Raw genomic sequence first — 275407 nt, 5'->3', positions numbered from 1 at the left:
TACTGAGGCCCTCAAGTTGTCAAAAGGAAAAGATATAAACATTTATACTGATAGTACATACGCATTTGCTACTGCCCATGTTCATGGGGCCACTTATCAGGAGCGAGGTTTATTGACTTCAAGGTGACTTCAAGGAGCCAAAAGATAAAAAATGCTCCCCAAATTTTGGATTTGTTGGCTGCCATTTGGATGCCAAAGAAGGTGGCTATTAAATAATCTAGCAGATGCTGCTGCCCAAAAAGCAGCCACAAAACCAGTGGGGATTGAGACAGCCCTGGCATTGCTGCTGATTCCACCTACTCTGTCAGAGCCCTTTTGCACTCAAAAAGACTTGCATTTGGCAGCTCAACTCCGAGCGAAGCTTGATATCCCCAGGGGCTGGTACCAACTGCCTGATAAGGGAGTCATCCTCCTCGAGGCCTTGGAAGAGAACTCATCCAACAAGCTCATCAGTCCACTCACATGGGAAGATCAAAACTAGCTGCTCTTTTTCAAGATCATTTCTTTATCCCTCAGTTATCAAAGCTTACTCAGTCTGTGAGCCTTAGATGCCCTCAGTGCCAGTTGGTGAACCCAAAGCGATCAAAACAAATGGAAACCACTCGTTATCGTGGGACTATGCCTGGGGAACATTGGGAAGTAGACTTTACAGAAATGAGGAAGCCTGGACTTCAAGAGTAAGTATTTGCTAACAATGATTGACACTTTCACTGGATGGGTTGAGGCCTTTCCCACTAAATCTGAGTCAGCTCAGATAGTAGTCAAAAAGCTTTTAAATGAGGTTGTCCCACAATTTGGTCTCCCTTTATCCATGGGGTCCGACAATGGCCCGGCTTTAATAGCCCAGATAACTCAAAATCTAACCCAAGCTTTGCAGATCAATTGGAAACTCTATTGTGCTTACCAGCCTCAAAGTTCAGGACAAGTAGAAAGGATGAACCAGACCTTAAAAACGGTAATAACTAAGATGGCATTGGAGACTGGTGAGAATTGCGTGAGTCTCCTTCCTTTTGTCCTCTTGTGCGCGCGATGTACCATCTATGTTGCAGATGTTTCCCCTTTTGAAGCTCTATATGGGAGACCTCCTCCTCTTATTCCTAAGATTTCTGAGGAAAAATTAGCTGACTTGGCTAATTAAGATCTCATTAAGTTCCTCCAGCCAGTACTAACTTCATCCATCGATTATTCCAGCAACAATATCCTCTGCCTGCAGCCCACTCTGAAGAACACCCTGCAGTGGAACCTGGGCCACTAGTCATCAAGAGACATCACCACGAATCCCTCAAATCACGGTGGGAAGACCCCTACACTATGGTCCTCAGCACTCTGACCACTGTTAAAGTCACTGGAAAACCTGCCTGGATTCATTCCCACTTCAAGTCAGTTCTGGCTTCCAATAGTGGTCAAACTACAGATAAGTGGACTGTTATTCCCTCCAAGGATCCTTTAAAACTTAAAATTGCCAAATGTATCCAATAATCTTGTTCTTATGTGTTCTTCCTTATGGAGACTCCAAAGAAATACCTCATAACCCACTGTTTGGAACTTGGAAAATTACTATTTCACTGGTAAATTATTGGTAGCCAATGCTACCATCCATGGGATAATTAAGATAGATTTATGTGTCTTATTAGGTAACATCCCAATGAAAATTAGACAGAAGAGAATGTTATTGGGTCAGCATTCCATACTGCATGATTGGTTGCTAATGAAACCAACCAGGCCTTGCATGGACTTATGTCATCAAAAGGAATTACAGTCCACTGGCTGGTATCTTTGCCCCCAAAAGCAACAGCCAGCCTCTGATCACACTGATCACACTAGTAGGTGTTCACAGTCCATAGAAACAGAATATTTTTGTAGACATTGGGGTTGTGAATCTATATCTCCTTGGCAGGGAAACAAAGGAGATCGTTACCTTTTCCTTACACGAGAGACCCCAACTTCCTGCACCTTCAACCAGTGTAATCTTATGATTTTCAGACCCCAAATCCCAATGGATCCTGTTTGGAAAGCAGGATTACATTATGATATTAGGTTATGGATCTCCAGATATGACCCGGGAAGCACCTTTACCATTCAGTTCATTCCTAGCCCTGTTCGGACAGCTCCCATCAGGCCCACAGGCCCTCAGGCTCCCCGGCCACCTCAATCTCCTCCTGTTACTCATCTTCCACCCTCCTCCACTAGACTTCCTGCTCCTGAGACCTTTTGCCCTCTGCCATTTCTGCACCACCCCTAGACCCCTTCTTGCCTCTGGACATTGCTTACCAGTTTCTCAATCATAGTGCCCCAAACTTCACTGCTGACTGCTGGCTATGCTCTCCATCTTGACCTCCCTTCTATATGGGCACCCCTGTGACTATTATGGCAAATCAACTTTTAAATTCCTCTGCAGATGACACCACTTGTTGGTGGGGTGCTAGGCCCCTGCTCACACTGGAGTCTGCCTCCTGCTTCTTGTGCACTCCCCCTTATGCTGTGCTCTGTAATCTTACCTCTTCAGCTTTGATTCATAATTTTTCCTGTCCTTCTAATCAGCACCTTGTTCCTCCAATGGAGCCTGGCTTGCCTGTACTTCTGGTATAACTCCTTGTTCCATGCATCACCTGTTCTCCCAGTGCCTTGGGCTTTGCATATTGGTCGATATTTTTCCCCAAGTGTATTGGTACTCCGGAGATAATGGTAGGAGTCATTTGTTCCCTATCTTTGACTTAAAGAGTCCAGTTGGAGCAAAGAAAAATCCTGTACTCCTACCTGTATTACTGAGAGTTGGGTTGGCAGGGTCAATAGGTTTAGGAGTGTCCAGCCTAATGATTGGAGATCAAAATTATAGACACTTAAGTGCACTCATTGACCAAGATCCAGCAGGCCTCAGTGGCTTTGTCTCCAAATTAGATGATTCTTTAAGTTCACTGGCTGAGATGATTTTACAAAACTGGCGGGGTCTAGATCTCCTGTTCCTAAAGGAAAGAGGCCTCTGTCTGGCATTAGGAGAAAATTGTTACTTGTAGGCCAATAATTCTGGGGTTATCTGACAAAGTATGGCCAGCCTTAAAAGGCGGCTACAGGAACGAGAACAAGCCAGACAAGCTGAACAAAATAGGTTTGAACAATGGTTTTCTCTATCTCCCTGGTTGACAGCATTCATCACAGCAGCCTGTGGACCTCTCTTAATCTTACTTATTTGTTTAACAATTGGACCTTGCATTACAAACAAATTGGTAAATTATGTCAAAGATCAGGTTCAAACAATAAAATTCATGGTTTTAAGGACACAAGTTTATGAACAGATACCTCTGCTTGAAAACCCCATGAGCCAATGATTTGGTTCAATGACAAAAATCAGTGGGGAATGTTGTACTAAAAGGCTGAAAAAATAAAATAGTTAATTAAAAGATAGTTCTTAGCAAAAATATTTAGTTAAAAGGATAGTTATTAGCAGTATTGTCATTCTGTACTAAGCTCATTACCCTGATAACCATGCACCAACCACATAGTTATAGATTAACTGACCGCGTCATCATGCTGTTCTGTATGCATAGTCCCCCGAGTAACCTGTTTGCTGTGTCAACCTTTGTTCCCTTTGTGAGAGACAAATGCTCCTGGAATTGGCAGACCAAGGGCTATGAATTGGCTAACCACCCACTGTGAAGTGCCTCTGATCTCAAGCAAAGAGGTACAAAGGCCCACCTTGTTTCTGTTTCTCATCACTATGTACTTAATGATCAATGAGCTAATCATAAATGAGCTATAAAAATCAGTCAAAATTCTAACTCAGTTACACAGCTTTGCAAATTTCATCTGCGCTGTATCACTAGTGCTGGCTAAAAGTGCTTCTTTTAAAAATGACATTGTCCTGCCCCATTTATCATCTTGGGGGCCTTTTTGGGGTACTACGGTTTAAAAAATTAAATGGTTAAATGTTATAATTTTTTTTCTAGGTCATCAAAATTGTATTAAGATAATTGTTTTAAAATTTTATTTAAAGACAAAACAAATCAGAAAACCGGCAGAAATAGTACATACTTTCAAAGAAAAGAAATAAACAGTAATAAATCACTAGTTGATGTATACATATTGCCCCCCACAAATAATTGCTCATTCCAAAAGTAGAACATATAAATGGGAATTCAACCAGGGAGATTGCAAACAGTTCTATTCAGCTATCCAACAAAAACTAAGTAACAAGGCTATCAGTCCTGTACTGTACACTTGGACATGTATGCATATCTTCATTTATGTTGAGATCAAACAAAACATAGCAGACTAAAATCATCATGAACAAAGATTAATAGTATTGCTGGATTTCATATCATGACACTCTGGAATCAGCACTGGATACTGCACTGCCCTCTTTTTTTCCTTCAGAGTATTTGCTCATTTCATCATGTGTCATAAGATCAGTTCTCATAAACTGTTTATAGGTTTTATGCAAGCATGAGTCTTAACATGTATTTCTATCCTTTATTAGAGGGAGAAACAGATCAAAGCAGGACAGAACAAAACATATTCCTATTGACACATAAAACTAAAAAGACCTATAAAACTGCTGTATAAGAAGTTCTACCATTGTCACTGTGCTGTTTCTTGTTATCATCAACAGAATTGGCTTTATCCTCAGATAAAGTACAATTGAATATATCAGTACATAAAAGAATTAACAGAAATACAACTTTGTAGATAGTGTAGAGCTACAAAAACAGGTAGTAATCAAATCAGAATGGGTATCATAGTGAATTATTGTATTTTCAGTATAGTTGTCTATACTCAACTTGACACCAGCAACCTAACAGTTTTGAATAAAATCCATAGATAATAAGCAGCAATCAAAAAAGTCAGATTTAACTAAGATCAGTCATGATACAGCAGTATAAGTCATACAGGGATCCTGATTGAGTTAATAGGAAATTAAAGATGACCACTGTGCTATGTCCTGATATCTTCAGGACAGCTGTCTGTGCCCTCAGATCCAGTGCTTGTATACAAACTAAGATGGAACAAGTTCCAACCAAGTAGAGTGGTGCGAGTCATAAGTGTTTTAATTCCTGATACACTATTAGCAATATCTTCTGCTGTCTTTTTAAAGACTATTTCTCCCCTCTCATTCCCCCAGGATATACTGTGTATTTTTGGGTCTCCCCAACACTTTTGGTTTTATATTGAGGGGGCAACCTGCTATTTACATAAATGTTTCTGAGCTTTCTCACTCCTGGACTTGTATTTCTTCACTTATTAAAGCCTTTCTTTTCAACCTATCCATAAATACTGGTCCAGTTTCCCCTATTACTCTCTGGTTCCCTATCACATCAAGTTCTGTTTTCTCATATTTGATTTTGATCCATATACCCTTCAGGTTAATTATATTTCCTATAAAGAGCATCTCAGTGGACCCTACCTCTTGATCCACTCTGCCCGTGATTCCCTCTTTTTCCCCTTAAGTTAGTGTATCTAGGCCATCTATATTAGAAATTATATCTAACCTTCTCTGCCTCATTTCTGTTGGGCTCTTTTTCTGTCATTAGTTGTCTGTTTGTATTTTTCATTTCACTTTTTGATCCATTCGTTGGGCCTCTCTGCCACTGTTCCTGAATCCTGGTGCTTTTTTCTCTCTTTAGAATGTCCTGCAGTATTCTCTGTAGGGTTGGATTGGTGGTTGTGAATTCCCCCAGTTCCTCTTTATCTTGGAAGCACATTGTTTCTCCATTAATTTCTAGGAATAATTGTTCAAGATACATCAATCTTGGCTAGAGGTTATTTTCTTTCAAGGTTTGGATTATTTTGCCCCATGCTCTTCTCAATTTGATGGTTTGTGTCGAGAAGCCTACTGTAATTCTGATGGGTGTTCCCTTGTATGTGATCTGTTAATTGTCTCTGACAGCTTTTAATATTCTGTTCTTATATTGGATTTCTGGGATCTTGATTATGATATGCCTGGGTGTAGTTCTGTTTTGGTTGTAGGTGGCTGGAGTTCTGTATGCCTCATATATCTGAGTATTGTATCCTTTTCCTATGTTTGGGAAGTTTTCCTTAATTATTTCTGTAAATAACCTTTGGAGTTCCTTTGTTTGTACCCCTGCTTCTTCATTCACATTCTTTATTCTTAAGTTATAGGTCCTCTTGTCATCTTCTAGCCTTTGTATTGTTACTGCTTGTTTCCTTGTTATTTTTAAGAAGTTTTTCCTTTCATGTTCCCACATTTCTCCAGTTCGGATAATCTATCCTTAGTTTCTTTCAAGGAGTTTTGCCATCTTTCAATGGAGTTTTTAATTTCTTGGTAATCTCTTTGAATCTGCATCATGTATTCTATGTTTTCTTCATCAAACAATTCCTCCTCCCCTTTTTTGTTCTTCCATCTGTTTTTTCTTGGGAGGTAATTAGCATTTCTTTAATTATTCTATTTATATCTTGCTTTACTTGATTAAATACTTCACTTTTGAACTCATCTATGAGGTCCTGATTATATTGCTTTATGTCTATTGGTGCTGTGTCTGATATTGCATGTTTTCTGCCCTCATTCTCCTTTGCATTTACCTTTCCTGGATCAGTGTTCTCAGGATTGGGGACTGAGGACCATTTCTTGTTGCCTCCTCTTCTCATATTTTTTATTCTTTCCATGCAGGCATATACAGGAGGCCCAGTTTCTTTCCTTGTTGGTTTCAGTTTATCTGAAGCATGCTATATGTTCCCACTCACTACAGTGTACAGATGAGGCAGCCTGTGCTGGGCCTGCCCCTCCAGGTCAACCTACTGAGGCTTCACTGTGTTAGGGTGCACTGCCAGGCGCAGGGACCTGGTTTGGTCTAACCTATTGGGCCTCAGTCCACAGCATGACCCAGGTCAAGTGCTCTCCACCAATCCCACTTGAGAAGGGAATAGCTGACTGAAGTCACTGCAGTGCCTTGTTCTGGCCAGTCTGCCTGATCCCAGAATGTCATCTGTTGGAGCCTCTTTGTCTATGGAAGGGTTTTTATTCCTGTCAGTCACCACAGGTCGATGCAGGGTTCCCCGCCAGCTCTGCTCTCAATTCGATTTGCCGACTCCCATCCTCAGTGCATTCCTGTCTCCAGAGAGTTGAAACTGTTGGGCTATTCCAGCTGTGCCAATTCAAGCACAGCAGCAGCAGCGAGTTCAAGCAGTAGCACCGAGACTGTAGCTGTTCCAATCGTAGCACTGGGACCGTATTTTTAATTGGTTTCTTTCAGCTTAGTTTGTTCCTGGGTTGGGAGGGTCTATCTCCCTCTGGTTGGGACTCCCCACGCTATATTATTTTTGGAATCTAAGTTGACTATCTTGGAGAGCCTCTGTAGCCTGCTGTTATCTATCCAACATCTTTTTTCTCCCCTGTATTAAGATAATTAAAATTCCTTTGGGGTTGGGATTATTGGACAGGGCTTCAATTGATGAATAAGAAAGTGGCCACCTGGTAACATTTACCAGCTCTTTTTCATTTGTTGGAGGCCCTGATGATCTCCATAGCCTTAAGGGGGACACCTCAACTAAAGCTATATAAATATTACTGTAATATGGTCACATTGGTTATCATTAAAAGAAATATTACAAAAGGTTTTTTATTTCAAAAATGCACATACAAAGGTTTTCGTATGGTTATGACAAATGGTTGTTGTTAACCTCATGGTGTATTCATGTATTCATGCCTCCAGACGTACAGGTCTTTGAAAATGTAAAAACAGATTGTTTATGATTCAACTTTTGTTTCAGATTCAGACCTCTGCCTCTAACAAATTTTTATGAGATGTACATCCTCCTAAAGGTCAACAAGGTACATAAAGGCTTTTATGTATTAGATAGGGATGACTGACCAGAAAGGGGATATCTTCTCATTAAAAAATGCAAATTCAAGTGTATTACAAAATATCATCATGATTCTCATGTTATAACATCAGGTATGGTTTTGATTTCTAATTTTCCATATAAAATATGTAATTGTTAACATCCTGCAGGTATTCGAGTGTTAAAACATCCAAGGTTGTTAAAAATAATGGTTCTCTTTTATGTTGTAAGATGTTTGATATTTAGGCAAGATAATAATGCTTCTAACTACATTGTACTGTCATCAATCTTTTCTTCTGGGTGTTCAATGACTGAGGTTTGGAGACCAACAATTAGAGATACAGATGAGCTAAGAGGACAGTCAATATTTGGTCCTAGCCCTCCAAGGTCAATGAGGACCCAGGACATAAGAGAACCTCTACTGTGTCATCCTATACTCACTGAGTCCCTGGTCTTCTGATTAAGAAGACTGTGTGAAAACTGGGGAAAGTGATCATCGGTGTGTGGTATGCCTAGGAGAGTCACCAGGAGCAAAAATCCTCCAAGCTTTCCCAGAAAGCGACTTGGTCAAGCACTGGCCATGACTCATCCCCATGGCTGACATTGACAGAAGAACTAAGAGGAGCTGTAGCTGGTTCCAAGGTTCTTGAGGAGACTGAACTGACCTTGATAGACAACAAAAATCGATTGTGTTTAATACAGGTCTCACCTTAACTTGGTCTTGAACATTCTGCAGAAAATGTACAACTACTAGAGGATACAGAACAATGCTAAAGTAGTATATCATAAAATAAAACTCAAATCACTAACACCTCTTGGCAATTGCCATGTACACTAGTAGCTGACTGCTGTCACAGGTTAATGGCCTCCACAGGGTTTCAATTGTGGAAAGCAGGGACTTAAAAGAGTTGGACTGCACTTAAAAAGGTCTGAGGAGCTCTCCAACACAGCTCTTCCAGCTTCAGCAGACCACTTGTCCTGTGCAACAAAACAAAAAGAGGGATTTTACAATCTGCTTATAACATGGGGGAGAAAAGGAGGTCTCCTCTTCCCCGCTTTGCTCTCGCTGCTTTTGATGTCTTCTACTGCCATGAACTGCTACTCCCTCAGTGTTACGGTTTGTGCTTAAAATTTCCCCCAAAGCCTCATGTGGTCATGGCAGGAAGAGCTTTAAAAGGTGGCTGAGTCTGGCTTTTGTGATTCATTTTTTGTCTAGTGCTAGGATTGGCAGTATCTGTGCTGTACCCACCCAGGGGCGAGTCACTGGCATACAATATAAGGAAAAGAAAAGGTATGCTTTCCTCCTTTTGCCCTTTTTTTGTTCTTGTCACTTGGGGCACCATGAATAATTGACCTTTAACCATGCCACCCTGCCTTGGAGCCAGCCAAGTATGGACTGAAACCTCCACAAACTGTAAGATAAATAAACCTTTCCTTCTCTCACTTAGGGCATGAAGTATTTTGTCTCAGCAATGAGAGAAAAGTAACCAAGACACTCAGATACTGTTCAATAGGTTTCTGCCTGCCATCAAAATGCTTCTTCTGCCTTGTGCAAACAGTTTCATTTAACCTGGGAACAGGCTTGAAAAATTGTTAAACAATGTTTCCTATGCATAATACACCTTCCCTCAGTCTCCAGGGAGGTTAGTCCCCAAGAATTATGCGTGAATCATCTCTGGCAAACTAGATGTCACTTGCATTTCTGAATTTAGCTCTTTACACTGGGACCATGTCTCAGTAGCCTCTTAGGATTTATCTTTGCTTCCTCCTGCACTGGTGAAGCAGCTAAACATGTCATGGATCATTGTTTGGATGCCTTTAGTGCTTCTTGGTTGCCTGCCAGCATTTAAGACTGATGATGGTCCAACTTATACAAGTGCTGCTTTCCAAACATTTTGCAAAACTTTTTATATTTCTCTTACTCTGGGAATTCCTTATAATTCTCAAACATTGTTAAATGCGCTCACCACACACTCAAAATTCAGTTACACAAAAAAAGAGGAGGCAATCTTTGCCTAAGGAACTTACACCTCAGGATTCACTTCACTTGAAAGACAGTTCAATCAGGTAAAAGAAAAACGGCTAGGAGGTCCTTTGGAAAGATCTTCATACTGGACAATGGAAGGGACCCAGTCCAGTGTTAATTTGGGGTCAAAGTCATGCTGTAGACACAGAGTGCTTAACTGCCTATCTAGGTACCAGGGTATGCTGTCCAGCTGTATCATGGACCCAGATCTGGAGGAGCTGATTCCACCTTTCAAGGAGCTGATGCTCACTCCCATGACAATGATGCCTCAGAGACTGCTCTACAACTGATAGACGAGGATGGGGCTAGACCCCACCTTGAAGGAATTGACCCAGAGTGCCCAGGATATGGTAACCAAAAGTGAGAATCAAGATCTGAGTACATGGGAGAGCGCTTCGAGATAACTGAGTTGAAGGTTACATAAAAGAAAGGAACACAAAAGTTACCAATATTCTTAAGACAAAATAAAATACAAAACTGATTACAAATAAAAGATTTTGTTCCTTCCAAATTCTTCTTAAGATATCTCTGTTAATTGACCTACAACAAAATCTAACTAGTCTGCTTATAGTTTTAAAATTTTAAAATAAACTTCTAAAATTGTAAAATATTATAATTCAATTTAGTCAAAAAATATATTTGAGTACATTCTGATTTTGTAAGAGGTTTACTGTTTGTCCAATTTGTTAAGCTGTACGTTTGTTCATTTGTCCATTCTGTGAACAACTATTTTCCTTTTAATCTCAACAATTTTTCTTGTTTGCATTTTTGGATCATTTGTTCATATTTTTTTTTTGTCTCTTTGAGACAGCATTTCACAATTAAGGCTAATCTTGGGTCTAATCCTGAGGCCTTGAACTCACTTTGGCCTAAAACTTGCAGGATTCCTCTTGCTTCAGCCTCCTGGATGCTGGGATTACAGGCATGCATCACCACACCTAGCCTGTTCATAATTTAATTTGGTTTGTATGTTTTAAAAACATGCTTCCACCTGAGTAGCCAGTTGGTCAAACTGATATCAAATTTGGCTTTCTCATAGGTGACCAAAAATTGTTAAGATAATTAAATAAAAATCCCTTGGGGTGGGGAGAAATTATTGGACAAAACTTCAGTTGACGAATAAGAAAGCAGCTGCCTAGAAACTTTACAGTTCTTGTTTATTGATAGGAGGCCCCAGTGATCACCATAGCCCTATGGGAGACACCCCAATAAATGTTATTAAAATATATTATTGTAATGTGTTAAATTGCTCATTCATCAAAGGACTAAGTTTTCTAGACAGTAAGGTTTTTTATTTAAAGATGTTGTGGTGAGCTGTGCATGGTAGTGCACGCCTGTAATCCCAGCCCTCGGGAGGCTGAGGAAGGAAGATCCTTGTGATTGCGAGACCAGCCTGGGCTACAGAGTGAGCTCAAAGCCAGCCTGAACAGATGCTGTGATACAGCTCCTAAAGTTTTCATTTCTTGTAGTGCACTGAATGTATTTATGCCTGCAGATATGCAAATCTTTCAAAATGTAAAACGGATTATTTATGGTGATAGGCTTTTCTTTCAGATTTAGACCTCTGCCTTTAACACACTTATGAGATGTACATTCCACTGAAGGTCAACAAGCTAGGTAAAAACTTCTTATGTATTAGATAGAGATGATGGTTTAAAAGGATTATGCTAGATGAAAATGAAAACTTAAGTATGTTACAAAACGTCATGATTGCTGCTGAGCTAAATCCCCAGCCCCCAACTGCATGTATATTTAAGTGTATAAGATAGATAACCATATTACTGAGTTTTGTTGGATCACTGAACAGAACTGTTTGCAGTCTCACTGTTTGAAAGTCCCCTCTATATGCTTTAATTTTGTAACTTGAACAACTATTTCCAAGGTGACAATATGTAATTAACTAGTGATTTCCTATTGTTTATTTTTTCTGAAATTCTGTATAACTTGTACCCTTTTTCTGTTTTTTTCTTTTTTTTTTCTCCTTAAATAAAATTTTTTTAAAAAGTCATGATTTCCATGCTGCAAATAGTATGTATGGCTTTTGATTTCTAATTTTCTGGGTAAAATATGTAACTGTAAACATTCTATAGGGATTCAAATACTAGAATATCCATGGTCATTACAAAATAGTGGTTGTATTTTATGTTCTAAGGTGCTGGATATTTAGATAAAACAGTCATATTAAGATCACTGCCTTCATTACAATGTGATGTCCTTAACCTTCTCTTCTGGATGGTCAACAACTGAGGTCTGGGGACCCAAAAACTAGAAAGATAGATGGGCTGAGGACAGTCAATATTTAGTACCAGCCCTCTGATGTCAATGAAGACCCAGGACATAAGAGAACCTCTGTGGTGACATCCCGTAACTCAGTGAGTCCCTGGTCTTCTTACCAAAGAGGTTGTGGGACTAAATCAAAGCCACCCTGAGAACATAAGAGCCCTAGGAGATCTAAGTGAACAGGGTACTCCAGCTCAGAAAACCAGGTGCTCAGGCAGTCATACTAAGTTTCAAAGCACAGAGATTGAAATTGACATCTTCCTCTTGAGGGTATAAATAAATGCACTCGGGTGGCTGAGCAGTTCTTCCCTCCCATCGGGAGAGCTGGCTCTACCTGACCTCAGCTTTCTGTCTCTTACCTTTATTACTTTATTTTTGCACCATCCTTTCTCCGGGGAACATCTAGCGCTGCAGTTGGATGCAACAATTTGGGGCCCCGGCTGGTCATCAGTGCCATTTGGGGGAGGCGAGTGACCCCAGGCGACAGTACGTGCTCCTCTTCCATCCTGTTGCTTGTTTCAGCCTGAATCAAGGCTTGTCTCAGCAGCATGCTGTGTGCCTTTTCTATCCCAGCACCTTTTCTGTTTGTGACACTCCATTAACACAGCTGATTTGCTTTCTGCATGGATCTGGCTTTGCAGTTCTTAGCTTGCTGGGCTGCAGGCCTGGAAATCTGTCATCAGACCCACCATGTAATCACATCCCCTTCCCATCTCACTAAAGTCTAACTCATATTTCCTTAGTCTCATCTTATTTTGCTCCTAAAGTTTTACTCTGGGATTTCTCATTTAAGAAAAACCATACAGTACTCAAACCCATGTGTCTGACTTATTTAACTTTTTAAAGATTTCTTTATTTAAAGAGAAAAAAAACAAAACATAAAAGGATAGAGATAATACATGATTTCAAAAGAAAATTAAACAGTAAGAAATCACTCGTTGATAAATTACATATTGTCCTCTTAGAAATAGTTGTTCAAGTTACAAAAATAAATCATACAAAGTGGACATTCAAACAGAGACTGCAAACAGTTCTGTTCCACTATCCAACAAAAAGTAATATGGTTATCCAAAAATATGGAACGCTTCATGAATCTGTGTGTCATCCTTGCGCAGGGGCCATGCTAATCTTTTCTGTATCATTCCACTTTTAGTATTTGTGTTGCCAAAGCGAGCACCTTTAGGCACTTATTAAGGTGCACATATTTTCCTAGAAGTGACTCAAGTTTATCTTTCTTTATGGCAAAGTAGTACTCCATCGTGTGAAATACCACTTTTTCTTTATTGATCTGTTGATGAACATACGGCCACTTTCAAGATTTCACTGTAATGAGCTGTGTTACTACAAATGTGGGTATGCATGGACTCTAATGAAATGCAGTTCCCCTCATCAACACTTTTGTCCCCAGTCCTGGGGTTTTGGTGCATATTTTAATCAGAGCAGACCTTTTTTCAGGTACCAGTGAGCAGAAGCTCATCAGAAGTCCCCTTGGGAAGCCTAGGATGGTGTGGTGAGTGCTCGCCAGGGAAGTGAGAGGACAGGCGGGCTGTGCAGGATGTCAAGGAGAAACCAGGGTGGCTTCCTCCAGCTGGAGGACAGGTGCATGAGAGAGAAGGACCTGAGTTACACTGGGATCCAGGGATGGTGCACCAAGGGGCAGGATATGGAGCCCAGACTTCATGGAGCCACAGTCAGGTTTTTATTGGGTGCGTGTCACACTCTGATTTGCAATTTGATGAGTAAATGCAGTAGGTTCATGTTGAGAACAGAGCAGTGGAACCTTCTTTGGAAGAAGACGTCTGGGACTTGCTGGATCAGGGAGCAGGGATAAGTGGGTGGTGTCATAGACAGATGGACCAGGCACGATGGCCACTTCAGTAGCCCAGTGAGTCCCTGAGAGGGGGCTCAGGGTGACACAGGTGGAGGGAAGATGCTGCATGGGATTGGAGTTATCCAGATCTATGTAGGTCACAAGAAGAAGTGTGTTGAAGAGTAGCATGGAGGGGGGCAGGTGGCCCACATCTGCAATCCCAGCGCTCTGGGAGACTGAGAAAGGCAAATGACAGGCTCAAGGCCAGTTTGGATGATTTAATGAGATTTTATGTTTCACAATAAAAATAAAAAAGGACTTGCGATGTAGCTCAGTGTTCCCTGCATTCAATCCACAGTACCACAACAATGACAGAAAGTTAAAACCATAACCTTGGCTTCCACACTAACCTGGTGCGATTGTGTGTGTGTGTGCTGAGGGTAGCAGAGGAGCAAAACCAGAGAAGGAAACACATTCTCTAACCGTTTACTGAACTGAGGGCACACCCCCAACTTCTTGCCTGTCAGGAGGAACAGGTGCAGGCTGTCATAGGGTGCATGTGTGCCAGACTATTTTAAATTTATTGACCCCGCAACAGCCCTGGGGGTTACGAACTCTCACCCTTCTTTGACAGATAAGGACAGAGGCACTGAGAGTTGTGGCACAGGCCTGACTTCACACAGTCAGTGAGTTCAGGAGCTGGGTGAGACCTCCTGCTGGCGCTGTTTCTGCTCTCCTGTGGATGTGCTTGGTTTCTTTAATGCCATAGGTTTCATATGCAAAGAGTGACTTGATCAAGAGTGGAGCAGCCAGTTGGCTGTGGGCCAAGGCCAACAGTGCGAAGTTATCAACTCTAGAAGATCAGAGGCAAAACAGCTGCCCAAAGCTACTCTGCCCATCTCTGTAACTACAAAGATGACAGCTGGAGCACCGGGCTAGCTCCCATGGACGAGAGCAACTGCAGACAGTTTGCTGGAGTCTCACACAGAAGTAGGCTCTGGAGGGGGCGAGGTCTAACCTCGCCTCCCACGACTGCCTGTGGGTGGCCCAGACTTCCGTTGGACGGCCTGGACTTCCGGTGAGTAGTAAACACTTCCGGTGCGTGTAAGTACTTCCGGTGGGTGGCCATGCAGGCCCCAGCTTCCTCCAGAAATGCATAGCTGGAGGAGTACCAGGATGAGACTGAGGGACACAGGCAATTGCAAGGGAAGGGGGTCAGCTATGAGATTTAAGGTCTCACATGGCGTATAGGGTGCCTGTCTTGAAGAGAGGAGGTAGTTTGTGAGGATAGGGTGGGGACTTTTCCAGTTTCTGGAGTGAGCAGCTAAGCCTTTTTTTGTGTTTTGTTTTTCCCCTCAGTAATGGTGTCTGAACTCAGGGCTGCTGCACTGAGCTAGATTCCCAGCTCCTTTGTAAGATTTTTTATGAGAGTCTCTGAGTCACAAAGCTGCCAAGCTGAACCAGAATTTGTAATCCTCCTGCCTCACTCTCCTAGAGCACTGAGATTGCAGGCATGCACGGCTGTGCCCAGGTTGGCTAACATTTCACATCTTACCCATATCCTTCTCTTTCATTTTTCAAAACTCAATATATGTGGGGAGGGGGAGTAAAACAAATTAAAATATGTTAAGTATATGTACCACATTTACATAATGAGCATAATCACTGGTAATGGACATATGTTCTAATAAAAATTTAAAAATTAAAAAGACTAAAAAACAACAACAGTCTCCCATGTGTACGTGTGCTGGAAACAAAATTGAGCTCTAAGATCTGAGAAAGGGCAGAGGGAAGGGCTTGATGGAGCCAGAGTTGCAGATACAGAACCATGAAAGGGTAAGCATGTGCCAGGGGCAGCCAGGTTGTTAAGCAAAACATACAGCTGGTGCAAGAACCTGGCAAGTTTGAAGGAGTGAAAAAGTTAGGAGAGCCAGGGGTCAGTCCAAGGAAGTCTATGGGTAAGGATCGAAGGTCTCCATGAAGTCTTGGGTCTAATCCTGAGGGCACTAATGAGCCATGGAGTAGGTGGAACATGCAGAGATACGGTCTGGCATTCACTCTGCATGCAGTGAGTTAGGAAAGGAAGAGGACAGGAGCTACTATCCTGTGCTGTTAATAAGGTGTGAATAGGGCAGAGGAGTGGAAGGAAACGTTTTTAAAAATTTAGAACCAGCCAGGTGAGGGAGTGCATGACTATCTTCCCAGCACTCTGCAAGACTGAGGAAAGAGGATGGCGAGTTTGAGGCTAGTTTGGTCTCCTTAGCAAAATCCTATCTCAGCAACGAAATGAAAAGTATCAGAATCTTTTATTCCAGCGCAGCACAGTATAAGAATGCATTAATCATCAACATACAGCTCAAGGAATTTTCACTTGGTGAATGTACTGTGCGGCCAGCACCCTGATCAACAAAGAACATCACCAACACCTAGAAGTCCCTGCTGGGACCTGTCCAGTCACTGTAAGAGAGAATCCCCATCCTAGTGTTAGCATTATTCGGGGTGAGGTGATTGAACCCAGGACCTTTGCAATGAGGAACATCCCCAGCCCTTTAACAACTTTTCAAAAACATTTTGAGACAGTATCTCACTAAGCCACTAGGTTCCTCAGGTGGGGCTTGAACTTGTGACCCTCCTACCTCAGCCTCCAAGTGCTGGAATTAGAGACGTGTACCACCACACCTGGTGTAATCCCCATCTTGGCTTTTAACAGTTTAGCACCACTGTGCTTGTCATTTGAACATCCATATTGCTCCAGATGGTTTCTTTCTTCCTTTCTTCCTTCCTTTCTTTCTTTTCCCTTCTTTTTGTTGTACTTGGAATCGAACTCATGACCTTGCACTTACTAGGCAAGGCTTGAGCCACTGAGCTAAATCCCTGGCCCAGTATTTCTTGTTTCCCGCCAGGGCTGAATCACCAGGTTTCTTAACTACTGCAGGCTTTCTTCATTTAACTAGCTACCCATTCAACAGCTTTGCGCTTGTGATCAAGGTGCACTGTTCTCAGTTACAGCGTGGCTCACAACGCAGGAAGAGGAGCAGCCCTCGGGACTCCTTGGCCTTCTCCAGTACGGTTCTGTCAGTGTTGCTGGTTACCCTGTGCAGGGCAGCACTGAAGTGTTTTGTTCTGTTACACGTTACCATACTGCACCTAAGATTTCTGCAGAGAAAAGCAGCGCCTTCAGGCTGGAGTCTCCTGTCTTTGCTCTGAATATTGTAAAGTGCGCGCAATGCGCGGCCTCTCACTTAGTGGCCAGCTCCTCTAATGTGGCAACAGGACTGGATTGCTAAATGAGGAGAGTCTGAGTGCTTAGCATGCGCCACATATTGCAAAATGTTCTGTGGCACCCTTGGTCTCTCCCCACAAGAGGATGGTGGGATCCTTTTTGTCCCCAGGTTGTGACAACTAAAACCAACTCTGCACGTTGCCAAGAGCGTCTGTAGGGCCAAAGTCGCCCAGACTGAGAATCACTGCCATCTAATGTTCCCTGTCAGTTCACCGTTTATTTAGCTGCCCGTTTTTGTACATGTGGACTGGTTCTTGTCTCTGGCTACAATTCACAGGATTATTACGAAAATATCCATAAGCGTTTTTGGTGGACACAAATACGTATATCAAAAAAATATGTATATGCTTTGAGTTTATGTGTAGGAGTGGAATCCCTGAATCATAGAGTTTAGGTGTTTACTCAAAAGAAGACCTTTTTTGAGACAGGGTCATTGTGTATTTCAGGTTGGCTTGGAGTTCACTATGTAGCCCAGGCTGGCCTTCAACCCGCAGTGAGCCCCCTTCAACCCCTGTTCTGCTCTTAGTTATAAAATTATTGTTTCCATTTTTCCTCTTCTCTTTCTTTTTGCTTCAGTGCTCCCCCTCGGTTTCTTCCCATTTTGCAGTATCTGTTACACGTTTATGTCCTTATTTACACTTTCATTCTCTCACACCCCAAGGTCGTGCATCCATCTAGCTAGAAATGGCTCCAGCTTCTTCCTCATGGCTGAGTAGTACTCCAAGTGTATAAAAACCTCCCTCGTCACCTTTATCCTGTAGTAACTCGGACTCCAGTATAAAATCCAAGGAAGCAAGAGACTGAAATTTGGGGAGCAAAGGCTTTATTAGACCAGGCCTGGTGACGAGTCTCCGGGAGCCAATTTGGAGACTGCGTGCCAGAGACTGAAGGGAGGACTTTAAAAAGAGGCTGGAGGAAAAGGGGGGGGGGAGAAACAAAGAAACCTGCAGAGCCATCAAACTTGTTGACCCGAATCTGGAAACTGTAAAGCTGTCCACTTAGTTCTGACAACCTCGGGAGCCTTTGGCACCTTTTGAGTTACTCCCATCCTGCAGATAAGAATTATCTGCAATAGCATTTGGAGAAGAAAGTAGAAAGCTAATTATCTCAGGACAGCTGTTAACACTAACAGGTGGGAAGGGGTCGAAAGTTACAAGAAGCTGAAACTTAAGCCTTCATAAGGATTTGGAACTTAACCCTTTTGGTGCATTAGGTTAAGCCACAACATTTTCCTGTAACTTCTTTGAAGCTAAGGCACATTTTATGACAGACCACCACCAGGTCAGGAAGAGGTCACCAGAAACCCAAAATCTTTATGGCCTAGCCTAGACAGATAAGGGGAGAGGGAGGCAATAAGGCACCATACAGAACAGAAAATGGTGGTTATGTTTTTCTTCCTTTCTGGGGAAGGGGATCAAGGTCAGGTAAAGGGTTATGCTAATAAGCAAATCTCCCTGCACACAAGCAAGTTACTTCAAACAAGTGTAAATTAGAGGGCCAGCCTAGTTTTCTTTAGCTCTTTAGTGGAGAATAGAGGCGCCTAACGACCCTTGTTAGCTTGTTTTAGCACAACTTCTGTTATGTACAGGGCAACAATGGTTAACACATCAATTAGGTAAGGTTTTACAACTCTTTACAGAAGAGAGCATAGCTTAACATGTCAATTAGGTCATCAAAAGGGCAAAGGAGAACACATACATAAGCCGTGTTTCAGGTTTTGTTATAATACACATATAACGAAGCTATTTTCTTAGAGTACAACATATCCATTCATTGGTCAATGCGCATTTAGGCAGTTTCCAAGATTTAGCTCTTACAAACTGTGCCACTGTAAACATGGATATGCATCTATCTCTGTGGCATGATGCTTTTAATTTTTTCATGAAGATACCAAGAAGAAGAATTGCCCGGTCAAAAGGAACCTCTTATTTTACTTTTCTGGGGACTCTCCACACTGATTCTCCACAGTGGCTGCACCAGTCTACACTCCTACCAACAGTGGAGGAGGGTTCCTTTTCCCCACAGCCTCTCTAGCGTTTGTGACTGGTTGATTGCTTGATAATAGCCCTTATTTCATGTCTGGTTCCAAATGAATTTGAGGAATGTTTTCCTCTAATCCTCTATGATACGCACTTGGTATTTTGATCAGGATTGCACTTAATCTGTGTAACAATTTCAGGATTATATTGGTTCTTCCTGCTAAGGACAAAGAGTATCTTTCCGTTTTTTTGGCTATCCTTCTGAATCTCCTTTTTCAGAGTAGTGTAGTTTTCAATCTTTTACTTGCTTTATGAGATTGACTCCTGGGTATTTCATTTTTGGGGACGTTGAAAGGTGTTTCATTAATTTTTCTCTCAGTGAGTTTGTTACTCGTATACAAGAAGGCTATTGATTTTTGGCTGTTGACTTTCTATTCAACTACACTACTTATTTACTTACTTAATCTGCTTACTTAATCTAGAAGTCTTTTGGTGGAGTTTGGAGATCTTCTATGTAGAGCATCATGTGATCTGCAAATAATGATAATTTAACTTCTTTTCCTATTTTTATTCCTTTTATTTCTCCCTCTTCTCTGATTGCTCTGGCTAATATTTCTAGAACTATAATGAATAGGAGTGGTGATAATGGACATCCTTGTCTTGTTCCTGATTTTAGAGTAAATGCTTTCAATTTTTGTTCACTTACTACAATGTTGGCTGTTTGGTTTGTCATAGATGGCTTTTATCAGGTTGAGATAAAGACCATTGATTCTAGTTTTCTGTTGTTCTTTTTTTTATCATGATGGGTGTTGAATTTTTTAAATGTTTTTTGAGACAGGGTCACTCCATGTAGCTCAGGCTGCTCTTGGGCTGACTTTGTAGCCCTGGCTGGTCTTGAACTTGCAACGATCCTCCTGCCTCAGCCTCCCGAATGCTGGGACTACAGGAGTGCACCACCACATCCAGCTCCCCTCCTCTTAAAACCACCAATGCCATCGTGACCCAAGCTCCCCCTTCAGATACCCCTAACATACAATTTGGGGGATTATGTTTCTAGCCCATGAACTTTTGGGGGGCACATTCCAACCACAGCAGTGGATGAACCCCAATTCATATCATCTGTCTCCACCTGCATGGATCACTGTCATCCATACACAGCCACTGGTTCTGTGTCCCTGGACACATTTCGCAGGACGGCCTGGGATTGGTGGGGGAGCAGTTAGAGGGGACACAGATTCAGTGAACAAGAGGAGATGGAGGGAGGGACCAAGAAACCACAGGCAAGGAACAACATCCCCCCACCCACTGTCAGCTGGGAGGAGCAAGGCGGCCTGCGGGGAAGGCCCAAGGGGCTGGGGCGTGACTGTGTGGGAACAGCGCTCAGAGAAGGACACAGTGGGGCTGGCCCTGGCCTTGTGGTAGCAGCAGGGAAATGGACAGTGAGCTCCCAAAGGTAATCGCCTTGTGGGAGGAGTCAGGGTCCTGCTGCCAGGTCTGCGTTGCAAGGGGGCCTGCGGGAGCGGGGGTGGGGGATGGGGGTGGGGGTGTGGGGGGTGAGGAACCGCTGGAATGCCCATCTGGAGGGGAGTTGGAACAGGAAAACGGGGCTGCAGTAGAGCCAGGCCCTGCACGCATGGTGCCCTGGGTTTGATTCTCAGCATGGTAAAAAAATTATAATAAATGAAAATTTTTTTTAAAAGAAAAGGTTAGCTAGTCATGGTGGTGCACATCTGTAATCCAAGCATTCAGGAGGTTGGGCCAAAAGGATTGCTGCAAGGTCAGGACCAGCCTGGGGTACACAGTAACACCCTGTCTCACAAAGAAAAGAAAAGAAAAAGATTGACTTGAAATGAAATATTACACAAGAGGAAAAAGGAATGGATGGTGCTGTCTATGTCTCTCCCTTTCTCTCTCTCTCTCTCTCTCTCTCTCTCTCTCTCTCTCTCTCTCTCTCTCTCCTTCCCTTCTGCTTTCCCTCTTCCCACACTATTTTAAGCTCTGGCTTGATGTAAATATATCTCAGAAACATCCTGTTGAGTGCAAAAGAGAGCTGAGTTATGCCAAGCTCACTGCAGAATTCTCAACCCCAGGGAGAGCATGTTGTTATTTTCAGCCACTGAATTTGGGGCGGCAGGAGTTAACGATTACAAATGGTCTGAAAAGCTAAGCATCTAAAAATAAAACTCCCCTGCAAGTCACTAGCAGAAAATAGAAAAGAATAGGAGGAAATGGATTTTACATCCCAGACGGAGGAGCTCCTTCTGCGCTTCAGAACAGTGTCAGGAACAGCAGAGCGACACCACGCCGGCCCCACTCAAAGCGTAAAGAGCTTGCACAGTCGATTTAGGTTAGTATTCCAACCAGGAGATCAACAGGCCGGTGAGAGAGGTCACAGACTGTTGTGGTTTGTGTCTGGCCGTCTCCCGCAAAGTCTCCTGCAGGCATGGAGCTGGGCTTTTCAGGGGCAGCTGAATCCAGAGGCTGTGACTGATTCACGGTCCAGGGCCGAGACTACAGGGGTGAGTCCTATCCCTGCCTCGGCGGGCAGCCTGCACACAGTATAAGGGCCCGAAAGAGGTTTGCTCGCTCTCTCCCTTCTCCTCGGTTGTTGTGTTTGATGTCTTCTACGGCCAGGAATGGTTGGCTTCTGCCATGTGCCTCCCTGCCCTGGAGCCAGCTGATGACAAACTGAAACCTCCACAAACTGTGAGCAAATAAACCTTTCCCTGAAAGGATCTTGCCCTAGAATGAATTACTGTATGGTTATGGTGATGTCTAATGTGGCGGAAGGCCCAAACAGGACCACCTACCACTTCCTGCTTCTTCCTCAGCCCTACCTGCAACTCCCCTTCCTGTTTGTATGAAGAAAGCTCCTCGGGTGTCAGCGATGCCCGCCCTAAGCACCCCCATATGTCCCATACCCCCGTATTCCGGTGGAAGGAGACAGCCCAGCCACCATGGGTCGTGTGCGCCTTTCCACATTCTCATCTCAATAAACCTGTTCTTTTTGTACTTTTGCTTTTCATTCCCTCTTTAACTTTGGGGGTTGAGTACTTTTGTCTCAGTAATGAGAATAGTAACTAAGGCACCAACACCCCAATGAGGGTGGGGGTGTGGTTTAGGGTGAACCCCCTTGGTAGGCCAGCATGAGACTGTAGGTTCCATCCCTAGCACTGCAAAACAAACAAACAAACAACAACAAAACCCCAATAGCCCCAAGGAAACAAGAAACCAGCCGCCCCAGTTCACTGTTAAGTGCTTGTTGGGAATCGCGAATTCACACTGGCTAAATAAGCAGCCCTGCCTCCGGGATCAGTGGAGGTTTGGGGTTCTGGTATTGCCCTTTTGAGACTTCCCTTGAACCCTTTTGGGATTGGATATCCTTTCCCACCCACTAAGGCTTAAGTAAAACTACTAAGATTAAAAAGAACACCCCAGAGAAAGGTGCTCCTCCACATAGAGTCATCCCCACTGTCTGGAGTCACCGGGCACTATCTGTTGGTGAGTCATGGCCGCTGACTCTCCTGCTGACCTAGAGCTGGTCTTCCCCAGCCGTCCCACACAGTTCACGCCTGGTAAATGGTGGCCGGCTCACGGTATCTCGGTCTCTACCCATCCTGAGGCGCTGCCTTCCCAGCCCGCATCGTGTATTACTAACTTTGTCTGTTCACATTCCAGCCTTTTGCCATCCCTCTTACAAGCAGTGGGGCGTGGCAAGGTCCGCACCCCACACCTTTTATTACCGAACCTGGCTTGGGCTCGCTGCTCGGACCATCAGTCACAGCTCTCTGGGGAGCATCTGACCACGCACATCAAGGGCCACGACACGCTTGTCCTACTGCAAATCGGGCCGCTGCTTCAGTGAGTCCTTTCTGAAGGAGCAGGGGAAGTCTGTAAATATCTGCAGACTGCTGGCCTGGCGTGAGTGTGGGGTTGCATCCAGCTGCTGCAGAGCCTAGGCACTGGGGCAGGCAGACGTAAGCCCAGGAACGTGATCGAGGCTACTAAGGGCCACTTTACAATTCTCTGGAACAAAATGAGAACTGGCTTGATGTATAATAGTTTAGGGAAAGAGCATGGTTACAAAGGGATGCAATGTGGCCCAGGGGCAGAGCCTTAGCCTGCCGAGAACAGAACCTGGGTTCCATCCATGGCACTGCCAGGCAGAGAAGAGACAGAGACAGAGAGAGACAGAGAGAGACAGAGACAGAGACTCAGAGACAGAGACAGATAGAGACAGAGACAGACAAAGAGACAGAGACGGAGACAGAAAGAGAGAGACAGAGACAGACAAAGAGACAGAGACGGAGACAGAAAGAGAGAGACAGAGACAGACAGAGACAGAGACGGAGACAGATAGAGACAGAGACAGACAAAGAGACAGAGAGACAGAGACAAACAGGCAGAGACAGAGAGAGACAGACAGAGAGACAAAAAGAGACAGTGACCGAGAGATACAGAGACAGAGAGAGACAAAGAGACAGAAACTAAGAGAGATAGAGAGACAGGGAGAGAGAGAAAGGGAAAGAAACAGAAGAGAGGAGAGGACAAAAGAGAAGAGAAGGAAAACATGCAGGAGTGTTTTGCCTGGAGGTGGGGAGTCTGAGGGACCGCAGCCCACAGCTTGCTCTATCAATAAAGTTTTATTGGAACACAGCCATGTCCACTGTCTCTGGTTGCTTTTCTATTGTGGCAGCAGGCCAGGCCTTGTGACAGAGACTATGATCAGAAGCACCCCAGATACTATCTAACCCATTACTGAAAAAGTGCAAAAGCTGAGGCAGAAATTGGCATGTTCTAGCCCAGGATGGGCCCGTGCCTGTGATCCCAGCACTGGGGAGGCTGAGGCAGGAGGATCTCTTTGAGTTCAAGGCCAGCCTGAACTGCATAGCAAGACCTGTCTTAAAAAACAAAACAAAACAAGAGAAAGAAAGTTGTCATGTCTTGTATGATCGAGCTTGGACTTCACATACTATTATTTATAGAATTCTCTCTGTTGCGCAGGCCAGGAATCTAAGGTGATATAAGACAGACGAGAGTACTAGGTGTGAGGATGGCCGGGGCTGTCCCGTGCTGTTTTTTGATATAGTGTCTTGCTGTGTAGCCCAGGCCAGCCTTGAACTTGTGGCCCTCCTGCCTCAGGCTCCCAGTAGCTGGGATGATGGCCATACCCCTCCATGCCTGGTCTAAGTGACATCGAGTTTTGCCTTGGTCTGCAGTATGCTTGGAGTAAAATACACATATCCTCAGACTCCTTCATAGCTACAAGAGGCCACAAGATGACCACTTAAGATACTGATGGCAAAGCTTCTGAAATCGGGTATTTCCCTGATTAGAAAAGAAAAAGAAACCATTAGAATGGCAAAAAAAAAAAAAAAAAACTATCATTTTTTTGTGCTGGTCATGTTTCCCCTTTCGTGCTGCTCGGGACATGGTCGTGATGCCCAGAAGCTCAGCAACCATATTGAGATGCTAAGGACAAAGGGAGCAGGCTAAGGGGATAAAGATCCCGGTCCCCAGCAGGCCTTCTGTGTCAAAGCTGGGCTCTGAAATCCCAAACTTCGTATTATATGAGGAAAAACACTCCCACTTCCCTTCCAGTGTTCATTCAGTCCGTCGTTAGTAAGATTTTTCTTGTTTGTTTGATTTGGGACACTGCTGCTGAGTGCAATCCTGAAGCGGAACTGCTGTAGTATGAGAGAGGGATTTTGTTTTTTGTCTTCCTTCTTTCCTTTTCCCCTGTCTGTCTCTCTTTTTTTTTTTTTTTTTATATGTATGCTTTTTATTTTTTATGACAGGGTCTTGTAAGTCACTCAATTGTCCAGGCCGGGCTTGAGTCTGTGATCCTCCTGCCCCAGCCTCCCAGAGTGCTGGAATTGCAGGCATGCAGCACCTGAGTGGGTCTTTTTAAATATTTCCTTCCAGATCTGAGTTGAGACTTGAAGCCCATGGAGACAGAGAGAGAGAGAGAGTTCAGGAATGCAGCAAAAATAAGAAAACCAGGACAGCGGCCAGCCTGAAGGGGAGAAACAGCAAGGAAGCCCTGCTGCCAGCCCACTGTGTGCTGGCTGAGGACAGCAGCCCAGCCAGGAAGCTGCCTCGGTCCCCCAGCAGCCAGACCCCACCCAGACTGCGATGGTGACAACTGGAGAGGGGAGGCAACCTGACCTTCCTGCTCATTGACTGACTTTGTGAGCCCCGGGCCAGTAGCCTGAGCAACTATTGGAGGATAAAACGATAGGCGATACAGGAGCCATTGTGGGTTTCCTACTGTCCTGTCACTGTTGCATTTTGTTTCATTTTACTGTCCCGTTTTACTCCCTTTAAAATAAAAATGCATGTGGCCAGGGATGTAGCTCAGCAGCACAAGTGCCTGCTTGGCAAGCCCAACTTCTTGAGCTGGCTCTGAGTACCTAAATTAAATTAAATTAAATTAAAAAGTGCAATGGATTTTTAAAAAAATTTCCTTCTAAATAATTAAATAGGGGCCCACAGTGATTTGACTTGGTGGGGTGTCGTGACTTTCAGTCGGTGTGAGAGAGGTTAGGGTCAGGCAGAAACCAAACTGCCACCGAGGGCTTCTGCCCGCGGGGTTTTTGGGGTGACCCCCTCTCGGTTGCTTGGTGGGGGCAGAGAGTAGGGCGGTTACGAGGAGGGAAACAACCCACGCCACGGAGCCGGAGCCAACAGACCCGTGCAGCACAGAGCCCAGACCAGCCTCAAGCCGGTTGCAAACCCCAGCAGCCTGCCCAGACCTGGCACCCAGCCCCAGCCACCAGGAAGGCGCGGGTGTCAGCACTGCCTGTGACTTTCACCGCGATCTGTTCTCCACAACCTGCCGCGGCAGAACGAGGCTTATTCCACGGACCGCCAGGGCCTGGGCTTGGTCAGGCCCAGCCACGGGGACCTCGCCCAGCGTCCGGGCCGAGGTCTATGAACCGCAGCCGCTTCTGTTTTTATTTTATTTTATTTTTTATTTTGCTTTTTCGAGACAGGATCTCACCATGTAGTCCAGGCTGGACTTGAGCTCGCTGTGGAAACGCAGTCCCTCAGGTCATACCTTAAAAACCGGGTGTGGCACTCGGATCTAATCCCAGCGCCGGGAGGCTGAGGCAGGAGGACTGCCACAAGTTCGAGGCCCGTTTGGGCTGCACAGCAAGACAAAAATAAAAACAAAAAATACCCCAGCTCCCCAGTATTTAGTTATCACAACAGGAGACGCTGTAGACACACAGCTGGATGAGGCATGGAAATAACTGTCCCCAAGTCAGAAATCCAAATCCACAGTCCCCTTGTAGGGCCCCCAGGAAGTGGGGGGTGAGGGAAGCCGTGGGTGCCAGGCTGTGGGTGCCAGGCTGCGGGCTGACTTCCAAGGAAAGGGCAAGCAAACAGTCAGGGTTAGGTGGGCTGCTCTGGGTGATTGTAGCAATCTGGAGGTGGGGGGCTGCCCCTGCTGCCTGGGTCAGGGCACACAGATGCTGGAGGGAGTCGGGGTACCCTAGATGCTCGGCCTTGGTCTGGGCTTTGGACGGGCTGCTTTGTGTTTGAAAGTCGTGTTCCTGGGCAGATCACTTGTGGCTCATTATATATCTTTTTTCTTCCCTCTTTTTCTTTTTTGCTGTTGGTTTTGTTTTGTTTTGTTTGAGACAGGGTTTCACTGTGCTGTTCAGGCTGGCCTTGAACTGGCAGCAATCTCCTGCCTCAGCCTCCCAAGTGCTGGCAGTAGAAGCATCCACCACCACACCTGGCACTTGTTACTGTCTGCAGAAATCATGGCAGGGGCGAGAAAGGTTGGCACCGCGCTGAACAGCAGTTCTCCTGGGTGCTCAGGAGGCTGAGTCAAGAACATAGCAAGTTCAAGGCCAGTCTGAGGAACCCAGAGGGACTCGGCCTCAAAACCGAAGTCAGAGGGCTAAAGTCTCAGCTCAGTCTCGGGGTGCTCACCTGGTGTGTGAGGCCCTGGTTTCTGTTCCATGGTTCTGTACTGAAGAGAGGAAAAACGAGAGAGAGAAAGAAAGAAGAAAATGCAGATAGTCAGCCAGGCGTGGCTGTGCACACCTGTCATCCCAGCACTCTGGGAGGCTGAGGCAGGAGGATTGCATGTTCAAGCCCAGCCTGGGAAGGTCAGCAACATAACAAGACTTGTCTCAAAATAAAACAATAAAATAAAATAAAAAGCAAGAAAAAAATTGTAAGGGGCTAGAGGTATAGCTCAGGCCAGACACCCTGGGTTCAACCCCCAGTACCACAAAAAAGGAAAACAAAAACCCTGTCCCGTCCCCAGCCTGCCCCCTGGCTTCCTCTGAGAGCCGTCCTGTCCTATTCTTGGCACGATGCCTCCTGACACATGACACAGCCACACCTGGCACCTCAGAGCTCGTGCTGAGCAAACCTGTCCTCTTTCTGCAGGACCTGGTTTCCTGTGAGTCTAGCAACACCAGGAGACCCCACACGCTTGACGGACGGGTCAGCCCTTCTAGGCGGCGGGCCCCTCCCTGGTGCCTTCCTCAGCGGGAGCTCTGCTCCCTGACACTGGGCTGTCACCATCTCCACCCTGGCCTCCTCTTCTGTTTGCTCCAGGCTGTTTGTCTTCGCTGGTATCAGATTGCAGACGGTAAGAAGTCACGGGTGTGGGCACACAGGGGTACAGGTGACTCAGCCATGGGAACTGCTGGGGGCCAGGGCAGCCAGGTGGCACCATGCAGCTCTCAGATGTACCTGATCTGCCCCGCAGCCACCCCAGCTGTGGGACCGTGTCCCCCAGATAAGGCTGCATCGGCAGGAAGGTTCACGGCAGGTGCACCTGGGCTGCAGCTTCTTGGCAGTAGGGTATAAATTCCAGAGCAGCCCAACCCAGAGCGCCACAGACCGAGGTGGCTCTGAGAAACGGGCTCCTAGCCAGGCGTGGGGGGCCAGGCCTGTGATCCCAGCAGGGGAGGCTGAGGCAGGAGGATCGCTGGGTTCAAGACCAGCTGGGCCACTTAATGTTTCACACAAAACAAAACTAACCTAGTTCAATAAAAAACTGAACTCCTAGACACTGAAGTAGGTCAAGGTGTGCTCGTAACAGTGGTTTAGGTGTTTCGGGCCGGCTAAGTGCTTTGGGCCTGGTTGTGACTTTCATGTTTTTATTATTCTCATGTTCCTCATGGGAGCTGACGCATGCACATAACACAGTTTAATTCCTTTTTTCATCCCCCTTTCCTTCTCTCCTTTCTCCTCCCTCCATCTCTTGCTCCCCTTCCCTTTTGCAAAACAAAACCAAAAATAACCAAAGCAAAAAAAATCCCGGTTTCTTGTTAAGTGTTTAATTTCTTTGCTCTTTAATTTCTTAATACTTTGGATTCTCATACGCAAGAAACTATGTGGTATTTAAATTTATTTTACCTAGTGTTTTTTTCTTTTTTGATGCAAGATCTCACTATGTAGCCCAGGTTGACCTCAAATTCACGTCAATCCTCCTGCCTCAGCCTCCCAAATGCTGGGATGACCAGTGTGCTTACCATCAGTCTGGCTGCATGTACTCACCTCCTCCAGGAAGCCCTGCCTGATTTACCTGCCGGACTTCGGCCCCTCAGCTTGGCCTCCACCCCTCCTCGCCTTCCTTCTGCCCCAACCCTGGACTCCTGATGCTCTGGACCTGCTATTTGTCCCCGGCAGGGCCCAGCCAGGAACCAGGTCCCAGCCTTTCCCGGGCCACAGCTCTGCTGGCACGAGGTGGGTGCCAAGCAGGTGAACGGCCGGCCGCCTGTGGTCCCTCTGCCTCGACTGGCTCTGCAGCCTTGCCTACCGGTCTGAACAGGCAGAGGGGCAGAGACAGAGCGGAGCTGACGCCCACTGTGCCCTGGCTCCCCGTTGGGCCTGCAGCCTGACCCACCTCCCTGTCACCCAGATCAGAGCCGAACGCTGTCACCTTCCACCGAGAGCGGCCGCCCCCACTCTGGACCTGGTGGATGAAGCCAAAGCCAGCTCCAGGCAGGAACTGCAGGCGGAGCAAGGGGCACAGACGGTCCCAGGCTGCGGTGCTGTGGGGCAGGGCCCGGGCAGGGCTGGAGAGAGTGGGTCTGGAGAGGCTCGGGGCTGGGGGGCCCAGGATGCAGTGTGAGGTAACCGTGTTAGAGTCACTAACTTAAAGATCACAGCATGCGATCTATTAAACATTGCTCTGCTCCTATTGTCTGGTTTTGAAATTGTGCTTTTTTAATTTTTTTTTTTTTTTTTGTCTTTTTGAGACAGGGTCTCACTATGCAATTCAGGCTGGACTTGAGCTCACTTTGTATCCCAGGCTGGTCTCAAACTCGCAATGATCCTCCCACTTCAGCCTCCTGAGTGTTGGGATTATAGGCGTGATCGACCACGCCTGGCTTGAAATTGTGCCTTTTTTTTTTTTTTTTTTTTTTACTGTTTAAAAAAACAGTGCAACCAGGACCAAGCTGGGCTGCACAGGTAGAGGTGCCCGGGGTGTGGGGGTGGGGAGGGTGGGGGAGGACCGCTCCACCCCATCCTCCTCGCCATCCTTCCAAGGCAGAGGAGTGCGTCCTGCACTGAAGGAAATGCATCCACAGGAGACGAACCCAGCCACTCAGATTCTGGATCTAACTGGGCCGTGACCTCTGGACACAGTAACACTTGATTATCTTAATGTAGCCTGCATTGGGAAACATACAGTGTTCCAGTATTAACGTGACAGTTATAATGTATCCATGACCGCCCCCATCAAAGGACATTAGAGGAGCCCGCCTGGTGCTGTTGTGTCAATAATCTGAGCACTCAGGAGGCTGAGGCAGGAGGATCACCATGAGTTCCAGGCTAGCCTGGGTTAGTAGCAAGACCTTGTCTCAATGTTAACCAACCAATCTAACAAACAAACAGAAACAAAAACACACACTGCCAGGAGTTTCAGAATGCCCCTCAAAGAGGCTCACTTTGCAGAGTGCTCACAGACAAGGACTGTGGAGTCCTTAGGCAGGGTTCAAATCCCAGCTGTGCTGCTTAGGAGCTGACCAGCTGGCAAGTCACTCAGTGTCGCTGAGCTTCAAACTTTGCTGCTAAGTGAAATTTGGGTGACAATAGTCCTGACAGGGTGTGTGGGGATGTGGAGGAGGCACACACGTGTGATTCCAGCACTCTGGAAGGCTGAGGCAGGAGAATCACAAGTTGGAGCCCAGCCCGGGAGACTTAGACTTGTCTCAAAATAAGAAGCAAATAGATAAATGTCTGGGAGTGTAGCTCAGTGTGAAGGTCCCAGGTTCAATGCTCCTGCCCCCTGAAAGAAAGAGAAAGCAAACAAGCATGCAGGCAAAGGCCAGCAAGCTGGGTGTGGCAGTGCATGTCTGTAGTCTCTGTACTCTGGAAGCTGAGGCAGGACGATTCCAAATTTGAAACCTCCTGGCTGCAATCTTCTCTTTTAGACGCCATATTTTAAAAAGTAAAAAAAGAAAAAACCATGAAATTTTATTGATATCATGATTTAGCCCACCTTGCCCCGTCGCGTCCGTGTATTATTAGTATTTGTGAAGCATTCGTGGGGCTCCACGCATTCCTTTCCTGGGGTGAAGTCTTGGGCACCAGGCGTGGGTCGCGCACTTCCATCTCCGCGCGCCCCCTCGTGGCTGCAGCCGTGAACTACAGCCTTCTTGGCAATGAGGTCTTGGTATTTAAATGTGCGTGGCTCCCTGCCTGGAACCCTCCACAGCTGCGACCGCCGTCAGACTGGCCCACGCTGTCGTCTTCAGGGACCTTCTCCATCTGTATCCTGCTTAATAAATGCTGACATAACGAATGACATGCTCCAGGAGGAGGCTAGGGAGCAGGGGAGTCTGGGATGGCGCCAGGGCTCCAGATAAGTGGGTGCAGATCACAGGGCTGGGTGCTGGGGTCGCCCTCTCTTCCAGGAAGGAGAAATCCTTGCTCAAAAGAGTGGTTTCAATATCTGCAGGACCCACCCAAGTCACGTCTGGCCTAAAAGCCTTCAGTGAGACAGGTGTGGTGGGGCACATCTGTAATTCCAGCACTCTGGGAGGCTGAGGCAGGAGAATTGCAAATTTGAGCGTAGTCTGGGAAACTTAGTGTACTCAATGACTCAGTGAGACCCTGTCTCAAAGTAGAAGTAAAGGTGGGAGGAGGTTTCAAATACGAAGTGCAGGGGAAAAAAAAGGTGGGAAGAGATTGAGGGTGTAGTTCAGTGCAAAGGCCCTGGAGTCAGTCGCCAGTACCACATACATGCACACCTCAAAACTGATGGCCCCCTGGGACAGGAGCTCTGAAGCACCCTTGGCTACCTCTGGGAACTGGCCACCCCCAGGCTGGTCCATCTCTTGGGGCCAAAAGGGCCCCAGCAGAGACCCGAGTGCATCTGGATGCTTCAGGGTGACTCCGGAACTGTGGGGCAGCAGCCCTCTTGGGTCCTCAGCCACCTGCAGCCATAGGGAGGGGGGTGGTGGTGTCTGCCTGGTCTCCCCCTTGGGGAGCTCCTGACACCCGCACTGGCCATTTCCATGGCAGTCGTGCAGCAGGCATGAGGATGGCTCCCTGCACCCCAGAGGTGGGCCCGAAGTGCAAGGTTTCCATGGCTCTCCCAGCCCTCCCCGGCACCCCATCTGTTTCTTCCTCTTTTGTCCAGCTGGGATCCAACACGCAGCCGCCCCAACCCCGGGCAGCATCTCCTCCCACCCCCAACCTCAGGGCTTCCTTGTGACCCTGACCCTCAGCCTTCCGGGGTGAGCCGCAGGCACAGGTGTCAGCAGGAGACCCTGCCTCTCTGTGGCTCGGGAAGCGGACACCTCTGGGGTCCCCTTTTCTCTCTTGTCACTTGGGGCTTCCTGCCTCTGCCCTCAAGGGTCTCTATGGGGCGTCAGTCAGCTTTGTGTTACAACAAATGCCACAGGCAACTTCTTTGGTTTATTATTATATTTATTTATACTATTTTTGAGTAGAGGTCTCACCAAGGCAGGCAGGCTTTCAACTTGCTTTGTAGCCCAGGCTGGCCTCCAACTTATGGTAATCCTCCTGCCTCAGCCTCCCCAGTGCTGGATTATAGGCATGGCGTGCACCATGCCTGGCCCATCTAAATTTTTTAATTGATTAAAAAAATTTTTTGCAGTGTTTAGGCTCAAACCCCAGACCTCACACATGGTAGGCAAGTGCTCCACCCCCAAGCAACAGTCTGTGTTCATTCTTTTTAAAGAAAGTGTGTGTGTGTGTGTGTGTGTGTGTGTGTGTGTGTGGAGGACCCTCTTGCACTGCCCTGCCCAGGGGCTGAGGTACGCGTTGGGCAGAAGCAGCCCAAGAGCGCAGGAATGTGTCTCAGTTCATTTTCTGCTGCTGTAACTGAACGGCACAGAGCAGGTAATTTATAAAGAATAGAAGTTCACTTAGCTCAGGATTCAGGGGGCAGGGAGGTGCAAGACTGTGGTTACTCAGGATGCTGAGGCAGGAGGATCCTCTCAAGTCTAGTTTGGGTAACACTGCAAGACTTAACCTCAAAAACGAAAGTCATGATAGGTCCCAGCATCATGATCTTGCCTAATCATCCCCAGAGGCCCAATTACCAAACACTTGTTTTGTTTTGTTTCGTTTTGTTTTGTTTGAGGCAAGATCTGGCTGTGGAGCCCACGCTGGCCTTGAACTCTGTACAGCCCAGGCTGGCCTGGAGCTTGCAGTGATCCTCCTGCCTCAGCTTCCTGAGTGCTGGGGAGAGTGTCCGGTTTAGACCCAGTTAACATGTGGACCCAGTTCAGCACATGGACTTCAGGGGGGCTGGAAGGTCTGCAGCTCTGTGGCTGGAGCTCAGGCCCACTCGTGTTCTTTCTTAGCTGGGGAGGCCCGGGGAGTGGCTCTGAGCCTCAGTTTCCCCTCTGGGTTCTCTGTGCAGGCGGGGCTGACCCTGGAGACCTGGGGGACCCTTGAGGGCCGCCTTCCTCCCTGCCCTCCCCGGTGCCTGGCCAGACTGGGTCAGGCGTCTCCACTGCCTTTGCCATCTGCTTCCTGAGCGCAGACAAAGCCACCTCTGTCCCTGGCCACCCTGCCCAAGCACAGCGCACTCCACGTGCCCTGCTCCTGGTGCCCCTGTCTCCCTCCCAGCCGGTTGCACTGTCCCTGGCGTGTCAGGTGTCCACCCACTCCTGGCCTCGGGGCACGCCCCGCCCCTGCCTGTCCCCAGCCCAGAAACCAAAGCAGGCTCAGTGGGGGTGGGAACACACCAATCACCTTCACTGTGCCAGTGTGACGCTGCCAGGTGACAGTGTGATCACAGGGCCTGGAATGGTGGAGACAGCCTGGCAATATCAGGTGACATTGCAATTGCTTTGAAAACCAGAAGCTGAGCCCGGCATGGTGGCACAATCCTGTAATCCTGGGAAGCTGAGGCAGGAGGATCCTCGTGACAGGCACAGGGGTGGAGGGAAATGTCAGCACCAGACAGGCTGCGATGGCAGAGGGTGACAGGGCAGCAGCTTGGTGGAGGGGACCAGGGACTGAGGGTAAGAGTGATTCATGCCAGGCTCTGCGGCCCACACCGGTAGTGCCAGCAGCCTTAGGGGGCTGAGGCGGGCGATCTCCATCTCAAGTCCAGCTTGGGCAATGTACTGTTTCAAAAATAAAAACCTTAAAATGGACTGAGGACGTAGCTCAGTGCAAAGGCCCTGCATTCATTTTTTTTTTTTAATCGGTACTGGGGATCAAACTCACAACTGCTTGCTTGCAAGAAGGCCCTGCATTCAAAACCAAAACAACAGGAGAGGACAGAAAACAGCAAGGTGCTTCAGTGTCAGGTACAGGTCACAGTGACAGACAGCGTTCAGACAGAGGACTCGGGACAGCAGTGGGGGGCCCTGGGGCCCTCGGAGTGTGCTGAGCACGTGTCCTGCTCCTTAGTGACAGGGAGCTGAGGTCAGCGGGGCCCGGGGCAGAGACACCGCCCACTGCCTGCGGCGGCACCTGTTCCTGGCCGGGGCGCCCCCTCCCCTGCGCTCTGCTGTTGGCTGAGGACCAGCGAGCGGGGGGGGGGGGGGGGGGGGCGACAAGGGGGTCCCCAGTCCTCTGTCCAGGAATCCGCCGCGCCTTGGTCACTGCTGAGCCCCTGTGCTCTTGGGGTCCCCCCCCAGCCACTGTCCCCACTTCTCACAAGCCCCAGGGGACTCCGCTTTCTTGGCCCAGGCTGGGCTCCACATTTTTCTTTTTCGTTTGGTTTTTTCAGACAGGGTCTCGCTGTGTGACTCGGGCTGGCACTGAACTCACTGTGTGTCCAGGCGGGCGATCTTTCAGCCTCCTGCTGCCCCCTGCTGGGAGGACAGGCGAGCACCGCCACACCTGGGGTTTGAATTGCAGGCGCTCTACCGCTGAACTACATCTTTGGCACTTTAAAAAATTATTATTATTATTATTATTTTAGACAGTTCTAGTAAGTTGCTAGGGCTGATTATCCTCCTGCCTCAGCCTTCTGAGTGGCTGGAGTTATAGGCATGCATCACTGTGTCTGGCTACAGTGGGGATTTTAGGAATGGTGGTGGCTCCTACTGTGATCCCAGTGTTCTGGGAGGCTGAGGCAGGAAGGTCTCAAGTTCCAGTCCAGCCTGAGCAATTTAGTGATTTAACAAAAAAAAACAAAAAAAACAAAAAACAAAAAACAAAAAAAGAGAGCTGGGGATGTAACTCAGTGCAACAGTCCTGGACTCAAGCCCCGGCACTGCAAAAGTCCCTCACAGGATTTTCTGGTGATTAAACAAGATCATGGATATGAAACTCTTAGCAACAAACTGCACAAGCTGTAAACATTCGACAAGTACTGGCTCCAACTCCCGTACTTTTTATCAAGTTCCAGAAGTTACGAGGGAGGCATGTTCAGCGCAGTGTGCTTTAAGAACTTATTAAAACCAACCAGCAATTCAGGGCTTGAGAGGGGCTTTTCGAGCTGGGTTCTGCCAGCTGCTCAGGAGTTCGCCTGATGAAGTCCAACCCACAGTTTGAGCCCGGCCCCTGGGTGGTGTCGACTGTTTACACAGGTGGGGAAGCAAAGTTTTTGTTGAGTGAGTAAATTCCTGACAAGGCGCTGCCTCGCAGGAGCCTGGCCCCGGGGACTTCAAGAGAGTTCAGTGTCCATTTATTTCCCAAATTCTCTGAGGCTTCACGTTGAGACTCAGATGGAAGCCATGCGGACCTTTATTCTCCTCACGCCACGCATCTCGCTGGGCCTAGTGCTGTACCTGATTTGGGGAAGTGCCCCGGGATCCAGACATAGTTCGCGGCCTCACCCCGGAATTGTCCACTCCGAACCAGGGGAGGCGCTCGGGAGAAGGCGGGGGATGGGGGGATGGGGTGTTGGAGGGGCTCCCAGGTGAGCTCAGGCACCGCCCCGCCCGGCTCTTCCTCCCACCTCCGACCAAAAAGTTCTCCAAACCGCGCCCCCCGCGCCCCCTCAGCCCCCCAGCCCTCCCTTTCCCCTCCCCCTCCAAGCCCTGGATGGGGGGCCCCCCTGCTCCGAGGTGCGAAGGCGCCCGCCTCCCCCACTCCTCCGCGCCCACTCCGGGCCGGGAGCGCAGGCGGTGGGGTCGGCCTCGAGCCCCGCCTTCCAGCCCCGGGCCCCCCAGGGCCGCCTCGCAGTGTGCACCCCGCGCGACCGCGGACGCTGCGAGCCCCCGCGTGCGCGCCCCGCAGGTAGGGAAAGTGCGGGCCCGGGAGGGGGAGGGGAGAGGAGGGGGGAAGGGGAGGGAAGGAGAGGAGGGGAGGGGAGGGGAGGGGATTCCTTTGTTTGCAGTCCCAGCCTCGGCCGGCCGGTGCCCTCCCTCCCCGCGTCCCTTTGCGCGCGGACCCTGGCGCGGGCGCGGGCGCCGGGCCCTGATCCCCGAGGCGCAGGCGGGGCCGGCCGCGTGGTGGCCCCGGGCTCCTGCATCCGGGCCCTGCGGGTGGCCGCGCAGCCCTCTGACCCCGGGACGCCCCCTCCTCGTGCGCGCAGCCCCGGGCTTTGCGGAATGAATGAGCCGCGTGGGCGCGGGGAGCCCGGGGGTGCGGGTCCGGCCCCGGCCAGCCTGGGGACCCCGGCCCTGTCCCCACCCCTGCGGGCCGCGGTGGGAGGAGGGGGCGTGCGGGCCTGGAGCAGCCACCGGGGCGCAGTCCACTTAGCAGCCACCGGGACGCCCCCTCCCCAGCTCTGAAAGTTTGGGACCATCCGGTCCGACCTTTGCTCCATGCCGGCGCCCGGAGAGGGGGTGTCGGCGCCCACACAGCCCAGCTCGGCGTCCTGTCCTCCCAGAAGTGCGCAGGGGACCAGAAGGGGCCCCGCAGGCCGTGTGGGCTGGCCGCCCTCCGTGCCACCGAGTTCTCCGCCTCCTTCCGGGGCTCGGGGGAGCAGTCCAGGCCCCCGCCCCTTCCACTCCTCCTGCCCAGGACCGAGCGGTTGCCTCCTGGTGGCCAGAGGGCGTCGCCCCCATCCTGCTGCCCAGCCTTCAGTTTGCCCATCTTCGAAGTGGGTCCAGGAGCGGCCCTTCCCTGCCGGCGGCAGGAGCGACCTCTCAGGGCCCCGCCAGCCTGTCCCTGTGCTCCGGGACCGATGGCCCAGCTGCCCTCCTTCCCCACCATGGCTTTTGGGGTCCCCATGTCCTCTCCTGGGGCTCCCACCTGAAGCTTCTCCAGGGCCCTTCGTGTCCCTGAAGGCTGAGCAGAGGCTCATGGCCCAGCTGTGCCCACTCTGGCGACTCCTCCCTGGCTGTCTGTCCCCTCCCCTTCCCCCCACGCCCTCCTCACCTCTGTCCTTGGGGTGCACCCTCTGCCCGGGACCCTGCTTTGGCTGCCAGGCCCTGCGCCTCTCCCGGGAAGCCTGCTCTGACTGCTGCCTGCTCTCCAGCCAGGCTGGAGCTGTCTGCTGGCTCACTCGGCCTGTCTGCTCTCTGCTCCAGGTTCTGAGGGGCTTGTGGCACCGGGGTTCACCAAGGCTGACTCTCTTTCTTCTCTGTAGTCTCCAGGGGGACGTTCCGGTTAGCAAGGAGACAGAGGTGCTGGAGGGCTCAACATGGCCTGGGGACCCCCGGCTCCGCTGCTGCTGGCGTGGGTGGCCCTATCCTGTGTGGCAGGTGGCATCGGTCACTGGGACAGGGCCGTGGGACCTGCAGGTGCTGGCCGCGTGCGGAGGCGAGGCAGCCCCAGTGTCCTGCAGGGGTGCGTAGTGCCCTAGGGTGTCCTGGGGTTGGTGGACAGTCCTGGGAACACCGGCCGGACAGGTGCTCACCCGTCACATCACTCTGTCCCCAAAGGCCCAACGTGTGTGGCTCTCGTTTCCATGCCTACTGCTGCCCTGGCTGGAGGACGCTGCCCGGTGGGAGCCAGTGTGTCGTGCGTGAGTGCTGGTGCCATCAGGAAGTCGGGGTGCAGGCAGTGGGTTCTGCCCCAGCTGCCAGCAAACCCAGCCCCTTTTGCTAGTGGACCTGACCCTGCCTCCAGCCTTGGGCCCCTGGACCTCCCACTGTGCCCTAAACCTCCAGGGGCTCCATGCCCGCCTCTCTCCGCTGGTCTCCCTGTCTCTCTGCGTTTTTCCATCTCTGACGCCAGCTCCCTGGCTTTTGGTCTCTTCTTTTCTGGCACCAAGAATCAAACTCACAGTCTCGCGCTTGCCAGGCAGGTGCTGTGCGGCTGAGCTGTATCCCCAGCCCCCAGTCTCTCTATCTTTGGAATCAGAGTCCATTCCTAGGAGAGGCCCTGGCCCTGCATCAGGGACCCCACCCTCCAGCCTAGCTCCAAAGCGCCTCTCTCCACGGCTCCAGCAGAATCCCAGAGCCGGGGTCACATCACCCACTCAGTGCAGACTCGCCTGTTCATGCTCAGAGTTGCAGATGGGAATGACTGGCAGGGTCCCCCTCAGTTCCCCGCCAGCCTGGGCACCCTGAGCAGGACTGCCACGGGACTCGGGGCCTGCACAGGCACCCCTGCAGGGAGGGTTTCTGCTAGCAGCCCAACCTGTGCACCTGTGAGCCGGCCGCAGGGCAGGGGGACCGGGCCTCAAGCTTACAGATGCCCGTGGGCACCTGGGCCACCCCTAGGGAGGGCCCCAGCTGGCTGAGCAGCACCGTCTGCAGTGTCGAAGTGTAGGGTGAACTGTGTGAGCAGGGGCAGCTGCCGAGAGGTGGGGGGACCTGCCTGTGCCAGAGCGGCTACGTGGGGGTGGGGGGTGTAGAGCATCTGCAGTCAGCTCCCGGGCACCTCAGACGGGAGGGCACACGGGACTGGTCCATGCCCTGTCACTCGGGCTGGCCGCTGGGTGAAAAGACTGCTCGGTGCTTGCAGCTTCTGCGGGAGCCCCTGTCACCCACCCCGTCCCTCCACAGCCGTCTGTGACCATGGCTGCCACGACGGGGGACGCTGCATTGGGCCCAACCACTGCGCCCGCGTGTGTGGCTTCCTGGGGTCGCAGTGCGAGAGAGGTACTGACCCCGACGGTGACCACAGCCCCGACCACGGGGAGAAGGGGACCGGGAGGGGAGGGAAGGGGACCAGAGGGTCCCGCTGCCGCTGTCCCGCCTCTGGGGCGGCCTGAAGACAGCTCTTTCCTTTGCTCCAAAACACCTGTTACTCGCTGGCTCTGAGCAGGGCCCGGCTTTGGAGCCTGCTAGGGAAAAGCCTGGCATCCAAGAGGCAGCAGGAAGCCATCTGGAAACACAACAGACCCCAGGGCTGGGGCGGCAGTGGGGCGGGGCAGGAAGGCTGCAGAGGCTGGGGGCTCGGGGGACAGCAGTGCAGAGGGCTTCCCGGAGGAGGAGCCCCCTCTGCTGAATCTCAGGGGGTGGCCCACGCGATGGACAGACGGACGGGCGCCCTTTCCTGGAAGCCCGGCTCTTCACAGCAGCCCGTGGGTTGAGTGAGTGGGGTCGCCTGAGTGCGAGGTGACAGAGGGAAGCCCCAGGAGGCTGAGGAGAGCAAACCTGAGAGGGTGGAGGGCAGGGCTGTGCGAGGCTCTGGGGTCTCTGCACCCCCTCCCCGATTTGGCTGGGGTGGGCGTGGCTGTGGGCTCTCTGGTTCCGCGCCAGCTCACTTATGGGAAACATTTGCTGGGTGGAGACGGGGAGTCGTAGGGGAAGCCACTGGGGCCACCTCGGGCTGGGTTCTGGGGTTCCAGGGTGTATTGTGGAGCCCAGAACTCTTGGGCAGAAGGGAGGTCACCAAAATCTGGGAGACTCAGGAGAGCTAGGTGTGTGCTTGTGAGTGAGACTCAGGTAAGCAGATCCCTGTGAGAGGGAGGCCGGTCCAGACATATGCTGAGCTTTGTGGGTGCAGAGACCATAGCCACACTTGGGGGGTTAGTTTTGGAATGCGTTAAAAGAAAAGAGTGTTGAGGAGTGAATAAGAGTTCATTAGGTAGGGAAGGGGAGGAAGACGTTCTATCCAGCAAGGGGACAGCATGAACAGAGGAGGCTCACGGTTAGGGAAAAGCCTGGCGTGTAGATGCAGAGGGGCTGGCTCTGTGGCTAGCTGTCTTTGTGCCTTGCAGACTACCGGACAGGGCCCTGCTTTAGCCAAGGGGGACCCGAGGGGTGCCAGCACCGGCTGACCGGCCTCGTGTGCACCAGAGCGCTCTGCTGTGCCACCGTGGGCCAGGCCTGGGGCCTCCCGTGCGAGCTCTGCCCTCCGCAGCCACACCCCTGCCGCCGAGGCTTCCTTCTTAACATCCACACGGGGGCCTGTCAAGGTCAGTCTTGGGGTGCTGAGGGGACGCGGAGGCCCTGGGGAGCCCTCAGCAGCCTTGGTTCCTCCCGCCGATGGGCCTCTCACTCCCGTGCTGAACTTTTCTCTGCAGATGTGGATGAGTGCCGGGCCATCCCGGGGCTGTGCCAGGGGGGCACCTGCGTGAACTCTGTGGGCTCCTTCGAGTGCCGCTGCCCACCCGGACACCGGCTCAGTGCGAGTGGCGTGATGTGTGAAGGTGTGGGAGACCCGGACCTCTTCTGCAGGGCAGCGGAGGGTTCCAGCCGGGCAGGGCCGGCCGGGGGTCTGACTGCCTCTGCCTTTGCAGATCTGGACGAGTGTCTCAGTGTCCCGAGCCTGTGCTCCGGGGGCCACTGCACTAACACAGTCGGGAGCTACACGTGCACCTGTCCCCGAGGCTTTGCCAGCAGCCTGGATGGCACGCGCTGCCTGGGTGAGGTGGGCGAGCCGGCTGGCGGCGGACAGGGTGGGGTCACAGAGACAGACGCCTTGTGCAGCCGGCTCCGAAACAGGGGTCCTCCGCTCTCTAGCCCCCCGCTCTCTCTGCCCCTCTCCTTTCTGGACCCATTTCCTCCCTGATGGCTGGCTGGCTCCCTACCCATCGGCCTCTGTGCTGGTGTGGACCCTATTCTGGGACCCCAGTCAGCTTCTCTGTGCCTGTTAGCACTCTGCTCTCCTACGTTGGCCGCTTGGCTCCACAATCACCCCGTCTCCATGACCCCCGCCCCTTAGACTCTTCCTGTCTGGATCACTGACCCATCCCCACCCTCTGGCCCTTTGGCCTAGACCTCTCTGCCCACTTTTGACTATGTCTGTGTCCCACTTCTGACCCTCTAGCCTCCATCTCTATCTATGCCCCTCTGACCCTCTAGCCTCCATCTCTATGCCCCTCTCAGACCCTCTAGCCTCCATCTCTGTGCCCCTTCCCCACACTCTAGCATCCATCCTTATGCTCTTCTATTCTTCATCCTTTCTGTCTTCCACCACTGTTTCTCTATCCATTTTTCCAACCCTAAAGACTCAAGAGCACCTCATCTTTTATCTCCCCTCCACCCCATTTCTAAGATGGGTAAACTGAGGCTTAGAAAGGAGAGTGAACTCAATAAGTGCAGAACAGAGAAATGCCCACACCCAGCTCCCCAGACCCCTCTTCCTGCCCTGGTGGCTCCCACCCAGCAGGGAGACTCCCAACAGCAGGTCCCCAGGCTGTAGGAGTTGCCTAGAGCTGCCAGGGCTAGCAGGAAACGTGCATGCTGGAGGTGGGGGCTGGGTCCTGGTTTAGAGAGAGGGGAGGGGGCCTGGCAGTTTCCCAGCATCACCCGGGGCCCCTCCGGCTGGGCTGTACCGGGCAGGGCTGGGGATATTGTGTTTGGACCTGGGCCAGCGCTCTGTGGCCACTTCCAGACTTTGTGGGTCTCCACCTTCTGGGCGCCAGCTTGGCTGGCGAGGGGTTGGTTGCCTCTAGGTGCATCCCCCTCCCAGACTACTGCAGGCCCCAAGCCAAATCTGGTTACCTCCAGACATGGGCCTTGGTTAGGGTCCTGGAGCTCTGGCTGCTTCCCGGGGCATCCCAGGCTCTGTGTGTGACCCTGGGTGGTTAACCTAAGCGCTCTCTCTGTGCCTCAGTTTTCTTAGCCGTAAAAGGGGGATAATAGCAATGGTGATCGAAGGCTCTGAGACCCCAGGGAAGCTGAGGCAAGGACTTGGAGGAGGGCGGGGTGGGGGCCTTGTTCTCAGAAATGTGCGTACCCTGTCTTCTCTGCTGGAGAGGCAGCTAGCCGCTTGTTAGCTCCCCTGGGTTGGACACCCGCAGCTAGGCAACCTTGAACGGTCTGTGGACCGCTCCTCATCTGGGCAGGCCGGGCCCCTCTCAGGTACCATGATGCCTAGAGGGAAGGAGGGGAGAGACTTGGCCCCCCACACACCCAGAGGGCCTAGGTGCACGGGGTAGGGGCTGTGGGAGGGAGGTGGAAACATCTGAGCGGTTTCCTCCCAACTCAGGCAGGGCAGGCGCGGTACCAGCAGCACCCCTGGCTGGCGGGAGGGGTTTCTCCGCTGTGGGCCTCTGGCCAAGACTGGTGGGGTTTGAAACTAAAAATAAGCACTGTGCATGTCACAGTCTGAGAAATCTGACCACCAAGTAACACTGTGGGACCCGAGGGCTTGGCGGGAAGTAGATGAGTGTCCCTGGTTCTCCTGTAGGAGCCTCTGCCTCAGTCTCCACGGGCTGTGGCTGTCCCCACATTGTTTTTATGAGACCGTTCACTGCACGGTCTCTTAGGTGCCTCTCTCATATCCAAGGCCAGCGCTGCAAGACGTAGGCGAGAATCCTGGCATTCCTATCCAATTTCCCGCTGGGCCTCCCCCACCCTCCGAGGAGTCACCCTCAGTGGGGCTGCATACCTGCTTCGACAGGGAGCTCACTGTCAGTGCCAGCTCCTGAGGTTGGAACGCTGGTCTGGAAAAAGCCCAAATGCACCTCCCTGTGTTGATTTGGAAAGCTGGGGAGTAAGAGGCCAGTCAGCAGAGGTCAGCCAGGTGCCAGGCTTTCCATCTGATCTGGATGGCACGCCTCTGAGGTAGGGTGGGGGCTTGGAGTGTCTTCATTTTCATAATAGGGAAACTGAGGCGCAGGTAGGTAAGGAGATCCTTTCTACAGGCAGTGCAGGTACAGCTGTGTTTCTCTTTCCCTGGTACTGGGATTTGAACCCACGGCCTTCACACTGAGTTCCATGCTAACTCACCCAGTTGTCCGGACTGGGAATTCACTTGTGATACTCCTGCCTCCGCCTCCTGAGAGTGCTGGGGGTGACCAGTGTGCACCCTCAGGCCTGGCTGCTGGGTTGGAACCCAGCCCCTGCCCGGCACTGACAGCCCTACCCTGGGCCCTCTTGCAGATCTCCGCAGGGGCACCTGCTTCTTGGTGCTCTTTGGGGGTCGCTGTGCTGTGGACCTCCTCGGCCATTACACCCGCAGGCAGTGTTGCTGCGATGGGGGCCAGTGCTGGGCGGCTGGCTCAGCCCCAGAGCTGTGTCCCCCCAGGGGCTCGGGTGAGTGCCAGCTGGGGCGCATGGTGGGGTGTCCTGGACGGGACCGAGGGCCTGGCCTCCAACCCTTTGTCTCTGCAGATGGATTCCAGCGGCTGTGTGTCCAGGGGGTTCTGCCTCCGACTGCCCACCTGGGTCCTCTCCCTGCTTTCCCAGGCTTCCAGTCCAGCGGCAGGGGTCCTGCCCTGGGGCCTGCACCACACGGCCCCTACGGATCCAGTGGGCGTGGGGTCCCCCGCCCAGGCCCTGTTAACTCCCACGTGGGTGAGGCTCGGGACTTGGAAGGGGGACCTCTGGACCGAGGGAGAGGTCAGTGCTCCGGAGCTGGACTGCTGGGCTGGACGGTAGTGTCAGCACATGGGGGGTCCTGGGAGAGTGGTTTCCACATTCTTGGTCTGCCCCATGGGAATGAGAAGGGTGCTCAGAAAGAGTCACCGCAGAAACCGTGTTAAAATCTTAAGGACCCCCTGAACCTGAGCGGGCCGGGGAGGAGAGTTCCCGGGCCCTCAGGGACAGGCAGTGGCCTAGGTCTCTTGAGTCCAGCTGTGGAAGGTCGGGACTGACAGGAGTCACGGGTTACCCGACTTTGCCCTTCTGGGTGAGGGGTTTTGGTGATGCAGAGTGTTCAGGAAGTCAGGTGAAAACTTTGGTGCAGACCAGCTGGGAGGCAGCCAGGGCCTGCTGGGCGCATGACGGTACAAGGTGACCTTTACCTCTTGGCTTTCTGACACCTCCACGTCCTCATCCTTGTGTCCGTCTGGTTTCTCGGTTCTCTGTCCTGTGCCTTCTTGTCGACTTGCCCTCGACCTGGCTCCTGCCTCAGGAGGGACAAAAGTCTAGTCAGCTCTGTGTAATCAGTTCTGTGACTGAGAAGTCCACATGCTAGGATCTGACCTAGTGCCCAATATTCTGGGAAAAAGAATTTGCACACATTGGCTGTGCACAGACCCCTTCTCCTCGGTGTTCCCTAAATGAAACATTAACACCGCTCTGTGCAGAGTGGGTACATTGTGTCAAGTGTTATAAATCACCCCGGGAGTTAAAGTCTAAGGGGGGCCGGGTGCTCCTCTGGGTTACATAGGCATTTCTTCAAAATTAAAAAATTACAAAGAGACTGGGGTGTGGCTCAGTGGGAGAGGCCCTGAGTTCCATCGTCAGGACTGAGGGGAGAGGGCTGGGGGCATGTGTGGAGGTGCCTCTCATAAAAGGACTCTGGCGCCTGGCTCGGAGTTGGGAATCTGGCTCCTTAGGGAATCTGGGCCTTGAGTCCCAACCTGAGTCTGGGTCTCTGAGCTGGGGTGGCGTCCTGGACCTGGCTCTGGAGGCTCCTACTCCACAGTGAGGCCCCAGGCCTGGCATGAGGTCTCGGTCTCTGATGTGAGTCTAGATGTCAGCGGCAGAGCTGGGGCACAGGAGCGGGACAGGCCTCTGATGACGCCTCGGGGCCCAGCGGCCCTGTCTGCAGGTACAGCCACCCTGAACCAGACGGGCAACGTCTGTCACCACTTCACCGACCTGTGCCCCAACGGCCGCTGCCTGCCCACCCCCTCCAGCTACCGCTGCGAGTGCAAGCCCGGTTACTCCCTGGACGGGCGGGGCGTGTGCATCGGTGAGCTGCCGTGGCCGGGGTGCGGGGTGGACACGCGTGGCGGGCAGGCTCGAGGTCCTCTACCCGCAGTTGTGGGTGAGTGCACCAGCAGCTCCCCTCAACGCCCCTGGTACTGCCAGGGCCACCAGGGCTGCCCGGCCACGCTGGCAAGGCTGGCCACACGCTGTGCACCCCCACTGACTGCCCGTCTGCTGCCCCCAGACGTGGACGAGTGTGTCGGTGGCGGCAGTGGCCTCTGCCGCCTGGGCCGCTGCGTCAACACGGAGGGCAGCTTCCGGTGTGTGTGCAGCGTGGGCTTCGAGCTGAGCCCCGACGGCAAGAGCTGCGTGGGTGAGTGGAGACCTCGGCCCTGCGCCCTCACTGTGCCCTCCCTGTGGGGTCTCCCTGCTCCCCTCTCAGCCCCCAGCATTGCAGCTCGGGTACCAGGGTCCCCTGTCCTCCTCCACGGGGATTTATGGGCGGTCAACTGTGTGCTCCTGGGACCAGGGAGGCCGAGACAGCGGGGCTGCGGGCTGGGCGGGTCAGGACCTTGGAGAGCGCCCGGCCTCTGCTCCCGGTGTGCGTGGGCTGGTACCCCAGCGCGGGGGAGGCTCTGCACTGTAGTTTTTTGGTTGTTGTTGGTTTGGTACTGGAAGTCGAGCTCAGGACCTTGTGCTTGCCAGGCAGCTCCTTTGTGGCTGAGCTCCTTCCCTGGCCTGCCTGGTTAGTCTCTTCTGTCTGAGAGGGTCAGCCTTAAATTCTCCGGGTGGAAGGATTTTATCACTTCTGGTCATTCATTTGAAAAAAAACTTAGTATTTTTATTAATGCATGATTCATACATAATAAAATCAACCAGTTTTTAAAGTCAGGCATGGGGGTGCCCGCCTGGGATCCCAGCACTTGGAAGGCTGAGGCAGGAGGATCGCTGTGAGTTTGAGGCCAGCCTGCACGACCTACCGAGTTCAAAGCCAGGCTGGTACACACAATGAGATCTTGCCCCAAATCAGCAACAACCAAATCACAGTCTTTAATATTGGGATAGGGTTTACGAACGCCACTGTGATTTAAGTTTAAAGGGTCTCTTACCTCAGAGATAGAGCCCATGTCCATCAATCCTTTGTGATCTCCCCTCCTCTTCCCTGGCCGAGACATGGGGGTGTCCTCTTCCTGTCCCAGTGGGTTTGCCTATTCTGGACATTTCCTATACATGGACTGACACACTAGGTGGTCTTTTATGTCTGGCCTCTTCAGTGTTTTGTTCTTGTTCATGGCTGATTAATAGTCCATCGTTTTGTTCTTGTTCATGGCTGATTAATAGTCCATCGTATAGGTGGGACATGCTGTGTTCACCCTTTTCATCCATGGATGGCCCTCGGGATTGTGTCTGCTCTGTGCTATTAGTGATAGTAACATTGTGAATGTTCATGTGCGATTTTTATTTTTGAGACAGGGTCTCACTAAGCAGCTGGCCTTGAGCTCTGGGGAATCCTCCTGCTTCAGCCTGCTGAGTGTTGGGAATATAGGTGTGCCCCACTATACCCGGTCCCTTCATTTACTGTATTTTAAGGGTTTTTTTTGTTTTGTTTTGCTTTATTTTATTGCAGCAAAGGATACATAAGGTAAAATGCATCGTTTTCACCCTTTGTAACTGAACCATTTGATGGAATCTAGTAGATTTCCAGTGTGGTGAAACCACCACCCCATCTGCTTAATTTCTTTTCTTTTTTTTTTTTTTTGGTCCCAGTACTGGGGATGAAATCCAGGGCTCTATTCTATCACCAAGCTACGTAGGCAAACTTTCTCTAATTGTTGTTTTTGAGATAAGGTCTTGCAAAATTGCTTGTGCTGGCCTTGAACTTGTGATCTTCCTGCCTCAGCCTCCCAACAGCAGCTGGAATTACAAACCTGCACCCCAGTGACTGGGTTCGTTTATTCGATGTTTGCTGCATTTTTAAAACCCTGGCAAAATACACATGGCAGGGGCTGGGTGCATGCTCAGCGGTGTAAGAGCCTGCCTGGCAAGCTTGAGGTCTTGAGTTCGATCCCCGGCACCAAACAAACAAACAAACAAACCCACATGGCATCATTTCTGCATTTTAGCCACTTAAACAGCTGAGTGGCTTTCAGGGTATTTCTGATCTTGTGCAATCGTTTTCATGTTTGCAATAAGTATCTGTGGAGCACTCACCGAATGTCAGGACTCAAGGTGCCGCCTGACCAGGTGGGCACTCGTCACGCCCCCGGGCAGCTCCCTGAGCGGCTTCCTGTATTGGGGCTCTCACATCTGCAGATTGAACCACACTTGGATCCAGGACATTCAGAAAATAGACTGCGCCCCTCACTGAGGCGCGGAAGGTTTTTATCTTGTTTTAACTTCCTGAAGAATGCTGCGTGGTAACCATTGAGTAGCATTCACATTGCTTTAGGTCTTCTAAGTCGCTTCCAGGTGGTTTAAAGTCTGGTTGCCCAGCGTGATGATGGTGTACACTCGTCACCGCAGGACTTGGGAGGCTGAGGCAGGAGGATCACTGTGAGTTCAAGGCCAGCCTGGAGTACACAGTGAGACTGTCTCCAAAAACCAGTAAATAAGAAGAAAGGAGTGGGGAGGAGAGCGGGAGGGAGGTGAGGGGGAGGAAGAGGAGGAAGAGAAGGTGAAAAAGAGCCCCATAAAAGATGGGGAGAGAAAAGCGATGGGAAGAGAATGGAGGAGGAGAGGAGGAAGAGGGGAAGAGAAAGAAAAGCCAGCAGAGGGTGTGACCGCGCCTCGCCTGCGGATTCTCCTGGCCCCAGTTTCCTGCTCTGGAACCCGACAGCTGAATCCCAGGTGCTCTGCAGCGGTGGGCTGGGCATCATCGCGGTGTTCTGGGTACTCGGGACCCAGCCGCTCACACTGCGGCCCGGGGAGGACTGCTGCGGCCCGGGGGAGGACGGCCTGGCAGAGGTGGGCAGTGTCGCTGTGGCTGCCGTGACTGTGAATCCCAGTCCCACTGGCTTCAGCCTCAGAGGTTTATTCCGACTCAGTCCTGGAAGGAGGAGGAGAGGCTGAGACCGAGTGGCGGAGGGACGGGCCCCTGCTGTGTCTTGCTAGAGACTGCAGGCTGGGCTTGAACTTGGGGAGCTCCTGGCTCAGCCTCCCAGAGTGCTGGGATTCCAGAGGGTGACACCGCATAGGCCAGGGTGCTTGCTTCCCTCTGAATGTTTCTTGTCCCCTCCTGTCCCATGGTTTGGTGTCGATCAGTGGCAGCGGTGTGGGCTTGTAGAAGTCTCTGCCATGTTCACACAGGACCTATGTGTGTGTGTGCACTCCTGTGTGTGCATCCACGTGTGCACGCCCGTGTGAATTTTCCACTTAGAGGGACGCTGGTCCTTTTGAATGAGACTCCACCCTAATCCCTCGCTGACACTTGATTATCTGTCCCCCGGTCATGTCGCCTTGTGGTCCCCGGGCCAGGACACCCACACAGGAACAGAGAGGGGTGTGATGCACCCAGGCTAGACAGAGACTTGGGGAGAAGCCTGGGCTCCCTCCTAGATTTCCTTCCCTCCGGGGCCCCATTTCCCATTGAACCCCTCTGTGATCCCCCACAGGGATCGCCTGAGGCCCAGAGGCCTCAGCCCAGGGGTCTTTGCTGTGAAGTGGGTACTGAGAAGGGAGATTCCCTGTGCGGGCGTCTCTGCTTGCTTATTTGATAACCACGCTGGAGGGACCACAGGTGGGAAAAGCCCTTCTCCACTGTGGGTGGAGTGTAACTGTGGAGGGTCCTCAAACAGCCAATGCTACAAATTCCTCTTGATCCAGCTCTTCCCCTTCTAGGTATCTTCCTGTAAGAGTTCAAATCCTCGTACCATGGGAATCCATACATACCCATGTTGGTAGCAGCACCATAATAGCTAAATTATTGAAGTGGCCTGTATACCCATCAACAGATGGATGGAAAAAGAAAATATGGGATTTATATACAATGGAATACTACACTGTCATAAAGAAGGTTTAGCTTGAGTCATGTGTAGGGAAGGGCTGCACATTAAGACCGTAGTGTTGGGCCAGCGATGTAGCCCAGTGGCATAAGTGCCTGCCTGGCAAGCACAGGGTCCTAAGTTCAATTCCTGGTACCAAAACAAAAACCATAGTGTTAAGTGAAATAAATCAGGCATGTAAGCTTAACTGTCGCATGGTTTCTGTTATGTGAGAAACCCAAATTATAGATAAAGAGCAAAATAAGAGGTCGATGACAGGAAGCAGAGAGAGCGAGCTCTTTCTCAGGTGGAAAGATGATCACGAGATTGAACTGTGGTCAAGGGGCGGAAAAGAAATTAACCTGCTATATACCAACTCTGCACGGGGCATAAAAACATTACATACAAATAAAAGAAGATGTGGCCCCACTCTGGCTCTTCCTGGTACAGTTTTTATGCCCGAGCAGAAGTGCAAAGGCTTGGGATAGAGCTAGGTTTTCCACCCACCCCCGGCCAGAGGCTGCCTCTCCAGTGCAGGAGCCGGGCTCCCAAAACTCCCTGGCTGAGTCACCTCAGGTGAGTTCCCTCCCTGTGCTCTGACTCTTTGTAAACTCAGGGTAGTGTTGGACTGCTTCACAGGGCAGGGAGGGTCCAGTGAGTTCCCCTCCTGGCCCTGCAGTTGGGGGCCAGCACGCACTGCTGTGGTGACAAGCAGGGTGTGGCTGGGCACCGTCTTTGACCGCTGGGGCTGCTGTGCGGAAGGGACAGACTCCAGGACAGCGCTCGGTGCAGAATAGAGAGCACCTGTGACGTCAGCCATGGCGGTCGCTTTCACGGTCATCCCTGGTGGCCGGGGCCCCCACATGACCTAGGAGCCCTGGGTGCAGTGAGAGAGGGCTTTCTCCATCCTGCAGTGAATCCCACATGAGCTACTCAGGGGTGCAGAGGGCTGGCTGTGACTTAACCTTATGGGGCTGCTGTGCAAAATCCATAGATTCCTAACTCAGGACTGCTCCCTGCCCCCGCCCTGGGAGCCTTTGACGGTCTGGAGAAATGGGCAACGGGGTTGCTGTATCTCATGGACAGGGTGTTACAGGGTGACTTCCGATACCCTGGACCGCGCGGCACGGTCCCCTGTGGCCAAGAGCGGTGTGGCTCCAGTGCCAGCCTGCTGAGGCTGAGAAAGCCAAGTTTAGGGAGAAGTGAGGTGGGGTCTGGGCTGCACCCCCTGCCCTGGGCTGTGGGGCTGGCTTGCGGAGACCCCCAGGAAGCCAGGGCAGCTGCATCTCTTCCGGCTGCACACATCAACGACTGTGCCCTTGGCCCAGAGGCCTGTGCAGCAGCTACGGCTGCACCCACAGCCTGGGTTACCAGGCCGGCGCCACGGTCAAGGACCACACTCGAGAGAGGGCCACTGTGCGGCGGGACCTCACCCTCTCTCCTGCTGCCCACAGACGTGGACGAGTGTGCCCTCAACGCCTCCCTGTGTGACCACGGGCAGTGCCGCAACAGCCCGGGTAGCTACACCTGCTCCTGCCCACAGGGCTTCACCTTCCGGCAGGACACAGAGACCTGTGAAGGTACGGCTTCTGGGCACGCTTCACACAGTGCATGTGCACGTACAGGTTGCACACACACATGCTTAGATATCCACGCAGTGGGTGGCCTGTGCACAAATGGGCACATGCAGGCTGAAAGCCTGTGTGTACCTTTATTCACACATACACGGGACATGTAGTGTGTACTCATGCAGATATACACACACTCAGTGTGTACACTGCATGTAGTCCGCACATGCTCAGACACACTGCATGCAGCACACACATGTACACTGTTTTGCACCCTGCATATCATACGCACCCTGCATATAGTGTGCACACTCATACTGTGCACATGCACACACACTCAGATATGCACACTGCATATAGTGTGCACACAGATGTACACTCAGATACATGCTGTGTGCGGTACAAACAGACATGCGTGCTGCATTACTGAGCACACGACATATGTCACCTGTGCTGTGCACACACACACACGCACACATGCAGTAACTGGATGGCCCAACTCCCTGTGCCCTGCTCCCTGTTCCGGCCCCCACCACTCCCGGCCTCTGTGTTTTTCTCCTGCCCATTACCCCAGTCCTGTCCATGCCACGATTCCCTTGAGGGTCCTTGTTACCCACTGTGCATCATGGGACCCTCACGTTGGCCTTCATGCATGGGTGCTCTGATCCTGGGGTTTGCAGGGAAAAACACATGCCCAGCCTCCGTGCCCCGCCCAGCAGAGAGCTCCTAAGCTCCCTGTGACCCAAGCGGGGAGGACGGTAGGGACAGATGCCTTCTGTCCTGCGAGCTGGTTGGTCTTTAACCGCAGCTCCCGACACAGAGCCCCTCAGCCCTTGCGTTTCCCGGGTCACAGGACCGTCTTGGTTCTGATGAGGTGACTCTTGGTGGCTCCTGGGTAGGAACCGGTTAGCAAAAAGGCCGAGCTGTGATGAGAAGCTGCTCTGGGCTTTGAAATGGTGGCGTTAAGAAGCGATCATAAAACCCAAGCCGCGGAGTCTCCCAGACGCTGCGCTCTCTGTCCTCATCCGTTCTCGTCCGTCTCGGGTCTTTCACCTGACTGCTCCTCTCTCCCCGTGTCAACACCCTTTGGAATAATAACACAAGCATCTTAGTTAGACTTTTCTCATTGCTGAGACAAAATACCCGAGACCGACAGTCAAAAGAGGAAAGGTTTTTTAGCTCCCAGTGTGTAGAGGTTTCGGTCCGTGCTCAGGCAGGGCGACCCATGCAGAGGCTCATCCCAGAGAAGCAACAATTCACAGCAAAGCGGGGCAGGCTGAAGACAGCAAGCTGCAGCCCTTGAGATGACCTTCAGGAGCTCCCCTGAGTTCCGTGAGGCACTACAGGAGATGATGAAGGGGTCCCCCGTCTATAGGGAGTCTCTTAGGAGCCCCAGGGGCCTGACTCGCAATGACAAATAAGGACCCACACTGGGCCAGGTGTGTCTAATGCACGGGGGCTCCTCACTGGCAACACTTTGCAGTCTAAACCCGGTATGGCATCACACTCCTGCAGTGCCACACTCCGGAGGCTGAGGCAGGAGGATCGTCTGAGCTACACGAGTTCAAGGCCAGTCTGGATGACATATTGAGACTGTCAAAAAAGAAACATTCATTTCCCAGGCTTCCAGGGATCCCATGGCCCTGCCATGGTCCCCATCTGTCCTCTCCAAGGACAGCTGGGGCTCCTTGAACCCTCAGAGGAACAGCCGGCAGGGCCTCAGCACCCCCTCCTGACCCCCCCAGATGTGAACGAGTGCGAATCCTTCCCGGGCGAGTGTTGGAGCGGGCGCTGCATCAACACCGAGGGCTCCTTCCTCTGCGAGTGCTCCCTGGGATGGTCGCTGGACGCCTTGGGCCGCGGGTGTGTGGGTGAGTCTGCAGGCCGCCCCCCCCCCCAGACCTGTAGTTCACCCCGAGAATTCACTGCTTTCTGTCTGTCACTGCCCCTGCCACGATCTCATGAGACCCTACTTCTGACGCTGGCTTAGGAGAGGCCCCCTTACTTTCTATTTTGTGTTGCTCTTGTGGTCCTGGGGGATTGAACCCAGGGCTTCCACCCTGAGCTACTTCCCAGGGTCCCTGTATGTTTTTTAATTTGGAAACAAGGTCCTGTGAAGTCATTCAACGACTGAGAAGGGGCTGGGCGTGGAGCCCAGTACTGGGATGACAGGCGTGTGAACCCTGCCTAGTCGCTCGCTCGCTGTCTGTCTCTGTCTCTCTGTCTGTCTGTCTCTGTGTCTCTGTGTCTGTGTCTCTGTCTCTCTTTCTCTGGGTCTCTGTCTTTGTTTCTGTGTCTGTCTCTGTCTCTCTCTGTCTCTGTCTCTCTGTCTGTGTCTCTCTCTGTCTCTGTCTCTGTGTCTCTGTCTGTCTCTGTCTCTGTCTCTGTCTCTGTGTCTCTGTCTCTGTCTGTCTCTGTGTCTCTGTCTGTCTCTGTGTCTCTGTCTCTGTCTGTCTCTGTCTCTGTGTCTCTGTCTCTGTCTGTCTCTGTGTCTCTGTCTCTGTCTGTCTCTGTCTCTGTGTCTCTGTCTCTGTCTCTGTGTCTGTCTCTGTCTGTCTCTGTCTCTCTGTCTCTGTCTGTCTCTCTGTCTCTATCTCTGTCTCTGTCTCTGTCTCTGTCTGTCTCTCTGTCTGTCTCTGTCTGCTCTGTCTATCTCTGTCTCTGTCTCTGTCTCTGTCTCTCTCTCTCTCTTTTGCTGCTGCTGGAGACATGAGGCGCAGACCTCACTGAGCTCCACCCCAGCCCCTTAGCCCCGTCTCAGTTTTATGTAGAGGATTCAGTAGTTGAGGCACTCAAAACAGTACCCACTACTTAGTGAGCCCCGGGCAGTCTAGTCCCTGTCGGGTGCTGCTTTGGGGTGCCACGGCGCCTCGCCATGCAGAGGTCACCCCTTGGCCCTCTTCCCACCCTCCTGATGTGGGGGGCTGGGGCCCATGACGGTCCCTCCGCGCAGACGTGAGGCTGGAGCCCTGCTTCTTGCACCCGGGCGAGGGTGACTGCGGGGTCCCCCTGCCCGGCAAGTACCGGAAGGACGTCTGCTGCTGCTCCGTGGGAGCCGCGTGGGGAGCCGAGTGCGAGTCCTGCCCGGAGCCTGACAGCCCGGAGTTCCCCAGCCTGTGTCCCCGAGGGCGCGGCTTCTCCGGGCACGACCTCCTGTCAGGCCGACCCATGTACCAAGGTGCGACCCACCGGGCCGGGTCGGGGAGCTCGGGCAGCTTCCCGGGGCGACCCTGCGCGTGTCCCGCAGATGTGGACGAGTGCGGGGCGTTCCCAGGGCTCTGCGCCCGCGGCTCCTGCCGCAACACGGCCGGCGGCTTCGCCCTGGACGCCCGCGAGAGGAGCTGCAGGGGTGAGCGCCGGAGGGCCGCCCTGTCTTCGGGTCCCTCTCCGGCTCTGCCCCTGCCGGGCTGCGGGCTCGGTCACACGCACACCCCTGTCCCCGCAGACATTGATGAGTGTCGCATCTCCCCCGACCTCTGCGGCCAGGGCACCTGCGTCAACACCCCGGGCAGCTTCCAGTGCAGGTGTTTCCGCGGCTACGCGAGCGGGCCCCTGCTGATGAGGAGCTGCGTGGGTGAGCAGGAGCCGGGGCTACGCGGGCTCCCCGAGCAGGCGGGAGGTCGCTGTGCAGATGTGGGCGTGGGCAGAGCTGCGGGCCTGCGGGGTACAGGGCCTCTGAGCATCGCCATGAGTAGAAGGGGTGGGGGAGGGAATGCCTGTCGTCCCAGCATGTTGGGAGGCTGAAACAGGAGGATCTTTGCAAGTTTGAGGCCCACTTGGGCAACTTAGCCAGACTTTGTCTCAAAATTTAAAAGTGAAAAGGCCTGGGGGTGGAACTCAGTTGTAGAGCAGCCCTGGGTTTGAGTCTTAGTATGACATCCTACCCCAAAGAGCAATGCGTTTTTTCTGGAGCTCCTGGAGAAACAGAGGCTAATGAAATAAATCCACAGAGAGGACCACACACTGACTAATGGGAAGATGCAGCTGGAGGATGCATCTGGGGAGCTTGGGAGGTCCCTGAAAGGAGTGAGGGGGACCTGGGTGAAGAGAGGCTGGAAGGCAACATGTGCAAAGGCCCTGGGGTAGCCCTGAGGGGAAGGAGAAGTGTGTGGCTGGTGTGCAAGAAGGGCACTGATGGGTGATGAGGCTGCAGGAAAGCACAGAGCCTGTTTCCCCACATGTCCCCAAGAGAAGGGATGGCTTCTCAGGGCATCCTTCAGTGACCCCAGGGGTGTCAGCTCCCAGCCCCAATTCTGCAAATTCATTCAAGCCTTGAGCCCCCGGGCCATCCTGGGCTGAGGTTGGGGAAGGGATGGGAGTGGGGAGCGTCCAGGCACCAATTGCCCAGTGAGCTAGGATCTTCAGCCTCTGACTCTTTCCACACACCCAGATGTGGACGAGTGTGCAAGGGACCCACTACTGTGCAGGGGAGGCACCTGCACCAACACGGATGGGAGCTACGAGTGCCAGTGTCCCCCCGGACACACGCTGACAGCCGAGGGCACTGCCTGTGAGGGTGAGTGTGCAGCCAGTGTGCAAGTGTGAGCATGTTAGTGTCTGAGTGCTGTGGGAGTGAGATGATGGGAGGGTGTGTGTTTTGAGGACGAGCCTCTGTATTTGTGTGTGAGTGTTAGCACATGCAAGATGGTGGGTGTATGTGTGTCCCTATGAGTGTGAAATGGGAAAGCAAGTGTGCAAGCTGGTGAACATATGCCAGTGTGCACCTGCATGTGAGTGGTTGCATGCTTCGGTGGTGGTAGTGTGCATTTGTGTCCTCGAGTGTGCATGAGAGTGTTTGGTTGTGAACACGCACATGTGTGACCATAGCAATACAAAGACCAATGGGTTTGTGAGGGCGTGTGTCCACCCGTGAGTGAGTGCTTGTAAGTGGATGTGGGATATGTGACATGATAAGAGGTGTGAGTGTGCACCTGCGTGTGAATGTGTCTGTGGAAAGCAGGTGAGTCTGCATGTGAGGGCTTTGTGTCTGAGTCTGGTGTGCAAGAGTCTGTGAATGTGTATTTAGGCACTAACGTGTGTTCATACTAGGGAGATGTGTTTGCACATGAGTGTAAAGTGTATTTCCGTAAGTGTGTACACAAGTTTGAGTCTACATCTAGGTGTGGGTGCACATTTACACGAGGATGAATGTGTCTGGGGTCTGTGTCACCGTGCTTGCTGGTGTGCATGTGTAAGCGTGGGTGTGAGGCATGCCCGCAGGTGAGCAGAGGCTGTCACAAGGTGTGCACGTGTGCCCACGTGTGTCTCATGGCGTCAAAGACCGCAGTGGGGTGCGGGCCCCTTAGCCGCCGCCTGTCCCCAGACGTGGACGAGTGCGCCCTGAGCAGCAGCCTGTGTCCCCACGGCCGCTGCATCAACGTCGTGGGCGCCTTCCAGTGCTCCTGTGACGCCGGCTTCCGGGCCAGCCCTGACCGCCAGCGCTGCGTGGGTGAGGCTGCGCACACCCGGCCCACCCGTGCCTCCCCTCTCCTGCCCTTCCGGCCCGCCCGCTCCTGCGCGGAGGCCCCTCTCCTGGTACCCAGCCTGCGCACTCGCTTCTACAGATGCTGACGAGTGCGGAGTCCGGAACGGCGGCTGCGCGGTGCACTGCGTTAACACCGAGGGCAGCTTCCGGTGTGGCTGCGGCCAGGGCTACGCGCTGCTGCCCGACGGGAGGGCGTGCGCAGGTGGGGCCCGCGCCCTCCCTCCCTGGGGTGCATCGGTCACACCCGACCCGGTCCGGAGCTCAGACAGCGCCCTCCCCGTCCTGTGGGAAGGACCGCGGGCACCCCCGCATCCTTATGTGCCTGCAGCGCACTCCGTCCCTGCTCCGCAGATGTGGACGAGTGCAAAGAGAACCCGGACATCTGTGGCCAGGGGCAGTGCGCCAACGTGCCGGGAGCCCACCGCTGCCTGTGCAACGATGGCTTCACGGCCACACCGGACATGAAGACGTGTGTTGGTGAGACACCAGGACTGCAGGGGCGGAGGCAGCGTCAGAAGCTCACACCTTCCCCGGGGGCACCAGCGTGGCCGCTCCTGGTCCCATCCCTGCTCAGGAGTGGCAGTGTTTGGTGGTCTGGCCTACTCTTCAAAGCCCCAGGGACCCTTCTCACAGGAGCACAGCCACCCCTGTGCAGGGCCTGGTGACACGTGCCTGTAACTCCAGCACTCGGGAGGCTGAGGCAGGAGGATTATTGCGAGTTTGAGACCAGCCTGGGCTACAAAGTGAGCTCAAGGCCAGCCTGACTGCACAGAGAGACCCTGTCTCAAAAAAGACCAAAAAAAGAAAAGAGTTACCCAGCCTTGGTCTGAGTGCACTCAGTGTGTGCCCAGCACTTAGCAGAGTTGTGCTCTGTTCTGAGAGATCACTGCAAACAAAAGCGAGTGTACTGTGTAGGGACTGTCTTTGTTGTTTTTTGGTTTGGCTTTGTTTTTGGTGAGGGTGAACAAGATGAGAAAGCTTCAGAACTGTGTTCTCTGAGCCCTGCTGGGGTTTTTTTGTTTTTTTTTTTTTTTTTGTTGTTGTTGTTTTGTTTTATTTCTCACCCCCCCCCCTTTTTGTTATTTTGTTGTTCTTGCAGTATGGGGAACGGAACACAGTACCTTCACAATGAGATACATCCCCAGCCCTGCTTAAATTTTAACTCAGAGTCTTGCTAAATCCTTACATTGTCCAGGTGGGGCTCAAGTTTGCAATCCTCTTGCCTCAGCCTCCCAGAATACTGAGATTACAGGTGTGCACCACCACTCCTGGCGTCCAAGCCCTGTTTGAGGACCCTCCTAGGCCATTTGGACAGAGCAACCCCTGTCCTTGCCCACCCAGGGTGGTCCTGAGGGCCGGGGAGGAGCTGTGTACTGGATACCCTACCAGAACAGAGTTGAAGAGCCCATGGGAAGGTGTAGGAAGTAGCAACAGTGTAGCTCCTTAACAGTGTAGCTTCTAAACCAATGTAACCTATCACCTTGCAGCTGCTGTAACAACTTAACTCCTGGCAAAGCCACAGCCTGTGCAGGAGAGCTTAAGAGTTCTAGCTCTCAGGAATCTCAAGAGCACCCTAGAAAGGGCTTGGAAACCAGCAGGCCGCTCCATCTGCCCCATTCCCTGGTTACAAATCCACCTTGACATAGAGATGGAGAAGTCCTGCAGGAAGAAAATAGCTTTGTGGAGCTCATTCCCTGAGGAGATTCAACCCTGCAGCCCCCCTTTGGAACGGCTGGCTGCTGTGTGCCTCGGCATGCAGGCTGTGAAGTGCTCAGAGAACACAGCCGCCCTGCAGGAGACCTGGACAGAGCTGTCTGCCCCAGAGATGGAACCCTGAGGAGGGGATCCAAGGACAGGTTGCTCAGGAGTCCTGGGGGCTCCCGTACCCCAGCACCTGTCCTCAGGCTTCATTTTCTCTCCTTTCTTAGATGTGAATGAGTGTGATCTCAACCCCCACATCTGTCTCCATGGCAACTGTGAGAACACAGCCGGATCCTTTGTCTGCCACTGCCAGCTGGGCTACATCACCAGGAAGGGGGCCACGGGCTGCTCGGGTGAGCAAGGGACACAGGCAGTTGGTGATGGGGGCAGGAGGGACCCGAGAAGCAGTTTGGAGGTCACCGCAGTGGTCCCCTGGGGATTGTCCCTGTGCCCCAGGGCAGAGCAGGGTCAGAATTTATTCTTGGGGATTCCACTAATAAGACCTCCTGGGAAGAAAGTGCCTCAGGGCTCCCCTTAAAACACTCAGCAGAGGAGGCTTTACTGTTCCTGCTGCTGTTCCCGAAGCAGACATGCCTGACGCAGTTCTGGAGAGGAATTTCGAGACAGCATCTCACTATGTAGTTCAGACTGCCTTGGAACAAATTCTGTAACCTGGGCAGGCTTTAAACTCACAGCGATCCTCCTGCCTCGGCCTCGAGAGGGCTGAGATTATCGGTGTGTAGCCTGAGTCTCCTGCCACCTCTCCAGGTCATTGCGAAGGCCGCAGGGAATCAGGTCCTTGATCTGGGGTCTTCTCTTAGACTCTGGATGAAGGTGGCTGGAGGAGGCTTCTCGGGGTATCTGCTCTTTGCTGCCACCGTGCCGTCTCCCTCCTGGGAACCCCCCATGACTGCTCTTCTCCTCTCAGATGTGGATGAATGTGAGCTTGGGGGACATAACTGTGACGGCCACGCCTCCTGCCTCAATGTCCCCGGCTCCTACCGCTGTGCCTGTCAGCAGGGGTTCACTGGAGACGGCTTCTCCTGCGAAGGTAAGGTGGGGGAGCCCGGGGGGCCAGGCCAGAGCCCCACTCTGCCCACCTGGGGGTCTCAGGCAGAGCCCCCTCTCTTGGAGGTTCTATTTGTTTTTTGGTACTGGGAATTGAACCCAGCACCTCCCTGCCGAGCTCCCTCTCCAGCCTTTCTATTATTCTCTGGGACAAGGTCTCACTGGGTTGCCCAGGCTTGGTTCAGACTTGAGATTCTCCTGCCTCAGCCTCCCAGAGTGCTGAAATTACAGGTGTGCACCACCACACCCAGCTCCTTGGACTCTTAAGTGCCTAGGGACACTTGATGACCCCATGGCTTCCCTCCACGCCTGACCCGAGTGACCGAGTCCCCTCTGCCGCACTGGCTGGAGCCTCACGGCCGCAGCCACCTTTCTGTGCTTCAGTCTTTGTCTTGGTCACCTGGCCCCTGCCTATGCCGGTGCTCCTTGGGCTCGTTGCCTGAGACCCTGAGTGACTGCGAGGGTTCCGGTCATTGGGACCTCCTCCCACGCCTCAGACAGGGACGAATGCGCCGAGGACATGGACCTCTGCGAGAACGGGCAGTGCCTCAATGTCCCCGGCGGATACCGCTGTGAATGCGAGATGGGCTTCGGCCCCACGGAAGACCACGGAGGATGCCAGGGTGAGGCTGGGGCCGAGGCGCTGCCAGGACCAAGAGGGTGGGTTCCTGGAATGCGCTGCAGGCGGGCGTGCTGAACTGGGTTCCTGCAGATGTGGATGAGTGCGCCCTGGGAAACTTCTGCGCCTTTGGGAGCTGTGAGAACCTACCCGGCTTCTTCCGTTGCGCATGCGCGGATGGCTATGCGCTGGACCGCGGTGGTGGCAACTGCACAGGTGAGAGCCGCATGTTCCCTGTTTAAAAAAAAATAATGAGCAGAAGCAGAGCACTTGCCGAGCCGAGCAAGGTCCTACGTTCAGTCTCCAGCCCTGCAAAATAATGGCAGAACTGGCTGCAGTGACACACACGTGTAATCTCAGCTTTTCGGGAGGCTGAGGCAGGAGGATCACAAATTGGAGGCTGGCCTGAGTCATTTTAGAGAGACCCTGTCACCACAAAGATAGTAAATATGTTTGGCCTGGCATGGCATAGCGGGCCGTGTGCCAATAAAACTTTATCAGCACACGCAGCGGGCTGGAGTCGGCCTGCGGTTTGGAGTTTAGTCTCCCCGTCACCCCCCATCCCCCGGCTCCTTTGGAAGCAGCCTGTGAATGGGACAGGAAGGAGACAGACAGGCTGGGGCAGATCCCGGGGCCCCCGTCCCCTCCTCTTTCTCCCCATGCAAGGTCACAGTCTTCTGCATCTCTGTTTTATGTATTTAATTTATTTCGTGGGGTGGGGCTGGAAGCCAGAGTCGATGCACTGAGCTGTACCCTCAGCCCTTTTTCAATGTTTTATTTTGAGACAGAATCTTGCAGAGTCTCGGGGTTACTCAGGCTGGGCTTGATTCACAATCCTCCTGCCTCCGCCTCGCAGAGTGTCAGGGCCCCCACCATGCCTGGCCAGGGTGCATCCTGTCCTGCCATCCCATTGGTGGACCCCGAGAAGGGCTGTGGTGCCCCGGGTGGAGTGGGAGGGATCTGGATGGGGGGCTCCCTGCCGATGCCTGCACTTGCACCCCCAGATGTGAACGAGTGTGCAGACCCCGTGAACTGTATCAACGGCCTCTGCGTCAACACCCCCGGGAGCTACCTGTGCCGCTGTCCCCGGGACTTCGAGCTGAACCCCAGCGGGGTGGGCTGCGTGGGTGAGTCCGAGCGTGGCCCAGGCTGGGGCGTGATGGCCCCGGGCACCTGTGGAGACGCAGTCTTCTGTCTGGGTGGACTCCAACACAGGACCACACACCCGCACAGCTAGCAGCATCACCCGCACGCCTTCCCTGCTGGCCCTGAGTCATTTTCCTTGTTCACCCATTCTGGGACACTTGTGCACACCCCCCCACACACACACACGGGTGTACACACACATGCACACCCACATGGGTACGCACACAGACACAGTTTTGGCTCCAACATCTGCTGACCGCTGGTTCCCACGCGTGCAGACCCCCGGGCTGGGAGCTGTTTCCTGGACACTCACGACCGCGGGGACGGCGGCCTCTCCTGTGGTGCCGAGGTCGGAGCTGGCGTCACCCGAGCCTCCTGCTGCTGCTCCTTGGGCCGGGCTTGGGGCAGCCCCTGCGAGCTGTGCCCCACGGCCAACTCCAGTGAGACCCCCTGTTCCCCAAGTCAGCACTGGGCCCCGAGGAGCTGTGTTGCCAGAAGGCTCAAGGGGACAGGGAGACAGAGCCAGGAGGGAGAGGCGACCCCATCACAAGGCGACCTCGTGGCAGTGCCCAGGCCAGGCCTCTCTCCAGTGTCATTGTGCTCTGTGCATTTGTACCTTTTTCTCAGTCACTCCACAAACACTTAGTGCTGCCCTTGTGATGTGGGCTGGGGACCCAGAGAAGGGTCCCTTAAGACAGCTGTTATTGAGCTGTCTGAAGGGTCTGTTTGAAGCTTAGTGATGGCCCAGGAGGAAGCCATGGAGAGGAAGGGGGTAAGGGAAGGTTTTCCGTAAGAGTAGACCTAAGAGAGGTTTTGAAGGATGAGTAGGAGTTTTCCTAGAAAGTAAGGGGGAGGATGTGTTATGCAATAGGAACAGCATGTACAAAGCCGCTACCTCATGATCCATCTGCTGACGCGGTGGGTGTGAGTACACATTTGCACACTCCCTTGCCCACACACACATATAAATACCAAGTCCGCAGACAGCCCTGAGACTGGTCAAGGGCTCTTGGCCCAAGAGATGATAGAGATGAGCAGCCCCTCCCCAGTCCTGAGCCCTTTCCAAGGGGCCCCTCACCCTGGACTCTGCTCACGCTCACCCCAGCCCCTCACAGGAGCCCTTCCCCTTGCAGCCGAGTACAGAACTTTGTGCCCAGGCGGTGAGGGCTTCCGGCCCAACCTCCTCACTGTCATCCTGGAAGGTGAGTCCCACGTGAGCACCCCGCTTCCTCCTCGCTCTCTCCTTCTCCTCGCCTGCCCAGACTGCCAGGGTGGGTGACACTTGTCAACCCAGCTGGGGCCCTGGCAGCAAGCCTTGAGTGCTTTGGATTTGCGCTGAATTTTTATGTATTCTTTCAACCATGTCTTCTTCCATTCGCTGGTTTGTTGGTCTGCCCTCCTGTGCACTCATCTGTTCGTCCACCTGTGTCCATCTGTCCAACCATCCTTCCTCTGTTCACCTCTCCATCACTGACTCCCCATCCGTCCATCCATCCTGCCACCTGTCCATTCTCCATCCGCCCCTTCTCTACGTATCAGTCCTCTGACTCTCCATTTGCCCGCCCACACATTCATCTATCCAGCCTTTGCCCTTCCGTGTGCCCGTATATCCCCCTCTCTGTCCATTGCCATTCACCTACCCATCCACTGATCACCAATCCACCCATCCTTTCTCCATTCACTCATCTACTCATCTATGCATCCACCCTCTATTCACCTGTCCATCTGTCCACTCACCCACCATCTGTCAATCCATTCTCTATCCACCCAGTATCCTTACACCCACCTCTGTACCCTTCCGTCCATTCCTGTAGTTCATCCATCCGTCCATTCCACATCACCTGTACCCTGCCCACCCACCCACCCATCCATCCATGCACTCACCCATCCACCCCCTCACCCATCCATCCATCCATTCACTCATCCATGCACCCACTCACCCACCCACCCATCTACCCACTCACCCACCCATTCATTTCCACTCATCTATCCGTCCATCCACCCATCCATCCATGCACTCACCCATCCACCCCCTCACCCATCCACCCCCTCACCCATCCACCCATCCATCCATCTATTCACTCATCCATGCACCCACTCACCCACTCATCCATCCACCCACTCACCCACCCATTCATTCACCCACCCACCCATCCATCCATCTACCCATCCACTCACCTGTCCGTCCATCCACCCGTCCATCCACCCATCCACCTATCCACCCATCCACTCACCCACCCACACATTCTTTCTCTCATCTGTTAACCCACTCACTCACTTACCTGCCCACTGCTTTTCAAAGCCATCCACCCATCCTTGCATCAGTCCTACCCGCGGGGGTGATGGAGTTGGAGAAGACATTTTACTGCAGGGAATGGGATGATGAACCCCTAGATGAAAAGAAAGGACTTGGCTTAGGCCAGCATTAACTTGAGGAAGCCCCCAAATGTCTTTGGGATATCATGTGGGGGTCCTCACAGGAGCAAAGCGATCCCAGGGCAGCTTGTATCTCCTGTACTAACTCAGCCCCACATTAGCTTCCTTTCCTCACTTCCTGGCAGATATTGATGAGTGCCAGGAGCTGCCAGGGCTGTGCCAGGGAGGCAACTGTGTCAACACCTTTGGCAGCTTCCAGTGTGAGTGCCTGCCTGGATACCACCTCCATCAGGAAACCCGCCGCTGTGAGGGTGAGTGGAGACTCTCCTTGGCTTGCCAGGTTCTGCCTGTCCCTCCTTGCCTTCCTGCTTGGCCAGGCTTCATGACGGTCAGAGAGGGAAGGCTACATCTAAATGCCCAGCTTTACCCTTGGTTCTGCCTGATCCAGCCACCCAAACATCCATCCATTCTATCCTCCATCATCCATCCATCATCTGTCATCCACCATCCATCCATCATGCACCCATCCGCCATCCATCCATCATCCATCATCCATCCACCATCCACCCACCATCCATCGTCCACCATCCACCGTCCACCATCCATCCATCATCTGTCATCCACCATTCATCCATCATTCATCATCCATCATCCACCATCCATCATCAGTCATCCATCCATCATCCACCATCCATCATCCACCATCCACCATCATCCATCATCCATTCATCATCCACCATCCACCATCCATCCATCATCCACCATCCACCATCATCCATCATCCATTCATCATCCATCATCCACCATCCATCCATCATCCGTCATCCATCCACCATCCATCCATCATCCATCCATCATCTGTCATCCATTCATCATCCATCCATCATCCATCATCTACCATCATCCATCCATCATCCATCATCCATCCATCATTCACTCATCCATCCTTTGCCCATCTGTTTATCATCTGTCCATCCATCCATCACCCACTCATTCATCATCACCTATCCATTCATCCTCCCTCACTTGGAAGGGACCTGCTTTACAACAGCAACCATACCTTTCCTCTCTTAGGCCAAAGCTGGTCGAGGCCCAGAACTAAGAGTGGTAAGGAAAGGAGGTGAGAAGGAAGGGTGCCGACTTTCCCTCGTTTCCCTCCCTGCACACTCTGCCTGTCTCTCTCTTGTCCTCGTGAGAGCCTCACAGTAAAGGCTGATGGCTAGGACTATGGCCACCCATGTGCTGAGTTCCTTGTTATTTAGTCACCGCAGCAGCCCCGAGGAAGGTGTTCCTATGATGATCCTGTTCTCAGATGCAGAAGCTAAGGTTCATGGTTAAATGACTCATCCAGAAGCAGCAACTGGTGAGCAATGGAGACGGGCTCTGTGCCTGCCATTGTGATTGCTGAGCCTGGCTCTTTTCATGCAAGATGCTGGTTCATCCATCCAGCCAGCCAGCCAATCATCCATACATACATACAGTCATCCATCTGCCCATTCATTCATCATTTATTTATTATTCAACCACCCATCCATTCATTCAGATATTCATCCATCCATTGACCTGTTCACTTATTCATCCTTCCACCCATTCAGTCATCCATGCATCCATCCATCTGTCCATCCGATGTACTCATTTACCCACCCATCCAGTCATCTGTTATCTACCCATGTCTCCATCCATCCATTCATCTATTCATTTATTTGTCTATACATCCATCCAGCCATTTATCAGTTCATCTACCCATCCAGTCATTAATGTATTCAATCATCAATCCAATCACCCATTCATCCCTTTCATCCCTCTTTCCTTCCTTCCTTCCTTCTTTCCTTCTTTCCTTTTTCTTCCTTGCAACCAGTATTAACTGAGCATCTATGTGCAGCCAGATATGAAAATGAGCACAAGGGTGGTTGTGTTCCACACCACCATCACCACCATAACATCACCGTCACCGTCACCGTCACCGTCACCATCACCATCCCCATCCCCATCACATCACCATCACATCACCATCACCGTCACCGCGCATCCACAGGTTTGAACCACTCCTCTTGTGCAGTGAGTTCCCTGTCAGGGAGAAGGTGCTGCTGGCTGCCTCCTTCTTCCCTGGAGTTTCTCTCTTCACACTCTGCATGGGCTTCGGCTCACACTTTAGATTCTTCCTGGGTGCAGGGGACCCTCCCTCCTGTCGTCCTCACATGCTGTATTCCGGTGTGTGGATGGTGACTCTCACAGAGGCTGTTTGCTTAGCTGATTACTGCTCTGCCATCTTGGTCTTTTCTGTTTGTTTCTGTGACAGGGTCTCACTGTGTAGTTCGGACTCACTATGAGTCCCAGGCTGGCCTTGAACTTGCAGCAGTCCTCCTGCCTGAACCTCCCAAGTCCTGGGATTGCAGGCACACGGCTAGTGTGTTTCTTTTGATTGGTGAATGAGCCCATTAACATTGATGGTTATGACTGATGTGTATTGACTTACCTTGTCATGTTATTCTCCTGTTGTTGGCTCCCCTTTTTCCCCCTCTGTTTAATTGCTTTCTTTGTCTGGTGGACTCGTTCTGTTGGGGTTCATGGAGTTGTAATCCTTGTTATCTCTTTCTATAATGTCCTTCAGAACAGTGTCGAGTGCTGCTTTGGTGGTCATGAATTTTCTCGGGTGTTCTTTGCCATGGAATGATCTTATTTCTCGATCAGTTTTGAAAGATATGTTTGTGGGGTACATATATACGGATTGGAGGTATTTTTTCTTTTAGGACTTAAAATACCTTGACTTAAGGGTTTGTGTTGAAAAGTCTGCCATGATTCCAATGGGCTTTCCTTTACTGATGATTTTTTCTTTAGCATCGTTCAATATTCTATTCTTGAGTTGAACTTCTGGAATCTTTCTGTTATATGCCTTGCTATAGATTTTTTGGATCATGTCCAATTGGAGTTCTATATAGCTTTGTATGTCAAATTTTTTCCCTGCCAAGGAAATTTTCTGCCATGACATCTGTGAACAGGTTTTTTTTTTTTTTTTTTTTTTAATGTCGTTGGCTGTATCTCCTGCTTTTTTCATCGACTCCGATCAATCTTATGTTATTCTTCTTTGCATCACCTAGCAGCTGCTCAAAGAATTTCTCTGGTCCCTTGCTATCTTTAAGAAGTCTTTCTTTTCATGACCATTGACCATAATCGCATCTCTTGTGTCTGACATTCTGCCTTCACCTTAATTCATTCTGCTGCATATACTTTTGGTGGGATTTTAGATTTCCTGGATATCTATTTGAATGTGTCCTCTTGAATTCCATTTCTTTCCAATAGTGGCCATTCATGATTCCCACCATTTCCCTGAGCCTTTCTTTTCTTTTTTAATCTGTACCTGCTCTAGAGTTATGCCAACCAAGTCTTTCACTGTGGTCACCATCTCTAGTTATCTGAGAAGTTATTTCTGGTTTGATTTTTTTTTCTAAACCTCATCCGTTTGCCATGTTGCTTCCACTGACCGCACTTCAGAGAGTCCAAGTGAGAGGCTTTCAGATGACCCCGCCTCTCTGCCTGCTGGGTTTGCTTTTGGTGGGCTGGAAGTCGGGGTTGCAAGTTTTTTAAGTGTCTTTTTTCTTTTCTTCTTTCTGTCCCTGGCTTGATGCTTGTAAACCGCCTGTGGTGAGTCCCTTTAAGGGAGAAATAGAGGCAGTGACAGAACAGAGCACCAGCAGCAACAGAAAAACCTCGAAAGCACGTTCACGCTCATAAAAACAAGAACAAACTTGGAAGAAATGTAACAAAAAAGAAAAAACCTAATAGAGTGGGAGTAAACCAAGAATAAAAGAAAAGAAAAAATTGTGCCCTTCAAAGCGTGTCTCTGCTGACCCTGAAGGCCGTGTGGGTGGCTGGAGGCAGCCTGGGCTGCATAGCAAGAGCCCGTCTCAAAGTAATCAAATGAAATGAAACAAAATGCTAGGTTTTCTATTTGTTTTAGGGGACACGTTCAATGAAAATATTTCCAACGCAAAAAAATGGTCTCCGGTGCGGGGTAGAGAATAAGACTAAGCTCTGGGCCTGTCTAACATTTCTCTTCCTTTCCAAGGGACAGTTTGGCCAGCTCTAGAACTCTCTTGTTCAACCAAACGTTTTCTTCCAGCTGCTTAAACTGTTCCATTGCTGTCTGGCTTCCATGATTTCTGAAGAGAAATTGGCTGCTAACCGTCTTGAGGCTCCAAGTACGCAACTGAGCTGTGTCACGCACAAGAAAAGACTTTAAAAGTTTACAGGAACAGAAATGGGAGGGAAATTACGATGTTTTCATGAGTCCCAAGGCTGGCATTGAGTGGTGAGGCACAGCGTGAGGCATTTGAAATCCCACACTCCCCTCTTGCAGTATGGTGTAATTATTTATCTGAGCCTTCCAACAGGATGCCAGGGCTCTGGAAATGTTCTGTTGTTTTCTTTTTAAAATCTTTTCCTGCATTTGTAGATAACTTCCAGTAACCTCTCCTCCGCTGTTTTTGATGAAATGATTCCTTGCATACCGTGCCACTGCCTGTGTGTGTACAGCTAAGGATGCTCTTTCTGTATTCTTTAATGATTCGGGGGGAAAATCTCTGGCGTCTGTGGCTGTTTTTGTGCTTCAAGGAAGATTGAAAAATTATGAGAATCTGGTTTGGCTGGGAAAAACCCAAACAACCTGGTCCTTTACAGCAAAACTTTGGTGCCTCTGAGCCAGAGGAGTTGGTTAGACTGTCAATCAGTCCTCCCCTCATAAAGCAGTCACCTGCCCATTCACATGGTTATTTTCTGTGGTTTATATTACCCGCAGTTCTCTGGAATCTGAAAATACTGGGTCCACACTTTTCCTACTTTAGTTTTTTGAGATGGGGTTTGCTCTGGAGTCCAGGGTGCCCTGGGACATTCTGTGTAGCTTAAGCTTATTTCAGATTTAAGATCTTCCTGCCTCATCCTCCCTAGTGCTAGGCTTACACTCATGCACCCCCACACGCAACTCAATCTCATAACACTGCGTGTAAAAATTACAGAAATACCAATAAACACGTTTTACATAACACTTATTACAGTATGATTGTTCTGTTTTATTATTAGGCATTACTGTTAAACCCTTACCATGCCACTTTTGGAAATTAAGCTTTCCCATAGCTGTGTGTGCATCAGGAAAACACCTAGTATATGTGTGCTTGGTAGTCAAGCACCCACTAGGGGAATGTAGTCCCTAAAGGCAGGCAAGAACAACTACTTACTTTTCAACACAAGAAAAGATCTCCAGTGTGGGGAGGGAATAACGGTATTCTCTGGGTCTGTCTTACATTCTTCTTCCTTTCTGAGGGATAAGAAAATCAACTTCTAAGACCAAGTTTGGTTTTTTCCCAGTACTGCTGATTGAACAGTGCCTTTGCACTGAGCTAAATCTGCATGGTTTTTGTTGTTTTGTTTTGTTTTTTTTTTTATTGGTGTTGGGACTCGAATTCAGGACCTTGAGCTTTCCAGGCAAGCGTTATGCCACTGAGTTACATTCCCAGAACTTCTGTTTTTTGAGGCCCTGAGTTGCTAGGTTGCCCAGCCTGGGCTTAAATTTGAAGTCCTGTCTCAGCCTCCCAGAGTGCTGTGATACAGGGAAAAGACACTTCCAGCCTACTAGATGTCCAGTACAAGTTCATGTTTTCTAAAATCTAAGAACGAGTTTTAGGAACAATGGAGGTTAAGAGTAGGAATATTTATTGAGAGAAAGAAAGCTTCTGAGACAGAGACAGAAGGAGTCCTGAGTGGGTTGCCAAAGGCTCTGTCTTTATTCTAGAGACTTCTATAGAGTAAAGCCACAAAGTGAGGCAGGTGGAAGGTGGGCATGAGGCGGGACAGAACTACAGCCAACCAATAAATTAATTGCTCAGGTAAAATTGATTAAATTGAAGATAAATGGGGAAGAGAGCCAGGTAGCAGGCAGGCGTGCACAACAGTGACTCTTCCTATAGGGGGTTGGGATGGTGACTCCTGCCCTCCTCAGGGTGATAGAGACCTATTTAGAATATCAATCCATGAAGTTTATCCTTAAGATATGAGTGCATTTGTTTGATCTTTTGTATGGAGGTCTGACCCACAGTGGAAGTGTCTGTCTCCTGCTCTGTTGCAAGGTATCTGGTCTTCTCCACTGGCTCCTTCAGGGCCCAGCCCTGTCTGGCTGCCTGTAACATTTCTGTGTAACTCAGCTGCCTGTAACACTGGAATTACAGGAGTAGCCACCATGCGTGGCCTCGGTGAGGTTGTGAAGGATGAGTAGGAGGAGTTTTCTCAGTCTGGTCCACTTTTAACAGAAGCCGTGCCACAGTAAACTTCTGTCACTCACTGCTCTGCCCTGTCTCTCAGGTCACTGAAGTCTCTTTGAGGTTACAGGCTGATTTGGAACGCAAGCTGCCACTATAGCGCAGTGGATCCCGGGCCCAGCTAATAAATCACTCAGGCGGCTCCTAGTCATCATCAGCTGCCCGACAACTCCACCCACTCTCTCCTCAGATATCGATGAATGCTCCGGACACTCGGGCATCTGTGGCCCTGGCACATGCTACAACACCCTGGGAAACTACACCTGCGTGTGCCCGGCAGAGTACCTGCAGGTCAACGGTGGCAACAACTGCATGGGTGAGAAGTGTGCAAACGGGGGGCCCCAGGAATGGCCGGAGCGGCACACAAGTGTGGGAGAGAGTGCCTAGGAGCCTCTAACATCGAGGAGGGTGACAGAGGTGTGTTTGAGAAAGAAAGGAGAAGGGCGGGCGGGCATATCTGAAGTGCTGACCTGTCACTGAACAGGGCTGCAGGGCTCAGGAACCCAAGCCTGCCCTTGGAGCAGTTGCCCAGGTTGTGCACTGCCCAATAAAGGCTGAACTATGAACGGCACTTCCAAGTATGTTGAGGAAGAGACGGCCAGGCCCTCGTGTCCAGATGGTCCATGATGAGATTCCATCTGCTTGGCCCTGACCTCCGCTGAGCTGCAGTACCCTTTCCCACACTCACAACCCCCCCCACCCCCCCACCCCCTCCCCCTCCCACGGCAGACATGAGAAAGAGCAGCTGCTTCCGGCGCTATAATGGCACCTGTGGGAACGAGCTGGCCTTCACCGTGACCCGGAAGTTGTGCTGCTGCGCCTACAACGTTGGCCAGGCCTGGAATAGGCCCTGCGAGGCCTGCCCCCGCCCCGCCAGCTGTGAGCGCCCTCCCCTACCCTGCCCGCCCCCTGGGGCTCCTGCTTTCTCCCCAAGGGCCAGGGCTGGCGGGTTGGTTTAGGGCCCTGTGGGCAGGAAAAGCTCTTGGAGTCAGGCAGAGGCAGTTAGTGGAGCTCCCGAGGGCTCAGGGCAACCAGGGAGAAAATCACAGCAGGACAAAGAGGCAGGGGTCTCCTGGGTTGGAAGGGGTGGAGTTGGGTGGTCCCGGAGAAGACCTAGCCCCTGAAAACACAGCAGCTGGGGTGAGGTGAGATGCTCCAGGCAGGGGAACGGGCAATAAATCTGTTAGCAACACCCTGGGAGGGGCCAACCTGTAATCCCAGCACTCTGCGAGGCTGAGGCAGGAAGATCATCAAATTCGAGCTCAGCCTGGGCAACTTAGTGACTTAGCGAAATACTGTCTCAAAATAAAAATACAAGAAGGGGTAGGGGTGGGGCTCAGTGCAAGCTCCCAGGTTCGAGCCTCAGGACTGGGGAGAGAAAACAAGACCAGAGTGCTCCTGCTGGGCTGCAGATTCCACCAGAGGACTGTGCTACCAGCGAGCTCCGTGGTGGCTTCCGCCACCTGCCCTGATCTTGCGCCCCGGCCCCGAGGTCCTGGGGTCCGGTCTGCAGCTCTGTCCTCCTCTGCCCAGCCGACTACCAGCTCCTGTGTGGGAATCAAGTTCCGGGCTTCGCCGTCGACGTCCACACAGGGGCGCCCACGGGTGAGTGACCGCTGCGCCCTTGCTGTGGGGCCCCCCCTCCCTGCATCCCCAGCCGAGCTCTTATTAAGCAGTGAATGTTTTTACTAAATTGCCGTTGGAATGATGGATAAAGATTCAGAGGGTGAAATTCACCCTGTCATTCATTTCTCAGCACGCTGGGAAGCACATTCACACGTGGCCGAGTGGCCGTCCCCACCCGCTCCCCGGCACTGTGGCCTCACCCCACGCTGAATCTCTGTCTCCCGGAGACACAAGGCCCTCGGTCCTCCCCAGCCCTGGAACCCACCACACAACCTGTCGCCATGTATCTGCTGGCCCCGGGCCTGCTGGGATGAAAGCAGACAGTACTTGGCCCCTTTTTTTAGGGAATAATGCCAAGCAAAGAGTCTGTCCGTGTTCAGTTATTATTGTTATTATTAGTTTTTCCTGGTATCAGGGATTGAACCCAGGGCTTTCACACTAAGCTCCTTCCCCATCCCCACCTTACTTTTATTTTGAAACAGTCTCTCATTAAATCAGTAAGTTGCCGGCTGGGCTCTAACTTAGGGACCTCCTGCCTCAGCCTCCCAGAATGCTGGAATGATGGTGCCAGCTGCCACTTCCAACATAAAAAATTATTTCTGGCTGTGCTCGTTGAATCTGAAGAAGCAGAACTCGCCAGGTGAGGTGGCACACGCCTGTGATCCCAGCACTCAGGTGGCTGAGGCAGGAAGATCACTGTGAGTTCAAGGCCAGCTGGGTTCTTGGCTGGGACATCACACCCTGTTGGTGCTGTGCCTCCAGGGTTTATCCGTGCTGTGGCACGTGCCAGTGCTCCAGTCTTTTATGGGCTGAGTAATACCCCACAGCGCAAGTATTTCACATTTGGCTATCTGTTCGCCTACTGATATTTCCAGTTTTTTGCTAAATATTGTCCTCTGTGAGCTTTCCTACTCACACTGAGCTGTTTTGCCCTCCTGTAACCCAAGAAACAGGACTGCTGAGTCATGGGAGGGGTGTGTGCACACACACGTGTGTGTATGTTCTCTTTTTTTGTAGCACTGGGGATTGCACCAGGGCCTTTACACTGAGGCCCAGCGCCAACCCCCTTTTGTATCTTGAGGCAAGTATGTTGCTAGGGGATCCTAGAGTGGATTCAAACATGCAGTCCTCCTGCTTCAGCCTCCCAGAGTGCTGGGACGACAGGCCTGCTCCATCACACCCGGCTACAGTGTCCAGTTCCAGCTGCAGACAGCTTCCTTCCTGTCCTCTCCTTTTCTCCTGCACCCCTCTGTTCCCTTGGTGTGGCTTCTGGGCCATGTGCTGGCCACATCTTCTGCCACCTGACTCCAGGACCAGTGGGTCCCATAGCTGGGGGCGGGGCTGCCCTTGACAGCCCATGTCCTCCCCAGACATTGATGAGTGCGGGGAGATCCCAGGCCTGTGTACCCGTGGCGTCTGCATCAACCAGATTGGAAGCTTCCACTGTGATTGCCCCTTGGGCTTTGAGTACGACAGTGCCCTGCTGGCCTGCAAAGGTACTGGCCCCACTCTGTCCCCAGCCCCAGGATCTGGGTGGGACACTGGCTCCCCACTTTGCAGTCTGGTCCTGTAAATGCTGAGAGCCTCAGTTTCCCTAGTGGGCTGTATTTGCTGACTTTGTGTTGTTGAGCATAATACCCAACACCCACAGCTTAGAGGAGGGGGAGTCGATAGGGCTTATGGTTTCGGAGGGTTCCGTGCGTGGTCAGGAGCGTCATGGTGGGAGGGCCTGGCAGGGCAAAGCTGCTTAGGAAGCAGAGAGGCGGCAGTGCCAGAGAGGAAGGGACCAGGAACCGGATGTGGTGCCCAGTGTCACCCTCTATGAGCCTCTCAGGAGCACCTTCTGCAATCTGTCCAGTGTTTCTCAATCTAGTGACCCCACCAGTTAGGGCTAGCATCGCCCAGGGTGACCACCTTCCCAAGGGCCTCCATCTGCCCAGCCCCTGCCTGCCTGCACTTGCTTTCCGGGGTGCAGGGTTTGATTCTGTGCAGCTGTGCACTCTCTCATCCCTACCTGAGGGAGCCAGGCTCTGTCACCTGCTGGACTCAGGTAGGGCATGGCTCTACCCCTCTCTCTTCTTTCTTTCAATTTTTTTTTGAGACAGAGTCTCACTCTGTGATTCAGGCTGGCCTTGGACTCATTATGTAGCCCAGGCTGGCCTCAAACTTGTAGCAAACCTCCTGCCTTAGCCTCCTGACTGCTAGAATGACAGGTGTGCACTACCATCTCCTTTTCTTTTCTTTTTTTATTTTTGTCTTTTTTTTTTTTTTTTTTTTTTTTTTTTTTTTTTTTTTTTGAGACAGGGTTTCCCTATGCAGTTCAAGCTGGCCTTGAGCTCACTTTGTAGCCCAGGCTGATCCTGAACTTGCAATGATCCTCCTGCCTCAGCCTCCTGAATGCTGGGATGACAGGGGTGCAACACCACACTTGACTTTCTTTTCTTTTTAGTACCTTTTAATCTTCTTTATTAGTACTTTAGTCTCTTTATTAGTACTGGTGCATGTTTGCAGTACACAGTGATTACACCCACACAGGGTCCATGTGCTTAACACATTTTGATTCTTTGATTCTTTTTACATTGAGCTGAGCATAGTGGCAAATGCTTATCCCAGAGGCTGAAGCAGGAGGATTTCTGTCAGTTCCAGGCCAGACTGGACTATGTAGGAAGACCCTGTTTTTAAAATAAAGCAATATCCAAGTGTGGTGGCGCATATCTGTAGTCCCAGCATTTGGGATGCTGAGGCAGGAGTCTTAAAGTGAGTTCAAGGCCAGCCTGAATTACATTATCTCAAAAAAAAAAAAAAAAAAAAAACCATAAAATTAATTCTTTATTGTTCACAGCAGCTTTTTTTTAAGCCAGTACATGTTTGCAGTGCATAATGGTTATGTTCACTGTGTGGAGCTGGTGCATGTACATAACACATCTTAATTCTTTTCTTCATCCTCTTCCCCTCCTCCCATCTGCTTTCCTTCCCATTTGCAAAACATGAGTCCTTGTCTGTACTAGTGGAGGGACAGAAAGTAAACTGAGAACACACCACATACTTGGGGGGCCACTAAGAACATGGCATATCTGGAGCTGAGCTCCCAGTCCTGAGATTAGCTGTTTCGTGACAGGAATGAAATAAAGCCAGGCATGGTGGTGCACACCTGTAATGCCAGCACTCAGGAGGCTGAGGCAGGAGGATCGCTGAGAGTTCAAAGCTAGCCTGGGATTCTTAGCAAGTTCAGGGCCAGCCTGGACTGCACTGCATAGCGTGACCTCATCATGCCAGAGCTCAGGGAAGGAGGATGAGGTCGGCTTTTGTTGGAGGGGTACCTGAGGACACCATGCTACCTGTACCCCCAGGTCAGAACGAGTGTCAGGAGATCCCCCATGTCTGTATCCATGGCGACTGCGTGGACACAGAGGGCAGCTACATCTGTCTGTGTCACCGCGGCTTCCGAGCCTCGACAGATGGGACCCTCTGCGTGGGTGAGAGCCGTTCCTACTGCCCTCCAGGGCCAGGCCCTGCCTGGGGTCTGCCCCACCTCTGGGGCGGGCACCGTCCTTCCATCCATCCTAGCTCACCACAGACCTGGGTCTGAATCCTGGCATGTGTGTCTTGGACAAATGGCTTTTTTTTTTGCCTGTCTGTGAGGGTAGTGGGTGGTATCAGGGTACTTCCCAGCTGCCCCCACTGGCATCACTAGCCAGCCATCTGGCCCACCAGCTGAAGGGCTGGTGAGTGCGGGGGTCTTGGCTTCGCTCTGACAGACCTTGATGAGTGCAAGCAGCAGCCGTGTGGAAACGGGACCTGCAGGAACACCGTGGGCTCCTACACCTGCCTCTGCTCCCCTGGCTTCACAGCGACACGCAGCGGGAACTGTGTGGGTGAGCCAGCTGGGGACATGGGTGCCGTCCTCCCTGGAAAGATGAGGACGTGTGGCCTGAGGGCTCCCTCTGTGGGAGGAAAAAAAGTTACCTTAGAGATTGGAATTTCCTCTGGGAATGACTCCAACTTCCCAGTGTCAGAGTTCAGGCTAAGGCTGATGGCAGGCAGTGCAGACAGACCACATGACCTAATACTATGAATTGGCCTCTCTGTGCCCTCTGAGCTGCATCTCGCACATTTGAATACGTTGTTTTTTATTTGCATTAATTTAAAATGATTCCTGACTTCTCTTAGGACTTATTTCCTGGTGAGCTCCTAAGAGAAGGAGGTGAAGAGTGAAAGCAGGACCCTGGTAGCATGGCATTGCCCAGCTGGAGTCACTGGCTGAAACCATGCTGTGCAGGCTCAGGCGGTGTGGGTTGGAATCCCACGCTTGTCACCTACCAGCTGTGTGATCGTGGACAGGCCATCCACCACCCTGTGCTTCCGTTTCATTATTTGCAGAAGGAGGATTAGTAGTAGGACTTCTGGGAGCAATATCAGACTACACAGACTTCTCAACAGAAATATTATCAGTGCTGGCTATGGTGGTGCATAGCTATAATTTCGGCACTCAAGAGGTTGAGGCAGGAAGATTGCTATGATCTTAAGGCCAGCCTGGGCTACATAATGAGTCCAAGGCCAGCCTCAACTACATAGCAAGACCCTGTCTCAACAAACAAACAAAAAACAACTTAAAAACAGAATATTACCAAAAAGCTAGGTGCAGCGGCACAAACCTATAATCCCTTAGGAGGCTGGGGCAGGAGGATTGCCACGTATCTGAGGCTACTCTTGGTTGCATAGTGAGACCTTGTCTCAAACACACACATGCCAGAAGTATTACCAGAAAAAGACATTATTTAGAGAAGTCAGGTCTCTGAGAAAATATAATAAATGCACAAGTGACCAACAATAGGGCTTCAAAACATATAAAAATTTACAGATCTGGGGCCGGGGATTTAGCTCAGTAGCATAAGCGCCTGCCTGGCAAGCCTGAGGTTATCAGTTCAATCCCTGGTACCAAAAAACAAAACAAACAAAAAATTTTTATAGAACTAGGAAAAGAAATAGAGAAATCCATAAGTATAGCTGGCAGCTTCCACATGCCTCCCTCAGTTCTCTAAGAGTAAGCAGGTAGGAGATGAGTCAGGTTATAGAAGACTTGGATGAAACTGTCAGCCATCTCAACCTCTAGAACATTCTAGAATCAAAATTCTTGTCAGATACATTCACCAAGCAGCATCATACACTGGACCATGAAGATAGCCTTAAGGAATTTTAAGGACTGAAGTCACACAGAATAAATCCTTAGGCTGTATGGGAATGAACCAAGAAATCATTTCTTTTTTTAAAATTTAATTTGATTTCTAAATATTTGGAAATATAGTGACATACTCCTAATTCATAGGTGAAATAAGAAATTTAGAGGGAAATCACAAAAAATGTTTTAGAATTAGCTGAAAATGAAATCAAAATGTGTGGGGCACAGCTAAGAGAGTTGTGATGCTTTCGACTAAAAGATCCCTCATGTGTTTGGGAGGGGACTGGCTCGTGGGGTTAAAGACTCATTAGTGGATTCATCCACTGACAAGTTCAGTAGCTGGATGTGCTGTGTGGAGACAGGGCATGGTTGGAGGTTGGTCCCATAAGCCATGAGTTGAGCACCTTTCTTCCGCCAGACCCTTCCACCATCTTGTCTCTGCTTGGAGACAGCCAAGCATGGACTGAAACCGTGAGCCAAAACCAACCTCTCCTCCTTTAAGTTGTTCGTGTCAAATACATTTTTTTAGGTGTCAAATACTGTATCCAGGGACAGGAAAGTGACCAAGATGAGGACACTTAGAGGCAAATACAAAGCATTATGTGGTTGTATTAGAAAACACCAATACTTAGTAACCAGGATGGCAGGAAGGTTAACACTCAGAAACATGTATAGAAGCGCCCAGCAAATAAAAGTGCCATCAGCTCAGCTTAATTGTGGATGGAAATGCAGGAGAGGGTCGGTTCCCTCAGGCTCTGCGGTGACCCTACCTGCCCTTCTGTCCTCTGCTGACATCGATGAGTGTCGCACCATGGCTGGGCAGGTGTGTCCAATGGGACAGTGTCTCAATACAGCTGGCTCCTTCCACTGTCTCTGCCAGGGTGGTTTTGAGCTTGCACCCGATGGGAAGAACTGTGTGGGTGAGTGTCGCTAAGGGGGCTGGCAGCCATCCCAGCAGCCTCTGCTCACACTGACCAGAAGTTTGTGCTTCCCAGTAAGCGCGACTCTCAATTAATATCGATGCATTTATTTTAAGGTATAAAAAGAAAGACAATAGCACCTTCTGTTTCCACGGAGTGTGTGGTTTAGGGTGAGGCTATCTTGAAAATATAAGTTTCCTGCTAGGTGTGGTGGTGCATACCTATTATCCCAGCACTGTGGGAGGCTGAGGCAGGAGGACTGCAAGTTGAAGCCCAGACTCGGGTGAGCTGTTTGCCTCCCCTCTGGCACTGGGACCCCTTCCTCCTCTTCACAGACACAAACGAGTGTCTCACGCTCACGGGAACCTGCCTGCCAGGCACCTGCCAGAATCTCCAGGGATCCTTCCGCTGCATCTGCCCCCCTGGCTTCCAGGTGCAGAGCAACCACTGCGTGGGTGAGTGATGGCCTCACGCCCACATACACACGGCCACCCAGTGCTGTGGGCACTGAGCCCTCAGATTCCCCACTTTAGATGCCCTTTCCATCTGGCCCTGCTCCCACCTGCTGCCTCTTCGTCCTGCCGGTAGTCCCTTTGTATCACTCCCAGCTCATGTCCCTGCCCCTCCAGACATCAACGAATGCTTGGAGGAGCCCAACCTCTGCCTTTTTGGCACCTGTACCAACAGTCCCGGGAGCTTCCAGTGCCTCTGCCCGCTTGGCTTTATCCTCTCTGACCATAGGCACCGATGCTTTGGTGAGCTGGGCACGGGCTTCGCGCAGGGCTTTGGGAAGGGGACGGTGGCAGGTAGGGTGAGGAAGGGTCCGAGCACCCAGGAAAGCAAGGCCACACTGCAGGAGCCCAGCCCGACACCTGCGCCTCAGCACAGTGAGTTGCGCTAGTTCCAGGACCTCCCAGGCTGATAGGATTCTGAGTAGAGCCAAGGTCTGGGAGTTTGGGATCTGACGCCCAGGGACTTCCAGCTCTCTGGAATCACGGGCTTTGCCTCTCCGGGAATGAATAGGTCTGAACTTTACGCGTAAAGATTTTCATCTGCCCGGGCAAAGTGCTTGGGTTGATCCTCATTGGCCCAAGAGGAGTCACGTGTTCAGCCCTGAGCCAATCGCCGAGGCCAGGGAGGTGGGGGTGTTCTGATTGGCTCCTGGTGGACCCGGTAGCGCGCCTCCACCAGGCCTGGGACGGAGAAGGGCACCGGTGCTGGCGCTCGCTCCCTCCCGCTGGCCTTGATCCCACCCCCCCACCCACGCCCACAGACACGCGGCAGAGCGTCTGCTTCACCCGCTTTGAGGCCGGGAAGTGCTCCGCGCCAAAAGCTCTCAACACCACCAAGACCCGGTGCTGCTGCAGCAGGAGCCCCGGGGAGGGCTGGGGCGAGCCCTGCGAGCTGTGTCCGCAGGAGGGCGGCGGTGAGTGGCTGCCCGCCCGTGACCCTCGCCGTCCCGGGGCCGCCGTCTGACTCGCGCCCCTCTGCCTGTGCAGCTGCTTTCCAGGAGCTCTGCCCCTTTGGCTATGGGGCGGTCCCAGGCCCCGGGGACGCTAGAGAAGGTGAGCCCCGATCCCGGAGCCACCGCACCTCCCCGGGTCCCCGGGTCCCCGCGCCCACGGTGACCCCGCCGCCTGCCACCCGGCTGCTGCAGATGTGGACGAGTGCGCCGAGAACCCCGGCGTCTGCGGTCATGGCCTCTGTGTCAACACCGATGGCTCCTTCCGCTGCCAGTGTCCCTCGGGCTACAGCCTGGACCCCGCGGGGCTCGGCTGTGTGGGTGAGTGGGCCCGGGTCCGCCGCGGCCTCCCTCACTGATTCACACTCATGATCATTCACTCGCGCCAGGCACTCAGTCCCTCATTTATTCTCCACCTGTCCCGTGTTCATTCATATCCTTGGTCGCGTAACCACTTGATGATCCACGCACCCATTCAGTTACTCCAGTTATTCACTTCCCATGAGTTTGCTGTTTATCCATTCAGCCATTGGCTCGTTCCCTTGTTCATTCATCCACTCATTCGCACGATCATTCGCTCACTCATTCGTTCGTTCATTTCTCCCTCATTTGTCCCCGAGCCCTCATCCATCAGCTGGTCACTCACCCCTTCTCATTCACTCTCATTCACTATTCACCCTGCCTTCATTCGGTCTCTCAGCCTTCATTTCCTACTGATTCCCTTGCTCTTTCTGGCTCGATCGTCCACTTACTGGTTTGCTCTTTACCCGCTCATTCTGGCACTTTCACTAAGTCCATTACCCCCATTCAGTCGTTCGGGGCCTGTGCGCGCGTTCATTCCTTCACACGAGGTGAAGCAGAGGGGGCAGTCCCGAGGATGGGGTCTCTCTGCGGGCCTGAACACCCGTGTTCCCCCTAGACACAGATGAGTGCTCCGCAGGGAAGCCTTGCGGGGAAGGCACGTGCACCAACGTCATCGGGGGCTTCCAGTGCACCTGCGCCGTCGGCTTCGAGCCTGGCCCGGCTGCCACCTGCAAGGGTAGGATGCTGGCTGCCCAGGACGCGGGGGCTGTGTCACAGGGACACCTGGGGACCAGTCTGGTGTGCAAGCGGGGACCACAGGGGCGGACCGCCCCCCAGCAGATACCTCGTGGCTTCCACAGACATCGACGAGTGCTCGCTGAACCCATTACTCTGTGCCTTCCGCTGCCGCAACACGGAGGGCTCCTACCTGTGCACCTGCCCGGCTGGCTATGCCCTGCGGGAGGATGGGGCCACGTGCAGAGGTGGGTGTGGCACGGGGTGGGGTGGGGCCGGGCCCTCCACTTTCTGTCTATGAAACAGGAGTAAGAGCGGGAGCCCCCAGGGTGCTAGGGAGCAATCTGGGAGCCCAGGGAGCTGCACCAAGTGAGCTTGCAGAAGGTGCTACGTGGGAGGAGTCATTGTCTTGGACCAAAGAATAGGAGCGTATGATGCCCCGCATGGTGGTGCACACCTGTCCTCCCAGAACTCGGGCTGAGGCAGGAAGATCTCTGCTAGTTCAAGGTCAACTTGGACAAGCTAGTGAGTTAAGGCCCGTGAGATCCTACCCCTCCCAAATCAAAGAAACCACTGACACTTTGGTCCAGAGTCTAACAGGACAGCAGAGGCTGGCCCTGTCCTGAGTGGGGCAGGACAGAGAGGACAGTGGTCGTGCGTCCCAGGAGACATGGGGTTATCTCTCTGACATTTTTATTGTTACAGTAGGGGAGGAGGCACTGGCATCCTACAGTGTGCATAGAGTCCCCTCCCACTGCTGCTACTAAGGACTTCTTTGGCCCAAGTGAACAATCTTAAGGGCAAGAGACCCTGAGGCTGGGACTTGGCCCCTGCAGGGCTTTTTCTGAGTCCCAGCACCAGGTGCCGTGGTGATGGTAGGCAAGGGAGGTGGGTGTGGGGTGCAGTCTGAGCTGCCTGGGGCTGGCCATGGCCTGGGGGTCCCTTCCAGATAGGCTCCGCCAGAACTACAGAGATCCCACCACAGTCCCACTAGGGCTGCAGAAAATGGGATCCAGGGTCCATCCCGTGGATTACCTGGGCCTTACTGACCCCTGACCCTGTCATCCAAAGATGTGGACGAGTGTGCAGACACCTCACAGGACTGCCAGGCCCGCGGCATGCTGTGCAAGAACCTCATTGGCACCTTTGAGTGCATCTGCCCTGTGGGCATGCGGCCCCAGCCCGGCTCTGGGGAGGGCTGCACAGGTATAGGGTGCAGGGACCCCTGGGCAAGGAGGGCACTCAAGGCCATGGGACGGCTGGCCGGGGGCTCTGGCCACCCTGCTGGCCTGCTTCTTCCTTCCCACCTTAGATGAGGACGAATGCCATACCCAGCCCAGCATCTGCACCCACGGCCACTGTGTCAACACCGTGGGCAGCTTCAGGTGTGACTGTCACAAAGGCTTCCAGCCCAGTCCGACCCTCACTGAGTGCCTCGGTGAGTGTGGCCAGAAAGGCAAGAGGCAGACACCTGTCCCTTGCAGTCCCCTTGCAGTCTGGGAGGCGGGGACGGAGATCTGTAGGCAGCAGCTGAGCCAATGCAAACACACTTGTCCACTGCACACATGTGTGCGGCATACACACACACACACACACACACACGCAAGCGTGTGCTCCACTCTTGCTTTAGTCCTTTCAATCAAACATCCCAGAAAACCTGCTGTCTCCCCCTCCCCAACCGGACAGATTCCAACACAGCCCGAAGCAGCACCCAGGAATTGACCCTCTCCCAATTTCCCTTTCTCTGGAAGCTAAACGCAGCAGGTGACCTGAGCGCCACTTCTGTCTGATTCCTTTTTCTTTTTTTTTTTTTTTTTTTTTTTGGCTTTTTCCTTTTTATCGGTACCAGGGACTGAACTCACGACTGCCTGCCTGCAAGACAGGCGCTTATGCCGCTGAGCTAAGTCCCCAGCCCCTTCCTTTTTCCAATCCTGTCCCCACACTTCTTCCTGAGCAAGCTCCATCCTACACCTCTCTCCCAGGTGTGCCTGTCTGGAGGCCTCCTGGACATCGCTGTCCACAGTATTGCCTGTCCCCATCCTCAGCTCACCAGCAAGGCCCCTTGCAAGCTTCCCAGAATGACCCCTTTTTCCCAGGCCAGCGTCCAGTCTGTCTCTGGATGTCATCTTTCTATTGTTCCATCCCAGGCACTGCCACTTCTTGCTGCCACCTCGATGTCTCTGGTTTCCCTGCCACCTCTTGGGCATCCATTCTCTCTGTGAACCAAAGGATGCTTCACTTTGCCCCCAAGGGGCCATCCTGCCTCTGCAATCCAGCCTGAGGTGATCCTTTTGAGGGCTGAGTGAGTCTTGCTTCTGCCCCAGCGTAGTGAGGGTGTTCCACAGCATCCAGTGATAATGACTTCAGAGTTCTCCCTGTGCATATCCACAAGGGTATCCTAGGCCTCTAGCTTCTCGCACCCACCGTCTGCTCTGATTCTCTACAGATGTCCGGCAAGGGCTCTGCTTCTCCGAGGTGCTGCAGGCTGTGTGCCTGGCCCACTGGAGCAGCGGCGAGGCGGTGTCCAGGGCCATGTGCTGCTGCGGGGGTGGCCGAGGCTGGGGCCCCAGCTGCGAGCTCTGCCCTCTGCCTAGCACCTCTGCCTACAAGAAGCTGTGTCCTCATGGCTCAGGTTACTCTGCTGAGGGACGAGGTGGGTGCCCTAGAGGTGATCATGCTCCATTTCTGTGTCCTATGCTTTAGCAGGTACTAGAATGTGTAAGCTACTGGGCATGTGTGTGTGTGTGTGTGTGTGTGTGTGTGTGCACCTTTGTGACAGCAAGCATGTGAACAGTGTGTGTTTTGGATGTGCATGAACTTGAGTGAGTGACCAAGTGAGCAGATGTGTGAGCCAGCGTTGTGCACGTTCGTTGCACATGCAAGCTCATTAATGAGATGAGCACGTGAGCTGGTGTTTGCTGTGTGCAAGCTTGTTAATGGGCGTGTGTCTGTGTTGCATGTACACTTGCGTGTGCTCGGTGAAGGTACACCACCAGCATGTCCTCCTGGCTCAGGGACCACCCATTTGGAGAGCGGAGTCCACGGGGGCGGAGGAGTGGGGGGGACTGGGCCTGCCCTGAAGGACACTCTGCCCTGTCCCACTTGTCCCCAGATGTGGATGAGTGCCGTGTGCTCGCACACCTGTGCACTCACGGTGAGTGTATCAACAGCATCGGCTCCTTCCACTGCCACTGCCAGGCCGGGTACAGGCCAGACACCACCGCCACTGCCTGCCTGGGTGAGCTTCTCCTCTCCCCTCACCCAGTTGGGCCCTGCCAACATTTCCCCGGTGGGTGCTGCCAACGTAGCACCACTCACTTGACATTTTCAAAGTGTGCCCACTGCATGAGGAAAGTGGAAGCAGAGCTTCCCGGGCTTCCCCCGTCCAGACTGTGTTCTTGCTCTGATCACCTCCGTTCCGTCTCCAGCGGGTTCGCATCTAAGTCACACAGCAGCAAACCCCCACCCTGTTGGAGGAGTGGGTCTTCCATTCGGCTTTGTAAATAAGGTTTTATCAGCACCCAGCAGTGTCTATTTGTCTATTTACTCTCAGTGGCTACCTTGTTCACACAAAGGTTGTTGATCCTTGCTTGGATACCAAAACCCAGGACTACTTTTTTTAAATTTTTTTTTTTGTACCGGGGATCGAACTCATGACTTTGCTTGCAAGGCAGGCACTTACTCCACTGAGCCTAAATCTTCAGCCCAATCAAGACTACTTAAGTCCCTTCTATTTGTATATGATTTACATACATGATTTTTTTTTTTTTTTTTTGAGATTGGATCTCACTGTGTAGCCCAGGCTGGCCTTGAACTCACAGCAATCCTCCTGCCTCAGCCTCACAAGTGCTGGGATTACAGGCATGTGCCACCTGTTATTTATTATTTACTTATCTCTTCTGTGGTGCTAGGCATGGAAGCCAGGGCTTTGCACACGCTAGTAAAGCGCTCTACCGCTGAGCCATACCCCAGCCCCTCTGTGGTCTTTAAATTAGTTCTAAAGCAGACATGGTGGCTCATGCTAGTTACTGCAACACCTTGGGAGGCTGAGGCAGGAGGATTGCAAGTTTGAGCCCAGTGTGGGCAACTTGGTGACCTAGTGAGAGCCTGTCTCAAAATAAAAAATTTTAAAAGGCCTGGGGTCACAGTCCCTAGGTTCAGTCCCCAGTGTTGCCAAATAAATGCATCATGACTTTTTAAACATCTGATACAGCCTAAGTGCCTCATACACAGACATTGTATTGTTTAGGGCTGACATTAAGCCAGAAGCCTGCATGTTCTACTCAGACCTTCTTGTTAAAGAGTGTTTTCAGGGCTGGGGATTCAGTTCTGCAGCACAAGCGCCTGCCTGGCAAGTGTGAGGTTATGGGTTCAATCCCCAGTACCACCAAAAAAAAAGTATTTTCAATCTTGTTGGTTGAATATGTGGGTACACAGGACAGACTCAATGTTCATCACTTTGCTTTTGACAGAAAAAGTGCCAGTTCCTGTGTACTCCACAGATTTGGGATATCCAGAGTCTGGGAAGGGAACCCCAGCCCCTGAGCAACCCACTCAGTACCTGACCTCCTCACATTCGCTATCTCCCACCTCCAGATGTGGATGAGTGCAGCCAGGACCCCAAGCCATGTTCCTTCCACTGCAAAAACACCGAGGGCAGCTTCCTGTGCACCTGCCCCCGGGGCTACCTTCTGGAGGAAGACGGCCAGGCCTGCAGAGGTGATGCTCTCTCCAAAGGCACCCCTCCTCTCCCCTCCCCTTCCCCCCCTCTTGGGAGGTCCAGGCCCTGCCCTGCCCTGTGGCCACGCCCACGACCCACCCCCGCCCCATGGCCCCGCCCACATCCCACCCCAGGGGTGCCCTGGCCACGCACCCTGAGCACCCAGTGGGGCTTCTGTGCCGCAGACCTGGACGAGTGCTCTACTCGGCAGCACAACTGCCAGTTCCTGTGCGTCAACACCGTGGGCGCCTTCACCTGCCGCTGTCCCCCTGGTTTCACTCAGCGCCAGCAGGCCTGCTTCGGTGAGTGCCCCAGCCCGTTCTAAGGTAGGTGCTTCCCAGCCTTCATGCCCTTGGGCGCCAAAGAAGTGTGAAGCAGCCACCCTTGTGTACCAGAGGTCAGGGACTTGGGGGTGACTGGAACAGAGCACTTGATTCCTTGGTGGCATCTTAAACCTTCCTCTTTCGTCCTTCTGGGGCGCTGGGAGCCCAACCCTCAGAAGTCTTCCAGCCTGGGCCCTGGCTTCTCCCTTTGGCCCTCCCCAGCCTGCTCCCGGGGTTTGCACTGTCCAAAGGTAGTTTGGAAGTCAAAGCCACAAGGGCATCTGCCACTATCTTGTGATGCCCAGGGAACCAGATCTCCTCCCAGAGGCTGAGCCCAGCTAAGGAGCGCCACACAGGAGCACGCTCTTATTCATTCATCGACAGTCTGCTGAGCACCTGCTTTATACCAGTCAGTGCCTGCAGCCAGAGGATGCAAACTGTAGCCCACCAGCCGCGCCTGGCCCCTCGCTTGCTTTTGTTAATAAAGTTTTATTGGTATGCAGCCACGCCCACTTTGACTACCATGTGGCTGCGTTGGCGTTATAATGAGTCCAGTTTTCAAAAGAGGAAAAAAGTTAACTGTCTGGCAAGTTAAGAAACAGATCCCGGGGTCCCGGAGAATAGAGGCCACCACTAGCATCATGGAATTTTCAGCAGAGAATCAGAGTGGAGACAGATTTAATAACCTTAATAGGATAGAAGGTGTTGAGAACATAAAAGTATAAACAAAGTAAAAACAAAATTAGGAGGTGAGGAAGAAAGGAAGGATGCAGTATTCAAAGAGCAATCAGCTAGCCAGTATGGAGGTACTTGGGAAGCTGAGGCAGGAGGATCACCAGGAGTTTGAGGCCAGCCTGAACTACACACCTTTTCTCAAAAAAAAAGTTTTTTTCGTTTGTTTGTTTGTTTGTTTTCAATGCCAGGAATTGAATCTAGGGCCTTGTGTATGCCAAGAATACACTCTGCCACTAAGCTTTACCTTAAGCTGTTTATAGCTTTTATATTATTATTTATTGTACTAGGGACTGAACCAGGGCTCTGACACTAAGCTATCTCCCCAGCCCTTTTTACTTCTTATTTTGAGATAGGGTCTTGCTAGGCTGGGCTTGAACTTTTGATCTTCCTGTCTCAGCCTCCCAGAATGCTGGTGTTACAGATGTGCACCACCACACCTGATTTACTTTATTTCTTGTTTGTGTGTGTGGTGCTGGGGGACTCAGGGTCTCTCACATGGAAAGCACACATCCTCCCAGTGAGCCCCAGCCCACAAAGGGGTTTTGATCATCTTTTATTCCCTTACAAGGTACTATGCTAAGTCCTGTGTGCAGTTAATTTAATTCTCACCCCAAAAATGCCAAAAGGATGTATCAGCCACCTCCATATTGTAATGTAGGAAACTGAGACCAAAAGGGAAGATCAGTGTCTCAGGTTGCACAGCTTCAGGATAGAGATGAGCCAAGTGTGGTGGCACACACTCATAATCCCAGCCTTTTGGGAGGCTGAGGCAAATGGATTGCAAGTTTAAGCCCAGGCTGGGCAGTTTAGCAATGCAGGAAGACCTTTGTGTTACAATTTAAAAAGATGGGGGGATATGAGATTTAAGCAAAGCCTTCGGTCTGTACCATTACAAATACTGGCAGAGAAAGGAACTGTTACAGCTCTGATTTCACAGAAGAGGGGAAAACAGGCACAGAGAGGGAAAGTGACTTCCTGAAGCCACACAGCATGTCACGTGGCACCTCACAGCATTCCCTCACCACCAGGAAACCTTACCTGTCCTCTGTCCTCTGCAGACAACAACGAGTGCTTGGCCCAGCCCAGCCCATGTGGTACCCGTGGACGCTGCCTCAATGCCCCAGGCAGCTTCCACTGTGAGTGCTACCAAGGCTTCACTCTGGACAGCTCAGGCCATGGCTGCAAAGGTAGAGCAGGGTACAGGGCTGGGGGGTGCGGTCCTGAGAGCCACCAGCTGAGCCCCCTCTCCCTGGCTCTCTGTGTCTCAGATGTGGATGAGTGTGATGAACCCCACCGCTGCCGCCATGGCTGTCAGAATGAGGTGGGGGGCTACCGCTGCAGCTGTCCCCAGGGATTCACCCAGCACTCCCAGTGGGCACAGTGTGTAGGTGAGTGGCCAGGGTGGGGAGGAAAACCTGGGAACAGCAAGCAACAAGGTTCCATTTCACTGCCAGATGTTGTAACCAGCAGAACTGTTCAAAACTCATGAGCCAGCCTGGGGAAATCTACCACTGGGCAACCAGGGGGCAGCTAAGCAAACATGACATGCTGCTCCAGTCCCTTTCTTGGAAGGTAGTTGTCAGGAATTGAGAAAGAATCCGAGATCATGCCTGTGATTATGGGGAAAGAGTGCAGGGATTGATTAGTGATGCCTGCCATAAGAACAAAAGAAAGAATACTGTGGTCGATTGGTAATGTCTACTGTGGGTGACTGGAGAGAATGTGATGATTGATTAGTGATGTCTGCATGGAAAGAGTACAGTGACTGATTAGCAATTAGCAGGGGAATGAATACTGGGGTTAACTAGTGATGTCTACTATGGATGCAGCAATGGGCTGCAAAGGTATGTGCATATATCAGATCTTTATCATACCTGTTGTAACAGCACTGCCTTTTCTGTCTTCCTCCTTTCATTTGTGGCTATTCTTCAACTAAATTTTGTTTTTTGTCTTCCCATGCCACTGTACCCTCAAGTCTTCATCTCCAGTGCTCTCAGGGATGGCACAGATCCTTAGCCTTTGCTGGTGATTCTTCCATTTCTTCTTCTTGCTTACATCTCTTCCTTCCCCAGTTCTCCTCCAAGGATTTGCCTTGTACCAGGCCCTTCAGGGTGCAGAAATGAGCCCCAAGTAGGCCCCATCCTAGCAGCAGAGATACCTCATTAGACCACTCATTGGGCTCTCCATTGAAGACATTTTGCCTCCCAGGGGACATTTTGAAGCCCGGCATGGTTGTACATGCCTGTAATCCTAAATTTCTCGGAAGGCTGAGCCAGGAGGCTTGCAAATTCAAGGCCAGCCTGGGCAATTTAATGAGACCCTGTCTCAAAATATAAAAAAATAAGTAAAAAAAAGGACCGGAGGTATAGTTCAGTGGTGAGCACTTTAAAACCATGCTTAAGACCCTGGGTTCCATCCCTGGCAATGGAAAAAGAAATCCCTTGGAAGCATTTTTAGCAGAGCTCACTACTGGAGATTGTGGGGTGCAGGGAAGCCAGGGGTACTGCTTACCTCCCCACAGTACAAGATCAACCCCACCCATAGAGAGTGGCCCAGCTCCCATGTCACAGGGCTGAGGGCAGCACGATTTGTGCCCGAGAAGCCCACGATTTAGGATTTAGATGTTTTTGAGAAACACCGCCAAGGAGAATCCAGGCTTTGACAAGTAAGGAGTGTCATAAGCAAGGCGTGGAGGCAGACCTGTGTAGTCAGGCTTCCCGGTGAGTTCCTTTGTGCTGTGACCTTGGACTTGGGATCCAAAGGATGAGCCTTCCCGTGGAGGGCTCTGGGGGTGTGAAGTCTTCTGCCACCATTTCTCTCCTCCTCAAGCGCAGATGAGAACGAGTGTGCTGTGTCACCCGCGGCTTGTGGCAGTGCCTCCTGCCACAACACCCTCGGTGGCTTCCACTGCGTCTGCCCCTCCGGCTTTGACTTTGATGAGACCCTCGGGGGCTGCCAGGATGTGGACGAGTGCGCTGGGCAGGGTAGCCCTTGCAGCTACAGCTGTGCCAACATGGAGGGTGGCTTTCTATGCGGCTGCCCCCAAGGCTACTTCCGGGCTGGGCAAGGGTGAGCGGTGTGAGTGGGTGGGAAGGGGTGGAACGGGCACAGGTACCGTGGCCCGCATGTACACTTGTGCCTGAGTGTGGGGCTGAGGCAGGAGGGTCGCAAGTTCAAACCCAGCTTTGGGAACTTGTGAGACCCTGTCTCAAAAAAATAATTTTTAAAAAGGTGGAGCTGCAGATGTAGCTCAGTGCAAGGACCATGGAGTTAATCCCTGGAAATAGACACACACACATGCACACATAAAACACACAGCTGCATACAACATGCACATGATCTCAGCCATCCTCTTTTATACTTTTCTTCCCAGTGGTAGAGGTGGAACCCAGGCAAGCCCTCTACCACTGAGCTGCAACCTCGGCCCTCGTGGATAATTTGAATCCCATCTAGATTATTTGTAAAGCCTAATGCAATGCACATGTTCTGTAAGTAGCTGTTATCATGCATTGTTTAGGAAGTAATAACAAGAAAAAGTCTGCATGTGTTCAGTACTGGCAAAGAGTTAGCCTGAGCATAAGTGCCCAGTAGCAACTTGTGACTTTTCTCCCCATAAGGTGATTGAGCCCAGGGTTTTCACACTGAGCTATGTTTCCTCTCCTTGTTTGTTTATTTGTTTTGTTTGTTTAAAATTTTGAGACTGGGTCTTGATAAATCACTAAATTTCCCAGGGTGTGCTGAAACTTGCAATCCTCCTGCCTCAGCCTCCCAGAGTGCTAAAATTAGAGAAATGCGTCACCACCTTGGTAGGACAATGTACTTTTTGAAGATGCCAGGGAACTTGCATACCCTAGGCAAGCGCTCCACTGCTGAGCTGCCCCCCAACTCGTAACATTTTCAGTGCTGGGTGGTTGAATAGAAGAATGTGGAGCCTGTGCACACGGAGGCCCAAGTGTAGATTCATACGTGGCACATGTGTACTTGCATGTTACCCTCCCCATGTGCACAAAGGCCCCTACCTGTACACACCCTGGGGATACTTGGGTACATTCATTTCTCCCAGGAATTGCATATTGTGTCATTCCCATGTTCACACCCATGTGCAGGTGAGCCACACACCTGCACCTGCACACACACAACTTCTGCAGGTGTACATGCGTGCCCACAGTGCCACACCATCACATACACAGCCACGTTTACATGACAACTCCTGCCTCCAGGGCAACTGACTCACAACAGAGGGGTGGAAGCGGTTGACTGGGGAGGGCTTCCAGCTGCTGCTGAAAGCCTGCCTACCCCACTGTCCTGGCCCAGGCACTGTGTCTCTGCCCTGGGCTTCAGCCCTGGACCCCAGGAAGCTCCAGAGGAGGAGCCACTCTCTCCAGAAGCCTGCTATGAATGCAAGATCAATGGCCTCACCCCTCGGGACCGGCCACCACGCAGTGTCCATGAGGGCCACCAGGTATCCCAGGGGCTGCATGGAGCAGGGGCAGTCAGGGGACTCCTTAAAGGTGGGAAGGGGTCTGTGACCCTAAAGAACACTAGACGCAGCCAGGTGTGGTGAAACATACCTGCAATCCTAACTACTCCGGTGGCTGAGGCAAGAAGATCTCAGGTTCAAAACCAGCCTGGGCAATTGGGCAAGACTCTATCTTAGAATGAAATCTAATAGAAAAAGGCCTGGAGATATACTTAGTACTGGCGGGCAGTATCTCAGCTTGTCCCTCCTGTCACGGCACATCGGCCTCCCTGTCCTTCCGTATCCCTGAGATTTCCCTTGGGGACTCTTTGGAAAACATCTCCTAGGTACTTTATATCTCCAGATGATAATACAAGCATCTCACACAGACCCTGCCAGGCAATAGTAAACAAGAAAAAGTCCCTGCTCGTGGGTAGATATTCTGAAGGGGAAGAAAAAACAATAAGTAAAACATCTGGGGGGGGGGCTTGGTTTGGTTTTGGTGCTGAGGATTGAACCCAGGGCTATAGCACCAGCTTATTTTGTTTTATTTTTTTGAGTAGATTTTGCACCCTGCATGTGGTGGTGCATGCCTGTAATCCCAGTACTCAGGAGGCTGGGGCAAGAGGATCGCTGTGAGTTTGAGACCAGCCTGGGCTACAAAGTGAGCCAAGGACAGCCTAAACTTCATTGTGAGACTGTGTAAATCGGCACACACACACACACACAGAGTGAATGGGTCTCCCTAAATTGCTCAGGCTAGGCTTGAAATTGTGATTGTCCTACCTCAGCCTCCCAGAGTGCTAGAATTATAGGCATGCACCACCACACCTAGCCATGTACCATGGTTTATAGCACATGATAAATATGATCTATCGTAAATATTATAAAAGAATAGGGCTGGGGATTTAGCTCAGTGGCATAAGCACCTGCCCGCAAGCATGTGGTGGTGAGTTCGATCCCCAGTACTGATAAAAAAAAAAATATAAGAGAATAAATAAAGCCAAAGTGAAATAGCCATAATGGATTGGAGGGGCTTTCAATATTTAGTCAAATGCCAAGTGTATTACTTCACCCTCTTTTCCCCAGTTGTTTTTCCCCCTCTTGCTAGGGAAAAAAATGGTATTATGTCATAGACCCATAGTTCCTGTTATTTGCTATGAGCATCAAAAGGGTAGAACCCTCTGTGGAGGTGATTATCATGCCTGAGGGGAGAGTGTTGTATTGTGTATTTGCCTGCAATATACACTCGCCACCAGCAGGTATCAGTAAATACAAATGTGCTGCTCACATTGCTGGCAGGACCTGCCATCCCCAGAACCAGCGGCTGGAAGCCAGGAAGAGCTTTCACTTTAATGCAGCTGCAGGACACTTGGTGGGCATGCAAATAAATTCATGAGTATTCAAATGAGTCCATGGACATGCAGATGAGGCCAGGGGGTATGCAAATGAGGTGAAGCCCACCCAGTGCAGACAGGCAAAGGAGAAAACACAGCTAACCTTCTGTGTGGTTGGCTCAGTCTACCCGCCCAGAGCAGCCTGCCGCTGAGATTCACTAGCTCACTGAGAACGCTGTCTGACTGCCAGGACCAGGAACACACTTCAGAGAAGTGCAGATAAAGGGAGGTTTGTCACCTACACACAGGGGCCCTCTAAGAGCACCAGATGCAGGAAGTCCAGCGGAAGCCAGGACAGCTCATCTGTCACCTGGCCCTGCTCCCTTCTCTGTATCCCAGCTGGGTATCCTCTTTGTCTCTCTGCAGCTCTGGCATCCTTTGGGGGCTGGTTTTTGCAAAAAGTTCCTTGAGCATAACACCAGCCACCAGGGCCACCTCGGAGTTACCTCAGGACTGTGATGACCAGTGGCATCGGAATGACCCCCTGGCTGGCTGCCTAAGACAACCCCTTGGTTCATTTAGCTTAGGCCGGTGGGAGTCTTACTGATGCCCATTAGCTGAGATCAGCAGTCTGAAAACTGTTTAAAAATTTCTAGGCAGGGCATGGTGGCACAAACCTATAGTCCCAGCATTTAGGAGGCTGAGGCAGGAGGATAGCTGCAAGTTCCAGGCCAGCCTAGGTTGTATAGAGAGACTCAAAAAATCAAAAATCCTGCCTAAGGCAGGAATGGTGGTGCATATCTGTAATCTCAATACTCTGGCAGGCTGAGGCAGGAGGATCAAAATTTCAATCACACCCTGGGGAATTTAGTGACTTAGTGAGACCTTGTCTCAAAATAAAAACTAAAGAAAAGGACTGGGCATGCAGTTCAGTGCAAAAGCCCTGGTTTGTTTTTGGGTTTGGGGGTGGTTTTGTTTTGGTGGGGGCAGTGACTGATACCAAGCATTCTTTGCTTTTTCCCCTGAAATCAGCTGTACCTCTCCATCCTCAGCCTACACCAGCGTGGCCTTGTGGTTGGAGAGCTATGCAGAAGCCAAGGGCGGAGTGCATGAAAGACTTTCCTCCTGCCTGTAAACCGAGCACTCCAGAGGCTGAGGCAGGAGAATCGCCCAAAGTTTGAGACCTGCCCGAGGTTTAGCTCAGTGGCCCAAGTGCCTGCTTGGCAAACATAAGGTCGTGAGTTCAATCCTTGGTACCAAGAAAAAAAATGTTTTAAAAAAAGTTTGAGGCCGGGGCTGGGGATTTAGCTCAGCAGCATAAGCGCCTGCCTTGCAAACAGGCAATCAAGAGTTCCATCCCTGGTACCGATAAAAAAGAAGACAAAAAAAGTTTGAGGCCTGTGGACTACACAGTGAATTCAGGGCCAATTTGAACTAAATAAGAACTTATCTCAAAAAACAAAAACCTTTTCACTCTGCATTAGGATGGTCCTGGGCGCCCTAAGAACGCATCTCCATTCATCCAGCCTCCCATCCCCCTCCCGGTCTTTCTCTCCAGTTGAGCATGGCCACCCTTGACGCCGAAGTCCCCCTGACCTTGGGCCTGAAACTCTCCTGCCTGACCCAAGCCGAGCACATCTTGGAGCTGCGCCCTGCTCTACAGGGGCAGGGAGTCAGATATGTCGTCGCCCGTGGCAACGGGCAAAGTTTCTTCCGCATGGTGCACCGCAGCGGGCTCAGCTCCCTGCAACTGGGGCCGCGGAGGCCGGGGCCCGGAAAGTACCAGCTGGAGGTGGTGAGCGTGGCAGGGTCCCAGGGCAGTCCACACGGACCTCAGGGCCGGGCCTTGTGGCTGAAGGTGCAATTGCAGCTCCTCTAGTAGGGAGGAGCCTCGAAGGGGCCCTAGCCTCCCTATGGGGGGTTCTGGAACTAGGGGGACTGCTCCCCAGCAGCGATGCGTGACCAGGTCAAACGCCGAAACTCAGGAAGAGCGGCACACCACACTCTGACCTCAGATGACGAGCCCAGCCTGTGCCCACGCCCTCTGCGGCAGCCCAGGGAACTCAGCCACTGTCTTTCCTGGAGACACCCAGCTGCTGCCGGGTACCCCTCCCCACCAGGCCGTGAGGGTCCCCAGGGGCACAGCCTCTGGTCAATCTCAGGCTTAAACTTCTGTACTGCACTGTGGCTCCCCGTGCCCTGCCAGGGACTGGCAGGACACTAGGACGGGTGGCTGGGGTGGGTGGTGGGCGAGGGGCTCCTCCCTCAGGGCAGAAAAGGGAACTCCAGTGTCCTTCTCTCCCAAAGGCAGTGATTCCACTGCTCCCTGTTCGTCCCCCTGGGTCCTGGACCTGGGTCCCAAGGGTGCTTTTATATCTGAAGTGGAGACAATGATAAAATTATTTTGGGTTAAATCAGTCTGTCTTTTGGCAAGTGTTCGAATAAGATACTGCCCTCAGGACTTCCTGCATGGGGGGGGCAGCATCCCAAGGGACCCGTTAGTTCCACCAATGTCACCCCCATACATTTGGCACTCCCCCAGAGCCCGGCAATGAATGGCAGCGGCCGGGACAGCTCATGGCCCCCACTCTATGCACCAGACACCTCTTCGAATACCTTGTAATTGCGGACCTCTTCTAACATCTCATGAAACAGATGTGTCTTTATATTCCCATTTTACAGAGAGGGAAACTAAGACTCCAAGAGGTTAAGTAACTCCGCCAAGGAAGGTCAGGTCAAATGGAAAGCCAGACAGCTGTGCCAGCATGCTGAGTTTTTTGTTTTTTGTTTTTTGAGGCCTCAAACTACCTTGGCATCCCTAAGAGACAGGGGGATGTTTGATTTTCCCCCAGGACATTCTGTGATGTACTGGGACTGAGGCTGACTCCTCTAGTACCTGATCGAGGCCTCCATTCCTATCCCAGCACTTGGGAGGCTGAGGCAGGAGGATTGCTGCAAGTTTGAGACCACCCAAGGCTACAAAGTGAGCTCAAAGCCACCTGAACTGTTTAGTGAGACCCTGCCTTAAGTAGTAAAAAAAAAGGGGGGGGCACCATCCCTGCCTGGACACTGACTTACCTGTGGCCTCTGCGCAGCCAGGACAGCTTGTGGAGAGAGCAGTTTTCCAACTCTTAGCCAAGTGGACCCTCAGAGCCCCAGAAGCTGGGCAGGGCAATGCAATGATGATCCGTTGTATAGATAAACAGCTCCACAGAGACTTGCCCTGGGAAGCTGTGCATTCTGAGGGCTGGGAACACAGATCTGGGGGTGAGGGTGGATCCCATGGGTGCCCCATAGTAAAACACGACAGGTGTGGAAACAAGAACCACCTCAAAAGTTTAAACATTGTGGGCCAGGGCTGGGGGTTTAGCTCAGCGACATAAGTGCCTGCTTGGCAACACAAAGTCATGAGTTTGATCCCCGGTACCAAAATAAAAATAAAAAAAAAGTAGCTCTCTTTATTGCTATGTGTCGTGATGCACTCTGGTAATTCCAGCACTTAGGAGGCTGAGGTGGGAGGATCATTGCAAATTTGAGACCAGCGTGGGCTACAAAGTGAGCACAAGGCCAGCCTGAACTGTATAGCGAGACCCTGTCTCAAAAAGACCAAAAAAACAAACAAATTGTGGGCCACGGATTTAGCACCATGGTGTAGCACTTGCCTGGCTAGCATGAGGTCCTGAATTCGATTGCTGGTAGCCCCAAATACAAACAAACCAAAGACCTGGGTGGGTGGCAGGAAGTCACAGGTTAGCAGTGTGCCAGGGGGTGGGAGTGTGGTCTTCAAGAATCTCTGCCCAACATCTGAGATGAGCATGCACTTCTCAGATGAAGAAATACCAACAGCAAATATAAACATATGAAAAAGTGCTCAGCATCACTGGTCATTTGAGAGAAGCAAACTAAGATTCCATCTCATGTCAGAGAGAATAGCTGTGCTCAAGAAATCAATGACTGCAGGGGCTGTGGGGTACAGAAACCCTTCTCCACTGTTGGTGCAGCCAATGTGGAAATCAGTGTGGAGGTTCCTCAGAAAGCTAGGACTGGAGGTCCCATTTGACCCAGCTAATCCCCTTCTGGGTGTCTTCCCAAAAGATTTGAAAACATCATACCACAGTGATATACATGCATCCATGTTTATAGCAGCACAATTTGTAATAGCCAGATCTTGGAAACAACCTAACTGTCCATCGACTGGGAATGGATAAAAAGATGTGGTGCTTTCATACCACAGAATTACTCAGCCATAAATAAGGATAAACTGGAGACTTTTATAGGTAAATGGGTACAACTCAAGATCATAATCATAAGCAAAATAAACCAGATGCACATGTATAAACATCATATTGTCTCCCTATTGTGAGAAGCTGAAAGAGTAAATAAAATCCAAAGTATACAATAGATATTGTAAAATGGGAAGAAACTTCAAAAGGAAAGACACTGGGATGGGGAAAAGGAAAGGAATGGAAAAAGAAAAAGAAAATACACATATATATGATAGTTAAAAATTGTTATACTACTAATTCCTCTTAGTTCATTGAAAAAGTTTTGTGCCAATATTGTTAAATGCTGATACCTTGTACTCTGAGTAATTTAAAGATCACAATATGCAATGTATTAACTGTTGTTACTCTCATTATTTTGCTTTGAAATTTTATTTTTTTCTCTTTAAAATAAAAATTTAAAAAAAATTTTAAAAAAAGGTCCCTGCCCCCAGATTGATGCAGGTCCCGGGTGACCTTCAGTAAGTAGGGTTGGCTTCCTCTTTCCAGCCGTCCCAGGGCGGGAAGGGTTAGGGGCAGGCGCAGGGCAGCGCGGGTGCAGCGGGTCGTGGAGGAAGAGGCAGCCCCCCCTGGTGCCATCGCAGGGTCCCGGAAGTGCCAGGGCTCGGGGTCCCTCCTGCAGGAGAGGAATTGGAGGTGCTGGGGGCCGCTCTGTCCCTGTCCACCACGGAGCTCCCGAATCCCCTGCGATCGGAGCCGGCGGAGCCTCTCGCGTCCTAACATTTGGTCTCTGACCTCAGTGCCTGGCGCGGGGCCCCTAATTCCTCGGAATTTCCGGGCGGAGAGCAGCGCCTTTTGTTCCTAGGAGGCTGCTGCTGAGTGCAAGCGCTGATTGGAGGCCCCAAGGTTTCCTTTCAGCCCTGGAACGGGGTAGGCACTGGGGGTGGAATTAATAATCCACCCTGCGTCGTGATAAGGCCTCCCTAACAAAGTTTCCAGGCTGGTGAACCCATCTGTGTGCCAAGAGGGCGGTGCACCCCGACTCCACGGGCGGGAGCTGGGCACCCTTGCAGACCTTGCCCCGCGCATCTGTTTTATCAGGCTGTCTGTTCCCCTGATCTTGCTTTAAGCAAGGGGCTGATCAAAACGTGCAGTGTGTGTCTAAACTTTAAACTATTTATTACAGTGAAAGACAGACTGCTGCGGTCTCCCCTCACCATACTCAAAACCTTCCCCTCTTCCTATCCCACCGTTCTTGGCTTTCTGAAGCAGCTGCAGACGTCCTATGTCGTGAGTATCTTTGTGACGTTGATCAAAAATACTGTGAACGCTTGCTGCCAGGTAATATCCAACAGAAAGGCCAGCTCATAAAAACCTCACAAGTGTCATCAGCCACCTTTTTTACTGGTCTGACACTGTGTGACCTCTGGCTCAAAATGACCATGAAAGGGAAATCTGAGTCAGTTCTGGACACGAAGGCAGCTCAACTTAAGACACTCACAAAGGGACAGGGAGTATTTTGAGGGGGATCAGTGGCAATGTGTCTTTTGCTTAGGGGCAGGGAAGATGACCTCAAGAAAGAGCCCCTTGGTTCCTCCTCCCAGCCCCCTACCGCTGCAGCTTCCCATGCAGGGCAAAATCCTTTCAGTGATAGTATTTTTTTTTAATCTGGCCAGGCATGGTGGTACAATGGCTGGAAGCAGCTGGGAGACTAAAGGAACACCAAAAATTTGAGGCCAGCCTGCGCTACACTTGTAGTGAGTGCCAGTGACCTTGTTTTTGTTTTGTTTGCTTTTGGATTTTTAAAAAAAAATTTTTTTTGCTGGGCCTCACACTTGTTAGACAAGTGTTCTATCGCTGAGCTAAATCCTCAGTCCCTATATAGTGAGTTCAACACAACAGCTTGAACTACATAGAGAGACCCAGTCTCTCAATAAATAAATGAATAAATAGATAAAAGCTGGATCTTAAGGTGTGTATCTGTAACCCAGCACTCAGAGGCTGAGGCAGGAAGATCACAAGTTCAAATTGAACCTGGGTAATTTAATGACATTGTTCCTTCTTTCTTTTCTTTTTTTGTTTCTGTTTTGCTTTGTTTTTCGCCTTTTTTGACACAGGGTTTCACTGTATAGCTCAGGCTGGCCTTGAACTCACTTTGTAGTCCAGGCTGGCCTCGAACTTGAGGCAATCCTCCTGCCTCAGCCACCCAAGTGCAGGGATTACAGGTGAACACCACTGCACCCAGTTAATGACTTAGTTTTGAGAGAGAGAGAGAAAGAAAAGAAAGCAAGCAAGCAAGCAAGCAAAACAAAAATCTGGAGATGTAGTTCAGTACAAAGGCCCTGGATTGAATCCACAGTACTGAAAAAAAAAAGTGAACGTTCACTGTAATTTTTTTACCGTATCAGGTATCGCTTTCATCTAGCTCCACCTGACAGCCTTTGTAATATCTTTTATAATAAACCAGTGGGTATAAGGAAGTGTTTCCTCGAATCCTGGAACTGCTCTAGCTGGCAATAGAAACCCAGGAGGTGACCACAAGCATCCTGATTGTGACTAGTCAGTCGGAGGTGTGGGTGGCAACTTACCAAACGGGTGTTACGTGCCAGATGCCTTTTGATTGCTGATTCATTTGCTGGTCACTACAGCCCTGTGGAATAAACACTGCTACTGTCATCTCCACTTTACAGATGGGGAAACTGAGGCTCGGGTGGGTTGCATCTGAGTGGGGAGAGAGCAGTTGTATGCAGACTGGCCCTTCACCTATGGGAACTGGGGCTACCTCCCATGATTTTGTTTGATTTTGTTTTGGGTGCCAGACAGAACCCCTGGCCTTGCACATGCCCGGGCCGCTTTCCACGCTGGGCCACTCCCCAGCCGGTGAGGACTGAACCTTGTAGGACTGCTGCACAGTGGCTCGGAGTGGAGGGAGTTACTCTGGGTTGGGTGAGGTACGAAGGAATGAAAATACTCTCTGCATTCACTGGACCCCAGCAGCTCTTGGCTCACCTGCCTGGTATTGTGCTTGGGAGCTCAGCCAAACCTCATGGGCCGCTAGTAGGCACCACCCACATGAGCAGGCCAGGCCAGCTCGCAGCCAGCCCTCTGGTCTTCAGATGACCGCCTGATCCCAGTCCAGATCCAGAATCGCGCTCAAACCTAAGCACAGGTGACCAAGGACTGAAGGTCCTAGAGTCCTTACCCAGCATTCTTCTTGCCGTTGCCCAGGTGATGCCTCAGCCTGATGGAATGCATCTTGGACAGTGAAGAATTCTCCTTATTCCTTCGGGCCTGTAGGCCTATGGGAGGATGGAGACAGAAAGAATCAGAAATTCCGCCACCATCTCTGAGCCCCGGGGTCCAGCCAGGCCTGGAGCGGTGGGCTGTTTGCATGGATGAATTTCCACTTTGTTTGAACCTTCCCTCTGCAGCCCTTAAGAGCGGCCTGATTCTAAGAGCAGTTGCTCAGGACCCAGCCGGTTGGTTGCTCATTGGCTCTGTCCCCTGCTAGCCAGCAACAGGAGCATGCAGAGCCCCTGGTTTCTCTGGGTTTTCTCTGCAGAGACAGTAAATGGAGAGGACCCCCACGAGGGGAGGGCTGGGTCCCACCCACCTTGGACAGTGACGTTGCTGGCCTGCTGCTGGGACTTCATCTGAGTCCTCAGGACCCGCATGGCCTTCCTCACCACCTTGTCCCTCGGGTTCCCGCACACCACTCTGCCTGGCTGAGGGAAGTGGAATCTACGGAAGCCCAGAGGGTGTGGGCAAGTTAGGGTGCAGAGGTGGGGGATGAGGCCATCTGTGCCCCTCACCGCCACCCCCTGGGGCCTTACTCACATCACGGCTGGCAGATTGCAACTTCCGCTCACCTCCTGCCACCGGAAATACCTGGCGTGGAGGAACACGGATAACCTCAGCGGGGGGTGGTAGGCCAGGCAGCAGTCCTCCGAGACACCTGTGGACACACGCCACCCACGCACTCAGAGCTGTGTGTGTGTGTGTGCTTGGCACACACTACAACACATCTACACCCTGCAGAGGCCAATGACACCTGACCTGAGCCAGGCATGGTGCTACACGCCTGTCATCCCAGCACTCAGGAGACTGAGGCAGGAATATTGCCCTAAGTTCAAGGCCAGCCTGGGCTACATAGTGAGACTCTGGGAGGAAGAAAGGAAGGAAGGAAGGAGGGAGGGAAGGAAGGAAGAGGAAAATTGGCCTGGTTCACTTCTTTTTTTGGTCTGTTTGAGATAGGGTCTTTTTTTTTTTTTTTTGTCTTTTTCCTTTTTATCGGTACGGGGATCGAACTTACCACCACCTGCTTGCAAGGCAGGTGCTTATGCCGCTGAGCTAAATCTCCAGCCCCTGAGATAGGGTCTTGCGGTGCAGTTCAGGTTGGGCTCACTTTATAGCCCAGGCTGGTCTTGAATTTGCAGTGATCCGCCTGCCTCAGCCTCCCTCAATCTCCCAAGTGCTGGGATTACAGGAGTGTACCACCACACCCAGCTTCCTGGTTAACTCTTACCCTTTGATATGGAGACAGCTGCAGGAGCCAGAGGGGGTCCACAGGCCCAGGGTGTGGACCACCAGAGGAACAGCCTCAGATGCTTCCTATGCCCTCTGAGCCAGAGGGCAAGGGAGGGCAGGTCAGCACCCTGACCCCAGGACCATCAGTCCCAAGTCTGATGACCTTTTTTCCTAGAAAGGAGCACCCAAGGTCCAGGCTCTGGTTCTAGGCTGCCCTGTTCCTACAGTGGTGTAGCTCAAATACCTCTCCCTGCTATCACCACCACAGTGACCATGCACGTGACCTGGCCAAATCTGGGAATTCTATGTGAGGTTTATCTAAGTGTCTAGCAATGGCATTTTTTGGAGACAGGGTCTCACTATTCAGCCCGGACTGGCCTTGAACTCACAGCAATCCTCCTGCCTCAGCCTCCTGAGCATTGGGATGTGCACCCACACCTAGCTTGCACAGAAGCATTTAAAGAGCTCCTGTGACTGCTGGACATGTAGACAACACAGAGAGGAACTGGGGTGCACATGGGGAACTCCCGGTGAGCTGGGGAGACAGGGAGGCTGATCTGAGCAAAGGGGGGACACACCTACTGGGGTTGCCTAAGGAGGAGGTGGCGATGGCAAAAAATCAGAAGAAGAGGAGCAGGTGGCAGGAACGGGCAGGGGAGGCGCTGAAGGGCAGGCCTGGTGCCAGCCTCAGTGGGCTCCTCCGCCATCCTGTACTGGTGCTCAGTTCTGCTTCCGCTGCTAGGGGCCAGGCTGTGGAGCAGGGGAGGCCCATCCCCGTGCATCCTGGACCTTGGCCCTGAGGATAGGTGGCACAAAGGGTGCTCCGGAGATCCTCCAGGGTAGCTCCCGCGTGCGCGGAGGGCCACATCCCCCCTGATCAAAGGGCAGGGGCTGGGCCTAGCTCTGATAGTAGGACAATGGAGCCCAGTCTCTTGCTGGGCAAAGGCTAAGCACTGCTGGGAGCTTGGATCCAGGAAAGGGGCAGATGGGAAAGGCAGGGCAGGACAGTGGGACCCCCACCCGGCTAAGGCCCCTGCTAGGCTGTCTGTGGGACCCAGTGGCATCGCCAGTGCCCACAGGGATGCAGCACCCACATCCAGGCTCCTGAGAGACACCCTTTAATTTATGCGCCTGGATCCAGCTGAGCCTGAAGCCGTTGGCTGGTTATTTGAGCCAATAGCTTTCCACTCTGCAGGCTGCATGCCTAGACCTGGCCTTCAATAACCAAAACCCTGTTCTGGAGTGGGAGTAGGGAGGAAGACAGAAAAGCTGTCTCACTACTATGGTAATAGTTCTTTTTTTTTTTTTTCCTTTTGCAGTTCAGTGGATCCCCACGTCTCCTCTGTGAAGTGAGAGTTTCAGATCTCTGACACCCACAAAGCCAAGCTGCAACTGTCAGCCAGGCTCCACAGGGACTTGGGGGCAGGACCTTAGGTGGACCCTACTTCCAAAGATCTCCGGAGCAGCGTGGCTCTCCAATCCTATCCCTGGCTCTGCCCAGCTGGGACACTGTGATGTGTGCAGGATTGTAAATGGCTTAGTCTCTAGGCCCAAGAGACTGCTCTGCTCCCCAAGTCTCTAGGCCACAAAGAAGCCACCATGGAGGGGGGGGTGTCCAGGGAAAGTAGCTCTGTTCTGTCTCCTTCCATGGAAGATGAACAATCACTAGGAATTCCTGCCATGCCACGGACTGCTGAAAGAGGGGAAGGACAAATGCCGAGAGGGGACAGACAGAGCAGGTTCCAGAGGAGGGAGGTAGACTGAGGACAGTACCTTGGGTGTGCATGGCCGGGACCCAGCCTCCCACGAAGAAAGCCACCAGGCAGGCGAGGAGCCACGGGTTCATGGCACAGGCTGGACCTCAAGGGATCACAGAGCCTCCTAAGGAGTGACAGGGACTGGGGAAGACAGTGCAGGCCCTGGGGACACCTGCATCTCAAGCCAGCTCCCCGGCCCTCCGCAGGAGAGGTGGGTGACACCACCTAGGATCCCAAGGACAGAGGGGACCTGCTGCTGGGCCCAGTCGCGGTCCCAGGAGGACTCACCGATGACCACAGGTTTGCAGGAGCTGCGGTGCACAGCCTGTGAGGTATGCAGCTTGTGGGGTGCAGGGGTGAGCTGCACCCTTTATACGCAAGGCCCTACACCCTGCAATGCCTCACCCTTCTCCCGCCCCCTTCCCTCCACACCTGAGACTCTGGACTTCCCCCTGCTGCACAGATAGAGTGAGCCCTGACCCCCAGCTTCTCAAAGGCTGGCTCCCCACGCACCTTCTGGGCCCTTCCCAAGCCTCTTGACCAGTCCCGGTCTCCCCCCTCCTCCCTTCTCTGGCCCCTTCACCCTTACACACTCAGGCAAGCTAGGCTTCCTGCCAACAAGCCCCAGGCCACCAAAGCCCAAGAGGACAACTTTCCCGCACAGCCCCCTCCTAAGCCACCTGTCGCTCTGGGTCCCTAACCCTCATAGTGCTCCTTCTGCACTATAGACTCCTGTGTCACCGCATAGAAATGCCGTTTCCGTAAAAACGAAGCCCGTGCCTGGTGGCCATGGGTGGGGAGGGCACAGGGCGGGAGGTCTGTGATGTGCTAACCCGGGTCATGGAGGAGGGCGCCCCCCCGTTGTTGATGTCACTAGTGGCACCCGTTTATTGGGCCCAGGGCGCGGCGCCCGGATTTTGTCCCGTGGTTTACTGAGAGTGAACCCAGTAAAGCTGCTATTAACAACCGCAGCCATAAAGAGGAAAGATTGGGTTTGAGAGCAAAGCCAAAAACCCCGGTTAATCATGTCTGGGAAGCGAAGCAAAATTTATCCACCAGGCATTTGTTTCTTCTTTCTCTGGCTCACGGCGACCTACTGGGAACCGGGGGGAGTGGGCTGGGGAGGAAAGAGGGGTGCAGGAAGCACAGGGGCCCGGCAAAGAGCTCTCAACTGGTGTTTTGTTTTGTTTTGTTTTGTTTTGTTTGAAACAGGGTCTCAAAGACCCTAAGCACTGTTGCCCAGGTTGGCCTCGAATTCAGGACCCTCCTGCCTCAGCCTCCCAAGTGCTGGATTGCAGGCAGGTGCCGCTGAATACTTTTAACTTTTTTTTTTTTTTTTGCTATTTTTTTCTTTTTTGCAGTGCTGGATAGGGAACTCAGGGTTTGGCGCATGCTCCACTGCTGAGCCACATCACCAGGCCCGCCGTTCTCTTTGTATCGCCCCAGTGCTCACGAATGTGCCTGTCACATTCTGAACCCCTTAGCGAAGATCAGTGCGAGGAGCGGGCGGGATTTATGATGAGGGCGGGGCTAGTGGGTGGAGCCTGACGAATGGCAGCGCAGCTGGCGGTGTGGGCGGGGCTTCTAGAAGTGGCCCGGCTTCATGAATGGGGGTTAGCTCGGGGCGGGGCTTAGCTGGGGGCGGGGCTTGTGGGCGTCGGGTCTGTGCTGTGAGCTTCTCAAGTTCCTAGGCCTGTTACCCTGGGTGGGCGAGGCTGGGCAGACTCCGATTCGCGTGGTTGCGGGCTTGCGGACGCGGCGTGGCGGGCCACGGCCAACCTACCCGCTACGACTCGCTGCCCCCCACCTGCGCAGTTGACCGTGGTGGGTGGGAACTCACCTGTCTGCCCTGCCCTGCAGGGTGGTTGCACCAGCAGCTTTTTTGGGAAGAGAGGTCTCCTAAGGAGTCCCACAGGGGAGGGCGTGGGACTACGATGTGCGCTGGGGACCCAGGTGTCCCAGCGGAAGACAGGGTGCTCAAGGAGACCGGGACCTGAGCCATCTGTAAAATAGTGGATACACCTTGAGACCATATGTTAAATGAAATAAATCAGATGCACAAGCTTAAATATCACGTTACTCTCATATGAGAAGCCCAAAGTATGAAAACTGCCGGGCATGGTGGTGCATGCCTGGAATCTCAGCCTGGTCGCTGCCAGTTCAAGGACAGTTTGGGCTACATAGGAAGTTCAAGGTCCATCTGTGCCACATGATGAGATCCGTAGAAAGAAAGAAAAGATAATAGGAAACCAGATGACAGATCCTTTCTTTGAGAGTGAAAGGAGACCAGGGGATGTGGGGGAAGTGGAGGAGGTGGGGATTTAAAGAGAATTAAGATGTGGTATGTGCACGGACCAACTCCCACAAGGAATGTAACTCTCATGTACCACTGTGTGTACTAATAAAAAAATTTTTTTTTCAAAGCATGGAGTCCTGGGGACCATGGCTGGTAAGTGTGGGAGCCAGGACTTCATGGTCAGGTCTGAACTGGAGGAGCCAATGCCAGTGAGGCTGGCTTGGGGGATAAAATCACCCGCCCTTCTGGCATCCAGTTACCAGTTCGGGTGATGTGGTGGTTCTGGGGATCCATAGCTGCTGTTCAAACTTGGGGGCTGAGGCCACTCCAGAGCCTACGGGTTTGGAAGGTAGGCAGGGGTCTTCTGTTCATACACTGAGCCAGCTGTCTCGGGCAGGAGGGGGCAGGGGCTGGGCAGGACCCTGGGTCCTGGAAGGCACCTCTAGTCAGTGCCCACAGATGGAAGATCCAGCCTGACAGGGAGGACGCAGAGGACCAGAGAGGACAGGTCATTTAATCTTTTTCTATTCCTTTAGTTTTGTTTGTTTGTTTTGTCTTTTTTCCTTTTTTTTTTTTTTTTTTTTTTGGTCTTTCTCATTTTTATCGGTACCAGGGATCGAACTTACGACCGCCTGCTTGCAAGGCAGGCGCTTATGCCGCTGAGCTAAATCCCCAGCCCCCTATTTCTTTAGTTTTGAGGAATTTTTTTTGGATATGTTATGTAGCTCATCGATTGTTTACGAGTGTGTAAACAATCTACAGATGTGTTATTTTTGTGAAAGTTCTGGGAATGCTGATTGGGAAAGGTAGTTAATCAAATTTCACTCTTCTTACATTTGCTGAGACTTGTTTTATGCCTAACACATGACTCTCCCTTGAGAACAGTCATCATGCCCCAGGGAAGCACACGTGTTCTGTAGCTGGAACGGTCTCAGTGTGTGAACTACAGAGTGGTTCAGGCCTGATATTTCCATATTGGTTTTCCATCTGCATGATCTGTCCACTGTAGAAAGAGGGGTGTCGAAGTGCCCTGCTATTATTGTGCTGGAGCCTCTCTCTCTCCCTCTCTTCTTTTAGTTATATTAACATTTGCTGAGATTCCTCAAAGAACAACTAGAAATTCCATTTGACCCAGCTAGTCCTCTTCTAGGTATCTTCCTGATTCAAGTCATCATATTACAGTGACCCATACATACCCATGTTTATAGCTGCACAATTCACAACAGAAGAAAAATCTTGGAAGTGGCCTATATGCCCATCAACAGATGAATGGATAGAGGACATGTGATATTTACATGCGACAGAGTACTACTAAGCTGTAAAGAAGGATAAATTCGGAAGTAGGAAGTTAGATCTTCCAAGGTAGATTTTGGAAGCTGATCAAGAGTTGGAGGGAAGGGGTGGGGAGGAGTGTGGAGGGGAAGGAATTAAAAAAGGAATGAAGATGAATTATGTCCAAGGACAACTCCCCACAGGAATATAAATAATATATACTGCAAGCATAGACTAATAAAAACATTGGTTAAGTATTTGCTGTGTGTATTTAAGTGTTCTGATGTTGAGTGTAACTCTATTTCCCATCGCTAAATCTTCTTGGAGAACTTACCCCTTCATCATTAGATACTCATCTCCTTGGCCTCTCTTTACAGTGTTTGCCCTGAAGTCTATTCTATCTGAGGTAGGTGTAGCTACCTCTGCTCTCTTTTCCTTCCTGTTCGCAAGGGATATTCTTCCTCATCCCTTCGATTTTGCTAATTGTATGCCTTTAAACCAGCTGCTTCTTGCTTTGGTCCAGATACACAGTGGTTATCTGGCAACCAGAGGAGGAGGGAGGAAAAAGATTTGAACAGGATGCTTTGCGAATCCCTGGCCTGCATTCCGGGAAGGCCAGCTTTGAGAGACTTCCTGCCCCAGGCTGACCAGCAACCTCTCTGCTCCAGGGGACAGTGGCAGCAGTGGCCATAGGCAGGGGCCATGGCCATGGGGAGGGACTCAGGCTACGGGTACTGGTGCTGTTTGGCCTCCACCTTTACGTTTCCCCTACCCCTGCTCAAGTGTTTGGGAGGAACAGCTGGGAAACGATGCTTCCTGATACTGGCTCTTTAATCTGGGGCCAGGAGAGGGGTGAAGGGGAGGGAGAGGCAAGGGACCAAGCAGAGGGGTCCTATGGGGCCCTGAGTCACTCTTTGAAGCTACTGCTGAGCTCTGCTTTCCTTTCCACACAGGTTTTCTAAGTCAGTCTGCCTGTCTGTCTGTCTCTCTCTGTGCAATACTTGGAATTGAACCCAAGGCCTTTTTGCTGAGCTACGTCTCCAGCATTTTTTTGTCTTTTTGAGACAGGGTCTCACTGTGTAGTTTAGGCTGACCTCAGGCTCACTTTGTAGTCCAGGCTGGTCTTGAACCTCCTGCCTCAGCCTCCCAAGTGCTGAGATGACAGGTGTGCACCACTGTATCTGCCTCCTGAGCATCCTTTATGCATCAGCCAAGTGCAGGACCATGAAGTGACAGCAATAAGCATGTAGACACATCAGGGCCATTGGAGATGATGTTGCTCAATTCTCACTGAACTCCAGTTTGGGGCTGTTCCGTACTGCGTTCATTCAACAAACACTGTATAAGTGCCTGTTGTATGCCGGGTGTGGAGCTGGGTGCCAATCCTAACCCCACTTACTCAGCTTCAAAGTCTCCTTTCCAAGGAAGCCACAAAAATAGAGACTGTTTCCCCCCATGTTCCACACTCCTTGGGCCTCTTGACGAATGTTGAAGCTTTCTTGTGGGACCTTTGCAGACCCCGGCAAAGAGATCTCAAGCACTCCTTGCTTAGGGCCAACATGCAAGACAAGCAGCAAATGACAAAGTAGGATGCTTTACGTTTTAAAAACCTGAAATCTTTTTCTTTGGGGTGCTGGGGATTGGACCCAGGCCCTCCTGCATGCTAAGCAAGTGCTTGACCAGTGTGCTACTCCCAAGCCCCTACCCACCTGTCTCAATCACCCGGGAACCAGACAGCACCCCTGTGCCCCAGACACTGTGCACCCCGCCACACCCAGCCCTTCACTTGGAAACCACCAGGAAGGCTCCCGCCCAGGCACCCCTGCACCTTCTGCCCTCTGATGGGCCCAGGTGCTTCCCGTGAGGCCCTGCTGGGACAGTACAACCCCTCCTCTGGGACACTGAGAGTACAAAGGTCCTTCCTTTCTCCTCCTGAGTGTGTGTGTGTGTGTGTGTGTGTGTGTGTGTGTCACACTAAAGACTGAACCCAGGGCTGCCCTATGATTGAGCCACATTCTCAGCCCCCCTCCCTTTTTTGACAATGTATCTTGCTAAACTACTCAGACTGGCCTCAAAGTTGTAATCTTCTAGCCTCAGCTTCCCAAGAAGCTAGGATTACAGGCAAAGTGTTTTTTCATTGTCAATCATCTCGTCTACTGGGCACCCCACATCTACATAATCATAAAACCCACATCTACTATCTATCTATCTATCTATCTATCTGTCATCTATTCATTTATCAATACTTTGTAGTACTAAGGATTCAACTTAGGGCCTTCAACAGAGCTACATCTAGGCCCTCTTTTCATTTTTTATTTTTATTTTTATTTTGTACCAGAGTCTCACTAGGTCACCGAGGTTTACAATCTGGGTTTGAATTTAAAATCCTCCTGCCTCAGCCTCCTGTAGTCTTGGGACCACAGATATGCACCACCACAGCTGGCCAACACCTTCATTTAAAAATAGGTGCTGAGTGACATGCAGAGAGCTGGGGACAGAGAGTAGATAACAGCCACACCTCGGGTGGAGCACATGGCTGGTGGGGGATTTTGCTCAGGCAGGCTGAAGGGCGGGGAGGGTGTCCACCAGGTCTCCGGAAGGAACAGCAGCTGGCTGAGCCCTAGAGTTTGAGGCGTTGGTGGGAGGCCAGCAGAGCCGGGCGCTAGAGGGAATCTGGCAGGTGCAGGACAGCTGGGGTGGGAGGTGGGGTAGGGGTGACAGCGGAAGGCCAGGTGGGAGGGGACAGATTATTCAGGGCCCCAGTACCAAACCAAGAAAGGTGACTTTCGTGGAGAGAGCACTACAGAGCTGCTGGTGGCTTTGTTTAGCAGGGGAGGGAAGTTGTGGCCGGGGCTGTGTCCGAGCTCTGCCAGGGTCATGGGGAAGATGCAAAGAGCAGGGCAGGGAGACACAGCCCAAGCAACAGAAGGTGGCAGGACTTGTAGCGTGGAGGTCACAAGCCCCGGGGGCCTCAGATGTGGAGCCCGGGTAGTAGGGTGCACACCAGCCATGCCTTCAGTGCCCACAGAAGGCCTCTGCCCAGCCATCTGTTATATCTGCCATCCCAGCCCCTGGCTTCCGGTCATTCTAAGCACGTGAGTCAAATCTGCCCAGCCATTGCTGGGTGCAGTGCTGGAGAAGGAGCTGGGGAGGGGTGAGTCACACCCCTGCTGTTCCTCTTCGACCACTTCCTGCGCACAGCAGGGCCCTCTGCCTAGCCAGGAGTCAGCTTGGCATGGATTTTATCTCATTCATTGATTCATTCGTTCATTCATTTTTGAGGTACTAGAATTCAAACTTCGGGGAACTCCAACTCTAAACTATATCCCCTAGCACCTTTTAACAATTTTTAGGTACATTATGGTTAAGTCATCTAGGCTGGCCTCAAACATCTTCTTGCCTCAACCTCAAAAGTAGCTGAGATTACAGGCATGCACCAATCATACCTAGTGAGATGCAATTTGTTTTCAAATAATTTTGGCCTATGGTTGTTTGAATCCCTGGAACACAGACCCACAGGTATGGAGGGTTGTTTCTGTTTGCAAGTGATCTGATCTTAGTTAGAGAAAACTCTAAATAATCTAAGCACACATGCAAGATTCAAAATTAATAAATGGAGTCAGCATATTTGTAGGATACAAGAGCAATATGCAGCCGAGCGTGGTGGTTCATGATTTGGGAGACCAAGGCAGGGGGATCACTGGCAGTTCCAGGCCAGTCTGAACAGCATAGTAAAACCCTGTCTCAAAACAACAACAACAACAAAGCAATAAACAAAAATCAATTATATTTTTATATGATATCAATAACCCAAAATGAAAATTTAAAAACAGTTCATTTTACAATAGGATCAGAAAGACTAAGATGCTTAGAAATAAATTTAACTAAGAAGGGACAAGACTAATGCAACAGAAAACTAAAACTGTGGAAAATTGAAGAAAACCTAAATCAGTGGATTGACATCCCATGTTCATGGATTGGGAATCCCAAACTTGTACTCCCTGTTATGGATTATATTTAGATACCACCCCACAAAGCCTCATGTGCTCAAGGGTAGGGGCTTAGGGAGGGGCCGGGACTCTCACCAGTGAATGAGTCCACTGTGCCTTAACAGCTCACTGTGGTGCTGGGAGATGGGGCCTGGTGGGAGGAGCTCCTGGGTCCAGGCTGGAAGGGTCATCTCCCTTCTCCTCCCCTGATCCCTCTCTGCTCCCTGCCGACACATCATGGACTGTTTCTCCTCTGCAATGCCCCTCTGCCATGCTGCCTGCTTTGAAGTCAGCCAACTATGGCTTGAAACCTCTATAAACCGTGAGCCAATAAACCTCTCCTCCTTTTTTTTTTTTAATCCCAGGGATCGAACTCGTGACCACACACTTGCCAGACAGGTGCTTGCACCACTGAGCTAAATCCCTGGCCTTTTTTTTTTTTTTTTTTTGTCTTTTTGAGACAGGGTCTCACTACAGAGTTCAGGCTGGTCTTGAGCTCATTTTGTTGCCCAGACTGGTCTCAAACTCACAACAATCCACCTATCTCAGCCTCCTGAGTGCTGAGATTACAGGTATGTGCTACCATGCTCTGCTTCCTCCTTTAATTTGTAGGTGTCAGGTAGTTTGTCCCAGGAACAAGAAAGTAACTAAAGATATAACTGCATGTATATTTAAGTGTATAAGATAGATGATGATATTACTGAGTTTTGTTGGATCACTGAACAGAACTGTTTGCAGTCTCACTGTTGGAATGTCCGCTTTATAAGCTTTAATTTTGTAACTTGAACAATTATTTCTAAGATGACAATATGTAATCCATTAACTAGTGATTTCCTACTGTTTATTTTTTTTCTGTAAATCTGTATAACTTGTACCCTTTCTCTGCTTTTTTTTTCTTTTTTTTTTTCTTTTTCTCAAATAAAATTTAAAAAAATTAACTAAGACTTTCTCTAGTGATCTGCAGGGTCAATGCAATCTCTATCAGAATGCCAGTGATAGGCATTCTCTCTCTTTGTCTCTCTCTCTCTCTCTTTTTCTCTGTGTGTCTCTGACTCTCTGTATCTCTCTGTCTCTCTCAGAAATGCAAAAACAGATCCTGAAATTCATATGGGGTTGAATTGTCTCCAACAGCAAGTCAAACTAGACAGACTGAGACCCCCAGTGCTGAGGGCTGGTCCAGCCTCTTCTTCCTGACCTGCCAGCGAGAACCCTGTGGAACCCCTGCTCTCCCTGGCTGTCACACTTGGATGTGTGGTCTCCCCTGAGGGCCCCTCACCAGCACCACACCTCATTGGCCTCTGCAACCTGACCTTGCTTGGCCAGATCTTTCTCTGGAGGGTCAGCAAGGTCGAATGGAGAGGGTGCAGAGCCCCTCATTTCCCCCTTCCCCTGACCTGGAAAACAAATTAGAGTGGAGCTGTGGGGTTCAATCAGGGATGGGAACTTTGGAGCACCTTCACCCCACCACCACCCACCCTGGGCTTTTGAGTAGCTGTGGATCTTTTAAAAGAGTTTGAGGGCTGGAGACAGAGCTCAGTGGCATGGCACCTGCCTGGTAAGTGTGAGATTGTGAGTTCAATTGCCAGTAAATGTATATATATATATGTATGTTTTGTTTTTTTTTTTCTTCTCAGGAAGATTTTGAAAGCCACAGGATCAGGCCAAAAAGGGAGTCCCTAGAGTATAGTGTACAACAAAATTTCTGTTTTTACTGAGTGTGGTAGTGTACTGCACGTCTGTAATACCAGCACTTGGGAGGCTGAGGCAGGAAGATCACCACTAGTTCAAGGCCAACCTGGATTACATACTGAGTTCAAATTTAGCCTGAAAAATCTATTTCTTCTTGAATCACTTTAGATGGTTTGCTTTTTTATGAATTAGTTCATTTCATAGAAGTTATCTCATTTTTCAGTTTATTTTTTTTGGTACCAGGGATCCAAGTCATGACCTTGCACTTGCCAGACAGGTGCTTATGCTGCTGAGCTAAATCCCTGGCTCCTTTGTCAGTTTATAGCTGATCATAATATTCTCTTATAACTCTGTCCCTTTTAGTTCTGCAAGGCCTGTAGTTAAGTCACTATGATCATTTCTGATTTTAATTATTTGGGATTTTTTCTTTTTCTTTTAAAGATAGTAAAACCCAACCAAAAAACAAAAACAAAAACAAAAAACAAACAAACAAACAAAAAAAACACAGAACAGAGCCAATCAAAACAAAGCAGGAAAACTGGTACAGAACTTCAAAGCAGGCTACTAGGAAAACAACAATGGCTACCATAGTGTATCTTGTTATTTTCACATTAGCTGTCCATTCCATCAGGTGTAGCAAAATCAAACAAAAACAAAACAGAAGAAACCAATCAACACAGAATACTGAATAAAGCAAAATAATTAATCAGAATAAAGCAAAAACAGTGCAAAACAATATTGGATTTCAAAGACAAGACAGGAGGAAATCCCCCACACTTGCTACTGCATACTGTCATCCTCCCAAGAGCTGCTCAGACCGCTGGCCCCAGGTCAGCATAATCAACCAAGCAATACAGGTGTTTAGTGGCTTTATGCACCTCAGTTGCTGTCGCCTCAGCCTGCCCTCCCAGTGAGTTGCTTACCGGGTGGGGTTTGATGCTCTGACTTTTCCTGAAAGCCGCACAGCTTGTACCACTTGTCAGAAAGGCTGGCTGGTTGGCTTCTTGTTGGATTCTCCCAGTCTTTTGTCTTTCTTAGTCAAGATAGAATTTTGTCAATTTTGTTGATCTTTAAAAGAACCAATTTTCATATTAATCAATTCTTTTCTTGTGTTTTTTATCCCTATTTCTACTTGTCTCCATGCTAATCTTTATTATACCCTTTCTTATTGCTTTAATTTAGTTTACTCTTATTCTTCTAGCTTCCAAGGGTATAAAGTTATCAATTAAAATCTTTGTTTTTTATCTTTTTTTTTGGTAGTCCTAGGGATTGAATTCAGACCTGTTACACAGCGCTACATCTTGCCCCCTTTTAATTTTTATTTTACAGTGCCTCAGGTAAGTTGTTCAGTTGCCGAGGCTGGACTTGAAATTGAGATCCTCTTGCCTCAGCCTCCTAGAGTGCTGGAGTTACAGTGTAAACCTTCACTCCTTTTTTTTTTTTTTTACTTTTTTATCGGTACCAGGGATCAAACTCATGACCGCCTGCTTGCAAGGCAGGTGCTTATGCCGCTGAGCTAAATCCCCAGCCCCATACACCTTCACTCTTATCTTTTAAAAATGTATATAGTTTCTCTCCAAGTGCTGCTTCACCTGTATCCCAGAAGTTTTGCTGTGTTGTATTTACATTTTCATTTACAGTGACTTCTAATTTTCCTTGAGGTTTCTTCTCTCATCTGTTTGGCTTGAGAGGACACAGTCTCTGGGTCCCTTGCCACTTCCTGTCTTGAGACGTGACCAAGTTCGCAACAGCATGGCATTTGCACCATCCAGGGCCTGACTGGAACCTAAACCAGCAGGCGTGACCTGATGTTGGACTTGAACCTTTGAAACTGTGAAGCTAAACAAACCATTTCTCTTTATAAGTCAGTAGTCTCGGGCATTCTGTGGTATAGTGCAAAGCTGTTATAGGTTCTTTGTAGGTAACATATTTTTGCTCTTTTTGGTCTTTTGAGTCAGTGTTTATGTTATGATTTGTGTCTGGATGTCCCCCCAGAGCCTCATGCACTCATGGGGGCAGGCTTCTAGAGTTTGTGACTGATTCATGGTCCAATGCTGGGATTATGGTGGTGAGTGTTACACCCACCCTAGGGTGGGTGTAGCCTATATACAGTATAAGGGACAGTCTTCTCTCACACTCCTCCCTTTTTGCTCCTGTGTTTGCTGTCCTCCAGCTACCATGAACTGTTACCCTCTATTATCAGCCACCTTGCTCTCTACTATCAGCAGACTATGGCATGAAACCTCCACAAACTGTGGGTAAATTAAACCATTCCAAACCTGGCTGTCAGATATTTTGTCTCAGTAATGAGAGAAAACTAACAAGACAGAATTACATACCAGAGAAGTGGGGTCATTGCTGAGACAATACCTGACCATGTGGTTCAAGAGCCTTTGGGAATGGTTTGGAGAAGCTGCCTGAAAGAGTACAGCTGGAATGCCTTAGGCTATTTTGTATGGGAGATTCTGGCCAGAGCTCAGAAGTCAGAAGGCTAATAGAAATCTTGCTGATAAAGACCAGGCTTGGGAGGTTTTTGCTTGGAAAAAGGATTGCATTGGTTGTTGGGAGTCCAGATTTTTTTTTTTTTTGTACCAGGGATCAAACTCATGACTGGGAGTCCAGATTATGTGTGTTATAACTTAGTAAAATGTTTGCCTGTGTTTTGCTCATGTCAAGACTTTGCCTGAGACTAGGATTAAGGGCAGTGGACAAATTAACCTGGAGGAAGAAATTTTAAGGCAGTCTAATTTTGGGGCAATGGCATGGATATTGTTGGGGACTTTAAGCCAGATCTATGTTGTGAATCAAGAGCAAAGAACTCAGCAGGATGATTTAAATATTGTGAGTATGGCCAAGAAAAAAGCTCTAGAAAAGCTGTGCACTGCAAAGATAAAGCTGAGAAGATCTTGATTGCTGAGAAGGAACAGGAAAATACAAAAGATGGCCTCAGAGCAGTGCAAGAAGCAACAAGTCCCACCTTTTGCACCCTCAAAACTGCAAAAGTGAAAGACTTTGCTTTCAGGACAAAGCTGCAGAGCACCAGGTTCCAGAATAGCAGCATCATAGAGAATTTGTTCTTCAGAATTGGATTCAGAATGCCCAGTGATCCAGGTACTCAACCCTTACAGCCAAGAGAGAAGAGAGCCTGGCTACTGCTCCAGCAGACCTTGGAATCATCCATGCGACGCTGGTTTTAGGTGCATGCAGAATGCAAGAGTTTTTTCTTTTCTTTCCCAAATCCATTTTATTTCAAAGAGAAAAAAAGAAAACCAAGGAAAGTAAAATTTCAAACACATCAATCAGGGGGTAACAATGGTGTATACTCTACTTAGAATACAAAAGTTCTGAGGTTAAAAAGGCTTCCATCCAGGTTTCAGAAGGCCTGGGAGGTCAGGGGAAAGGGCAGTGTGTGAAGACGTGAGTGTGACGCCAAAGGTCCAAAGGAGAACCCAGAAGTTTGGAAAAGCCAGGAAGGTGGGTCATCTAAGAAAAGCTGCAAGGATTGAGCAGAACAGACCTAAGGAGAAGCCATGGGAGCTACAACCACCAGAAGTGCCACTGGGGCAGAGTCACACAAGCCTTTGGAGCTCACAACTTACCACAGATTGCTTCAGATATTCCACGTGAACTGCAGGAATTAATGTTTGCCCTGATGGATTTTGCACTTTATTTGTATTCCTGTTTTTATCTTTTGGATGGTAATGTTTATTTTGTACCATTGAATGCTGGAAGTGTTTAACTTTTCATTTGTACAAGGGCTCACAGCTATCAGCTTGCCTTAGATCTTGGGGGAGACTTTCAGCAATGCTGAAAATGTTAGGACTTTGGCAACTCTTGGAGATTGACTAAATGTCTTTTGTATAAAAGATATGCATAGTCTTTGAGGGTACCCAGGGCAAAATGATATGGTTGTGTCTTGATGTTCCCCCCCACCAAGGCTCATGTAATCATGCCATGATTTCCAGAGTTTGTGATTGAATCATAGCCCAGTGCTGGGATTATGGATGTGAGTGCTACCCCCAAGTGGGTGTGGCCTTCATACAATATAAGGGACAAGTCTTCTCTCTGAGCTCTTCCCTTTTTGCTCTTGCTGCTTTTAATGTTTTCTGCCACCATGAACTGTTGTCCTCTGCCATTCTGCCTTGGAGCCAGCCAAGTATGGACTGAAACCTCCATAAACTGCAAGCTAAATAAACGTTTCCCTCTTTTAAATGGGTGTCAGTTATTTTGTTTTAGCAATGAGAAAAATGTAACTGACACAAAGACCTCCAGCATGAACCTTGTGGCCACCATAACTCTGTGAGCAGCAAACTTCTTTTCCTACCTTTACTAAATGGAAAACCTCACAAACTCTAGAAGCCTGCTCCCATGACATGAGGCTTTAGGGGGACCTCCAGACACAAACCATAACATTTTGCCCCTGATCCTCCAAAGACTCTTGAACTTCCTTTATGCAAAAGAAAGAAAAAGAAAGGCAAAAGGCCAAATGGCAGGCTCTTTAGATACCTGCCCTAGATATCATTTGGTTCTTTAAATATCTGCATAAGGTTGTGTTTAGCCAAAACACAACACAATACCAGTTCTCATCTGGGGCTCCCAAAGGAACCTGTCAAGGTCCAAAAGATTGTGCTGTCACCACCTAGCGGGTGGCTGGTTGCCCAGGAATGAAGCTAAATGTCTCACCATGCACAGTGACCTGTCCTCATCACAAAGAACCATCCAGCCCAGGGGTCAGCAGTGTGGTTGAGGCCTTGTGAATGATGTTGCTGTTGGGCTCTTTCTTTTCTCTGTTTGTGTTTGAGATGGGGTTTTGATATGCAGTTGAGGCTGGCCTTGGACTCACTGTCTAGCCAGGCTGGCTTTGAACTCGCAGTGCCTAGGAGTGCTGGCATGACAGGCATGCACCACAAAGCCTGGCTGCTGACCGCTCCCCCCTCCCCCGCCCTTTGCTACCACCCTACTTGCATTTCCTCCATGGACAGTGGAGGGTTCTACCTGCTGACCCTGGCCTTCCAATCCCCACACCCCTAGCTCCCCAGCTGCCATTCTTGAGGCAAGTTAGGTCTGCTTCCTTTTGGCTCCACCCGCTGGGAGCACTGGTGTAGGCTGTGGGCTCCCTACCCCTGGAATGTGAAAGTATCCCAAAATAGCAGCACTTTCTCCTCCCACCAGGCTGTCCAGCTCTGGTCTCTGGGTCCCAGGACTTTGGCTGCACCGGGTGAGGTGACTGTGTTGGAGGTGACGTCCCCGGGGAACCTCTGAGCTATGCTGGGCTCAACCACAGGCCTCACTTGCCCTGGAATTTAATAAGCCCTGGCTGCCCATTTGTTTGAGTTTGTTTCTTATTTTTGAGACAGTCTCACTATGTAGTTCAGGTTAGCCTTGAACTCGTGGTCACACTCCTCCCTTGGCCTCCCAAGAGCTGAGTGCTGGGATTACTGGCATGTGCTACCATGCTTGGCTTCTCTTTTTGTTATATCCCGGCCTCTACCCTACTGGATGTCGCCATACACACTTAGGGTGGGCCCCTCTCAATTGGCTGTCCCATCTGCCAATCAGCTCTGGAACGCCCTCATAGGCACGCCCAAAAGTGTGCTTCACATATTTCCCGGGCATTTTTCAATCCAGTCAAGATGAACTGTCACATGGTGTCCAGTGCCTTGACCTGTGGAAGACCCAGAAATGATTCCATGTGAGGAGAGCTACCTGAGCTCCCCTGAGTGGGCCGTTGTGAAGCCATGTGCTCATCCAGGGTGCACACGAGTGACACAGAGGGGCACCAGGTGCCTAATGGGAGGACAAGGATAATGATGCAGCCCCTCTTCCCCACCCCACTGCCTGCCCCTGGTATTCCCTGTCTTATGTGTCCCAGAAACCACTGCTGTGTCGCACCCCGAGGACGCCCCTGCTTCCCTGGACCCAGGCCTCCAAGCTCAGGCACCTGACTGGAGGAGAGCTGACATGTACCATGGTGAGCCCATAGCCTCCCACAGGCCTGGGCCCTGTCCTCCCCTTCCCTTCCAGAGCAGCCCACTGCAATCAGCTCCTCCAGCTTTTTCTCACTTTAGCTGGCGCCCTGTCCAGCTAAACCCCGCTTCCTTCTTCCACTTTCACTGTCACCTATGAAGGTTTGAGGTCCACTTAGGTCAAGGGAGACATCCAGGTTCCATGCACAACTTCTGGGGTCAGCTGACCCCACACCCCTGCCCCCTCTGAGCCCTCTCCCAAGGGTGTGTGTGTGCGTGTGCGTTGTGTTGTGACCTACGGCTGCCCACATGATCTTATAAAATGGGGTGAACAGGGCCCTGTCAGGGGCCTACCATGGGGGTTAGTGGGTGTTCGGCTGAGGTCTGGGCCACTAGTATTCCGCATGGTTGCAGGTCTAGCTGCTATCTCTAGCAGATCTAGGGTTCGCCAAGTGAGCTGGCCTGCTAGGCTTTTAGCTGGTCTCCAACTTGAGGGTGTTTTTTTGGTTTTTATTTTTTTCTTCTATGGCACTGGAAATTGAACCCCGGGCCTGCTAGGAGAGTGTTCTGGCACTGAACCCCACCCCCAGCCTTGCAGATAAAAGTGACAATCACCCTCCTGCCCTTTCACGCTGGCTCAGGGTCATCAGTGGGAGAACTCACATGGGGTTAGACCACAAAACCCATGACTGTCTGGGGAGTAAATGTCCACCATGCGGTCTCAAAATTCAGCAAGGGGGCCCTGCCCAGATTGCAGTGAGCCCTGGCCTGAGCCAGTCCTGCCCGGCAGCCACTCCACCCCGCTCCAGCTTGCCGACTCCTCCACTGAATCCTGCCTCTGCTCTTTGCTCCTTTGGCATTTATCCACGTGCATGAGCTTGGAGTGGCCTGGTAACATCTGGCCTTGCTGAACAGATTCACTTTCCCTTCTGAGCGCAGCCCTGGAGGTCTGCGCGTGCGTAGCACTCCCGGAAACGCTGCAGCTGTCTGTGAGGACAAGGCCTGGAGCTCTGGCCACTCCCTCCCCAGCGCTCCAGCACGCGGGCTCTCAAGCTTGCAGGCTGCTCACTGCAGACTTTCGGGGCTCCCCGGCTGCTTCCCAGGGGTTACCCAGGCTAGGGGAATTTTCTTTTTTGTACTGGGGATCGAACTCATGACAGTGCACTTGCAAGGGAGGCACTTATGCCACTAAGCTAAATCCCCAACCCTCTTTTCTTATTTTGTGGTTCTGCAGACTAAGCAAGCACTGCACTACAGAGCTCTGTGCCTAGGATGGAGGAACTGAAATGATAAGCCGACCGCCTGCCAGTGACTAATAAGCCAGAAGCCGTCTTCTTCACAGGGAAACGATCACAAGGTCAAGCTCAGCCAGGGCGACATAGCAAGACTCATGTCTCATAGCGAGACATAAAAATAAGAAAAAGGACTGGAGCTGGAGCTTGGTGCAAAGGCCCTGGGTTCAGTCCCCAGTACTGGGTGCTAAAAGATTGGAAAAAAAGTCTGGCCTGTCCTGGAAGTGCAACAGGGCATCGTGTCTGGCGTCCTCCACCTATCTGGTATACACCCCACACAAGGGACTGGCACCTGAACATTCCCAGCAGTGTATTCCTGACAGCCAAAAAGTAAAAACAGTCTGCATCCAATGATGGATAAATGGATACACACAGTATAACAGTATAGGAGGATTTGGCATCTGGGCAACTTGGTGAGATCTTGACCCCCACCCGCCCAAAAGGGTGCCCAGGGACAAAGGCCCTGGGTTCAATCTCCACGACAAAGTGATGAAGTGCTGGCACATGACAGTGATGAAGGACACAAATCACAATATTATGCTCAGTGACAGAGCCCTTTTCAAGAAGCCAAGTGCTGTAAGATTTCACTTATGTGAAGAGTACAAGGCACCTGTTTTCTGTCTTAGGTGCTTTGCATAGGTTGGGACAAAATACCCAGCACCTGAGATTTGAAGGAGGCCAGGTTTACACAGGAGCCAGGTTTTCCGAGGATTCAGTCGACCCCAAGGCAGAGAGGGCCACGCAGGGAAGCGCTGCTCAGCCCATGCCGGCCAGGAAACAGAGTGGGTGGGGGGAACCTGCGGTAGAAGCCCCCAGCTTCTCTCTGAAAAGCCCAAATGGGCATTGTGAACACCCAAGGGAGACACAACAGGAGGGTGCGCTCAGGGCGTGAGAAGGGAGGGGTGGATAGGAGAGCGGGGAACTTTAGGAAAGAAACCACTCAGTCCTCCGGGGATAGGGAGAGGGAGGGTACAAGTTACTGATTTATTCACTCGGTAAGCGGGGGCAGAGTGGTCACTGTCAGCAAGGCTGTGGGACAGCAGGGCACACCAGGCCACGCCCTGAGCCCAGAGGATAAAGGGCTCAGAAAGATGCAAGGGCCTGGACTCTGATTCTAGAAAATGAAAGTTTGCTGGCCAGCTCAGGTCAGTGACCCATGTTTATCTTAAGAGTCAAAGTCTGAACTAAAAGAGACAGACAAACAGACAGACAGACAGACAGACAGACAGACAGACAGAAGGGAGGGGGGAGGACAGAGGAGGGGGAGACAGAGATTGCGGCTGCTCCTGGGGTGCTGACCACAGTTCTGTGTATCAGGCAGGCACCTGCATGTTAGTGCCCCGCCCGGCGCTGCTCCTGTGGGTCACCCTGTGAGCCATACTGCCTGCTTTTCTTCTGTCTTCTTTCTGTCCCAGTGTGGTACGGGGGTTAAACCAGGGCCTTTACACTGAGCTACATTCCCAGCCTTTTCTTTTTTCCCCTCGATGAGAAGACATCTTGCTAAACTGCCCAGGCTGAGCTCAAACTTGCAATTCCTCCTGGAATGGGAGGCAGGCAGGCAGGCAGGCAGCACTGCACCTAGCTTTTGCAGAGACGCAGCCTGAGGCTTGGAGGTGGGAGGCCACGTGGCTATGTTTGCCCCAGGGCCAGTCGCTAGGGTCAGACTGGGACACAGGTCACAGCCTATCTGCCCTCTGGCTGTGACCTCACTGTGGACTGAATGCCAAACCTTTGCTAACTTGAAAATCAATTCAGCTGCCCAGAGAAAAAAATGCAATGCTTTGCAACCTCCTGTGATAGGCACCTACTTAGCCTTTCAGCTGGAGTCAGGCTGAGCCCTCTCATTTTTGTAGTATGGGGATGGGGGTGGAACCCAGGGTTTTCACACACAGCTACATCCCCCATCCTTTTCATTTGCGGCAGGATCTCACTAAGTCACTGAACTGCCCAGGCTTGGCTCGAACTTGTGATCCTCCTGCCTCAGCCTTCTGAATGCAGAAAAGCATCACCACACCTGCAGGACTTGCTAGGCTCCTATCTTCTCTCAAAGGTGGCTTGGCCTTGATGGAGCCTGCCTGGCTTCTGTTTCTGAACACCATCTGGCTGTCTAGGGACCGAGAGGTGAAGGGCCGGGCCATGGTCACCCCATCCAGCCTCTCCCCAGGTCTCCATACCTCACTGACCTGCTCACCGAGCCCCCAGGTCCAGCCTCCTATCCCTGTGGAGCCCACCTCCTCTGTTGTACCCCCCAGCATTCCTGACCTTCCCTCCCTGCCTCACCCAAGAAGCCACCTACCTTTTCTCCTCCTTGTACTCCACTTCCTGCTTGCTGTCTGTTCTCTCTTCCAGTAAAGAAAAAAACATAAAACTTTTATTTATTGAGACAGGATCTCGTTGCGTAGTTCAGGCTGGCTTGAACTATGTAGCCCAGCCTGGCCACCAACTCACAGTGACCTTCTGGCCTCAGCCTCCTGAATGTGGGGATTACAGGCATGCTCCACTACACCCAACTTCTAAATCTCATTTTAAAATTCTCTCAAAGAAAAGATAAATTCTGCTGGGTGTGGTAGTACCTTTCTGTAATCCCAGCACTCTGGAAGGCTGAAGCAGGAGGATGCAAATTTAAAACTGGCCTGGGCAATTTAGTAATTTAACCTCTCTTAGATGCTGGTTGCCTATCACATAGTCCTGATGGCTGCTGTAATCAATACTACAATGAAGTGGTTTAAAAGTCACATATTGGGGCTGGGGATTTAGCTCAGCACATAAGTGCCTGCCTGGCAAGTGCTAGGTTGTGAGGTTGATCCCCAGTACCAAAAAAAGAATAAAATAAAAGTCACATATCAACTGGGCATGGTGGTTTATGCCTGTAATCCCAGCACTCAGGAGGCTGATTCAGGAAGATTACTGCAAATTTGAGATCAGCCTGGGCTACAGAGAGAGCTCAAAACCAGCCTGAACTGTATGAGACCCTGTCTCCAAAAGACCAAAAAAAAAAAAAAAAAAAAAAAAACCACCCAAAAAACCCAGTCACTTATCTATCTCATGGCTCTGGATTTTGGACGTCTGAAATAAGTTTTTTTTGTTTTGTTTTGTTTTTTAATTTTATTTAAGGAGAAAAACAAAACAGAAAAAGAGTAGAAGTTATACAGAATTTCAGAAAAAATCAACAGTAGGAAATCACTAGTTAATAGATTACATATTGTCATCTTAGAAATAGTTGTTCAAGTTACAAAATTAAAGCATATAGAGTGGACATTTATACAGTGAGACTGCAAACAGTTCTGTTCAATGATCCAATAAAACTCGGTAATATGGTTACCTATCTTATACACTTAAATATACATGCAGTTATGTCCTTTAGATGAAATAAATTTTAAACCAAGAGGTTGGCAAGCCAAGTCCGTCCCAGAGGCTTGAGGGAGGACATCCTCTGCCCTTCCAGCTTCTAGAGGTACTGGCTCCCTCTGCTCACAGCCAGCAGCACTGCATCTTCAGGTCTGTGCCACACCCTCCTGCCGCCCTCCTATAAAGTCCAGTGTAGGCCAGGCGTGGTGGTGCACGCCTGTAATCCCAGGACTCAGGAGGCCAAGACAGGAGCATGGCTTCAAGTTCAAGACCAGCCAGGGCTGCACAGTGAAAGCAAGGCCAGCCTAGGCTACACAGTGAGACTATCTCAAAAAAACTCAACTGATCAGTCAGTCATCAATCCATCCTCTTGGGAGGACAACCCAGGGTCATCTCCTACTTCAACACCCTCTATCTGATCCCCCCTCCAGGTGCACTTACTGGGTGAAGCCGAACGCTCAGGTTCCGGGGGTGGGGGCACACCACTTCTTTGCACAGCTGTTTTGTCCACCCCAGCAGGGATTTGCAGTCTTCCTGGAAGTAATCTGACAGCAAGCACTTGAAGCTTTGTAGGCAGTGCCCTTCTTCAATGACCATTAAAAAACTCAAGCCAGATGTGGTGGCGCACATCTGTAATCCCAGTATGTGGGAAGCTGAGGTAGGAAGATCACAAATTCAAGGTCAGCTGGGGTTACATCGTGAGTTCGAGGCCAGCCTGAAAACGCAGGTCTCCTCTTGGAAACAACACCAAGCATCCTGGGATCCTGAGGACCGAAGGACGAGGCTAAGGTGGATACAGTTTGCAGTGCACAAAGCCCCACCAGCCTCTACCTGTGTGGCTCTGGAGCAGCCCTGGGCTGGCTGTGTACTGGAAAAGCTTAAGGACATTGATATCCGTACTTGGTGTAATTTTTGTATGTCACATAATGCTACTGTCCTGTTTTTGTTTTTTTCCCCCCAGCTGTGTAAAATCTAAAGCTTTTCTAGCTCCTTGGCTGTATGAACATAGGCAAGGGTCAAACAGGCCCAGTCCTTAGGGGCACCTAGCTGTGGGGTCGCTTGCCAACTACCTCACATGATTCTAGGGACCTCACAGCTGAGGACAGACACAGCAGACACCGCCCTCCCTTGGTGACCCCACTGGTTCTCTAGGCCCAATCTGCCCCCCCCCCCACAGACCCTCCTTCACTGTGCCAGGTGAGACCAACCTGTGCCAGTCCGGTCATGCTGGGTGGGTCCCGGTGCCCACGGGCCTCTGTCTCCTTCAGAGTCAACACGTCCTTGAGAGCAGGGACCCACAAAGTCATCTGTCTCTGGGCCTATGACTCCTTGACAGCCTGGGCTGAGAGGGGACTGGGACTTGGTGTGCTGGCAAGAACCACCTGGATGACTTTGGCCAGAGAGGACTCTGGTTCCTACCCGAGGGCCCAAACTACACTCCTGCCCAGAGACAAAACTGGGAACAAGCTCCCTTCCTCAGGGAAGATCTGTGAAACTGTGCAGGTCTGGGTTCAGTTCACTGCTGTCTTCCAGGCCTGAACGCTACTGAAAGTCATTCCCTCGGCCTCCGGACTGGTTCTCAGCACCAATGAGGCCTCATGTGACCCGATCCTGTCAGGTCCATGGGTGTCCTCTGTGGCCCAGCTGGCCTTTCCTCGATCCCAGAGTCTGTTGGCTCCTGCCTGACTCAGGATCTTTGCCCTTACTTTAGAGTTTTTGTGGAGCCAGGATGGAATCTCAGGGCCTTGGTAAAGTCGTACAGTTTGGATCAAAATCCCACAAGGGCTTTGTGTAGAGGTGAGGCTTGTGGAAGGTGACTGGCCTGCAGGGGCACTAATGCCTTCCACTGAATTCCCAGCCACAGGGGCTGGCAGGGGTGGGACCCGGCTGGGGAAAGCAGGTTCCTGGGGGTGTAGTCTGAAAATGTGTTCTTCTGGCCCCCTCTGCTTCTGTCTTTTCCAGCCCTCTTCTGTCGTTGGAGTTGTTTTGCTCTACTGTGTACTTCTCACAACAGCCTGAAACTTCTGCCACTGGGGTCCCAAGCCAACCTTCTGCCTACGTCGGGCACTGTGTGCCTACCCTCCAAAAGGTGACTGATCCCTAGGGTCCCACTGAGTTGCCCAGGCTGACTGTGAACTTGACTTTGAACCTAGGCAGCTGGGATCCCAAAGATGTGCCGCTGTACCTGGCATCACTGCTCATTCTGCCTGAAATAGTCTCTTCCCTGGTGTTTCAGCAGCAACACTGCAACACGGCAAGCCCTCCAGGGCCACCCCAAAGGCACTCAAGATTTCCCATCACCTGCTCTCCAGGTGCAGAGCCTGTACTTGGCAGTCATCTGCCTACCTTGTTATTGTAGTAGTGCAGATAAGACATGGGCCAAGATGCCTGTCTGGCAGGAGCAAGGCCACGTTCCATCCTAAGCACCACAAACATTAGAGACAGAGACAGGGAGATGTAATAAGCACTTTTTTTTTTTTTTTTTGGTCAGGTTCTGTTCCAGAGTTTCTAAAAGTAGGTTATCTCACTTAATTGTCACAGTGCCCTCAGGGAGTATTATAATCACCCCTACTTCACGAAGCAGAGGCTGAAGCTCAGAGACAGTTACCTTGCCCAGGGCGCCCTCTTAGACCTGTCCCCACGGAGCTGATGCTGAGCTCCGAGGCCACGGCTGTATCCCCCTGGCGGTGAGCACCCACATTTCATGCACTGCGGGTGGTCAAAGGGTACTGATGGCCAGGAAGGCGGTACAGCCTGAAACCCCAGGCTGAGGCAGGAGGATTGCAAATCTGAGTTTAGTCTGGGCAATTCTGTAAGACTCCCATCTTAAAACAAAACAAAACGGGGGCTGGGGATTTAGCTCAGCGGCATAAGTGCCTGCCTTGCAAGCAGGCAGTCCTGAGTTCGATCCCTGGTATCGGTAAAAAAGAAAAAGACAAAAACAAAAGAAACAAAAAACAGAAAAGGGCTGGAGATGCAGCTAGATGCAAAGTCCTGGGTTCAATTCCCAGTACCCAAATAAATAAATAATGCACAAATAAAAGTATTCATGATCTCAAAGAAGTAACACCTTTAGCAACTAATACTCTAGGAGCCTAGATGGATTTGTTTGTTTTGTTATGCTTTTGACAGGGTCTCACTACATAGTTTGGGTTGACCTGGAACTGGTAGAGATCCTCCTGCCTCAGCCTCCTGAGTGCTGGGGAGCATGGCCCACCATGCTCAGCTGGCCTATTAATTACAACAAATGTATCATGTTAATAAAAGATGTTACTGGCTGGGGATTTAGCTCAGAGTGTAAGTGCCTCCAGGGCAAGCGTGAGATCATGAGTTCGATCCCTGGTACAAAAATCAACAACAAATTTTTTATTTTAAAAAAGATGTTATTGGTATAGGAAACCAGGTGTGGAGAATAATGGTAACTAACGATCTCTGCAATATTCCTATAAATCTAAAACCACTCTAAAAAATAAAACCTATTATCAAGAACATAGATAGATGAGTGAGCCAGGTATGGTGGCTGTAATCCCAGGCACCTGCACCTAGGAGGCTGACAGGGGAGGGTAACAAATTCAAACTAGCCTGGGTAGCGAGACCCTGTGTCAAAATTTAAAAATAAAGAAAAGGGTAGAAGATGCAGTTCAATACTCTACCATCAAAACCAAGAAGAGTAGAACTTTGAAGAACTTTGCCATTTTGTCTTAATTTCTTTTCTTTGAGGGGAAGGTCTTACTATGTTGCCCAAGCTGATCTTTTGGAGATTTACTCTGTAACCTAAACTGGCCTTAAACTCGCAGTGATCCTCCTGCCTCCGCCTCCCAAGTAATTAGCATTACAGATACACACCACTGGGCCTCAACCAGAATTCTATTCCGGTCTTTTTTTTTCCTAGTACTGGGGATTGAATGTTGAGCCTTTGCACTGAGCCACCCCCCAAGTTCTTTTTAATTGTTTTGTTTTGTTTGGTTTTGAGACAAGGTCTCACTAAGCTGCTAAATTGCCCAGGCTGGGCTCAAACTTGCAATCCTCCTGCCTCAGCCTCCCAGAATGCTGGGCCACATGTGTGCGCCACCATGCCCGGTTAAGGACTTGGTGTAATTCACTGTAGCTCCATTTTTCTTTATATATATATATATATATATATATATATATATATATATATATATATTTTTTTTTTTTTTTTTTTTTTTTGCCTTTTTCCTTTTTATCAGTACTGGGGATCAAACTCACAACTGCCTGCTTGCAAGGCAGGCGCTTATGCCGCTGAGCTAAATCTCCAGCCCCTAGCTCCATTTTTCAAGAAGTTATTTCTACAGTTTTATTCATGCTTAATTCACAGTACCAGCTACTATCTAATACAGGAACCCCCTGCCAGCCCTGTTTGATGATTTAAATTAATTAAAAAGCTGGGTGTGGTGGTGCATGCCTGTTGGGAGGCTGAGGCAGGAGGACTGCTGTGAGTTCAAGGCTAGCCTGAAGTACCATAGTAAGACCTTGTCTTAAAAAGGATAAAAAATTTTTTTTAATTAATTAAAAAATGGTTGTTTTTTTTTTTTGAGACAGAGTCTTGCATGTTGTTCAGGCTGGTCATGAACTCACTATGAAGCCCATGCCAGCCTCAAACTCTTGAACACCTTCCTGCCTCAACCTACTGAGGCTTGGGATCACATACATCACCACACCCAGCAAAATTAATGAAAAATTAACAGGACTGAAACATCAGTTCTTCAGCTACATGTCAAGTGTCTGAAAGCAACAGAGCTCACGGCTACTGAATTGGATGGTACTGACACAGAACATGCCCATTACCTCAAAAACTTATCTTGGATGGTACTAAATGCTGAAAAATGCAATTTCTTTTGTTCAGTGTTCTCAACTCCTTGGGATTCTTTTGCAAACGCCATCTTCTCAACCCTCCTAACCATTTCCTCTCAAACTATGTGGTGGATTGACAACTGGTTTGCAACTTGTGGCACCCAGCTGAAATGGCACTCAGCGTGGTGCTGGGTATGGAAGGCCTACCTGAGGGTTGTTGCCAATGTAAAAAGAACTAGAGAGGAAGAGGCAGTGTTGTTAGTTTTCTGCAGCACTGTTGATTCTTCTGTTGCCGTGGGTTCTCCTGGGGAGCTTGTCAAGCTTCTTTCCTGATATGAACTTGGCTGTTATCATCAGAGGAGCTCAGGACCTGGTCATCTCTGAGAATGACTGTGGTTCACTTTTGGGGAGCTCTGGTTCTGGCTTTGAGTATCACTTCCTGGCTCCAGAGGGGAAGATGTGTGCTGTTCAATCTCCTGGAGAAGCTGGCCACGCTGGCTTCCTGATACCAGCTCTGCTGTTCTCTTCATCAAAGGAGCTCGGGAACTCACTGCCGCTGAAGATGGCTCTGGTACCTTTCAGGGAAGCTCTGATCATTTCTTTAAGCATCACTTCCTGGCTCCAGTGCAGATCCCTCCTGCTGGTACAGATCCTTCATCCCCCTGGTACAGACTTTATAGCTTCCATTGCTGACATTTGGGCCATCCCAGCGCAGATCCATGGAACAGACTTGCATGAGACATTGTTATGGGCTCTAGGTCTTTGGCTGGACTCACATAAGATGTTGCCATGGTATCTGGGCCCTCAGCTGGATTCTCTGAGTTGTTTAGGGAGCGGACTGATTTTCTGTACTTTTCTTGTGTTTGACTTTTTGGGTGACTATTATAAATAATTCTATAAATTATGTGTCCTTTATTAAATTGTTTCCCTGCAAACCCTGTCTACAACAAATTGCCACATCTCCCCAGTTTACTTCCTTACCAATCACCAGTAGCTTGAGGTAGATCTACTTGGCTTCTCTTCTGTTTCCCCACCTAGCCCTGCACTGCTAATGTAGGAGCCACCGGCAATGTATGACCGCTGAGTCTTCGAAACTGTTCCATTTGAGATCTAAAATACACACTAGATTTTAAAACCATGGGATAAAAAAACAGAAGGTAAAACATCTCTTAACTTTTTATACTGATTACATCGCATGTTGAAATGATAGGTTGGACACACTGAGCTAAACAAAACATTAGGTGTGGTGATGCACACCTGTAATCCCAGCACTAGGAAGGCTGAGGAAGGAGAACCACTAGAGTTTGAGGCCAGGTTGGGCTACACAGTGAGTTCAAGGCCAGTCTGAAATACACAGATCCTGTCTCCAAATGAAAGCAAAGCATATTATTAAAATTAATATCATCTGCTTTTTTTTTTTTTTTTTTGGTACCAGGGATCAAACTCAAGACCTCACTTGCCAGGCAGGTGCTTAAACCACTGAGCTAAATCCCTTGCCCTTCATCAGCTTCTTTGTCCCTTTTTAAACACAGCTAATAATTTGTGTGTGTGTATATGTATGCACGTGTTGCTGTGGGTCAGACTTAACCCGGGCCTGTTGTATTAGGCAAACTTCTCTACCACTGTGCCACACCCTTAGTTTATAATTTAATAAATTTAAATTAGATATGTACCTGACGAATTTGTGGCTCCATTAAATTTCTACTGGACTGCACGGATTAAAACTGTAAATTATGCAAGGTGTGGCAGCACTTGCCTGTAATCCCAAAACAGAGAAGGCTGAGGTGGAACTGCTGCTAGTTCAAGCCCACCCTCAGCTACGGGCACAATACTGAGTTCAAGACCAGCCTGAACTATATACAGTGAGACTCCATCTCAAACTCTCTCTCTCTCTCTCTGTCACACACACACACACAATGTTACTAAAACATTGCCAAATTACACTTGCAGTTTGCATACACTTTTCCTGGACAGTGCTCACATATAATGTCAGCCCAAAATGTATTTTTTGTCTGCTCTCTGTCCAATAGATGACTAGCACATAACAGTTCAATAAAATTTTAATAAATGAACGAATGAGAGGCTGGGCTTCTGGGAGCCCACATGCTGTAATGGCTAGCACAGATGGAGTTCTGATCACGTCCGATGCCCGCCTCCTCATTGAACCACTCAAGAAAACTGAGGTCTGGCGAGGTAATATGAACCCATGGCCAACCGCACTTAGCGCGGCAACGTCGGAGCGGGATTTGAACGCCGGTCCCGTTCCTACATCCCTGTCGCCCGACCGCTCCTACCTTGCTGGGTGGCAGCGGCGGTGAGATGAACAAATGCTGGGGACACAACATACGATAGACAAGGAGCGCCTCTCCTGGACCGCTGCCTCCAGTCGGCCTCCGTGAGCCTGGGCCCAACTAGCTACCTCCGCAGCCATCGCTGGCCACCCGCGTCTCGGCTGGCCGCCGAGCCTTTCGCAGGCGGCGCCGACAGGAAGTCCCACCTCCACCGCGCGCCCCAGGTGCAGCGACAGGCACGCTGACCAATGAACAGCACGCCATGGCGGGCACTGACCAATGAGCGCGCGCGCCGGGGGGGCGTGTCCGGGCCGCGGGCCGGAGCGGGTCGTGCGCGCTGAGGAGGAGCCGCCGCCGCCGCCGCCGCCGCCGTCGCCGCCGTCGCCGTCGCCGCTGCCGCCGCCGCCACTACCGAGGCCGAGCGGAGCCGTTAGCGCCGCGCCGCAGTCGCCCCCCCACCCCGGAGCAGCCCGGGCCCACCCGCCCGCTTCCAGGTGAGGCGAGGAGTCCGCGGTGGCGCCCGACGGGGTAGGCCGCGGCAGGCCTGAGCTCGCCTGACCCGGCCGCGGGCCTACACCGGCCGAGGCCCAGGCCGCGCCGGGCCGGGAGGGGACGCGCGCGGGCCGCGGCGGGCAGGAGGGGGCTAGGCAGCGTGGGGGCCGCACAGCGTGGGGCAGGCGCTAGGCCCCCGGCCGGATTCTTCGGGCGCCGCGAGAGTCAGCAAGGGGACTCGGCGTGGGCACGCGCATGGGGGCCGGGCTCCGTGGCCCCGCGCGGGCAACCCCAGAAGCCTGGGATCCAGGGGCGGAAGAGTGAGCCGGGGTAGGAGAGTGGGGCGGGCGCCCCGTCGCTCAGAGGTCACGGCCCACGGGCTCGCTCCCCCGGGAAACCGCACGAATTCTTTTGTGGTGGTTGTCAGGGCACCGCGGCCGATCTGAGGTCCCTGTAGAAGTGTGCAAAATTTTCAGTACATAGGAGAGTTCTAGAAAAGAAAAAAAATTTAATTTTTTTTGGTCGCCATCTCTAACAAAGCTGTTAGTGGGGCGTGGGGCGTTGAGATTTTTAAAATGTGTGTGTATGTTGCAAACATAAACTGCACGCAATGGAACAATGGGGGACGGATGGTCTTCCTTTTCCGGTGTCTTGTGCGAGGCTTATTAAAATAGGACTCTAATAGGTACTGCCTGCCGAGCAGGTGGAGAACTTTTGCAACGGGGCTACCCCTGGAACAATGTAGCCCAGGCCTCCCCATCCCAGCGTTTATCAAAAGTGTTTATGTGGGATATCTCTGCCAGTGCTCCAGAAATGGGGGAGATGGGAAGGGTGTACCGGCTGGAGAAGTGTTTCTCAGTCTGATACTAGTGACAGTTGGGGGGGGGGCACATAATTCTTTGTGTGTGGGGGTGCTCTGTTCATTGTAGGAAGTTGGGCAGCTCTAAATTCCAGTAGCATCTTGTCCCGATCCCCATTAGGAGGATCAAAAATACCTTCAGACATTGCCAGACATCCCCAGGGATCAGAGTTCCTCCTTCTTTCCACCTCTTCTCCCTGTTTGTCCTTATCTCTTACTCTGTGCACAATCACCACTACCAAACTAAATAATTTTCCGCTAAAAATGTTTTTAGCCTCATGTCTGAAACCCTCCCTAATGTTCCCAGGATCTTGATCAAGCTCACCTTTGTTGTGCATTAGTTGATTTATCTTTAAAATGGGAAAGTGGAAAGTATTATGCAGATTTAAGGGTCTGGGAAGCCCCTAGCATTATCCATGGGCTGTACCTGGTAGACACTGAACACATGGTGTTATAAAGGAACACCAGGGTTTACTGACAGTCTGCCATGTGCTTGATTGACACTCGCAGACACTGGTTTCTAGCCCTTGAGGTAGGTGCTGTTGTAATTTCCATCTTAAAGATGGAGAAACTGAGGCTTAGATGGGTCACCTGGTGTCATATTCTGGAGTAGCTAAGGCAGGATTTGAACTCAGGCCCTCTGATTCAAAGCCTTTACTTTGAGTCACTGAGGACCCCTGAGAGATGGTGTTTCAGTGAGTCCCATCCAATTGCCCTTGAATGTCTGTGTGCAGAACTGTTGGAGTGGAGTGTGGGGGCATACTCCTGTAAACCCAGCACTCAGAAGGCTGAGACAAGAGGAACACCATGAGTTCAAGGCCAGTCTGAACTGTATATGTTTAGACCTAGCTCAAAAAAACCAAAACAACAAAAACAAAAGCCTATGCTGGTGTCTGTTTTAAAATTCTACAGTTTCAGGATTCACGAAGAGGCAGAAATAAGTGAACATCTCCACTCTCCAGATGTGGCTGGAAATGTTTCTGTCAGAGCACAGGCTTGAAGGGACAGAACTTCAGCTGGGATCTGTTTGTGGATTCTAAGGTCCTGCTGCCTTCCTGATGTGTGATCTGTAGCTCTCTCACTGTTTCCCTTCTGCCTGGCCTTTGCACACTTGAGCAAGAGATAGTTTTTGTAATGCAGATCTAGTGGCTTCCCTCTTAATTAGAAGTCTTTTGTCAGAAAGAAAGCAAATTGTGTTGACCTATGTAAATGGCATGAAAGATAAAGTCAGGAGCCCTCAAGTTGGGACACCAGTTCTTTGCTACTCTAACCCTTCCTTTCTGACCTCATCTGCACAGAGAGAGCCCCTCTTCCACCTGGAGATCTCCTGCCGAGAGGCCCCCCGCTCTGAGCTCAGTCACCACTTGGTGCCTCCTCCAGCTGCCACTCTTCCTCCACCCCCACTGGAATCAACTGTTCCCTGGTTTGTGTTCCCATCCCATTCAATTTATTGAATCAAATTAAATGCTCAACGGTGCAGGAGGTGCAGTGTTAGCCTGGTGTCCCTAGGTGGCAGCAGTGAAGTGGAGAGGCTGTGGGTCAGGGAAAGCCCATCGGAAACCAGCCTGTAAGGAGGAGCACCAGCGCAGCTTCCCTTCCTTGCACTCTCTGTGTGTCTGCTCCGCGACTGGGCTCTGCTCTAGGCTCTTGGAAGGCGATAGTGTGTGTACATCATTTCAGCATCTCTGCTGAGGGCTGACATTGTTACACACTGGTTGATGTGGAAGCAGAAAAGAAGAAACTGTTACCCAATCCTGGGTGGGCTGAGGAGATCCTGAAGTACTTCCTGGAGGAGGTGAGGCGGGAGGGGTAGGAGGAGGTAGGCAGGTGATACTAGGAGTGAGGAGTTTTTAAGATGCAGGTGCCACAAAGGCAAAGATGTAGAGGTAGGGACGCCACATTGGACTTTGCTCTTTAAGCTACTACTCAGAGTGAGCAGCGGCAGAGGGCTTGGCTGCAGGGTGGGCTCAGGTTTGTGCAGGAAGTGGCTGAAGCCCAGAAGACCAGTCAGGAGACAGACAGATTCCTGCAGGTCAGAAGCTGCCATTGTGACCCAGACTGTGGTGGCAGGACAGGGAAGGGAGGCCTGAGACACAATGTAAGAGATGCGCTAGAAAGGACAGCAGTGGCTGAGGGCCTGTGCTTGAGTGGCCGGAAGGTGAATGGTTACTCGGAGAGGCAAGGTTCTATATGTGGATGGGGACCAGAAAGCTTCTGGCTGGAGCAGCATGCAGGGTGTGGGAAGGTGACAGGAGTGCCCACATGTGTGCTCCTGAGGCCCGCTCATGTGTTCAGTAAGATGTCTATCCCACTTCGTCCAGAGCCTCAGCGTTGCCGGATGTAGGGGCACACACCTGTGACCCTCACACTCAGGAAGCTGAGGCAGGAGGATCCCTTCTAGTTCAAGACGAGTTTGAAGTGCATGGCAAGACCTTAATCTCAAAAACAACAAAACCAAACCTCAGGATAGTGTATTTTTTGGGGGGAAGTGGGGTTTTTTGTGTTTCTTTTACTTTTTTCACTTTTGAGGCAAGGTCTCTTTGTGTAGTCCAGGCTAACCTTGAAGTCACTGTAGCCCAGGCTGACTGTGACTTGTGATCTTCCTGCCTCAGCCTCCCGAGCATTGCAATTACACGCCTGTGCCACCACACATGGCACTTGAGTGTAGTCTGTAAACAGAACACAACTCTTTTGTCATAGGGCAGAGGTAGAATTGCTCCTCTAAGAACTTAGAACCTGCATTGGAGAGAAGTGACCTCAGAATGTGAGTTTGAGTAACAAAGAGTGAAAGGTCCAGCTTCAGAAACTTGGTGAAAGACATGAATGTGGTGCTGAGGTTTCGTTTTTGTCTGAGCAGGTCATTGTGGTCAGAGAAGTGAGGGGCTGTCGGGAACAAGGCCCAAGCACGTCAGAGAGGCCGTGCAGGCCTGAGTGGACCGGTTTGGCCAGGTTGAAGGGCAGGAAGAGGATCTTGGCGGTCAGTCTAGAAAAGTAAGCCAGAGTCAGTGACAGTTCCCAAAACAGTCAGGGTGACCCTGCCAGATTGCCTTGCCTTGCCCTGGGGCTGGTACTCCATCGGTACCAGGGGAAGGAAGGTTTAGCAGGGAGGTTGGAAACACCTGGACCCAGCTACTCACCAGAGACCTTTATGCCAGAGGAAGGAGTCACAGGAGAGGGAACCATGCAGAGCCACTCAGTGGCAGGGCTGTTATCACCATGCACAGAAGCTAGGAGGCAGAGGAGGAGGATGGAAAGGTTAGCTTCAGAGATACCCTTAGGAATTGGTCTAGGCAGGAAAGGACAGAGATACGGCCCACATGTCATGCTGGCAGGACTTGGTGCTGCATCGTGCCAGGAGTGGAGCTGAGAGCTGGATGACAGGTATGGGGGAGGTGCTGCCATATGAAGTAAAAACGGGGCGGGGGAGCGGTGTTGGTGGGGCCAAGGATAGGAAGAGACAGGATGAGGCGTTTGCTTCTGGAGATACAGAGAATGAGTCACATGCTCACCTGTTTTTGCTAATGAAGTAGCAGTAAACATTTGCCAGGTGCCAGGCACTGCAGGGAAACTGAGGCTCAGGTGGTGCGAGTCCATGGATTTTCTGCTGCCCTGTGTTGCTTTGCTTTTCTTTGTGAGCTTTGGTCAGCTAGAAAGAGCTTGGTTGGACCAGTGGGGCTCTAGAGGCCATCAGGCCCCTTGGGCCTCTGAAAACCCCTTGGCTGCTCCCCGTGCTGGCTGTGCCTGGCTAGTTTGCACCTGGGCTTCTCAGCTGGCTGGCGGGGAACTGCTGCGACTGAACTGTCACTGTCTCACCCAGGTGGCCTTCCCTGGTCATGGGCAGGAGCCAGCATGGTGCAGTGACACCATGTCCACCTGAGCTCTCTCCTCAGATGGCAGCTGTAATTAGGTTAGCCCATGCTTTCATATTTTTCTGACACCAGAGCGTTTTCTGGGTGTCCTGACACTTTTACCTTGAAGCTCAGAGTTTTACATCTCTGGTAGAAGGTAGAAAAGACCTTAGAAATAATTGAGTCCAGGCCCCGTCAGATGATGTGTTAGGTGTCAAGGTTGAACTGAAAGATATATTTGACTGTTCTAGTTCTATTCTGGCTCAAGAAAGCCTGACCCATCACTTTGCTGTGAGACCGATTCTCATGTGTGCTTCACGGAAGCCAGTTCTGCATGCTCCACCAATGTTCGCTTTCACCATGTGGAAAGACACACATCTCCCGCCCATGTGTGTGGGTTGTGGGATTAGTGTCCAATGTAGTAGGAATCGTTGGGATGAAGCTAAAGTTTCCCTCTTTGCTCCCTGCAGTTGGGTGGGTCTGGTATGTAGTGGTGAGCCTAGGAAAGGAGGCTGCTGATTGTTGGTAGAAGGCTGGCACAATTTCCCCTGCCCCAACGAAGGAAATACTGCAAACACACAATCCCAGGGGCATCTGGCCATCCGTGACTCTCCCTCACCGTGTGACACACACTCAGCCTGCCTGGGGACCGTTAGATGACTGCAGTGCAGCTGTTAACCTCTGACAGTGGTGGAGAGTGGATGGTGACAAGTCAGTATGATGAGGGCAGCAGTAAGGGTTCCCACTGATGGCGTGGAGGTGCTGATAACTTGAGCAGCCTGGTGTCCTGGGGAAGGTGAGCAGGTGGGCACGCCTGCAGGAGAGCAGCCAGAACAGGTCCAATGTGGCATGTTGGGAAGAGGCCAGGGTGGGGACCCCGTCACAGTGGCCTTGGTCTGGGCCAGGAACTGCCCTGTAATGACAACTCAAGGCCACATCCTGCCACTTAATAGCAGTGTGACCACAAAGTACTAAGTGGTGGTGACACTGCAGGGGCTGAGCAGGTGAGCTTGGAGGATGCAAGGGGCAGCAGTGACTTGGGAGTCATCAGTGTCTAGTGGTGATAAGGCCTGATTGTGGTCACAACCAATGGGCATGGCTGCTGGTCAGGCCCAAGCTGGGCAGGGCACATTTGGAAGGGTACAGGCGGGGCAAGTGGAGTGTCCCCAAGCTCCATGACACCCTGGGGTTGCTGTTCCCCTTGCTACCCGTTCATCAAAGACTTGGCCTGAAGGCCACTGCCTAGCTTTGACTCCATGTCAGGAAGAAGTGAAACAGATGTTGCCTTTTAAAAATCTTAATTTTTAGACTTGCATATGGGAAAATTTGTTCTGGCAGAAGGTTTGTTAGTTGGTTGGTGTCTTTACTTAGCAGTCCTGGGGATGAACTCAGGGCCTCTCCCTCCTCTTTTTTTTTTTTTTTTTTTTTTTTTTTTTTTTTTTGTTGTTGTTGTTGTTGTTCTGGTTCTTGCAGAGTTGCTCAAGGCTGGGCTCAAACTTGGAATTCTCTTGCCTCTGTTTGAATAGCTGGGATTACACACGCCCGGCCTCTGAGTAAGGCTCATTGAGCTTTGACAAATGCACAGACTTGTGTGACTACTGCCAGCATCCCGATACTGGGAAGCTCTGTCATCTGAAAACAAAATTACCCCCTCCTGCTACCCTTCCATAGTCACCTCCTCCTGTCACTCCTATGCTGGGTAGCTAAAGAGCTGTTTGTGCGTCCACGCTCTTATAGTGGGCCTGTGCCCAAGAGACCCCCCTGGGGTATGAAAATACAGTAAGTCTAAGATGCACCAAAAAAATAAAAATAAAGTGCATTGAACGCACCTTGTCTACTGAGTGCTGCAGCCCATCCATGCTGCATTCTAGAGTAGTCAGCCCCCTGATGTATGAACATGCAGGTGGTGAGCTTCACAGGTGTGCTGTGCAAGTCTCACTTTGTCAGATGTGGGAACGAATGTGACTTTTGAACACTTCCCGTAGTGGAGCTCAGATGTGAGTCGGGGACTCCTTGTATCAGTGTTTAAACCCTCATGAGCACGTGCCTAGCTGGGAGCTGCTAGTGCCGGTGTCATAAGAGAAAATTGCTATTACTAGCCCAGAAATGTATTACTAGCCCAGAAAAACGTCCAGATCCAACACTGAAAGTTTCTATAGGATGAGTATCACTTCTGTACCATTCAAGGGTCATTAAGTTAGGGGCCACTTGTAGTTCTATCCTTTCCAAAATGCCATAGAAACAAAGTCACACATGAGGAAGCCTCTTGGGTCTGTTTCTTTCACTTAGCAAAATATGTTTGAGATTTAGATGAGAGTCATGGAGGGGCAGCACCTTTTCACTGACCAGTCTTCCTAGTGCAGGTAACTGTAGTTTCCCCATGGGGACTCTGAGCTGACAGTGGCAGAGCCTCCCTCAATACGCAGGACTCTCACCTTTGCAGGGCTTAACGGACATTGTGTTGTATGGATTTTGGTGACCATGCACAAAGCCACCACAAGCATTTGTGTGTAGGCTTTTTTATACGAATGTAGGTTTTTATTTCTCTTGATCAGTAGTAGGAGTTGGATGCTTGGGGCATAGGCTAACTGTGTATCTAACTAAGAAGCTATTTTTCCAAAGTGGCTGTGACATGTTTACATTCCCACCAGCAGGGAATGCAAGAAAGGTCTTGTTTGTGCCCTTTCTCCCCAGCACTTGACATGGTGGTTGTTTTAGCCATTTTAATAGGTGCATAGGGGCTGGGGATTTAGCTCAGTGTCATAAGCGCCTACCTTGCAAGCGCGCAGTCGTGAGTTCGATCCCTGGTACTGATAAAAAAAAAAATAGGTGCATAATGATTTCTATGTGTCACTCTTATTTGCATTTTCTAAGGACTAATGATGCTGAGTGGTTTTTTTTCCTTGTACCAGGAATCAAACTCAGGGCCTCATGCTTGCCAGTAGGTGCTGTGCCACTGAGTTACATCTGCAGCTTGAGCATCTTTTTTTAATGGTTTTATTTTATTGGTTTTGTTTTACTTTATTTTTTAGAGACAGGGGTCTACATATGTAGTTCAGGGTGGTCTTAAACTTTCAGTGACCATCCTGCCTCAGCCTCCCCAGTTCTGGGATTACAGGGGTGCACACCACCCAGGCTATGTGAGCAGCTTTTCTTGTGCTTATTTGCCATCCATACACAGCATCCAGATCATTTGCTATTTTTGAAATTGGGTTGTTTTCTTATTGTTTTGAGAGCTTTTTAAAAGATGCCCTTTTTTGCAAATACTTTCTCTTGTCTGTAGATATCCATTCTCTGAGTATCTTTCACTGAGTAGTTTTAAACGTTGTTGGTAGCCAGTTTAGCAGGTTTTTTTTTTTTAAAGGGAAGATGCTTGGTGTTATAACTAAGAAATCTTTGCCTAGCCCAGTGTCACAGATTTTTCTCCTAGAAATACTGTATTTTTACATTGTAGAGCAACAGTCAGCAAGTGTTTTCTTCTCAGGAGCCCAGTGGTAACAACTTCAGCTCTTCCGGCCTTGTGGTGGTTACTCTTCAGCTCTCTTTGTAGCAGGAAAAGCAATCATCACCATAGCACATCAGCAAACAGAAGCGACTGTGTTCCAGTGAGACTTTGTCAGAGCAGGCAGTAGCTACATCTGTTGTCCTGCAGGCTATGGCCTACCGACCATTTCAGAAGGGCTGCTTTTACCAGGCCTAGAGTTGGGTAATTATTGTCCAGTTCATCATCCATTAAGGCAGGCTGAGGGAAAAAGCAGAAAATCGGGTGCCTAACTCTTAGGGAAAGGGTGGAGAGCCGGAGAAAAAGACTGAGGCCAGTAAAAGAGAAACGGTGGAATCATTCTTAAGCACACTTCAGAATGCATTTCAGTCTTTCTGAGTTAATGTGTGAGCTTTGAGATGGGCTTCAGAAAATGTTTTTATTTGGTTGTATTTGAGTGAACCATCTATTTTTAAACCTCATGACTGCAGTTTATTAGCTGCAGTTTTTCTTTATTTAACTTTAATGCTTTCTTCTGAAAGTCGGTATTTATTTAGCCATCCCCTGTTGGATCACCTCCAGCTTTGTACTTTTACATACACAGGACAGAATTCCGCCCGTATATTAACTTGCACACAGGATTATTTCTAGAGAGCAGATGCTCAGCTGTTCCCAGGCAAAGGGTGGTGTTCACATTACAGGTTTTGGTAAGCACCACACTGTAGTCCTTCTCCACAAGGTCACATCGTCTTGTGCTCTTGTGGACAGTCTTGCATGAGCCCTTTTCCTGCAGCTTATCCTTATTGACACTGGATTTTAATTCCATTTCTTATTTTATCCCATCTGACTGGCAGGAGATCGCATCTCATTTGATATTCCGTTTTCTTCATTGTTCTTGAAGTTGAGCTTTCTTTGTGTGTTTATTATCCATTTGAGTTGTTGGTGTCTGTAAGCCACAGTTCATATACTTTCTCTACTTCTCTATTGGTGATATGTTAATTTTTATTTTCTTTTTACTAAATTATAGGTGTCTGTATTGTGTTTTCTCAATCTCAGCAGTATTGACGTTTAGGCAGGATAGTTCTTGGTTGTCGGTTCCCTCTATGCTTTGCAGAATATTTTATTAACAGCATTCTGGCTTCTACCTGGTACCTGTCAGTAGTACAATACTGCCCCTAGTGGAACTGACCAGAACCATCTCTAGACATTATCCAGTGTCCCCTGGAGGGCACAGTTGCCTGGCTTCAGAAGCACTGATCTAATAATAATGCACAGTAAAGATTTTCTTTACTGTGTCTCTTGCTGCTTATTATTATTTATGATATCTTTTGCAGTATATTATGTTTAATGTTATGAAGTCTAACTTTCTAGTCTTTTTCAATGCTAATCTATTTTTTAAAAAGCAGCACAGATACCCTCAAACAGGTAATAGAAATGCTGGGAAATCTTGCTGATTTGCATGTTTGTCTGAGAGTAGGATAGGAAAAGCTGAACATTTTCCACTGAGAAAAGAGAAACTCAGCCTCTTTCCTCTGTCCACATTGATTTAAGGGTTGGCGAGAAGGTTCACATGTTTTAGGTAGCTGCTGGCAAAGATGTTTTTAAATAAGGCCCGGAGTCCATGTCTGGGCCACTGGCTCATACAGTACAGAGCTGTGCTCCGGGAGAGGGGCAGGCTGCCTTTGTGACCTCCAAGCAGGGGAGTACTGTGGCTGATGCCTGTGTGTTTTGTGGCAGTGATGGTGACTGCTTCAGTTGGGCACTGCCCAGCAGAACTCCCGAGCAACTCAGAGTGGGCTGTGCTTCCAGAAGAGTGCTCTTGGCTCTCCCAGCTGCCTCAGTCCAGGCACTCTTTCTTTCAGAGCCATCGCGGACTCTTAATTCGATACTGAAAGCCAAGACTGGTAGGCTGCCGCAAAGTTCTGAAGCCTGTGAGCAGTGACGCCCGTCCTCTGACTAGGAGAGTGGTCCTGACCTCTCTGCAGTTTCATCTATCTGGGGACAAAGGCACAAGGACCATTGCCTGCCAGTTAGGGTGTGTGTGGTCCTGGGCCTGGTCTCCAGCTGTAGTCCCAGGTGCCCTCGGGATGTGGACAGCTTGAAATCTTCGGATCCCAGAGATTCAGTCTAATGCTTTCTCTCAGAGTTGGAGTTGCAATACCGGAGCTGTGTGTCGGCTCCTGCAAAGCCCTCTTTGTGGACACAGTTGAATTTTGAGCTGCTCTGTTTTGGGTTAATATTTTCTAGAGCATTTTTTTCTTTTAATTTTTAGGTTTTGTTTTCCATAAAAGGAATTAAACCCAAGGCCTTCATACTAAGCAACATTCTAAGACCTTTTAAATTTCTTCCTTTTCTTCCTTTCCTTTTCTTTTTAAATTTTGAGACAGTGTTTTGCAAGTTACTGAATTACTTAGGCTGAGCTCAGAGCTGCATTTTTCCTGCTTCAGCCTCTCAGAGTTCTGGAATTATGGGCATGCACTATCAATCTCAGTTTAGAGCAGTTTTAGGTTGACAGAAAAATTACATAGAAACTAGTGAGTTCTTATGTACCCCTCCCCCATTTTCACTATTAGTCACATCTTGCTTCATCATTACTATTATTTTTATTTATTTGTGAGGGAGAATCGAACAGAGATCTTATGACTGGCAGGCAGGCACTGTACCACTGAGCTGTATCTCAGCTCCATCTTTCTATAATTGATGACAGTATCGATACATCATTATTAACCAACACATGTATAGTAGGGTTCACACCTCACGTTCAAGCTGTAGGATTGGACAGATGTCTCATGGCCGCCTCTCCCGTGAGACTGTCACGCAGGGCACCCATGGGTGTTCTGCTGTGGCCGTGGCTTTGCTGTTTTCCAACAGGTCCCGTGCTGTGGGAGGATCCTTATGGCTCCTGGCCTTGCTTGGTGCTTCTTCCCACTCAGTACTGTGCTATAAGTTCCTCAAGTCAGGCTGGGGAGTGGCACCATGTGGGAGCTCTAACACGACCTGAGAGGGTTGCTTGCTGTCCTGGTTTCTTTCTACATAGGCCACAAAACACAAATAAAAAGTTCTTCATCTTTCTGTGGCTTTTAGGGCCCATTTCTTTTAATCCCTGAGGGATGCTCCACTTCAAGGATGTGCCATGTAACGCCCGCTCACTGTTGGAGGGTGCTTTGGAGGACCTCAGAGCCTGGTGATTGGGCGTAAGGCTGCTGCGAGGGTCCATGGGCAGGTTTCGGTGGAGCTGTCCGTGTCTCGATTGTGGTGAGAAGAAAGTGTAAGCGTCGTTGTTTCTGTAACGTTCTATGCCGTGGCGTGAACAACATCTGGATTTACTTGATCTTGCTCTTTCCTTGCAGATTAAAAAAAAGAAAAATACAATGTCTAATGGTTATGAAGACCACATGGCCGAAGACTGCAGGGATGACATCGGGAGAACGAATCTGATCGTCAACTACCTCCCTCAGAACATGACGCAGGACGAGCTGCGCAGCCTCTTTAGCAGCATCGGCGAAGTTGAGTCAGCAAAGCTCATCCGGGACAAGGTCGCAGGTGAGGAGCCCAAGAGATGTCCGTCATGGTCCTCAGCGTAGAGTGTGGGTATTTCTTTCTCACACTCTGGTTTTCCTCTGCCCTACCACGAGTTAGGAGAGGTTCCCAAAGAAGGGAAATTCTTTTCTTTTCTTTTTTTTTTTTTTTTTTTTTTTTTTAATTAAGGAGAAAAAAAAGCAGAGAAAGGGTACAAGTTATACAGATTTACAGAAAAAAATAAACAATAGGAAATCACTAGTTAATGGATTACATATTGTCATCTTAGAAATAATTGTTCAAGTTACAAAATTAAAGCTTGTAAAGTGGACATTCCAGAAGGGATATTCTTGATAAAGCAAGACTAAAGTGTGAAAGTGGGCTGTGATGGCACTTGCCTGTGATCCCAGCAGTGACAAGGCCAAAGCAGCAAGACTTTTGCGAGTTTAAGGCTAGCCTGGGCTCCATAGTGAGACCCTACCTCAAAAAAAGGAATGTGGAGAGAGGAAAAGGAGAGGTGAAGAGAGATGGGGCTGCTGTTAAGGCTGGAAGGAGCCAGATAGCAACAGCCTGGGCTAGGCCTGGCATGCCTGTCGTGATCTACACAGAGTCCCACTCGTGGTCCAGCCCATGGCAGTGCCCTGTGAACAGCCCCGTGTTGCTGTGGCCAGTCTGACTGGCAGCAGCTCGAACTTCTGCACCTGCAGAGCTTAGACTCTGGGGTGTGGGAGCAGGGCACACAGAAGCTCTGCTCTTCTTCTCCCCATGGTGTGACTGCTGGGCTCTGGGTCCCCTGCATGGGGCAGGGTGGCAGCGCCTGGGTCTGGCCGTGCTGCCTTGCATTGGGCTGGCCCTGGTCCAGGCCCAGTTCACATGAAGGCCTCCATTCTGAGGCGGGCCTTCGGGCCTCTGGAGCACAGGGAAGGCCAGGTTCCTCAGAGCCCTGCTGCTTTCCTGTCTTCCTGTTTCATCCCGAGAAGTTCCCTTTCCCTGCTCCTCAGCTGGCCAAGGAACAGACAGTCTTCTCAGAGCACTCTGGCTGCCACCTGGCTCTTAGGGGACCTCAGTCTCCATCTTGAAACTGATTTAAAGTTTTTAAGACACACATATTTTGTTAAGGAAAATGTCAAGTAAGCATGAACAAAGAGTGATCCATGGAACCTGGTGTGTTCTGTCAGCCTTCACCCTTTCCCAGTAACCTGAGAATGCCTGACCCCTAGACAACCCCTGGCATCCCTGTCTGACAGCTGTCTGAAGAATTCATATGGGGGCACTGAACCCAACACCTTCTCCCCCTCTGACTCGGAAGGTCTGTGATTTAATAAACACCTCCTGAAGAAGGACTTTAGATGATAGCCAAACTGGAACAGCGGTAGAATGTTCCAGTGTTAGCTGGGTGTAGAGGTGCACGCCTGTAATCCTAGCACTTGGAAGGCTGAGGCTGGAGGATCGTTGCGAGTTTGAGACCAGTCTGGGCTACAAAGTCAGCTGAAGGTCAGCTTGACCTGCATAGTGAGACCCTGTCTCATAAAGACAGAAAAAAAGAATGTTCCAGTGTTAGACTATTCCACCCTGACCAAGAGAGGCCTGGGGTGGGGGGAGTTAAAATCCTGGCACCTCTAGCAAGCCCTGCATTCATTACCTAAATTCCTTTTTTTTTTTTTTTTTTTGTATTTTTCTTTTTTATCGGTACCAGGGATCGAACTCATGACCACACACTTGCAAGGCAGGTGCTTACGCTGCTGAGCTAAATCCCCAGCCCCCTACCTAAATTCCTAAGGGAGGGAGGGGTGCAGTCTGCGGAGCTTTTGGCACTGACCTTTTTGCTCCCCTGGGGTGGTTTCCAGAGGCAGGTAAGCACCTGGGTTAGGTGAGGTCCAACTTGGGAGACCTAGTTGTGAGTGCTTGGGAAGGGAGCAGTGGGCTGGGAATCCCATTTAGTTCCAAGATTAGGTCTGCCTGCCCTTCGGGGCGGCAGTCCACATGCAGAAGGCACTAGGCTAAGGGTACAACTCAGCATCTTGCTGGGAGTCCTTCAGTTACAGTGGTTACGCACTCCTGTGATCCCAGCACTTGGGATGCTGAGGCAGGAGGATCGCCAATGGAAGGTCAGCGTGGCTATGTGGTGAGTTGGAAGGCAGCCTGAACTGCACAACAAGATCCTCTCTCAAACAGCCAAAACCCAGCCCCAAGGGGCTAGGGATTTAGCTCAGCAGCATAAGCGCCTGTCTTGCTAGCAAGCAGTCGTGAGTCCGATCCCTGGTACTGATAAAAAGGAAAAAGACAAAAAAAAAAAAAAAGAAAAAGAAAAGAAACCGCCAAAACCAAACAAAGCAATGAATGAGGCTTCTGGATGACTCTTTGGAACCCCAACTTTTCTCCTGCTGACACCATCATGTGACAGCTTTGCTGACTGATCCGGAGGCTGTGGGCTTAGATTTCACTGTCTGCCTGCCCTTCTGTGACACCACTCTGAAAACCTGGGCCATCTTCTTCCAGGCTGGAGCTCGCATTGCCCACCCCCGCAGGTCTCTTACACTCAGCCAGACCCAAGGGTGCCCCTTCCAGTCCCAGCCTCCTCAGCTCACCCAACAGTATTTCCACCCACCACATCACCAGTGCAGTGTCTCCGTCTTCCTGCCACTGACCGTGCCCTGTACCCTAGCCGATGACTGACTCTTACTTCACAGTGTAACCAACAGCCACCTCAGCTCTGCGCTGAATTCCTGCTTCTTCCTAGTCTGCCAACACACTCAAGCTGTCCCTGTACCCACTTGCCCGTCTCCCTGGAGCATTGCCCTGTCAGCATTCAGGGGTCATTTCCCAGCTCCCCAGCTGTCTCTGGCCCAGGGCTCCCCTGCATCAGCATGGCTGCCCCTGTGCACCAGGTGATGCTGCCTGGAGCCAGGCCATGCACTGAGCGGGGTGAGCATCCTCTTTTTGAACACTAGGCTTATCAATCTAGGCTGTGTCTCTTTTTGCATCTCTCCTTTTTCTAGCCTGGAGCTGAGTCCTCAGGGTTATTCTGTAGCCCTCTTCTTTCGCAGCAGATCTAGAGTGAGCAGATTCACTCTCGGCTCTGTATACCCTCAGTCCTCTGTCGCCCTTGACTAGAAAGCTTTTGGGACCCTGGGATCCTCAGTACTATGGATTCTTGTATTTTAAACTGACCTTGTCTGCAAGTCAGCCGGTCATGTCCCATGTCCCTGGCTTAGTGGGTGGCACCACTTCTGTACAATGACATGGTCGGAAAAACCAGATCACTCATGGTGAACCTGTGGCATGCATGTCGCAGCACACTGTTTGTATCATTGGAAGGTTCATTGCTGTCCTAGGTGTTCTGGCACTGGCCCTCCTGGGTTTTCCTGCAGTCTGTCCGTTTGCTGCCTCTCCCTAGGGACCAGCCCAGCCCAGGTCACTGCCGCCTTTGCATGCAGTGTTGCTGAGCCTCTGGCCCTTCTCGGCCCCATCAGCATCAGCTCCTTGCTTGTGGGTTCCCATAACAACCAGAAGCCTTTTACCAGGAGTTTCCCACATTACTGAGGCTGAAACTTGGTCGTCTACTAGATCAACTTTGTACTCAGAGGTGTTGTTAAGCTCCATAGCCATAGTATGTACTGGATGAATGCACAGGTGGCACTGGGGAATATGCGGATCAGTGTGCATGTTCACTCAGCAGGTACTTCCCAGGGGCCAGCCTCAGATGACACCAGGAGCAGGGGTGGCTGTGCAGTGCGCTGGCCCAGAGACTGAGAATTAGCCAAGTGTCGGTCCCCTGCCAGGACCATAGCACAGCTATTCCCTCCACAAATGCCAGCTGCAGGGTGCCACCACAGTGTCCAGGGTGCTACTTGGTGCCTTCCTGCACAACCCTGCCTGCTCTTTTCTCGGAGTCTGGTCTCTGCAGTGGCCCTCATGATTCCAGGGGCAGCAGCCACCCCACACCCATGCCTGCCTCATATCCAGCAGGTTCCTGGCTTTAGCCCATCTGGTCAGTGTCCATCTCACTGCCACACCCCTGGGTCAGGATGAAGCCCTGACCCCTGCCTGCAGCTCCTGGACCTGGGCCCCATCCCGCCCTCCTCTCAGCTTGGCTGTGCTGTTTGCTGTTTCTCAGGCACTCTTGCTCCTGCCCTCGGGACCACCCCACAGCTTTCGCCTGTAGGAATGCCCACCAGCCACACTTTGTTGGCCTGGCCACTGTTTCTCCTTGACGTGAGTCATCTTTGTTCCTTTCACAAAAAACTTAGGCGTGAAACAAACAGGAAGAGATGCCTAAGGTACCCGTCATCCCTCCACAGTTAGCTTTTGGGTGTATGTCCTCTTACGCCTTTTCTGTCTCGCTGTTACAGAAATGGACAGGCACCCTGTGCGCTGTGCAGTGAACTAACTTCTGTATCTGGACTTTTTTTTTGATCACTGAACATTGCATGGTAGCCAGTTTTCCACATTTCTGTATTTATAAGCCCCACTGAGATAAATACTCAGGCAATCTCTGCTTATTGACCGTTTCCATAGGCAGTCTTCCGGAAGTGAAGCAGCAGATGAGAGAGTGTCCTTCTAAGAACTCTTGGTTTCTTTTGCCAGCCTGCCCTCCCTCCTACCCAGCCCTGCTGTCCCATCCCCTGGGTCTGACAAGATTTCTCCTCTTTGTCAGCTGGAGATGTGACGAATGACATTTGATCGTGGTGCTGATTCGAATTTCTGGTGAACTCCACCATTGTTTTCATCCAGGCTGTTTGTAGTTCTTTCATAAAATAACTCTTTTTGTCCTTTGTCCATTTTCTTCCTTTTGCCTGGTGAATTCACTCCCCCTACCATCCTAAGCCTTGATCTGTGTCTCTTATGGAGGTCTTTCCTGCAGGCCCCATAGACCTTCAAAGAAAGGGGTCACAGGGCTGGGGATTTAGCTCAGTAGCGTAAGCGCCTGCCTGGCAAGTACAAGGTCCTGAGTTCAATCCCCGGTACTGCAAAAAAAGAAAGGAAGAAAGGAAGGGAGGGAGGGAGCGAGGAAGGAAAGGAAGGAAAGGAAGGAAGGAAGGGGTGATAAGCCAGGCGTGGTGGTGCACCCTGTCATCCCAGCACTCGTAAGGCTGAGGCAGAAGGATAGTTGTGAGTTCAAGGCCAGCTTGGGCTACATAGCCAGATCCTGTCTGAACAAGAGAAAAAAAGGAAGGGGTCACAGTACCAGCAGTATCATTCACACCAGAGCCTCCCAGTAGTGACGGTGCTGAGAGATTAAAGTGTTAGATCTGGCAGGGTGGGATAAAGTGCTGTGACATCGTCTCTGCTCTCAGCCCTTGTCCAAGGAATGAGAGGGGGCTGTGTGAGAAGCCGCCAGCACAGACCATGTCTTGCTGGGGGGTGCACCCCAGGGTTCTCTGACCACACTGGCACCTGGGGATTGGGAATAGTTTGGGGAGTTTCACCTGCGGGTACTGCATCAGCCATTCCAGGGAGTTACTTATATCATCTGCCCTTTTTTTTGTCTTTTTGAGACAGGATTTCACTATGCAGTTTGGGCTGGTGAACTTACTTTGTAGCCCAGGCTGGTCTCCTGGCCTCGAACTCACTGCAGTCCTCCTGCTTCAGTCTCCCAAGTGCTGGGATTACAGGCATGCGCCACCACCCCCAGCACTTACCTGCTTTTTAACTGCCTAGATCTGGTGTCGGCAAGTCAGGGAACCAGGGCACAGAACCCTGCTCTGTGACTGGAATTGTGTTCCTACAGTCTGGAGGGAATAGGAGCTTGGGAAGCACTGGCCTCCAGAATATCCACAGACCTCAGACTCAGGGTTTGTGCAGTCTTCCTTTCTTGCTATGTGCCGCTTTCCCCTTTCCTGCATCCTGTTTCCCATCTTGAGGACCTTCGTTACCCCCAGCTCCAAATCTTAACAGTCCCCAAGCCCACAGCAGCCTCTGCTGGAACTGTGCCAGTCTGCAGGGCACCAGCCCTTTGCTGCTCACCAGCCCCCAGGCCTCCATCCCTCTCCCTGGCCTGGGGCTGATCTCTGTCTCCCTACAGGGGCACGGCGTGGGCTCCTTATCGCTAGCAAGCATGAGAAGGGGCATCGGCCTTGGGGAGGAGCGGGGCAGTGTGGATTTGCACACTGTGGCATCCCTAGACCCAAATTGAAGACTGCTCTGTAGAACTGAGTCCTTGCCTGTGCTCCAGATGTGGGGCAGCAAGTGTGCAGGGTGTGCTTTTGCCACCTCTGCTTAGGCCTGGCCCCAGGTCCCCGCTTAGGGCTCATCCACCAGACTAGCCCTGCCTTCCTGCTGCTGTCTGCCTGACACTCCCTCTACAGTCCCTTGGTACTTTGTCTTCTGTGCTCCTCCTGCCTGTGCACCCTCCTTCATCCAACTTGCAGGCGGCCCCCAGGATTTTTGTGAGTGTCTGCCCCACATTGGCCACCTTCCATGCAGGGCCCACTTGCAGCTCTTGCTCTGGCGAGTTTTGCTTGACTTTGTTGGCTGCCCCTCTCTGAGCCTCGCAGGGTCACCACTGCCAAGGGCTCCCCGGGTGGCCTGCACTGTCAGCATCCTCCCTCCCCAGCACAGCACAGCACAAGTGCATACCCTGCTGCAGGACCTTGGTGTTGGGGTCTTTGCCTGTTCCTTTCTAGTTTTCTATCAGAACTCCCCCAGGTGTCACAGCTTTCATTGTGACAGCTGCTGTCCTCTGTCCTGAGTGTTATCAGCCCCCCCCAACCAGGAAGAGGACCTGACCCCCGTAGCTGCTGATCAGTTACATGTTAGCTGCATGGCATAGATGAGTGTGTATTCGTGTTTCACCAGAAAGCACAGGCCGAGGAGGCACAAGAATGGACCTGTTTACGTGTGTTGAGGAGCCAGGATCCCATGAGACAGGTGGTTCCCAGTGTCGCCAGGGTTCCAGGAAACATGTCTTACAAGACTTGTGGGGCTGCCCCCAAGTCAGCAGAGGCCACCATGGGGTCCAACTGGGGCCCCAGTGAAACTGGGAGATGAGACAGCAGGCTGGGCAGGAACAGGTGGAGCCGTGACGGAAGACTAGGATGGGGTCGGGCAGGAGTCCTCAATGGGGCTTGATTTCTGCAATAGCGCTTAGGCCTCCTGAAACCCTAGCTAGTTGAGGCTTCGGGTAGAATAGTAAGACTGGGTCTTGGCAGATAGAACAGGCTCCAAGGCCTGGGCATGGGGGAGATGGGCAGAGAAGTGATGGGAAGAGGTTGGGAGTCCTTACAATAGCATTCGGTGCTCCCAGGGTTCACGTGTGTCATCTGGGCCATTTGGGAACAGCCTGGTGCCACCAGTGGTTTACAGAACTGGACAGTGCTGGCCTCACAGTCCTGCTACTGCTGCTGCTTCTCATTCTTTTCAGAGCTTTGGAGCTCAGTCTCTTGAATGTATGGAGGTATTTGATTTTGTTTTGTTTTTTAAAGGAATGTAGGTTTAGAAGGTCAGGTTTCCTAAACGTCCTAAACGTCCTGTGCAGAATTGCAAATATTGCACTTACACTGCTGCAACCTGAAGGGAGTACAGCCCCCCTAAAGTATTGTCTGCATTTTGTGGCTTTTTCCAGAAAATGGTCGAGAGAGCTTGGCAGTAGAGAGCCTCGCAACCCCACTACCCAGCTGGATGATGGCATGCACCCTGCACTTTCGCTGCACTGTGAGGTCTTCCTCCCCAAACCACTCACTACATACACCATAGGGGCTGCTGGAAAAGATTTTGGCTGGTTCTCCAGCCCATCATGGTCAGGGACAATAAGGATGCTCTGAGCTGCCTTCACAAGCAAGGGCTCCAAGGACAGGTGATTGCAGGATGTGAGTGCTGTCCTGGGAGAGAGGTAAAGATGCAAGTCAAGTGCAGAGTTAGTTAATGGTAAAGTGCGTGTGATGGTTTGTTGCTGTCCCAAATGCATGGTGCTGGCTGGGGATTTAGCTCAGTGGTGTAAGCGTCTGCCTGGCAAGTGCAGTGTTGTGAGTTCAATCCCTGGAACAAAAGAAAAAAAAAATGCACAGTGCTAATCTGTACCATTAGGTGGCCCCAGCCTTTGTGCCAGAGCAGAGGAGAGAGAGATGCTGAGGGACATTGCAATGACATGAGCTGTATGATATGCTGTCCCTGGGCCTCCTGCTGTTCCTGGGCAACGTTGTGACCGGATATCTTCCAAGTCTCCCTCCTACCTGTCACTCCAGGCAACTGCTCTTCCTGGGTCCCCCCGTACCTCATCTGCCCTCCTGGTGTCCACTTGGTAATGCCTCCTGTCTGTCCTGAGTGGGCCAGGGACACCCTGCCTGTTGGTCACCTTGTGTTGTTTTGGTTTTTGTTTTTGACTGAGGAGTTCAGCTTTCTGACGGGCCTGAACTGGAGCTGATGATCATGATGGGCAGTCTGTGCCAGACAAGGTCCTGGCACCTTGGCTGGGCTGTGGAGCTGGGTCAGGGACTGCTCGCCGGGACTGGGGAGTCTTGGCTCTGGCTTCTCCTTGGGCCTCTCCTGCTCCTCAGCAGAGTCCAGTTGTCCTCACACTTGTTGGAGAAAGTAGACTAGCTGGCACTAGATGGTACCAGAGCCCAGCAAGTTTTCCTGCTGTTGGGACAGCCACCTGTGCTTGGGCTTTGCTTACTGTCATGTTCTCTGTGGCCCACCTCATTGTCAATACTAAGGGCCTGAGGGCCCCAAGACACATAACACATTCTTACCTTTTGCTTACATTTTTTAAGTTACAAAAATGACTTTTGTAATGATTGCCAACATATACAAATTTGCCCTATCTCTAGGCCATGTGCACAGAGGACATTGCTGCTAACATATCGCCTACTCTCTTCTCCCCCCTGGCCCTTGACTCTGCTCAGCTGGAGTCCTGCTGGTTCTCTTGTCCTCTTGCCAGCTACTGGTTTACCTGTGTCCTTGTGTTCTCCCACACAGGACACAGCTTGGGCTATGGTTTTGTCAACTATGTGACTGCCAAGGACGCGGAGAGAGCAATCAACACACTGAACGGCCTGCGGCTCCAGTCAAAGACCATTAAGGTAAACAGACTTGATTGCCACTCATCCATTTCCATCTGGGGCAGCATCCTGCTGAGGCCTGGCTTTTGAGGCATCAGGGATCCTGGTCACCTTCGCCCTTGGTGGTGACCATGCTGGGCTTTGCATGGGTAACTCCTGGGCCTCCTCAGTCTTAACAGCAAAGGGTCCCACAAAGATAACGCACATGGGGTCAGGCCTCATCTCTTGGCCCAGGGCATCCTGGGGTGTATCGCCTCACAAGCAGCCCGCTCCACAGCCCCCACCTGTCTCTGGCCTCCTTCAGTGTGTTCCCATGGTGAGCAATTCCCGACCTTCATGTGCATGTGGCCAGCTCTGCCCTTTGGAGGCTCCTGGCTTGCAACAGCAGCAGCATCCTGCAGCTCTGCCTGTGCCCTTCTGCTTTCTCCAGCCACACATCAGACATTCTTCATTCCACACCCATCAAGCACCTTGTGTCCACGCAGCGGGCAGCGCAGATCCAGGGTTACAGGGCATAAGGCTGCGGGGCTGTAGGTGGTGAACACTGCAGGGGCAGAGGCAGACTGGAGGGAAGTGGCACAGTGATTGGTGACAAAGGTACCAGCCTTGTTGCTGCTCTTGCAGAGGGTCCTTTTGTCATGGCTGTGGTGGCCCTCAGGACAGCCTCAGCTCAGGCAGCCTCCCTCTGTCCTTCTGAGCCTGGTGTCATTGGCCACTGCCTCTGCTTGGTGGCAGTGCTGCCAGTCTAGGCCGCCCCATCCTGACCCTGGTGTCTGCCTGAGGGTTCCAAACAGCAGCAGCTCCCACTGCCTAGGACGAGCCCTTGTGCCCTTGTCCGCTGTCATCCAAGATGCTGCTAGGTCTTTCTCGAGCCTGCTCCCCACCCTGGCTGCCTGCCACTGCTTGGCAGCCACTGTGTCCATCCCTCGGCACATACCTTCGCAGGGTGCCACAGCCTGACTCTCCACCTCTTGTTTCCTAGATGTGCACTTGCTAGAATCCTCTCTGTCTTGTCTCTCCCTCCTTCCCTCCTAGGACTGGGGATTGAATCCAGGGTCTTTACACATGGCTGTACCCCTGGCCCTTTTCTTTCTTCTTTTTCCTCTCTTATTTGGAGCCAGGTTGGCTGGGTTGGATTTGAACCTTTGAACCTTCTGCCTCAGTGCCCCAGAATTGCTAGGATCATGGACATAGCCCATCATCCCATGTCTGAGCCACTCCTTGTGCTCTGGAACCAGGTGTGCTGGGAGTTCTGTCAGTGTCAGTCACTCTGGGGTATCCTGTTACCTTTACTTAGCCCCTGGCAGTGTGCTCAACCTGGGAAGGTAGCCTCCTGTGCCTGCCCTTAAACTGCTCCCTATGGGTATGCCGTGGATCCCCAGGACAGGAGTGTGACTCCTGCGTCCCTTTGTCCACCCAGGCTTCATTATGGAGGCTGGCAAGGGCAGCCTTGTGTTCTGCAGGAGCCCCAAGTTGTCTGTCCTCAGCCTAGGGGTCTTCACCTCTTAGGAATCATCTTCTGCATGTGGGCAATGGTCTCCTGCTTTTCCCCGTTTCTGAGGCAGCCAGGCAGAGGTGAGAGCAGATCACCTTTGTTAATAGACAGTTCTGCTCATTCAGGTGCCAACACGGCCCGTGTGAATGCGGTGCCATTACCTCTTTTTCCTGGACACTGGCAGGAAATGGCCCTTTCTGGGGCTGAAGCCAGGTGCTCTCAAGACTCCAGGGGCACAGGCCTAAGCTGGCACTGCCTCTTCCCATCACCATGGCCAAGCGCAGGTGGCAACCTTGCCTTTGCACAGCAATCTGGCTCTGAGTGGCTTCCCACCACTCTCCTAGTGCTGCAGAAACACATCAGTCCCCCGGGACCACAGGGGCCTTCAGTCCACATTTTCCTTCCTGTCACTGATGCTGCAAAGCTCTGGCTTCTTCAGCAGTTCCCCCATTACCCTGTGGGGTGCTTTGTCTTCCCTCCATGCACCCTCCTGAGAACACACCTTACCTTACCTGAGCCCCCAGCCAGTCCCGAGCTGGGTGCTTGGACATCCAGAGACTTCGGTTGCCTGCCTTGCCCTTGAAAGGCTCCCACACAGGGGTGGCTGAGCCACACAGTTTGTGATAAGGCAGCCACCCCACAGATTCACTCTGTGTCTGTCTACAGCAGCCAATCTGCTCCAGTTCTGGTCTGCCAGCCACCCACACATTCAAGGGCATGGTCCCCAAAAGGCTGCCCTGAGGTTGATGCCAGGTGCACCCTGGCTTCCCTGGGTCTCCTGCGCTTCTGAGAAGCCCACTCATGTTCGAGTATTCGCATGCAGAGCTGACAGCTCCAATGACAGTTTGATTACAAAGGATGCAGATGGGGACACATAAGTGAAGAGGTGCACAGCACGAAGTCCAGCAGGGTCCCAGACACACAGAGCTCTGTGTCCCAGCCATGGGGCAGGCCGATCCCCACCAGGGCAGTGCCGCTGAGCTCCGTGTTGAGCTCTCTTGGGGGTCTTTCTTTTTTTTTTTTTTTCTTTTTTTTCTTTTTCATTTTTATCAGTACCAGGGATCGAACTCACGACCACCTGCTTGCGAGGCAGGTGCTTATGCTGCTGAGCTAAACCCCCAGCCCCTCTTGGGGGTCTTTCTAGAGGTGTGACTGGCTTGAAGCCCTAGCCCTCTGACTATGACTCGGTCTTCGTGGAGGCCAGCCCCATCCTGAGTATTTCTTAACACAGATCCAGGTGCCACCCATGGTTCCTGAATGGCAGGGAAATCCCGAAGGCTTCAGAACCGCTCACCAGGAACCCCTGCACACAGGCCAAACCTTTTTGTGCTACTCTTGTTCTTCTGGTTTTTGGTTTGGTTTGGTTTGGTTTGGTTTGATTGTGGGGGAGGGGGCTCTTGTTAGGCTACTCCAGGCTGGCAGGCAGATTCTTACTGTATGGGTATGGCTGGCGCCAGACCCCCTGCCAGGTGCCCACCTTCTGTTGCCACTGCAGGCTTTCCAGGGCACTGCTGTCCGATCCAGATCACCCTAAGGGTCCTGCATGAGTTCCAGCAGTGCCAGGCAGGGTTCCTCAAGAAAACTAGGGTTGATCTGGAGGAAGAGGAGTTAACCAAGGACCCACAGAGACTTGGGTGCCACTCGAAGAGGGGCACAAAGCAAGGGAACTGCAGTGCAGGAGACCTGGGGGCCCAGCGTGGGCCGGAAGCTGCAGGTGTCCTCCCCATGAGCAGGGCCTGCCTAGGGCTTGGGGCCCGTCCTGCAAAGCCAGCCCAGTTGGCCTGCTCCCCCTCATGAGTTTGCCTTTTCCCCTGAAATGGCAGGAGACTGCTGCCCTGAGTGAGGTAGAGGATCTCAGGCCTGTGTGACTCATGGAGCTCACCCTTGGGCAGGCTTCTGGTAGCCGGGCCCTGTTGGGCCACGTCTGTGTCCTCGACACAGGCCTGAAAAGTCCCTGTTCAGAGCCAGAGATACCAGTTTCCTGAGAGCAAGAGCAAGCTGGCCCTTCCCAGGGTCACGGTGGGAGGTGGGATGGACTGTGCCATGGCCTCAGGCACTACTGCCAAGGTCACAGCTTCCCTGGGGAGCCAGCACGGTGTGACAGGGTAGTGCGGCCTTCTGAGCCCCAGTGCTGGCTGCTACCCATAGGCAGCTGTGCATACCCGCACTCCTGGTGCTGAGGACAGTGGAGTCACCCCGTGTCCAGTCCAATGAGTCAGTTAAGGAAACACCATGGTGCCCCAGCTGGTAGCTGGGCAGGGGCCCTGAGCAGGGGCAGGCGGCAGTAGTGGAGACTGCAAGACAGGGAAGTGTGTGGGCCTTTGAAACAGCCATGTGCTGCTCCAGACCAGGCAGCTCAAACCACAGAAAGTAGCACCCTCTCATAGTTGTCGCAGGGAGTTGCCCACAGGTTCCCAGTCAGGCTGCCTGCAGGGCTGGTCTCTTCCAGAAGCACTGGGGAAGGATCTATCCCTCTAGCAGTTGCTGGCATTCCTGTCATTTCTGGGCTTGTAGAACATGGATGCACACAGAGGACACACATAATTTCATTGTTATGTAGCATTCTCCCAGTGAGTGCCCTTGTCCACATTTCTCCTGGCAGTGGTTTGGGGTCTACCCTCCTCCTCCACATGGCACCATCTTCACTAAGTACCCTGCAAGGCCCATGCAGGCCCCATTTCCGAGCCCCCTGGGGGTGAATTGAGTTGGGGGATGGGGACACCCAGTATCCCTAGGCTTCCCAGGAATGAGACTGGAAGTGACTTGATTGAGGCTGGAGAACAGATGTCAGCCGGAGCTTAGGAGAGCAGGTGGTGGGCCAGGGTGCCAGAGAATAGCACCCCAACCTCACCCTGAGGGTTGGTGCACTCCTGCTGGGGCCGTCCTGTGATCCTGTTTGACCCCAAGCTTGGTGGTAGCTGTAGAAAAGGTCCTCAAAAATCCTGTTCTGTGTCAGTTTCCTCAGGGGCAGGGCCTCCTGCATCTGTACCCTAAGGGTAGTCATTGAGGCCTTAGCCCTGCCTGCCCACTGGCCTGGCCTGGGAATGGCCCTGCGTCCTTGTCGAAAGCCAGGCTTGATCCTGGGGCAGCACAGGCTGGCTGGGCCCCAGGGTGGGGTGGTCCTGGGGCGGGGCCTTACCTAGATGTCCTCCCAAAATGGGCTCCCCATCCAAGGCTTCAGTGAAGCCCCTGGATAGGAATGTGAGTGGGGTGGTCCGTGGGCCTGGCCGACCACCCTGGCCCTCTGGCCTCCCTGGGGACCACACTGGGGACACCGTGGGCCAGTTGAGACAGTCCTGCCCGGTTCCTGGACCGGCTGCCTTGAGGCACTTCCAGCAGACAGGAAAGAGTCAAGGAGAGACCTGTGTGCGTGGCTCTGCTTCCTCAGTGACCTCCAGCCTCTCACAGGGCCTGACCTCCTCACAGCCTTTTTGCCAGCCAGCACTGCAGAAAGGCAGGCTCCCTGCATAGGCCTGAGCCCCACCCTTCCAACACTCACTCCCCAACCCCTCTGCCTGGTGACCCAGGATGGTCCTGCGAGGCCCAGAGAGGTGCCCGTGAGCTGCTGCTCCTCCTGGCTGAGTCCCCCACAGCCATGAACCTCAACCTGTGAGTGTGCTGCACGCCTTTTCTTGCCATCACTTCTGCCTCCACCTCTGCTCTCCAGTTAGACTCTTAATAGTGAACACTTGAGGCCAGGGCAGGAGGATCACCTGGGAGTTCAAGGCCAACCTGGGATACATACTGAGCCCCTATCTCAAAAGCAAACAATACTCAATGCTTGTATGATGGACACAGGGTTCCCTTGAAACTCACAGGGTATTGGGTGAGCTTTGTGGAGCTCACTTCTGTGCAGGGGCATTGCATTCTCTCAGAGGGACTCCAAGCTGTGCCTGCCATACCACCAGCTCTGGCAGGCACAGACCAGGGCCTATCCCCAGCTCTGGGCCAGTGCTGGCCGTCAGAGGATCAGTCAGTCCACAGTGAGAGAAGAGTGAATGGACCTGGGCCCAGCCCTGCCTCCTGCCTTTGTCAGACTTATCTTGGGTCCAGTCTCCCCACCTGGGAGTAGGAACAGTTCTCTGCCCTGTGGCAGAGACCAGGCAGGCAGCAGGACATGCTGTCTGCCATTGCCTGTCCCGCAGAAGCTGCTGGCACGTCCCTTGCAGGTGGCAGGGCTCAGCAGTGAGAGATGGTCCTGTGCTCAGTTGTTAGGGTAGCACCAGCAGTCCTCAACCCTAGACTGTTGGGCGCTCCCTTGGTAATTTGGCCACGAACCTGTCCTAATCCTAGGAAGTGGTTTTGTTTTCAAGGTGTCGTATGCACGCCCAAGCTCAGAGGTCATCAAAGACGCCAACTTGTACATCAGCGGGCTCCCAAGGACCATGACCCAGAAGGATGTGGAGGACATGTTCTCTCGGTTCGGGCGAATCATCAATTCCCGGGTCCTTGTGGATCAGACCACAGGTACAGCAGGAGGCCTGGGACAGGCCTAGGCTTCCCTCCAGGCCAGGAGACAGCTTACTGTTGGGTTTTTAGTGGCTTTAGTTACTCTCAGGACAGGCAGAATCAAGGTGAGAAGATCCTGACTTTCACTGATGAGGCTGAGGGCATTCAAAGGAGTCCCGGGATTAGGCTACTAATTTATGGTGAAAATTCCCAGAAATCCTGGCACCTCCTTGGTGGCAGCCAGTGTTGGGCTACCCTGTGGACAGGGTTGGGGCTGCTGCCCAGCCGCCTCCTCCCATTCTCATTGCAGGTAGGTGGTGTGTGTGTGTGTGTGCATGTGTGTCTGTTACAGTCCTGATTCCCACATCAGTGCTCTGAGATGACATGGTGGGTGTTGCAGTGGAGACCCTTCCTGGGGCCCCGTGACTGTGCACCCTTGAAGCTCAGCTCTCAGAGGCCTGGGCCATCTCCCCTCCTGCCCTCTCCATGCAGGGCCTGGAGTGTGACTGAGTCGGGCTTACATGCATTTTGTGTCCTCGCCTGACTTCCTAGGACCTATCCTGTCAGGTTCCAAGTGCATCCTTGTCTGAGGCACAGGGGTCAGGGCACCCCTGCTTTAGAGGCCTCTGCGCTTGCCAGAAGAGTGGGGATTCTCTGATAAACTGTAATGGAAGCCCTCCCTTCTCAGGCTTGGCAAGGCACGCCATGCATCTGCAGTAGATCTTCATGCTACTGAACACCCTGGGCCATGATGTTCAGAGCACAGGAAGGCCCAGCTGAGCCACCTCCTTGTTGTCAGACAGCAGCTGCCTTGGGAAACAGCATGGGCACCTGTGTGTGAGCTTGCCCCGTCCATGGTGTGGGAGAGTAGAGCCTCCAGCCAGGTCAGGCAGGGCTTGGGCTGTGCACAGGGAGCTTTGTGCTGTGGGGCAGGGGACCCTGACAGCTGCCATCTCTCCCTTTTGACTGACTGCTCCACCTGGAACAACCAGGGGCCACCAAAGTGAGCTGAGGCTTATTGGGCTTCTGGAGCACAGCCCCTGGGCACAGGGCACTGGCAGGGCACAGGGCTTTGGGTGTGGCCTGCAGCCAGGTGCAGATGCCCTGTGCTAGCACAACATGGGATCCCTCATACAAGTCCTTCAGTCTGCCCTTGCTCTGGGGTAGATGGAAGCCCCGAGTCTATGGCCCCTGAGCCCCCTTACTGAGCCTCAAGGGCCAGTTCAGGGGGCATAGCCAGCTGGCCAGCATAGGAATACCTTCATACCATGTCCATATGTGGGCATCTGAGTATGGTGACCCCTTGGCACGTGTTCAGCTCCTGACCCTCTTTTTCTAGACTCCACATGGACTGCCTCGCCCTACCTTTATGCCAGCTGCAACCAATACTCCGGCGGAGGGGGAGAGGGGAGTCAGTTGTGCCCAAGTGGAGCCCCCTCCTTGAAGGATACACTCTACCCCTGGGCTTCCCTGGAGCTCCTCTTAGCTTTTAGGGCACGTGCATCCTCACCGTGCCAAGACTGGTCACTTCTGCAGAAAGCTCCCCTTCTCTGTTTGCTGGGATTTTGCCACAGCAGTGGCCCAGCTCCTAGGAGCACTTGGGAGTGCGTCCTCCATCAGCCAGGCACCTCAGGTGCTATGACGGACCCTTGTGCTCTCCCTCAGCCTTCGCTGCCAGTCCCACAACTCTGCCCAGCAAAGAGGGTATCCCAGCAGGCCCTCTCACAGCCTGCCTCACTCCTTCATCCCCACCCTGGGCTGCAGGGGGAGCACTCCCAGGCTGTTGCTGCTGGGCCGTGTGAGAAGAGAAGGGCCAGCAGGTGGGTTCCATGGAGTTTGTCCTTCCAGGGTAAAGAAGCTCAGGAATCTACTCCTGAGCTGAGGGTGATGGGCTGCTGGGCAACGTCTGTGTTTTTGCTTCTTTACCATAATTGTGAACTTTATCAGTTCACCATGGGGACTGTGCCACTTTTTGGGCTCTCCTGCTCCTAAAAACAGTGCTGAGCCATCCTCCCATGGTATGCCCTCACCAGGCTGATGACTCTGTGTGGCCTTAAGTGAAATAACATTCTCCTCTTCTCTCTGGGTGTTGTTTCACTTGCACAGTTTCTGCTGGGAAGCTGCCACGAGGGCACTGATGCGCACCTTGCTGCTTGCCTGGACCTAGCTGTGTGTAGGTTTCCAGGCCTGACAAAGCTGGTGTAAGAATACATACAAACAGCCCCTGCCAAATCGTGCTTCAGGGCGGAGTCCTGCCCTGAAGGTTGACAGTGTGCTCAGGCTGCACACTGGACCTGGTCCCCAGGCTCATGGCCTCTGGCTTGACCTTGCTAACACATGGGCACCTCTGGTCAGGTGACAGCTTAGTCCGTGTTTCACCTGCCACGGTCCCAGCAGTGCAGCTTTGGGGACCTCTGTGCTGGGGACAGGGTGTAGGATCCATGGTTCGTTGCTGTCACTGTAGAGAGAGCCCTTGGCCTGATGTCTGTGTTCACATAGGGCCACAGTGTCACAGGTATGGACAGTTGGAAAGCAGTGGGGAAGTGGCCTCGGCGACAGTTGATGGCACCCTTGGCAGGTCACCCAAGGTCCTGCGTGGTCCTGCTCTGCTCTTTTAGTCACCTTGTGTTGCAAGATAGGAGACTCCAACTTAGTCTTAGTAGTGGTAAGAATGAGGGTGCTGAGGCTGAGACAGGGCAGCCTCTCTCCGGGTCTCAGGTAGAACCGTGACCCAGAGGCATCACTCAGGCCCCCTGCCCGATACCTCTCTTTTTTTTTTGTACCGGGGGTCAAACTTACAACCTAGCACTTGCTAGGCAGGTGCTTATGCTGCTGAGCTAAGTCCCCAGCCGGGTGTCTGTCTTCTTGACCTTCAGCCCAATATCCTCATTCATAGCAGATGGTGCCAGTTCATTGGCCCTTGTCCCTCCAGCTCTCTCACCCCATTCGTCAAGGGCACTGAACCCTTCCCCATGATCCCTGCTCCCAGCTCGCTCGGTTGCCTTGGGGTCTCTGGAGTACCCTTTACTTAGTCTAGTGGCAGGAACAGGTGCCCTGCAAGGACTCCCAACCTGCATGCTGAGCCTGTGGCAGTCCCACTCTGACTCCTGCCTGGGCAGCTTTTGGCCTCAAGGCTGGCGACCCCCTGTGTCTAAGGGCAGTGAGTGTCCAGGGAAATCATGAGGGTGGGAAGAGCTGGAGGGAGGGCTGGCTGAGGACTTCACACACTCCTGGGCAGGGCTGTGTGGGCAGAGCTCCGAGTGGCATTTGTGTCCCAGTGCAGGTTGGGGAGCTGCAGTGGAGTGCCAGGCATACGCAGCCCACCCCATGGCTCCTCGATCTCTGTGGTTCCTCGGGCAGCAGTAGGAACAGAGCCCAGAGAGGGGCTTGAGGTCTGACTGGGGACCCAGCCCCCCAGCAGATCTGGGTCCTGCTTGTGGCCTGGGCGCTGAGCAGGAGTGGTGGATGGGACCTCTCCTGATCCTGACTGCTGTTAGAAGATAGGCCTGGGCACTTTGGAATGTTTGCCACCAAAATCACTTTCAGCACTGAGATCGGAGCACTTGTTTCCAGAGTGCAGCCTTAGTCTTTATCAGTCACTGTCTGTATGCTTTCGTTGGTTCATTTACTTTTCATTTTCCCTTAGGCTTAACTTTTGTTTACTTCAATGAGCAGCCATCCACTTTGAGCCACAACAGACTGACCCAACTTTGTTTTTCAGCTTCACGAGTCCTCGGCATGTTTCCCGCTAACACCGTTTTTGTTGGTTTGTCGAAAAGGTTTGTCCAGAGGGGTTGCGTTTATCCGGTTTGACAAACGGTCGGAAGCAGAAGAGGCAATTACCAGTTTCAATGGTCATAAACCCCCAGGTTCCTCTGAGCCCATCACAGTGAAGTTTGCGGCCAACCCCAACCAGAACAAAAACGTGGCGCTCCTGTCACAGCTATACCACTCTCCTGCACGGCGCTTCGGGGGCCCCGTGCACCACCAGGCGCAGAGGTTCAGGTAAGTCCACCCCAAGCCGCCCATTGTCCTCAGGTGTCACTGGCGGAGAGCACCAGGGTGCTCTGCTGGCCCCAACAGACAGTGTCAGTGCGGAGGCTGTGCCAGGCCCCTTCAGAATGGCGTGACGTTTCCACACGGCCCGGTACACTCTACCTCAGGCTCTGCAGCACGAGTGCTGTGTGCGTTGTCACTGCACTATGGCATCTAGGGGACGGGCATGGAGTCTGTGCGTTCTGTATAAGTGCAGAGTTTCCACAGCCCTTTTAGTTTGCTAAGGGTTGACCTCGTGACTGCAGGGAAGGTGACTTTAACTGGCACTGCAGATGGCAGCAGGCCCCGGGCTCCTGGGAGGGTGGGCGCCGTAAGTGTGAAGGACCTCTCTGTCCTGTGGGAGAGAAGGTGATGCCCAGGGGTGCTCAGGGGAGAGCCAATCTTCAGCCAGAGCTGGGGTGTTTTCCCTTTCCGTTTTGTGGTACTGAGGATCCCTGCAAGCTCAAGGTCAGTCTGTACTCCACAGTGAGACTGTCTCAAAAACCACAAAGCCAAAAAGCACTGGATTGGGTGTCTGAGTCCCTCCGCATGGAGCCCACACACAGCCTCTAACATAGAGCATGTGCTACAGAAGCAGTTGCTCTGCTGCATCGCCTAAGGAGTGGTGACAAGGAAAAAACCGGTGCATGTTCAGTTTTCTTTAATGTCCTCCACCCGAGGTGGACCCTGCAAGTAGCGCAGGCCTCATGCAGTAGCTGGGGGTGGAGGCGGGTGGTGGAGGGCTGGACTCCCCAGAGGCAATGTTCTTCCATTTCTCTGAAAGTTACCTCAGGTCAGCGTCCCTCAGATCCCAGCTACACATGCAGCCCAATGGCCTCAGTGTCACCCACAGGCCACTGAGTTGTTTCACCAGCTCATATCCTGGTGGGGGCTACTTAAACTGATTTTTGAGGTTTTTGGTTTTTTGTTTTTCTTTTTTTTTTTTTTTTTATCGGTACTGGGGATCGAATTCAGGACTGCATACTTGCAAGGCAAGCACGCATGCTGCTGAGCTAAATTCCCAGCCCCTGTTTCGTTTTTTGAGACAGGGTCTTGCTATATAGTTCAGGCTGCCCTAAACTCACAATGTTTTTTATTTTGTTTTTTGGTGTTTTTGAAACAAGGTTTCCCTGTAGTTTAGGCTGGCCTTGAACTTACTTTGTAGCCTGGGCTGGCCTTGAACTTGGAGCAATCCTCCTGCCTCAGCCTCCTGGATGCTGGGATCACAGGTGTGCACCATCATGCCCAGCTCCTAAGATACTCTTTATTATAGTCTCTTCTCTTCTCTTTTTTTGTACCAAGATTAGAACTCACAGCCTTGTGCTTGCCAGGCAAGCACTGTGCCACTGAGTTGTATCCCTGTCCCTCTTTAGGTATTCTTAAGTGGCCCTAAATCTGTTGCTTTTTAAATTGTGGGTGTCTAGAAGGCAGCACAGCTCCACTAGGCCTTGTCTCTGCCATGGTCCTTAACTGCAGCATCCACACGTGGCCAGGATCATCTCTGATGCGTGTGAAAGTGTGGCATAGACAGGACTCTGCGTGTTGGCCTAGCTAGGCTCCTGCAGCTGCCAGTGTCCCTCCTCATCCTGTCCCCGTGCCTGGAGCTCGCACCTGTAGCTTTTGGGCCTGGGTCCTTACAGGCTGACTCAGCTGGCCTGGAGCTGTGGAGGATTCTCCTCTGCCTTGCAGCGCCCTGACCGTGCAGAGGTTGCGGTGAGGGAAAGGTGCCACGTTTGGGTAGAGAGCACCCACTGCCCCCTCCACGTGTGTATGCACAGGATAGAAGGTGTTTCTGTACTCTGGTAAGGGGGCTCGAAGAAGCCACTGTCTCCTAAATTGTGAGGTGGTTCTGAGCTGCTAACCAGGTGGCACATGCAGGAGGAAGAGTGGCGGGTACCACAGGAGTCCTGCCTCCAGTGGGAGTCCTATTCTCGCTGTCCCATCAAACACCCTTCCTAAGTCCGCTGTGCCCTCACTGGGGCCCAGCTCTTCTGTCCCAGGAGATGAGCTGCAGGACGGGAAGGGGCCAGTGTGCGCGGGTCTTGCCTCTTCCCCACCCAGTGTCACTGCCCACCCGCGTGACCTTGACCTGAACACTGTGCTCTCTGTTTGCTAGGTTCTCCCCCATGGGTGTAGATCACATGAGTGGGCTTTCTGGTGTCAATGTCCCAGGAAACGCGTCTTCAGGCTGGTGCATCTTCATCTACAACCTTGGGCAAGACGCCGATGAGGGGATCCTCTGGCAGATGTTTGGCCCCTTTGGCGCCGTCACCAATGTGAAAGTGATTCGAGATTTCAACACCAACAAGTGCAAAGGGTTTGGTTTTGTGACCATGACAAACTATGAAGAAGCTGCAATGGCCATAGCAAGTCTGAATGGCTACCGCCTGGGGGACAAAATCTTACAGGTTTCCTTCAAAACCAACAAGTCCCACAAATAACTCGCTCATGCTTTTTTTGTACGGAATAGATAATTAAGAGTGAAGAAGTTGAAACTTTTTTGTTAGTGTACAACTCATTTTGCGCCAATTTTCACAAGTGTTTGTCTTAGTCTAAATGAGAAGTGAAAAGGTTTTTATACTCTGGGATGCAACCGACATGTTCAAATGTTTGAAATCCCACAATGTTAGACCAATTTTAAGTTTCTTAAGTTATTTCCTTTAAAATATATATTAAACAGAAACCTAAGTAGACTGCGTTGACTAACCAGTCCCTCTGGATGGTGGTGAAACTGAAGCATGCTGTACTTCTAAGACTGTCTAACACTCGTTCATTCAGTGTCTCCACAAACTGGATAACTCAAGTGATCTTTCAGTTTTCGTTTTTTAACCTAAAGATGTTAGACAGATGCAGAGTGTGCGTTTTCTCAATTGCTTCAACATCTTAAGCGATGTGTGCTTTGGTTGATAGGAAGTTGCTTTTCTGAGCGGGTCCCACTGCCACCTCCTGTTCACTCGGTCCCAGGCTCTGCCAAGTGGTCCTGGGAGTGGCAGTGGCCCCGTCCGGCATGGGCCACCACCAGGGAGGGGGCCGCACACTGGCCTGGGCCGGGCACCCATGGGAACGGACCAAAGAGTTTCAGGGAAACTCCAGTGTATTCCAGTCAGCCCCGAGCGCTGGGCACTCCTGAAGGTGTGTCGCCGCTCCGCCACCCCCAGTTTCTGTCCACACTTTGCATGCATGGTGCCCCACACATCGGATCCTGTTGTTCACAATGATTTCTCCAGTTTCCAAGAGCATTTAACATAGCTTGAATGCATAAGATAGCTCTATTTTTTAATAACACATAAACATTTGAGCATTGTATTTCTCGCATCCCTCCTTGTGAGCGCTAGACCTTCTTCTTAGTTGGATTTTGTTTTGGAAATTTGCTTTCGTATGGACACTCAGCAGAAAAGTACTTACTTCTTGCCAGTTATCTATTAACAAAAATCTTTGATTTGTAGTTTTTAAAGATTAACCCTCAAAAGTTTTCTTCATAACTGCCTTGACATTTTGGGTTGTTCTGTTCTGTTAATTTTCTTTTGCTTTTTTGTGTTTTTTGTTTGTTTTTACTTTTGCAATTAAGACCATTAAATTTGATTTTGTTTTGCTCGAGTTTTGTTTTGTTTTTTGTTTTACCTTTTCTTTCTTTTTGGCTAGGGAAGTCACAGGCAGCCCAGCATTCAGGGAGGGGTCATAAAATCTAAAGAGACAAGCACTTGCTTTGAAGGAAAAGCATTTGGAGACCACAGCCTAGGAATGGGGAACCACAGAAAGGTGGTTCTTATGCAGGAATCCAGTAGGAAGGGGGCAGGCAAGATGGGATGTGGGTCTGAGAGGTAGCCAGAAGAGCATAGCTCAGTTCTGGCAGCTTTGAACCTTGACATGAGATGTCAAATGTGTAACAGATTGTGTTTTAGTTCCTAATGTCATAGGATGACAGCATTATTTATCTAACTATCTATTTATTTATTTATTTAGCTATTTATTGAAGTGTAAAACTGAGTAACAGCCACAACCATCTCCAGAGCAGGTCCACGTCTCTAGAAGCCTTTGGGCAGCGTGAGGCTGTCACTTGCCCCTTTTCCTTTACCCCTCACAGGGGCCGTTTACATTGTCCTCATGTATCACAGAGGCTGCTGTGTGCCCTGAGATGATCTCCTCAGAGTGGACCACAGGCCGTGGGGGACCACTTCCTCTTTTCCCAGAAACCCCAGCTCTCCTGGCCGCATTCAGTACACAGGGACTCCTGCTCTGTCTCCCCAGAGTGCACCTTCTCCCCGGGAACAGAGTGCTTTCCTGGGAAATGGGCCTTTCGAGTTCCTTGAGCTGGCATCTTGTGCAGAAATGTGAATGCCGGTCCGAGCCCTCTGCCCGCTCCCCTAACTCCTCACATTCAGCCAGTGTCCTGCCCTTGCAGAGGTTCCTGTCTCAGGCGTGGCCTGTGGAGGGTTCCGAGGGCTCACAGCTGGCACCTCGGCTGCTGCCCTGCCCAGCCCCCACCGCCAAGGCCCAGTCTGATCCTGGGTGGTCAGTGGACCCCCAAAGCTTCTCAGCTGAGCGAAGGCCTCATGTCAGGCGGGCTCTGCTGTGAGCAGTCTCTTGCCAAGGGCCCAGGGTGTTCCTTGGGGAAGCGAGCTAAGCCAGGGTGCAAAGGTTTCACTTTGGAAACAGCACTCCTGACAAGCCATTTGCCATCGAGGCAATAGGTGCTGGCCTGGGGCAGTGACTTTCTTATATCTTCTCTGGACCCCTTTACAAAGAGCAGAGCCCCCTTTTTAAAAGTGACACCCTGAAGGCTGGGGGTGGCTTGGCATCAGAGTAGTTGCCAGCGTACTCGAAGCCCTGGGCTTCATCCCTGGCACTGCAGAGAAGAGAAAAAAAAATGTCACGACCCAAAAGAAATCATTCAGAACTACAGAGGCCCGTTGTGTTTCTATCAAGCACAATGGGCCCTTCTCCTTGTTTGGGGGATTTTGATGAGAGAGAATGAAGAGCAGGTGATTAATGTTAGAGTACCCAGCATCTGGCTCAGTGAATCCCAGGAGGCCACAGGGGAACTCACCTCTTTGGATACTGACCACAGCCTCAACAGCTCTGAGCCGGTGCAACAGACTCCCGCTGAACTGTCCGCTTCTCCTCGGGTGGCCCCTGCGCTAGCTGTACCTCCGGTCCCCGTACCGGGTCTGCTGTCTGCTCCATGGCCACCCCCTCCCCAGTGAGAGCTTGGCTTCCTCCCGAGGCAGGTGAGTCCCACCGAGCACAGCCGTCTTAACCTTGAGAGTCTGCCTTTAGCGTTAGTTCAGGGACTGAACCGGGCTGCTCTGGGGACTACGGAACTGCCCCCAGACAGCCATCTGTTAGTCTCTAAACTGTTGAGATGCCCCAGTCCAGCACTGGCCTTGAAGGTGGAAGTGGACATCTCGCCACTGTTCATTTCCCATCAGATGGCCTGGCTTCATCCCCATGTGCTTTGGGCTGCCAGCTGCCTGCTTCGAATGCCCAGGTGGAATACACTGGCGAGGCCTCCCTCCCCTGGAGCATTCGGGTCCCTTGTCCCTTCCTGTCCTCCCAGGACCCGCCTCACCCCCTGGGACCTGAGGCAGCTTCTTAGGAGAGACCCCACCTTCCTCCCTGAGACAGCTCTGAGGTTGCAGTGCTTTCCGTCCAGTGGCATCAGTGATTGGCACGTTCTCACCCGAGCCGTGGAACTCAAGTCTCGCCCACACGGGCATTTGCCCCCTGACCTCTAACAATTGTATTACATCCCTACAGCCTTTCAGTGATGTGGTTTTTTTGTTGTGTTGTTGGTCATTAAAAACAAACAAAAAAAAAAACCTCGTAAGTCACTGAATGCAAGGGCCTAAGTTAGGCTGGCAGGGCTTGGTGAGGACTGTGTCCCCCCCAGAGCGAAGGCTTGCCCACCGATGCTTGGGGTAACTTCTCCCCCGTGATGGTCCATGGACAGGGGCTTGCTTGGGGGAAGGGTGGGCGCGGCCAGCTGATTCCCACTTTGTACAGTAGATGGTTAGACGTTTTTGTATATTAGAGCGTTTTAAGTTACTGATTTGTTTTATATGAAATAATTTATTTTCAGGTACCATTTTTCATTTTAACTTTGTTTTTACATCGATTTGTTTTCAATAAAGTCTGACACTGCTGTCCAAAAGTCAACAATAAAATGAATCCCCTTGTGTTCTTTCGAGGATGCTTATGTTAACTAGCTTTTTCTTTTTCTTTTTTTTTTAATTATTTTCAGAAAAAGAAAGGGAAAAAAAGACCCTGAGTTTTCCATCTCTCCATTGCCTTTTTTTTTTCCTTTAAACTCTTGTGAATAAATGTTCTGTAGTGTTGTAGGAGGAAAAAGCAAACCTAGATTTTGATAATCCAGAAGATTTCAGATTAATAAAGAAGCTTTGAAAGAAGACCATTTTTCAAAATTTTAGTGAAGTGTGAATATTTTTTGTCAATGGCTTTCTCAAAGAGAATGAAACTTTTGCACCATTTTCAGAGTTTTTATAGAGATGCCAAATTGATATATTTACATGTAATGGAAACATGAAAAAGTTTTATTAAACAATTGTTCATAGCTGTGTAGACATTTTAATTCAGATTCCAAAGCTCTCAAGGCGTATTTTTGAAGCATGGAGTGATACGGTGTGGGGCGTTACTCACGATGGCAAAGACTCGATTGTCGAACACTCAGTTCCTTCCGCAGGTGTCAGGTTTGTGTCCAACCCTGTATGTTACCGATGACTGGAATTCTGTGATATTTTTGGTAATAAATGAAGTGGGATCATTGAGATGTGATGGTGTAGGGGTGATCGTGTGTGACTCATGAGCAGCCCACAGCCTTGATGCTGTAGGCAGGGGTGGAGCCCAAAGATGCTGGGTGCGCCCCGCACCCCACGCCCTGCTTCCTGTGGTTGCCTGCACCTACCCAGGTGGTCTCCCACCCTGCATGAGTTTGCAAGCAGAGACACAGAGGCCCTTGGTTGTGTCTTCAGGGTCCCCGTCCTTGGTTATGCCACACCAGCTGTCCCCACAGCCTGGCCTCTTGTCCCCCGTCCCTATGCCTGGTTGGAGCCTGCTGTGGCATGCTCCAGTGACTTCCACGACTGAATTCTTCTGGGGGGTGGGGGGAGTCTGAGTCCCCAGCTCAGCTGGAGGCAGGACTGCCAAGGGCTAGGTGTGCATGTGTCTCAGGGTCAGGGCCTCCACCCAGGACGCCACCTGCTGTCCACACACACACCCCACCAGCCTCCCAGCCACTTCCTCTCTGAGGATGCTCCGGCACTGTCGTGGCACTGCTGGGGAATGCCCTGCAGTCTGTTCAGGGGTCACCCCCAGGACTGCACTCTGCCCAGCGGAGTCTTCTCAAGCAGAATGCTATTGGTGCAGGCCCTGAAGAGCAGGTGCAGGAGAGAAGGGCTCCCAGGGTCTGGAGAGGAGTTGCAGCCCAAGGAGTCCCTGCGCAGAAGATGGCACAGGTCCCTTCGCAGAAGGGCACACAGAGTGAAGAGGGGCTGGGGTGGGTGCAGAGTGGGTGCTGCCAGAGTCGTCTGGGGGGATGTAGGATGCTATTTTCTCTGTTGAGTAGAATCTGCAGCATGAGCCAGATGTCAGCCCCGCAGCAGTGTAGCAGGCCTGGGAATAGGCTTTGAGAAGCCTGGAGCTACCTTTGAGGATGCTGGAACCCCAGGAGCTGAGAAGCCCAGGAGGGCAGGCTCAGGTGTGCAGGCAGATGGTCAGCTGAGCCTGCGTTTTCTGATGACCTTACTTGACCTCCTGTTCCATAAGAGTAAAGTCGCCACATCCGAAGCAAGCTCGGTGGATTATCTCCAGATACCAGGACGACAACATGGGCACTGGGTGGGCACTAAGGTACCCAGACACACGGCAACCCTCCCAGAGAAGCGCCTTGGGCCAGGCACAGTCCAATCTCATGCCGGACTGGGCATGGCAGCCTGTGCCTGTGGTAACTTAGCAAGACCTTGTTTCAAATTTTTTCTTTTTAAATTAAAGGTTTGGGGTATAGCTTAGTGCAAAGAGCATCTGGTTCAGTCCCCAGTACTACGGGGGGAAAAAAGACTTTCCCACATGACAAGTGACTGTTGGAGAAAAGGTCTTCACTATGTAGTCCTTCCTGGCCTTGAGTTCCGTGTGTATAGCCCAGACAGGCTTCAAACTCATGGCAATCCTGCTGCCTCAGCCTCCTGAGTACTGGGACTACAGCTGTGCGCCACCATGCCCTGCTCTGAAACAGTGACTTACTAAAAATAAGGTTTAGCCAATTGCACTGGCATATGAATCCCAGCTACTTGGGAGGCTGAAACAGGAGGATTGCAAGCTCAAAGTCAGCCTGGGTAACTTAGCAAGGCTGTGTCTTGAAATAACTGTTTAAAAAGCTGGAGGTGTAGCTTCATGGCACAGTGCCCCTGGTTCAATCCCTAGTGCCATGGGGAAAATAGACTTCAACAAAAATTGCAGGGCAGACACACTGGAATGATGTGCACCCAGGTCTATGTCTTCATTTTCCTAAAAACTGGTGCAAAATCAGACATGACAATCAGTGGAACAGAATTAAGGATGTAGAAAAAAACCCCAAACACATTCAACTACCTGACCTTTGCTAAAAACACACACTGGAGGAAAGACTGACATTTTTAAGAAATGGGGTGGGGGGTAGGGATTTTAGCTCAGTGGTGCAGCCCTGTCTGGCAAGCCTGAGGTCCTGAGTTCTGTTCCCAGTACTCTTTGCCCAGTGCCCTCCCCAGCCTGAAGAAAAGTAATGATGGTGGGAACCTGGCTATTCATGTGCCAAAGATTGAGCTTAAAGCCATAGATTTCACCTGTACCACTTAACATCAAAATGTGTCAAAGAACTAAAAATCAAAACACAAACACCTGACCTGCTGAAAGATGGAACAGATAAAACTCCAAGTCATAGGCATGGGCAAGGGCTTTGTGAACAGAACCCTGCTTGCATAGGAAATAGTACCAAAAAACAACAGATGGGATCATGTCAAAAAGCTTTCCCACAGTAAAAGGAAAAAATCAACAGTGAAGAGACAACCTACAAAAAAATGGGAAACTTTACCATCCACTCCACAGACAGAACTCATTCCTAGAATATTTAACTCAAAAAAATTAGATCACCAGAATAAAAGATCCAGTCAAAAAATGGGCAAGTGAAATGAACAGACACTTTCAGAAGTACCAATGGCCAATAAATACGTGAAGAAATGCCCACCGTCACTGGCCATTAGAAGAATGCTAATTAAAACAACACTGAGATTCCAGTTTACCTCAGGGAGAGTGGCTATCATCAGGAAATCAAATAAGTGCTGGTGAGGCTGAGGGGAAAAAGAAACCCTTCAGCATTGTTTGTGGGAGTCAACACTGGTACAACCACTACTAAGTCAGTGTGGAGATTCCTAAAAGAACTAAAACTAGAAATTCCACTTGATTCAACTGTTTCCCTTCTAGGTATCTTTATGCTGGCTCTGGCAGCTGAGGCAGGAGGATCGTTGCAAGTTCATGGTCAGCCTGGGCTGCAAAGTGAGTTCAGGGCCAGTCTGAAGTACATAATGAAAACTGATCTAAAAAAAAAAAGATATCCTATTACAGTGATCCATGAATAGCCATGTTTGTAGCGGCACTACATATAACAGCTAAATCCTGAAAGTGGCCAGTGTGTCCATCAGCAGATGGATGGATAAAGAAAACAACCTTTATACACAGTGGAGTAGCACTGTGCCCTAAGAAGTCATCTGTAGGAAAATGGATCCACCTTGAGACCATCATGGTAAGTAAAACAGATGCACGAGCTTAAATATGTGGTTCCTCTTATATGGGAAACCCAAAGTATAAATAAATAAAAAGATAATGGGAAATAGATCTCTCCTAGATGGAAAGGGGATCAGGAGATGGAGGAGGGAAAGGGGTGATAACGGAATAAAGCTGTATTACGTGCACGCACCAGCTCCTCACAAGGGCTGTGATTATACACTGCGGACGTGGACTAATAAAAACTAACACAGGCCCTGGGCTTATCCCCTGTATGTGTGTTCACTGTCCCCATATTCTCAAAGCCACAGCCATGCTGGAAAACTCAGTACCCAGCCGTCGAGTAAACATGAAAAACCCCAGGCCTGCAGTGCTTGTCGTATCCACAGTGGGGCTATTCCCACCACAGACAGTTTCACCAACCAGGCATCGCCAGAGGCTGCACTGTGAGGAGACGAAGCAGCCTGCGCGGTGCAGTAGTCCTGGCACCCAGAGACCACACGGCCACACAGTCAAGCACGGTGTCAGGGTGGAGCATGTGCTGTGATTGCATCGCTAGCAATCTCATCACCGTGAACATCAGAGCAGGTCCTGTGGCCCGGGCTGGCCCCAGCCTCCCCGCTGCTGGGGAATTTTGGGGTTGTAGTAGGGTGTTCATGCCAAGTTTACCCCAGCTCTCGAGTGGCCACACCGATTAGGTTGGAATATACCCTATAAACTGGTGTGGTGGTGCATGCCCTTGTAATCCCTAGGCTGAGGCAGGAGGACTGGCATGAGTCCTAGGCCTGCTATATAACTGGGTTACATAGTGAATTCAAGCCCAGCCTGAACTACATAGCAAGACCTTGTCTCAAAAAAACAAAACAAAACAAAACAAAAAAACAAAAAATAAATAGAGATTGAGGTAAAATGACCTTTTCTTGGAGAAAAAAAATCTTATAGGACCAGTGGCTATCACATATACAATATGTCAATGCCTGAAGTGACATTATGTGACACTGACTGTAAATAACCTCATGCACACAGGTAAAGCAGGGCATGGTAGTGTACACCTATAATCCCAGCTTGGACGAAGCAGGATGATCATGAACTGGAACAGGGCCTGGGCCATTTACTGAGACAACAAAAAAAAGTACAGCTATAGTGAAACAGTTAAGGCGTGAGGAACTGGGGCTATTACCTTTGTTCTAATAGAAGACATTGGATAGGAATTCTACACAATTGTTAAGATTGGCTGTGTTTAACTGCCTTCAAAGTTCTTAAAACTGCTAGTTAGCTCTTTGGGAGGCTGCATGAGCTGGTTGCAGCCTGACGGGTGGAAAAAATTCTCAACCCTTTGCAGTCTGGCTTCCCATTTTCCCAAGAACTTCTGCATCACAGAGAGGGCCCTGTCCTGCCCTTCCTTACCTGAAGTCTGCAGTGATCTGTCACTGGTCTGGCCTCCTGGAGAGTCTGCCCCTCCTCCACACTGCTCTGCTCCAGCTGTGCCCACTGCATACACTGTGGCAGCCCGACCCCTTCCTGCCCTGTGGTTTCTGTGACAGCTAAAGTATACAGGCACGATAAATCTGTACACCCAGCTACTTAACTAGCCTACTAGTCTTTACCCCCAATACTAAGGATTGAACCTAGTGCCTTTGCACTGCATGAAATACCCAAACACTGTTATTTTTAAAAATTTTGGGTGGTACTGAGGGTCACTGTATAATTTAGGCTAGTCTTAGAATGTAAATGTAGCCCAGGCTGACCTTGAACTCCTAGTGATCCTCCTGCCCTAGTCTCCTGAGTGCTAGGATTATAGGTGTATGCCACCCCACCTGGCAATTTCTTTCTCTTTCTCTTTTTCCTTCCTTTCTTTCTTCCTCTCTTTCGATAAAATTAATTAAATCATCTAGGCTGGAGTTGAGCTTGTGGTCTTCCTGTTTTAGCCTCCCAGAGTGCTGGGGTAACAGGTGATCCCAGCTGCCAGTCTACCTTTAAAGATGTCTCAGAGCCAGAGTGGCAGCCTTCTCTTTCTCCACTGTGGAAGTAGAGTGCCTGAGGGCAGTGCTTACCAATCCTGAAGTCTCAAAATGCTTGTTCCTCCAGGCCATGCTGCCTCTTTCTCTCTCTTTTTTTTTTCTTTCCTCTTTTCATTTGAAATAAAAGTAACTTATTGGGAGCTAGGATTTAGCTCAGCAGCACAAGCACCTGCCTGGCAAATATAAGGTCGTGAGTTTGATCCCCAGTACAAAAAAAAAGTAAACTTACTGAGCTGGGTGCAGGGGCCCATTGGGAAGCTGAGGCAGGATGATTAACTCTAACTCGAGGTTAGCTTGGGGTACTGAGTTCAAGTCCATCTTGAACTACATAAAAAAGATCCAGTCTCAAAAAAAGCAAAACTAAATAAAACTATACTAAAAAGTATAGACGAGGACTGGGGACATGGCTCAGTACAGGGCTTGCCCAGTCAAGGAGCACCCCTGGATTCAATCCTGGGAAGGTGACCTACAGGTGCTCCTCCCAGAGAGGTTAGCAAAGCCCACCAAATGCACCCAGCCTAGAGAAATTCCACCACATATAGCTGTCGGCTTGGGAAAAGCACGCCCTGCTTGATGCACAGAAAGTGCGTGTTTCCATACATAGACGCTGTTTACGTTCTTCGTTCTCCAAATCCAAATGCATGGTGGCTACTGGTCCCCAAGGCTGACTCTGTCCCAGGGAGGCAACCTCAGGGTGGAGTCCCCTTCAGTCTCCAACAGCCTGCGGCAAGAGTCCCATAGGTGCGCATCAGAGGTTAAGAACACAGGAGAATGGCCGAACACATGGGATGATCACAAGATGAATGTCCACAAGTTATAAAAACATTGTACTATAAACATAACTGTAAAAGGTGCCGCGGAATATGTGTTTTTGAAACCAGAGGGAGTATTTTGAGTGAGATTGGTGGCAATGTGCCTTTTTTGTTTTTTTCTTTTCAGACCAGGTCTCACAATGTACTCCATGCTGGCCTCGAACTCGCAGTGACCCTCCTGCCTCAGTCTCCCCACTGCTGAGGTTACAGGTGTGCATCACTATGTCTGGTGGCAATGTGTCTTTTACTGTAGTAATTTTTTTTTTAATTCAGAGGGAGGGGAAGAAGTAAAAAGAATCCTGACGTGTTATGTCCGTGTTGCACCTTCCCACGAGGAATGTGATCATTTAGGTACTGCAAATACAACCACAGTCACTACTTTCTGATCAACGGTCTTTTCCCTCCTGGACCCGCCCCTTAGCCCTCCTCTGCCCGACAGCCGCAGATCACAGAACCGCCACTGGGAGGCGCCACCCCCCCCAAATGAAAACCAAAAGGCCGGGGCACTTCGGGGGTAGCATGTGACTTTACCCTGACGCACGGGAGGACGGGCCCACAGCCAACCTCGACTCAGCTTCCCCTCCTGTTCAGGGCCGGAACCGACAGCGGAGTTGCCGCAAAACTGTGGGCTCCTCTATACTTTCTCGTGGAACGATTCCCTCGCCTATCAGTCACTGTCAACCAGTCATTATCGGGTAGAGCCAGAGTCGATCACTCGCGTTCAATCCACCGCAAAATCACAACAAAACTGAGCCCGACCGTAAGCTCAGCGGACCCTCCTGCCTGCAGTTCGCTTCCACCAAGCAGCACTACGAGTCCTAAGGCTCTCGCCCTCGGGGTTGAATCCACTTCCTGCCAGGCCCAACCCCTTCGTAGTCTCGCCCAACCATGGGTCGGAGTTTCAGAGCAGTGCCGGCCTCTAAGATGATAACCAATCATAAAGCCCCGCTCTTCCAAAACTCTGTCCTATCAGAAGCTAAGCTCATCTATAATTCCCCGTTTCCACTAGGCCCCGCCTCTAGCACAGAATTGGGAGAAGTCCTGCCCAATCAGAGACCTCTTCCTCTTCTGAACCCCGCCCCGTCGGGCCAGTTTTTCCCAGGCGGATGACGCCATCAGGCCGCGCCGCGAGAAGGTCGCACAGGGTCCTGTAACATGGCGGCGGCGGCATTGCGCGGCGCCTGGTGCCGCTGTCCGCGGGTGAGCCGTAGCGCGAGGCTGGCAAGGGGAGTTTCGGAGGCTATGGGCGCGCAGCCTTCAAGGCCTCGTCGGTGACCTCAGGCCCTTGCCTCTCGTGGCCCTTCGCTTGACCTCCACGGGCGACGTAGGGCTGGGGCTTTAGGTCAGCGTAGCAGGAGCTCCTAGCGAGGCCGGGGGCGGGGTGGGGGGTAGGGGACAGGGTTGCACGGTGCCTGGCGGGGAGCCTGGCATCCCTTGCCTACTAATCGGACTGCACTTGCCCGGGGGAGGCCAGGTGGCTGGGCCGGTCGTGTCCCGTGCAGGAGCAACCGTGACAGTCACAGCTCGCCTTTAAATGCCATGCCTTCCACGGAAGGCGTAGACTGCATCGCCTCCCCTGGCTCTCAGAGTGAAAGGACGGGATGCCGAGAGCTGTGGCTCTCGGTGCCGCGGGGTGGCTGGGGTCAGGATGTGTGTGAGACCCAATCGGAAAGTAGTGCATATTGCTGGTGCTTGACCCCATTTTATCAGTTAGGAAAACTGGGAACTCCACAAAAGTTAAGCAGCGTGCACACAAGCCCAAGAGCTGGTCCAAAGCCCAGTTACGTCTGACTCTAGAGCCAAACTTAAGGGGAAGGAAGGTAGCTCACAGAAAGGTGAATGCTGGTAGACAGATGTCTTTGAATCAGAACGGATACTTTCTTCTTGATGTGTAGTTTACACTCCCAACACTTATCTTCGAGTAGAAAGGTGGCAGTGCTACCTGTGTGAGTTTGAGGTGTTGCTTGTGCTTTCCACAGCTAGGTGGCAGATAATGGGGATAAAGGCCCTGGAAATGAAAGAGTGATTCCCTTCAGCCATATGACTTCAATGCATTGTGTCCGAAACTGGGCTCCAGGGTGTGGAGTTGAACAGGATTGGCCTATGGCTTTAAGTTCTTGATTTGGTGGGAGAAGAAAGAGCTTTTGACATGACACTCACTGAGTCCTAGCCTAGGAAGATTTCACTGAATTGTTCTGTGTGCAGCCCAACCCTTGACAAGAACACTGCAGGTTTGTTCCAAGGTTGTCCCTGGCACCGTAAGTCATCACTTTGCTTCTGAGTGCCCAGATTTGTAGCTTTTGGAGCCTGGCTGAAGGCTTGTGACAGAGGACTGCTCCCCACCAGCATTGAAGGGATGACATTGCACTGGTGTCTGTAGCCTTCTTCCCCAGCAGGTGGGCATTTCCTGCCTCCTACCTCTTGCCCCCTTTTCAGATGCAAGAATAGGCCCCAGAGGTGCAGTGGGGTGTTTCTTTTTCCACCAGGTTTCACTGCCTTCTCAGCCTGAGAAGACTGCAGATCATCTAGCACATAGCAGGAATGCAGTCAGGCTCAGTAAATGAGTTGTAAGCTTGTATGTCTTGCTTTCTTTCCTCACTCTCTTGTTTGAATGGATCCTTTTCTCTTCTCTCCACCTAGAGATGCCTTGGGAGTGGAGTCCAGTTACTTTCCAGCCACAGCCTACCCCATGGTTCACCCTATCAGACAACCTGGCCAGGCCAAGAGCTACTGTTGGTGAGTGACCCAGAGGCCAGCAAGCAAACCGGAGGGGCTGAGAAGTTGGACTCGGTTTGCCGGGGGAGGCTGGGCCAGAATGGTCAGTCACACTGCCCACGGCATCTCAAGTGGGCTTTCCAAGTCCAGAGCCTTCAGAGAGGGAGACATGGGAGGCCCTGAAGCTGCAGGTTGAAGCAAAACACGCCCTCTCATCCAGTGCCCTCACAGGCAGCTCATCACCTCCCCATCATGTCCTGGGGCTGTCACAGGTATGGAACAGACCCTGTGGTTCTTCCCCTTTGTTGTCCAGGCCTGTCACCCACAATTTGTGGCAGGACTGGCGCAAGGGGACAGAATTCTTGATGGACTTAGGACTTGGCCTTTCCTAGAGAAAGGCTAGCCAGGGTGGGCTGTGAGGGGCCTGCAGCCTTCTGTTAGGAGGCCTGGCAACCCCTCCTGAGGAGTGACACCCTGGTGCTGTTGTCCTTGGTGGCCTGACATGGCCAGACAGGCAGTTATCCCAGACACTGGTAAAGAATCATGCCTGGTTGCCTCTGAGTGACTCGTTGCCTCTGAGTGACTCTTAGTTGTTCTCTAAGTGCTATCTTTTTCTTTACAAATTTTCAACACAGGATTGCACTGTTTGCTCAGGCTGATCTGGAACTCACTACATAGACCAGGCTGGCCTTGAACTCGTGATCCTCCTGTCTCTGCCTCCCAAGTGCTGGGATTACGGGTGTGAACCACTGCACCCAGTTTATATGTCTTTTCTTCAGTTCACTGCTCTCAGCCTCACATGTGATGAAATAAGGATTTCCCTTTAGTTTGGTCTGACCCTGAGTTTTTTCTTGGATGTATACATTATTCTGACTACACATAATTGATTATACATATTTATGAGGTACGGTGTGATATTTCTCTGCACTGATACACAATGTGTAGTGATAGATCTGGGTCATTGGCACCTCAGACATGGATCATTTCTTTGTACTGAGATTCAAAATCTCAACTCTTTGTATTTTTGTTTGTTTGATTGGTTTTTCTTAAGACAGGGTCTCACTATGTAGTTCAGCTGGCACTGAACTTGCAGCAATTCTCATGCCTCAGCCTCCCAAGTGCTGGGATGACAGGCATTTTTAGAGCAGCTTTAGGTTTACAGAAAAACCCTACAGAAAGTTGCCATCTCCCTTCTGTCCCGGTCTAGGCCCAGGGACAGCGCTGTGAGAACAGATGAAGCAGAGCTGATGCAGCATTCCTAGCAGACTCCTGGGTAACGCAGGGTGTCTTGAGTCTTGCTGCTGACCGTCTGCAGGTTCTCACAAATGAAGAAGCAGGTGTTCATCTGTGCAGAGTGCTGCAGAATAGTTTCACTGCCTTAATAGTGCCTGTGCCACCGGTTTGTCCGCCTTTCCCAACCCCTGGCAACCACTCACCTTCTCACTGACTCTCATGCTTTGCCATTTCCAGAATGTTCTATAGTGGGAATCATGAACATGTAGCCTTTTTTGATTGATGTCTTCAGTTAATAATATGCATTTAAAGTTCCTCGATGGCTTCAGAGCTCTTTTCTCTTCTTTGCTGTATAATACCCTGTTGCCAGGAAGTAATGTGTCTCTTGATTTCAGGACTTCCTCTTCATGCTCAAACACATTGAAAATGATAAAAAAAACACCACACTTAGCCAGGTGTGGTGGCGTGCACCTGTAATCCCAGCACTCAGGAAGCTGAAGCAGGATTGCCATAAGTTCAAGGCCAGCCTGGCATACATTGCAAGACCATGTCTCACAAATAAACAAAAAAACACAATAGTTAGTGTTTGCATGGAACCCACACACATTTTCCCATAAATTTTAGTATTAGTATTATTTTTGAACTCACAACCTTGCACTTGACAGGCAAGTACTTTTGCTGTTGAGCATATCCCCAGACCCTTTCCCATAAATTTTAAATTACCTTTTAGGGCTAGGGGTATGGCTCAGTGGCACAGTGCCTGCCTGGGAGGCTTGAGGTTGTGAGTTTGACTTCTGGTACCAGTAAATAAATAGTCACCTTTCAGTGTTTAATTTTGCCTTATACAATGTGAATGCTTTGTGAATAGTTGTTACACAGTATTATTTAGGGAGTAACAAGAGAAAAGTCTACAGACTTCTAAATATATATATATATATGTACACACAACCACACACTTACACACACACGTATACGTATGCATAGAAGGGCCAGTTTTTTTGGTACTGGGAATCAAACTCAGGATCTTGTGCCTGTGAGTTAGGTGCTGTGCTGCTGAACTTTATCCCTGGCCCAGGTTTGTTTTTCGAGACAGGGTCTTACTGTGTAGCCCATGCTAGCCTTAAATTTTTGGCGATCCTCCTGCCTCAGCCTCCTGCACAGTACACATTTTTCCCCTTGTGTTTTCAACTTGTGCTTGGTCAAATCCCAGGATGTGGAACCTCTGGATCCTGTGCACTAACTGTAACCAGGTATTGTGGCGCATACCTATGATCTCAGCACTGCAGAAGGCTGAGTCAGAAGAATCACAAGTTTGAGCCCAGCCTGGGCAACTTACTGAGGCCCTGTCTCAAAGACTAAAAGGGCTGGGATGGCGCTCAGGGCAGAGACCCCAGAAAAAAAAAACCCAAAGAACGCGGGTTGTGCAGTGTCAGTGGATGCCTCCTTGGTGCGTCCTCTGTTACGGTAATAAGTGAATCAGCTGTCAGCTGTTGAGCGGGAACTGATGTCCTCAGCAGGCGAGAAGTAGGAACCCCCACCATCCCCCACAGAGCAGCCAGGCAGCTCCCTGTGCATCCTGGAGTCTCCTCCCTGATTTGTTTTCCCTCGCCTCCTTTCTAGTCCAAATCCTACTCTTCTGGAAACAGAAAAGGCTTTCTGTCTGGCTTACTGGACAACATCAAGCAAGAATTAGCCAAAAACAAAGAGATGAAAGAAAGTATTAAAAAATTCCGAGATGAGGCCAAGAAGCTGGAAGAGTCTGATGCGCTGCAGGAAGCCCGCAGGAAATACGTGAGTGCCCCGCCACCCACACAGCTGGTCCCAGCCAGGCAGCTCCTCGATAGGCACAGGTGACCTGGAGACGGGCCGAGGGGTCTCAGCCTGCAGACCCGCTGGGCCAGTGTCAGCCTAAGATGCCGGCCACTTGGAAAGGAACTGGGTCACCGGGCCAGTCTTACTCATGACTGCCACCGTCTCCTCTTGAACCGCCGCCAAGCATCAGCTGCTGGGCTCGGCAGCCATTCTGTGTGCTCCGTGAAAGGGCCCAGCTCCTCCGCCCACCCAGTGGCCACCCTGATGGCTGAGCGCCAGGCAAGGCCTTTTCCTTTGAGTGTCCCCTCTCGGGTCACACAGGTCATTACTAAGCAAGGATGGAGTTGGGGCAGTGCAAGACTGAATTGCAAGCCAAGTGTGGTGGTGCAAACCATGTCACTCCCACCCGTCATCCCTGTACTTGGGAGGCTGAGGCAGAAGGATCGCTGTAAGTTTGAGGCCAGACTGGGCCACTTACAAACAAACTAAGATGAAACTGCAACAGCCAGAGGCGTGGCAGGCGGCAGAGTGAGGTACATGGCCTGCCAGGAGTGCTTGGAGAGGATGTGACTGTGGACTGCCTCCTGCCTCCCAGAGAAAGGGCTGGAGCTGGGATTCAGGTCAGGGAGAGCAGGCGGCACAGGCAGGCCCGAGCTGCAGAGGAGAGGATGCGACCTCTGCCTTCTGAGTGTGTGGCTGGGTCTGCTTCTTCCCTCCAGAAAACCATCGAGTCGGAGACGGTGCGCACCAGTGAGGCGATCCGGAGGAAGCTGGGGCAGCTCACGGGGACGGTGAAGGAGGTAACAGGCGGACGTAGTCAGGAGCGGCTGGGGTCACTGTCCCCCCAGGTGGCAGGGACCTGGCTCCCGGGCTGGGCATGGAGTAAGGCACTGGAGGTATCAAAGCAGGACTCGGGGAGGTCAGGCTTCGGGCGCTCACAGAGGGGCAAGAAGGAGAGGCTGAACTGGGGTCTGGGTATGGCTCTGTGGGGAGCGCTTGCCTGGCAAGGAAATGTCCTGGGTTCTGTCCTTGGCACCGCAAAAGCAAAAAGGATTTTTGTTCTTCTTGGTCAAAAACAGAAGATGCTTCTACCCCGGGCACAGGAGGCTGGCAGGTGTAAGGCTTTCAAAGCAGGGTAGAGCAGCCAGGCTTGGTAGTAGAGGCTTGTAATCTCAGCACTTGGGAAGCTGAAGCAGGAGGATCACCACAGGGTTCAGGCCAGCCTGAGCTACACAGCAAGAGCCTGCCCAAAATAATGGAAGAGAAGGCAGGTCAGGCCTTGGACAGCCCCACCTCACTCTCACTGGCCACGCTGCACCCTCGGCAGCCCTGTTGCTGGACAGTTTTAGATCCTGTCCTGGCCATTCCGGCCTGCGGGTCCAGCACCCTGAAATGAAATGCAGCAGTCTCTGGGGTGTGCCCTCTGCCCCTGAGGTGCTGTGCGAGCGAGTGCAGCCCCTCTGTCTGTCTCAGTAGAGTCTCGACGAAGTCAGTAAGAGCGATTTGGGCAGGAAGATCAAAGAGGGGGTGGAGGAGGCCGCCAAGACAGCCAAGCAGTCGGCCGAGTCCGTGTCCAAAGGCGGGGAGAAGCTGGGTAGGACGGCAGCCTTCAAGGCCCTCTCCCAGGTGAGTAGGCCGGGCTGGGCCCAGAGCCACAGAATGGGCAGGGAGGGCAGCGTGGGCTGATGGGGCCCAGACACCAGGGGACACTGGGGCTCTTGCCGTCCCCGGCAGGGCGTGGAATCTGTGAAGAAGGAGATCGACGAGAGCGTGCTGGGCCGAATGGGGCCCTATCGCAGGCCTGAGAGGCTCCGAAAGAGGACGGAGTTTGTTGGGGAGAAGCTCAGAGAGGAGAAAGTGTTTGAAGCCAACGAGTAGGCTCCTCCAGGCCCTGGGAAGGGCAGGGTGGGGGTGGCCGGGCCAGGCCCGTTACGCCCTGCCTGCCTTCCGTGTCCTGTCCTTGCAGAGAGGCGCTCGGGGTCGTGCTGCACAAGGACTCCCGGTGGTACCAGCAGTGGAAGGACTTCAGGGACAACAATGTTGTCTTCAACCGTGAGTCAGGCCAAGCCCCAAGTCCCAGGCAGGGCGGTCCCCATAGAAGTGGGAAGGGGGTCACTTCCTCAGGGCCACCTGGCTAGTGACTGTGATCCTGCCACAAAGGCGCTGGGCCGTGGCTCCCTCTTGGGACATTAGGGCCCCAGGAGCCCTGATGCTGGCAGAGGCACAAGTGGCTCTCTACCCCGAGTGCAGCTGGGCAGGGACTTGGGGATGACCTTGAGCCTTGCATGCACCCCCCACTGTCGCTAGTCTTGGGGGAACCACTAGAGGCCTGTTTCCTTTGTAGTGGAAGCAACAGCCAGTGGGGGTGGCACCCCATGTTGCATGCCCACCCGGGGCCATGGCCAAGGGTGTCTGTGACCTTGCCAGATGGGTGGGCAGCAGCCCCCTGCACAGACAGGAAGCAGCTCAGGGTCCCGTCTGGGGGGTGCCCTGTCGTGTGTGGCGTCAGGTGTCCCCTGGGAGGGACCTTCCACCAGTGCCACCCCCAACCTCGCAGGCTTCTTTGAGATGAAGATGAAGTACGATGAGAGCGACAATGTACTCATCCGGGCATCTCGGGCCCTGACGGACAAGGTCACCGACGTGCTGGGTGAGCACCACTCCGGTTGGGTGAGCACCACTCCAGGTGCTCCTCCTCTACTGGCAGTGGCACTGGGAGGACACCCAGGCCCTGGACTCACCCGGCCTTGGTCCATAGGGGGCCTGTTCTCCAAGACAGAGATGTCAGAGGTGCTTACTGAGATCCTGCGGGTGGACCCAGCCTTCGACAAAGACCGGTTTCTGAAGCAGTGCGAGAGCGACATCATCCCCAACGTCCTGGAGGTGCCCGCTGCGCCCTGCAGCCCCCTCTCCCAGAGCACCCCAGGGGTGTCTGGCTGCCGGGATGTATCCTGAGCACACAGTGCCACTCCCAGCTCCTATCTGGTTGTGACTGCCCCACAGGCTGTGCCCCAGTCCCTTCCCAGATTTCCCAGCACCAACCACAGCCACCCACAGCATCTGGGGCTCAAGTGGGAACAGGCTTGGGAAGGGCATTCTGGAGGCCTTTTCTTTTTTCCCTCTGGCTGGTGCTACAGGGCCAGGCTCTGCCCTGGGCTACGCCCACCCCTCTTGGGGTCTGTGGCCTTCCGGTGGTGATTACTCAGGCTGGGATCCCCTTCCCCTGTGTGCTCAGGCATCCACTACCGCCTCCCTGTACCCCTCCATGCCTTCCTCCCCGCCTACTTGCAGGCTGCCCCGGTGCTGGAACCTCCCTGGTGGTGGGGTACAGCATGCAACTGGGTGGGGCACTGTCTCTGCAGCGCTGATATCCAGAGCCAGGGACACTGCCCCAGTGGCTTGTGAGTGAGGAAGGGCATCTCCCCCTGTCCCCCAGCCAGGTCTCCTTGTGGCACCGGCTCCCTCCTGCCCGCCTCCCTCCTGCAGACTACTGTTACCCTCACCAGAGTAGCCCTGTCCCAGGTCTCCCATACCTGTGCCCCACACCCCCAAGAAGACAGAGCGTGTGGGGCCCCAAAACCACAACAGGGCTCTGCGGTTTCCATCCCTTGGCTCCGAGCCGGGCCAGGCACACTGCCACCTTCCTTGTTTCTGAGGGCCCAGACCCCCCATGGGGTTCTCTGGGCTCCTGTCGTCCTGTGTTGCTCCTGGAGGACCAGAGCTACACACGCAGGGACCCTGCCCCTGCCTGGGCACCATGGCTCCCCTGTGCCTTTGGCCCACAGCCCCAGCCTGGGGGCTCAGGAAGGAGATGCTCCCCTACATTCTCCCTCCTCCCAGCCGCTCTCCTTCTCCCACTCACTGTTTCTCCGTTCCCTTTTTAGGCCATGATTTCTGGAGAGCTCGACATTCTCAGAGACTGGTGCTATGAAGCCGTGAGTACTGTTTTTGTCTTTCTTTTTCCGCCAAAGAAAAGACAGAAAGGCTGGCCCTGGGGGTGTGACTCACTGGTGCAGCAGGGCCTGGCGGCTTCCATCCCCAGCACCCGATAAGTCTGGGGCGAGGCGCCCTGTTTAGCCTGAGGGCCTCAAGGCAGGGCATCTGCTGTCAGACTGAGCCTGTGGTCACAGACCCCACCCCTGTTGTCCCGGCTACTGCAGAGGCTGGGAGAGGGCACAGGGTGAGTTCTGGGCAGCCTAGGCAACTTAGACCTAAAACAGGAGGGGGCCAGGCTTGTGGCTCTGATAGAGGCCACGGGTTCCATCCCCAGGACTGCAAAAAAGGAAAATCAGGTCTTCTCCTCTGCTGTGTCTAAGGGACCATTTGGTGTCACAGAGCTGCTGGGTTAAGGCGTGCCGGGAGAGGGTTCCAGTGCAGGCACGATGGGGTTTCTGAGGTGACCTGCTCCAGCTGTGATGGCCACAGGGCGCAGGGACCGGGGAAAGGGGAAGGGTCCTCGTATTGCAGGTGAGGTGTGGATCATTCCCAGCGGCTGAGGGTGGGCAACCCCGTAGCCCCCTGCCAGGGTTGCCCCTGTGTGCCCTAGGCATGCAGTTGCCTAGGATGAGCTGCAGACGGAAGGGTGCGGGTGCTGACCCCAGAGCTGGCCCCCTTACCAGATCCTGAAACATCACAGCGGCCTCCTGCCAGCCTGCTGGGAGCAGCACACATGCACATGTCCTGACAGGTCCAGAGCTGCTTCCCGAGTCCGGGCAAGAGTGGGGCCCAGGTTGCCCGAGCCGCCCACCCCAGGAGCCTGGTTGCACTGAGGCCATGCAGGCATCTGCCTCTGGGCCCTGTTCCTGGCAGCCTCCCTGTCCCCGAGGAACTCTGGCCACCTCGGCCCTCCCAGCTCCATTCCAGAGCTGTCTCTTGAGCATTGTGAGTTTTTTTCCTTTCCCCAGCTTCTTTGTGTGAAACAATCCTGAGTCTTTTTTGGTTCTTTCTGTTGTGCGCACTGCTCACAACAACTTGGAAAAAGCAGAGAAGATTCTGTCAGATTTTCTTTTTAAATGCTTCTCTGCACGGTGACTAATCCAGCAGGCATTTATGAGTTGGGTTGTGTTTCTTTTTCTTTTTTTTTTCTTTTTTTGGTGCAACCATGAAGCTAGCTGCTCATCCAGAGAGCTGCTGGTTCCTTGGGAATGCAGCTGAAGTTCTGGACACTTCCACGGAGGTGTTTTGGAAATTTCACCAGTGTCTGTGATTCCTGTACTCTGGGAGGCTGAAGTAGGAATATTGCACATTTGAGCCCACCCTGGGCAATTTAGCAAGACACTGTCTCCAAATGTAAACGAGTTAAAAAGGCTGGGAGTGTAGTTTAGTGTGAAGGGTTTGGCTTTAATCATCAATTCTGAGGGGGGAAATGAGCTAGCTGGGCATGGTCTAAGCTAGCTGCTTATCCTAGCTACCTTGGGGGCTGAGGCAGGAGGATCACTAATTTGAGATCCTGTCTCAAAAATCCTGTCTCGAAGAAAGAAAAGGGCCAGAGGCAGTTCAGTGTGGTGAAGCCCAGGCTTCAGTCCCTGGAGTCATAAAGGAAAACCAACAGGATTGGCTCCTGGTTTTATTCCTGGTTAGATGAGTGATTTCCACAAGAAAGGAGCTGTCTTGGTTAGTGGCTCCCGACCTGAAACCGGCTGAGGCTGTGCCCACTCTGCGCCTGCCCCGGCACGGGGACAGAACAGTAGACAGCATTGATGGGGTGGTCTGTGAGACAGGGCGGGCCGGAGCCTGGAAGAGCTGCTGAATTCCAGGCCAGGGTCCCTGGGGGAGGCCCTCGGGGAACTGGAGATCAGCCAGGGCCACCTCGAAGGGTGTGTTGGAGCGTGTCACAGTGCCTCCTGGCTGGTTAACGCTTCTTGGCACTTGTGCCGCCCTTTGCTGGGTGCCTTGCTCTTTCCATAATGAGAGGCTAATACTTGACTCTGGCCAGCAGCTGGGTGGCACCTGCCTTCTGCTTGGCCCAGTGCTCTGGGCAGCTGGCACCGCACACCCAGACTCCACGGTGAGCAGATGCCTAGTGGGGGTCTGGCCTTGCGGTTACCTGCCAAGCCCTTGGCCTCTCGTTGCAGACTTACAGCCAGCTGGCCCACCCCATCCAGCAGGCCAAGGCCCTGGGCCTCCAGTTCCACTCCCGCATCCTTGACATTGACAACATTGACGTGAGTATCTGAGGGGGTGACACCAGTGGGAAGGAGGGGGGGGCAGTGAGGCGTCCTGGCCTGGGCCTGAGGGTAGTGAAGCGTCCTGCTGGTCAGCTGCACTCAGCAGGGGTAGGCACTCACATGGCCCCGGGCCCCGGAGTCCTAGGAGGTAGGCTGTATAGCAGGTGGAGCGGCTCTGCCCTGTGCCTGGCTGGGCCCTGCTGTGATGTCCTCGCCCACTCTCTCTGCAGCTGGCCATGGGCAAGATGATGGAGCAGGGCCCGGTGCTGATCATTACCTTCCAGGCCCAGCTGGTGATGGTGATCCGAAATACCAAGGGCGAGGTGGTTGAGGGCGACCCGGTGAGTGGGGCAGTGGACGGTGAGCTGGATGCCATCTCAGAGCTGGGCGGTTTGGGGACCCTGTGAGGATGTAGAGATCCAACATCTGCCCTGTCTGGTTTTCCCAAGTCCTGAGTAGTGACCCCAGAGGACTCTGCCTGGTGTTCCCAGCACTTGGGCTGAGGTTGGAGGATCCTAAGTCTGAGCCCTACCTGGGCAGCTTGGGCGCTGGCTCAGAAGCCCCGAGTATGTGATGAGTGCCCTCCCACCCCCCACGTCTCTGCAGGACAAGGTGCTGCGCATGCTGTACGTGTGGGCACTGTGCCGAGACCAGGACGAGCTCAACCCCTACGCGGCCTGGCGCCTGCTGGATGTCTCTGCCTCCAGCACAGAGCAGATCCTCTGAGGCTGTGCCACCACAGGGCAGCTCCAGGGCTAGACCATCACTCGGGCAGACACCCAGGGCAACTCCAGAATTCTGGGGATGAGACTATCCCCAGCCAGTCGGGTGAAGAAGGTGCCACCACACTGCTGAGGGTGCCCGGGGCAGGAGACAGACGCTCACCACAGGGACCCCAGGACACCCCAGCGCTGGCCACACAGTGCCACAGTGTGTCAGGGCCCTGGCCAAGGACTCCGTGAAGGAGGGACAGGACGGAATCCAGCTGCTCTGCCAAGTGGCCTGGTAGTCAGCTGGGCCGTTTTAGGACGTTTTTATGTTCTTCCTGTACCTACACCTGAGATTGGGAAATAATAAACACCAAAGTGCAGAACAGCGTGGCCCATGTGCAGGTGTCTGACGTGGGGACCAGGGGGTAGTGGGCTGGGCCACCCAACCTTGGTCACCTCGGAGCCTAGTGCCACAGCCCCAGGAGAGGGGCGCCTTCCCCTGGCCGAGACCTCACCAGGCAGGCTGGGAGGGGACAGCAGAGAGCCATGAAACTACTGTGGGGGTGCTGCCCCGACTTTGCTGGCATGAGGGCTGGGGCCCGTGAGTGTCATTAGGGAAGCTGAGAAAGGGGTCTGGCTCCCGGGGATGGGGGTGCGGGGCAGAGGTCAGCCCGAGGGCGTACAAGGCGCTCGAGGGATGGGGAATGGCAGCTGCCTAGGTCCGGGTGAGATCCTGGATGCTCGCTGGGCTCGGGGTGTTGCTGCAGGTGTTGATCGAGCTCTGCATCCCTGAGCCAGGGCTGGGTCTCAGACCTTGCCACTAGCTGCGCCGCCTCCGCCCCCCGCGGCGGCCCCGCCCCCCGTCGCCATGGGAACAGCCGCGGCGCCGGGCTATCGCGCGCCTCGCCCGCCTCGGTCTCCGCCGCTTCCAGGGGCGGCTGGGGTGGGCTGAGCCGGGGCCGCCGCCTTGGCCACCGTTGGGGAGAGGTCGGGCGTGAAGCCGTCACGGTTCCGGGAAGAGCGCGGCCGCCAGGTGGCTCGTCCGCGTGCGGTGCAGGCCAAGGTGAGGGGCGCTCCGGGGCCGGGGCGGGGGCGGAGCGATGGGGGAGGGGTCCCGGGCAGTTGGGAACAAAGGGAGCGGGCGGGGGCCACGCGGATCCGACCTGGCTGCGCCGCCGGGACGCGGGCGGTGCAAGCTCGCACCTGTTGGATGCGGGCCGGGCGGTCGGGGCTCCGGGGCCAGCTCAGCGTCCCCGCCCGCGCGCACCGCCGGAGTTGGTCCCCGCGTGGCGGCGGCAGCGAGCGCGCGGGCCGGGCATGGGCGTCGCCCGGCGACAGCGGTGCGGGTTATGGGGTGTTACGGGGGCGCGGGAGGGAGGGCGACGCCTCAGACTCCTGCCTGGACGGCCTCCTCCTCCCCGGCAGGGCGCGCGGCGATGTGAGCCATGAGCACGACGTGGACGCTGTCGCCCGAGCCGCTGCCGCCGTCGACGGGGCCTCCGGTGGGCGCGGGTCTGGACGCGGAGCAGCGCACTGTGTTTGCCTTCGTGCTCTGCCTGCTTGTGGTGCTGGTGCTGCTTATGGTGCGCTGCGTGCGCATCCTGCTGGACCCCTACAGCCGCATGCCCGCTTCCTCCTGGACGGACCACAAGGAGGCGCTCGAGCGCGGCCAGTTCGACTACGCGCTGGTGTGAGGGGCGGGGGTCTGCAAGGCTGGACCCGGCCGGCCCCAGCGCGGACGCGGGGCGTTAGGAGCAGGTCCACCCCAACCCCTTCGACCCTGCCCATCCCCCCTGGCCTGGCTCGAGCCCCGTCTCGTGCCTTTGTCCATCCCACCCCTTTCTTTCTGCACACCGGGCCCCAACTGCATCCCCAGCTTCTGAGTGGCGCTGCTGTTGTCACGTGCCAGGTATGAGTGCAGTGCACCCTTTCTTGGGAGTGGGTAGGTTCTCCCCAAGCCCTGCCCTTTCCCCATCCCCATTTTCTGGCCACACCCAGTGTCACCATGGCTGAGAGTTGAGCCTGTCTTGGCGTCCTGCAGGGCAGGACGCTGCCTTTGGTAATGCCCTGCACATCCTGCCCGAGACCTGGATCTAGAGTACCCACCATGGCTGCTGCCTCCAGGTCAGCGCGCCCTTCCCCGTGCGCAATCGGCCCCTGCCTCTTCTCCAGCGCTTCCCACGTCCCTCCACTACCTTTTCACTTTGCCTTGTCCCTGAGAGATGATGATGATGACAGCAGTGATAATAAAAGCTACTATTGAGCTCTTACTGCATGCTAAGCCATGTCTTGAGTTAGCACCTCGTATTCATTGTCTGCTTGCTTTTGGGATGGGGCGAATGAGCCAGGCCCCTTGAACATCCCCTTTTCCAGGCAGGGGGCCTGAGATCTGGGCAGCTGTAGTGACCTGCCCATAGCCACATGGATCACGTTTAGTTGGAAGCAGTGTGCGTGCGGACCTGGCTCCTGCCTGCTGCCCAGTGTGCACACACCGTGGACCTGCCCTGCCGGTGCTGGTCTATAGCATCTTAGCCTCCCCATTCCTCGCACAAGTCGAGACTCCTTGCCCGAGTTTCCCTTGACTGCAGAGGTGCTTCAGGCTGGGGTGGGGGCTGGAATGCAGACTCTCCCCATGAGCTGCCCCTGCATCCCAGCCGTCCAGCTCATGTCATCCTGTGCGGCTTGGCACCTGTGGGGCTGGTACCGCGTTATGAGCACCACGGTGTGGGCTGGCTTCACTCCACAGCCAGCCCGGGAGATGTGTTGCATGCCCCGGAGGAGCCATGTGCAGTGTGTGGGGAGAAATGAGCGTTTCTATAAAAGGAAAGCTGTGTGAAGGCGCTGGCTGGGGAGCCGCAGTTATCCTCAGAGGATGTCAGGTTTGCTTGGGGGAAGGCACACTGTAGGAGGAAACACGGCTGCCCAAGAACCCCAGTCTCCCAGGCCTGCCCCCTGCTCCACGCCCACACAAATGTGGAGTCTTGGGGACCCACCAGGACTCAACTTCCTCCCCCACCTACCTCTGCTCCCCAGTTCTGCCTTTGGCTTTTCTAGGGATTTGGGGCCTGCTCTCCTTCCAGGTTCTGCCCCCGTCCCCCTCCTAGCTTCTCACATCTGGCCACCTTCAGTCTCTGCTGGCTTCCACCTTCTGTCATATGTGCGGTGGTGCCCCACTCTGAAAACCTGTCTCTGTAACCTGTCCCCACTAGCCGTGTCCAGCCTGACTCATCCCATCCAGGCTTGTCAAAGAGCCACTTCTACCCAGCTACTAGCAGGACAATCATGGCCAAACTGAGCTCATTCCGGGCAGCAGCTTTGCTTCCATAACCCCAAGCTGTGACACCCCAGGACCTGCGCTCCCCCATCTTTAAACCACAAAAAAGCAGAAAAGCAGGTAGACGGGAACTTTATTCCAGGTGACAGCTGGACTCTGGCGGGGGTGAGGCATGGGGTGGCATGGTCAGCTGCAGAGGGCTCAGGGATGCCCAACCTGAAGTCCAGGGAGAAAATTTGGGCTGCCTGAACAGAGGAAGGTGTGTGAGGGGTGCTGGAGTGGGGGCCCAGCTCTGCCCCTCCATAGAGGCAGAGAACAGTCACAGCTGAGCTTGGGGAACTGGCCTGTCTATCTCCTAGTAACATGGTCCTGTGCCCTAGCTGCTCCAGGAGAGCCCTGGACCAATGGGATTCCATTTCCGGAACCTCCATGCATGCAGCATCCAAGTTCCGTACCTATGGCTGAGAACTGGGCCACTCAGCGACCTCCAAGACGATCCTCATGACAGTCCAGTGCAGGAGTCTGGTATATCTGCCACTGGCCACACACTCACCTTGCAGGGGGTGCTGCCCAGCCCAGGAGCTCCAGGGGCACCAGGAACGGATTCAGAGGGCAGATACCAGCTGCTTGCCAGGCTGATCTCAATTCACTGGGTGCACTGTGCCCAGGGGGCCCAGGGGGGACTTGGCTGGGCTCCTCTGATACCCTAGGACCATGCCCCTCATCCCCAGCTTCAGGCCTAGGACTTCTGCCAGAGGGGCTGGGCTCTGGGGCCATCAGGTGGTCATAGGTTTTCATCATGTGCTCAACTAGGGCTGTACAGGGGAGGTGAGGCAGCTCCTCGGGGAGTGACAGGAGCAGGTCAAGGACCACAGCCGACTCTGGTGATGGAAGGAGGGGACAGGAGTGAGCAGACCTGCCACCTGGCACCCTTCACCCCGCCTTCTTGGTCCCTCCCCAGCCCTCTCACCAGCTGCGGAGAGCTCTGGGCCCTGGCCACTCCGGGAGGCAGAGGACAGGTACTTGTAGATCTTCTCGAAGTCCACGATGAAGTGTCCCTCAGGGGAGGGGCCCACCCGGGACTCAACAGGTGCCTCAGGGGCAGAGCTGAGGGTCTCAGGGTGAGGGCCAGAGGCACCCGGGGCAGGGCCACAGGCCTCAGGGGCAGGGTTTGATACATAAGGGGCAGAACCAGAAGCCACTGGGGCGGGGCCAGGGGTCACAGATGCAGTGCCAGAGGCATTAAGTGTAGGGCCAAGGGAGAAGTCACAAACACTAGGAGCAGAGCCAGTGGTCTCCGGGGCAGAGCCAGGGGCCTTAGGGGTGCAGTCCTCCTGCCCTCTGGTGGTGCTCAGGAGCAGCGGCTTTGCCCGAGCTTTTGTAGGCTTGGGGGGCTTGGAGTGTAAGAGGCTGAGGGGTTCAGTGGCCGCAATGGTGAGCACCTGGCAGGCAGATAGGCAGAGCCCTCAGGGAAGGAAAGGTACACCCTCCTTTCCTCTGTTCTCTGCTGCCAGGCTGAGCCCCCTCCTTCACCCCCGCATTAAATCCCTCCCTGACACCCTGTGGAAGGCAGACGGGGACACTGAGTTTCAAGGAGTCTACCGCTTGTTTGGGGTTGGGGGGTCACACAGCTGGCAAAGGCCCATGTACACTGTTTCTTGTTTAGGGTTTGGGGTTTTGCAGTGGTAGGGACCAAACCTAGGGCCTGTGCATGCTAGGCAAGTGCTCTGCTACTGACAGACACCCCCAGCTCCATTTCTACAACCTCCTCTCTGGGGCACCCCCTTTACCTGGGAGAAGCCTGCCGTCAGCGGTTCCTCGAGTGGACCTGTTATCTTCTCAGCTAGATCTGTCCATACCTGGGTGAAACCAGGGCAGCCCGGGACTCGGCCAGCAGCACTGCCCGGAGCCCTAGCCTCCCGGGGTCCCCTGACCAGTTCACCCGGCTCCCTTGCCCTGCCCACTCGCCTCACCTCAATAGGAGCCAGTATCTGTGCCTGTGTGTGCCTTGGACCCCGAGTACCATGTGGGTGTACCTTCTGAGTGGCCTCGCGAGCCACTCGGCTTTTGAGGTGCTGGAGGAAGTCGCCGATCTAGGGAGGAGGGCGGGAAAACCATCTGAGCTCCATGATGTAGAAGACAGGCACCGAGGATGTGACCCACTATGTAAATCGCTCCTAGGCTAAGAGCTAACCGGTTCACTTCCACCCCGCCCACTTCCTAACGTCCACTGCCCCACTGCACTTGCCGCAGGATCTGCAGCCCACAGGCCTTTCACGCCCAGTTCGCCCGGGCCTTAGTCCCTGCCCGCCCCGCCTGATGAGACCCCACCCTCAGGCTTACCCAATCACGGCCCGCATGGCCCCACCTATAGCTTGCATTCCTGACGTTGGTTGGTTCACGGGCCACCGCCCACGGCGTCCTACTGTGGGCCTGCCCCCAGCCACATGGCCACGCCCCCAGCCTCGCTTCTGAGATGGGACCCGCGGCTCACCTCCGTCTCGCTCCGGCTCCACAGCTCCTTGGCCAGCTCGGCGGCGTCTGGCTCCGGCTGGCCCCGCCGCGCCAGCAGAAGTCGAAGTAGCTGGCGCTTCTCGCGAAGGTTCCAGGGCACAAGGCCGGTCACTTCGCCCAGATAGCGCGCCGGGGCCGACCGCCGCCGCTGTGGTGGCTTCATGCTGCTTTACAGTTAGGCGCCGGGGCTCTCTCGCCGCTTCCCTGGTGGGCGGGGCTACGGAAGCTGCAGAGGCCCCCAAGTGCGGCGCGAAGGCGGAAGCAGGGGGGGCGCGGCGGCTTGGCTTGTGCTGGCGGACCCGCCTCCATGAAAATAATGGGAAGACCGGCGGCACAAGTGGAGCAAGATGCGCGAGACCCCGTGTTGTATCTCATTTGTGAACTGGAGCCGACCTTGAATTGCTTGCTCTCCCCGACATGCCTGGCTGCCTCGTGAAAGTCCTACTGTGTGCTTTCCTTTTTTTAAGGCGGCTCTCTAGCTGTGGTCAGGAGCCTGAACTCAGGGGTTGGACTGCCCTGGCGACCTTGGGCAACTGATTTAACCTTGCCAAGCTGAAGGTTCCTCTTCTGTAAAGGGAGTACTAGTCTTCTGCCTATACACTGGGGAGGGAGGAGCTCGGGCAGGAGGGTTTGTTTGGGTTGTTGTTTAGGCAGGGTTTCGCCACGTTGTTGTGTCTGGTTTTGAAGTCACTGTGTAGCCCACGCTGGCCTCAAACTCGTGGCAGTCCTCCTGTCTTAGCCTCTCGAGTACTGGGATTATAGGTGTGCACCACCATGCCCGGCAAGAAGAGATGTAAGGACCTCTAAATTAGGGGAGTAAGCGGACAGGAATGCAGTATCAGATCAGTGGGGACACTGTGGAAAGAGGTAGAAACATGGACAACAACAGAGAAGGCTTGACTTGGGGAAGATGGGAGGAGGCAGGTGGGCTGGTGCAGTAGTACCGGGAGACAGGGTTTATTTTAAATTTAAACGGAGAGTGTTGGTTATCACTTTGAGACAAACCCCTGAGCTATGGGCTAGCAGCCCACCCACAAGGCCTAGCCCTCCAGTCCACACCTTTGCCACCCCCACGTCCGGGTCCCAAGTGCTCTCCCGAGCACCCCCCGCCCCCATGCCAAGTGCACCCCGTGATGCCACCAGAATTTAGCAGGAGCAGTCCAGAGGTTTATTTTGAGCCCAGATGAGATGGTGGAAAGGAAGGCAGAGGTCCTGTTGCTGAAGCATGGCGTCCCAGGCGTCCCAGGCGTGACAGAGAGCCCTGTCCTGGCAGGCCTGGTCCTGAAGCCCTGGCTGGGGGTGCCCCTGCTGGGAAGGGAGGGGATACTACGCAGGACTCCGCCTTCTCAGCGCCCATTGGCTTCTTTCCTCCCCATCTTTGCCCGGATGAGAGTCAGAAATGGGTCTGAACCCCATCTCACCTAGTGCTGCCCAAGGTTTGAAGACCTATCTCTGGGGCCGATTCTGGTCTCTGACTTCGAATCCCATTCAACCAAATGTTATGACTTTTTTTTTTTTCCTTCGTCTTTTTCGTTTTTATCGGTACCAGGGATCGAACTCACGACTGCCTGCTTGCAAGGCAGGGGCTTATGCCGCTGAGCTAAATCCCCAGCCCCGACTTTCTTTTTTTCTGAGATAGGGTCTCACTATGTGGTTCAAGTTGGCTTTGAACTTACTATATGTAGCCCAGGCTGTCCTCAAACTCTTGGTAATCCTCCTGCCTCAGTCTCTCGAGTACTAGGATCATAGGCCTATGCCATCATGCCTGTTTTGACTTTTGACAAGGGACACTCAGAGCCTCTGTTTTTCTCGCTTTCCCTGGGGATTGTAGCAGTCTGGTTGTAGGAGGGTTAAATGACATGTGTGCAACATCGTTTAGCACGAGAGTGAACTCTGGGAAGTCATCACCATCACCTGCCGCCTAAACTCTTGCTCCAGACTTCCCCTTCCTTACCTGCCTCACTGGGGCCTCCGAGGCTGGGGGCTGCTGGGCGAGGCCCTGGCCTGCTGTCCAGGGGGCGGGGACGCTGGAGGGGAAAGTGCCTATCATGGGGCGCTGCGCTGTGGTCAGCGCGCCCCCTGCGGGTAGCTGCGGGCACAGCGGAGTCAGGTCTAGGGTTGGGCAGGTCCCGCTGGCTGGGACCATAGCGACCCCGGTCTAGAGGCGCAGGAATGGGCTGGGGCGAGAAGGGCACGCAGAAGTCGGTACCTGAGTGCGCGCACACGAGGCTGAGCCCGGCGGCCAGCGCGGCTCCCAGCACGAAGGCCGCCAGCACCAGTGCCACTACCGGTGCGGGCCCCAGGGCTGCGGGCGCGGGCGCAGGCGCGGGCGTCTGGGCGCGCACTGCCTTTCCCGGGAGGCTCTTGGGTGGCCCTGTGCCGGGAAGAGCAATGCTGAGTCTGGAGCCCGGATCCTGATGCCCACCCCGGCCCCAGGGCATCTTGCGCGGTAGCACTGCCTGCGTACCGGGGAGCGGCTGCGGCACGGTGACCACGATGGGCTGCGTCAGCGTGTGCAGGTGGGGGCCGTTGGTGCCGAGGCTCTCTCCGTTTCCCGCGCAAGCCTCGACCGGAGGCAAACACTGGGGGAGGGGAGACCGGAGAGGTCGTGGTCTGGCGATCCTGCCTGGGCTCCTAAGAGGCCTTAAGAGTACAGCTGTCCACTGTAGCCAAGAGGCCGCCACGGGAGGCCTGGAAGTTTGGCTCCTGAGGAGCCCCTGAGACCCGCCTGTAAGTAACCAAGTGGGACCCAGCCCTAAAGGACCTCAGATTTCATCTCCTCATCTTCTTACATCAGGTCATGGATCACAAGTTTGAGCCCAGCTGGGTAACTTTGTTAGCAAGGTTAGCAAGTCCGTCTCAACGCGTCCATCAAAGGGCTGGGGAGGTAGCAAGGTGAGGCCCTGGGGTCGATCCCCAGTAGGAAGTACAAAAAAGGGGAGAGGGAGGCGGAACCACTCTCAGCACCTAACCTGTGAAGCCGCACATCTCAGCTGCCCCAGATTGGCCCCTGGCACCCCTCTGCATCCGCCCAGCTCTGGAGTGACACCGGAGTCCCGCTCAAGGCATCCTAGAGCCCAACCCATGAAGGAATCCAGAGATCACTTCTCCGCTGAGGGATCCCACCGGCCCTAGGGGGCCTAAGCACCTTGACCCCAGCCTGAGACCCCATATCTTCTCTTGACCCTGGAGATTCTTCCCGCCGCCAAAGACGCCGCGTCCAGCCTAACAGGGCCCTCGGTGTGCAGATCTCATCTCCTCTCTCTCGCGTACCCGAGACGGATGCGGTGGCGGCGGGGTGAGGGGCGCGGGCCTCTGGCCGGCTCCCAGGCGGCGGCGGCAGCGGCTCAGCTGGCAGTGCAGGAACTGCACCGACGCATTGAAGACCGGGCGCAGGCGGAAGCTGAAGCGCGCGGGGCGGGCGCTGTCCGGGCTTAGCGGCAGCGGCGGCGGCGGCGGCGGCAGGAAGGTGACCGAGGCGTCGGCGGGGCAGCCTCCGCGCAGCAGCACCAGGGCGGGCCCGGGTGCTGGACGCGAGGACGGCGTCACCGAGCAGCGGTGCAGCGCCAGGTCCCAGCCCGGGGAGGGCCGCGCCAGAGCCGCCTGGGGACAGGAGACACCATCAGCATTGTCCTCCCCCCACCAGCCGCCCCCGCGGAGACCAAGGCGCCAGCACCTGCACGAACACGCGGCTGTCCGCGGGCACCTCTAGTGGGCCCCCAAGGCGCGGGAAGGCGTCCTCCGCATCCGACAGCTCCAGACGGAAAAGGGGTCTGCGCAGCCAGGGCCCAGGCGTCCCGGGGAAAGGGGGTACTGGCAGGGTGGGTAGAGGATGGCTCAGAGGAGAGCGGACGCGCTTCCCGCGGCCCTCCGGGAAAGTGCCCGGCCTCCTTGTCCCTGCCAGCTCCTCTGGAAATTGGAACACAGAGCCGGTGGCAGATTCGTCCCCACTGGGTAGCTACCAGGCTGCGGCTGCGACCCCCGGAGGTCGCAGCCAGCCCAGCGGCGGAAGGCGGGCGCATAGCTGCTAGCCCTCAGGTGTGCCTTGCCTTCTCTGACCTTTTTTCTCCACCTGCAGAGCAGGCAGAATAATCCTGGGAAGGAGTTGAGGAGCGCCCCAGGGCGCAGCAGGGAGACTGAGTGGCCCACAAGGTCTGCCTCTGCCCAGGCTGTGCCCAGAAATTTACTGCAGGTTTGGAGGCTCCCTTGATAAGGGGACGCAGGCGCTGGCATCCAGGAAGGGGGAACAGCAGGATGCCAACCCCAGAGGTTTTTCTGTGCACAGCCAGAGTCCCGTGGATTCCAGGGTATAGGGTTTTCAGTTTGTTGGGGGTCCATGCTCCCAATTGTGGGCGGCTGCATTAGCAAAGGGCGAGTCTTAAGCGACTGCACGTGCACATGCGCACGTCAGCCTTCAAGAGGGCCTTAGCTGGGGTCCATGTCAACCAGATCCGAAAAGCACAGGTACAGAAGGTCCCACTCACACAGTCTCTGTCCCTTAGTGGCTGCTGGGGACTTTAGAGTAGGTGCTACTCTGAAGACAGAAACTGGGGGCAATCCCCGGCATCCCCATTAGGTCAGATAGGGAGACATGGTCAAGCTGATGAAGGATGCCAGAGCCGAGGGCGAAGCGCCCCACACTACATACCCAACAGCCCATCCGGCACAGGGCAGGCCCCGGGCAGCAAGAGGAGCAGGAGCGCGGCACCCAGCATGCCGTACCCACCGAGGTTGGCTGGCAGCAGACAGCTGTGTGGGGTGCACCAGATGGGCACCACAAGCAGAGAGGGAACCCCGGCCTTGGCTGGACAACCACTCCAGGAAGCAGGCAGCGGGGGCGGAGGGCACGGAGCTGACACCCGAGCCCTCCCTCAAGGCCTGCAGGGATTAGGGGTTCCTCTTCTACTGCCTGATTGGCCCAGAGGCAGCCACTGGTCACCTCACACTCTTCGCCTAGTCCACCAGTTCTCTCTCCAGGTGGAGGATGCACTCCACCCTGGTCTCTTCCCCACTGGGCTGGGTAAAACCACAGACTCAGAAGAAAAGGGAGGGGTTTTATTCTCAAGCGTCTAAGGAGTTACAAACAGGGCATTTTGTTTTAAAAAGGGACAGGGCAATACTGGCGGCCTGAGATGGGTCCATGGGCCAATAGGCTGGCCAGGCCACCCCAGGCTGCTGCCCGGCCAATCTGCCCTCTGCCTGGTCCAGAGGGGTGGCTGGTGATGGGAGGTCTGCAGGGGCTGCGGCAGGAGAGGTTCCCACTGGGCTTTGGAGGGTGGGTCAGGCCCATGGGCTTACATCGCCAGGAACCAAGTTAAATAAAGACAAGCCCAGGCAGCCCAGCCTTGGGCCAGCACTGACCCTGGGACCAGCAGAGTAACCTCCAGCAACCCTTGAAAGTCCTCGGCAGGGCCCAAGGCAGCCTCCCGGGAAGAGAGAAGCACACCTCAGTTACGTTTTACACATGCAGCACTGTGAACACAGGACAAGGGGTGAGGCGGGCAGGGGAAAGGCCGTGGCGTCCTCTAAGCCTATGCTGCTTCAGCTGCATCCAGCCAGGTTCCTCACCTTTGGCATTGGTTGTGGTTTTACATTTTTTGTTTTTAAAAAATTTTTTTTGCCATTTTGTTTTCTTGTCCACTTGACTCGCATGCATTGCCAACAAAAAGGAAGCGTACGTACCCCTTCCCCTCTAGCCGCCGAGCCTGGGCAGACACAGCCCCCACCTGTCCTGGGCTCCCATGAGCTGGGGCTGGCCGGCTCTGGGAAAGCTGAGGGGTGCCTAGGTCACCATGGGGGAAGCTGCCTCATTCCCACCCCGACCTGTCACTGTCACACATGCTCAGACCTCCACAACTGCTGCTGCCTTAGCCCATCCCAACTCCCTCGGACCCCTGGCCCCTCTCCTGTCCCCAAGTCCCTCCCTCTGGCACCCCTGTCCCGAGGCCCCCTCGGGCTCTCCCCCACCTGAGCACTTCAGCTCCCCCTGAGCCGGCCGTGGCCTCCCCAGCCCCCAGGAAGGAGGTGCCCAGAGCCTGTTTTGGGGAATCCCCAAGGCCAGGCTAACAAGAAGCAGCAGCCCAGCCCCAGCCCCTGTCCCCTAGTGCCCGAGGGCAGCTGGTGGGAGCCCCACCAAAAGCAGCTAAACATGACTTTGGTAAAAGTTTCCGAAGGTACTGACACACCCCACGAGGACAAGCTCTCCTCTCCTCTAGCACCCCGCCAAGAACAATGCTATAATAAATTCCAAAAAAGACCCCCTGAGATCAAAAAGAGAGAGGGAGAACCCAGGCCCTGTGCAGCTGCAGTCCAGAGACCCCCCTCATCCTGGCAAGGACTGTGGGAGACTGGAGCAGCCCCTGGGCTCCCACAAGGGGTTGGGGCAGCCAAGCCCATGTCCATGTGGGCCAGGCCAGGATAGAACGGGGAGCCATTGAAGGAGGGAGGCAGAGGGGGGCCAGCAAGCGCAGGGCTTGGTACGGATGCAGGCTCTCTCCTGGATGGCCGCCCCAGCCCCAAGGTCACGACTGAATAAATATCGAGTCTGCTGGCGGCCGCAGCCTGTGTTCACAGTGTCCAACACGCCCGGCAGGAGGGGCCGCGTGTCCACAGTTAGTGGGCAGAGTGCCGGGGGCGGTGGGCGCCCCCTGACTGCCATCCTTGGCCCTCAGCGCTGTGCAGGTCCCAGTGGGCAGCCGGGTTGGGAATGGGGGCCCGTGGCTGAGCCCCTGACCCGGCGGTGCTGGCCGAGGCACACGGCTACCTGAAGAAGGGCGGATGGGGCTGGCTGAGCGCGCCGCTAGTCCTCGGGGACTCGGTCTTCGCCATGACGTCCTTGAACCAGGACGCCACATCCACCTCCAGCGTCTCATAGCGCCTGATGAAGCTGTGCTCCTGCGGGCCGAGGGGCTTAGGATGAAGGGTCTTCCCCTGGGGCCGTCCTCAGGCCTGGGGCGTCCCACGCGGGTGGAGGGGCTGGTACTCACAAGTAGCTTATTGTACTTTGGTCTCTTCCTGTGATCTTTAGTAAGGCTGAGGACAGAGGCAGGAGGGGGGAGGTGAGTTGACGCTCCAACCAAGCGGTTTGACCCCACAGCCTTCAGCTTGGGATGGCAAGGTGCGGACTTGGCTCATTGAGCTGAACCTGGTCCTAAGGTTCTCCCTGGAGCCCGGGGCACACAGCTGCTCGGCACCAGGTGCACTCCCAGGAGGCTGCAGCTCTCGCTGGCCCTGGCCTCCTGTCCCCTCCCCCCAGCAGAGGGGCAGACGGCACGGGGTGCTCACCAGTCTTTGACAAAGGACTGGAAGTCCCCTGAGAAGCCCATGTGACCAGGCAGGAGTGGGGGCTCTTCCTGGAGGACTTTGGTGAGGACCTCGAAGTCCGTCTTGCAGTTCTTGTAGGGAAACTGTCCTGTGGCCAGCTCCACCTGGGAGGGGAGGGAAAGTAGGCATTTCAGGGGGTGGGGAGGGGGCGCCTGCTCCTTTGCGCACCCCTACACTGAGGAGACAGGCAAGGCCCCTACTCACCAGCGAGATGCCCAGGCTCCACACGTCAGCCCGGATGTCGTAGTCCGGCTTGGTGGGGTCTGGGGGATCAATGCGCTCTGGCTGTCAGGGGGAGGGGCGGCTATGAGGCTAGGGGGAGGGGAGGAGGTGCCTCCAGCCACCACCCCACTGGGCCACTCACTGCCATATAGGCTGCACAGCCGGCGCTCCGAGTCTTTGCCTTGGAGTCCACCAGGCGGCCACTGATGCCAAAGTCACAGAGCTTGATCTGGCCCCGCTCGTCCAGCAGGATGTTGGAGGGCTTGACATCTCGGTGGATGACCCCATGCTTTTCCTTCAGGTAGTAGAGCGCCTTCACGATCTGTGGGGTGCATGGGGAAGCCACCATGACAGGGGCCTGGGATATGGGCCGCCCTTGCAGCCCTGCGAGAGCCCAGGCTGGGCTGCTCACCGCCACGGTCATCTTCCCCAGGATGCGTTCAGGGATGGGGCCCTGCATGCGCTTCTTTAGCTTCTCGGCGCACGTGCCCATGAGCTCCATGGCAATGAAGACGTCCGTCTGTGAGGGTGGGGATAGGGCACATGGTGACTGGAGATAGACACCCCTGCCTCCCCACCCGAGGGGCCAGGGTGCTGGGGCCCTGGGGGGCTCACGTTGGTGATAAAGGTGCCAAAGCACTGCACGATATAGGGACAGTCGTGGCTCTTGAGCACCACATCCAAGTCCATGAGGATGCGCTTGTTCTCCTCCTTGTTCCCCGAGCGCCGCATTTGCTGCAGGGAGGGGCACCGAGGGGGGAGCTCAGGGCCACATGCCCAGAAGGGTGTGGGAACGGGGCTGGGAGGGGATCGAGCTGGAGGGAGCACAGGCCCTTGGGCACCTTAACAGCGATGACGTGGCCCGTCTTTCGGAAGCGCATCCGCCACACCTGGCCGCAGGTGCCACTGCCCATCTCTCCCAGGTTCTCGAGGTCGTTGATCTCTGCCTGGTAGCGCTGGGGACACAGCTTGGGCTGGAGGGTCCCTGGGGCCTCCACTGCCCACCCCGACAGCCCAGCCCAGCCATGTCCAACCCTTGCCCTGCTGGGGGGCCAAGCGCAGCAGTACCTGGCCCCCGATGGTCAGGTAGCCTGTCTGCTTCATGATCTCCTGCAGCTTCTGGTCAATCTCGATGCTGGGGACAGATGGCAGCAGCCAGTGGCGGGGACCCTGACCCGCCAGAGTGGGGCTGGGGTTCCACCGGCCTCCCCACCCTGGACCCACCAATCAGCCACTCTGCTCACCTCTCTATGCTTCGGGGTGTGAACAGGGTAGATGGGAGCCCAAGCATGTGGCGCGGTCGGGCGGGGGGCGTGGGGTGCTGCGGGGAGCTCTCTGAGGATGGTGAGCGGCTGCCTCCATCATTGGCCAGTGGGAGCTGCAGGGCTGGGAGGTTGAGAACCAGGACCGGGGAAGGGGTTAGCATCTGAAAGACTCAGCTCAGGACCTGGCACTTTGGGGAGGGCAAGACCCTTGACACCCCCAGTATCACTCAGCCAGGCTGGCAAAGCCCCTGCCCTGCTGGCTAGGGTTTCCTCCCTCCTCTCCCCAGCCGTCCTCAGGGCGCCTCCTCCTGTCTTGCTGATCTGGAAGGAGATGGAGCAGGCTGGCAGGGGAGGGATGATCCCCAGAGGCTAAAGGTCTGTCCCCAAGTTCATGCTGGCAGAGAAACAAGGGGAGGACACGTGGTGGGGGCCCTAGGCCAGGTGGCCTCCCTGACTGGCTATCCCTTTCTAGCAAACAGTGCCGACCACAGTGCCCACAGTGAACCATGCCAGGACGGATGGATGCCTGCAAGGGGCAGCCTGGACCCAGACTCTGCTGCCAGCACTGAACTTGGTGGCCAAACATGAGTGAGGACCACCCTGGGGGGACAGTGGACATGGGAGCCGGCCGCCTGCAGAGCTGGCGTTGGGGGGCAGGGGCAGAAGGCCAGGCTGGGCCTGTGAGGAGATCTGGGATAAGGCTCCGCCAAGGACTGGCAGGTCTGGGAAAGGAGCGGGTGCTGGGCCAGGCGGGGGGTTCAGTACTCTCCAGGAGCTTGCATGCAGCCAGCTTGGACATGCTACAGGCGGGCGGGCGGGTGGGCAGGCAGGAGGGCAGGCAGCGGGCGCCTCAGGACAGGCAGGCGGCATTAAGGGTGGAGGGTAGGAGACAGACAGACAGAAGGAGCCAAAGTCTGGGGCCCAGTTGCCCAGAGTACTACTACAGAGACAGGTCAGAGAGGAGCCTGGGATGGTTCCCTGAGAAGCGGGTTCCCTGGACTGGTGGCAGTCTGTGGCAGGGAGGGCAGGTGCTGGTGCAGCTCTGGAGGGGCCTGCCCTCCGGGAGGACCTCCTACCCCAGGGCATAGGCACGAAGTACTCTCCAAAGAACCTCAACCCAGGGACCCAGAGCCCGCCACTCTCCACGGCCCTCGGCAGACACCTGTCCCTTCTCCCTGTGACCCGTCTCACTCCTCTCTTCCTATGGATCTACAGCTCTCAGAGACCCGGTTAGGGCGCAGGACAGAGCCAGATATACCTTTCCTGGGCCTGCGGCCTGGCAACCAGAGAGGGCAGGCAGCGAGCTGTGATCTGTGATCAGAGGGGGTGCGGGTCCTGCAGCTCTCCCTGCCCTCTGCTCTGCCCATGGCTCAGCCCAGGTACTGTGCAGGTCCCTGGCTGGCTCCCCAGCCTGCTGCACCTGGGCTCTCAGGGAAATGCCTGGGACTTGGTCCAGAATGTACCTAACCTAACTGGGCCCCTGCCCACCTGACACCTCCAGCCTGCCCCGCCTCGAGGTGCCCTATGGATTCCTTTCCTGAACTTCCCCCATGCCCCTTGGGCTGTTCCAGGGCCCACACAAAAGCCTGCCTGCCCCAGACACCAGCGCAGGTGGTGGGGAGGGAAGGGAAGCAGGGAAGGGAGGGAGACCCTGAACACGGATGTCACAGAGGTAGTGACAAGCACACACCAGCTCAGGAGGGCAAAGGGAAGGAAAGGAGATGAAAGAGCACAGGTGAAGGTGAAAATGAATGAAGGACAGAATGAATGCAAGAGACAGCACAGGGCCTGGGCTACGCACAGGAGCCGCAGAGGTGTGACCACCATCCTGACACACCACCCTGACACTTGCATGCAGTGTGCCCACACACATGCAGAACAGAGCTGGCCCCCATCTCCTGGCCATCACACAGATACACACGTGCACATGCACACACCCACACCCACACATGGGACTGCACACACACAAATATCCCACCCAGCTACACAAAACAACCACCCTTGAGGCCGGACCTGTCCCCAGTGCCGCTGAGACAGGTGCACTCTCCCCTACACCTGCAACTGCATGGTGAGATGTGTCTGCTTCCAAAAGTGCTTCAACAGTGTGGGGACCCAGCAGGGCTGACCCAGCCCTCAGGACCTCACACTCTGCTCAGGTGTTGTCCTCCAACCCTGTGGCTTTCCCTCGCAGGGCCCCACCGACAACCAAAACACAGTCTCTCTCTGGGGACATACGCGCTGTCCACGCAAGGCGGCGGCTCACTCTCTCCTGCCACCACAGCTGTGTTCCCACTGCTGGGAATGGGCAGGGCACGCTTGGGCATGACACTCGTCCAAGTGTTGAGACAGACTGTGTGGGCACACTGCAGCTCCCTGGCCCCACTTTCTCTGTTACACACACACATTTGTGTACATCCCCACACACACCAGCCTGCCCCCTCAGTTGGTGACGGATTCCCCTCATTAGGGGTACAATTCTCCTCTAGGGAAACCAAACTGCAGTCAGGAGGAAGTGGGGAGCGGAGAGGACACAGAGGAGCCCGGGACAGAGTCCAAGCTGCTCTCACAGAAAGACAGTGAGAAGACACAGGACGCACGCAGAGCACAGGCGGGGAGGGCATTCTGCGGCCAGGGCTGCGATTAGGTCAATGGTGCAGATGTCCAAGCAGTGATGATAAAAAGGCTGGTACCTGCTCGCTGGGACGGGGCAGGAGCAGGGCTTAGAGTGATCACAATAACTGGATGGGAAAGGAAGAAAAAAAAAAAAACCACGATAAATCACAACAGAAATGGCTGATTTGTCCAAAAGAAAAGAAATCAAATCATAATGAGGAGCAGGGTAGGCATGAGACACTGAACTGCAGAAATGGGTAGAGACTGACAGAGATGAGAGGGCAGGAAGGACGGGATGGGGCTGATGGACACAAATGCCTGCGGAGGTTCCTGGCCTGCCCAGTTCAGCCCACCAGGCTCACAGTGCATCTAGAGGCAGCCTCTCGGAGCCTGGCAGGGACATTCTGGTCCCAGGCAGCAGTGGCTTCATCTCCAGGACTTCCCTGGCCCACGGGAGACTCCCCAAAGATGCACCTACACAGACCCAGGTCAGAAGAGGGAGTGGACAGGGATGGGAGGTCAGGCTGTGAAGGTCAGGTGAGGTGACCGAGGACCCAGACACGAGGGATGAGCCTGCAGGGCTCCACACCACAGGAATAGGAGAGCAGTTTCTGGGCAGACAGAGAGATACAGAAAGGGTCACAGGGAAGAGGGGCTGGTGGTCACAGGTCTGTGGGGAGAAGACTTGCAGACGGATTGCTATGGGACACAAGGCAGCTGTGTGTAGTCATGGTGACCCCAGAGAGATGTGGGTGGAGAAAGGGGAACAGCTGTTGATCCAGGATGACGAGATGTCATCCAAGTAGGTACCAATATGGAAGATCAGCAGAGGGCTGTGAATGCTGTGTGTGTGTTGTGCGGGAGAGTGGACAGGTAAACTCCCACTGGCCTCCAGCGACCTCAAGTTAGGTGTCCCTGGGCTAAGGGAACAGTCACCAGGCTGGGAGGTTCGTGTGCACTGCTAGAGACCCACACACCCCTCAATACGGTAGCACTGAAGCTTCGCACAAAGTAAGGTAGTCTGGAGTATGAGAGAGAGAGAGAGTGTGTGTGTGTGTGTGTGTCCCTATAAAGCAAAAAAACAGGACAGTCCCAAGCTGGGGAGAAGAACCAGCAGGTGCGGCAGGAGTGATCAAAAGGGAGGCTCCTCGGGTGGGTCAGACCCGACTGGGTGCGAGTGAAGTTAACAGCTCGTTTTGTGACCTGAGGCGTCCCCTGTATGGGCGAGCACTTGAGTCCATGAGGGAAAGGGGGTGTCTGACAGTCACCGAGACAGGAATAGTCAGGAGGTCAAAAGGGTATGACTCTGTCTGCGGGCGGGAGTTGGATGCGGTCACCGTGGCGTGAGGTCGCGAGTCCCGCTTAGCGCAAGTGACAGGAGCTCTCGGGTTCGCAGCGACGGGGGCGGGTCATTGGGCGGTGGGGCCTCCACCGCGGCGGGGAACAGAGGCTCGAGGGACTGGGGCTGTGAGCACCCCCACGCCCGAGGGGAGCCTTCTAGGAGCCTGCTGGCCTCTGGGCCCCGGGTCACCGTGACCCTCTCCCCGAGAGATCACAGCTGGGGGGAGGGGGACGAGGAGGAGGAGCGCAAGCGCCCCGGAAGAGGGGGCGGGACCTAGTGGCGGGGGCGGGGCCCTCGCGCCGCGCGCCCCGCCCCGCCCGCCCCCTCCCCCACGCCGCCGTGCTTACTGGGCCTGGGCCGCTGAGGGCTGATATCCAGGTTGAGGTCGATCCTCCGCCGGGCCTCCCGGTTCTCCTGCTTCAGCTTTGCTTCCAGGCGGGACAGCTTTTGCTCCAGGGAAGACGCCGCCATCTTCCCCGCCGCCGCTGCCGCCGCGCACCGCCGGACCGCCCGTCAGTCCGGCAGACAAACACCGCACTGCGCCTGCGCCTGGATGACCCCGCCGAGCCGCCGTCTCGTCCCACAAGGCGCATGCCCGCGAGGCACCCCCGCCCCATCCGCGTGCGAATCTTCGCGCGTGCGTCCTTCGTTCCAGCCCGAGGAATGACGCCACCTAGAGCTCACAGCTGGCAACGTGCAACACTGCCACCCACCACTACTCCCGTGGTGCGCATGCGTGAGCTCCCCAGCCTTCCAGAGCGAGGCGCTGCGTGGAAACCCAACGCGCCTTGGAAGGCGGGGTGCGCAGGCGTACAGATGGACCGGTGCTGGCACGCGCGTGCCCTCTACTACGCATGCGTATCCCTGGCGCTCTGTCTGCTTTGCGTATCGCCTGCAGTTTCCACCGCGGTTCGTCCGGTTTCTCTCGCTCTTCCCGGGCGGTTTCACCTTGGCTGCCGTGCCCTGGAGAAACTGCCTTCCACCCTTCGGACAGTGCTTTATTAAAATTCCTGTTAGATTTAATTGCTACCTGACCTCCTGCTGGCAGTGCAGTGCCGCCTCCGCACCATAGTTGGGCACCCATGGTAATCCCTTTCTGTTTCACCCAGTCCTAGCCCGCTGAGCTGGCCAAGGCGTATGGGAATCCAGCGACATGACTCCTGACCTCGGTGACAGGCCAAGGTCAAGGTCACTGTGCCACCAGACCTGCGTGGAACGTTAGGACGCCGCATCTCCATCTCTCCTGCCCCCAGAATGTGAGCACAGCTTGTGGAGTGCAGATTTTTTGTTTTGTTTTTGAGACTGGGTGTCCCAGTGGAGTTCAATAGGCATGCGTAGAAGAGATCAGATTATAATTCTCATAAGTATTATTTATTGAGCACCCACTACTATTATGTTCCCTCACAAAGGGAACATCCAAAAGACAGCAGGCCTGCATGTCTTGGGAAGAATAGCCTCCAAGATAGGTGTTCTTAGCCTGAAGCCCATGAATAGCCCTTGTGGACCGCTTGCAAATTGTCCGCAGAGTTTTGTGTGTGTGGTACATGAACATTTCGCCAAGGGAGGAGGTGCCCAGCTTTTATAAGATTCTCGGAGTCTAAGACCTGAAAGAAGCTCAGAATCTAGACCCAGAAGTACCCATACTCTTCAGGCTGGCTTTTTCCATCATTCTGTCCTAGGACCACCTGCGTCGGAATTAGTGGCATGCTCATTTACAAGTGCTCTCTGGCCTCCACCCGATGCTCCTGAGTCTTTTAGGGGTAGGGTCTGACGTGTTTTGTTTGGTCTTAGCGCCTCAGTGAATTTTGGTGCACAGCCAAATATAAGTACAAGTGTCTGCAGCAAACAGCCTATAAGAAAATAGCGTTCGAGTGGGAATGGGGGTGTAGGAACCTGGTCCTTTGTGTCTGGGTCCCTTCCTTGGGAGACAACCACAGATTTAAGCTGCTTTGTTGATGGGAAAGTGGGCTGAAAATGCCACTGGGATGGGTCCCACCCCCATCCATGGCACTAATTGAGCTGAAAGGACCAGGGGGAGGGCAGGCCAGCCAGCCAGAGACATAGGTGTGGTTTCCATCTGAGGGTTCTGTGACTGGGTTAATGTTTCCACATAGGTTCCACCCCAAATCCACAACTTCCTGTGTCTCCCAGACAAACCAGTCTCAGGATCTAGTCTGGACCCCACAGAACTAACACATTTGCCACTCCTCTCCTGGTGGGGCTCCTTGGCCTTCTTCCTTTGTAGACAGGGTGGAAGCATCCGATGGCCTGTTTTTCGACCTGCTCCCCCACCCCGATATCATTCCTCTTCCAGCCTCTCTCGAACCTCAGAAGGCAGCCCTTCATAAAGGGTGTCCTCCACTACCAACCCTGCCTTCTTTAGCGCTGTGCAGTCACCTAGTTCTTCAGGCAGCGCCTCTAAACTGTTGCCCTTGAGCTCCAGGCGACTGAGGACCCTGAGGGCCGCCACACAGGGTGAGAGGTATCGAAGGTGGTTATAACCCAGAAGCAATGTCCGCAGCTTGCAGCAGCGGAACAGCTCATCGGGCAAGGCCTCGAGGGCATTGTAGGAGACAGCCAGGTGCTGCAGATTCTGGAGGAGGCCCACCTCAGGTGGCAGTGAGTGCAGCCCATTGTGGGATACGTCCAGCAGACGGAGGCTGGAGCACTGGCCAAGCTGGCTGGGCAGGGTCTCAAGCTTGTTGTGGCTCAAGTAGAGCTGCTCAAGGCCCTTGAGCTTCCGCACGTGCTCCGGGACATAGGCAATCTGGTTGTGCCACAGCCTGAGTGTGACAAGCTTCCGGCAGTGCTGGAAACTGAGGATCTCCTCAATGGACCGGAGGTGGTTGTCTTTGAGGTCAAGCTCCTGCAGTGCACCTAGACTGAAGATGGCGTGGGGGATGCGCTCCAGCCCGCAGGCCACCAGCTCCAGCTCCCGGAGGACTGCCAACTTCTTGAGGCTGTTGAGGGCGAGCAGGCGTGCCCCGTCATTATGCAGGCTGAGCCGCTGCAGGTGCCCAGCCACGTCAGTCACGCTGGCTGGCACCTTCCCAGCATTGCTGCGTAGGGACAACACTTTGAGCTGTTTCAGCTCCCGGAGGCTTTCCAGGGAAGCGGCCCGAGCCAGCTCTGGAGGAAAAAGCCCTTCCAGGTGCAGCTCCTCCAAACCACGGAGCCCAAACACCCAGAGTGGCACCTCACGGAGCTCCTCACATTTGACCTGGATCACCTTCAGGCGGTCTCGCAGGAAGATCTGGGAAGAGAAAGGCAGCCTGGTTGGCGAATGCAACAAGCTGAGCTCCTGAAGGTTCTTGAGCTGTGACAGTCCCGGGGGGAAGATGATATCACAGATGGCCTCCAGTCTGAGGGCCTCCACCTCACTGAGCTCGAAGACAGTGTCAGGCAGTCCGGGGAGCATGCAGAGAGCCAGCTCCAGCCGGCCCCGTGAGTTGCGCTGCAGTTTCTGCCTCAGTTTCTCTGGTGTCCACTCATGGTTGAGGTTGAGCTGCTTCAGGCGACTCTCACTGACCTCGGAGAGGAAGACAGCAAAGCGCTTGGAGTAGAGCGAGTCATACTCATCGATGAGGTGCAGCATGAAGGCGAAGTCGTTCCTGACATCAGGGATGTCGTTCATGCCTGTCTCCTCACGTACAGACCGGAATGAGTACTCCTTGAGTGGCCGGTGGAAGAGCCAATAGAGCGTGTACAGGCAGGTGATCCCGTAGACGCACACGAAGGAGATGTAGCAGAAAGCCAATTTGGAGAAGAGGTGGGCCTTGGTGTGGTTACAGCAGAAGCTGGCATATCCAGTGACCTCCGAGGTTTCCACCTTGCAGGCCACCAGGAAGTTGATTTTCTCCACGTAGATCAGGTTGTAGACCAGGATGGCCAAGAACTTGCATACCTTGAGCACTGTCTGCCGGATGTACATGGTATAGAGGATGTCCCCCTCTTCCACGTGCACCCGGAACTTCTTGACCTTCTCAAACAGGGCTTTGGCCTGCTCGCCCTCCTTCTTATCCAGCAGGGTGACAGCTGGAGGCTCAGTCACCACCTTCTCGGGTTCTGCCAGCACTTTTTCCTTCTCGCCCTCGCTTGCCTTCCCAGACCCGGTCCCTACTGTAGCTGCTGCGGTCGCTGCGGTCCGCCCAGTGGCTGGGCCTTTATGGTTTTCTCCAGAGACTTCAGACAAGGCCCGGGTGGTCCATGGCGAGTCGAAACACTTGCCCAGGATGGAGATGAAGTGTTCAATCTTGGAGCTGGTACCGGGGAACTTGAACCAGAAGCTGGTGCAGACCATGAAGATGAGTGTGTGAATGACCACCAGGTAGGGAAAGTACTTGGCGTACCAGTGCAGGGCCGTCTCGTAGCACAGCTGGTTAATGAAGCTGTACTGCTGCAGGTCCAAGTTGTTCTTGAGGCCACTCAGCTCCCGGAGGCCTCCCATGCGCTCAGAGACCCCCCGAGGCAGCAGCTGCTGGCATGGGGCCTCTGAGACGTTCTCCTGGGGCTCATGACTGGGAAGACAGATGATCTTGTCCTGTGTCACCTGGTGGTCATAAGATGGCAAACAACAGTGAGGGGCTGGGGAGCTGGGGGACCCTGAACCTGATAGTTGCCAGCTCACTGATTTTGGAAGAGTTGCTAAAAACTCAGTATCAGTCTTTGTCTGAAAAAAGGAGTTGGGTTGAGTTGGGTCCCCCCAAAAGATTCTGAAATCTTAACCTCCAGTGTCTGTGAATGTGGCCTTATTTGAAAATAGTGTCTTGACTGAAGTAATCAGGTCAAGGTGAGGCCATGAGGGTGGACTCTGATCCTGTAGAACTGTGTCCTTGCAGAGGGGGGCCACCGAGGATGGTGGTGCACACCTGTGATCCCAGCTACTCAGGAGGCTGAGATGGGAGGATCACAAGTTCCAGGCCAGCCTGGACAACTTAATGAGATCCTGTCTCGAAGTAAAAATTAAAAAAAAAAAAAAGAGCTAGGATGTAGCTCAGGGGTTAGCACTTTTGAGTTTAATCCCCCATATGGTGTAAAATGAAGCAAGGAAGACAATTTTAAGATACAGAGAATGCTATCTGCAAACCACAGAACACCTGGAGCTGTTCAAGTGTAGGAGAAAGGTTAGAACAGATTCTCCTGGACAAGCCTCAGGTGCATCCCGCCCTGTCCAGGACCTGCAATTATTTCTGGTGTTTAAGCTACTCGCCCTGTGCTATCTCGGTAGCTGAGATGCTTTCTAGATCCCAGGGGTAAGATGGAGTATTATAATGTCTTTTTTTTTATCAGTACTGGGGATTGAACTCACGACCGCATACTTGCAAGGCAGGCACTTATACCGCTGAGCTAAATCCCCAGCCCCAAGTTGGAGTATTATAAAGAGCCTAGCACATGTCAGACCCTGGGTTCAATCCCCAAGCACAATCAAGAAGGAAAAAGAAAAAAGTAGGAAATAGCACAGCACCGTGGAGGTCACTGATGGCACTGTCAGGGGTGGTGTGGGTAGTGGCCTGGGAGTGGCGTGGGGTTCTGGGGTTTTCACAGGGCAGCTTCTGTGCTTCCTCAGGTAGGCCCTGCCCCTCACTGGCCCACCCCTCACCTGGAGTGTGCAGCCGAAGACCCCGATCATGAGCATGGCCACTGTGAGGTACTCAGCCAGCACATCCCACCAGGGCTTGAGCACCTTGAATGCGGGCTGCTGTTCGGTGAATTGCTTGAACTCGGCCACGGGGATCATGGTGCCTATGGGAAGTGGAGAGATGGGATGTAGACAGATCAAGAGGAATCTCTCTGCTGGTGTCTTCTCCTAGGGATCCTAATCCACTCTTGGCCCTGCCACAACCTGGCAGAATCTGCAAATTGTTTGCCCCGCTTCCTTTCCTAGCTTGGGCTTCGCCTGCCTGGCCCATCCCAGTCCTCACCCCTCCAGACCTCTGTGCCTCTCCTGTGCCCCAACACCCTGCCCCAACCTGCCTGCCCGCCAGCTCAGAGCTCAGGAGAGGCATCTGCAGCTCACTGTCCCAGCTTCCTGTGTGGCCTTCTTCTAAAACCCAGGCATCATCCCCCAACTGTGTTGCCAGGAGCAACCCCCCCAAATACCTGCTCTGAGGTACCTGATTCCTGTGCCAGTTCTCACTGCCCTGGGATCAGAGAGTGTCCTAGGGCTCAGGACTTCCGGGGTGTGGGCACTCTCATCCCCTCCAGGGGCACTCTGGGCACCACCTCCAACCTCCAACTGGAAAAGCCGGCTGGAGCCTGGCAGTGCTGTGGTTACCTGCGCCCCAGGGGTGAGGGAGTGGCTATGCTGAAGGCTAGCAGCCCTGGGGGGGGGGGTGTGTGTGACAGGGACACCTGAGTTTACACAGGAGGGGTCTGGACACCAAGAATCTGAGGTCTACAGAGACCCAGGGGGCAGGAGTTTGGCCCACAGTCTGTCCCTGGCTTCCTTTCTGACCCAGGGAACCTTATTGCAGATGCAGAGGGGCCAGGCCCCAGTCACCCGGGGAAGGGGGTGGCACTGTCAGGACATCACTTTCTGGGGTAGTGACGGTGCTTGTTCAGGCTAGGGGTCCTGAGGCAGCCTCCCCCATCTGTGTCTCTTAGCTCTGAAGCAGATTTCTAGGCTGCACCATGGTCTCTGTGGCCTCTACTGCATCTCCTAGAGAAGAGCTGAGAAATCCCAGCCTTCTGCTCAGCCAGCTGTTGACACTTGTGTGCCCCCATGTATGCCAGTGTTCCACAGAGATGGGGGGAACTCCTGAGTCCAGATAGGTAGGGATGGCGGCCGTTCTCTAGGGCAAGCCCACCTGGTGGTCCACACAACCGTGCGCCCTTCAAGGCTCACATCTCAGTTTGAGGTTCTGCAGGCAAGGGGGAAACCCAGAACACAGCACACCTTACACAAGGCCCCATCACTCCCCCTGCTCACAAATACTCCGTGTGCTACACAAAAGCCAAGTGAGAACAAGCTCGGTGTCCTTGTCAGTGTCTAATCTAGTACAAAAAGCCCAAGGCAGCTCGGAATGAGCACATATGACAGCCACCAAAATCGGACACGGGGCGGGGGGGAGGGGGCATTTGGGAGCATGTGCCAGGGTGCAAAGCCCAAACGCACAGGAAGCGGAGGGAAGACCCAGAGCTGGGGAGTGGTAACATCTGCTTTGAGTTTTAGCCACCCAGGGTGGCCTCGATGAGTCATTTTGGGCCCACTGCTCAGTTCCTTTAACTTTCAAGGGGACACTGCTTGGTTGCTTTAACCTAAGAACCAACCGTAAGTTGGGGCTGGGTGCAGATCTCAGCTATTCAGAAGGTTAAAGCAGGAAGATGGCAAGTTTAAGGCGGCTTGAGGCACTGTCTTTAAGGGTTTTTTTTTTTTTTTTTTTTTTTTTTTTTGGTCTTTTTGAGACAGGGTCTCGCTGTGCAGTTCAGGCTGGCCTTGAGCTCACTTTGTAGCCTAGGCTGGTCTTGAACTCGCAATGATCCTTCTGCCTCAGCCTCCCAAGTGCTGGGGTTACAAGTGTGAGCCACCGTGCCTAGCTTAGGCACTATCTTAAAAAGGGCGGGCAATGTGGCTCTTAGTTGAGTGCTTGCCTAGCATGCAGGAGACTCTGGGTTTAAGCCCTCGCACCTCCCCCTCAAAAGAGAAAAAGAGAAAGAAAAAAACAGTATTTTGAGGACAGCAAAATGTCACACAGACAGGCAGGGAGCAATGTCTTCAAACCCATATCATAATGGTGTAGATGCCACCCACCTGCACCATCCCAGGGATGCAATCACAGGCAAGAGGAGGACATAAACCCTTGGAGTCCCATGCAGGCGGCCTCGAGGCTCCCAGGGGATGAGGTGTATGTATACACAGGGGCCCTGTGGAGGATGTGGGGGACTGTCATTACTGTCTCTGTGACTCAAATGTGATCGTCCAAACCTGCCATTAAATCTCCCCCACGAGGTGCCCCCCCCCCCCGTGTCTGAGCAGAGTTTGCAACACTGAGGGTGGCTGAGGGGAAGGAAAGCAGCCTCAGAGCCCACCCTCAGTGTGTGCCCCCTGATGCTCTCCATGCCACATTTTACCCTAATTTTGGGAGCTTGGGTATTGGGGCTCTTGCTTTCCAGATGTGGGTAAGAGGGCCAGGCATAACTTCTTCGAGGTTTGGCAGGTAGCCTTTGAGCTGGGACGGCCTCCACTTCCTGTCTATCTGACGGCATCAACTCGGGACTGTGCTGGAAAAGCACCTCTGGCTGCCATGGCAGCTTTTCTTTTATTCATTTTTTATTTTTTTGAGATAGAATTTCACTGTGGAGTTCAGCCTGGCCTTAAACTCACTGTGTACCCCAGACTGATGTTGAACTCAGGCCCATCCTCTTGCCTCAGCCTCCTGAGTGCTAGGATCATAGGCATGAGCCACCATACCCTGCTTGAGGTATAGTGTCTTTGCAGAAAGAACCTGAGAGGGGTATCCTAGAAGGCCATGCCAGGTTGTCCTGTTAACCCAGGACCACAAAACCCCCCTCATCCATGCTTCACCATGCACTTCTCTCTCAGGCTGGCCTCAAGCTGTTTGCCTCCCAAAATGCGTTGGCTCAAATTCCTGCTCGGGTGGAGGTGGTGGGTGCTGCTGGCCCAGTCCCATCCTCACCCACAACCCTGTCACCCACCCACAGCTTGCATGCTGTAGGTGCAGCAAGAAACAGCCAAGTTTTTCAGTCTCAAACAACTCGAAGTCCAAGCCCTGCTTTTTCCACAGCTGGGAAACTGAGGCTTGGGGCTGGAAGGATGGCCCCTTGGAAATCTCCAAGTTGAGACCCTCAGAGGGCAAATGGGACGGGATTCCCTGAGGTGGGGCCCTGGGGTTGGAGGTGCTCACCATGAGGAGCTGGTGCTGCTCTCCCAGGCTAGGACGAGCTCGGGCGCTCAGGACGGCCAGTGCTGACCTCTACCTGTTGCCTGCCTTCTCTCACTGGACTGGGACTGCTTAGCTCACAGCACAGGTGCCCCTGGGGATTGGCCTGTTTGTGCACCCCTGTCCCCACCCCCAGCTCCTGTGTGTCCAGGGCACGCGCTGGCTGGCCACACCTGAGCCATTCCCCCTGGGCCATACCTTGGCTCCAGCCAGACCCCCACCCAGCTATCCTGTTCCCTACTCACCAGTGCGGTGCGGACGTTGGGCCAAGTTCCTGTGTCCCTGGGTACGGAGTGGCCAGGACTCCCGGAGAGTTCCAGGGCGGGCAGCAGGCGGAGAGGGTGACTCAAGGCGGGCGGGGCAGGATCCCAGAGCCGCTCCGCCCCCTACTGCTCCCGGGACACAGTGGCGACTGACTGGCCGGGTGCTCCCAGGTGGGAACTCTGCCTTCTCCAGGAGCACAGGGAGGGAGGGTTATAATGCTTTCCTACCTGGGGCGGGGCCCTAGACAGTCTGCTTTCCACGAGTCTGGCGGTAGGGGGGTAGGGGACCGAGGAGCTGGAGGTGTTGAGATCCCAAAGCCACCTTAGGGATGCCTTTGAGCAGGTGTTAGGAATGGGTGGAGAAACTCCTTCCCCTCCCTCAGGCACCACCACCTGGCCTCCAAGCCCAATCAAAATACAAGTGATCAGCACCTCCAGGTGGGGAGAGAAACGGGCTTGCCCTTTTCTGTGCTGGCCTTTGGGGCCCAGTGGAGTGTTGGCCTGATTGCGGTCTACTGAGGGCAAGGTGGGCAAGCCGCTTCCAGATCTGGGTGGCTGGGCTAGTCACAGAGCTACGATGCAGTCTTGTCTTCCAGCTGTAGGCAGTTGGGTTTCAACTTTTTAAAAAGTTTCGATAGTCTAGGAGATTGAATCTAGGGACTTCCCACTGAGCTCGATGCCAGTCTGTTTTATTTTTTATTTTGTGATAAAGTCTTGATAAGTTGCTCAGGCAGGGCTCAAACTGGCAATCCTCCTGCCTCCTCCCAAAGTGCTGGGATTGTAGGTATGTTCCATCACCCTCTGCTTAGGGTTCAACTCTGATCTACCTGCTCTGAAAATCCTTCTCTAATGAGAAGCAGGTATTTTCTTTTTCTCTACTCTGGGGAAAAAGGAACTGTCTTCAGGTGTGAGACTAGACATTTTTAGGGCCGGGGGAGCCCCTTAAACTAGGCTTTCTCCTGTAAGCAGTCCAAACACAAACGTTCCATTTGTCTTTTTTGTTGTCATTATTGTTTTTGGAGACTGTCTCACTCTGCAGTTCAGGCTGTCCTTAAACTCACTACGTAGCCCAGGCTGGCCTCAAACTGGAGATGACCCTCCTACCTCAGTCTCTCCTGAGTGCTAAGGACTCCAGGATCTTTTTTGAGTGTGTATAATTCTTTGTGCGCGCCCCTCCCGCCCCCAACCCGGAATCCAGGGTGCTAGTTGAGTGCTCTACCTTTGAGCCACACCCCCAGCCCTGGAGTTTCTGTCCTAGACCAACATCAGTTCCACAAACAAAAGAAAGAAGGCAGGTACGCTCATCACTGTGCCACCAACTCCGACCCACAAACAAAAGGAACAGAATGATGTCGGTTTGGGACAAATGCCTGGATTCAGCAAACAGGGCTTCCTGGGTACCCTTGGAGGTAGAGGCTTCTCTCTCTGTCTCTTTCTTTCTTTCTTTCTTTCTTTCTTTCTTTCTTTCTTTCTTTCTTTCTTTCTTTCTTTCTTTCTTTCTCTCTTTCTTCCTCATAGGTTCCTGGGTCCATGCCCTGGGGGTGTGTTTGCAATCATATCCTGAACCCTGACATCCGTCTCTCTGCTGCTAGTTCCAGAATCTGACTCAGGAGATCATGAGAGAGCCCCACCCACATCACTTGTCGCCTTCGGTCTCTGGCATCCCCAGCCCTTGGAACGAGTGCCTGGCACATAGCAGACAGTCCATGAATAGTGGATAGGTACCCTGTGAGTGCCATCTGGGTTTGGGCTTCTCAGAACTCAGGCCTGAGAGGAGGAATTGCGTGCAGGTGAAGCCGGGAGGCACCAGGGAGGAAAGGAGGAATCGATACTTGGAGGAGGAGAAAGAAGGTAGTTATTAATGAGGGTGAAGGAGCAGGTTAGGGCTGTGGACAGCCTGGGCTCCATTCTCCTGGGGATCACTGGGAGATGATGAAAGGGATGCCTTCAAATTGTCCCACCCAAGGGGTGTGGAGCCTGGCTGTCATTGTCAGAGGCTGTGCTGGAGAAGGGGTGCTACGCCCTGCATGTGGGTGCTCCAGTGCAGGGGTAGGCATGTCTTGAGGGGTGTCTTAGTTATTTTTCTCATTGCTAGGACAAAACACCCAACACCCAAAGTACTTCAACACCCAAGATTAAAAGGAGGAAAGGTTTATTTAATTTATCATTTAAAGAGGTTTCAGTCCATAATTGGCTGGCTCCCAAGGCAGGGTGGCAGGGCAAAGAATATTTCCTTGTATAGCAGACAGCAAAAGCAACAAGGGAGTGAGAGACCGGCGTCTTTCTGTCCCTTGTATTGTATGCAGGCCACCCAACCTAGGGTGGTATAACACTCGCAGCCTCATCCAGCATTGGACCATGAATCAGTCACAAACTGGAATCAAGCTAGATTCAGTCACCTCTGAAAAGCCTGCCCGCCCCCATGACTGCATCATTATGGTTGACTGTGAGAAACACACGGGAGGCCGAGAAATGGGAACAAGAAAGCTTTATTGAGCCAGCAGATGATAGACAGCAAGACAGTGAAAGCAATGGACCCCGAGTCTTTGTTCTCCCAGGCTTTTATACACTGACCAAGATCCTCAGCTACTGTGGCAGCCAGGTTACAGTGTGTCATTTTGTTGGGATGTCACAAGATTCCAGCAAGACCCCTACTCAAACATCTGGTCTGCTTGTCTTACAGGATGCAGTGATGGTCAGCTCAACCATTGTGTGCTAAAACTGTTTCTTTGTGTGCTAAAACTGTTCCTAATTTAACAGCTGGTTCTTCTTTTGTGGGATTTATGGTTAACTTTGTGGGAGAGGGTTAGAAGAGAAGTTCAGCCTGAAGTTAACTAAACTAAAGGAGCCCAAGAATAAAATGGAGTCACTTTGGCCATGTCAGCATGAGGCTTTGGGGAGGAACAGCTAGACCGAAACAATAACATTCCACCCCTGGCCTCCTAAAGACCCATGGACATTCCTTTATGCAAAAGACAGTTAGTCCATCTCCAACACTTGCCAAATTCCTAACAGTTTCAGCATTGCTGAAAAGTCCACGTCCCAAGTCTTCTCTGAGTTGTAAGGCAAGCTCTTAACAAGGTGAGCCCTGTACAAATGAAAAGAAAATTAAACACTTCCAACATTCAATGGTGCAAGATAGACATTTCCTTTCCAGAACTTACAAAGAGAGGGATACAAAGAAATAGGACCAAACCAAGTCCAAAATCCAGCAGGGCACATATTAAGTCCTGTAATTCTGTGTGCTCTGTCTGAGACAATCTGTAGCGAGATGTGAACTCCCAAGGGCTTGGGTAGCTCTGCCCCTATGGCATTGCTGGTAGTTGAAACTCCCGTGACTTCTGTCTTGGACCCACTCTGCTCTGCTCCCTCCTTGCAGTTTTCCTCAGATGATTCACGTTTCCAGCTTCTCTAAACTTCTGGGGTCTCCACTGCACCTTTGGCTTCACACTCAGCTTCATACACTGCCCTGTCTGGGCCACACTGCCTGACCTCCAGGCCTGCTTCTGAAATCCGGGTGGAAGCTTTCCTGAACCTGAAACTCTCCCATTCTCCATGCTTCTAAAACTGGTGGCACATAGATGATGCCAAGATCTGCTACCAGCTGGAGAAGTAGCCAGGCTTTCTTCTTGTTTTACTGTAGGGGTTAAGGCTGCAGAGGGTGGAGTTCTACTGCTTCTTCTGATGTCCCCAGGCCACTTTTTTTTTTTTTAAAGAGTGGAATATGTTTATTGAGAGAAAGAAAGTTTCTGTCTGAGAGAGAGACCAAAGGAGTCCTGAGTGGGTTGCCAAGGACTCTGTCTTTCCCAGAGACTTTTATTGGGTAAAATCATGAGGTTAAATGGGTCAAAGGTGGGGAAAATGGGAATTTGCAAGGTAGGCATAAAGCGGGACACAAATGTGATCAACCAATAAGATTAATTGCTCAAGTAAAATTGATTAAATTAGGAGCAAATCAGGAAATGAGTCACAGAGTAAGCAGGCATGCTTAACAGCAAGGGCTCTTCCTGTATGGGGGTGGGATGCTAACTCTTGACTTCTTCAGGTTGATAGAGAACTATTTGAACGGTCAACCTTAGGATGTGGTTGTATTTGCTTGGCCTTTTGTCTTGAGATTTGGCCCACAGTAGGTGGTGATTGCTTCTTCCAAGACTGTAAAGTATCTGAACTTCTGCTTTGGCTCTTTTGAGGACCCAGCCCTGTTTGACTGCCTATAATATTTCTAACTAACTCGGCTGCCTGTAATACTCCCCCCTCTGAAGAAGTAGCCTGAAGAGGCTGTGAGGGGATAATGGGTGATCACCCATCAGGCTTCTTCAGGCTGAAGAGAGTTGTAGTGGTTGAACAGCAGTCAGAGGTACTTCTACAGAGATCCTATGTAGAGGCCCTCAATAGACACCAGGCACTTTCATCTTGGGTGGGCATACAGCTGTAAGTTTGAAGGAGACAAAGCCAAAGGAACAATTAAGTATTCATGGGCCAATAATAGAACTAATAAGATAATTATGAGCATAGTTAACCAAGATTTTCACCAAGAGGAGCTGGAATTAATTCCTATAAGGATAAAGTCCAGGGAATTTTAGAATCTGACATATCATTGATTTGTTATCTAATATTTTTTTTCTTTTTTTTTCTTCCCCTCCCCCGTTATCTAATATCTTGAATAGCTACTGATATTAGCAGAAGAATCAGGAATGTATACACAGCACTCAGTTTTTATAGTTGTGTAAGTGCTCCCTTGTGCTGCTGTTAGAATGTCTAATGTCATCCAATTTTGGAGGATGATCTGTTTCATTAATTTTACTTATTTAAGAGGGAGAGACCAGCAGCAGTGTCATTTAAGGCTCATTGCGTATAGTTAAGACCTTGAGATATATATATATATCATATAGCTTTCTTTGGACAAGATCTGGTGGATCTCAGTAAAAAGAATCTAAGTGGAATCTAGCATATTATTGGTTTTCATCTGCATAATGCCTTGAGGTTTGAGGTTTTGCACCTTTGGGCAACAACAGTTTTAAATCAAGGCATATATAATCAAAGTTTGTATACAAAGGCACATATAATCAAATTATCTCTAAATTTGATTAACTTATGAGAACCAGATGAAAACTTTATCTTGACAAATGAAAAACTCCTTTAAGTCTTTATATATGAACAGTAATATGTACTGTATTTGTAAAAACCAGTCTCAGCATCATTTTGATTAGCTGGCAACTTGGCATTTAGACAGGATATAATCTCTGCAGGATTGGAGTGGGACTTCTAGGCATAACTAAAAGGAATGCTTGAATACAAAGTTATCCCAGTTACAGATTAAGTAACCTATATTTTTGTGACTGAGATAAAATGCTTGGAAAGAAGAACCAGAGTTGAGAAGGACAAAGAGAAATGTGCCAATGTCCAGCAATTGGCTGAATTTTACCTCAGGTCATGATTACTCATGGCTCCTCCACAGAGATGACAGGCAGAGATGACAGTCTGGCCAGAGGAAAGAGAGACAAGTGCCCCGAGGCCCTTTAGTTCTGGTGGACCAGCTGATAGGATGGGTCTGAACCCTACGGCCTTGGCCTCAGAGGGCAGTCCAACCTCCAGTGGTCCCCTTTGCAGTTAAGGCATGGCTTGGGGGCCTTTTAAAGTAGTCTCTCTTAAAGCAGGCCACCTTTTCTATTCTCCTATTCTTTCTTACGATCAAGCTCTCCTCTGTACTATCTTTGCAGTCCACAGCTTTACTGGAGCTTCCTTTGTGGCCTAACTCAAAAAATTTTAAATCATTCTGGCCTCTTTGCTGATCATTTACACATAAATCTACCTAGGAGTCTCCAACAGTAGCCATGCCATAGCATCAACATTAGATTGCCTTGAAATTTCTCCTGTCAGATTACTTAGTCTGCTGCCCTTAATCTTAGGCTCAGGCAAAGTCTCTAGTCATGAACAAAATGCAGATAAACTTTCTGCCAAGCCATAACACAGATTGTCTGAAATCCAACAGTCAATGTAGTCCTTCCCAGCAGAAACCTCCCATGCCTGGTCTTTACCAGCAGAATTTCTATTAGCCTTCTGGTTTTCTGAGCCTGATCAGACTCTCCCATACAGTAGCCTAAGGTGTTCCAGCTCTAATTTTTCAGCCAGAATCTCCAAACCTTTCTACAGTCTTCCCACAAGCCAATCCCAAAGTCTCCTGAACCACGTGGTCAGGTGTAGTTACAACAAGGATCCCACTCCTGGTACCAAATTCTGTTTTAGTTACAAATCCAGAATTGAGATTGCTGAATTGTATGGTAAGTTTGATTTTCTTGAGGGATTTCTGTAGTGTTTTCTAAAACAGCTACAGCATTTTACATCTCCACCAACGGTGTATAAAAGTTATAATTTTTCAACATTACCACTAAAATTTATTGACACTTTGCTTCTAATATTATGTGTCTGTGAGGTTCAGAAAATTACTGCTGAGTAACAACTTGTCCTGAAACTTAGCAAGCTTAAAACAGCAAGCATTTATTATCTCATACAGTTTCTGAGGGTCAGGAACTAAGAGCAGCTATACTGAATGGTTCATTCAACCTCCCTTCCTTATCAGTCCCAAACAAGGAATCATTTGCTTTCTGTCACTACAGATCAGCTTAGATTTCCTATAACTTTGTATTAGCAGAACTATATCATGCACATGTGTATTTTCTTGTGTTCAGCATTTAAAAAAATCTTTGTTTGAGACAGAATTTTGATATGTAGTTCAGGCTAACCATGAACTCACTTTGTAGCCCAGGTTGGCCTGGAACTCATAGCAATCTCCCTGCTTTAGCCTCCTGAGTGCTGGGATATTACAGGTGTGCACCACCACTCCTAGCCTCAGCATGTTTTGAAGTTAGACTTCCTCTCCTTCTCCCTCTTTCTGTCTGGCAACAAAGTCTTGCTATGTAGCCCAGACTGGCCTTTAATTCATGATTCTCCGGTATCAGACTGGGATTGTAGGTGTGTGCCACCATGCCTGGGTAAAATTTTGTATATAATATTGTTATAGTTTGTGTGTGAATGTCCCTCTCAAAGCCTCATACAATCACGGGGATGGGCTTTTCAGAGGTGGCTACATTTGTGATGGATTCATGACCTATGCTATGATTAAGGTTGTGAGTGCTACATCCTCTCTAGGCTGATAGCCTGCATACAGTATAAGGCACAGCTCGTTCCCTCCTCTCATATTGCTTTTGCTGTCTTCTGCCACATGAACAGTTGTCCTTTTGCCATGAGCCAACCTTAAATATTCAGCAGTATTTGGGGTAAAACCTGAAGCCTTGAGCATGCTAGACAAGTTATTATAGAGAGCTGAGCTGGGTAGAAATATTACAGCAGCCAGACAGGGATGGGCCTTGAGAGAATCAAAACAAAGGGTAAAAACCCACTATACCTGTGGCCAGAGACATCAGATAGAGCCCAGCCAAAAGATAAGAGCAAAAGGACCAGACTTACCTATCCCCTCCCTGGGGGCAAGGTAAGTGCTAACAGCTGGTCTAAATAGGCATCCAAGACCCCAGATCCCTTAGTTACCGGAGAAGTTCTTTGATCTATCCATGCCCTTTCGCTATGTGGTTTGCTTCTCCATTGACTCAATATTACTCAGGCAGCTATGCTTATAATTTTATTGGTTGATTATAGCCCACATTGTACTCATGTGAGTATTGCTCTATAAAATTTCCCTATAGAGGGGAATCCCTGGCTATGCATTCCAGACCCCTCCTGATCCACCGACAGGAGCTTTTGATCTCTCAATAAATATTTCCTACTCTTAACCTCTGTTGTTACTAGAACTCATACTTTGAGTTTCAGAGAACACAAACTCGGCATGTCAGACATCTAACAGGTTGGGAGATATAATATTTGTCTTATTTCATATTTGGAGTTTCTGATATCATCCCCATAATGATACCACTGAGCCCCAGGAAGGCTAGTCTTTTGTTTTTTCATCTAATGCTACTCATTTTTTTCTTTTGTACTGGGGAACTGAACTCAGGACTTTGCACTTGCCAAGCAGGTGCTTGTACTGCTGAGCTAAACCCTGGCTCTCGAGTGTGTAAGTATTCTTATCCTTTTCATTGCTGAGTGTTGTCCTACCACAAGCTATTGTTTGTTCATGTTGTCTAGTGGTGTTTTGTTTGGGTTGGAGTCTCTGTGTTGCTCAGAGTAGCCTGGAACTTCCGGGCTCAAATGACCTGGCTATGTCAGCCTCCCAAATAACTGGGACTCCAGGTATGCACTGCCTTGTCAGGCTTCATACACCTGTTGGTGGATATTTGGAGAGTGATTTTAGAAGAGGGCAGTGATCAGGTCCTAGTTAAATACAGGGTGGGTTCAGTATAACCTTGAAGACCCCTTCCACCATAATCAGAAGGCAGGAAGAGGCCAGGTCCCCCAGGCTGGTGGATAGGATAGGAAAAGGTGGGGGTGGGTAAGCAGGCAGCAGCCAGGTCACGAGGCTGTCAGAGCATTAGCAGACTCAAGTTCTTGTGTTTGGATACCCACAGGAAACACAGGTACAGACAAGCTTTAACGGGCCTCTTGCTCCAGGCAGAAGGATCTCTCAGCACTGACACAGGACAGCTCAGGCCAGTATTCTCTGAACAAAAGGAAAAGGATAGCAAAATGGAAAACATGCCTGCCAAAAGTTCCCATCTAGGTCCTCCATGCAAATAAAGGATCCAGACTTGCAGGGACTGTCTGGGCTCAGCGTGGACTCCTAGGCAAAGGCAGCCTTATAGGAGGCTGATCCTGGCATGGCTCCCAGGCAGTGTAGGATGAAAGTGGGATGTGTTTGCAGCTATTGTATTTTTAACTCTGGGTTGTGTGTCAGCCCTGGGTCCCCATTTATGTTCTTGTTTAGTTTGGCTCTGAAACCAGGGATGGGGAAAGGAATGGTCCCTGTAGGGCCCTACTCCCAGCATTTGATAGTTTTATTCCATTCTGAGTGGTCCCTGACCGTCTCAGTACCTCAAGGGGCTTGAACATGTGACAGTCAGTGGGCGAGTGTGGGAGTCGAGGCCTAGAATGGTCCAATCAGGAGGCCAGAGCAGGGCACTCAGTTCCGGGGTCACCATGATCCTTCTTCCATTTCTGGAAGCACAAGTAGGCACAAGTCTTGAATGGAGAAAGCTCCTCCTCCTGCTTCTAGTCACTCTGTAGTTAGGAAGTCCTCTGAGTTACTTGCATGCATGTGCCTGTGCACGCATGTGTGTATCTGTGTATGTTTGTGCAACAGGGCACAGGGAGATGATTTTTTGGGAAGGGCAGAGTGTGGCTCTGAGTCAGAAGGAAGGCGGCATCCCAGCAGGAAGCAGGGTATATGAAGGGGCTGTGGCCAGCAGAGGCCACAAGTTCAGATCTCCAGGTATAAACAGAGGCTCGTCAGGAGATCAGCTCCTGCTTCAGGCCGTGCCACCCTGATAAGAGATACATTCAGAGATGTCCTACATTTAATTACAGTGACCTAAGCGTGGAGGAGAGGAGAGACACGGGGGTTAATCAGTTTACCACTAAATGCAGAACAACCAAAACCATATTCAACAATGTGTGTTAAAACCTTAAGCCCAGAGTGGTGGCACACACCTGTAATCCAGCACTGAGAGGCTGAAGCAGAAGGATCACCTTAAAACTCAAGGCCAGCTAGCTACACAGTGAGTTCAAGTCTAGCCTGAACTACATAGTGATACCCTGCCTCAACAACAACAACAACAACGGCTGTGGCAAGCAACAAAGTCAGGGCTGAGATGCCACTGTATGCTGCTCACCAGCCAGCTGACTCTGAACACCCAGTACTTTAAGAACTGCCCTTCAATCCCAGAGCTTTCTTGGCTTCCACTGCCCCCTCCTCTTACCTAAGCCATGAAGGCTCAATCCGCAGCCACCCGAGTCTGCCTTCCCCAAGTTTTTAATGAAACTGTTCTTAGTTCTAGGTCCAGTGCCCTCTATCCTTGCTTCCAGAAGTTGGTAGAATGTCTCCCAGGACCTAGTCCTTTTTTTGGTGGGGGGAGGCTAACACCTGTCAAGGTCCAATAAATCCCGTTGCTTCAGTAAATTTGGTGTCGAGTTTTTGGTTGACTCCTCCAGTGCCTCAGTCCCCTGTAAGATGGGTGACATTCCATACTTGCTTAGGGTGGGCTGAGGCCCTCAGGACATTCCCCGTCCCTTCATGTCCATGCTGAGCGCCTCCCACCACCCCAAGATCCTGTGCTTCCCGGAGCCCAGCTCTCCAGGACACCTGTGCAGACTCGACATCCGAACAGCTAGGAGCATGTGGGAGACGGAGGCTGCGAAGGCTGACTCAACTCTCAGTAAAGTGCTTTTTCTTTTCTCTTCCTCCTTTTCCTCCCTCCCTAATTCCTCTCAAGAATCTGGGATCTGCCTCCCATCCCCTAAATTCCGAGGGCTGCATACTTCCGGCAGCCCAATTTGTCATCCCCAGCCCCAGGAACAGGGGTCCCCTAGGATCCTACAAGTGCTTTGGGGTCTGAAAAAGATAAATTCCCTCATACATCCCTGCGAGGCCAGGCCTTCACGGTCGCTAGGGCTGGGGAAAGGACCTGGGGCCCAGAGGGGCTGGATTGGTTGGTGGGCAGGAGGCGCGGTGGTCCCGCCCTCTGGTTGCCAGGGCCCAGCCAATCTGCATCCATACTGGCCTCGGTTTCCAGGTGGTTGCTGGTGGGAGTCGGAGCAGGTGCAGGAGAGTGTGAGAGGGAGGTGGGGGTCTTCAAGGGGTCGCCCCTCCAAGCCCCTCTGCTTGGGTCTCTGTGCTTGTCAGCAGCAGCCTCAGAAACCGGCCTCTGCCTTACTCTACCCCCAATAGCGGCCGCCCCTCCCTTCGGCGCGCGCCTGTGCCCGGCCCCTCCGCGCGCTCCCGCGTTTGGCTCCAGCGCGCGCGCCCTGGGCTCCCCCGCCCGCGGGCGAGGGGCGGGGCCGGCTGGGCTCCCCGGGCGCAGCCGTCTGCAGCCCCCTCCCCTCGCCTTCCCGCCGCTCCGGGCCGCGGCGGCGCTCGGGCCGGGCCCCACCCAGGATTTAGCGTGGAGCAGGGGAGCCCGAAGCCAGAGGTGCGCGCCGTGCGAGCAGGTGGAGGCGCGGGGCTCGGGGCGCGGGCCAGGGTCGCGCTGGGGGAGGGGTCGGACCCGGGCCCGGCTCTTTGTCTCCTGTAGCCCAATAGCGGGCAGCAAGGCCTCTCTTCCTCCCAGCAGGTGCTGGCATCCTCTGGGAGGCTGGGGAGGGCGCGTGCTCGGGTCCTGGGCTAGAAGAGCTCCAGGCTGCCTGTGGGTCACCGAGGTCCCTGGCGGGCGAAGCGTTAGGGGTGTGGATGTTGGTGTTGAAACGGAGCTGAAGTGAGCATGGGGGCCGACAGGGCACCTAGGCTTCGGAGAGAAGGCGGTAGGGCTGGGACTTGCGGATCTCAGGGAGCAGCCAGGCTGCTGAGTGGGTGTGGGTGATGCGAAGGAAGTGGATCCAGGCACCCATGGGTGGTGATGCTGGGGGAAGAAGCAGCGAGATGCCAAGATCCAGAGCCCAATAGGCACTGTAGCGGTCCAGGACATGATGTGCTGATCCATGGATCTTCTCTTCAGGTGCGGGATGGACAAGAAGGACAAGGCAAAGGCAGGGGGTGCCGCGCGGGCGCCGACTTCCCGCCCTCCGGGCCTCCCCACGCCTAGGCCCCCAGGGTCTCCTCGTCCCCCTCCTCCAGTAACTGCTGCAGCCCTTCGAGTTCTGGGAGCAGCGGGAGCTACAGGGCGAAGGTCCCTGGCTGAACGGGGTGGGGGCGTCGGTGGAGCTGAGGCTGCTGCCCGAGGGGGACCATCTCGGAGCACTGGTGCAGGTCCCCGGAGCCCAGGTACCCAGCCTCCTCCTCTATCCCATCCCATCTTCCTGCCCCTCCTTTCCTTCTGAGACACGCCTCCTTCGGAGGGCTCTGTGGACTTGACCTTCTCCCTGCAGCCTCCAGGCCCCCAACGGCTGGGAGAGGAGAGTGCCCCCCTGCCAAGACCTCAGGCCAGGCCTCTGTTTCTAGCCCAGCTCGTTCCAACAGGTAAGAAAGGCGCTCTCTTGTCTCAGCTGAACACAGCAATCTGGAATCTCAGCAAGAGGCTTGGTTGGGGACACTTGACCCTCACTGGCTGCAAACTGGGTGAAAGTCATTATTGGTCCACAGAGAGGATGTGCACCCCATTTATCACAGATGGTAAAATGGTAACATACCACTGTCCCCAGATCAGGCTCTGTTGGCCAGAAGGGACCACAGCCTCCAGGTGAGGAACCTGTTGCCAGAGGAAAAGCCTCAGAGGTGCCCAAAAAAAGTGTGGGGAGCTCAGGAGCACGGAAAGGTATGTGGCCTGGGGAGGATTGGGCTCCAAGGCCCTGGGTGGGACGCCCCGGTGATATCCGAGACCCTCTGGTCCTTTTGGTTTGTCTCCAGACTCTTCAGGGCCCACCTCAGGGGCCCCCTCCCCGGCCACCACCCGTCGGACGAGGGCCACAGAGTTGGGACTTTCCCGACCAGCCCCGAGTGCCCGGACGCGACCTCCGACCGAGGCCCCTCGGAGATCCGTGAGCAATACCACAGCGCGCAGCAATGCCGCAGACTCCAGTCCCGCAGCCCGGAGGCGGCCCAGTGCCAGTGGGGCCCTCCCGAAGCCGGCCTCGCGTTCCTTGGGCTCCAGCTCTACCCCTCTGGCCTCCCCAGTTCGCTCTGGGGGCGCACTTCGTGGAACACTCCGGGCTCCTGCGCAGACATCGCAGCCTAAGTCCAAAGCGCAGCCGGCTCTGCGTGCCACACAGGCCGCACCTCTCAAGAAGGAGACAGCTTCAACTCAAGGCGGGCTTTCTTCTTCCTTGGTCACGCCCCCTCCAACTGGTTCCACCGCTGGGCAGGCACCGTCTCCGCTGCTCTCTGGCGCCGGGGTGACAGCCGCACTCCCTCCCTCTCCACCGACCACGCCCCCTCCACCTGCTTCCCTTCACCTTCAGACCCCGCCCTCCCCACAGGCCCCGCCCCCTCCAAGAGTCCAGTCCCCTCTCCTAGCCCTGCAGAACCTCCCCTCCCCGCCGGCCACACCCCCTGAAGAGGCATCCCTCCCTCCACTATCCAAGGCTGCACACTCTCTATCGCTTTCGCCCCAGAATGTCCTCCCTACCCAGGCTTCCCCGGTTTTGCCACCTCTTCCGACTCCCTTGACCACACCCACTTCGTCCACTCTGCCTTCGGTTCCGTCTTCTCTACAGACCCCTCTTTCTCCACCAGTATCTCCGCTGAATCTGCCATCTCCTCGGTCCACGCCCATTCCTCCGGCTCTTTCCGCTCCTCTCTGCGCCAGTCCTTCCCTGTCTCCGCCTCCTCTTCAGGCCACACCCTCTAAAATGCCTACACCTCCATCGCAAGATCCTCCTCTGGCTACATCCCCTGCGCAGGGTCCCCTGGCATCTCCCACTACTCCGACCTCTGCGCCTCCGCAGGCCCCCGCCGAGTCCCTGGCTACACCCCCACTGTGTGCCTCACCCTCCCTGACCTCGCCACCCATACAGGTCCCACCTGCTCTGGCTTCACCACTTCTGCAGGCCACGCCTCCTTTGGCCTTGCCACCTCTGCAGGCACTACTTTCCGTGGGCTCACCTCCACTGCAGGCTACGCCTTCTTTCCTTCCCACCCCACCTCTGACCTCACCTCTGCAGGCCTCTCCTCCCCCTACCATGAACCCTTTGCCCCATCTCTCTCCCCCTGCGTCGCCCCTCCAGCAACCTCTCCTTTCTCCTCCGACCTTACTGCCTCTGCAAGCCTCTCTGTCTTCCTCTGTCTCACCTTCCCGGTTTCCTTCAGCCACTCGACTTCCGCTGGTCCCGCCTTCTCTAGACTTGCAACCTCAGTCGCTCCTGACCACGCCTCCTTCGCAGGTCTCCCCTCTGGCCTTGCCTTCCTTGCAGGCCCCGCCCTCCCCAAAGGCCACGCCCCAGGAACAGGCCCCGCCTTATCTGGCCTTTTCCCTCCAAGAGGACCCTCCCTCTCCCATGCCCACGCCCCCTCCGCAGGCCCTACTTCCGTTGCAGGGCCCGCCCTCTCCCCTAGCCCAATCTCCGACAAAGGCCCCGCCATCCCTGATCTCGCCCCTTCCTCCCCTTGTCTTGACCACGCCTTCTACACAGGTCCCACCTCCGGTTTTGCCCCCTCTGCAGGCTCCGCTCTCCCCCTTGGCCACACCCCCCACACGGGCCCCTCCCCTTCTGTCCTTGCCTCCCCTACAGGCCACGCCCCCTTTCCTGGCTCCGCGAACTACCCAGGCCCCGCCTTCTCTGGCCTCGCCCCTTCTGCAGGTTCCACCCTCTCCCCCTGCCTCCCCTATTCCGCAGCCCCCACGCCGCCCCCCGACCCCTGGTCCCGATGCCTCCACCTCTGGCCCGCGGCTGACCCTAGCGCTGGCCCCAGCCCCGCCGCCACCACCCTCACGCAGCCCGTCCAGCACGCTGAGTGGTCCGGACCTGGCTGGGCACAGCAGCAGCGCGACAAGCACGCCCGAGGAGCTGCGCGGCTACGACAGCGGGCCTGAGGGCGGCGCCGCAGCTTCCCCGCCGGCCGACGCGGAGCTCGCCGCCTGCCACCCGGCTGTCTGGAGTCGAGGTCCTGCTCCGCCCCTGGCCGTCCGTGGCGCTCCAGGTAAGGGGACTGCGGGGATGGTGGCGGGGCCGAGGAAGGGGTGGTGCTTGATTCAGGGGCGGGGCGTGGGGCGGGGCTAGAGGGAGGGCGGTGGTGAGAGCGGAGAAAAGGGGCGGGGCGGAGCCCGAGTAGGGCGGAGCTTCCAGCTCCTCCGCCCAGCCTGGCGTCTCACTCCGCAGGAGCTCCGCTGCCTTGGCCTCCGGTTGCGGGGCCCGGCTCTGGTGACGGCCTGTGCACCATCTACGAGGCCGAAGGGCCCGAGCCGGCGACCCCCACTTCGGGCGCTCTGGATCCGGAAACCGGGTCCAGCGCCGGCAGTGGGAAGACCGCGGCGGGCGCGGGGCCGGGGGCGTCCTCGCTGAGCCCGAAGCCTGCGCCCTTGGGGGAACTGCCGCTGGGGGCGCTGCAGGCGAGCGTCGTGCAGCACCTGCTGAGCCGGACGCTGCTGCTGGCGGCGGCCGAGGGTGCCGGGGGTGGCGGCGGCGGTGGGCCACGCGGTGCGGGGGGTGTCGGTGTCTCGGGGGGCACCCGAGCTCCGCTCAGCGATGCCGAACTAGGCCGCTGGGCCGAACTGCTCTCTCCTCTGGACGAATCCCGTGCTAGCATCACCTCAGTCACCAGCTTCTCCCCGGACGACGTGGCCTCCCCGCAGGGTGACTGGACCGTGGTGGAAGTGGAGACTTTCCACTGAGCCCCTGCACGGCTTTCGGGTCCGCACACTCAGATCTCGCCCTTGTCTCCTACACTCTGACTCTCGTCCCATTGGTTTTAGCCCCTAGAGCTCTTTAAGTGTTTGGATCCAGACCCCAACCCCCTCCCCCCTGGCTGGAGCTCTCGGGACCCAGCCACGCCCTCAGGCTTGGCCCCTGTGGCTTAAGACACGCCCCTCTCGCTTCCAGCCTGGCCCCTTGTCCAGTGTAGTTTACTCCTTGCAGTCTGAGTTTGCAATAAACCCGGTCGCCGGAGCCCTCGTGCATTTGCTGTCGCCACAGGGGCCCCTCCCGGGGGTCGAGAGGGGTGCTGAGCAGTGCGAGGGCCAGGCATGTATGCAGTGGCTGAACTATATGGTTTTTGTCCTGCCATGGCGCGGGCTGGGGAGCTGAGGCTGGGTCTAGGTCTTCCCAAGCGCCAGAACTTGGGCTTCTTCCCCTCCGACTTCTAGTGGAGACGTTTGGTTGGTCAGAAGCCCGAGAGCGGTGAGCTGGAGTGTGGTCAGGTGAAAGAGCGACATAAGCTCCTTCCACCCCAGGCCAGGGAACCGGTGCTAGTGGGGGGGGGGGCGACAAGTTGGAAGGGCTTGGCCGGGCTGGGGGGTCACAGCGTCCCCTTGTTCCCTCGCCTCCCTCTTGACTCTGGGTGCTTGCTCTGCCTACCAAGGAGGCAGAAGTTCAGAGAGCAGGCCAGCAAAAGGATCCTCCATGGATATGGAGTCCCAGGCTGCAGGGAAGAAGTGGCCTCTCCCAGGGTTGGGTGGGAGGCATGGAGGGCCACACTTGACTGCCCCTCTGGGTGTCACACCCACCCTTGCTCTACCTTGGACATCATTACTAACCCCCACCCAGCCTCTTCACTCAGAATTCCTTGTCCTTCCTCCCCCAGGCCTTCTTGGCCCAGCTGTCCCTCTAACAAATGCCCTTTTAGGGAGCTCTCTGCCTGGCCTTTCTTCCCCAAGGACACTGAGAATGAGGGTGGCATCCTGGGGGTCAAAGGGAGACTGGGCCCCAGTGTGGGGTCCTCAGCTGTCTGTCTCTGGGCCTGGCCCCTTTCTGCATCCTGTGTGGGCACCCCTGAAACACACATCTCATCCTGGGCTCCAGGAGGGTGCCACCAGCTCCTCTCTGCAGAGCTGGGGGATGGGGAAAAGGTGGCCAGGATGCTACCTTGCTGAACTTGAAGTTTGTGCAAACGTTTCCTCTGCAGCTCCCTGCTGCTGGGTACCAGGGGATCTAGACTTTGTGACAAGCCCCAGGGAAAAGGGTGGGCTGTGACCACTGGGTCTCGGCGCTAAATCTATATGATATTGGGACAAACAGGTGGCATTTGACTGTCCTGATGAACATGTCATGTACAGTGGTGTGGCTGCCAGCGGATGGCAGCAGGGGCCACCTGGTGGACAGTGGGGCTTGGCTGGTGTCTGCCCAGACTGGATTAAATTTCTGCTCCTAGGCAGCCTTCCTTTGCCTTGTCTGCCTCTGTCCGCCACACAGCAGCTCTGTGAAGAAGCCTAAAAAGCACATTTCCTGTTGGGCCCTCTTCTCCTGGGGGTCCCCCCATCCACTGTCCCCAGTACCTGCTACGCTGGCCTCAGTGACCCCCACACTGTGGTCTATCTGATGATGTCTCTGTCCCTTTGATTGCCTATGGCTCCCCAGGACCCTTAGTGCAAAGCTGTCTGCACTTGGCTTGTCGGGTAACCCCTTCTTGGTCTGGCTACACCAGTGACCTAGGCTTCCTGGTAACAACTTCTGGCCTTTAGGCTTTTGCTCTATGTCCTCTGCTACACTGTGGGGGAGCCCTTCAATGAGGCACAGTGTGGATGCCCCCAGAAGATCTCTGGAACTGCTGCCAGATCCTGCTTTTTTTTTTTTGGTCTTTTTGAGACAGGGTCTCTATGCAGTTCAGGCTGGCCTTGAACTCACTTTGTAGCCCAGGCTAGTCTCCAACTTGAAACGATCCTCCTGCCTCAGCCTCCCAAGTGCTAGGATTACAGGCATGAGCCACCACGCCCCACTCAGATCCTGCTTTCTGAATCTGCCATCCCTGCCTGTCTTGGAAGGGTAATGCAGGACATCACACCCTGCCGCTGTACTGGTCTCACACCCTTCACGGTCTTGCACAAGCACCCAAGACCCTCTTCCCTCTCCTGCCTGCCCCTTGGACCATGGTGAGCCCAGGCCGTGGACAAAGCCTGTCCCACCCAGCCAGCGCCCCTTGTCCGTGACTGTAAATACACTTTATTTTCCATCTTTCCCTCCAGGGCAACATGTGGAGTGTGAACAGGCAGTGTGCAAAATGGTGGTGGGCAGTGGTGGGGGGCACACTGGGAGAGCCCCACAGGTGCCCACCCTGGTTCCCAGGCTTTGTAATACTGAAGAGTGGGCGGCCAGGGAAGGGGACCAATCAGGGGTCCCCCTCCGGGAAGCGCCGGGGAGATTGCTTCTGACGCTAGGCTACTCTACTCAGGCTCCAGGAGCACCGAGAGGGTCGGCCGCAGGGTCACGAGGCCTCTGGGGAGAAAGGAGGAAAGGGGCCTGGGGACACTGCTGGACTTTGGCACCACGGAGACCCGGGGGCCACCATCAGAGGCAAGAGGGGTGGCTCTGTTGGAATACTCCAGCCCTGGGGCAGGACCTGGCCTGGGGAGGTGGGGTGGGACTGGGGCCCAGAGAGGGTATGGGAGTGGATGGAGGCTGCGACCCGCAGGAGAGGGGACCCTTTTTTTGCTGGCCAGGATAGGGGACTGCTTCCAGGGGACGATTCGGGGTGCCAGAGAGATGGGTTTCTTCATTCCTTGCAGCTGCCCAGGCTTTAGAGAAGCCAGGAGACCCCGCCAGATCCGAGCTGTCCCTACTGGCCCTCACAGCCCAGGTGGCCCCGCACACAGGAAGAGGGACTTTGGTTTCTGCTGCAGGGGCCAGGAGGCCTGCACCAGGCAGAGTAGCCCAGCTCGGCCACCTGTCCCCGCTGGCCAGGGGTTGGCTGGCCAAGGGTCACTGTGTTCAGCGGTGTCTTAGGGTGCTAATGTCCAACTCAGAGCTGCCTCTCTCTTCTCAGACCTCTAGCTCCTGGACCCTTCCCGGCAGGGCCACCTTGTGGTCAGGAGGAGGCCAGCTGGGAGTGGCACTTGCAGTGCACTCAACCCTGGGGTCTCTGTGTCTCATGCCCCCTGTCCTCACTGTTGGGGGTGCAGCCCTGTGCCCACAGAGGTTGGGCCAGGATGGGTAAACACTGTGGGGGAGGGGGAGCCTGCTGCGGGCCCTACCCTCTGCCCTCTGCCTCTGCTGCAGCTGGGCCGCCGGCCGGGGCCACAGAGGCGTAGAGTTCATGAAATGTGGCCGGCTGGGGAGCAGCCGCTCCCTACGGCGGCGCACAGGCCTCAGCCTCAATTGTCCAGGCCCTGGCTGTAGGGCGCGGCCAGCTCATCGGCATCACTGTCCGAGCTGCCCTCGCTGTCCTTGGCTGGCCGCTCCAGACGGCGGAAGAAGCGCGCATCTCGCGGGGACAGTGGGTACAGCGCGTCCTGCAGGGCGGCGCCCACGCCCACGCCCAGCAGCTCCTCATCCGAGGAAGGCAGTGAGTCCTCATCCAGGTGCCGTGTCAGGCTCAGCCCGTCGAAAGCCAGCGGGTCCTCGAAGGGCGGTGGGCCCTTCAGCAGCCGCACCTGGGGCGGGGACCCGCGCACTGGAGGCGTGCACGTCGCGCACCCGCGAGAGAGTCCGCCCGCCACCTGGCACCCCTTCCTGCCCTCCAGGCCTGTCACCTGCATTCCCGCCGCCGTATGGCTGCCCGCGCTCACCTCGGCCTTGAGCTCCTCAATCTGGTCCTTGAGCTCGCGGATGTACTGCGACGAGTCCGAGTGGTTCAGCTGGCCCTGGATGCGGCCCTCCTCTCTCTGCGGGGCGGGGCGGGCACCCGGCGGTCAGCAAGGGCAGCGCTTGTGCCCGCTCCGCCCCTGCCCCGGGCCGGCCCCGCCACGGCCACGCACCTGGATCTCCAGCTCTGCGATGCGCTGCCGCATCTCGGCCACCGCGGCCATGCTGTCCGCCTCCCGCAGGCGTACAGCCATCACCTCCTCCTTGCTCTGGAGTGGGGACAGAGGGAGGGTCAGGGTGGCTAGGGGCTCAGGACAGGCGGGCGCTGGGCGGGGCAGGCGGGCGGCACCTTGCACTCGGCCTCGGCCTGCTTGCGGCGGCTCTCGCTGAGCTGCGTCTGCAGCCCCTTGTTCTGCGCGGCCAGGTACTGCAGCTTCTCCTGCAGCGCCGCGCGCTCCGCCTCCACGCGGTTCAGCAGGTTGCGGTGGATGTGGTCCTGAGGACGGGAACAAAGCGGACCCGCGGGGTCACGGCCTGGCCTGGGGCTACCTAGTGACACCCGGGCAGTGCTGGGTGGGCGGACCGGTGCGCGGGCTCACCTGCGTCTCGAGCTCCACCACGCGCTGCCGCAGCTCGCGGCCGTCGGCCAGCGCCTGGGCCTCGCGCAGACGCACGCTCATGAGCTCATCCTGCAGTTCGCTCAGCACCAGCTTCCGCGGGGACTCCTTCCAGCGGCCGCCACGGGACAGATGGGCCTGCGGAGCGCCGGGGGGTGGGGCGGAGGCGGGGGCGGCGTCAGCCTCGGCCTGAAGATCCCCAGGCCCGCCCAGCACCCAGCCACCTCCCTCACCTGCCAGGCATCCGACAGCTCCTGCAGCTGTTGCTTCAGCTCCCTGGTGGATGCCACGGCCTCGCCCTCCCGCACCTTGAGCGCCTTCAGTTCCTCCTGTAGCCGCGCCACGTTGTTCTCGTCGGGCAGCGAGCTGTTCCTCTATGGGGAGAGAAGTGGTCAGGGCGCTGGGAGCTGTGGATTCAACACTCCTAACTCCTGTCCTCCTGCTCGCTGCTCACCTGGGGACCAGAGGGTGCCCCGGAAACAGGGCCCGGATACTCAGAGCAGATCTGTGCAACCCAGCTGAGGACTTTCGTCTGTGAAATGGGTGCAGGGCTCACACTGCTGGCCTAGGGCAACCCCAGGTGTGGCAGGGGCCCCACAGATGTGAGTGCCAAGAGCACCAGCAGGCTGGGCCCATGACCAGGCCTGGTGTCCACCCTAGCCGGGTAGAGAGGATCTCTGGGGCGCAGTACCCTGAGCTCCCTCAGGCCAGGCTGGGCCAGGCAGCCCTTCTCCCTGGGAGCACCCAGGTTGGGGGTCGGCCCACGTCCTTTCCTGGTGTCCCCCGGGCTCAGGGATGGGATTATCCTCTCACAGCCTCTTGGCCAGCTACTCACTGACCCTTGCATGGGTGCGAGCAGGTGGTTAGCAGGTCCAGTGGGCTGCACATTTTGTCCCACGTGGAGGCAGCAGCTGGACAGCGGCCCAGCTATGGGTGGGAAGGGGGCTGTGCATGGGGTGGGCGTGGCAGGTTGGTTGCAAACCCTGTGTGCTGTGGGAGTGGCTCCTGGGTGCTCTCCTGCAGCTCTAGGGAAGCACAAGTCCATTTGGGGGAGACTTAGCAAGGAGGGCTGAGCCTCAGTCGGTCCCCTGAATGGTGTCTCCCAGGGGGTGGGGAAGCCCTGGTGGCCTTGGCCTTCCCTTCCTGTGCCCCATCCCTCCATCCGGAAGCCTAGGAGAGGGCTGAGATGTGTGCGCAGCACTCTGGGGTATCGGGGAGGTGCAGCAGTCTCCCCAGGCTGCTGGTGTCCTGCGTCATCCAGAGGCACCAGGGTGGTTGTGCTTTCCTTGGGCCAGTTGCTGGGTGGAGACTGCACTGCTGGAGGAGCAGTTGCCCAGCAGGGAAGCATCCTGGGCTCAGAAAGGATGAGTGAGGATGTTTCCTCTGCAGGGACCCACTGGGGTGGGCAGGCAGGGCCAGCCCTACTTCTGCACCCCCCGAGCTCACTAAGCACCCCCTGTCTTTCCAGTCCTCCAGCATCCGCCCACAACACCCGCCCAGCTGTACCTTTTCCATGTCCAGGACCTTGTCCTGCATCTCTCGCAGGGCCCCTAAGGTCTCAGTCTCTCGAAGCCTGGACTGTTCCAGCTCTGTTTCCAGGTGGGCCACGAAGTCCTCAGTGAGGCGTGGGTTCTCCTGAGGGGACAGAGGACTGTGTGGGACCTGGGGTTGTGGGGGACCCAGGCTTTGGGTACCCCCAGACCCCCGAGCAGGGAAAGCGATGCAGGTGTGGGCATCCTGGGCTGAACCCCTATGCTGCCCGCCTAGGTATCCTGTCCTGGGCAGCCCAAGTGGCCAAGCCACTTTCCTAGGAAGGCTGCAGGGAGGGGACCTTCTGTGGCCTTAGGATGTCCTCTCGGGGACCAATTGCCCCCGTGAGGGTGGCCAGGGTGGGTGGGTGTTCAGCTCTGGCCCCTGCACTTCTGTCCTCTGCTTGCCTGCCTCCTGCCCAACTGCAAAGCATGACAGATGGAGACGGTCTGCTTTGGGAGGCCTGGCTGCCCCTGGGCCTGGTGGGGATACGTGGCCTCTGGGGTAAGAGCTGTGGTTGTCCCTCTCATGCCCTGGCAGGGCAGATCCCTGAGGGATACATCTAACCTCATCCAGCGGGCACTCCCCTCCTCCGAGGTCTTTCTGTTCCATGCCCGGGACCACTCTGGTGCTCTGGGTGTCCGGAGCCCTCCTTCAGCCCAGACGGGTGCCAGGCACAGTGCAGCGCCCCTGCTGAACACAGCCTTCTCCAGCGCCTTCCTTGGGCCTGAGCAAATGGCCTTGGGCCTTGCCCGTCTCTTCCCCCTCCTGAAGCTGGAGCTCAGGGCCTCTCTGGCTCTAGGGGGCCTCAGTGTTGCGCACCATGGATGCCAACTGGGTGGCTATGTGCAGATGCCCTGCTGGTGCCTGCCACTCGACCTCAGGATGTCCCCGGGATCTGAGGCTGCTTGCCACCGTGAGGTGGGACAGTGGAGGGAACCCATGTGGTCTCCTGTCACCCTCTCCCTTCCAGAGGGTGAGGAGGGTCCATCTGTGCCCTGAGGGGCACAGGGCAGAGGCGGCCCCATCCCCGCCTGGTACCTGCTGCTCCTGCAGCTGGCGGATGGTGCTCTGCGCCTTCTGCAGGTCCTCGGCGGCGGAACTGCACTGCTGCCGCGCCACGGCCAGCTCCCGCTTGATGACATAGTTCTCCTCAGCCTCCTGCGCCCGCGTCACCTGGCCCTGAGCACATGGAGGGAGGACCATGACCTGCTGCTTCCACTCCAGGCCCCAGGGGAGGCCCAGAATGGGTGGGAGCGGAGGGAGTGACAGCGAGGTCTCTTGCAACTCACAGCCTGGAAGGGGGTGCCCCATGGGGGTGTGAAGTATGGGAGGTAGGGGTGGCAGGATATGACGCCCCGATTTCTCAGGCTTAAGTGGGGGAATGGGGACCCCAGCCAGAGATGCCAATAGCTCCTTTCCTTGCCTGATTCTGGCTCTTGGCCTTGACAGGGGCTGCCTGTCCCTGTCCTTTGGGCTCTGTTCCGGGAGAGCTGCCAGCCCCAGGGAATACAAATCTTTCTGGGGCTGCCCCACCTTTCCCTTCCCCCACCCACTTTGGGGCCCCCATTCCAGACTTGGAGCCAGTAGTATTGTTGAGATGAAGCCATTCAAGATGAAGCAGCACAGAGGCAGGTGAGGTGGTGGTGGGCTGGGTGGTGAAGCGGAGGGGAGGTGTACAGGGCGCCAGAGGGCACGTGTGTGCACCCATCTGTGCAAGTGCATGTTTGTGTGTCAGGTCAGAGCTCAGCACAGTGCATGCACCACGCCTGAAGCCGATGCATGGGGTCCCAGGCCCTCCTGGCTCCCCGACCTGGATCCCTTGGAGAAAGCTCTCCGTGGGTCAGTGCATGCCACCCCCTCTCCCTGTCACATGCCCCCTCCCAGGAAAGCCTGCGCCTCCTTGGAAGAAGCGGAAGTAGCCCCCATGCATGATGCCAGGCCTGCCCCTCTTCACCCCTTGAATGGCAGCGGCCAGGGAAGGGGCGGTTACTGGCTGTTATGTGCAGGGACCAGGGAAGTGGCCAGGAAGGAAGGAAACCGGACAGGAAGACGCAAAGCTACAGTACCTGGATTAACCTATCAGCCAGAGCAGCGCTCTCCTACCGGGCGGGCGCGGGCGAAGGGGGTTCCGAGCGACAGGGGGAGGAGGCAGAGCGGAAGGCGCGGGGACAGGAGAGGGGAGAGACAGACAAGAACCACTTGTCACTAATGCGGTGGACTATCTCTAGAAGCAGGGGAGAGAGGAGTGAAGACCACAGAACCAGCAGGAGAGGACCTGGAGGAAGACCGAAGCCAGAGCCAGCTCCCTCCTGGAGAGGGGTTTGCAGGGAGGTCAGGTGGCTGCAGGGCTGGCCCAAGTGGGAAATCTCAGCTCTGGGAATGTTAGCCTCACTGGGGTTTTTGTTTGTTTGCTTGTTTTTCATCTGTTTGTTTGTTTTTGAGACAGGGCCTCACTATGTAGTGCAGGCAGATCCTGAATTCACTATGTAGCCCAGGCTGGCCTTGAAGTCATGGTGATGCTCCCGCCTCAGTCTCCTGAGTGCTGGGATCACAGGTGTGCACCCCACACCTGGCTATGTCAGCCTCACTGTGAAGAAGAGCGTCTAGAGCGGTCTGGGATGGGAAGTATGCTTTGAAGGGGAGCAGGAATTGAGGTCTTGAGACAAGGGCAGTGGGAATCATGGGTCTGGGTCAGCCAAGCCACTGATTCCATCCCTTCTTTTGTGGTGTGAGGGCCAGGACTGTCGTGTTCACTGTCCAGAGTCGGCACTCAGCTCCAAACCCAGGTTAGTCACAGTGCCAGTTAGGGCTGGGGCAGTGACGTCCACCCAGGCTCCTGTAATAGTCATCCGAACCTCAGTGGGACCTGGCTGGGCTCAGAGGACTTAAACTGTGCTTCTTGGAGCCTGCTTCAAGGAGGGCCCCAAGGGGGCCCAGGAGAGAGGCCTAAGGGGCTCGGGGCCCCCCGGGGGTCCACACCTCTCACCTTCTCCAGGGTCTCAATCCGCTGCTTCAGGAGCCGGTTCTCAGTCCGAAGCCTCTGCAGGGGGAGGGACAGACATCAGGGTCCACCCCCAGCCCCTACACATGTTCCCCTCATGCACTCACCGCCGAGGTCCAGGTGGGTCCCCTCGGGGGCAAGTCCACCTTCAGGCAGGACTCGGCCTGTATTATGTTTTGGATCAGTGGTTTCAGAAGCAGGGCCCATTTCTGTTCAGAGATGCCCACGAAAGAAAATTCAGTACTGTATTTGTGCACACTGGAGTACTATTCTGCCTAAAGGATACATTTGAATCATTTGTAGGAAAATGGATGTACCTTGAGACCATAATGTTAAGTGAAATTAGACACCCAACCTTAAATATTGCATGGTTTCTCTTATATGAGAAAGCCAAATTATAAAAGAAGAGAAAAATGAAGTTAATAGGAAATAAGGAGACAGATCTTTTGCAAAACGGTCAGGAACCAAGAGATGGAGGAATGGAAGAGAGATGGGAAGGAGATACAAAGAATTAGGATGTGTTATTAAGTACATGTACCAACTCTCCACGAGGAGTGTAAAAACTAAAAAAAAAAAAAAAAAAAAAAATGCCTGGCATGGTGGTGCACACCCTCAATCCCCAGTGCCCTGGGAGGCTGAGGCAGGAGGATCTCTAGTTTGAGACCAGCCTGGGAAACTCAGTGAGATCCTGTCTCAAAAATAAAAAGGGCTTGGTGTGCAGGGCCTGAGTGCAAAGGGTTTCATTGCCAGCACCACAGAAAAACCAAACCAACCAAGCAACCAACCAAACAAAAAACATAGTAAAGGAGACAAGGGCCTTTATGGCTGTGTGCGCACGCGGCCTCCTTGGAGATCTGCCTCTGACCTGTGTGCAGGTCTGGCAAGGACAAAGGCCCCTGCCCACATTTTGGAAGCTGCTGGAAGGCAGCCGGGCCCTCCTTGTGCACCCCCAGCCCCTGGCTTAGCATCTCCCGCAGGCACTGTGCTCTGAATTTGGGTCCTGCCTTCTGGACACATCTGTGACCTCATGGAGGCTTCTCTGTCTTCGCCCTCCATGCTGAGGGGTGCTGGGCGGGCATTTGCTGTTTTAGGGAAGCAGAGGACATGTATGACACGTGGGATCTGCCCTCTCCTGCACCTGGTGACGCAGATATGGTTTGGCTCACTGGGTGCAGGTCACAGAAAACCCTTCCTGTGTTGTTTGTGGGGAGAACTTTTGAAATATTTCCAGAAGTGGTGGCAGCCATCGAATCACAATGGCCACTGAGCGACATCATGGGGTGCTGGGGGGAAACCGAGTCAAACTGGGGCAGGGTCTTGTCCCAGCTTCACAGTATGGACAGGGAAGGCATGGATAGGGACCCCTGACCTCTGACCTCTGACCCATGGGTTGCTCTGCCCTCTCTGGCCTCAACCCACACCATCAAGGCCTCCTGCAGAGATATTGCTGGAGGCCTTGGACAGCCTGGCCAGGAAGTCCTCTCTTTCCAGCTTACTCCAAAGGAGAACGAGAGGAAGAATGAGCGGGAAGCTTTACACTAATCGTGGCTGTACATTTTTTCTGTGCAGCTATTGCATGCTTAATGACCCACCTGTTTAACGACTGCTTGGACTTGCGACCTGTGGTTTTTGGGTGCAGCGCTCTACCTCTTGTTTCCAGAGCCTGTGTCTTTTTGTGCAATGCCCCTTGAGCATACGGTACTTTAAGCTTAGTGGGCTGCCCCGCATAGTGCAGTACTGTTGCTTCGTTCTGCTACACATTATTACCGGGCTGCACTAAGTTACGCAAATAAAAACAACGTCACCAAGGTGGAGCCTGCTTTGGTGGTCGCGCTGCGCCCAATATTGTAATGCACGTAGTGAACACAAATCCTCTTTTTGCCACGGGATCACACGATCGGAAGTTGGTCACGAGACGGGAAATGAATGTTGGTGCCTCACGACGCGCTGCCGGGCTGGACCTCGCTACTTCGTTCGGGTGAGCCCCCTCCTAGGGGACAGCACGCGCCTCTCTGGTGCCAGGTATAGGTCTTGAGCCCAAATCTCAACCCCTTCGTGTCTCGCGTGCACACACCGAACCAATGATGTCCCCGCCGACAACTGGCCCAGGCCCTGTCCTGGACAGCAGGACACCCCCCGCGGGCCAGGCTGCAGGGACCACCCCGTGTGGCCATCAGCTCACTGTATCACTGTCCTCAGCCCCGCCCGCCCTGCTCTGCTGACCCTTCCCCTGCGGAAAGCGCACCAGTGCTGCGCATGCGCACACTTGCGCCCTGCGTCCTCCTGCCTGACCCTGTAGGGTGGCGGGTCTGGGCTGGCCGCCCGCTCCTCTCGGGGACTGAGTAACAAACTCTCCCCTCCAAGGCATCCCTCTGCCTGTCATCGCATCATCCCCGACAGGCTATAAAGCAGGCTAAGGGCAGTGGATTAACGGGCAGGGCCGTGCGAGGTGGCCTCTGAGTCCCTCGCAGGGGAAATAGGCACATAGCCCTGGGGTCTGCGGCGTCCTTGTCCACGTCAGGCTTCACGACAGCGGACGAGAGCTGGTCCGCGTCTATACAGAAGCAAGGGAGACACAGGATCTGCATAGACCTGGGTGTGAGGCGAGCTGCTGCTCCTGAGAAAAGGCTGTGCTCGAAAACCCAGGGTACCAGACAACGTCTGGAAAACCTACGGACGGGGCCTGGGCGACCGGCAGCAGGGCTCCTCCTCGGGGACAGGCGGTGCTGTCCTGGATTCTCCGCCACCTTCCCACAGGAAGTGGGGCAACGCTGACCACAGTGGTGGTGATGTTAACTCCAGCAGCACTGCAGATACCCCCATTTCGCAGAGAACTGACCGAGGTGCAGAGGCCAGCTCACCTACCAGGGTCCCACAGCTGGTCCCTGGTGAAATCTACTCTGGTCTGGTGGGCTCCAGGCTCAGCCCCTGTGTGACCTAGGTCCTGAAGAGGACAGACCAGTCTGTGTGGTGATTTTTGCCCCTACCTGTCCCCCGTACTGGGCCCAGAGGACCCTCACCCTTAGCTGTGATGCTGGCATAAGCACGTATTCAACAAATGTTTTGTTGCTAGGCATGGCGATGCATGACTGTAATGCAAGCACTGGAGAGGCTGAGGCAGGAGGATCTCCAGGAGTTCAAGACCAGCCTGGGCTACACAGCAAGATCCTGTCTCAAAAAACCCCAAATAGATCAACGAACATTTGCTTGTTGAATGACTAATAAAAATGGTGACATGGAAATCGAGGTGGGGAATGTGGGCCCAGGGAGCCCCCGTGTGGGATAGACAACAGGGTGCCCACAGCTGGCATTTGGTGCCTGCCTGCCTTGCTCTCACCAGCGGTCTCACCACCTCCTGTCACCAGACCTCGGACTGCTCCCTGCCTGACCCTGGACCCCGGGAGTTTCTGGCGCTGCCACTTGGGCTCGCTGCCCTTGGCCCCTGGACCTGCTTCCTCGCTGCCCGCCTGTCCCCTGCGCCTGCGCCCGAGCACTCCGCGGAGGCCACGACTTTGTAGTGGTTTATTAAGCGTCTGGGACCCACGTGGGCAGAACCTTGGCTGTCTTGTTTACTGCGGTGTCGCCAGGGCTGAGCAGGCGAGGCTTGGCAGGGGAAGCAGGGCCGGCGGACGTTCAGAGCCCGCAGCGGGCAGCGGCCGCCCTCTAGTGGCCAGCGCTGGAGCTGCCCTCGTGGGCCCCATCCTGCTCCCCGCTGCCCGGACTCACTTTGATCTCAATCTGCTCCTCCATCTCCTTGCTCTTCATGGCCGCGTATTCCTTCTCCAGCCTGTCGGGGAGGGGCGTGTGTGACCCCCGCCGCCTAACCAATACGGCTCCCCCGGCCCCGCCCCTGCCCGAGGGCCGCGTCGCACTGACCTCTTCATCTTCTTGGGGTTGTACTTGACCTGGTAGGCCCTGAGCACCAGCTTGTCGGGGCAGCTGTCGAACTGGTGGGGGATCACCCTCTGGAAGTACTGTGGGGATATAGGGGGCTCACTCTGTGTCCCACCGCCCCCTGGGGTAAGGTCAGCAGTGTTTCCGGCACGGGGCCTGGCCATGGCGTGGGCAGTGTTTGTGGAGTGACTGTATGACGGAGGTGAGCCGGCAGCGTGGGGTCGGGGGAGGCCAGGCCACCCTGCTGCCCTGCGCCAGGGCTCCAGAGCTGCGAGGGTAGGGCAGGAAGGAAGTGGGCAGGAGTGCCCCTGAAGCCCCTGCCAGGGGAAGGGGAGCCACGGATGGCCCCACCCCCACCCTGGTCCAGCTGCCCCCTCTGGCAACGACGGACAATGGACGCCCGTGTTCAGGGATACAACTGTGGCTTTGTGCTTTCTTCTCCAGAGCACCAGCTGGAGGCTCCTGCAGGGGGGAGGGCCTGCATGCAGGGGACCTGGTGGTGAGAGGGAGGCTGGTCCCCAGGGACTGTGGGCAGGGCAGGGCAGGGCAGGAGGGCGCCCCAGACGCCAGCTCCCTGCTTGACCCCGCCTGGCCAGGGCACTGGGGTTGAAATCACATCCGGGGCAGGCCCTGGTGAATGGTTGGGCCCCCTCTTCCCCCATGACAGCTGCCGGCTCTGGTCCCTGGCCCACCTGTGACATGCCCTCCATGTCCAGCTGCATGAGCTCCGCCTGGTTCACCTGCAGCAGGGCCAGGCCCACCCGGAACACGATCTCCAGGCCCTGCAAAGGCCAGGGGGGTGGTGAGCCTCGGCCGGGTCTGTTGGGGGCTGGTGGGTGCTCAGCCTCTGAAGCAGGCAGGTGGGGGTGCCCCCCCCCGGAGGCCCTCACCTCATACATGAAGATGTCGAAGACTCGGGTGGCCACGGGCAGGGGGAAGGTGGTGAGGAAGAGCGTGAGGAACCACGAGGAGGCGTACATGGACGTGTGGAAGCTCTGCGAGCGGAAGTGGGTGTTCAGGTCTGGAAGCTGCTCCTGTGGGGGGTGGGGAGGCCGGCGGGCATGGGCAAGCAGCTCTGGGCAGAGCTGGTTCTTTCCCATCGGGAATGCTGGGTCTCGGTGTCCCTATACCCAGGGAGCCTTCCTTGAACTGCCTAAGTCTGTCCAAAGGTCCCTTTCTTGGAGCATGGACAACGTGAAGTGGTACCATAGGAAGTGATGGCTGGAACCCTGGCAGCTACAGTGTGTCATGTGTCCACACTAGATGGGGACTGGGTCAGCTGTTCTACTGGTAGCAGCTGGTGGGGTCTTCTCAACTGTCCCAGAGGGAGCTTCTGGGGCTTGGGGTTTTGTCACTCCCCAAGGCCACACAGGGAATGAGAGGGCTGATAGTCCCTGGTCAGAGCTATCACAGCTCACCCTTGGTACGTGCTGTGCCCATTATGGCCCCCAGCATGGAGGCCCCAACTTCAGGCTGCCAGAAAGTGAGAGCCCACTGGGGGCACTGAGGCTGGAGGAGCCATTAGGACCCTGGGCTTCCTCCCAGAGCCATGCATTCTCTGTACCTGGATTTACAGGTCTGCATGGCTGTGAAGTTACTCGGTCAGGGGTGGGCACCCCCATTCTCTGCAGGCCTGGGCCCCTGCTCATGGCACTACTAGGGCCCTGCAGTTAGAACACCACCTGTCCCTTGGTTCTGGGGAGTAGGGTCCTTGCCATTGGCTTCCAGCATAAGCTGGTGTGTGTACGAGGTGTGTTTAAGTGTTGTGTGTGTGCGCAGTGTGTGTGTGTGTGTGTGTGTGTGTGCGCACACTGCCGCACTGTCTGCCAGCCAGGAGCGGGCCCTGCGGGGGCTGCTATTTATAAACACCCGTCTGCACGCCCAGTAATCAGCAGTGGCAGCCAGACAACACTCACCCTCCTTCCACCACCGCAGCGCCCGGCACCCAGGGAGGCCGTGGGTGTGTCTGTGACAGCTCCCCTTGCCCTGGCCTCGGTCTCGGTTTAGGTGCTGGGAGCCCCGGTGTGCGTGCAGGCCCTGCCCAGGCCTTCCCAGTGTCCTCTAGGGCAGTGCCCAAGAGCTCCATGGATACAGATGCACCCTCTGCGCTGGGATTTCAGGGGGTGATTACTCAGGCATGGCATCCTCATCCAGCGACTCCCAGAGATGGCCCCCTGCCCCGACTGCCCAGCTGCTCACCTGCAGCATGTACTCAAACTGGTAGATGCAGAGCCCCAGCTCAGCCATGCTGGGCTTGAAGAGCTCCCGAAGCCGGTACTCCTGCATCAGCCGCACGAACACACAGAAGGCCTCCTCCTCAGGCATCTGGGGGCACAGGGAGGATGGAGTGGGGCGGGGCGTGGGGACAGGCTGGGCACTCTTTCGAGGGCCCCGGTGCACACAGGCCTGAGTCGCCCTGCTTGTGTTTACAGATGCGAACTGCTCAGTGACCTGGATGCACAGAGGAACTGCTGATGAATGTGGCTGGCACTGTTCTGATGGAAACACTGAGGGCTGCGGGCTGGGGCTGGGACCTGAGCCTCAGTCTGGCCCCTGCCAGAGCCCACGGCCTCATCCGCTGGGCCGAGATGCCCTCCTGTCCCTTCTGCTCTCCCCCTAGCCCCTTTCTTAGCCTTTTGGTACCCATGGAGCATCCTCCAGGGCCCCTGAGCACCTCACTAGCTGACCTAGATCCCTCCTTGTCCAAGTCTGTGTCTGGGCCCAAACAGTGTCAGGACCCTGCCAGGGCAGGTTCCCAGACCCATGTCCACCCACAGGACACTCAGCCTAGCAATCAGAGGGCGAGGGTGGCTCAAGAGGAAGGCTCCAGTCCTGGGGGAACGGTAGATGGGCCCCCCTGGGGTGTACCTGGCCCTCCCCTGCCGCCTACCTGCATGAGGAGCAGGCCCACGATGAAGGCGCTGCCCTGGCAGTAGCCCACCTCCCGGTCCACCAGGGAGTAGGCCTGTAAGGAATGCGACTGGGTGAGCACGGGGCCGCCCAGGCACTGACCCCAGGGGCCAGGGTGCGGGGTGGCCGGGCCTGACCTTCATGACATTGAAAAGGACCTCCTGGCCCAGGCTGTCCTGGCCCTTGAAGAACTCGTGCTCGGGGTAGGTGCGGGCGATGTCCCTGCGGATGAGCTTCTCGCACGGCGAGGACATCTTGAGCAGCTCCGAGTATTGGTTCTTGACTGGCATGTCCGTGGCGCTGCACAGCAGCTGCCAAACGATGGCCCGGAAGTGGTGTGGGATGCCCTTGCGGATCAGCTCCTGCCGCAGGAGGGGTGGGGAGACGAAGCTGGACTACACCCCACAAGGGGCGCCCTGCCACACCCTCGCCCTCCCAGAGCATCGGCCAGCAGCCCCCGCCCCGGCCACCTTGAGCAGTTTCTCCTTTCGACGCCGCCATTCCTCCCACTCGTTGGCGATGCGTCCCCACAGGATCCATGTGTCCTCCTCCAGGTGGCTCAGATTGGAGGAGGCCGATGAGCTGGACACCAGCGAGGAGCCACTGTTCCGCCGAGAGCCGTTCATGGAGCGCATGGACTTGGAGTCGGCTTCCAGGAGCCTGGGGGGGGGGGGGGGGATGGGAGAGGAGCTTGCTGGTGGCTCCGCGGGGCTTCCTGGGGACCGGGGCTCTCTGCAAACTCTGGGTCACTCTAGGTCATTTTTGCTGAGTGACTGTGGCTGGTGACCTGAGCCCGAGGCTGGTCCTCATCCATTGGACCTAGGACTATTGCACTCCTGTTCTGTGCCATGCAACATCCACATCATCTAACCCTCCCTACTGAAGGCTATGGGCGGGCTTGGGGGAACCCCCACTTTATAGGTGGGGCTTGGAGAGGGAAGCCTGGTGGGGCATTCCTAGCTGCCGAGGGGCTATATTACTTAACTCGGTGTTTCTTTTCTTTTCTTCAATGCTGGGTGTTGCACCCAGCATCTTACACTGAGCTGTACAGCCCACTCCCCTTTTTTATTTATTTTTTTAATTTTGAGACTGGGTCTCCCTAAGTCACTAAAAGGCTCAGGCTGGGTCTGAACTTTGGATGCTCCTGCCTTCATCCCCCAAGAGTGCTGACAACTCTGTGCTTCTGACACTTTGACACCTGGGCCCTGGAGACCCTGGAGGGCTGGACCTCCTGATGCCAGCTAGTTCCTGGAGAGAGCAAAAGACCAGCTCCCTGTGAGGACATCCTTTATATGCAAACCAACCAATCCTGAGCCCACGCCCTCCCCAGCTCCTCTACCAGGCCCTCCTACCCTGTCCACTGCCCACCCGCTCAGTTGCCCCTGCAGCAGGGAGCTGACACCCTGGATGTGCCTGGAGCTGCTCGGAAAGATCTCCCTGCCCCTTCCCATGGAGACCCCCCATGAGACCTTGAGACCTCCCAGGCTGGCCCCAAAGAGCATGGGCTGGTCCCTGGCTCAGGATGCCCCTTCGCTGTGGTTGCCCCTGGTATCTGAGTAACTATAAAGCCTGCATCTGGTATGGGCTGGGTGGAGTAGTTCAGTGGTACAGCACTGGCCTGGCATGTGCAAGGCTCTGGGTTCATCCCCCGCACCACAAACTGAACAAAACACAACCCACAAAAAGAACCAAAATCTCTGCCTTTTGAGACAGGGGCAGGGCAGAGACAAAGGAGGAGTGTGGGAGTACAAAACAGGCTCAGAAAATGATGGTTAGGCTCACCTGACCTTTTTTTTTGATACTGGGGATTGAATTCATAACCTCATGCTTGTCAAGCAGGTGCTTATGCCTCTAAAGTAAACCCCTGGTGCCTTTTTTTGGTTTTTGAAACAGGCTCAGGTTCAGGCTGGCCTCAAACTCTGGGCAATCTTCCTGCCTCAGCCTCCCAAGTACTATGATTATAGGTACCTGGCTCATTTGACCTTTTGAAACCTCTGTCTCTGCAGTGGGGTTGTAAGAACAAAGAGTGATGTCCTTTCCAAGTGTCCCCAGATAGCTGTTACCTCCTCGTTCAGTGTGGGCCCAGCTTGGAGTGTGAAGGAGCCCTGGGAACTTCTGCCAGGGGCCCAGGCTGCACCCCAAGACCTTCACCCTAGACCCCAAGCTCTCACTCACCGATTCTGTTCCTCGAGCTTGGCCAGTAGCTCTAGCTCATCTGGGCTGAGGTTCTCAGAGTCTGAGGTGGGGGAGCAGGTGGGGACCGACAGGGCCTCCTGGGAGGAGGAATCTGGGCTCAACGTTGGGCTCGCCATGGTGGGCAGGCTCCTCGGCTGTGGGCGGGGCCAGGTTACAGCTCTGTCTGGGGTCCAGAGATGCATGAGGTCAGCACCGCGTCAGTTCCCACCCTGCCCGATGGCTTTGGGCCCACCGAGTCCTCCTGTTCCCTGGCCCCGACACTTCTGCACCCAGGCTTTCCAATCCTGAGCTGCCCCTGGGGAACCCCTGGCTCGCATGTACCCCAACTCAGTGGCCAGTCAGGTTGGCTCTTTCTCCCCAGATCCCAGCATGGGGATCCCTGCCAGGGGACAGGAGACTGGCGGCCAGGAGCAGAGCCACCCAACTGACCCTGGGCGCAAAGGCCGAGGCCTGGCTCTATAGCCCGCATCTGCAGCAGGGCCTGGCCTGAGGCTTCCTGTCACCCGAGGTCCTAGGCATCCTGCAGGGTGCTGACAGCTTGGTCCTTGTCCCAGACCTTGGCTGGCACTGGGCGCCCAGCGTGAGCCTCTGAACTTGCCCATCTCATCACCAGAGTGGGCTGCTGGCATGGCCAGGCCAATTATTCTTCACTGTTAATTGTCTGGCGCTGCTCATGGCCGGAAGAGCAGACTCCCCTTGGGCTGGGAAGCTAGGGATGCGTCAGAGTGCCAGGAATCCGGGCCCTGGAGGACACACAGCCAGACCTGCAGGCCCTGCCGGGTATCTGACCTCTGCCAGCCATGTGCTGGGCGCTGCTCCCTATCCTTCCTAGCGTGGTCTGCCCTCACTTTCTGGGGCTTCAAGGATACTGGCTTCTTGCAGAAGAACTCTGCTCCTGTGAGGCTCCAGGGCACGGTGCTGCCTCGTGCTCTCCTTGGGTGCTTGGCACGGAGTCTGCTCTGTTCCTCTGTATCCCACCTGATCTGACTCTGGCAGCAACCCCAGAGGGGCTTGGCTGGGTCCATGGCTCTCTGGGCAGCAGACCATGTTATAGCTCTAGAGTCTGAGGTCACCGGGAACCTTCCTGGACCTTTGGACTCGGCCCCAAGGGCCAGCCGGACTTCACCCTGGCCTGCACTTGATTCTGGCCCTCCCTCCTGCCACCTTGTCATGGGATGGGGCCCAGAGGCCTCCTCTCCAGGATGTGGCTCCAAGGGCCCGAGGTCCTGTCTCCAGCCCCCCAGGACTGCCCTGGTCTGTCGGGACCTCCTGTGGCCCGGCTGGCTGGGAACCACGTGCTCCAAAGGCCAGGCCACCAGGGCCTCCTGCAGAGCCAGCCCAGCTGGACAAGAAGCGCTGAGCAGAAAGATCTTGGTGGATAGGGAGAGGGTGGGGCGGCAGCCCCAGAGCTGGAAGACAGGGCTGGGGAAGGTGTGGAGCCAGGGTCAGGGTCTCAGAGCTCCCGCTGGGCCAAGGGGGTGTCAGCCTCACCCTCAGAAGGAGCTAAAAGATGCTAAGGCTGTAACACAGCACTGAGAATGGGGCAGCTCCAGGGTTCTGACAAAAAACCCCCAAACCTCTAAAGCCCAGAGGCTGCCTCCAGCAGTCTGTTCAGCTATTTATCACATACTCATATTAGTAAGTAAAATGCATTCAGTGTGCAGGGCTAAAGTTTAGTCTGAGAGACAGGAACCTCTCAGGCCCTCCAGAACTTTCTCCTGACCCATCTTCGCACTCTCCCATCTTTGTACTCTCCAAGCACTGCCCAGGCCTGGGAGGATTCCTCCCGAGGTCTGTGTGCATGCACATACACATGCACATGTACACTCTTGCATGTACACACACAAGCACACATGAGCACATGCATGCCCACACATGCACACACACATGTGCACACAGTGAGAGACACCCAGGAACATATGCCCATTTACACATGTACACGTTCTCAGTCACACCCACACACCACATGCACACACACCTGTGCACACACATTCATGCACATACTCTCACAAACATACACACACACACACTTGGAAATACACCTGTGACACACTGACACACACAAAGCACATGGACACTAGGACATACACATGGGGGCACATGCATTCACCTGCTCTCACATCACATGCAGACTCACATACATTCTTATACACACATTCACCCTGCCACATGTGCACACACTCAGGTGCACACTCACCTACACTGAAGCACGCTACTGTACACTCACAGTGCTGTCACACTCACCCCCATTCTAACTCACATGTTCATGCTCGTGGGTACACACACACACACGCACACACACACACTTCCTGCACCTCCACACCCCAGGAGGCACGGGTGGATTTGCACCTAGGGGCTGGCTTCTTGCTGCGTCCCAGCCCTGAGGTGGCCCTGCTTCCCTCTCCACGGCGCCTCAGCTCTCATGGGCTTGGGCACCGGGGTCAGCACGGACCATGTGCCACCTGTGGGGCTGGGCAGTGTCCCAGGCAGGGCACAAGGAAGGTGAGGCCATCCCTGTGGGACACGCTGCCATCCTCCCTTGCTGCCTGGGAACAGCGGGGGCCCAGGGTCCTTACACCCTCAGCTCAACCCTCTGCCTCTGTGCCACCTCAGCTGCCTGTGTGTGGCGGGTGGTCCCGATGGGGTTGCTGCTGTCCTGCTGGCACTGCCACAGCACTCCACGATGAGCCTCAATTCTGGAGCAATTGGGGTGGGGTAGGAAGGCTCAGGTGCTTTCCCTGTCCCTCTCGGGGCACCGCCCCACAGGCCACTTCTGTCCTCAGGTCACTCTCTCCTGGTAAACCACACGGGGCTCCTGCCGCATGCCTCGCTCCTCTTAGGCCAGGGTCTCTCCTCTTCCTCCCTCAGTCTCAGGGCCCGAGTGACCCAGCATACACAGGTGACTCTGCAGCCTTTATCAGCAGCATTTCCTTTTTTTTTTTTTTTTTTTTTCCGTTTGCGGTACTGGGGATTGAACTCACGACCTCGTGCTTGCCAGGCAGGCACTTATGCCACTGAGCTAAATCCCCAGCTGAGCATTTCCTTTCTATAAAGCTTGGGTCAGGATTGCCCAGGGCCTGTAGAGCTCCAACAGCCCCACCCCTTTCACAGGTGCCACCAAGGCAGGAATCAAACACAGGGCAGGATGAGGCCAGGTAGTTTCTCAGAACCTTGAGTGCAGAATTAGCACCCAACCCAGCAACTTCCCTCCTGGATATCCACCCAGACAGATGAAATATCCTCCATCCAAACACTTGAACACAAACACCCACTGTCTGTAGCACTGCCACAATGACTCCAGAGTGGAAACAACGCAGATGTCCAGCTATGAGTGAATGTGACACGAGAAGTGGCCCCTCTCACCATGGACAATACTCAGCCCTGAAAAGGAACGAAGTACCAACCAGTGCTACGACACGAACAAACCTTAGAGCCATTGTGCTGGGTCGGGGGCAACCAGACACAAAAGGTCTAAAACTCTACCCTTCCACTTAGGTATAAGATCTCCAGGATAGGCCAGTCCATGGGGACAGAAAGTTAGTTAGTGATTGCAGGAGCTGGGGAAGGGAACAGGAGTGGCTGTTTAATCTACACAGGGTTTCCCTTTGGGGTGGCGGAACTACTTGGGAATCAGATAGCGTCATGGTGCCACAAAACTGCCCTTCCTGGGGATGGGGTTATAGTTTATATAGATTATGCAAATTAGGTGGGCAGGCGGAGCCTGTGGGTGGGCCCAGATGTGGGCGGGGCTTCAAAAGAGGTTGGAAAATATTGCAGGAGCCCAGTGGCTTTGCAGTTTAAAAAGAAAAGGTGAACCGGTTATGATGGCGCACCCCTATCATCCCGGCACTCGGGAGGCTGAGGCAGGAGGATTGTTGCAAATTCGAGACCAGTCTGGGGTACAAAGTGAGTTCAAGGCCAGCCTGAACTGCATGGCGAGACCTTGCCCCTACTCCCATCCCCACCCACACCCCCCAAAAGAAAGGAAAGGTGGGCTCTTACTTTAGGTCCGTCTGTCTTTCTGTGCTAAGGTGCTGCCTGCTCAGGCCTGGAGCTGGCCCTGCCCTCTCTTCAGGCCAGGCCCGGGTGTCCCTTGCTTCTCTGTTAGCTGGTTTGCTCTTGGCTGGGGGAGCCGAGGCTGCGTCACCTCCCGTTGGGTCTCGTGGGGCTCCATACACTAGGCCGCCACGGCCTTGAGAGGAACAGCAGCAGCAGTGCCGCTGTCTTGTCCCAAACCTTTTAGTGACACCTGGGGCCAGGCCAGCTTGGGCAGCTTTGCCTGGTGGCAGGCCCTCGAAGTTGTCCAGGCTGGGCTCTTCCTACCTCAGCCTCCCAGAGCCCAACATGTACCGCCATGCTCCTCAAGTCTAACTATGAAATCATTCCTGTCAACCCGGCTGTCTTGGGTGCCTGGCTCCCTTCCCAACCCCTCTAGGACCTCTTCCACCCTGGCCCACTGCACGTGCTATGACAATGACCCCTGCTGCCCTGCTGGCCCAGGAATGCTCGGAGGGCGAAGGCCTGTCTGAATGTTCTGTCCTGAGTCCTATGTTCACTATTAGCATTCAGTAGGTGCTCAGTAAACAGCTGTGAATGAATGAAGGCAGGAACTTCTGGGCCCCTCCGTGGACCGCTCAAGGCCAGAGTCAGCAGTGTGGGCCGAGAACGCCCATGCTCTGGAGGGCAGGAGGAGGATGCTGAGCTCACCCTACCTCTGTGGTCTTCCTCCCCCAAGCCGAGAGCTCATGCTAACCATGAAAACACACCACACACGCTCACACTGGGGACCCCACAAAACACCAGCCAGTTCTCCTTGGAACTGCAAGGTCACTGAGGACAGGGAAGGTCTTGGAGAAGCCTGGGGAAGTGTGATGACTAAATGCCATACAGAATCCTGACTGTCCCAGGGACAGAAAAGGACATTAGGAAGTCAGGTCTGGTGAAATCCCTGCACTCAGGGAGGCTGAGACAGGAGGACCAAAAGTTCAAGCTCAGTCTGGGTAATTTAGTGAGATCTTGTTTCAAAATAAACATGAAAGGCTGGGGATATCACTTGGTGGGTTGAATTCCCAATAACCCCTCCAACCCCCACTGAAAAGACACTTAAGATACATCCTATCCCTAAAACACAATTTTAAAACTTCCACGTGAGTGTAGACAGAAGCACAGGACAATCTGGGACACATGAAAAGTGCCGTGTGCACACAGGGTTCCGTGCTGGCATCTGGTTCGGCTGCAGTGGGCAGGATTTGAACTTGGATGATTTATTCTGGACCCTTTGCCCTAAACCTGCTCTCCATCCATATTCCTTTACTTTAGAAAGGATACACATAGAGCCTGACGTGGTGGTGCACACCTGTCATCCAGCCCTCGGGAGGCTGAGGCAGGAGGATTGCTGTGAGTCCAAGGGCAGCCTTGGCTACACATAGTGAAACCCTGTCTCAAAATTTAAAAAAAAGATACGCAGAAAACACTCAGTGCGACTGAATTTTGGCTCCTTTTGGTCCTTGCTTCTGAGTGTTGATTCTCCTCCTCCAGCAGACATTCCCCGTCCTGGCTGGCTCCCGATCCTGGAGCCTGGCAGGGCCAACTCTCCTGGCTCCTTCTCCTTGCAAGGGTGGGTAATGGAGGGGTGGGTGGCCCTGGGATGACAAGGGGGGCAGCAGGAGGTAACTGTCTACTCTCATCTCAGCCCCAGTTCTAAATGCTCACCACGCCAACCTGGCAGCGTCCATACCCTTGGCCTTAGAGTAGGAAGAGGTATCCCAGATCTCTGAGCTGCGAGGGACACCCTCAGAGCCAGCAGCCTGGATCTGATGCTGTCCCCACCCTCTGCACGAGCTCTAGGACCATCTGCTTTGCTTACCACCCCCTCCCCACTCCCCTCCATGCTGGGATTGAACCCAAGGCCTCTGCACTGACTACATCCCTTTTATTTTTTTTTTTTTACACCCTACCCCTTTTCTAGTTTTAATTTTGAGACAGAGTCTTGCTTAGGTGCCCAGGTGGGGCTGGAACCTGTGGTCTTCCTGACTTAGCCTTCTAGAATACTGGGATTATAGGCACACACCACCCTGCCCAGTTTTGCCTCAATTTTAAAATCTGCAAACAAGGCGAAGGATAGTACCTGCCTTGTGGGTCTGGCTGGTGGAATAAATGAGCTAAAAACTGTTTTGTGCTCAGGGAGGGATGGCCTGTGATATTAATTCCAGGGCTAACTGGATAGTTCTATGAGGCCTGGAGCCATTCAGTCTCCCCCCCTTTTTTTTTGAGATAGGGTCTTGCTATGCAGTTCATGCTGGCCTTGAGCTCACTTTGTGCCCAGACTGGTCTTGAATTTGCAACGATCCTCCTGCCTCAGCCTCCTAAGTGCTGGGATGACAGGTGTGCACCACCATGCCCAGTGCAGACCACCTTGGGATTTTAGGGTCTGGGGTATTATCAGACATTCAGTGTTTGCCAAGTGGATGAACAAACCCTGCCTCTCTGGTGGGCCTGCCTCTGGGTGTAGTGACCCTGTTTAAAGATCACACGCAGTAAGACTGTCATCACCATCATCACTGTTAGTAGTAATAACAGCAGCGGCTCGGGCCTCCGAGCTAAGATGGAAGGGTGGACCACTGCAACCTGCTGATTCCCTTGTGACCTAAAAAGTTTACTACCCTGGGCCCTGGCCAGCTTACTTCCTGCTCTGTAACAGGCTCACCTTGGGCAAGCCTCCCATTTCTCTATGTGAGCGCCCTTGAGGATGACGAAGGAAAAAGATGAAAGGCTTTCGGGGACAGGCGAAGAAGACAAGTGGCATCTTGCAAAGGGCCCTGGCTGTCTGAGGCCAGGATGGTGGTCTGGAGCAGGGAGAAGGTGTGGCAGGCCAGCCCTGCCTTCAAGCTCTCCCTTAAGAAAGCTCTGCAGCCCCTAAAACTAAACATGACATTGCTTAGCAGGTGCGTTGCCCACTGGCTGGGCTGGGCTGGGGGACAAATCTCAGCGAAACTAGGGATCCATTTTGCTGAAGATTGCCTGCAGTGAGGGTCACCAAGACCTGTAGGATGAATCTCACTGAACGAGGCTGGGAGAAACATGCCTCTGGTGAACCAAGGTGCCTCCCATCTCCTGGGCCTCGGTCCAAGCACTTCTGCTGCTTAGGACACCCTTCCTGGCCACGCCTGCCTGGTGACTGCACCCCTATGTCACCACTGCTGTGCCTTCCCTGGCACACGCAGAATTTGGTCTGCTGCTCCCCTATCGTAGCCGTGGGACGCCATGGCAATGGCTTGTGTTGGAATCCTGGCTCCTCTGGGTTGTTCGGAGGATTAAATGAGATAATATGCAGATGGCTCTGGGCACAGTGCCGAGCACAGAGCATGGGCTTGAGCAGCGTGTGCTTCTGATGTCAGCTCTCCTGTTGTGCCAGCCAGGGGGGCTCTGGGTTCAGGCAGGGGCTACATTCTATGTTCCTTCGTGCCCAGTGCCTCAGTTCCAGCGAAGGAACAGGGCTTCGACCATCACAGTCAGCACCCATGTTCCACAAGAGGAGCCAGCAGCCTGTGCTCTTCCCTGTCAGCCAGCACCAGCCTGAAAACCTGGATGTGCATCCCTGGCCTAGTCCAACTGGCTAGACTGTGGCTCTGGTCTATCCTGACCCCGCTATGTCAGTGCCAAGTCCCATCCCGGGGGGGCTCCGGAGTCTGCTTCCCATGTGCTGGTAACCATCAGAGTCTCTTCAGCAAGTCAATAGGCCAACCTCTTCCTACATGAAGCAGGACATTCACGAGGGACATCAGGACAAACAGCCACCAGTCCTCAGCTCACCATGCCAGGATGGTCGAAAATCACACACGATACATCTCTTATCCTTCTGGCCCTGGCTCAGGTCAGCTCCCTACAAGACAGCTCAGCCCAAGAGACAATCATTAGCCATCGAGGCCAGCGATGGGGGTGGCCAGGAGTAATGTCACAAGTAGGTGACTGTCCTCCTAGACCCTATCTATAATCCTCTTCCAGATGTCACTAGGATCAGAGCCACACCCGAACCTCATCCCCTCCCCTGCAGTACATAGTACTGTCCTGTGAATTTATCCTCCCATTTCCCAGATGGGGAAACTGAGGCTCAGAGCTGGGATGAGCTTTGTACCAAGGCTGAGCAGAATCTGGGGTTTTATTGGCGGTTTTCTGGGCATGCGTGTAAGAAGGCTCCCAGCATGGAGACCAGGTTGTACTGGGGCTGGCTTGATCTGCACCCCTCTTTACACCCTATAGTCCTAAACCACATCATCTCCCCAGCTTGGGGATCTGCCTTGCCTCATCCCTTGGGCCAGAGCCAAGCTACCTGCAAATCCTTCCACACCACCCAAAGTCGACGGCAGAGGCCCAGGGGAACCCACAGGTGGGACCCCAGACTGACAGCTGTGGGGTAGCAGGAAGATGGGTGAGAAGGGAGCTGATGCGACCAGGAAAGAGGCCAGGGACGTGAGGAACTCAGTCACAGCCTGGCTGGCGGGGAGACAACCAAGCCCAGCGTTCCCTCATGCTCTACACCAGCCAGCCTCCTCAGCACATTCTTCCCTCCTGAAAATATTCCTTAACAAAGAGCTGTGTGCCTCTGGAGGGTCCTGATCCAGCCCAGAAGATCCCAAATGCCAGGCTAGCAGGAAGTTGTTTTGTTTTGGCCCAATGCAGAGGTGGTGGGCGAAAGGGCTCTCAAGTACGCTTGGGGGCCAGCCCCGAGCAGCAGCCTGGATAGCTGTGAACTGTCATCAGAAGCCAGCACATAGACAGGGTCAGCGTGCTGGTCCTACCAGTATGGCCAGGCTTCTGGACTAGGGCCAGGAGCAGTTACAACCTCATCCTTTCCCACAAGGGAAGGTGGCACAGATCAGGGGGTGGCCAGTGGGTCCTGCTGGGATGTTTTGGGGACAGAGAGTGTGTGAGAGGATGACAATTGGAAGAGGACTGGGGTCAGTGCTTGGAGGGGTCCTGGGAGATTTCTGGGGCCCCAACGCCCTCTGGTGCCCAGTGTGGGTGCTGGCTCAAGGAGGCTGGGGTGGAGGGGTGGGCAGTCACCTAATGTCTTCCAAATCTTTGCCTGAGCTGGCACAGCTGTTGGGGCTCTGGGAGGCTCTGGGCTAGTGGGCTAGAATAAGCAGTTCTGTGTGTGTAAGACTGCAAATGCTCGGGTCTTGTCAGTGCTCTTAAGTTTCTGTGTGTGTGTGTGTGTGTGTGTGTGTGTGCCAAGCGTGTGCATGCATGTGTCTCTCATAAAGACGGGTGGGGAGGGCGTGTCAATGGGTGGGAAGGGCAGCTAGTCTCCACCCCTTAGGAGGTCCTGAGCCCAGAGGTGAGGGAAGATTTCTCAGAGAGCTGACATCCAGATGGGTCAAGATGAGCATCCCTGTGGAGAGCTGCCACAGTGTGCTGGGAAGACCCCTAAGAATGATTTTCAGGGGTGCTCTTGGGCCTGGGGACTGGGATGGGAGGTGGGTCAGGCTGAGCCAAGACCTGTGGGGTAGGGGTGGGCACCTCGGTTTTAAGAGGCTAGGCAGGGGTCCTGGGGTTCAGGAGGGATAGGTGGGTTCCTGAGACCAGTCTCCTAGGGGGAAAGGAGGGGGAAAGCAAGCAGGAAGACAGGATGCCAAGTGTGGGGGTATTAGGCGGGCAGTGTTAAGACTCGTGCAGATGGAGGGGTCCTAGAGGATGATTGGGGTGAGTGGTGGGGCAGGGTTCTTGGACTTGGGGGGCGCTCTTGGGGGGGCGGGTCTGCGGTAGTGGGGGATGGGAGAGTCCTAAAAGGGGTCTTGAGGGTCTCTGCGAGGAGAGGGAGGGGGTCCTGGGGCTGCGGGGCCTCCCAGGGAGAGGACAGGGTGGGGGAGGGAGCACTGCGGGGCGCCCCGGGAGGGTCGGGGGGATCAGGGAGGAGGATGGGCGGGGGCCAGGGCCTGAGGGGTCGGGGCCAGGGCTGAGGTGCCGAGGCCTCTCGCGCGGACTCTGGGATGAGATGGTCCGAGTGGCGGTCTTGCCGATTCCCGCGGGCCGCAGCGCCGAGCCGCCAGCCTCAGCAGGCGCCCGTCCGGGAGGCCCGGCCCCTGCCGCCCTACCTGCGCCAAGTGTGCCGCCATCGCCGCGCCGAGCCTCTCTGTCCCGGGCCGCGTCGCCGGAACCTTGCCGCGCCGCTTGCCCCGCAGCCCCGGCCCGGCCCCCTCAGCCGCCCCCCGGGACCGAGGCCGCCGCCGGCTCTGCCGCTGCCATTTCACCCGCTGACAGGAGCCGCTGCCCCGCCCCCGAAGCCCCGTCAGCCAATTCACCGCCCCCAGACACTGTGGCTCCACCCACCATTTAGGAGTGACGGAGTAACTGGCCAATCCGTAGCCATCCCGTGAGGCGGGCCCTGGTTACGGTCAGAAGGTTGCAGCCTCCGAGTAGACAAGCAAATTGAAATGAAGAAAATGATGACGGACGGATCTATTTACCTATCAAAATGAGAAATTCTGTTGATCAACATCTACACAGGCCAATAGAAAGGTATCAGGTTGTGTCTCTGAGGGAAAGATGCGGCCCTAAAGAACCCTGGGCAGAGGCAGCCAAGCGTAGGGCACTAAGCCCCACCCAGGACCGGGCTTTCTGTCCAATAATGAGACTGCTTGAGATGTCCCTTATTAGGGTCCTGGCAACTGTTGCGGTGCTATGAAGATTGACATCTTCCAAGCCAAAGACCTTGTACGAGGGCGGGGAATTGATAACTACTGACCAACGGAGTGCAGTGATTGGCATCCTAGGCGGCGGGGTTTGAGGCCTGGGTTGAATGAAATGGAGGTGTGGCTAGCGGAGGGGCGTGGCCTAGGCCATCGATGGGGCGGGATTAGGGCAGGGACGGGCTCGTGGGTTGAGTCTGGGAAGGGGCGTTGCCAGCACGCGCATTCTCTGTGCAGGTCTTGTGTTGTGGGCGGGGCGGTTGGGTTAGGGAGGAAAGCATGGAGAAGGACTGGGGTCCGCGGCCCTGGTTCTGGCCGGGTACCTTCTGTGAAGATCCCAGGGTGCGGCAGGTTTATCAAAGGATGGATAGCGCTGTGATTACTCTTTACAACCCTTTCCCCATCCTCCCAGTCTGATAACTCCCATTTAGGGTATGGATGGGATTGGGGAAGAAAGGCCCAGGTTAGGTCTCCAATGGATCTCCGCGTGGCCCAGCAGGGGTCTTACACCTGGGAGCTCTTTAAAAATATTTGATAAATGAATGAATGGACTCATGATTCTTTTAATAGGCAGGGAAAGAATGGCAATCACTCTAGTTAAGAGAGGGCTGTGTAGGGGGACAGTCACTGACAGTCGTCAAGATTTAGCAAAATAGACATTCATCTCAAAATGAGGGAGTGGGCTTTGGAGAGGGAGAAGAAAGGACTGTGTCACAGAAGAGAGTGTGACATAAGTTTGGAGCGGAGACTGAATTAAACATAAGGTCTCTAGGATGAGGACTGCCAGGACCTTCAAGGTCTGACATCCTGTGATTGGAGATTCTGTGTGGTCTTTTGAGCTGCAACTGATACCCACACGTGTTGATGGCTTCGGTCCGTCTCTGTAACAACTTCTGTTTCCTTCCTCTTCCTATGCCTTATACACTTATTACAATTCCAGAGCTATTGAGAAAATCCCCAAAACATTTCTAAAAATCCTGGTGGTAAAAATAAATATAATGCATTCCTCCTCCCCTCTCCATTCCTGTATTGCTTTCCCCATTTTTTTTTTTTTTTAAGAACAAATCTGACGTTTTAAAGCCAGTTTATGTGCAAGGTTTCCATCAGAGAGTACTAAGCTAAAGTCAATCTCAATCGCATTGTCCCTTGATTCCTAAGTGGACTTGGGATGTGGCCATGGACTGTCCCAAGGACAGACTGGGTATTAAATCAGGAGGGAAGGAGTGAAGTCAGGTAGGGTGGAGGCCAAATGAGCAGTAAGGGGCAGTCCCTGAGCTGGCTCTCTAGGGTCCCTCTGGTGGGGTCTGAGGAACCATCACAGGGCCCTCAGTGTGGGGTTCACCAGTATTTGAGGTTCTTCCCAGAAATGATGCCCCCAGGAAACAATAGAATATAGGGGAAACAAACTTCCAACCTACTAGATGTCCAGTACAAGCTTGTGTTCTCTAAAATCAAAGAATTAATTTTAGGAACAATGGAGGTTAAGAGCACAATATATTTATTAAAAAAAAGCTTCTGTATGAGAGAAAGACAGAAGGGGTTCTGAGTGGATTGCCCAGGGTCCTGCCTTTTCCACACATTTTTATAGAGCAAAATCATGAGGTGAGACAAGTCCACTGCAGGGCAACTGGGAACTTGAAAGGCAGACAGGGAGGAGGTGGGACAGAGCTATGGTCAACCAATAGGATTATGAGTATATTTGCTCAGGAATGATTAAATGAGGATCCAATAGGGAAGTTAGTCATGTAAGAAGCAGAAATAGGGCCTTTACCTGTGGGAGATTGGGTTAGTGGCTTCTTCTGGTTTCCTCAAGTTGATTGATACCTATTTAGAATATCAATCCCTGATGTTTATACTTAAAAGTATGGTTGCATTTGCTTTGTCTTTTGTCTTAAGATCTGGCGGGCAGCAGAAATGTTTGTCTCCTCCAAGGTTGCAAGGTATCTTCTACACTGGCTCCTTCAAGGGCCCAGCCCTATCTGCCTGCCTAAAATATTTCTATATAACTCAGTTACTTATAGCAAATAGATTGATGAGAGCCAAAAGCCTTCTGGGAACAGAAAACCTGGGACCTCTGGTCTCTCCTGGGATGTGGAGGTGCCTCAGAGACCCAGGAGTCCCAGAAAGACATCCTGTCTGGTTAGATTCTCAGGTCTTGCCCAAAAGAGAAGCAGCAGTAGAACCTGGGAATAAAATTCCACCAAGGAATATACCCAGGACATTTGACCTCCTTCTCACACTATGATGTCCATATAAAAGGTGGTTTTATTCTGTGCTCTCTTTGATTCCATTTTTATAGGTACAAGTGGAAGAAATCTAACAAATTCCTGTAGAAACAGAGCTGTTTCAGTCATAAACTGTACTTAGCTAATTAAATTCCTGCATTGCTTTTTTTTTTTTTTTTTGAGACAAGGTCTCCCTATGCAGTTCAGGCTGGCTTAAGCTGTATTGCTTTTTTTTTCCTTTAAAAAAACTCAATGCAGTATATAGAATTTTTTTGGATTTTTTTCCTTTTATTTTAGTCAATAGAACACCACACCATACCCCCAACTGCTAGACTGAACTCAGATATATAACTTGGATATAACTATATCTAAGTCCTTTTAAACAATTTTCGTTTAGAAATAGTCTTGCTAAGCTCTGCATTTGAACTTGCAATCCTCCTGCTTCAGCCTTAGAGGGTGTTGGAATTATAGGCATGCATGACAATACCCAGAAGAAGTCTTTATTTAATGTAGCAGGGTCTGTTACATTGCTCAGGCTTGACCTTGGACTCCAGGGAGTTCAAAGCCTCAACTACCAGAGCAGCTGGACAGAAGGTGCATCCACTATGCCTGGCTCATGTCTAGGAGTCATTCTTATCAGAAGTATTTTCCTTCATGCAATATTTACAGTAAATATTAGATGTATTCATTAAATGTAAAGATGGAATACTTATGTTTTATTAAGCCCTTGTTATGGTTGGTGTTTGTGTATCCCCTTAAAGCCTCACATTGTCATGGGAGCAGGCTTCTGGAGTTTGTGACTGATTCATGATCCAATGCTGGGATTGTGAATGTGTATCTTACACCCACCCTAGGGTGGGATACCATATAAGGACAGGAAGAGGCTTCTGTTGGCCTCCCTTTTTTCTCTTGTTGTTTTTGCTGTCTTTCTCCATGATGAATGGTTGCCCTGGTACTACACCACCCTGCTTTGGAGTCAGTTGATTATGGACTGAAACCTCCACAAACTGTGAGCTAAATAAACTTTCCCTTCCTTAATTTTGGGTGTTGGGTATTTTGTCTCAGCAATGAGAGAAAAGTAAGACAGAATTAGGTACTAGAGAAGTGGGGTCATTGCTGTGACTATATTTGACCATGTAGTGCAAGAGCCTTTGCGAATGGCTTGTGGGGAGAGTTTGGAAAGATTTGGAGATATTGCCTGAAAGAGTAGCACTGGAATGCTTTAGGCTGTTCTGTATGGGAGGTTCTGGTCAGAGCTCAGAAGACCAAAATGTTGATAGAAATCCTGCTGGTAAACATCAGGTTTCTGCTGGGAAGAAGGACCATATTGGCTGTTAGAATTTAGACAGTGTGTGTTATGGCTCGGAAGAAAGTTTGTCTGCATTTTGCTCATGGCCAGAGATTTTTCCAGCACTGAGATTAAGGCTAGTGGACTAATTAACCCAGCAAAAAGATTTTTCAATGCAGTCTAATGTTGAGGTTATGGCATAGCTATTGTTGGGGGCTTTTAGCCAGGTTTATGTTAAGAATCAAGAGCAAAGAGCCAAATATAATAATTTAAAATTTTGTGAGTTTGGCCACAAAGGAAACTCCAGTAAAGCTGCAGACTGCAAAGGTAGAGCAGAGGAAATCTTGATTGCTGAAAAAGAACACAAGAATTGGAAAGATGGTCTGAGGGCATCACAAGAAGCAACAGGGCTCTACCCTTTGTAGCCTCAAAACTGCAAAAGTGAAAGACTTTGAGGAGAAAGCCACAGAGCACCAAGTTCCAAAATGATGGTGGCATAGAGAATTTGTTCCTCAGAATCAGATTCAGAGTGCTTTGCAATCCAGGCACTTAACCCCAACAGCCAAGAGAGAAAGAAAGCCTCCCTACTCCTCCAGCTGGTAGCAGATCTTGGCATCATCCACATGGTGCTAATTTTAGGTGCAGAACACAAGAGTTCTGAGGTTAAGTGGCTTCCACTAGATTTCAGAAGGCCTGGGAGGCCAAGCAATGTGCCCCTAGAGGGCAATGTGTGAAGCTATGAATGTGAGGCCAAAGGTGCAGTGGAAAACTCAAGTTTGGAAAAGCCAGGAACATGAATCCTCTAAGGAAAGCTGCAAGGAGCAAGCAATGTGGGCCTAAGAGAGAAGCCATAGGAGTTACAACCTTCAGAAGTGATGTAGGGACAGAGTTATGTAAACCCTTTGGAGCTCACAAATTACCACAGATTGCTTCAGCTGTTCCACATGGAACTATAAGACTTAGTATTTGCCCTGATGGATTTTGGACTTGCTTTGGTCCCAATCCTTTGTAACCTCCTGCTTGTGCCTTTTGGAATGGTAATGTTTATCTTGTGCTATTGAATGTTGAAAGTGTTTAACTTTCAGTTTGTATAGGGCTCACAGCTAAAAGGAGGAGACCTGAGACTTGAACTTTTCAGCAAAGCTGAAACTTTTAGGATTTTGCAACTCTTGGAGAGAGACTAAATACCTTTTTCATAAAGGATGTGCATGAGTCTTTGGGGAGCCAGGGGTGAATGTTTTGGTTTGTGTCTGTGTGCCCCCCCCCCAATCTCATGTGGTCATGGGGGCAAGCTTCTAGAGTTTGTGATTGATTCATGATCCAGTGTGGGGATTATGGCTGTGAGTGCTAACCCACCCGAGGGTGGGCAGCCTGGATACCATATAGGGACAGAAACAGTCTTCTCTCTCTCTCTCTCTCTCTCTCTCTCTCTCTCTCTCTCTCTTCCCCTTTTGCTGTTTTGCTGTCTGCTGCCACCTTGAAGTGTTGTCCCTGTTGCATCCACCCTGCCTTAGAGCCAACAGATTATGGATTGAAACATCCAAAAACTATGAGCTAAATAACTGTTTCCTTCCTTAATTTTGGGTGTTGAGTATTTTGTCTCAGCAACAAAAGTAACCAACATGGCCCTCAGCTTTGGGAGGGAGTGATCCATTTCCCAGTTAACTTTTGAAAAATGATTTAAAAATTCTAATTGATGTATGTGATTGTGTACATTTATGGGATAAGGTGTGATAATTTGATATAAGTATATAATGTATAATGATCAAGTCAGGGTAATTGATATTTCTATCTCTTTTTTAATGCTTTGTTTTTTTGAAACAGGGCCTCACTATGTGGTTCAGGCTAGCCTTAAACTCACCATTATAGTCCAGACTGGTCTTTAACCCTTTTGATCCTCCTGCCTCAGCCTCCACATGCTGGGATTACAGGTGTAACCCACCATGTGCAGCTGTTTCCATCTCTTAGAACATTTATCATTTCTTTGTGTCAGTACAAACATCTCTTTTCCTGTTCTTTATAAATTGTATAATTAGAGTTTAAGGCCAGCCCCTACCTGTGAGTTGGTGCCACTCCTGGGCCACAGGGAGGAAAACCAGACGTCAGTCCCTTCCTGTGGGTTGGGAGACAAGAAGAGCCAAGTCCCCACCCACTCCACCCTGTACACAACTGGTTGGTCCAGAGAAACACAGACTGAGATGATAGCTATTGAAGTAAAATACAATTTAATGCTTGTAGTGTTTAGTGTTTCATTGACGTTTCACCCTAAAACTAGTATTCTGATCATCTACTCAGAGGATAATGATATGTAATATAGCAACTTTGAGGGGATCTCCTTCTGAAGATGATTATTAATTCCTTACCATCTTGTTTAAAGTCCTGTATTGTTTTCATTGTTTTGTTTGTTTGGTTTTATTCTGTTTTATCTTGTTTAATTTTGTTGTACCTGGTGGCACGGCAGCTATTTCCTTCTTTCTTTTTTTTTGGAACCGGGGATCAAACTCACAACCCCGCACTTGCCAGGCAGGTGCTTATGCCACTGAGCTAAATCCCCAGCCCCTAGCTATTTCAAATTTAGCGAGATATATTATGGTAACTATTTTAGAATTACTATTATCTTGTTTTGAAGTCCCATATTGTATTCATTGTCTTGTTTTTATTGGTTCTGTTCTGTTCTGTTCTGTTGGATTTTACTATGTCTGATGGTACAGCAGGTATTTTAAAGATGGAAAGAGGCAATGTCATGGCCATTGTTGATTTCCTATTACTCTTTTTTTGAAATCCTGTATCACTTATACTTTCATTTTTTTAAATTAAAAAATATTTTCAAGTGTCTATGCTTTGGTAATTGTAATACTTGTTTTAATGAATTAAGTCTTATCTCAGATTTTTTTTGTACTGGGGATCAAGCTTGAGACCTTGCACTTGCCAGGCAGATACTTATGCCACTGAGCTGAATCCCCAGCAAATTAAAAAAATTTTTTTTTTCTACTGGGAATGGAACTCATGACCCCACTACCAGGCAAGTGCTTGAGCCACTGAGCTAAATCCCTAGCCCCTACTGTTTTATTTTGATTGGCTTTATTCTTTTTACTTTACTTGGTTTAATTCTCTTTAAAATAAAAACTTATAATAAATAAATAAAGTTCAAGGCCAGCCTGGACTACATAGTGAGATCCCCTCCCCCTAAAAAAGAGCAACACTCCCCCCAAACCATATATATAGGCATGGTGGCTCACAACTATAATCTCAGCACTGGGAAGGCTGTAGCAGGAAGATCTCCATGAACTCAAGGCCAGCCTACACTAAAAACAAGTCTGAAATAAACAAAGAGTTGTCCACTGTAGTTACCCTAGTGTGTTTTAGAACATTAGAACTTAATCCTCCAAAAGACTTTGTTTTGACGGTCCTGGGGATTAGACCCAGGGGCACACTACCACTGAAATACATCTCCCTGTTTGAGGCAGTGTCTCACCAAGTTGACCAGGCTAGCATTGAACTTGCAGTTCCCCTTCTTCAGCCTCTGGAGTATCTGGGATTAGAGTTGTGTACCACCATGCGTAGTTGTAACTGGATTTTGACACTTATTATATAACCTATTCCATTTCCCTAGCTGGGCTGTTTTTGTCCAATATTTATAAACTGTCAATTCTACCGCTGATTTTTTTTGAAATGGGAGGCTATGTGTCACTTTGGAATCAACCTTTGAATATTCAGCTTTATTAAAAGACTTCTGTCAGTTTAGTCAGAACTAATTTTACCACAAACATTCCCCCTCACACACCCCTAGACTAAACTTTAGTCTCAAACTTCTTTTGTTAAGAATGTTGATCAATATCAATATGGAGCTTATACTTTATCACATAAATGGCAAAAAAAGAAAGTCCACAGATTTGTAGCTCTTCCTTTTAAGACATAGATTATGTTTTCCCTTATACTTGAACCTGAACTGGCCTTGGATCTTGTCCTGACCAGTAGATTGCTTCAGAAGTGATACTTCTCCAGTCTATATGCCCATCAACAGGTAAATGGGTAAAAAAGTTAGTGGAGTACTACACAGTCATAAAGCAGGACAAATTTGAGTCTTATAGGAAAGAGATCATGAGATACAGCGTTAAGGAAAGAAAGTGGGATACAGAAGTCTATCTGGTCCATGGTTTCTCTTATATGAGAATTGCAAAGTACAAGTAATTCAAGGAGCAAGATAAGAGATAATGGAGCAGGGATTTAGCTCAGTGGCACAGTGCCTGCCTGGCAACTGTGATGTTGTGAGTTCAATTCCATGTACAAAAAAAAGGCCAATAAGGAGATATATTTTGTGGAGGTGGGACGGGATCTGGCTGGGGGAAGTGGAGAGGGTGGAGAAGTACAAAGGATTAAGATGCAATATGTGTATGTACCAGTTCTGCACGATGCAAGTTGTTATGTATCACAAATATATACTAAAAAAAATAAAATTGTAAAAAGGAAGATAGCTACCATTTAAGGAAAAAAAAGGTACTGTTTTGGTTCTGAAACTGGACCACGGGAGGTATCATGGCTTTTCTTGTTGCTCTTTCCTGAAACAACTCCTCTTCCCCAAACCCAACAAATTGTGATAAAATACACACAGGATTAAAATTTCCATTTAACTTTTAAAAATCTACAATTCACTAACTCAATTCACAATGTGGTGCAAGCATTGTCAGTATCAGCCTCCAAACCTATATCACCACCCCGAATAAAAGCCTGTCACTGTAAGCCATAAATCTCGTTCCCACCATCCCTTTGCCCCTGGTAACCTCTATTCTGTTCCTGTCTCTATGAGTTTGGCAGTTCTAGGTCCCTTGTGGTGTGAGGCAGCTTTCTGTCACTCTGACAAAATGCCTGAGATGCTCAACTTAAAAAGACAAAAGGCCTATTTTGTTTTGGGGTTTCAATAGGAAGATTTTCACCTCATGCTGGCAGAAAAGTAGAAAAAAGAGGTAGGAGTATAGCTGTAATATTCTTCTCTCCATTGTTTCTGTCGTCCCTGAGACAAGTTACCTGATACCTGAAGTTAAAGATTTATTTAAATCACGATTTGTGGAGTTTTCAGTCCATAATTAGATGACTCCAAAACAGAATGGCCCATGGCGGAGGGGCATCAGAAGACAGCAAAAGCAACAATAGGGAAAGAGAGAGAGAGAGAGAGAGAGAGAGAGAGAGAGAGAGAGAGAGACAGACAGACAGACAAGCCTTTCTGTCGCTTGTATTGTACGCAGGCTACCTGCCCTAAGGCAGGTGTAGCACTCACACCCCTCATCCAGCATTGGACCATGAATCAGTCACAAACTCTAGAAGCCCACCGCCATGACCGCCTGAAGCTTTGAAGGGACATGAAGACACAAACCAAAGCAATCCTCTTTCAGGAAATCCCCACGATGATGTCATTCCTCCCACTAGGCCCTGCCTCCTCTGTCACTCACCGCCTTCAGTCAGTGCCACAGGCTGTGGACCAAGATGTGGGCCTTTGCTGGATAATCAAGATGCAAACTATTTCATTCATAAGTGGAGTCACCCAATGTGTGTTTTTTGTGTCTGGCTTATTTCACTGACCATAATGTCTTTAAGGTCCATCCATGTTGTAGCTGTTAGGAAACAGGAAAAGAAGAAACAGAGGTACAAATTCAACAGGACAGGTTCACTGCAGAACAAACCTGAGAGAGACCACTCTGACACTAGAGACCAGGCCAGCTGCTGAGCTGGTGATGGGGTCTTTTGTGAGGTCACAGGGAGGAGGCAGTCCAGTTCCCTAGTTTGCACCTTGAGATATATGACATGCCTAGGGAACTATTATTTCCTTGCCAGTCAAGATGTCGTAGAAGTCGAATTCCTACAGCCAGGTGTGGTGGTGCACACCTATAATCCCAGCACTCAGGAGGCTGAGGCAAGATCACCATGAGTTCAAGGCCAGTTTGTACTACATAGTGAGACCCTGTCTCAGAAAACACACACACACACACACACACACACACACACACACACACACACCACACAGCAAGCAAGCAGGCAAGCAAGAAAATAAACTGAATTCCTGCAGAACATTAACAGATGACAATTATAAAGTTCCGTTGAGAAAACTTGAGATCTCATTTCATGATGACATCATTAAATGGTATGAAGTCACTTCTACTTAGATTTGTTATCCTTCTTAATAGAGTGCCATCTAAGAAGAATGCATCTTATGTGACATTGTCTGGACTGCAAGTGTTTGAGTTGTAACATACACGTAATATAACACATGCACAACAATGCTGATTGTCTCATGTTGGATTGACACCGACATTTAATCACTAGCTAGAAAACAAATAAGGGGAAGCCTGACGCTTGAGCCTAGATAACTTTAGCCTGAAAGTCACTGGTAAGAAAAAATGTTCTTTAGTTTTGCAGTTTTGAAGATCTGTACATTACAGAAACATAAATCATGAAGCCAGCAATAGAGAGCATCACAAACTAGGTCAGCACCGTCCAAGGAATAGTCTAGGTGTCCCTGTTGGTCATGCAGAAAACACTCACGTCTGGTATCAGTTTCAGAAATGAGAGTTCAAGCCTTTGTCCAAAAGCTCTGATTCTATCAAGGAGGAGAGTTGGACCCAGAGAGGAGTGGTTGATGATCTAGAGTTGGGCCACAGCCCTCCTGGTCTTTTCTGAGCTACAAGGAGCATTTAGAAGGAACAGACTGGGCTCCTCCAAACCAACGAGCAGACATACATGGTTTTTCCTATAAACTGCATCCTCCACAGACTTAACATTTTTGCCACTTCATTTCTGCTGCTCTCTCAGGCAAAAACTTATCACACAAAATCCTTTCACATAAAAATATACCTTTATTCTTAAAGCTTTCTCCATGGTATGCTATAGCCTACTTATTTTCGTAATAAATTTGGCTGTTGCTGGTTGGATTTTTAAAACCACTCCTGTGAAATTTTACCAGCTGCCACCTAAAGACTCTGCCTGCTCCCAGAGCCTGTTCACACTTGCGCTGCAAGAAAAGAAAGGTCCCAGAGCTGTTCCAGCCACAACCGTCAGCCCTGCCCAGGAGGGCACCTGGTGATGACCGTGTCACACTCTGCTGCTCACGCCTGGCTCGCCTGCAGAGCCCCCCTCCCCAGAACAACCCTTAAAAACCCTTTCCCCAAGCCAAACCGTGGCTGTCTTGGTCCGCAAGGTAGTCCCCACCCTGCCCCTGTCCAGAAAAGCTGCTTCCTTGAGGCAGAATGTCTGGTCTGGCTTCACACAGGTTCTAGTCCATTACCACCCAACTTTCAAATAACACTGACTAGTAAAAGTTATCTTCGTATCTGCAGAAAACAGAAGAGCACGCTAACCCTTTAATTGTCTGTGTAGAATGTATAGGAAATATTTTAAGCATATCAATGAAAGAAAAATACTCAGTCAAATTGGAAATCAGAAGTAACTATCAATTTTTGTTTCTCTAGGCCTAATTTTTTTTTCCCTTTTCCAATTGTTCCCTGTAACTGCTTCCTTTTTTTTTTTTTTTTTTGTTTTTGTTTTTGAGAAAGCTTTTGGTTGCCACCTCCTTCAGTGTTGAGGTCTCTCTCTTCACTCTCCCCATGGGCTTCAGTTCTTGCTTCAGGTCCTTGCTGGATCCTGGTGACCCACGTCCCCTCTTCTCTTCAAGTTGCTGTATTCCAGCTCTGGATGCCAAATCTCGGAGAATCTCTGCAATGGGATATGTACTCCTAAGAGACTCTAGGGAACTGTTGTTTGCAAGGTGCATTCTCCCTCCTACAAATGGCTTTCCCTGTCGAATGGATTTGGAACATTGTCCAAAGTTACCTGGCCATTTGTTCCTGGACTCTCAATTCTCTTCCACTGGTTTATGTGTGTGTCCCATGCTAATACCACACTGTTTTGTTTATTATAGCTTTGTATTAAGTTTTGAAATAGGAACATGTGAGTCCTTTTGATTTTTTTTTTTTTTTTTGTTTTCAGGCTCCTTGTGACTTATGAGTTTAAGGATTGACTGTTCCATTTCTGCCAAGAAGGTTGTTAGAATTTTGACGGGATTTCATGGAATCTTTAGATAGTCTTAAGAATGTTGTCTTCCTATCCATGAACACATGATGTTTTCCCACTGATGTATTTTTATTTCTTTCATCAGTATTTTGTACTTTTCAGTATACAAGTCTTTCAACTCCATGCTTAAATTTATTCCTAGATATTTTATTCATTTAGATACTATTGTAAATGGAGCTGTTTTTATTTATATTAATAAAAGTTTTGAACACTTTTATTAGTTACCTTTTTGATCATTTTGGGTGCACAGAATTGCAACTGTGGTAGTGCACACTTGTAATTCTACCTACTTGGAGGTTGAGGAAGGAAGGCTGCGAGCCTGAAGTCAGTTTGAGCAATTTAGCAAAACTTTGTCTAAAAAAAAAAAAAAAAAGCCTGGAGAGGTAGCTGAGAAAAAAGCAACTGATTTTTGCATGTGTACGTTTTGTATCCTGCCGCTTCTCTAGCAGCTCTCCTGTGGATTTCTTAGGGGTTTCGTACATAAAATCATGCAAATAATGCCAGATGTGGGTGGTGCCCTGCGGAAGCTACGGTAGGAAGGCTGCAAGTTTAAGCCCAGCCTGGAATACATAATGCGATTCTGTCTTCAAAAACAAAAACAAAAGCAAAAGCGATATACATAGAGTAGTACAACTTTTTCCTTCCATTTGGATGAAATTCATTTCTTTTCGTTAATTTCTCTAGGACCAAACTGCGGCTGTGACTTACAGGCGGTCTGTTGTAGGACTGCGCATATTTCGTGGTCCCGCTGTTGACTCCCCTAATAATCCCCTCCCATATATCTCATTGGCTTTCTTTCCCTCTCTGCAGTGCTGGCAGGTACACCAGGCTTGTAGCCACTGCGTTTCTAAACCCGTTTGAATTTTACTTTTGGGCGATTTGACCTTGGTTGGTTTCCCGGCGCGTTTCTCGGCTCTGACCTCTGACTCACCCACGCCCTGAGCCCTCAGAGCCCAGCTCTGGAGAGACTTGCCCTCGGGTCCACTCCTGCCTGCCCGCCCCCCTCAGGCTCCCTGCAGCACTAGGAGGTCTGGCCAGCGAAGACTCGCGAACCACAGTGCTGGCAAGGCTGGGGAGGGGAGGGGGGACCAGGGAGGAGCAGGAGGAGGAGGAGGAGGAGGAGGAGCAGGAGGAGCAGGAGGAGGAGGAGGAGGAGCAGGAGGAGGAGGAGGGGAGCCAGGGAGGAGTGGGAGGAGGGGAGCCAGGGGTGAGGCAGAGGGAACTCCTGCGAGGGAAGAGGGTGAAGCAGAGGGCAGAAGTGGGTGCCCGGGCATGCGGGGAGCACGGTAGGAAGGGGGTGTTGATTTCACAAGGGGAGGGTGGAGAAGCACTTGGTCATTTAGGAGAAGGGAGGGTGGCCAGGCAGCCAGGAGACTCGAAGGGGCAATGAAAGCGGGACTGAGCAACAGCTTTTTCATGGAGTTTGGCGACACCTAGGGGACAGAGGGAGAATTTCCCCTAAGCGGAGTTCTTGGCTCTGCTCCTGGAATCTCAGGATGCCCACAGGGGGAGCCTCAGCTCCCCTGCATCTCAAGGAATGATGTTTTGGGGGTGCACCACAACTGACTCCAGAGCCAGCTTTCTTGCAGAGCAGTTGCTGTGCGGGTCACATCCTCCTTCCTGGGGACAACAGTGCCAGGAGGACCGCTGTTCAGGCGAGGTCAGTGAGCACAGCTAGAGGATGCTTGTTTCTTTCTGTTTTCCTCAAGCCCTTCTCCGTGTATGAAATGCACGTGCTTCGTGTGTCTCTTACAATGTTCAACTTCACGGAGTGAAGAGTCACAGGGTTCTAGCATCAGACATAAGGCAACAGTGTCAGTCAGCTTTCTCACTGCTAGGATACAATGCCTGACGCTGGCAACTTGAAGGAGGAGAGATTCAGATCGACTCCCAGGTTCAGTGAGCTCAGTCCGTGATCATTGGCACCAAGACAGGAACAACATGGATGAAGGGTCTGGTAGAGGAAAGCTGCTCACCCCGAGGCAGCCAGGAAGCCGCGAGAGAAGGTGGGAGCTGGCCAGAACACATCCTTCCAAATTGTACCCCTTCCCACCAGGCCCCACCGTTCTTGTGAGATTTTTGGGGAATATTTTGAGTCAAAACCATAACAACCTAACCTTTAAATCATTGTAACTTTATGGATTTAAAATTTTTTATTGCTATATAAATTATTTTATTGCTATATATATAAATACACTCAGCATGGGGAACTGGTAGAGAAGAGAGATAGCAAATCAATAATCTCAGTTCCTCCCTCAAGCAACTAGAAAGCAGAGGGCAGACTCAAACCAAAGCAAGCCCCGAGGAAGGAAATAATGAAGGTGAAGGGATGAATCAATGGGACTGAAAACTAGCAATGAAGGAGAGAATCAGTGAAACAAAAACCTGATGAAGATGGACTGTTAGGAGGAATGCAGCATGCAATTCATTGACAAAGAAGCCTTTTTGGGTCTGCTTAGATAGAAGTGACAGGAAGCCTCTTGTTAAAAACACTTAACGATCCCCCAGTACTGACAGCAGCTACCTGGAGTTCACATAGGTCCTACATAGGACGTAGGACTTTGTGTCACTAAACTGATGTACTTCAGATGCCAGCTTCATGGCTTTGCTCAGGTCCACACTTTTGCCTGCAGCCCAATATGTTTCCACAACTTGCTTTCAGGTTGAGTCATTTGCTGGGTAACTTACAGACCTCAGAAGAAGCTGGTGATACAGCTCAACAGCACGGTGCCTGCCTGGCAAGTGTGAGGTCATGAGTTCGATTCCTAGTACAAAAAAAAAAAAAAAAAAAAAAAAAGAACTCAGTAGAATTCTGTCCTTACTTTACTAGCTTATTAGAAAGGATAGACCCCAAAATAAATCCAGTCAGAAAATGGGCAAATGAAATGAAGAGACACTTCACAGAAGAAGTACAAATGGCCCATAAATACATGAAGAAATGCTCAACATCACTGGCTACTGCAGAAATACAAATTAAAACAACACTGAGATTTCATCTTACTCTAAAGAGAATATCACTTTTTTTTGTCTTTTTCCTTTTTATCGGTCCTGGGGATCGAACTCAGGACTGCCTGCTTTCAAGGCAGGCGCTTATGCCACTGAGCTAAATCTCCAGCCCCTTTCTTTTTTTTTTAAATTTTATTTTGAAGTAGTAAAATACAACAGAACAAGACAGAATAAAGCCAACTTAGATCATACAGTGAAATTGGTACAGAACTTCATAGCAGGTTACCGGGATAACAGTAACAGGTATCACAGTATACTTCATTATCTTTACAATAGTTGTTCTTTCAATCACGTATATCAAAATAAAATGAAATACAGAACATTATAAAACTTATCAAAACAGAATATTGAATAGAGTAGTACCATTAATCAGAATAGAGCAAAACAGTAATAAAAATACTTGCCTTCAAAGAGATGGTAGAAGGAAATCCCCCTTATTTGCTGTGGTCAACCTCCCAGGAGATGCTCAGATTTCTGGTTCCCATTTGCTAACGGGGCGGGGGGGGGGGACAGGAGGAGAAGGGAGTAGAGGAAGTGGGATGTTTGACTCTAGGTGGTGCACCAGTAGGCTCACTATTGCTTAGCAGGGAGGCAAGCTGGTTGCTTGGTTTCCTAAGTTCCAACATGGCGCAGATCTCAGGAGCTGCTGCTGGTTCTCCCCCTGGAAGGGCCGCAGTCTGCCACACTGCCGCTGCTTACCAGGGAGGGGAGGTGCTGGCTTGCGAGAATATCACTTTCAAGAAGTCAAATAATGACAAATGCTGGTGAGGCTTCAGGGGAAAATGAACTCTCTACACTGTCGGGTCGGTGGATGAATGTAAACTAGTGTAACCACTTGGAAGTCATCAGGGAGAATCCTCAAAAAGCAAACTAAAAATTCTGTCTGACCCAGCTATTCCCCTTCTGGTTATCTTTCCAAAGATGTAAAAGACATCATATTCCAGCGATCCATGCACACCCGTGTTTATAACTGCACAATTCGTAATAGCTAAATCTTGGAAGTGGCCTGTCTTTCCACCAACAGATGAACGGATGAGGAAAAGGTGGTGTTTACACACACTGGAGTTCTACTCTGCCACAAAGGATGCACTTGAGTCATTTGCAGGAAAATGAATGCACCCAGACATTGTATAGTGTCTCATTAGAGACACAATGGAAGCAGCGAGGAATTTGCACAAAGCGTGCACGCCCTCTCTAGGTGTGCCCCCCTCTAGCACCTGCATGTGTACTATAGCCTTGAACCTGACCAGAACTTGTTCAGTAGTTTCCATAGATCTTGGTCTCCCTCTCTGGACACTGGTAGGTGGGGCTGAAAATTCCAGCACTCTGAACACTCATTTCATCTTTCTAGTGATCAGTCGAATCCTGAAGTTGCTCTGCCCTAAATACTTGAGGAGCATGGATGCAGGTGCTCATTGGAGGAACAAAAGGTGCCTTCTTACTCAGAAACCCAGGCAAAGACCAAATCTGTGTTTTTATTTTGTCATAAGAAGGGAGCAGGAAAAGTGTGATGGACAAGTCTAGCAGAGGAGGTCTGGCTGTGGCTGTGGTTGACCCTATGGAGAGCTTTGCGATCCGAGATGCCACCAGTTTGGCCCAGTGTGGCCAGATCTTGTTATTCTGCACACATGACATGGGAATTGCACCAGGAAGAAGCCTATCTTAGAGAAGGAAGAGTCTAGGCAACCAGGGGCTGATGGGAGAAAAGCTGCCACCAATAGAAATCTTAGAAGCTGGAGAACACATCCTTTGAGGAGGAATTTGAGAGGCCAACATCAGGGTCCACCATGCTGTCATCAAGGGAGGAGCAAGGCAGGGTGTTTAGACACCAACACCTGACATACGTGAGTGACTGGAGGACCAGTTCCCTGGTGCTCCCGTCCTATGGGATGAGCTACAGAAACCTGGGAAAGTACTAGGTAGAAAGGGGCACAGAATGTGCACAGAAATGGCACAGTTGGAAGGAAACTATGCAAGATGGTGTTAAAATGGAAGGTGTCTCCCAAAATCTACTATGTTCAGAGGCAGAGCTTTTGGGAGTGCTTGGATCACTTTTTAAATTTTTATTTTATTTATTTTACTTTTATTTTGAAGGTAGTAAGATATAAGAGAACAAAGCCAACTGAGCAATGTAGTGAAACTGGTACAAAACTTCACAGTGATAACAGTAATAGGTACCATAGTAAATCACGTTATCCTTGCAATAGTTGTCCATTCAATCAGGCATAGCAAAATCAAACCAAAAACAAACATTATAAGACCTATCAAGATAGAATATTGAGTAGAGCAAAACAATTAATCAGACAGAGCAAAAGACTGAAAACAATCTTTGCCTTCAAAGAGGAGATAGAAGGAAATCCCCCGTATTTGCTATACTGCTTATGGTCACCTCCCAAGAGATGCTCAGACCTCTGGCTCCCAGTTGCTAGGGAGGGGGGCGGGATGTCTGATTCTCAGCCCATGTGTCTGTAGGCTCAGGGGAGGCCCTGGCTGGTTCTCTTCCAGGCTCCCCTGCTGCTTCTTTGTGCCATGATCGCTTACCAGGAAGTGGGGTGTGTTGCTTTCTTGCTCAGCACCCTAAGTTCCAACGTGGCTGGATCTCGGGAGATGCTGACTCAGTGCTTGGATCATTTTGGGAGCGATGTACTCATTCGTGGGTTCATCACTGGTAAATCCGTAGCTCACTGTGCTGTTTGGAGGTGAGGCCTGCTAAGGGCTGGGCCACCGCAGCACAATCTGGGAGGATGCGTTGTTGGCATTGTTGTTCCTGGCTCCTCCTCTTCTTTCTCTCTCTCTCTCTGCTTCCTGATTGCCACAGATTTGAGTCTTCTGCAGTGTCGTACCATGTTGGTTCTGCTGGGTAGGGGCTGAATTTCTCCAAACTGTGAGCCAAATTAAATCTCCTCTCATTTAAACCGTGGTGTTGGGTATTTGGCCACATCAACAAGAAAGTGGACTGACGCAGACAGTATGAAGCCCAAGGGAACGTGGCAGCAGCTACACGTGTCAACACAAACCCACTCAGTTCAGGAGGAAGACTGAACAGGCTAATGGAACATCTAGTTCCTGAATGTGTCCTGTGCTGAGTCACCACATTAACTGTCATGGTTTATGTCAGTGGCCTCATGAGTTTGCATTGTGCATTTGTGATTGGTTCATTGTCTAGTGCTTGGATTGATGGTGTCAGTGCTCCACCCACAAAGGGGTGGAGCCAGGATGTGATGTAATGGCAGGAAGAAGGCGTGTCTTGCTCTTTTGACAGTTTCGCCTTGCTGTTTGCAGCCGCCATGAACTGCGGCCCCGCTGCGCCTGCCTTGGAGCCAACTAAGTATGGACTGAAGCCTCCAAAAACTGTAAGAAATAACTTTGGGCATCAGGTATTTTGTCTCAGCGCCGAGTAAAAAATAACTAAGACATTAACCTACAGAGATGGGCCAGAATCACAACCATGAAGACTGGAGAAACCCAGACGTAGTGGAAAGGACTGCAGTGGTCCAGCCTCTCAGGGGATGTGGAGTGTGACAGAAGAGAGACTCAGAGCTATTGTGTGACTCTCAACACCCACTGAGGGAAAGAAGGCACTGGCATGCATGTGGTTCAAAAGGGACACTCAGGCTGCAGGAGCTGCAGAGTGGGACTTGGCCATCACTTGTTGGAGCGGGAAGCTGCCGGTGTTTTGCAGGTCCACAATTTCTTGTGATCACAGCTGACACCATCCTAGCCATTCTCCTTAAGTTCTACACAGGCTTGATTCTCATAGTTGTGTGGCTGCCCTGGCCTCCAATATTTCACCAGGCTGTAAAGTCCAAACAAAAATGAGTCTCTGCTCTTGTCCTCTCTGAATTCTGTAGGTATTAGAAACCTGATTCTTTCACTTCCGCCGTGAATGCGTACAGCATCCGGACACCCAGTGACATGCTGGAGTCACCCGACTGTAGCCTCTGAGTATTATCACCCATGCCTGACAGGTGTCCTCCTGTCAAGGGTGTAATTTTAAATGCAAAGCTGAATGAATCTAGACTCCAGATTTCACACTGGGCTCCTGAACTTGGTTGCTGTATCCCTTTCAGAGCTGCCTCCCAAACAGCTAGCGAGAGATGCTGTATCCCAGAGCCCACTGAAATGCTTCAAACTACCCACTCTGCAGGGTGCTCATCCTGCCTCATTCCTTCCCATTTACACCACAGTAAAGCTCTTGCTTGCAATTTCCTCACCCTTCATGTCCTGATTGCCACTAGTCCTTCCCCACAGGTCCACCGGGTTGTGATGTGTATCCCTCTTGTGGGAACCGAGTACAATATGCTACCTTTTCAATGGCAGTAAACCTTTGATGCTGTTGGCCTTCAGGTTTTTTATTACTATATTATATCTTAAATCACCTTGCAAGCTCCTCCTGCAGGTTGGCGGTGTAATTTTATGCACCTGTCACCCTCTCTGTACTTGGGTACAGAGGCCACGTCGTCAACTCGAGAATGTCATATACTTGAGGTCTGTTGGTAGGGAGCAGGGAAGAACTCTCAGTGTGGCCCAAGTCAGGGTGTCAGAACCCCAGCTCAACAGATAGCATCCCTTGTCCCCGGACCTACCTGGCGAGGGTAGGGAGAGGCGAGCCATCCACCCAGTGCCATGTGTCGTCTTTATTCAGGTCTGAGAGCCCCAT

At 52.7% G+C, this 275407-nt stretch overlaps 12 protein-coding genes, 1 long non-coding RNA gene and 1 other non-coding gene across 40 annotated transcripts; 6 read left to right on the top strand and 8 right to left on the bottom strand.

The window, feature by feature from the left end:
- Nucleotides 1–13170: 13170 nt before the first annotated feature.
- On the bottom strand, nucleotides 13171–13277 carry LOC111756637 (U6 spliceosomal RNA). Its single transcript, XR_002791064.1, has one exon. It is a non-coding gene; the product is annotated as a U6 spliceosomal RNA (small nuclear RNA).
- A 14228-nt stretch (nucleotides 13278–27505) lies between these two features.
- Nucleotides 27506–29346, top strand: LOC106027538 (uncharacterized). 2 transcript variants are annotated; one of them, XR_010040529.1, is made up of 3 exons: nucleotides 27506–27786; nucleotides 28588–28889; nucleotides 29065–29346. It is a non-coding gene; the product is annotated as an uncharacterized LOC106027538 (long non-coding RNA). The 2 variants fall into 2 exon arrangements; XR_001201129.2 differs by having other exon boundaries at nucleotides 27511–27786; nucleotides 28710–28889.
- A 5769-nt stretch (nucleotides 29347–35115) lies between these two features.
- Nucleotides 35116–93982, top strand: Fbn3 (fibrillin 3). The gene is made up of 57 exons (XM_063229108.1): nucleotides 35116–35173; nucleotides 35625–35825; nucleotides 36024–36235; nucleotides 36421–36633; nucleotides 37147–37322; nucleotides 37418–37582; nucleotides 38346–38581; nucleotides 39646–39843; nucleotides 39952–40077; nucleotides 40168–40293; nucleotides 42758–42910; nucleotides 42989–43216; nucleotides 44373–44516; nucleotides 44718–45218; nucleotides 47310–47501; nucleotides 49908–50033; nucleotides 51767–51892; nucleotides 52975–53199; nucleotides 53269–53370; nucleotides 53467–53595; nucleotides 54412–54537; nucleotides 55345–55470; nucleotides 55586–55708; nucleotides 55858–55983; nucleotides 57435–57560; nucleotides 58136–58258; nucleotides 58773–58898; nucleotides 58988–59110; nucleotides 59899–60021; nucleotides 60319–60480; nucleotides 61174–61242; nucleotides 62602–62727; nucleotides 68915–69040; nucleotides 69454–69603; nucleotides 70258–70329; nucleotides 71721–71846; nucleotides 73701–73826; nucleotides 74109–74223; nucleotides 76319–76449; nucleotides 76785–76904; nucleotides 77079–77204; nucleotides 77723–77875; nucleotides 77949–78014; nucleotides 78107–78232; nucleotides 78831–78950; nucleotides 79075–79197; nucleotides 80021–80155; nucleotides 80262–80387; nucleotides 81396–81602; nucleotides 82062–82187; nucleotides 83546–83668; nucleotides 83855–83971; nucleotides 85786–85914; nucleotides 85996–86115; nucleotides 87562–87796; nucleotides 89042–89189; nucleotides 92082–93982. Exons 1-57 carry the CDS (start codon nucleotides 35116–35118, stop codon nucleotides 92400–92402), a joined length of 8583 nt encoding a protein of 2860 aa, XP_063085178.1. The 3' UTR covers nucleotides 92403–93982.
- Nucleotides 93983–95140: 1158 nt separating this feature from the next.
- Ccl25 (C-C motif chemokine ligand 25) lies at nucleotides 95141–109964 on the bottom strand. The gene is made up of 7 exons (XM_063229107.1): nucleotides 109864–109964; nucleotides 101319–101398; nucleotides 98584–98701; nucleotides 98360–98487; nucleotides 97949–98045; nucleotides 97335–97396; nucleotides 95141–95422 (listed from the first exon to the last, which is right to left on the bottom strand). The coding sequence occupies exons 1-6, from the start codon at nucleotides 109962–109964 to the stop codon at nucleotides 97375–97377; spliced, it is 546 nt and encodes a 181-aa protein (XP_063085177.1). The 3' UTR covers nucleotides 95141–95422; nucleotides 97335–97374.
- An 8095-nt stretch (nucleotides 109965–118059) lies between these two features.
- Nucleotides 118060–135046, bottom strand: LOC111756568 (uncharacterized). Its single transcript, XM_063229106.1, has 5 exons — nucleotides 135017–135046; nucleotides 133934–134001; nucleotides 132247–132322; nucleotides 127992–128668; nucleotides 118060–121646 (listed from the first exon to the last, which is right to left on the bottom strand). The coding sequence occupies exons 1-5, from the start codon at nucleotides 135044–135046 to the stop codon at nucleotides 121574–121576; spliced, it is 924 nt and encodes a 307-aa protein (XP_063085176.1). The 3' UTR covers nucleotides 118060–121573.
- Nucleotides 128341–165950, top strand: Elavl1 (ELAV like RNA binding protein 1). Its single transcript, XM_063228331.1, has 6 exons — nucleotides 128341–128482; nucleotides 140019–140211; nucleotides 149104–149207; nucleotides 154995–155148; nucleotides 158910–159135; nucleotides 161282–165950. The coding sequence occupies exons 2-6, from the start codon at nucleotides 140040–140042 to the stop codon at nucleotides 161604–161606; spliced, it is 981 nt and encodes a 326-aa protein (XP_063084401.1). The 5' UTR covers nucleotides 128341–128482; nucleotides 140019–140039; the 3' UTR covers nucleotides 161607–165950.
- A 6895-nt stretch (nucleotides 165951–172845) lies between these two features.
- On the top strand, nucleotides 172846–184789 carry Timm44 (translocase of inner mitochondrial membrane 44). Its single transcript, XM_003461390.5, has 13 exons — nucleotides 172846–172969; nucleotides 174410–174505; nucleotides 177338–177508; nucleotides 178249–178329; nucleotides 179006–179155; nucleotides 179264–179403; nucleotides 179496–179581; nucleotides 180087–180179; nucleotides 180288–180412; nucleotides 181414–181464; nucleotides 183604–183693; nucleotides 183927–184037; nucleotides 184303–184789. The coding sequence occupies exons 1-13, from the start codon at nucleotides 172925–172927 to the stop codon at nucleotides 184420–184422; spliced, it is 1359 nt and encodes a 452-aa protein (XP_003461438.1). The 5' UTR covers nucleotides 172846–172924; the 3' UTR covers nucleotides 184423–184789.
- Nucleotides 184790–185272: 483 nt separating this feature from the next.
- Ctxn1 (cortexin 1) lies at nucleotides 185273–186691 on the top strand. Its single transcript, XM_004999593.4, has 2 exons — nucleotides 185273–185469; nucleotides 185832–186691. The coding sequence occupies exon 2, from the start codon at nucleotides 185852–185854 to the stop codon at nucleotides 186098–186100; it is 249 nt and encodes an 82-aa protein (XP_004999650.1). The 5' UTR covers nucleotides 185273–185469; nucleotides 185832–185851; the 3' UTR covers nucleotides 186101–186691.
- A 1105-nt stretch (nucleotides 186692–187796) lies between these two features.
- Nucleotides 187797–190524, bottom strand: Snapc2 (small nuclear RNA activating complex polypeptide 2). Its single transcript, XM_004999592.4, has 5 exons — nucleotides 190175–190524; nucleotides 189654–189773; nucleotides 189471–189539; nucleotides 188651–189122; nucleotides 187797–188561 (listed from the first exon to the last, which is right to left on the bottom strand). Exons 1-5 carry the CDS (start codon nucleotides 190355–190357, stop codon nucleotides 188230–188232), a joined length of 1176 nt encoding a protein of 391 aa, XP_004999649.2. The 5' UTR covers nucleotides 190358–190524; the 3' UTR covers nucleotides 187797–188229.
- Nucleotides 190525–190866: 342 nt separating this feature from the next.
- Tgfbr3l (transforming growth factor beta receptor 3 like) lies at nucleotides 190867–195076 on the bottom strand. Of its 17 annotated transcripts, none has more exons than XM_063228314.1 (6): nucleotides 193871–195076; nucleotides 193468–193797; nucleotides 193167–193264; nucleotides 192662–192776; nucleotides 192149–192568; nucleotides 191340–191502 (listed from the first exon to the last, which is right to left on the bottom strand). In XM_063228314.1, exons 1-6 carry the CDS (start codon nucleotides 194214–194216, stop codon nucleotides 191363–191365), a joined length of 1449 nt encoding a protein of 482 aa, XP_063084384.1. In that variant the 5' UTR covers nucleotides 194217–195076; the 3' UTR covers nucleotides 191340–191362. The 17 variants fall into 17 exon arrangements, with proteins under 17 accessions (XP_063084393.1, XP_063084385.1, XP_063084384.1 ...); XM_063228324.1 differs by lacking the exon at nucleotides 193167–193264 and having other exon boundaries at nucleotides 193871–194007; nucleotides 194843–195076; XM_063228327.1 differs by lacking the exon at nucleotides 193167–193264 and having other exon boundaries at nucleotides 191340–192221; nucleotides 192404–192568; nucleotides 193871–194007; nucleotides 194843–195076.
- Nucleotides 195077–195228: 152 nt separating this feature from the next.
- Map2k7 (mitogen-activated protein kinase kinase 7) lies at nucleotides 195229–203519 on the bottom strand. 4 transcript variants are annotated; one of them, XM_063228328.1, is made up of 12 exons: nucleotides 203307–203519; nucleotides 201695–201742; nucleotides 198984–199125; nucleotides 198808–198874; nucleotides 198582–198695; nucleotides 198355–198474; nucleotides 198152–198259; nucleotides 197882–198061; nucleotides 197722–197802; nucleotides 197479–197621; nucleotides 197181–197226; nucleotides 195229–197103 (listed from the first exon to the last, which is right to left on the bottom strand). In XM_063228328.1, exons 1-12 carry the CDS (start codon nucleotides 203428–203430, stop codon nucleotides 196954–196956), a joined length of 1323 nt encoding a protein of 440 aa, XP_063084398.1. In that variant the 5' UTR covers nucleotides 203431–203519; the 3' UTR covers nucleotides 195229–196953. The 4 variants fall into 4 exon arrangements, with proteins under 4 accessions (XP_063084398.1, XP_063084399.1, XP_013007099.1 ...); XM_063228329.1 differs by having other exon boundaries at nucleotides 195229–197088; nucleotides 203307–203517; XM_013151645.3 differs by lacking the exon at nucleotides 201695–201742 and having other exon boundaries at nucleotides 203307–203517.
- Nucleotides 203520–204308: 789 nt separating this feature from the next.
- On the bottom strand, nucleotides 204309–212602 carry Lrrc8e (leucine rich repeat containing 8 VRAC subunit E). 2 transcript variants are annotated; one of them, XM_063228309.1, is made up of 4 exons: nucleotides 212105–212602; nucleotides 210710–210822; nucleotides 208559–208701; nucleotides 204309–207508 (listed from the first exon to the last, which is right to left on the bottom strand). In XM_063228309.1, exons 3-4 carry the CDS (start codon nucleotides 208694–208696, stop codon nucleotides 205259–205261), a joined length of 2388 nt encoding a protein of 795 aa, XP_063084379.1. In that variant the 5' UTR covers nucleotides 208697–208701; nucleotides 210710–210822; nucleotides 212105–212602; the 3' UTR covers nucleotides 204309–205258. The 2 variants fall into 2 exon arrangements, with proteins under 2 accessions (XP_063084379.1, XP_005008743.2); XM_005008686.4 differs by lacking the exon at nucleotides 210710–210822.
- Nucleotides 207261–227761, top strand: Prr36 (proline rich 36). 3 transcript variants are annotated; one of them, XM_063228304.1, is made up of 6 exons: nucleotides 207261–207286; nucleotides 223720–223985; nucleotides 224090–224180; nucleotides 224363–224475; nucleotides 224568–226796; nucleotides 226976–227761. In XM_063228304.1, the coding sequence occupies exons 1-6, from the start codon at nucleotides 207276–207278 to the stop codon at nucleotides 227485–227487; spliced, it is 3222 nt and encodes a 1073-aa protein (XP_063084374.1). In that variant the 5' UTR covers nucleotides 207261–207275; the 3' UTR covers nucleotides 227488–227761. The 3 variants fall into 3 exon arrangements, with proteins under 3 accessions (XP_063084374.1, XP_063084376.1, XP_063084375.1); XM_063228306.1 differs by lacking the exon at nucleotides 207261–207286 and adding an exon at nucleotides 222427–222444; XM_063228305.1 differs by lacking the exon at nucleotides 207261–207286 and adding an exon at nucleotides 223035–223216.
- Nucleotides 227762–229734: 1973 nt separating this feature from the next.
- Nucleotides 229735–255758, bottom strand: Evi5l (ecotropic viral integration site 5 like). Of its 4 annotated transcripts, none has more exons than XM_004999589.4 (20): nucleotides 255574–255758; nucleotides 245459–245642; nucleotides 243754–243943; nucleotides 243421–243645; nucleotides 243264–243338; nucleotides 242573–242698; nucleotides 241264–241407; nucleotides 241066–241155; nucleotides 240356–240453; nucleotides 240206–240266; nucleotides 236465–236518; nucleotides 235545–235577; nucleotides 234517–234657; nucleotides 233452–233580; nucleotides 232179–232319; nucleotides 231928–232083; nucleotides 231678–231824; nucleotides 231502–231597; nucleotides 231313–231408; nucleotides 229735–231177 (listed from the first exon to the last, which is right to left on the bottom strand). In XM_004999589.4, the coding sequence occupies exons 2-20, from the start codon at nucleotides 245593–245595 to the stop codon at nucleotides 230899–230901; spliced, it is 2418 nt and encodes an 805-aa protein (XP_004999646.1). In that variant the 5' UTR covers nucleotides 245596–245642; nucleotides 255574–255758; the 3' UTR covers nucleotides 229735–230898. The 4 variants fall into 4 exon arrangements, with proteins under 4 accessions (XP_004999646.1, XP_003461448.2, XP_013007084.1 ...); XM_003461400.5 differs by having other exon boundaries at nucleotides 229735–230023; XM_013151630.3 differs by lacking the exon at nucleotides 235545–235577.
- Nucleotides 255759–275407: the final 19649 nt, after the last annotated feature.

This window comes from Cavia porcellus, unplaced genomic scaffold (genome assembly GCF_034190915.1).
Source record: "Cavia porcellus strain 051 isolate PalLab524CR breed Dunkin Hartley unplaced genomic scaffold, mCavPor4.1 scaffold_17, whole genome shotgun sequence".
Lineage (NCBI taxonomy): Eukaryota > Metazoa > Chordata > Mammalia > Rodentia > Caviidae > Cavia > Cavia porcellus.
The sequence above is the reverse complement of the archived record's forward strand: the minus strand, read 5'-3'. Positions and strand labels throughout refer to the sequence as shown.

Excerpts from the sequence above, each read along its gene's own strand:
- Fbn3 (XM_063229108.1), top strand. The coding sequence starts at position 35,116 with ATGAAGTCCAACCCACAGTTTGAGCCCGGCCCCTGGGTGGTGTCGACT. Across the intron at positions 60,022-60,318 it reads CAGCGGGGTGGGCTGCGTGG|ACCCCCGGGCTGGGAGCTGT; the intron begins GTGAGTCCGAGC and ends CCACGCGTGCAG. Across the intron at positions 77,876-77,948 it reads GTGTCCGCAGGAGGGCGGCG|CTGCTTTCCAGGAGCTCTGC; the intron begins GTGAGTGGCTGC and ends CTGCCTGTGCAG.
- Ccl25 (XM_063229107.1), bottom strand. The coding sequence starts at position 109,964 with ATGAGGGGCTCTGCACCCTCTCCATTCGACCTTGCTGACCCTCCAGAG. Across the intron at positions 101,399-109,863 it reads GCCAATGAGGTGTGGTGCTG|GGTGCAGCTCACCCCTGCAC; the intron begins GTGAGGGGCCCT and ends TTGCGTATAAAG. Across the intron at positions 98,046-98,359 it reads CAGCAACGTCACTGTCCAAG|GCCTACAGGCCCGAAGGAAT; the intron begins GTGGGTGGGACC and ends ATCCTCCCATAG.
- LOC111756568 (XM_063229106.1), bottom strand. The coding sequence starts at position 135,046 with ATGGATGGGCTGCAGCACTCAGTAGACAAG. Across the intron at positions 128,669-132,246 it reads GCCTGCACGGCCTCTCTGAC|CGCCTGCCCCACGCTGTGCG; the intron begins GTGCTTGGGCCT and ends CCGGGGGCCTAG. Across the intron at positions 121,647-127,991 it reads CGCCGCTGCCACCCAGCAAG|GATCCCAGGATGCTTGGTGT; the intron begins GTAGGAGCGGTC and ends TTCGGTCCTCAG.
- Elavl1 (XM_063228331.1), top strand. The coding sequence starts at position 140,040 with ATGTCTAATGGTTATGAAGACCACATGGCCGAAGACTGCAGGGATGAC. Across the intron at positions 140,212-149,103 it reads CATCCGGGACAAGGTCGCAG|GACACAGCTTGGGCTATGGT; the intron begins GTGAGGAGCCCA and ends TCTCCCACACAG. Across the intron at positions 155,149-158,909 it reads CCTTGTGGATCAGACCACAG|GTTTGTCCAGAGGGGTTGCG; the intron begins GTACAGCAGGAG and ends TTTGTCGAAAAG.
- Timm44 (XM_003461390.5), top strand. The coding sequence starts at position 172,925 with ATGGCGGCGGCGGCATTGCGCGGCGCCTGGTGCCGCTGTCCGCGG. Across the intron at positions 172,970-174,409 it reads CCTGGTGCCGCTGTCCGCGG|AGATGCCTTGGGAGTGGAGT; the intron begins GTGAGCCGTAGC and ends CTCTCCACCTAG. Across the intron at positions 178,330-179,005 it reads TCACGGGGACGGTGAAGGAG|AGTCTCGACGAAGTCAGTAA; the intron begins GTAACAGGCGGA and ends CTGTCTCAGTAG.
- Ctxn1 (XM_004999593.4), top strand. The coding sequence starts at position 185,852 with ATGAGCACGACGTGGACGCTGTCGCCCGAGCCGCTGCCGCCGTCGACG.
- Snapc2 (XM_004999592.4), bottom strand. The coding sequence starts at position 190,357 with ATGAAGCCACCACAGCGGCGGCGGTCGGCCCCGGCGCGCTATCTGGGC. Across the intron at positions 189,540-189,653 it reads AGATACTGGCTCCTATTGAG|GTATGGACAGATCTAGCTGA; the intron begins GTGAGGCGAGTG and ends GGTTTCACCCAG. Across the intron at positions 189,123-189,470 it reads TGACGGCAGGCTTCTCCCAG|GTGCTCACCATTGCGGCCAC; the intron begins GTAAAGGGGGTG and ends TCTGCCTGCCAG.
- Tgfbr3l (XM_063228310.1), bottom strand. The coding sequence starts at position 194,216 with ATGCGCCCGCCTTCCGCCGCTGGGCTGGCTGCGACCTCCGGGGGTCGC. Across the intron at positions 193,798-193,870 it reads ACAGCCGCGTGTTCGTGCAG|GCGGCTCTGGCGCGGCCCTC; the intron begins GTGCTGGCGCCT and ends TCCTGTCCCCAG. Across the intron at positions 192,777-193,342 it reads GGTCTCAGGCTGGGGTCAAG|TGTTTGCCTCCGGTCGAGGC; the intron begins GTGCTTAGGCCC and ends CCCCTCCCCCAG.
- Map2k7 (XM_063228328.1), bottom strand. The coding sequence starts at position 203,430 with ATGGCGGCGTCTTCCCTGGAGCAAAAGCTGTCCCGCCTGGAAGCAAAG. Across the intron at positions 198,696-198,807 it reads ACCTGACCATCGGGGGCCAG|CGCTACCAGGCAGAGATCAA; the intron begins GTACTGCTGCGC and ends CTGTGTCCCCAG. Across the intron at positions 197,104-197,180 it reads CAAAGTACAATAAGCTACTT|CCCCTCGGCCCGCAGGAGCA; the intron begins GTGAGTACCAGC and ends CTTCATCCTAAG.
- Prr36 (XM_063228304.1), top strand. Across the intron at positions 223,986-224,089 it reads TGCAGGTCCCCGGAGCCCAG|CCTCCAGGCCCCCAACGGCT; the intron begins GTACCCAGCCTC and ends TTCTCCCTGCAG. Across the intron at positions 226,797-226,975 it reads GGCCGTCCGTGGCGCTCCAG|GAGCTCCGCTGCCTTGGCCT; the intron begins GTAAGGGGACTG and ends CTCACTCCGCAG.
- Lrrc8e (XM_063228309.1), bottom strand. The coding sequence starts at position 208,696 with ATGATCCCCGTGGCCGAGTTCAAGCAATTCACCGAACAGCAGCCCGCA. Across the intron at positions 207,509-208,558 it reads TCTTCGGCTGCACACTCCAG|GTGACACAGGACAAGATCAT; the intron begins GTGAGGGGTGGG and ends TATGACCACCAG.
- Evi5l (XM_004999589.4), bottom strand. The coding sequence starts at position 245,595 with ATGGCGAGCCCAACGTTGAGCCCAGATTCCTCCTCCCAGGAGGCCCTG. Across the intron at positions 243,646-243,753 it reads GAAAGGAGAAACTGCTCAAG|GAGCTGATCCGCAAGGGCAT; the intron begins GTGGCCGGGGCG and ends CTCCTGCGGCAG. Across the intron at positions 234,658-235,544 it reads TGGCTGATAGGTTAATCCAG|GGCCAGGTGACGCGGGCGCA; the intron begins GTACTGTAGCTT and ends CCATGTGCTCAG.